This window comes from Anabas testudineus, chromosome 24 (assembly GCF_900324465.2).
Source record: "Anabas testudineus chromosome 24, fAnaTes1.2, whole genome shotgun sequence".
Classification (NCBI taxonomy): Eukaryota; Metazoa; Chordata; class Actinopteri; order Anabantiformes; family Anabantidae; genus Anabas; species Anabas testudineus.
Window position 1 is genome coordinate 7,873,324 of NC_046632.1, and position 261,035 is coordinate 8,134,358.

General features: G+C 40.5%; 14 protein-coding genes across 30 annotated transcripts; 6 read left to right on the top strand and 8 right to left on the bottom strand.

Annotated features, from left to right (window-relative positions):
• Positions 1-9,257: 9,257 nt before the first annotated feature.
• LOC113149203 (A-kinase anchor protein 7) lies at positions 9,258-43,313 on the bottom strand. Of its 4 annotated transcripts, none has more exons than XM_026341129.1 (11): positions 42,765-43,313; positions 42,390-42,633; positions 41,423-41,581; positions 41,077-41,231; positions 40,747-40,883; positions 38,707-38,867; positions 36,555-36,667; positions 34,936-34,982; positions 34,721-34,821; positions 15,977-16,006; positions 9,258-12,331 (listed from the first exon to the last, which is right to left on the bottom strand). In XM_026341129.1, the coding sequence occupies exons 1-11, from the start codon at positions 42,891-42,893 to the stop codon at positions 12,111-12,113; spliced, it is 1,497 nt and encodes a 498-aa protein (XP_026196914.1). In that variant the 5' UTR covers positions 42,894-43,313; the 3' UTR covers positions 9,258-12,110. The 4 variants fall into 4 exon arrangements, with proteins under 4 accessions (XP_026196914.1, XP_026196915.1, XP_026196912.1 ...); XM_026341130.1 differs by having other exon boundaries at positions 42,390-42,585; positions 42,717-43,313; XM_026341127.1 differs by having other exon boundaries at positions 42,717-43,313.
• Positions 43,314-44,046: 733 nt separating this feature from the next.
• LOC113149204 lies at positions 44,047-47,131 on the bottom strand. 2 transcript variants are annotated; one of them, XM_026341132.1, is made up of 9 exons: positions 46,954-47,131; positions 46,765-46,835; positions 46,413-46,534; positions 46,215-46,275; positions 45,930-46,082; positions 45,539-45,640; positions 45,256-45,321; positions 44,881-45,093; positions 44,047-44,649 (listed from the first exon to the last, which is right to left on the bottom strand). In XM_026341132.1, the coding sequence occupies exons 2-9, from the start codon at positions 46,823-46,825 to the stop codon at positions 44,366-44,368; spliced, it is 1,062 nt and encodes a 353-aa protein (XP_026196917.1). In that variant the 5' UTR covers positions 46,826-46,835; positions 46,954-47,131; the 3' UTR covers positions 44,047-44,365. The 2 variants fall into 2 exon arrangements, with proteins under 2 accessions (XP_026196917.1, XP_026196916.1); XM_026341131.1 differs by having other exon boundaries at positions 46,765-46,833; positions 46,951-47,131.
• Positions 47,132-56,457: 9,326 nt separating this feature from the next.
• Positions 56,458-67,331, bottom strand: trdn (triadin). 5 transcript variants are annotated; one of them, XM_026340705.1, is made up of 6 exons: positions 66,885-67,331; positions 63,577-63,775; positions 61,572-61,613; positions 57,716-57,763; positions 57,395-57,526; positions 56,458-56,677 (listed from the first exon to the last, which is right to left on the bottom strand). In XM_026340705.1, exons 2-6 carry the CDS (start codon positions 63,761-63,763, stop codon positions 56,655-56,657), a joined length of 432 nt encoding a protein of 143 aa, XP_026196490.1. In that variant the 5' UTR covers positions 63,764-63,775; positions 66,885-67,331; the 3' UTR covers positions 56,458-56,654. The 5 variants fall into 5 exon arrangements, with proteins under 5 accessions (XP_026196490.1, XP_026196488.1, XP_026196489.1 ...); XM_026340703.1 differs by having other exon boundaries at positions 57,365-57,526; XM_026340704.1 differs by having other exon boundaries at positions 57,365-57,526; positions 63,577-63,782.
• A 12,100-nt stretch (positions 67,332-79,431) lies between these two features.
• Positions 79,432-145,294, top strand: nkain2 (sodium/potassium transporting ATPase interacting 2). Its single transcript, XM_026340729.1, has 7 exons — positions 79,432-80,820; positions 112,994-113,131; positions 114,042-114,122; positions 126,813-127,013; positions 135,773-135,833; positions 140,633-140,714; positions 143,524-145,294. Exons 1-7 carry the CDS (start codon positions 80,767-80,769, stop codon positions 143,531-143,533), a joined length of 627 nt encoding a protein of 208 aa, XP_026196514.1. The 5' UTR covers positions 79,432-80,766; the 3' UTR covers positions 143,534-145,294.
• Positions 145,295-149,959: 4,665 nt separating this feature from the next.
• rnf217 (ring finger protein 217) lies at positions 149,960-161,995 on the top strand. Of its 3 annotated transcripts, XM_026341353.1 has the most exons (7): positions 150,111-151,127; positions 154,369-154,590; positions 154,693-154,857; positions 155,739-155,836; positions 155,927-156,030; positions 157,012-157,083; positions 157,690-161,995. In XM_026341353.1, the coding sequence occupies exons 1-7, from the start codon at positions 150,111-150,113 to the stop codon at positions 157,767-157,769; spliced, it is 1,758 nt and encodes a 585-aa protein (XP_026197138.1). In that variant the 3' UTR covers positions 157,770-161,995. The 3 variants fall into 3 exon arrangements, with proteins under 3 accessions (XP_026197139.1, XP_026197140.1, XP_026197138.1); XM_026341354.1 differs by lacking the exon at positions 157,012-157,083 and having other exon boundaries at positions 149,960-151,127; XM_026341355.1 differs by lacking the exons at positions 157,012-157,083; positions 157,690-161,995 and adding an exon at positions 156,266-156,988 and having other exon boundaries at positions 149,960-151,127.
• Positions 161,996-162,705: 710 nt separating this feature from the next.
• Positions 162,706-178,365, top strand: tpd52l1 (tpd52 like 1). 5 transcript variants are annotated; one of them, XM_026341459.1, is made up of 10 exons: positions 162,734-162,750; positions 166,490-166,545; positions 167,788-167,886; positions 168,915-169,130; positions 170,361-170,381; positions 171,636-171,754; positions 171,875-172,023; positions 173,042-173,143; positions 175,889-175,949; positions 176,304-178,365. In XM_026341459.1, exons 2-10 carry the CDS (start codon positions 166,527-166,529, stop codon positions 176,424-176,426), a joined length of 909 nt encoding a protein of 302 aa, XP_026197244.1. In that variant the 5' UTR covers positions 162,734-162,750; positions 166,490-166,526; the 3' UTR covers positions 176,427-178,365. The 5 variants fall into 5 exon arrangements, with proteins under 5 accessions (XP_026197243.1, XP_026197242.1, XP_026197244.1 ...); XM_026341458.1 differs by lacking the exon at positions 168,915-169,130 and having other exon boundaries at positions 162,706-162,750; XM_026341457.1 differs by lacking the exons at positions 167,788-167,886; positions 168,915-169,130; positions 170,361-170,381 and having other exon boundaries at positions 162,728-162,750.
• A 142-nt stretch (positions 178,366-178,507) lies between these two features.
• hddc2 (HD domain containing 2) lies at positions 178,508-180,263 on the bottom strand. Its single transcript, XM_026341460.1, has 6 exons — positions 180,051-180,263; positions 179,554-179,675; positions 179,366-179,468; positions 179,177-179,245; positions 178,962-179,100; positions 178,508-178,823 (listed from the first exon to the last, which is right to left on the bottom strand). The coding sequence occupies exons 1-6, from the start codon at positions 180,123-180,125 to the stop codon at positions 178,696-178,698; spliced, it is 636 nt and encodes a 211-aa protein (XP_026197245.1). The 5' UTR covers positions 180,126-180,263; the 3' UTR covers positions 178,508-178,695.
• A 91-nt stretch (positions 180,264-180,354) lies between these two features.
• cenpw (centromere protein W) lies at positions 180,355-181,947 on the top strand. The gene is made up of 3 exons (XM_026341462.2): positions 180,355-180,575; positions 180,694-180,807; positions 181,752-181,947. Exons 1-3 carry the CDS (start codon positions 180,489-180,491, stop codon positions 181,776-181,778), a joined length of 228 nt encoding a protein of 75 aa, XP_026197247.1. The 5' UTR covers positions 180,355-180,488; the 3' UTR covers positions 181,779-181,947.
• Positions 181,948-184,545: 2,598 nt separating this feature from the next.
• On the top strand, positions 184,546-186,485 carry LOC113149363 (R-spondin-3-like). 2 transcript variants are annotated; one of them, XM_026341453.1, is made up of 5 exons: positions 184,546-184,863; positions 185,215-185,406; positions 185,575-185,715; positions 185,825-185,971; positions 186,090-186,485. In XM_026341453.1, the coding sequence occupies exons 1-5, from the start codon at positions 184,779-184,781 to the stop codon at positions 186,278-186,280; spliced, it is 756 nt and encodes a 251-aa protein (XP_026197238.1). In that variant the 5' UTR covers positions 184,546-184,778; the 3' UTR covers positions 186,281-186,485. The 2 variants fall into 2 exon arrangements, with proteins under 2 accessions (XP_026197238.1, XP_026197239.1); XM_026341454.1 differs by having other exon boundaries at positions 185,904-185,971; positions 186,090-186,295.
• Positions 186,486-187,140: 655 nt separating this feature from the next.
• Positions 187,141-190,244, top strand: LOC113149362 (E3 ubiquitin-protein ligase rnf146-like). Its single transcript, XM_026341451.1, has 2 exons — positions 187,141-187,293; positions 187,906-190,244. Exon 2 carries the CDS (start codon positions 187,907-187,909, stop codon positions 188,981-188,983), a length of 1,077 nt encoding a protein of 358 aa, XP_026197236.1. The 5' UTR covers positions 187,141-187,293; position 187,906; the 3' UTR covers positions 188,984-190,244.
• Positions 190,245-195,655: 5,411 nt separating this feature from the next.
• Positions 195,656-201,533, bottom strand: LOC113149013 (serine/arginine repetitive matrix protein 1-like). 2 transcript variants are annotated; one of them, XM_026340821.1, is made up of 7 exons: positions 201,427-201,533; positions 201,212-201,251; positions 199,044-199,315; positions 198,031-198,342; positions 197,525-197,604; positions 196,557-197,433; positions 195,656-196,462 (listed from the first exon to the last, which is right to left on the bottom strand). In XM_026340821.1, the coding sequence occupies exons 3-7, from the start codon at positions 199,185-199,187 to the stop codon at positions 196,205-196,207; spliced, it is 1,671 nt and encodes a 556-aa protein (XP_026196606.1). In that variant the 5' UTR covers positions 199,188-199,315; positions 201,212-201,251; positions 201,427-201,533; the 3' UTR covers positions 195,656-196,204. The 2 variants fall into 2 exon arrangements, with proteins under 2 accessions (XP_026196606.1, XP_026196605.1); XM_026340820.1 differs by lacking the exons at positions 201,212-201,251; positions 201,427-201,533 and adding an exon at positions 200,095-200,338.
• A 111-nt stretch (positions 201,534-201,644) lies between these two features.
• Positions 201,645-206,182, bottom strand: LOC113149505 (protein SOGA3-like). The gene is made up of 8 exons (XM_026341671.1): positions 205,432-206,182; positions 204,687-204,911; positions 204,396-204,554; positions 204,113-204,181; positions 203,181-203,450; positions 202,723-203,097; positions 201,908-202,567; positions 201,645-201,775 (listed from the first exon to the last, which is right to left on the bottom strand). The coding sequence occupies exons 1-8, from the start codon at positions 206,176-206,178 to the stop codon at positions 201,665-201,667; spliced, it is 2,616 nt and encodes an 871-aa protein (XP_026197456.1). The 5' UTR covers positions 206,179-206,182; the 3' UTR covers positions 201,645-201,664.
• Positions 206,183-208,867: 2,685 nt separating this feature from the next.
• Positions 208,868-215,428, bottom strand: elovl4b (ELOVL fatty acid elongase 4b). Its single transcript, XM_026340672.1, has 7 exons — positions 215,020-215,428; positions 213,555-213,646; positions 212,919-213,106; positions 211,888-211,968; positions 210,750-210,921; positions 210,510-210,637; positions 208,868-210,118 (listed from the first exon to the last, which is right to left on the bottom strand). The coding sequence occupies exons 2-7, from the start codon at positions 213,619-213,621 to the stop codon at positions 209,837-209,839; spliced, it is 918 nt and encodes a 305-aa protein (XP_026196457.1). The 5' UTR covers positions 213,622-213,646; positions 215,020-215,428; the 3' UTR covers positions 208,868-209,836.
• Positions 215,429-244,219: 28,791 nt separating this feature from the next.
• LOC113149569 (terminal nucleotidyltransferase 5A-like) lies at positions 244,220-249,765 on the bottom strand. Its single transcript, XM_026341775.2, has 2 exons — positions 248,635-249,765; positions 244,220-247,719 (listed from the first exon to the last, which is right to left on the bottom strand). Exons 1-2 carry the CDS (start codon positions 249,058-249,060, stop codon positions 246,904-246,906), a joined length of 1,242 nt encoding a protein of 413 aa, XP_026197560.1. The 5' UTR covers positions 249,061-249,765; the 3' UTR covers positions 244,220-246,903.
• Positions 249,766-261,035: the final 11,270 nt, after the last annotated feature.

Consider the following 261,035-nt stretch of genomic DNA (forward strand, 5'->3'; position numbering starts at 1 on the left):
TCAGTAAATCAAATTATTATTATAGTGGTGTTTTGGGGTGAAATGGCAAGCTGGAAAATTTGAAGCATTAGAGATGCTTTGCAGTCTCGTTCTGCCTACATTTAAAAGACAGTTTCAATACCACAATATTTAAAAAGGCATTTTCTACTGCATTTATCAGTTCAAAGATTCACCGCTAACATTACCACGGTCACCATCGTGTTTTAGTGCTTTAGCAAGGCTGACGTTTGCCACCGAAACTCAAAAAGCAGGTTCTTTACTCACACCCAGCAGTGATGACACGGTATCCTAACAGGCCGAGGCTGCACCTCTCCTTCACTGCAGCAAGGTGACAAGTTAAACCACAGGACGCCACTAAACACAGTGTGGGGCTGCTCTTTATGTCTGAACACCACTAATCATTAAGCTGTGCATGGATAAGTGCCAGTAACGTGAACTTCCTCTACCTCCTTCCTGATCAAGACTCATCCTTGCGATGGCTGAAGTCCATTCTGGTGAAGACCGTCCTCGCTCCACTTTTTGAAACCTAATGAAACCCTGGTTTACAAAGAGGACAAACAAGGTTAAGGTCGATATTCAATCATTCTTACTTATCCACTCTCAATTCCATTACATTTTCACCAGGTCAGGTCTAACTTAATTACATGAACATTATGCAAGCTGTTAATTACATTAGAGACTTGAGCATCTCTTGTGACTTCCATTGCGATGACAGTGCAAGTTCAACACTTAGGCGTTCAGAGGTAAATGGCTTCATGTTGAGGAATATTTATATTTCCGCACTTGAAGGTTAATATAATTATTCCTCTTCATTAATGTTTTATGTTTACCAGGTCAAGCGTGACTTTCATCACAACTAATGCCATGTGCTCTGGGCTCTTTAATTACACTCGTCTTTTTCTCTCTGGGTGTGTACGTACATGAGTCATCCCACGATTTCTCTATAAGACTCTGGTTGAGATGTAGGTCATGTGCATGTGCGGCTGAGCCTGTGGCTGACCCATTCAATTCTGGCCCTTAATATAAAGTGGCAACACGTGGGCCTGTGGGGCGGGAACACAGTGGAGGTTTCATGTCACAACACGCTCGAGTAAAGCCGTTGGTACATATGTGTGTTTCTGTTTCATCTCCGTTTGCGTTGTGTGGGAAGCCCAGGTTTAAATTTAGCACGACAGTATGGGCAGACATTCACTGTACATCTGTCATCTAATATCAGTTGTGGGAATAATGTGCAACGGCTTCATTCCTGTAACTTAAACCTTCTCATTTCTCATTTGAGAAGTGCTCTGTTTATTGTCGTCCACTCTCAGAACCAGTTTACACCCACTGTAAACTACCTGCTCAGCACCAACCAGCAGACAGACACCATTAGAGAGTAGCTGGTGAACGCGGGGCAGCATTTAGCAGCTCCTGATGGCCAGATTCTGCCATCAGGAGCTTTCAGAATTTAAAAATCATAATCAGGTTTTTGACCAGATACCTGCTGAACTTGTAACTTGTGACATTCCCGTCGGCTTTGGCTGCACTTTGTGCTTGGTGCTAGTTAGGATCTTATCATGCAAAAGTAAAGCGGTGAACCCTGCAAATAATTTCTGTTAAACATAAATACGTTGCTGATGCTGATGTTAACTCAAAGCAGCTGCACTTTGCCATAGTAAAGCCAGATCACAGGGACCCAGCATGAACTGGAATGCACTCATTTGGCCAAAAACATGCTCCGAGCTGCCTTCGAAGTTTGGCTTTAATGCTCACTTTAAGAAAATGATTTGCCGTTTTGTGTCTCTCTTCCGTCAAATAGACAGGATTGCCGCACACACACACGCACACACACACGCACACACACACACACACACACACACACACACACACACACACACACACACACACACACACACACACACACACTCTCTCTTGTAAATGCAATACCGCAGTCACAGACAGTATGTGCACACTCCAGTCTCTTCTCCATCCTTCCTTCACATTCAATTATTGCTAAATGAGAAGCTCTGAGCTAAACACACACACACACACACACACACACACACACACACACCTACACACACACAGCGCTCCATTTCTCCATCTGGGGTTTCCATGGTAACGGTGTGCATCTGGGGTGGGGTGGGAGTTAGTGTGTGTCCCTGGTGCCTGCTTGCCTCTCCGACTTAAAGTAGACGAGTGTGTGTGTGTGTGTGTGTGTGTGTGCGTGTGTGTGATGATCTGCTAACCCTGTCCTATCATTATGAATCTCATTTCTTTGACAAGGAGCAGAGAGACAGAGAAGTGGCAGAACAGAGGTGAGAAGATAAATGGAGAGGAGTGATGGATTGAAAAAAATGACAGGGAGAGGTGTTGTCCTTGATGGGTGGGGTGTTGTCTTTGATGGGTGGGGTGTTGATCGTTTTCAGCATATAAACCAAATACACACCTCATCCATGTTGGTCCACTCTGCTTAGAGTGAAACTGCAACGCACTACGGACCACAATGAGGCCAGAGAGGAAGTAATTACTGACTTAATGATCGTTTACCACACAGTCATTAGGAATCCTGAGGAGTCCATACACAGACGGAAAAGGACAAAGAGGGAACGCCAAGTTCACCGCCAATAATCAATAGACATTAAAAAAATAATCAAACAATGAAGATGATTAAGAGTCTGAAAAATCTGAAAAAGGAGGTTTGATGCCACGTTCAGGCCCCTGGTTGTTTGGAATATGTTGTCAAACACGAAAAGACGACCACCACAGAAATTCAAAGTTCAGTGACAATTTGTTGAGCACTGACAACGGAATCTTATTATTATTTCTTGTGTCTCAAATTGTTCTTCAGTTCTGTCTTATTATCATCTTCTTCATCTGTACAGCACTGACATTAATCTGTACCAAAGACTGATTATTGAACAGGACTGTTAAAAGGACGATTAAGTCTCTATTTGACTGTCGGTGACTGTGCACAAACTGCATATGCAAAGCAGCGGTGGCATCTATCATCATCATCCGTGCAAATGCACCGTGCGGCTAATTGCAAATCTAAACTGCTGAGCGGCTGATCGGAGCTGCTGTTTTACACAGAATACATTGTGGACAGTTATTAGCTACTGCCCAGTAAATTATTTTAAATGAAAGGAAGGATTAATATAGAAAAACAGACACTCAAGAACTGTACACATGCATTTCCATACACTGCAGAGCAGATAACAAAGGAGTCAAACATTTAATCTAAATATCTTATCAGGGTTAACTCAGGCTGCTGGTGTCGACTTTCAGCGAGTAAACCAATTCAAATTCACACTCAGCATCTTTGCTCTGAGGTGATTGCGATGATCATGTCGACTGAATCAGTGTGAAATGTGCAGCAAACCTGGTGTTGTGACAAACTCCCCGTCTTCTTGAGGGTTTTATCTTTTTTCCAGTGCAGAGCTTCTCTCTGGCAAAAAACAAAAAGCTTCAACTTACTGCACAGCCTGACTGGGGTTGTGTTTGTCTCTTCAGGAGAGGTTTGGCTCTGCTGGAGCCCCAGTGCAGCTGGCGTATGTGTGTGTGTGTGTGTGTGTATGTGTGTGTGTGTGTGTGTGACTGTCTGTCTTGCCCATTTGTAGCTTTGGATGTTCCTTCTACAGTGTCAACAGTTAGACAGCAGCTCACATGTGCTGATACTCAGTGTTTGTGGGAATGTTTGGGTACAGTTGAAAGATTGTGTCTCACTAATAGGGACAAAATCTTTGAACAGCTTTTATACGTCTGGATCACAGTGACTTGAATTAGACAAAGCCGAGCAGGACTGATTGTTACCGTATCTACGTAAACCTGCATAAAGTCGACCAAATATAATGCGGCTCAAACCGCTTTTTAAATCTGCATTTGCACACATCTGTGCACTTGGGTCTAATGAGGTACATGCTCATACACACATACACTCATACACGCCCAGTGAGCCATAGACCTATGTGTCCCTGGTTTCTAATGACTGAATGTTTTTCTTCCTTCCTGGTAAAACCATGAAAACAACCTTTCAAAGTGTGAAACCGAAATTATCAGTCCATCACATTCACATGATGGATAATGACGACTGAGCCGACCACCTTAACACCACTTTTTGCCACATGTTTTGTTTTGTTTTACGGGTTTGATTTTGTTAAACTGATTAGAAATCACTTGCTGTAGACACATTCCGAACTATAACACACCAGTGATCATCAGTGGGTGTCACTGATTACATAGAGCTGTAGTAAAGCTGTGTTTCTATAACGGATTGCATCTCAATCTGAACCATCTTCAACATTGTCTTAATGTTTTACTGGCACGAACTCGATCCAAAGCTGCCCCGAAGATAGAAAATCAGTAGACTGTTAAGTAGGTTCAATTTGTAGCTAATGGGCCAAAACTAAATCCTCATTATGGTCCTTTATTCTTCTTGTGGCTAACAAACAAACAAACAAACCACACAAAGTCTCATTTTACTAGTCTTGTTTACTTGTACCTTAATTATCCAATCTGAAATCTAAACAACCCAATGCTTTACACAAACTCAAGTCTTTCAGTTTGTTCTGTGATCAAACCCATGAGTGATTTTCATACTGTTTTTAATGTGCACTTCAACAAGAAGAGGACATTTACATTATTCATGTCCAACAGCTGTATGCAGTATGTACACAAACATCCTCCTGCAGGTTATAAACCATCACTGAGAATCAATCCTCATATCCTGTAACAGCAGCTCAGACAAGACACAAACAAAAAACCTCCAGACTCCTCTCACCCTACTACTTTATTTATTTGCCATACTCTATGCAGCCCACTGCCTCCTCACACAACTTGCTTCAAAAACGGCCTTTTTCCCTGCAGCTGTATAGAAATTCATTTCCTTAAAACAAGTGCCGCCTGCCAATACCCACATCAGCGCACCGCTGTGCTTTTCTGTGCTTAATTTATTGTTGTGTTTATGTATAATGGACTGCTGACATGCACCGTGTGTCTGCGTTGACTCACTCGGTCTGTGATGGAGGATGAGTTGATTACCGGGCTGCGCTGAGAGCGAGCTGCACCACCTGCGTCAGTCACATCACCATACCTGAACTTAAATTATCCAGCGCGCGGAGAAAATAACACAGATTGTCAGGAAAGGATGAGCTCAGGGATTTTTGAACGTTACAGCTCAGCAACAATGGCAAAAAGCACCTCTGCTGTGACAGGGAAACCAGAAAAGAAGTTTTAAACTTAGTCGAATGGAGTCTAGAATAAAATCTAATTATAAGGGACATGCACAGAACTGAGGGCTCGTTTTTAATAGTATAGACCAGAGGTGGATCTCAAATAACCTCTTTGGTAACCACATATAATATCTCTCTATAATTAATCCAAATGTGCCGAAATATAATCAAATGAAGAATTATATCCCAGAAACAAAGCTCTTTTTTTTCATTGCTGTGAGTTACCATCTATGAACCACTGTTGCTGTGCTGCACTCACCAGACAGGCAGGTGGTTGTCACTGAAATGTAATAGGAAATGGCTTTAGAGGTAATTTGGAAAGTGTTATTACAGTTTGTCAAACCCAGTTCACTGTTTACAAGGCCGTGCAAGCGCGAGAGGTGACAGCGTAGTTTATCACAGCTGCAGGCAGTGGGCAAGTTGTTCAGCTGTAAAACGCTTGGTCTCTGATGACACAGTGAGTCTTGGATAAGCAAACAGCACTGCACGACTCTTGGTAGTGAATTATGATTAGTGCATCTCTGGTGGTAAAAGTGTGACACAGACAGATCGTTCTTAATAACAGACTCAGTGTATCTGCATGTGTGTGTGTGTGGGGGGGGACTTAGCCTCTTCATATTCCAGTCATGTTTGAGTCACCTTGCAGCCGACGCACCACCACAAATAATTGCTCTCCGTCCCTCCTCCTCCTCACTCCCCCCCCCCCCCCCCCTCCCATTTCTTAAAATGATTATTGTGATAATTGCCAGTTTAGCCCACAGCCTCCGGGAGATAATTTCTATTTTCAAAATTTGTATTCTTGTTGTTACAGTACGAGAGTGCGCGAGTGTGGGAGACGGTGGATTGTGGAGTTTGGCACTCGCTATGTGCCGTTGATTGAAATAGGATGAGATTGTACGTAGTTCGACGCCAGAACGAGATCCATGAGGTGATAGTGGTGATGAAGTATAGTAAGCTGACCAGGCACGCACACACAGAAAATAGAGCCAACTTACTCACTCGCTTTCCTAAAAAAAACAAAAACAAAACAACAACAGACATGCGTGCAAACACACAAATGTGTGTTCTGTAAGGCAGATGGTGCCATGAAGAGAGACGAAAATAGAAAACAAAAAGTAAAAAGAGAGGAGGGTACTCTCTCTCTTTTAGAGTAACAGCAAAGAACAACCCTGTGGGCTTCACGGAGCACTGACACACACACACACACACACACTGTGGAACACATCCACGCTGGCCTCGTTTTGTTACTTTTATTTCAATTACTATGTTCATAACCACAAAACTTGGAAGATACAAGTACAAAATAGGAAGAACGTGTCCTGTCAAGAAGATACAGTGATATCACGATCAAATATTTTACAGACTCTGTTAGTTTGACTTTACAGAATGAGGGCTGTGTGTGCACACCGAGAAAAGCACAACAAGGAGAAATATGACAAAATGGAGAACCTGCCGCTGGTGTTTGTATTGTCCAGGGAACCAGATGAAGCACTTACGATGAAATGTTCAAGGTTTTTCAGAATAAGAATTCACGGTTTTCTCTCTGAGGAAGAAACTTGTGTGGTTCTGTGGCGAGCTTCATGAACATGCAGCACAGGTTACATCAATCATTTTCCATTTATGATGAGACACAGCAGGTATTAAGGATATAAGATGATTAAATGTTGTCTTCAGCACTGATCATTTAATTATCTCTACTGCCAAGTATTCACAATGTCGACATATCGACGGGAGAAACTGATAAAAACAAAAAGGCGTCGGAGCGACTGCATATTCAAGGTGGATGAACCCTGACTTCACACGACGTCTGATGTGATTCTGCTCGTTCTCCCATGTGACAAGGAATACGGCACAAACAAGCCTCCTTGTTATCGTGAGATGTGATTCAGAGAAGGCTGTAAATGGGCGACGGCTGCAGAGCAAATTCCAATAGGACAAGCACTCAGATAATGCTATCAGGTGACAAGTGACCACAAATTTGCCCCCCCCCCCCCAAGTCATCCTCCAGCCTCGTCTCTGGTGAAATCACGATGCCTTTGTCAGCCGCAGTTGGCTGTTGGAGCTGTTAATTGTCTCCGAGTTCTGAATCTCTGACTCACACTGAGCGTGCACCCCGTCACAGCACCGCATCACATGCGGGTCAACTCATGACTAAATCACAGTATCAGATATGCAGCTTTGCTCCATGTGATTCAACAGATTCTCACATTATGAGGAAAGCTGTGAAACAGAAGAGCCTGTTGCGAACACCCTGGTGACCTTGTTTCACAGAACTCACTCTAACTTTTTCATTTTATATCATAGTGATCCTGATATTAAAAAGGAGGGAAGCTCTGGGGAAGATACAATGAACAATAGCATCACACAGGAGAGGCGCCGTAGGAGGGGCGCACATCAAATGCCCTTCACTCATATTTATATGCAAAAAAAAAAAAAAGGTTTACTGACTTACCATTCAAGCATTCGTTCAGTCAGGCTGCCTTCGCCACTTCTTTTTTAGACCTAAATGTCAGCAGAAGGAAGAGGAAGGTTGTTATTATTTCTGAAAGGGCTCATTATGCTGCATGTCGATTCAGTTGATGCCCTTTTGCTGCTTACCTGAAACTGCATAATTTCTGTTGACTTGTTTCTTGTCTGTTCTTTTGTTTTGTTGCTCACTTCACTTTTTATTCACTCGCTCTCTCTCCCTCCACCCACATCAGGAGGCACGACGGTGCCTACAGGTGTCACACTCCACCGCCCCGGGGGCCATTAACTGGGCTTCCACTTAGCATTTGATAGCTTCTGTGTGTGGGGAGCTTCTGGTGCTCTGGTGGTTCAAGTCACATACGACAAGTGTGTTTCCCACGTTAACATGTGAAACAAAGGCAGCTGAAGAGGGAGATTCAATTAAATCCACTCCCACGCAGTTCTGAGATGAGGGCTAATCAGATAAAGTGCAGGCACTACACACAGGGAATAATGTTCATCCATCTATGGATTATCTTAACCACTTTTCCTGTTGCGCTGAAGCCAAACCCACCTGCCAGCGGGTCACAGGCAGGGTACACCAACACAACACAGTCCCCTCTTCTCTACGTCCAGCCTCCACTGACATAAATAATATACAGTATGTCAGAATTTACAGATATGAAAAATTAAGAGGGAGATGAGAGGAGGTTCAATCAGTGCATTAAGTAACACCTACAGACTACTGGCATTTAATGTCTTTGTTTTTAAAAACACCGCCTGCTCCATTAAAGGCACTGTTTTCCATCTAAAATTGATATGACATTTATAAAACTAACGCTTCCATAAAAGTCTGCATTTGTCCTCCAGCTTTTGCAGCTATGACACATTTGTATAGTGCAGCGAGTCTTTAATATATAATATATGGATTATTTTCATAATAATAAAAATGATGATAACCTGTCTATTACAACTATTACAACAATCTGTTTGACTTAAGGTTTGAGTTACTTCATATCTTTACTGAAGACATTACTTTATCTGTAAATCTATTTATTTGCTAATGTTGTCACATGAGTGTTTTGGTCAGGACACTGTAAAAGAGATGTATCTCACAAAGGTTCTCCTGTAAAGGGAAAGGTTTACAATAATAATTTACATTTTTCAAAACTCATACAAATAAAATTACACTCTCAAACTTGAAGTTAAAAAAAGTTCATTTCCACACTCAGTGTATGACACCGTTATAATAACTTCAGTTTGATGTAAACATACTGTAGCATATGTACACAATCTGTAAGTCACTCTGGCCTTTGTTCACCCAGACTGAAATCAGAAACACCGCAAAGGATATTGGTTTTGAATTTCATATCCTGTTTTATTGTTCAAATATGGCAAAACAAGATATACAAGACATTACAAACAACACACCCAGGCAGTCAGACATGCACACAGATAAATGGAAAAACCAACAGAAAAGACAAACGCGCACGCACGCACACACACACACACACACACACACACACACACACACACACACACACACACACACACACACACACACACACACACACACACACACACACACACACGCGCGCACACACACAAACACACACACAGCTCCAAGTTATCATGAGTGATAGAGAGAAAAAAAAAAAAAAACTTCTCTGGGGAAGTACTGATCAAACGCCCTACAGTCACTGTGCAAACTCACACATACTCATAGACACAGTCAGAAACACATGAATAGACTAACCATACAGGCCAACAGGACAACTTGTGTATTAAAGGGGATTTTAAGGAGATTAAGGATCCGGTGACAACAGAAGATTAAAAAGAAAATGTTCAAAGTCCACCTTAAGACAGAATTCACCTTTGTTATTGACGTTTCAATAAGCCCACAGTGACAAGACTTAAGTGGATTTCACAGGGTTGAGGGCACATTTCCCAGCACACACACCTCTTTGCACTAGAAGGAAATAAACCTCCCCACCCAGCCTATCTTTGTTCAGCAATTATTATTAATATTATAATAGAGACAACATGACTTCTGCCTTTTGATGGATGATGGATGTTTTACATTTAACTAAAGGATTCAACTATTTAGTCACAAGTTAACATTGAAGAGACTTTGGCAAATCTCACAGCAAAATGAACCATCATTATCCAGTCATTCACTCTGGCTAAAGTATCACTTATGTATTGTCACCATAAGCACTTACAGAAAACATTAAAAATAAAACTAAAAAAAAAAAAAAACACATCAATTTGTTTTTGTGACTAAAAAGGCCACTTTGAACAGAGGTGATTCGATTTAACAGCATGTCTATAGTTACCTGCTCGTAAAATGAGAATTAAAAACAGAAAAATTATATTTTTGTGCTTGTTTTCACTTTCAAATGCAAATGCGGACTGCTCTTCATTATCTTCATTATCGTTTCAAAATAAACTTTTTTTTTTCACATGAAATTACTTCTTCTGACAAGGAAGTCAGCTATTCTACTCTAACAGCAAATAAATAGCTAAAAAAAAAAAAGATCAAATAACATATTTAATGTCAGAGCAAACTAATCACTTTTATTATCATCATCATCTTGCTGTCAGGTGAAAACCTCATCTCTAAGGAAATATAAAAAAAAAAAGACGTAAGCAATCCCCCCTTTAATTCACATGGACGCTCGTGTATTCCTGAACACACTTCACTACATGTGGGCTTAAACTCTGCACACAGAGGGCCAATTTAGAGTTTAACACAAAAAATATGAGTGGAAGACACTGCAATAAAGAGCTGGAAGGGTTTTCAGCTGACAGCAGTGATTGTCTGATTTAACCTCCCTGACATCAGTGTCAGCCTTTTGAATCGCTGCTTGGCTGTGACTGTTCTTACACGTACAGTACTTCAGAGTAAAAGCCCCTTCACTCAACATAAATACTCCCAATAAACACGGAGCCTCAAACAGCCAGACTCTGGTCTTTAACCCAAACAATTTACGAATGGATTTAGAGGACATACAGATCATAAATCTTCTGTGCATTCTTCGCTAATGATTTCACAGAAGCATGTGAAAACAGAACATCTATAAGTGATTAAGCAGGGAGCTGAGCTGAGTTATGAAATTGTTAACAACAGCCTGTCTCTTAAAAACGGAATAGTTTTTAATGAGACAGGCATTTGGGCCACTGATGGCAGTTTTCGTGTTAATGGAGTAAAAATGCTCTCTAGGCAACTTATAGTGTGTTGTAGCAGTTCCCACAATTTAGTGTCTGCAGTCCACCTGACATGTTCCGCAAGTTAGTGTTTGCATGTTTTAGTATTAGAAGTAAGTGTTTCCCAGGACATTTGTAGACCCAGGTTGGGTTCAAAAAGCTGGTATCACTTCATTTTTGTTTTGAGAAATTAATTCAGGGTTTTGAATGGAATTTATGTTAACATGATGATTGTCTCAGTGCAGCCTCAGCAGGACACACTTGGTTAACACAGCAGTAGCTACTATATGATACTTAAAGCATTGCTGGGGCCACTGCACATACACTACATAGTCTAAGACCAAAACTGCAGGTTGATGTCCAGACAGGTTATTTGTGTGAAGTGGAAAATAAAATGCTGGAAGTTCGAAGACGATCTGAACTGGACAAATAAAAGTGCTTTGAACTCAGCCTCGCCGCAAAATACAACACAAAGTTACAAAGACCAAAGACCAACGTGCCGTATTTTGCACTTAGAGACGTAGAGAGAATCCGACCAGTCACAACGCCATCAGTCAAACTGGCTCTTTTCATCCTCTTCAGACTGAACAGATGAGTAATCTTTTCATCTAAGAGGACATCACTGGTATTCTAAAACAAGCTATGGTCACAAGTAAAAAGCAAAATATTTTCTGACAGAGTCCAGTGAAGGAGAAACAAGCACTAAAGTCAGAGGGGAGTTGAGAATACAGAATCCTATTTTAAGTGGAGGTGACGGTACAAAACATGATTTTATTCTAAAAGGGCAGTGTGTGAGAGAGATCACAGTGAACACTGTGCATGTGTGGATCTACAGGAGTGCTTCACATATGTGTTCTGGGTTTGACGTTCAAGCACTGACCCGCAGCCCGGTGACGACTGAGGGGTGATGTCCTCGCTCTTAGATGTAGGACAACAGAGTTAGTGAGCAAACTAACAGGCTTGGCTGGCTGGCCTGTTGGGGCTGTCACCTAGCAGTGATTTTAAGCTCTTTTATTTATTGATTTTTTTTTACCTATTTAACTAGCACTTTGTCAAGCTAGGTCAGATGGACAGGCAGCTAGCATGACTGGCAAGCTGGGTTAGGTAGTCAGCAAACTGGATTGACTCGTTGGCTGGTTCAGGCTTTGTGCCCAGGGTTTACTGACTCTTCTCCTGGTTAGTCAGGCATAGCTGATGTTTTCTGGGCAGTTGGTTTGTCAGTCTCTGTACCTGGATCCGATGTCGTCACTTCCTGTTGTCTGTGGTGGAGTTAGCTGTAGTGTCCGTCTTTGTGGTCGTTTCCTCGTCGTTCCCGGGAGGCTGCACCGCCGTGGCGTTCGGCCCGCCCCCGTTTTGAAGTGTTTCTTGTTTGTATTGTTGCAAGGCGCGATTGACGGCATCCTCAACCAATCTCCTGCTGACCCTGAGGAGCTCTGCCTCGTCAGGCTCGGACCGGCGACGCCCACCTGGGTAGATCAAACATAATAATAATAATAATAATACATATTTTCATACTGAATTACATTATACATGGGGTTCAAATCCCAGCTGTTGCCGACCTCCAGTAGGGGTCCTTAGGCAAGACCTCCTCACGCTGCTCTGCCTACCCTTGTACCTTGTAATGACGTGTAAGTCGCTTTGGATAAAAGCGTCTGCTACATGACTAAATGTAAATGTAAATTACAAATACTGGACGTCATTACTCACCTGACTGCCCAAACCTTTTGTGCATTAATAAAAAATTAATGAATTTGTTGTTGTTTTTTTAGATAGTGGCATGCATTGCAATAAACTACAGTATATTTCATTGCATATCTGAGCTGCTTCCTGTGGTGTTGACTATCATTTGACATCTTACCACAGCCTGTTTCACTCTCATTCCACTATGATCAAAACGAAAAAACGGAAAACAATTATTAATGTGACAATGACAAATGAGTATAAACTCACTCTTCATAGCATAAATCCAGCAGCAACAGACTGGATGCGACAACAATGGAAGAAATGTGACAGCTACAGTTTTGACAATAACAAATGAGATAAACATCCATCTTTAAGCTCTTCTACACTATTTGTGAATGTAATCTACCCCCTGCATTGACTGAAAGGAGAATATAACAAGCTTTTTAGCACACTGCTGCTTATGCTTGTACTTCTGTACAAAATGGCAGCCAAAAGGAGAAAGAAAAGAGCAAAGACGGGGATTCAGACAGATATAAAATAGAAAAAAAAAAAAAAAAAGATAGACACAGAGTCAATAATTCATGTAGAAAGACAGTAAGGCAGGCGGACTGGAAGACCCACAGCCAGCACTGAGCCATTCAGAAAGAGAGCAACGGGGAATCACTCAAGCCTCCAGCCAGTCTGGCACACAAGATTACAGCCGAGGTTCAAAAACACAATATACCCAGCACAACATTTGATTACTGAGGCCAAACATAAAATCCCCAAGCTAATCTTTTATACCTCGAAATCCCACTGGGCCCATAGGTTTGCTTACATTTGAAAGCATCGTGCTGCACTATTACTCATTAGAAAAACAGACAGCACTCAGTGTAGGACTGAGTGAGGACGCTTTGTTGAGCTAAGAATCACATCCATCCATGGAGAGCAGTTTTCTTACCAACCTAGTGTTAGAGTTCATTTTTGTTTTTTATTTGTGCATATTACCCTTCCTCAATAAAGGTGTGGTTTCTAACCACAAGATGTGCTATGTAGAAATGTTTTTATTATTCCCAGTTTCTTCACATGCTTATGGAACATTTTTTTTGTAGTAGCCAAACCACAGTACTGAAACTTCCATGTTGGTCATGTGATGCACACTGGACCAAAAGACACGTTTTCCATGGAGAATCACTACAAAAGCAGTGGCTGTTAAACGGTAGATAACTTTTTCTGAGCATCACAAACCCTGCAAATAAAAGAGTTTTTACTTCCAGACTCCTACTACTGATTCATCCAGTACAGTATCGTGTGGAAAGTCCAGAAGAGTCATAAGATTATTTTAGTCTATCCAGGTTCATGTGTGCACAGGCTCTATGCAACAAAAAAAGGATCACTTGGCTGGAGAGCAGTAGAATTAAAGCAACTTTCAAGTTTTATCAGGCATCTAGGAACTAACCAGCACTGTTATGAATTAATTTAAAAAGAAGAAACATTGCTCTGCAGCTGTCTGAACCTATTACTGGTGATTTCAGTTTAATGTCACTCACTGATGATTGATTGTCGGCTTTTATCGTACCACCTTACATCCTCCAGATGTTCTGGTGGGTGAAGATCTACTTCACAGAAGACTAGAATAAATGACAGTCGCTGTCACGTTCATGTCACCGCCGCATTTCCCTGCTACTAACAGCTTGTACTGTTGACACATGGATTATGTATCCATGGTTTTGTGTTATTTATGCCAAATATTCAGCACTCACCAACAGCAGACAGAGACCATCAAGACCTGGCGGCATATGTGCACTCATCCAATTATGATCACTGTGTGCTTGCTTCAGCTACACTTTCTTATCTTTTGCTAAATTCATTTGAACCTACTGTAACACGGTGTTCTGTTGTAGTACATCAAATTCATGTTTTATTGAGTTTTCTGAGAAACCCTGCTGCTGTTGTTGGTGCTATTTGATTACCAGCGGGTTGCCTATCGGTTTGAGTGACTCTGACCGCTGTTTGATAACGTATTTTTACCCTCAACTGCAGCTGAATTTATTCTGGACATGCCTTTCCTTCTCCCGTCGAGTTGGCCATTTGAGTTAACTAAAACCGTCACTTCTGGCGCTAATGATCAGATCATGTTCACAGTGTTTTAAATCATTAAGCTAGTCGTTACTTGCTCACGTTCTCACCCACAAACCTTATGATTGCACCTCATTATTGATGATTGGATCCTGCTGTGTGTGGCAGTAATCAGTTTCAGTAGTCATGCACAGAAACACTCTTTTGTCCAGGTACATTTATCTCATATTGTTTTACGTGCTTCATAGTAGGTGACAGTTGCGGATGTGTACATGGACATGTTTTATGTTTTGGGATGCTGTCTCCCAACATTCTGATCAATCTGGGGCCAATTTTCCTCTTACAGCCATTTCTAGGGGGCTTGACTGCATCCCCAAGACCTTACACTTTGTAATAATAATAAATGCATTTGCAGTCACAGAGACTTCAAGGTGCTTGATGGTGGTCTTACAGCCTTTACCTTTAACGTGCTTGTCTGTAATTTACTTTCTGATTTTTTCCGACATCCTTTACTGGCACAGGCAGTCAGTGCACAGGCACTGGGGATAGATAGCATGGACGCAAATGCACTGTGCATCGTGGAATTAGGTGACAGGCGATAAACCTTTCGTCATTTATACTGCATACAGTATGAATTGGGCTTTAGTAACTGTTGTGGTGAAGGAAACTACAGCAGTGGAGGCATCAGGATAACAGGACACCCACATGCAGTGCAGTTATTGGACATTCTGCTTATTCATTTCCTGCTCTGTTGCCCTAAACCGGACAGAGGTTTTGTTTGAGTTAACTGAATTTAAACCGATATGGCATGTGAAATGATTGTGGATGAGAAATCTGTTATCAGCTGAAAGGAAATGCTGGTGGAAGTACTGTTTTATTGATTTCTACTGCAATATCTGTGGTTTCATTTCCAGCCTAGGGATTTTTGTAACATGTCATAACCCTTCTCTCTCTCTCTCTGTGTTTCCTATCTGCCTCTGCACTGTATGTTCAAATAAAGGCAATAAGAATTCAGATTGACACTAAATACACTTGCATACAAAAGTGGTGATTGACAAAAAATTACAATTGCATTAAATATTTACTGAGTATGTAAAAGAATTTTTAATTTTGGAAAAAAATAATTACTGATTACTTATGCTCCAGGTGATGATTGAACAAGGAGCATTTAGATTGTGTGGTCTTTTGAAATCAATACCAACGGTAATCCAGAAGGTGCTGAAAGTAATCAAATCATTAATCATCGTGATTAGGATTGTTGTAGTGAAGGATTACAATATGAAGCACATTTTAAGTCTGTAATTAGATGTAGATTAACCTTCTTAACTCTGATTGTAGATAAATTACACGAGGAGGACGCATTTACATACTTGAGCGTTTGGCATGGAATGGAACCACATCTGCAACAAAAACACAAACATTAACTATTAGATTTTGTTTTTTATTTCCCTCTTTCGTCCTATCCTGTGGTCGGGGTCGCCACAGCAGATCACGGTGACCTCACATTGGGTTGGCACAGGTTTTATGCTGGTTGCTCTTCCTAACCCCCAACCCTCCCTAATTTTGCACCCGGGCTTGGGACTGGCACCCAGAGTGCACAGGCTTGTGCAACCTTGGCGGCTGTGGGGTTTGTGGACATTTTGGGGGTTAAGTGTTGTGTCCAGGGACACTTCAACATAAGGCCAGAAGGAGTGGGGTCACAAAGTCATCCCTAGAGTCTCTACTAACTGTACTACTGCCGTCACTAAACATTAACTATTACATAAAGACACAAATTATATATTTAGTGTCTCGTGGTTCTCATACACGAACAAAGCCATAAAAACCTCTTTGTCTGTTCACACAAGGAAAATACTTTTAATAACAGGCAGCAGTGATTTTAAAGATAAAGTTTGGACCCCAGAGCTACATGGAGACCATTTCGGATGCTCCAATATTCTGAAGAAAAATACTGTACTGTTATCCAAACCCACTGACCGCCTCACTGCCAAAAGCTGCAAGGCGCTGCAGTGTAAAAATAGGATGCAGGTGTGCACTGCTGTTTATGAGAGCCAACAACAGAGTGCACGCCTGCATATTGTAAAACGCACACTGTAAAAAAACACTGTCAAATCGTAACACCTTCTATTTTAAAGATGGAGTAAAGGCAAACATGGAAAATCATGAATTTAGATGAGGCAGCACTTCTTGAAACAGCTAATAGGAGGACTGAATCCCTCATTTCATCTCATCTCTATAGATCGGTTCCCACTGTCCTTGTCAATATCCAGAAAATATTGGTTTGTAATTTTGACCCTGAACAAACACACTCCCAGACATCCTCCTTGCTCTCATGTTATCAACGTTAGTGTTTGTGGGAAAATCTTTTTATCTGTCTATTCAATCTTGCCCTGTCGAAATGAAGGCCTTTTTCATGGCAGTAAAGCTGCCCTGTGTACCTGCTAACACACAGACACACACACACACACACACACAGAGATAAGCCTTTTACACAAGGCTGATAGACACAGGAATATCTCTTCCTCAATTCATCTCTGTCTCTCTCTCCCACATACACACGTACACATGTTCAACAGTATCTTACACTTTCTTGCACATAAACCCAGAATTTCTCAAAGTTTACATCCTCTCTCTCACACTCATCAGTTTCTATATCTTCGACTCCCTCTTCATCTTTTATACTCCCTCCACCTCTAGCACTCTGCCTGTAACCTCTTCTCATCTTTGCTTTATTCCTACTCTCCCTGTCTCTCTATATGTAAACCTCTTTCCCACTCTTTCTCTCTCTCGCGCTACCTTTTTTTTTTATTTTGCTGGCAATGTTGTCATGGTGACGGGATAAGAACCAGACGGGCACTTCAACTTTTAACAACACAGGAGGCTGTACCGACTTACATCTAGTTTTTGGCAGCTTGCACTCTCTCATCTTTAAGTGTCCTCGTCTCTCACATTGCTTTGACTTTTTCGCCTTCTCCTGCCTCTGCATCTGTCTTTTCCCCTTGCCTTCCTGCCTTTCTTTTTCTAGCTTTTCCTTTCCTTTTCCGTTTCTCAAATCCAGTTTCGAAATATCACTTTAGAACTCGCTCTCTGTGGACTGACATTTTCTCCCTCCAACAGCCATAGCTGTGGATTAAACCTAAGAAAACAACAGTAGAGCAAAAGGTTCTGCATTCACATTGATAAGCAGCTTGGGATTTCACTGAATGACAAAGATAGATTGAAAGATGAGTTCATTTTATCATCATTACACAGCCATACTAAACCTCTTAGGCCATGTGGTGCAAACCGAGCCAATCAGTAGCATCTGGTTCGACCTGCACTGGACACGAGATGAGCTCAGGATGGTCTGCCCAACAACAAAAACATGCCAGATTCTGTTTTAAAATCTCATTACATACTCGTTGGCATGTACAAAAATCAACATGTTTTAGTAAACTAAATATTGCGCAGTAGCTTTATAATAGCATTAAAAAGCTGGGGTTACCAAGTAGCTCAAAGCACCACTGAGCTGAAAACTATTATTTATATTTTAGCTACAACAGACCGATGACATTTATTAAGTAAAGATCTGCTCCATAACTTATGTTGTAGTGAGGTTCTGTTAAAGCCTTCTGTGGCATACAGAGACATTACCTACTGAAGGTTTTTGAGACAAGGTCAAACCAGTGCTTTATAAGTCAGTGCAAAAGGATACCCTCTGCTTATCTGTGAGACACCACAGGCTCTCACCATGGCTCTATTGTTTTGACACAGCGTCAGTATTTGATGCATTGGTTGCTTTGTTTTCAAGACTGGTGCTACAGCTGGCTTAAATCCCAAAAGTTGCATATTTTAGTTTTAGGTATTGAAGGTATTTTATTAGAATACATAAAAAATGAAAAGCTTGTTAGTGTTCAGCACACTTGGTGTACTGAAGCTACTTCATGTATTTCGATTTATATTCACTCAGATAGGTTGAAAGGTTGTCAGCATACAGATGCTGCATTTGGGAATATTGATGTGCACCATCAGGGAGCTATGAACCTGCACAATGTCAAGTAACTACTGTGTGTTTGCTTTAGTTAGATTTTTTTTTCCAGCATCACTGCTCTGCTTTCCTTGGCTCTGCTACCTGCTCCTGGTCAGTGCTCTGCTGTGATTTATTTTCTGCTATGCAAGAACCTTTTAACACCATTACTTCAAACTTCCTTACGCACTTATTTATCTTGTTCGGTAGCAACTGCTTTCTCCAGGAAACCAATAGGAGTCCACTTCCTGAATGGATAGGAGGTGACATTCTGCTGAAGTCTGCCAAAAAATATTTAGCAGTCGCTTTCAACACTTTCCAAGATGGGGTGGAGGGGATTTTATAATGTTCAGGTCTAGCTGAGGGTTGCTTCTTTGGTGATGCTGCCCATACACAAGTACTTCACATCTCCGTGCAACTTCAAAAGCACCCACAATAATCCCATTAAAAACCTGAATCAAAGTAAGTGGATACAGCAGCCTAATTCATTATGTTTGCACCCTGTCTAATAATCTGCTGCTGCGACTAATTTCTTCTTACTCCAAATCAACTGATTTCCTGAAAGCTCCTGCAGGGGCTTAAGCAGAAAATTAATGCAGTATATCTGGTAAGCGACAGATAAAAGAATGAGCAAAAGAGGAGGAAAATAGAAGAAAGGGAATAAAAAGAGTGGGTCAAGGATGAGGTGGAAGACTACGGTACAGTATGTGATGCTGGGGGGTGGGGGGGGGGGGGGGGAGTGGGTGCATTTGAAGAGAAGAGGGTGTATCATGAGGAGGAGGGAAGAGAACAGACCTTGAAAGACAAGGTAAAGACGGTAGAGCAATGTACAGTAGAAGCTGTGGATCTGCAGGTTGGTGTGAGTTGAACAGTTTCCTGAGGAAATACCACAGCCTCTCACAGACATAATATACTGACTGACTGGATTCTAGATAACTCCTATTCCATTTAAGATTTACTATTTGAGCAAAGCACAGGTCTCATAAATGCACTAAAAAGAGATTTTAAGATTAAATCTCTGCAGCTCAATAATTCAATAACTGTGCTGCAACCTTTCTAAAAATAATTACATTTCTGACTAATGTAACTCTCCTTTATGCCAGAATAATGGGATGCAAGGCCTTAAGGGTGCCTAGCAATCGGAGAATCTGTTCATGTCCACCAGCGCACTGATCAACAATTTGCACGATTGATCAATTCCTCCACTGAGACAGTAAACGCCATTAAAACTCTATTTTTACACTCAGGACTTCACAGCCATACAATGAAGAATGTGGTTTTGAAACAAATAGAATTACTTCCTTGTGGTTGTAGGCATCCACCAACCAGTGAAATTGCAGTGTGCATTCATGTCATGAACACGACTCATATTCATGTTCATCCACATGGCAGATAGCAGGGATAACGTCAATTTTCTACGAGTCTATACCCAAAGTTAGCACTACTGGTTTACTGAAAAGCACAGAAGCCTCCTCATTGAGCTGAGCACTAAAAACTAACACTGTTGAGCTGTTTGCTGCTGCACATGTGATGTTATATGGCAGAGAATCACCCATGACAGACAGGATTTAATTATCAACGCGCTGGATATTGAAAAGAGACCAAATAGGCCAACTTGATATCCAAAGATCCACATCTGTTTGCTCCTCTGTCATCTGTCACTTATTCTCAAAATAAAACTGTAAACTCCATGCCAAACACAGAGCTTTAGGAATTCATTCAACAGCCGTACACTAACAGTGTGAACTGTCTGACCTTAACACTGGGGTTTAATCCTGCAGTTTAAACCTAAAACAGTCCATGGCTTAGTAAAATCCATGGCTTTGACCAGATTGCCTTCCGCTGCTATTGTGATTGGTGTAGTTGGTCGCCACCAAAGCAACTTTTGACATTGATACTCAAGAGCTCCCATTCATCTAGAGTCACTTCCTACCCTAAGATGTGCGAGCATCTTGCAGAAAATACTGTTCGGTGTTGATTCTGTACTGAAGAAAAGTTACAATCCAATTATGTCTGGAATGACTCAAATTTTTAGCTAAATGCTATTTCCATGTCACAATGACAATAATAACATGCAGATGTTCAGCAGCAGTATGGTTTAGGTACAAAGACTGATAAAACTGTCAGTTTTGTAGGAATTTAATCATGCACTAAAATACAACTGTTAACTGTTGTGGTGCTAGATGAAAACTTAAAAGAGACGACTATGTTGTCCGTACTTTTGAAGACCTCTCTGATAGATGCTGAGATATTTCAGCTTGTGCCAAAATGAAGGATTGACCGACTGACACTGCCATGCCAGTTTCACTACTGCCCTTGTTAAATCAAGATGAAATTAAACTGTGGCACAGGATCTCTTTGCCATTTGGCTTAGAGGTCTGAGAATGGATGCAGACATTAAAGCTTGCAGCCGGACAGGTGTGTTGCCTGTGAACTCTGTCTGACTGTAGATCAAATAAACAGTCCGGCCTTTCTGGTGTGAATAAACAACAAGAGAAGCTGCATACAGCTTTGATTTGACATATTTTGTTGATCACAGCCTACTTTGTTAGCCAAGCTCAGCATAACCCCATCATAGCTAAATGGGGGCTCTGAATCATGTCTAGCTAAACAGTGTCCAAAGAGACACTGGGTGTGATCCAGTCAGGCACTGGCACAATCAAACACTGGGTTGACAAAGCATTTATGAAGTGAACATCTCTTATTGATTGGATCTTAAAAAGCAGACAGCTGTTTCCATTTATCATCACAGAGCAAAACCATAGTCCTCTATTCCCACTGGCCTAGCTTCAGGGCATATGTGATGTAATTTAAACCCAGCAGTGCCTCCCTCTCCCTCAGTATCGGGACCTGATTCAACTCACTGAGCTGTCGTTGATTGTCTCAGAGTCAAAATGACACACAGACTCGTGCATACTGGAAAGTAAGAGCATGGGCAGTGCATGTGAATAGTTAAGTGTTTATAGGCTTCTTGGAAAAAGAGACTGGAACAAGAAAGGGTTAATACAGAGAGGCACCAGAGTGCGAGAAGAAAACTTGGCAGGGAGGACTGAATGGGAGGAAAAAAAAAGGAGAGAGGATGAATTAAGCAGCGCTGCATGTATCTCTTCCCCTCACTCGTCGTCTCTTTCTCCACCTTCCCTGTTCTCATCGTTCTCCCGCTCTTCGTCATATATAGCCAATGCTCTCTTTCTTTATGCAGCCGACAGCCGAAGTTCGACAGCTAAAATCGATCTCATCCAGATCATGTTCTAAAAGTAACTGCTTTACTGAAAATGCTTGTAATATTTACTAAATGTATTCAGTCAACTAGAAACTAATGACTAAAGTTAATATGAGGAGTGTTTAACATAAGAGAGGTGACATAAGACTATTGCTCATTACATCCCATTACCCACTGCTGGATAGACTTAATGATTAATTGAAAAGATGATAGCAACTGCGACCACATTTTTATTGCATTTCGCAAATAGGAGGAGCTGCAGCAGTGTAGGGAACTTAAATGGCCAACTGGAAGGCCATAATGCGTACTTGCTTGGAATTTTAGCACAATTTGTCCTTGCGCAAAGCTCTGATATTTCCAGGAGCTTCCTCTTCAATACTTTTCAGGTTTATAATAAGATGTTTAGTAGTTCAGGTGGCCTTGACAAAGACAGCAATTACAAAAGGATAAAATAAATAACAGTCATGATGGATTAATATTTTTCACAGTGTCTTCTGAGCTGCACAATAGATGGTATGATTGCCTGCTTTCTTAAAATATCAGTCTAACATGCTTTACACAAAGAAATTAATGAAGCTGTGGGCATTAGTGCATACCTATCTACTACATGGGTAGTGATGTGGGACTATGTTTTTCACCTGCAGCGACCTTTCACCTGCCTGCCTTGTCATACTGGTCACAGTTTAATTTACACACAGATACACTGCAAGCATGCACACAACCATGTTTCTTGCTATGCTCATGAGGATGACTATCACCGCATCACAGGGGCAGCATCTGACCTCTAGCACACACACACACACACACACACTCTTCCCTCATGTTCTGTCTCGCTCTCTTTGCCTCCCTGCCTTTGTCTCAGTATCATCATTTCTCTTTAAGCATGTTCCCTCTTTTTCCCTCTGAACAGTCTTCATTCCATGCATCGCTCTTTCCCCTTCTCCCTCCATCTCCACTCAGAAGTAGGGCACAGTGGTTTGACTGTTTATAGCAATGCAGCTGCAAGCAGGGAGGAGGGGGAAGAGAGAGAGAGAGAGAGAGAGAGAGAGAGAGAGAGAGAGAGAGAGAGAGAAGAGAGAGAGAGAGAGAGAGAGAGAGAGAGAGAGAGAGAGAGAGAGAGAGAGAGAGAGGGACAGAAAGGGGAAAACAGAACAGAGGAAGAGAAACAGAGAGAAGCAAGAAAAAAAAAAGAGCACACACTAATGTATAGTGTAAAATGTAGCTCAGATTAATATTTCTTTTTTTACTAGGACAGTGCTACTAAAGAGCACAGCCCCCTACACACACACACACACACTACACCTATTTTCCTATTTTCAGAATCACCACTTCAGCTGGTGTCAAAGTCTGTGTTTATGACAGGATGATCAGCAGGATCAAGGTCTTATATACAGCTCACACAGAGCACAGGCCACAAATCATTGAGTAATTGCTTTATATCACAGTTTAATCATTAACCCAACAAACTTGTTAGCAACAGTGTTCATCTACAGATTCTGTATTTTTATGTTATTAACAAGCGGCCACGAAGTTTACTTGTGTTCTTTAAAAAAGCTTTTTCCAGGTGGTTGAGATTTTCTGTTAATTAGTTGAACATTAAACATCGTGAAATGTATAAAATAAGGTTTCAAAAATCCAGATAAAATCTGCAGTACCCTGCTCTGAAATGTTAGGGGTGTCACTGGTGAAGCAGGTGAGCGAGTGTTTAAACTTTTCATTCATTTGGAATCGGTTCTTTTTTTACAATAATAACTAACTAAGTAGATAATAATAGAGTAGTAACAATACTGTCCTGCCTTTAAAATGTGTAGTGGCACCAAAACTAAGTTGTACGTTTAACTAAAACCTAAATTAACCACCACTACAGCTGCTACAGAACAATGACAGAGGAACCACTCCTTCAAGCTGTAATCAAACCACAAGCTGCATCAGTAATTATCCTCTAGGCTCATTCCAGTTCATATGAGCTGAAGCGGAGCAGTTTCCACTTTATCACAGTCATCTGTTGGAAATTCGTGCTTTAACTTTGGTTTATTTATCCATTTCAATTTTCCTTTGACTGACCACTGATGTTGTGTAACAACATGTGTTAGATAGCATCAGTGCTCAAACAACTCTCATCCAGAAAATGCTGTGCTTGTAGAGATGTGGAGATATCGAGCTAATCTGTGCCACATGGTCCTGTACACAAGGAGAATGGTATAACCTGAGAGGGGGCTTTTAAAATTCCCCTCCACTCATTGATACCTTTTGCTTACTGTTAATAACTTGATTGTTTGAGCATCTCTGTCCAGAATGATGTATGAGTTTAATTGGATTTGGTGACATGAACCTTCCCTTCTCTTCCCACATTTATGATGTAGGCACCTGCTGTTGACTGCAAGTAGCACTGGGGAAGCACTGAGTCCCTGTATCGTGAGCACAGGGACACAATTCACAATGAGCCATCGGTTTCATGCTATTCCACTGATTGACTATTGGTGGCAGTAATGTGCAGAAAAGTGTAGCAAATTGGCAACAAATCCAGTAAAGAAGAAAACTGCAAGCTAGAAAATACTGACTCAAACACTGCAGGGTTTGAATTTATTTTTAAAACTTGCTAAGTTAGACCTTTTGGTGAGAAACACTGAATGTAAACATCACTTTTGTTTGTTTATGAGGAAACTCAATCATGCACCTTTAAGTTTAGTTCTCACATCTGCAATAATGTGGACTGTAAGAGGACTTATTAGTAGCTCTATTATGTTAATGCAGTAGCTCACAAATCACAAGCTTGACAGAGGCATTTAGCAATAAAAGATGAATTACACAACTGAAATATGTCTGTTCATCTACAAATACACACACATGTACAATAGTAGACTACAGGCTGAGGGAATTATATGCTCAAACTCTCACACACGTTCATCTGTAGGTCATGGATCTAACTGTGCACATACACACGGACAAATCAACAGACACACACACAGTGTACAGTGTATATCTACATTACATGCACACAATCCTATCCAAAAGACCACAAGTGAGTATATGAATACAATTTGTCTCTCCAACAACACACACCCACGCATGGAGACAGGAGCAGGAGACACTTACTGATTTTCTCCTCCGTTTGGGAGAAAGGGAAGCAGCACAGTTGACCCATGGCGCCTCCTTCCCTCTCCTCCGGTTCCCCTCTCCACGCTGTTACCCCTCTTTCTCCTTTTCCCCTTGTTCAAAGGCAGATGGAGAGAGAGTACTGCTTTTTGCCCTGCCTCTCCCACTCTTTACCTCCCTGTCTTCTCCCTTATGTGTCACTCTCTGATTCTCCCCTTGATGGAGAGATGTACCCTGTGAGGAAGGAGGCAATGAGGAGAGAAAAAAAAAAACCCTCGCTTTTCCTCAGTGCAGCCAGAAGAAGACAGAGCAAGGCAGCAGACGCTGGAAAAAAAAAATGAACAAGCTCCTTGCGCTCGCTCTACTTTGCACTGACACAGGGAGGAGGGGTGTGTACGTGTGTGTGTGTATCGGCGAGAGATAGAGAGAGAGAGAGCAGTAGAGGGAGGGAGACAGAGAGAGGTAAAAAATTAAATAACATAAAGGGTTATTTTTTTTGTGTTTGAAGTGATGAAAGCAGAGGAGGTGTGTGTGTGTGTGTGTGTGTATGTGTAACTAGATGGGGACAGAGGAGAAGGGGTTTAATGTGTATGTGAGCTTGAGTAAGTATGTGTTAAATAAAGGGACAGAGTGAGATGCCATGCTTCTGAGACGTGGAAGAGGAAAGGGGAACAGTATAAATGAGGAGACACCAGACAATACTGTTTGTGTCTGTGTGTGCATGTGAATGTGAGTGTGACTGAGTGTGAGTGTGTGTTTAAGGGGAGGGCGGGCTACAGGCTCCACCTCTTCTTGTCGCTGTAGCTTGAATAATGGTTGTTGAGTAGCCGGCAGCTGCAGCTTGCTATTGCATGTATCTGTGTTATTTATGAGACCTGTAGCGACGTTTTTAGGTAGCCAATTATTCCCATGGACCAGAAAAGAGCTATTAAAATTGACTGTTAAAAATAGGTCAATTCCAAGGTTAAGAACAGATTACAGTTAAGGAGATGGTCAGGACTACAGAGAGAGGGTCAAGGTAATATGGAAACACATGAGGACATTTCAGCAGTAATCTGTTATAATAACCTCTACACTGCACTTAAAGACGCAAATGTGATTAATAATGGAGCTTGGATTTACACAATATAAACAACTCACAACCTTATTTTGTTCATTCCAACTTGTGGTTGTGCCCTTACTTTGCTCACACTCGTGAGTAAAACCTATTCGTTTGTGGTCAAAGCCTGAAAAGAAACACAATATACTAAGGAAAAATATTTTGAGATTCAGTATGTAGGTGTTATCTTTAATGTTGAAATAACTGACAGAAAAATATTTGGCAACAGCTAAAATGTCACATATTTGCTTTCTCTCTGAAGATGATTTACTGCTGTTCTTTGTTTTATGTAATCATGCCAATAATTAACAACCACCACCTGCAGTGGCCTATTTTTTTATTTATTTTTTTTTGTTCCTACACATTATGGGCTGATTTATGACAACCACTTTTAGTTTCAGCTCTTTGTATTCCATCATAGCTAAATGTAATCTTGTCTTTAACCTCCTAAAATAAGGAATTCTCCTAGCCAAACAGCAAAATCTAAGCAGACCTTAGGGCTTTTGTGTTTCTGTGATATTATTTTATTATGAGACATAATTCACTTGTTGGTTCTTGTTTACACTCGGTATGCCACCTGTCAAAGAGTCATCATGACACTTTGTTGAAACACTGGAATAGCACAGCATTGTAAGCAAGCAAACAGCGAGTGACTCAGACTTCTCTTGCAGACATGCATGAGTCCACAACTACTACTGATCAGTTCCTCTCTCTCATCATAAATATGTATTACCACGCCTCAGTCTTTAGTTCCACTGCAGTGTGTTAGCAGTATCGCCTGAACAGTGGTATAATGAGAGTAGCTGAGCAATTTGGATGTAATATATGTTGAAGTGGCTAAAAAAGGTGAACTTTCCTTCTCTCTCTCAGCCCAGAAACATCAGTGCACTCTGATGTAATGACCTCAAATGAGCACTCACAGTCGGAGTTTGGTGCAGTCTGGCAGCATGAGTTGATAGAGCTGATTGAAAGGAGTAAAAAAATAAGTAGAAAAATGTTTTACTCTACTTTATCCTGCTGTTTCATTAGCCATTACTCTACAACTGGTAAAACTAGGCCACAGTTTGATGACTCTAGTACTATTTTAGCTGTGCGCTAGATCTGCTGTTGTCCTGTATGAAACTTATAAACACAAGTTTCTGTCTCTCTTTAAAAAGAAAATGCTAAGCTCACTAGGATTATTATTATTACCTTAATGTCCTAAAAACATCCATAAAAACAATATCAACTCAAATTCTAAACACATTTTAGAATTTTTAAAACAATAAATTCTCAGCATGTTTACTGTTTTCTTGCTGTGCGTAGCTTTGTATGAAGTGAAGAGGATGCAGGTAGCAAAGTGATTAGAGACTGCTTTTCATCCAAAAGGCTCTCCACAGCCCCCTTAAGCAGATCTGCTGATGAGTCCTTGTGTGAAAGAACAAATCTCCATCAGTTGCATGCGGTCTGTGTAACTCCACATGGAGGGTCTACTGAAAAACATCTCTGCGCTGCAGGGTTAATGAAGGATCGCACATGAGGAGGTTGGGGGACGTGAGTGTGGAGGGCGAGAGGGAAGTTAAAGCAAACACACAAAAACACATCACACGCACTATAGTGCATTATGCACTGAACTCAGCTGTGTGAGGAGACACTGGAGCCCTGTCTCCAACAGCAGCATTCAGCTCACAGCTGCCACTTTACGCAGACACACACACACACACACACACACACACACACACACACACACACACACACACACACACACACACACACACACACACACACACACACACACACACACGCACAAACTGCAGCTGTGATGACAGCTATTTGTGGAGTATAAGTGTTGTCACTGGCCCAGTGGTAGTTGAGTGTCACAATACCCACCAATCGCCCCAATATAAACACGTATTTGTGCGTTATAATGGTAAGTAGAAATCATATTATTATTATAAAATAAATCCATTAAACAGAAGCAAATATGAGCTTTAATAAACAAACCACAAAAAACCAGCTTAGACACTACTTATTATATTATTACTGCAGTAATACTAAAGTTTGAGTACCTGTTTAAACACACTTTAAGCCTCATATAACAGAGAGAGACAGACAGCAAAGGAAAACACTGCAATAGTGTTGACTTTGTTCAGCTGAAGGTCGCCTCATGGTGCCTCAGTAGTTAGTCACAAGACAGGTTACGCACACAAAAAGAAGACAACAACTGCATGCTGAAGATAACAGACTGCTCTAGTGATGTGGCTTACAGTTTATCACAATACGTCCATGAATGATTAACTTTAGAAATGCTAACTTAACCCTTACACACTCTCTCACACATACACACACAAGCGTGGCACACCAGTGATACACAAGAACAAAAACAAGCAAGTTATGAACAATGTTGAGACTGTGTGTGACAAGCTTGGTATTTTGGCATTTCTGCTAGACATTTTTCTGTTACATTGCATGGTGGTGGCACCAAATAAACAGTTGTGACGATGCAGCAAGGTCATCTACATTTGCTACATCCAGTATACACATACTTACTAATGTCAATACCTGATTCTGTAATTTAGCATTCCAGATGTACTTAACCAACGAAAGCTTGTCTATCTATCAAACAAACTATCTATCCATCATCACTACAATATATACACACTGAAAGTCATCCCTGCTATTCTATGATAAACTACACTGATCAGAATTGTTTATCACAGAAGTGTAATGTTCCATATACTGTAGATTACTGCTCGTCTCTTGCCATTTGGCTGAAAATTTCGACATACAAATTCTGGGACACTTAATCCACATTGCAAAGAAAAAGATTATTTATATGCATCACACATTTCAGCCACGATTTAAAACAAAACCGGCTAGTAAACAATCACTGTAGTATCTAATGTGATGTTTCACTATTGGTACTTTGTGGAATTCAGCAACTAAATGCCAAACATGATCCATTACCTAAACCCAATTCTAACCTTAATACTAAAAGTCTTAAGCCTCAAACAGCACTTTGCGGTTGCGTGTGTGGTATGGTTCAGGTTGTTAAAGCTTCTCTGATTTATGCTCACAGTTTCCTGCTGTAGGTTTGTATTTCTATGACATCTTGAGGTTGGTTTGTATTATTTACATTTGCTTTTCACATTTTATTTGATGATAGGAACGTTACTGTTATTGTGGCAACTAGATCTGAATCAAAGAGTAAATTTATGGTGACAGAACTAAATAAATCTTCAAAATGAGAAACACTGGATTGATTTAGTTTTTTTTTGTTTGAGATAGTCAGACAGTAGAGAAACAGATTTTATGGGTTATGGTGGGCGATCCTGAAGGACAGTTCTCCCTTTCATCCAATCTTCCTCTGCCTGTCGCACTGCTCCTCTATTATATCCTCTAATTTTCTTTCCACCACGCCCTCTGACTCCGTCGCTTGACCCATGCCGGTCTCCTTCACCCGCCCTTTAATATCAAACTTCAATTCGCTCGTCTGTTTAATGTCATGTTCACTCAGACTCTCAATGCTCTTTTGCCGGGTGTCTGGCCATCCAATCTGCTCTTCTCATCTTCACTCTCTGCTTAATTCTACTTCTCCTGAAAACCTATCTGGCTCTCCTTTGTCTCTCCTTTCTTTTACCATATTCTCATTCATCATTGATGTTTAATCTCACGTATTTCTTGCTCTGTCCCCTCTCTTGTCCTTTCATTCCATTTCTCATCATAATTTTTTCTCTAAACTGCTTTTTCTCTACTCTACACTCTTTCCTCAATCCCGTAAATGTTTATTTTTTGCTAGAAACTACTGCACGTTGCTTTAGACAACAATATATACAGTATTTATGCATGCCAAAAGTATGTTGTTGCTTTCCCAAAATTTGAAAATAAATTAATTAATTAAAATAGCAGGGCCTTGTTGCTACTCTTCGCACAGATGATGTTGACTGCTGCTTCAAACAAGTGCAACGTGTAACGCTGTCATAGAAGCAAAGAATACTGCAATGACGTGGTCAAAAACAGAGAAGACTACAACTGGACCCACAGCAACCTGTGGTCTTCACAGGTTGCTGTGAAATGATGTGCCAATCAAAGTGGACACAGATCACTCCTGTTTATTGTAAAACAAATTGCAAAAATGATTATGTTTCTTGTAGCAGGAAGAGCATAGCATAACAGTAGAGAAGAGTCTACAAATGGTATTTGTAGTACATTCTTAATATTGAAATGGATTATATCCAACTTTAGTTGTGATTGCTGTAACAATTGTGCACAGAAATATCAAAATTTTGTCCACAATTTTACATTTAAAGCATCAGAAATCCCTGAATACAGTTAAACAGCTCTTTACTAGTCATTTTTTTGTCTTTTAAATGTTGCAGTCCCCTCATTCAATATTTCTCCAGAGAGAAATTAGCCCACTTAAATGCAAATTAGCAAGCCGCGTCATCTGGCAATCATGGCTGTAAACTGTGCATTGCCAAAGACTTGTTTAATAGGAAAAAGCCACTCATCAGAGGCTGCACAGGAGTGAGTGATCTTACCTCAGTAAAATACCAAAAGGTCAGAGAGCAACAAAACATCTTCATCCGTCCCTGTGATTGTACTGTTTGAGTGCATTTGTCTTTGTGGGCTTCTCTATGTATATAGTTATGCCTATATGTTTCTGCATTTGAAGTTGTAGGTGTGAGTTGTGTAATTTTTCTTTCCCCACTGTAAATACCAATAGGCCATGATAGGAGCAACAGCATACGTAAAGGCCAAGTGAAAAACATTATCTCCACTTGACAGTAAACTCAAACTGTTACACAGACTATTTGCTTATGTATAACACAAACAAGTTAAGATGTGTTTCTAAAGCGATGACATTTGGGAATTTCACGCTCACTTCTTTAGCCTTTCAACTACCCACTTCCTGTAATCTGGTTCTTCACAAACACCAGCACAGAAAGCTTAACATTCCTAACCATTTTCCTAACAAAAACCTTCTGCAGTGACACGAAAAGCAACGAGGAGCCTTGTAATCACAGCACAGAGCTAATCTCATATATGCATGTGTTTCTTTTATTTCATCATTCGTATACATTATCAACACATTCTAATAGAGTAGCGTTCGTTAAAATCAAGTGACTGTGTGTTTCTCATCAACCCTGTTCTGAACCATAAACTTCCAACTGTCTGTCTAAACAAAGGTGACAGAGTAATACAATATAACTAGCTCACACATTTCAGGAGTTGGTGGAGACCAAAACTGAAGCTATTAGAAAACACTAGATCCATCAGGTAGCCATAAACCTGACTTTGCACATAGTGGTTTTCATTGTTAGTGGTGCAGTCACACAGAATTCTGTGACCTGTTATATAAAAAACCTAATTGCTGTAACCATGCCATGAAATATTAAGCCTTTTAAATTTAATGAGATTACATATATCCATGAAAAACAACTTTACTGCCTGTTTACCCTGTCTTCTCTCACTGCCTGTATATTCTGTCATCCCCCTCCCGGTCTACACACAGCACAAACACACTAATTTGGGATGAGCATCAGTGGGCCTGTTGCGGATTATGTTGTACCTTGGATTATGGGATTAACACACATATACAATGACCACTGTGCAGCAAAAGAAAAGGCAATGTGAACCTCAGTGGTGCCCTTTGAGAAACAGGAATGTGGAGAAGAATAAGCCCAAAAGAATAAGTTTCACCAATATCACTTTCTATGTAGTTTTCCCAGTTTGACAGGGTGATATAATTTAAAGGGGAACAACCTTCTCCAAAGTCTACCAAGCACACATTATGAATACACTTTCTAATAGAAGATAAGTTAGATTTTAGGAATTTCTAAGTAACTTGGGTACTAGAACTTATTGGAAATTAACAGTATCCAATACAGCTGCCTGCTAATTTCAATTATTCATGATATTACCAATTCTCTAAGTGAAATCTGTTGAATTGTTGGGTGAGAAGTCAATTCTTTATTCCCTGCTGTATCAGTGTCTACACTGAGTAATAAGACTGCTGTGTGTCGGCTGAGTAATTGCTCTCCAACAGAGAGAGTGATGCCACATACTGCTCATCATGTGTTTTAACCTTCAAGCTACAATGTGGATGCTGGACATACACAAAGTATATGTCTTTAGATGGGCACATTTGTTTTTCTACGTTTAATGCAGCTGCAGTTTTACCTTCAATGTTGGAATTTCAATATGTTGGTATTTTTGAGACAGGTTGTGTCATAATGACTTGTGTTACGGGAGAGATGCATTTAGTGTCAATATGTTTTAGTTATTAATTCAGCTAATAATGGTTTTAAAATATGTTAAGATGCATTTACTTCTCCTTATGAATTCAGCTGTGACACTGTGGGCACTGTTAGTGTGTGTCACTGCACGTGATAGTGTCATTTGTCCCAAGTAACAATAAGGGTAAATTAATGCTACATGGATTTAGCAACATGCTGTGTGTGCATGACCACGTCTCAGAGGAGCTGATATTCTTATTTTACATCACCTGTGACCCGGTGACAAAATTACAAATTCAGCAATCAGCATGTGCTTTAAACTAGATGCTGACTTCAAGAAAATTCTTCATGAAGACCTCAGCTAAATAAAGGACCCTCCGTAAAGGCGCCTCGAGTCGGCATTGCGTTTGGTATGTTAATGATTACGGTTAAATTCGGCTTCATTTGAAGTCATATGTCCATTCAAGTCTTTAATTATTCAGAAGATGACTGTGTTATTTCAGTTTTATTTGTGTCTCGGTTTAAAACCTTATGTAACTTATAAGTTCACAGGTTGACACACACAATTCCCACAACCTTACTCGCTGACATCAAACATTATAACTTTGTATTTAAACCCTCTACCCTGCAACACTGTAGAAACGCAGACGATTATCGACAGCGCATTTTAAATATGTATGTATTGTGGTGGAAAAGCACTTGACAAAAACACAAGCTTTTTAATGGTGAGAAGTGTGAGGTAAACATCCCCTGATCTGTCTCTCACTCCCACACACACACTGTCACCCTTTGTCTCATGCAGACAGCCCAATGATCCACAAAACATTGTGACAGCCTAGTTTCACTCATGCTGAAAACACACACGCGCACATGCACGCAAACAAACATACACACACAGCAATTAGTGTAGCTACTTTGCATTGGGAATTAGGGAGTCCCTGCCGATCCATTATTTACAGTATTATTTACTGTATGTGCATATTTGTATGTGATTACTTGGAGGTATATATTAACTCCATAGGAAACAATGTAGTGTTTTATTCACTGTTAGTCATCCTGACAGACAAATGCACAAAATAAGCTTATTTTAAAAGGGTTCATTTGGCATGTTTATTTGTGTTCTCCTTTGACACTGCTGCAATTAAACAAATTCTTTTGTACAAATAAGTTTCTACTTTGTCATATAGGTGTTACTGAGGTTAGATAGATGTTTTATCCATTTAAAATGATCATCTCCTACACAAAAAGGTGTTAAAAGCTGTCTGAGTACTTCCTGAAGTGACTGGTCTTCTTTTAACTACAGCACATACTAACTGATACAAGAAACAGTGATATTTTTACATCTCGCTCAGGCATCTGTTGTTAGGAAATAGGAGAAATTAAATGTATCATGCCAACTGATCTTTGCTTACAATAGGAACAAAGAACCATATTTGCTCCATTTCAAATCTGCGTGTAGCGTTTTTGCTGTGGCAAAACTGGATGACATAATGTGTGACAAAGAGCGGCTGTGCAAAATGTGATTATGACAAGATAGTAACTAATGCACTCATAAAATAATCCTCTAAACACATTTTTTCTTTTAGAGATAAAATTCCCCTTTAGCTCCTAGCAAGCTGTTACAGGCTCCCAGCATTAGCTAGAGGTAATGCACAAGATGCACAAAGACATTGCCTGTGTACATCCTAAGTCCCACAGTGTTCAATACTGCCATCTCAAGTTCATGTGGTGTGTAAGTGCTCTGTAAAAAGCCTTTTAACAAGCTCAATAACAAAGCAGCAGGAAACACACAGTATAAAAATCCATTGATCTAATTCTGCAACACACTGATCTGACTAATACCACATGTTGAAACCACAGTTCAGTGAGTCCCATTTAACTGAGCACTGCCTCTATTCATTAAAAAACTGTAGACCAAAACAAATGAGTGTGTACACAGCCAGAATAAATTAGTTAGGTCCACATCAGATTGTAATAAAAATTAGGTCTTTTCTCCATACTTCTACACCAAAATGCACTTCAGAATATAAGCATGCTGTATATGATCTACTTTTAACTCTTTACTGCAACATCTCAAGGGCCCTAAGCACTGTGGACCTTTGCAAGTTTGGAAAAAAAAGCTGGCAGGGTAAGAATGTCTGAACTAGGTACAGAACTGTCTAAAATGGTAATGAGCTTTTTAGTATCCCCACTGTGTTTGCTTCAGCCAGCCTGCACGACTTTTAGTTTCTGCTAAGCATGGGATGCATCAGATTAAAAAGCAAACAAACTAACAAAAAATACAGCTGACAACTGGTATGAAAAACCTGAAAGCAATTTGTAAATCCTTGGAAGGTTTGGATTTCCCAGTGAATCCACTGCACCAGTAGGCTAATTCATGATCCTATAAGCAGACAGCTCCCTCTGGTGGTCAATATTGCAACTGAACAGAGACATATGTACAATGTTGGCTCTGTTTGTGCGTGCACTAACCGAGTTGAAGTGAGGTCTCAGTGTAGTAATATCCGTCTTGTTGCTTCTTTTTCAACATGGAGCATAGATCAACCCGCTCCACTGTCTGGTCTCCAAAATACCTGAGCATGAGAGAATCAGTGAGTACGAGAAAGTGGCTGCACAATACTTCACTAATTTAATAATAAATAAATACATACATATATATATATATATTTGTGAATACAAACACTTACTTGTTTGTATAGTTGGAGTAGAGAGCTGGGTCCATGCGCTTTATACCCTAAGAGAGACAAAGAGAAATGCTTTAAAGTCATATTTAGCACATTAACTCCAACAGTATTGGAACAACAAGGCTAATGATGTTGTGTCTTCTAAACACCAAAGACATCTGCGTTTAGGAGCACCAGTAAGAATCAGAGAGTCAGGCTGGCATTTGCAGTATAAAGATGAGCCACAAAAGTCTCAGAAGTTTTATGGGCTGATGAGACCAACATTCACTGCTACCAATGTGATGGAAAGGTCCCAATAGAGAAAAAAGGTTTGATGATGATCCAAAATTTAAAAGCTCATCTGTGAAGCATGGTGGAGGTAGTGTCATGACTTGGGCTTGCATGGCTGCTTCTAGAAATAGGCTCATTAATCTTGATGTGTGAACTGATGATATAACTAACGCCGTAGGATGAACTCAGAGGTGTACAGAAACATTTTGCCTGCTAATTTACAGGGAAACACATGAGAACTAATTGAAAGGAGGTTCATCATACAGGAAGATAATGATCCAAAACATAATCCCACCCTAACATTGTAACTGAATCATTGTAAGTCAATCACCAGACCTTAACCAAAGTTAAATTCTGACCTGCTGAAGAGGAAATTGAAGGGAGTGCTTTGGAAGGGGACGATATTCTTAACAAAGAACACAAATACAAATGCTAAATGAGGCAGACATGAACAACAGGCGGGCGCCAGGAAGAATAAGACGTCATCTGGTGTCAAAGGGGAAAAAGATGGTTGCAGTCCTTCCTCTGTCTCTGGCTGCCTGGCTACTACTCAATGTTCTTATCTTTCTGTCCTCTCCACCCTTCACCCCAGCTTCCCTGTTATTTAAATCCTAGCCATTTCATATGCATAACACCAGTCACTCCACCTTTTTTTTTCCTCAATCATTCAGCTAATCCACTCCAACATAGTAGCTGGCTCTAACTGGCATCATTAAATACTCAATTTTGTTTTAAAATATTGCAGTAGGCATGCAATTCCCACTGGTAGAAGCAATAATTCGGCAGATACTATATAACTAACAAACTCACACATTTTACAGCCACTCAGAGGTGAGGGAAATATAAATGGATGGCTGGGGACAAAGGAGCAACAGTGCAGCTGTTTGGCAGTACTGTCAAAGCAAGCTAATCTGGACAGAGTATGAAAACATAAAAATGTATTATGCATAAAAATGTTTCAGCAGGGAATGAAAATGTATCAATTTGGGCATAAATGGAGAATGTGACACTATTTTTATTTAGTTTTTTAAACCAAAATGTGCCTGTGCATTTTGATGAAACTATAGCAATTGGTGAACATAAGATATAACTTACATACTTAATTACTGCTGTTAAAATGATTTATATTTTATACTTAAAAGCTCATAAATGTAAATGTCTTTGCAGAGAAAAGGTGTTATGGGTAACTGTAGGTCTCAGGGGCTCGCTGAGGAGCCAGTGTGCACAACTCCCACATCTCAGTGGCATGCTGTGTGGAACTGTGCATCAAAAAGTTGATTGGTTAATGTCAAGTAGAGCAAACATTTGTAGACACTGATAAGAAGTGTGTGTTAAACGTGTTACGTACATACCTGGGATCGTAGTTTTGATGCTCTGGACAGCTTCATAATGGTCAAATGGGGTTCAAATCCACGACTGTCTCCCTGCAGAAGACCCTGTTCCTCGAAACGCTTACGCAACAACTCTGCAAAACACAATTTACAACACACACTAAAAGTTCAGCAACGTTTTTATTATTAAGGCCACAGAAAAGGCAATAAGCCTTCAAAAGACGACCATGTGGAGAAAAGAGAGATGTGACAGAGGTAGATTCGAACACACATCTTTGTTAGTATACACTACAACCACCTGGTTTCCTGAACCATATGAAATTACAGATTTTTAGAAAATCTATACGCACGACAACATAGATGGCTAAGAATCTGTGAGTGAGAGGATGGAAAAAGACTTTTTGCTTAAGCACAAGAACATAAACACACAGACAACCTTCAAGGACAGAGGCACACAGATGAAGATGCACCACACCAACTGATGAGTTATAGAGGGAAACCATAGAGGTATTTTTAGAAGAGGAGCTCTAGAGGGAGAGGAAGGTTAGTATATAATCAATAACAGTGGTGGAGAGAGCAGACGAGAGGACAAGACAGTCTGACTTTTATTTTTCCAACAACAACAATGCATCTGCTTTCTGTTTGTGATCTTTTCTGGTAATGGTTTCATTTTTCATGTCGGAAAATACAAAAAACTTTGTGAATCATGTATAGAATATACAGAAATGCTAAAGCCTTTTCACTGTTTGGGTTCAAAATTCAAATTATTTGTGTTACATGAAAGGCACAAGTTTAGAAGAACACACCAATGTCCACAACAACTCAACTATTTGGCATAAAAAGTTAACCACAGCTTTTTCTACATGATTCCCAGTGAGAAAATCACAACTTACAGCTTTTTAAGATCCTTTTAACACACATACAGATGTAAAAAGAGCTCTGACAGCAGAGGTAATTATGTAGAACCTTAGGTCTCATAGTTCTCTCTCCCTGAAAGATTAATTTACTGCATTTCCCATGTTAGATCAGGCCCCCAGATGAAATCCTTTTGGGATTTGTCTCAGCTAGGTCGTCGGTAATATGCCAAATGTAGTATTTGCTTGGATTTGAGCAGTTAATACATAGTTAATACACATAAAAGCAAAATCCAAACATGCTGCTCCAACATGTATGTTTGCTCTAAATACATTTATGAACAGCAACTGTTCTGGAGCTCAAAAGAAAGAAAACACTTTGATGGACTATATACAGATTATTAAAGTCACTACTTTTCAGTTGTATACATGTGTATACTGTTTTGGAAGCACTGCTTATTTGCAACTTAGCTGACACTGTACAGAGGAAATTGACAGTATTAAGCAAATGTGAGCGTGTGTGTATTGGAGTCACGAGAGCAATGGAGTGAGAATCCTCTTAGAAATGTTGGCTTAATGTTGTTGCCAAAGGCACAACACAAAAACATACACGCAAATGCTTCTGCACACACCCCCACACAAGTGTACTGATGCAAACTAAAATATCACAAACACATGTACATATACACACAGGCAAAGTTAAAGAAAAGAAAAGGCCTGGAGAAAAGCACGTGTTACGTGATCAAATCTATAGTACTTAAAGCAGGTTTAAGAAAGAAGATGTGACTACACTGAAAAACAAATCAGTGCAAGCGATCGACTTCTTAAACTCTTAAACTGGTGCCTGGTGTTTTATACACACATTCGCACAATAAAACCTGCTCCCCAGGTCGCTCCAGAACAAAAATCAGGTTCATAGTACAGAACCTATGAACTCTAGATTTCAGTGTGGGAGAGCTTACCAGTAACAGCACCAAGAATATATATTAGACAACCTTTTACAGTAAAGCTGTTCAATCTGTGACCTCCATTGTAAAGTCACGCAACAGTACACAACAACCCCTGTTAAAGTGTCCTCAACAAACACAACAAATACAAAATACTCAACTCGCTGCAAGACTACACAGCTGATCCCAGGTTAAGACAAGTACAGTAATGTGGTAATACTGAATAATACAAGTTATCCCCTAATAAAATGCGGCACAAAGACCACTTGTGAAATAAAATGTAATCCAGTATTTTTAGCCTATGAATCAATGTGACATACAGAAGTGTTGGAGGATGACAGGAGGCTGAAAAGCTAAACCTTTGTCACTGACCTGCCAGGCTGTCCAGTGTGTGTCTGTGTTGTCCGGGGGCCAGCCCAACAAACACCACCTCCTTCCTGAAGTGACTGATGCCTGAGAAGGGCAGCATCAGATCCCGCCCGCCCAGCAGCTCAGCCAATGACGGCTCAAACCGAGCCAGTACAGTTGCCGCTCTAAAAGGAAATATACGCATGAATATACACAACACACACACTGACTGACACACACAGGCGTCATTTCATGACTTAATCCTCTCTTCCCCCTCGCTCTAATATTACATAACAACTGAATCTGGTGATTACTAATGACACGATCTTCTACTTGATGTAGATTATGTAGCGTCACATAACATGGCTCCATCATTTCCAGCACTCCTATATCCAATTTTAATTTCACTCTGAGATATTAAATTTTCTGCACTGCTTCTGTATTAGTACTGAATGTGGGTAATAGTTCGGTTTAGCTAAAATCATGGAAACTGGATGGACTTCCTGATTGTAAGGTTTAGCCATGTGTTTTGGTTAGAAGGGCCATTTTACTAAAAATAAAAAATATGTTTGAGCATTTTAAAAGTAGAAACTAACTAAAGGGACCAGTAAGAAGTATAATTTTAAGATAGTGTAATTAAATGGGATTAAATCTATCTATTAGAATAGTGAATTTGAATGTGTGTAACAGAGACATTTTATTTTGACTCATGTCTTTCTATTAAATAGGATAAACATGTCAATTTAAAAAAAACAAAAAACGTATGCTCTTAAGAAGTATTTTTAAAGTTCACTGAAATCTAAACCTACTAATGTACAATTTCTCCACCAGTTTTCCTGGAAGTGCTGAGAGGACGAGATAAGACAGAAACTGCATCTAAAGTGACATGCCGGTAATTAGTCATTACAGAACACTACATTCCTGTTTTTAAGCTCTAACTTCAGTCTGTACATTGACTACTGCAACAAAACTTGATTTAGCTTTGTGGCTATAGTGGTTTAAGTTTATGTAAGCCATGTATTATATGGCATATTACAAGTTTAGTACATGTGTTGAATTTTATGATAATGCACAGCAACACAGAGAATGAATGGAGTAGCATGAGAAAAATATGGGTGTGCCTAATTTGAGGGCCCAACTTCAACATTTAACCTGTTGTCAAAGTCTTGGAAAAGCAATGACAAAGATGGTGTAGCAAAGGAAAAAAGTAATTTAATTTTTTTTTTATCTGTGTCCTTCAGTGATTGGACATCAAACATAAATAATTACTGCAGAAAAATAATGTACAGCAATGGTCTGAATATGTTTGCATGCATGTTAAAAAGCTGATCAGTATTCACCTCCATCTGCATGGATCAATCATAATATATATATATACATACATATATATATATATATATATATATATATATATACACACACACATATATATATATATATATATATATATATATATATATATATATATATATATATATATATATATATATATATATATATATATATATTACTGACATACTGGCACTGAATTGTACTCATTTCATGTAGCCTGACTTTTGTCAGTTAATCGTCGGCTTGACATTTCAATAATGACTCCATTCAGCACTGTTGTTTGTGGAACACTTACACTATGGATCCAATTCAGTGCAATTGGTTACACACCGTTTTATTTTTAGCTGTCTTGAAAAGTCTGTTAAACTTAAAGCTCTATAATAATATTTCTGTTTGCTATATAATAAGCATTCAGTTTACCAGTCTTACTTTTTGAAAATACCTCAATTAACCGGTTATGGGATACATTTTCCTCTTAGGCTCTTCTCATTGACATTCATTTACAGAATCATTGCAAGAACACATTCAATATTAGAGTTTGATCCACAAATGTTGAAGCTGCCATTAGAGTAATCCCTGTGTTGCATTTGTATTTCTCTCGCAGCTTGTGTTTAATTAAGTGGTTCAGTGTACAATATACCAAGTAGGAATTGTCACATGCATATATATACAGTGTATATGCCATGTATGTTTGAACTGTTTGTGTATATGATGATGTACCCATGCACTCACAAATCTACTTGCTCCTGATTGGCCAGATGAGTGACTAAAAGAGTGATGTGGAGAGTTGGGACGGGGATCATGGCTTTGGCCAATCGGGGCTCCTGCTGAAGCACTGCCTCCTGGACCTCAGTCACACCTGACTTTATCTGTCATTGAACAAATAACATTTCAATCATCAGCAGGGGCGGGTTACATAGGGCAGATTTCCTCTCTATTATCACCACCACTTGTCTCCCTTCAAGAACTTTCTCGACAGTAATGAGAAAAGTTGAAAATGGAACAAATTGTAATACAATTTTGTAAAAAACTGGGATAAAGAAAAGTAGAGTACTTCTGTACCTGTGTGTTAGTGATAGGGATAGAGACAAAGTAGTTGGGTCGCTGGCTTTCTTTCTTTTTTTTCTTCTTGTCTCCATCCTCCTCACTGTCCACTCGACCCCCACTGTCCCCTCTCTTCCTCTTTCTCTTTTTTTGGGTTTGCTCGGGGATGGGGACTACAGAAGGTGGGCAAAGACGGGTTACACTTAAATGCTTTAGTTCACTGAAAATGAAATCACAGTTAGTCAATAATAAAGCCAGCGGTCCACTGTGTGAGTCAATGGGCTACAGCACAACTGTGCTTGTCACTTAACTTTACCTCATAATTCAAAGAGTGATTAATAAATAATATTAAGAATGTACATACACCCTAACTCCTTCCACGTGGTGGGGCTGGTCAGAGCGAATGGAAGCTCTAACATTAAACGGTCCACTGTATCAGGTGACTTGAGCTTTTTCTTCATCAACTTCTTCTTCTCCCTCCTCATCTTCCTCTTTATCTTCTTCTCATTTGATCTTGTAAGAGCTGCATAGAAAAAGTGATGACAATGCAACAAACACACATACTTTATAAGTATGAGCACTGATGTAGAAACACACAAAATAAGTGCATGCTGTATTGATTATAGATATGGTTCAAGATCACACTAAACCTTCTGTACAACCCTGCTAATCACTTCAACTACTTATGAACAAATTAGACAACTACAACATCAGTGAACAGAACTGAAATGAAACCCACTTTTGGAGTATGAGGAGCACTGTAGGCTATTGTGGAAATCAACAAAGAACAGTTATGGTTATACTAGAGGTTTGCTACTTTCATTAAATATATTTGTTGAAGTTTTCCTTTTTTATTCTATTCGACATTTTCCCTTTACTTTCACTTTCAATAAAGTACAGCGCTTACAGATATCACTAAATAAAATTAGTGGTGGAGAAATGGAGAAGTAGAGAAGCTAACGTGACTGCTAAATGCTATGATGTTAAATGCATTGAATAATACTGAGGTACTGTATTCCTGAATTCAAATAAGATAGGTGTAAACGTGTTAAACCACTATATGTGAAGGTAGACGACATGTGCACATCTCATTCAAGCTATACTTAAGTTTGAATGGGCTTGCAAATACTCAAAAACACTACGACTACAGCCACACCAAAACGTGAATGATTTTGTTATCAGCAGCATGTGCCCATTTGTTTGCAGATTTTCAATTATGCAGAAAAACTATACAACCAGCACAATGTCTCTGCGCCCTGTCACCCCATCAAATGTTGCATTTGATAGTTTTAGGACTATCAAAGTTGTTTCAGGTAGTCAGTTCTACTCACTGGATGAAGACCCAGTGTCAGCCTCCCCACGCTGGACCTCCACATTGACTGCATCCACCTGACCTGGAGATATCATTATCATCTTCAGTTTCTCATCTTCTGACCTTGTCTCCTGATCATCACATTTACCTCCCCCCTCCTCATCCTCATCAGACACAACGCCACTGGTTTCTTCGCCACAGAAGGCACTGGCTGCCTGCATGTCACGCACGGTTAACGGATACAGATGGGACTGTGTTAAAGCCTAAAACAAAGAGGAACATCATAACCAAGATACAATGGTAAAAAGCTGAGTATTTATTTTCTCCATGGCTTTCATTTCTTTACCTTTATCTTTAGTCCGAACCGGTGTGTAGATGGCTTAAGCTCGCTTACTTTCAGACTGTGACAGGTGGATACTGGATGCAGCCACCGAGCTGATAAGTTACTGATAACGAACTTCTGAGAACAAACACTTTCTATATACGTCGATCTGAGGCTCAACAGGACGCGACCGAGGATCATGACACGAGTGCGACAAACTTTACTTAACGTTACAAACAGCCGGCTAGTTGAAGAGTTGCTACAGCTAACAATAGCTAACCTAGCCACAAGAATAAAACACTAGCCCAGAGTTCTTTTCACAGCGGTTTCCAACGAGAAATCCTTAGAGATTTCCCTCGTCGTGGCTGACACCTGTTGAAATGAATCAGCCATGCGGCAGAACATCTGTTCAGCTAGCCAAGTGTCGGCTAGCTAGCGTTAGCTGGTTCTGAGGGAGCTGAGCTGTCGAATAGTAAAACTAACTGGGATGTCATTTTAATGACTTGACTTCATGTTGGTAGTGCTGAAAGCTCACTGGGTAAAAACTCAGAAAACGCACAAATAAGTATCGTAAAATAATGTTTAAACTAGGCTGATTTGGACTGCCAACCGGAAGCAGCCTGTTTGTAAACAATGTCTGTTTTCCGGTGTAGTTTTTCAGAACAAAAGTCCGTGTTTCTTCTTCCTCATGCTTGTTGGCGGTTGTGAAACAACTAAAGACAAATTACTCACAAGTAATTAAACACGTTTTAATCCTTAAACATTATCAATGCTGTGTATTTAAAAATAGATATCTCCAAAAATGAGTTTGGTCCTTAATGAAACGCTGAATAGCTGAATTTCCTATAAATATTGAAATTAAAGTAAATTAAGAAACAAACAGCTATTTATAATCCCATGTTGTAAAGTTACATGTGCCATGTTGATAGTGTTAGTTCTAAAAATAGGCTATATACAGCATAGATATTTTAAAAAAAATGATTGCAAAAGGACTGCATTTACTATAGTTACACCCACAATTGCAATTTATTTAAAGTATAATTATTATGACATATTCTACATTTACAATAAAGTACAGCAAAAATGCCCAGTCATGCCTTGCAGTTTCTGCAGTCTCCACACTCACACTTTTGATGACACGACCGTGGCATTCAACATTAAAACTTTTTTGATAAACAGTTTCAACATATACAGAAGTTAACTTTAAAAAAAGGCAAGTATTACTATGTTTTCAAGAAACAATTTAGTTGTACATATAATGTTGCATTGCTATGGTTTACTTAGGATTCCTATAAACAAAATTACAGTCAGCACATCAATTAGGTTGTGTGTATATCATGAAACAACACTGGTCTGTAATTGACAGTTTACTTCTTTCTCTTTTCGTTATAAAGGGTAAATTCATTACACAACAGTACATATAGTATACTTTATGCCCTTGCAACACTAAACTGAAAACTGGATTTGATTAGATTAGAGAATACTCAATTTACTCAAATATTAATAATAATAATAATAATAGCTTAGTTTAAAGCCGCACTATCTATAAACTCTGATGTCTTGTGAAAACTTCCCAACTAATTCTTGATAACTGGTGATTTGAATTGAAATAAATCATTTGTCATTTGTTTAAATGATTGTCACCATATATCCCATTAAATATTGACTGCGAGTTACGTATGATACAAATATTTACCAAAACCAAAAAATGATCCACTATTTGCTTTCTCTTTACTGGTTACAATGCCGTACTCCAGCAATTTCTTTTGTATCTCAGAAGCAGCTGCATTATTTTCTTGACAGTTCAGTAATCCACCCATTGTCTCGTGGTAGGAAATGCTGACATGCAACACAACTTTAGATAAATCTTCCCATGTTCTCATTGAAGTTGCATTCTTCGGATCGCGTGTGTGGTGCATTACCACCAGAATGACATCTTTATCACCTGCAGACACTCCTAAAAGAGAGGAGTATGAGAGAGATACAGGGAGCCAACAAGAGACCAAAAAATTACAGAGGTTATGTGTCCACTACTCATGCTAGCAAAAGGATGGAAATATGTGGAATTAAAGTTAGTTCAGTGTTCAGTATGGCATTAGTGGCAAAATGAGATAATGAAAAGTCTAATTGTAAAAACAGAAACATTTGTTTTTTGACACGGATGAGCAGAAGAACCTTTTTGTCTTACCTTTAACCTGATGCATGGCTGCCTCGACGTCTGTCCCAACACGTGAAATAATAGGGCAAAAGACGATAATGACCTGGTAATCCTGATTACTTGGGTTCTCCTCCAGATTGAGAGTGACCAAGTTCCAATTCTGGTCCCTGATACTCTTCACGTTCTCTAGTAGCTGCTCATGAGCATTAAATGTTATTCCTGTGACCACAACGCCGCACTTTACTGTGATGGTAAAAAGAAACAAATACTGACACAATCAATTACACTTAACAAGAGTAACAATAATTGTTACCACAGTTTACATATTCAGTGTATGTATATGCAGTATATAGTATGCAGAGTGTATACAGCAATGCACAACAGTGTGATGTGGATGAGATTTACCTTGTGTTTGCTGTAAAAGGTGAACAGAAGAGTGACCAGAAAATGATGTCGCTCGGCTGCTGATACCTGAAAACACAGAATGGCATTCTACAAATATCAATCCCAAAAACTGAAACATAAAAACCAACTTTAAAATAGGCTATGTGAGTTATAATACAACAGGAGTGCTACTTTAATGACACTAATAGTAATACAACTATAATAACTAATTTGATCATAATAAAACATAAAATGATACATAAAAAAAAATCAACAGTGTGAATTGGAAGATTATAAAATTTACCTTGTGATACTTGTGGTTGATAATGTGCTCTATTTTGATAATGTGCACTATTTTGAACTCTGTTGGACTCCGATGGAACACAGATGCCTGAGGTACTTGCACCTGAAACAAAAACAAAACAAAAACAAAACAAAAACGAACAAAAAGATTAATGATATAATACATTTACAGATTTAAAATGTGACACCATGCCAGGCTCTGAAAACTGCTAAAACAACACGGCATTGGCAAGAAGGCTGCGAAGATCTACCAAAAAGACAGAGGCTAAGAGGGTAAATGCCAAAACATTAGAAACATCTTTTAATAATCCTCCAGTATGACTCCACCACACAGTTCCTCTTTCAACCATCACTGTCTACCTAACTAGTAATGGTAAAAACTGTGTAAAAACCTCTGCTGGGCCCCATGTCTGCCTGATTTTTGCTGATGTTCTCCAGAAGATCAATATGAGCATCAAGGAAGTCCTGCACGTGATTCACTTGGGTCTTTATGTCCTTCAGGATTTGAAGGTATTGTGCCAAGACCCCGTTCCCAGCTAGAGCATCTGAAGGGAGAGTATCAGGTTGTGTGTGTGTTAGAATTCGGATGCTAATATAAACACAGTTACATATTTATTGCTTTTTAAAGGATGAAACACAGACTTAAATACTCATCACATGAAAAATACTGTACATACCCCTGAGGGAATCATGTGGGATGAACTGTTTCACTTCTTGTAGGACCAAATTGATTGGCTTCTAGTACAACACATAATACAACACACTCACTTTAACAAAGCACTTTACTTTTTATCCTGTTGTGCATAATAGTCACATCATTCATGTCTGTGTAGATCAGACCGTGCCTCGCCTCTCATTTGACTCGGGCTACTCACCTGCTTCTGTATTATTTCAAAGATCTTTCTTCTCACTTTGAGTTTATTAGCTCCAGGTAACAGCTCATTCAGATCTTCTCGAGTCAATGACTGGATGTCCGAGTCAGTGACTAAATCTGCTTCTGCAAGTACAGGTGTGGTGTTGGTCATGAGCCAGGAACAGTTAGTTTGGTAATTCTCAGTTTCATTCTTACAAGTTGAGTTTTTTATCTTTCAGTTTCACTTTCAGCTCAATAAGGCCTAAATGCCCCTGAAGGTGAACATTTGACTAAATTTGATTTAATAAAACTCTGAAGCCAACCTGTATAGTGTGAACATGTAGCAGAACATCTACCTTGAAGTGGTCACTTACTTGTCAGTGCTGTGGCTGCTGCTGCATCGATGCGCTTTATTTCCTTCAGTAAAATGGACATGACTGCACCTGAAGTACACATTAAAAAGTGCTATGGAAACAAAACTCTATCCCATTTAACCATGTTAAATTAAAAAAAAAGAGAGTTTTAACCACGCTAAATTAAAAGAGGAAACGGGAACCGACCTTTTAATGTGTCCGACTCACACGATGGACGACTGATTTCAATAATCTGGTGTAAGGTGTCCGGCACAGCGGGTTGTGAAGATATCTACCAAACAACTGCCTATTAAACAAATATATTGTTCACCTCAGGTTCGTGAATGTGACTGGATCATACAGTTCCTGTTAACAGAAAGTGAAACTTACGGAAAGAGACTGATTCCGCGTCTGGTGACGTGAAGTGCGCAGCGCTCATTGGTCGTGACGCACGGAGGTGCTGTTAGTAAGTGGGATACTGCAAAGTACTACAGACCTGCAACAGAGAGAGGGAGGACAGGAGAGGTTCCGTGTGGCGCCCCCCACTGTGTGGTTAAGGGGATGAGGTTTATTACAGTAAGTTCATCCAGCTGTGCTGTGCCTTTAAACATATTCATATGTGCCAGTAACACAGTCATGGTCACATATGTAGTGAAACCACCAGAGAGCAGCACTGTTACAGCTTTTTCTTTTTTTTATATGTTGGTAACATCTTACCCTGCACAAACATTTCAGTACCCAGGTATTTCAGCATCTGAATAAAGATTAGAGGACCAACGTTAGACATTATTTGTAATGGCAGCTTAGAGTGTGTGCTGAAGCTGTGGTGCTCTAGGTATTAAGGCTATGTGTGTTTGTAATTGTCTCCCACCTGCTTGTCTACATATGTGGACCACGGATTCTCAGCCGCTCAGAACAAGTGACACTAACAGCAAAGTCGACTTTGACGTCAGACGCGGCTCTTTCTGGAGAAGCTCCACGTTGTTTCATAATGCTCAGTGTTGTATGAAGCGTGGAGAGGTGGAAAATAAAGACAAGAGATCATCAAACCAGGAGCAGCTGTATTTTTAAGTCTAATGTCATTCACCTGTTTGACTGCAGGTGCTGGAAGCTGAGTTCCTTCTTGGAGCCCTGTTGGCAGACACTGACACTACTTTTTTTTTTTTTTTTTTTACCTCTCCTGTGTCAGACTTTCTGCAGGGGGCGAGACAGCTCCTGGTGGCTCTGCTTAGTCTCTTTCATGTGTGATGATGGGGAAAAAAAGACAGTTTGCTGCAGATCTGACTGCGTAACATAGTGTTCTCTGTGTAATGACATGCAAAGTCTGTTTGAGGCCGTGAAAATGTGCTGCTACTCCTTCAGCAGCTCAACATTTTTGATATTAGTCTTTAAAGTGTCTTCACTGGCATGTTTGCACACAAACATCAGTTTTGACAATAGAGGGATTAAGTTTTATTTTTTATTTTTGCAATGTGTACAGCTGAAGTATTTTAATATTTCTGGTCAAATTTAATGAATGAATAACAGCGGGTAACTGAATCCTAAATGTAACTGCCGGGCCTGCTCAGATTTCTTCAATGTTTTTACAAACAGTGGCAAAATCTGGCCAGAAGATGGTAATCAGGTATCAAAAGTCCCTCTGGCTGATTTGGCCTCCAGCCTACCCTTCAGATCGTGCCAAGTCTGCACAGCATCAGCAGCCAGATTTTAAGAGCGAGCCAACAGTTAACACAGACAGATGTCTCAGTCTTACTTGCTGGTCTTATTTATGGCTGTTAAGATTATATCAGGCATGTTTGTAGTCATTTATTAAGAAGTATGAATTCAAAGAGACCTTTTCTAACTATAGGTTAAGAAGTGTTTTTACAATAATAAAAAAAAAAAGCTAATATAATAAACAGAAATAACATCTGATGAAACAAAATCAAAGAGACGAGTTTAAAGCAACAGCTTAAAAGTGTCACGTGGTCTTGTTTCTTGGTAAAAAGCCTGGCTAGCTGATAGAGAAACTGTGTTTCTTTCCTGGCAGATTTCATGATGTGACATAAGTGGATGAAGAAGAAGAACATCGGCGGTCACAGATGAGTTTGTTCACGTGATGTGTGTGGTCAGGGTGGAATGTGGACGCTGGAGCACAAAGGTGAGTACAAAGAAAACTGATCTTGATGAGCTCAGACGTCTCTAATATGATCACATAAATCACACCTTTGTTTTGGCTGGATTGAGTCATGATAAGAGGATTACGGGTCCCCTGTGTGAACTGGAGTTACTTCACTCAACAGCAGTGAAATGAAAACAGTAGTAAACACGCAAACAAGCGGAACATGGGTTTGCGACAATCTTCAAATCAGGCAACACCTCCAGTTTTTTGGTAACAATTTAGATGACATTGTTCATATTGCTTCGGGAAGGAGGTATTGAGTTTCAAGAAAGTGAAACAATAGAAATCCAAGAACAGAATAATTTATACAACTGGGTTGAACTAGCAGCTGCTACGCCAGATGAATTCTTAATGATGTTTAGTTGTCATTTATCGCCTAAAGTTCATATAATTTAGAATACTAATGAATGGAAACACTGTAATTTTACCGTAAGAACACACATAATCAAAAAGAAAATCAAGAATGTGTCTTATGAATAACAGTTGTGTTTGTGTGTTTCTTATGCAAATTAGAGATTACCTTGCACTGCTGCCAAAAAAGAAGAAAAGATGTTACAGAAAAAATAAAAATAAAAAATCCACTCCATCCAGGATGCACATTGGATAGTGTAGGTGTTGCCCTTAGTGTGTTATACAAAATGAATGGAAATGGGAAGGCAGTGTCAAGTGGGGTGGGATGAGACTGTTATGCATTTGGTCCTTGGATATCAACAGCAGGGAGATAAGAGAAGATGAGAAGCTGCTAGAGAACAGGAAAGCAATGATGCAACTCATGCGCCTTCACGCCAGGAGTCTGATCTTTCCCTCTTAACACGCTCAATTATCACACGATGTGATTTTCTATCATTGAGGCACAAGCAACATGTTAGATTAAAAGTCAAGGCTTTGTAGACACAAATTCTCCCTCTCTCGCTCGCACTCACTCCCAGTCACAGACGTTGCCCTCAGTTATTATGCATTCATAAATCAAAAGGTTGTGACGGGAATTAATCTAAAATGATGGTGAGTGTAAGTCACCGGATGCAAATATGACAGCTTTATTAGAAAACTAGATTGCTTGAATTTGTCTGAATTAATGTGACACTTTTTTTGATTAAATAGCAATCGCCCCTCCTCTCTGCTCCTGCTCACTGTGCCGGCGCTGGGGGGCGGGGGGTGAGTTTGGAAACAGCATAGAAACAGAAGTGACTCATTTTCACTAATGCACAGTTTGGTCCTGTTGTTATCCAATGACAGGATTATAAACACTGTTGAATTACTTTTCCTGTTTTCCAGAAGAGCATGGTTTTTATCCTAAATATTATGTATATATATATGTATACATATATTTCTTATGTTAAGACAAGCACTGCTAAAGTTACAAATAAGAAAGAACACATTTTAACAACAAAGTGTTGTTAAAATGTCATTAGTGCAGCTGAAGCTCTTCATCTGTGAATTATTATCAGAAGAGAGCGATTTTTGGGGTCATGAGGAAACTGGGGAATGACTCTGCTGATCTGACTGAATTAAAGTTATTTCACTTTTTTAGAGTGGAGACGGAGGAGGGTGGGGGATGCGGCTGAGGGGAGTGATAACCAGCCTGCCGCAGGGAGAGGAAAGCTAAGTGGCAGGTAACGACAGAATGCAGATCACAGGCGGACGTGCACAACCAGACCTCGGCCTGGAGGTTTGAGCACCGGAGTTTTGTATATAATACAAATGGCCTTGTGTAGCCACTGGTGGGACTGTGGAGTGTGCATGTGCGTGTGTGCGCGCATGTGCACAAGTGTGCTGGGGGAAGAAATCTGGATGTAAGGGCTAAATCGTACTTTGGGAGTCGAGCCAGCAGGGATGTTGCAGCAGCCCAGGCGGGATGACTAAAGCATAAAAGGAAGGCTGGTTAGAGTCCCTCGTGAGGGAGGAGGTGGGGGTCTGGTACAGTGGATGGTGCAGACTGCAAACCTGCAGAAGCACCTTTTTGATAAACTGTAGCATGGTACATCTTTAGGACAAAAAAGAATGCATTGGTGCAGATGGAAAACAATCACGAAACAACGACCTTCTGTTTTTGTCTCATATTTTCTGTGTCTTAGCTGCTTCCTTCAGATCATTCATATGCCTCTGCTGAATAAAACCCTTCTGCCTTCAAAAACCCAGCATTTGTCGAAATAGTAAATATTTTAGGTTGTCAGCTGTGCAGACTTTGAAACCATATTGCAGCGGCGGCATGAGCCACATATTAATTTCTATGTTTTTAAGTAAAATATATAAAAAGTAGCATTAGGGTTACAAGTTTTTTTTTTACTGAATGTCCTCCAGTGGCACCATTACAAAAACATCTAAAATGTTAGAGCATATAATCATTTTTTTTTTTGCTCCGTCTCTGCAGCCTCAAATGGCGTGGGAGCTTCGTCTGATCACTTACTCTCTTGTTGGATTCTGCTGTGCGGCTTTTTTGAGCGTTGGTGAACGAGTGTGTTCGTCTGACTGTGTGCACGTGTCCATTCTCCCAACGCTGTCTTCACAGCAGGAGCAAAGCAACTTAAAGAACACACAACACATCAAGTAGAAAGCGAGGTGTGTGTGTGTGTGTTAGTGTGTGTGAACATACAGTAAGTCACAGTGACTGTGCTCGTGGACTTTACAGTACAATATTTGTGTAGGTGTGCTGAGCCACTGCATGGCTCTAGGTGTGTATGTCAGTTATGCGCTCATACTGCATGGGGCTGTCTGTCTTTGCATGTGTGTCTGGTTGTGTGGGTTGTTGTGATGATGGCGTTGATAGTCATGGGAGTGTGATTCATTTGATCAAGACAGCAGCATGGAGAAAAACATTACCTTCCACTGCTGCAGTGACAGCAAAGTGCTTTCAGGTTGACAAACCTCACCAGCAAATTTAATATTCCCCTCATTTCACCAACAAACACTGGGCTACAAGAAGTTGTATGTGGAATTCGATTTAATTTATTTGTGAATAGGATGCTAAATAATGCCACAATACCTGTCTTATTATTCAGTTTATGGAAAGCAGTGAATACACGGTTGTGGCTGCACAGCAGTCGGCCGTGTTGTGCTTATTACACGAATTGCAGCTGAGTGTAGTATGATGATTGTTGGCTGGAAAATTAGAACTATAGCGTAGACGCTGGTTATATGACATTATGGAAACATGCAGAGATTCTTTAAATTGAAATAACACAAGGGACATAAAGGGAACATGAAGTGGTGTAATAGATATGAATAAGACCCTACAATGCAAGTGCAGTGTTCTGCTTGTGTGCCCGTGTTATAAGAGATTATTTAGATATATTCTCCTATTAAGAGTTATATTCAATACCTTCCTTTGCTGTGTTGTGCTAAGAAGTCATTTATTGTATTGAATTGAAAAGGTTGGTGAGTTCTTACACTTGTACTTGATTAATGAGTTTGTATACTTGGACCACCTTTGCTGTGAGGTGGAGTTGATGAAGAGGAATCAGTCTTCTCATTTAACTCTTGGCAAGAAGGTGAATATGACACGATAAACCTTTGACACAGGTCTTTTTACTAGTTACATCTTCATTCACCGTACATACCTTTAAACAGCAACAAGAGGTTTAAGCTAAATCTTGCGTCACTTCTGTTCAGCCACAACTCAAAAGCATTGTCTGATTTTCATAAGTTAATATTTTGTAAATTCTTATTTATTAATACTTTACTCAGTTATTTCGGTGACCTTTGTGGGGTTTTTTTTGTGGGACAGAAAAAGGATCATGGGTGTATTCGCAGTTCCATCAATATTAAAACTGAATTCTGTAGTTCAAGAATGGGTTAAATATTTTTGTACAGTAATCTGGATATGCCCATATCCAGTTTTGAAAAGCCCCCAGATTCCTGCTGAGATGGCAATAACACTAGCAGCAGTATGCTACTATAACAGTGGCCAGTGTGTGGTCTCCTGCAAACTAATTATCCAGTCTAATGTTGGCTTTTATGCTTTGTACTGTGTTCTGTGTAATATTGCAGTCTAAAGGGTTACATAGAGATATGAATCTGCATGTATGGCAACAGCTTAAATATAAGAACTCAGCAGGACTAACCGGAGTGTTGTAAACACCGTCTGTAAAGTCCCTCTGGACATTTGGCAACATGAAACTCATCATGGCATGAGGGTAGTGAAAGGCCAGTGGCACCGCTGATCCTGAAATCTGTTTTTGGGTTTACAGAAAATGTCTCAAAACAAAACTAGAACTGTGGTTTTTAAAAGATCCGCAGCGCAAATAAGGCTTATTGAATCTACAAGAAGAGGATGAAATATTATGAATAATATATCATAAAGCAAGGCGAATCTTGGTAGCTGTGTTGTTGGATTTAATAGAAGAGAGTTTAAACTGCTCCGTGATGGCTCACACTGACACACACTCAAACACACAGGCATTTCCTCGTGGATTAAACTGAAACTGATTCTGAACACACACATCAGAAATTGGCAGCTCCTGCCACATGTTACACGGCTGTTCCAGCAGCTTGGACCTGGCAACCAAACTAACCTTCAACAGCTGCTGATGTCTGATCTTGTCAGCATGGGGGAGGGGTTGAGAACTAAATCTGGCGATCCAAAACAAGCAGAAGAGCACGTATTTTGCTTTTTTTTTGGATCATTAGTAAAGTTTTGTAACCTATTCTTTGCTCAGCTGACACGTACAATCTTCTCATGTACTCTAGTAAGTACAGTAAAACTGTAGTAAGTGTAACGTAATGTGTGCATGTACTGTATAACACACCTTGCCTGAGGACTAGGGTTGCCAGGTTGTGTAAATAAATTAAAGCAACAAATTCCACTCACCGGCCACTTTGTGTTTAGTATTGAGGTCACAGTGGGTGTTGAAGTTGGAAAGGTGTTTCCAATGCTTTGCCCACCCTATCTACATATTTCAGGGAGCCTAACATATGATAGAATTATCACCTTTCTGACATAAAAAAAAACTGAGAAATGATAACTGTCTAGCAGTAGAATTCATGCAGAGCTGCTTTGTTGGATTGCATGAGATTGTACAGGTGTCCCGAATAAAGTGGCCAGTGAGTGTATATTTAAAAGCTTATCCCTCAGGCCACAGAAAACCAAGATCCATTATTCATGGTTTTTACTGCCGGGAATCTAGCAGCAGGTGTGTGTGTGCGTATCAGCATTTTTTGTCAATTACTCCAAGATTAACCGCCCTTACCCCGTCACATTATCTCGCTGATGAAACTGAATACCATCTACAGTACAGTACATTTCGAAAACCACAATGATGGGTGGTAAAGGCTTGCTTTCTCGCTGTCTACTGCAGTACATGGACAGATTCTGTCACAAACAGTTTACTGGAAAGTTTTGTTTTAAAGCTCTGAAAAGCCTTGAGGAGATCTTTTCCGCAAAATCAAATATGAATATTTGTCTGAGGATTAAATGCCTTGTTTAAATTCAGAGTAAAAACCATGTGTTTGAGATTTTTAATTGGACAGAGGCTCCACGCAGGAGAGCTGTAGCACTCTTTTCCAGGTCAGCTGAGTTATGATTCTGCCGGATCTCCCCCAGCATGTAGTTAGCTCATCTCCAACAGGAACCCTCTTTACACATGACCACACCATCTTGTCTTTTGTCTTCCCTACTGTGACTCGGTGGTAGATATAAAAATATAAATATTCATACCTGAGCCGCTTTAATACCTTAAAAGTGGCTTCTGCAAAACTGCTGCTACAGTTGTAAATATCACCTCATCACTAATCACTGTGTATTGTTTGATATTAAAGTGTAAAAGGTAGAATAGATGATGCAGAGAGACTTGGCTCGAGCTTCATATTCATAAACAGATATGATGATGCTTAGTGGCAATGACTGTCCGACTCTTATCAAGCATCTCTTTCCTATTAACTTTGAACAATTCCTCTAATTTCAAGAATAACGATCATTATGGAATTAAAATGTAATGCTATTTCTCATACGCCTCAATGTGATTAATTGTGTTTGTACAATAAAGTGTAATTTAAGTGTAAGTATTTCACCATTTAGCTCTAAATCTGAGCTAAATTAGCTGCTTAGATCCCGAATAAACCGTCACCAGAGTGGAAGCGGTGTTCATTTGCAGTTCATTTACTCAGCCTGTGATGAGCTGGTGTTAGTTACTGTGTGTTGGAGATAGAGTGTTTGCCTTCGCAAATACAAGCTCCCCTTTCATTAGCGTCCCTCTTCACAGAGACAAATAATTTCAATTCTTTATATTTTTCAAGAGCTTTAGAATAGTGTTTATATTCTGCCTGTATCATGAAATATAAAGAGACACACTTTAATTCGTCATTTGACTTTTTCAAGAATGCCATCATCTCATAAGATATACTAAATAAGAAAACTATGTCTTATAATTTCATTTAAATTACCTTTTTAGGCAGGGACTGAATAGTAAAATGTAACATACTGCATCAACCTTTACATTCACAGAGATTTTGTGCTGCGCTGATATGTACACTGCAGTGTGATTCAAATCTGTGAGGCCTGTAATAAAGTTACCATTTCATTATAATTTCATGACAATTTCATTTTGCCAGGCACAGGTTCCACAATGCCGGTTGTAAGCTGGCTCATTTAATTACACATGATGTGTTTATGTAGATTTTGGAAATTACACAAATGAGGCAGCAGACAACAATTATGATTTAGAGAAATGAAGTGGCAGAAGCAGATGTATTCATCTCGACAGTGACATGGATAACAGATCGAAGGGACGATGTTCATTTAAACCTTCAAACCAAATGCAGTTTCTGCTGTGATCATCCCTACAGCTTCTCTCAAGCACCCAATCCAAGATGTCTTCCTTCTTTGTTCTATATCAGCATGAATACATAAATAACATCATAAATGTACAAATAACTATTCATAGATATTTGCTTCTGTAGAAGGACTTGCAAATATGTTTAGTTTTCATGTAAAACTTCCCACTCCGGTTATTTGAAGTCGTGCCCTGCTTGCATACTGAATTTCTAAGCTTACAATATCTGAAGTGTTTATATATCCTGCTGGTGATTCACTCATTTAACTGCAGGTCATACTGACCTCCTTTTCTCCAGGAGAATTATGAATTTGCAGGTTGCTGTGTTCTCTCTGTCGCCCATCATCTACTTCTCATGTTCGAGCTTCCTGTTGGAAGTCACCTGGTCTGTTCCTGATGGGGACCACTGCAGGCAAGGTGATCCTTATCTGCTTCACGTCAGCTTCCTCCTGGCATTAACTGTTCATCTTCCTGCCCACCAGCTTGTTGCTGTCACCTCATAACTTGCCTGATGTTGACTTGGGGGCTTGTTAGTCATTGCTCATCTCTAACTCAGACCACCTGCTATGGAGACACAGACAAGGGAGGGAACGAGGCAGGGGGGGTAAATGCAGTCCCCTCTTTATTCAGGCTCTATGCTGGTTGCCACTGTGCATCACTTTTCTATTTCCAAAAAAGCCCCCTACAATACGGATGGAAAATATGTATCTATATAAAGGTATATGTGCAAAATGAGTTTAGGTTTTCATGTGCTTGGTGGGTCACATAAAGACAGTAAGAAAGGGCTCAACTTGACACTTTTTATTCAGCAAATGAACAACAAACACAACAAAAATATTGCTGTTATATAATGTACACCATCCGCTTCGTTCCATATCTTCGTATTCTTTCTTCTACTTTATTCAGACACCCTTCTGCTTCTGCCTTCTCGTCCTCGCTCCAGTTCTTCACACTCACTTTTCCTCTCGTCACACTCCTCTGTATCAGAACTCTTCAGAGTGGAAAGCTGATGTAGAAGATAGGGAAGAGAATGAGCTGTTCACCTGTTTAATCACCACTGTATTTAATATTTATACATATACATTTGTAAGGACAAATATGAGGGGAGGAAAAAATGACACGTGCAAACTCCTAAATTCTAACAGAAGACATAGTAGTAGAGTAGTTTCAGGGTTTTGACCTTGACTTTTACTCTGTAAATTAACTGCCTCTTTAATTTCAGCTGATTAACAACAATTTAATGGCGCATTCATAATAATAATGAATACAATAATTGAATAAAGAAGATGTGAGATGACGTTTATGTTCAGCCTAATGTGTTGCAACAATTTTGCAGGTTTAAGAGGGCAACGTATCCATTACAACTCTGTCACGAGTGATTACGCTTTGACAGCTACATCATCATTAGCATCTGCACATCCTGGCTTGTTGTGATGAGTGATGATCCTGATGATCTTGAGACTTGATCGTCTGCCTTAGAAACACCTGGTTTATGCTTTGGAAGAGTTAGAGACGGGAGGTATAGTTTGCTTTTTTAAGACATTTAATTGAGGGTTGATATTCCTCCTATGTTGAGAATATTAAATGCATGGATTGTGACACAACAGGCCCCTGGAAATGCTCACAGTCACTCAACGATATCCATCGATCATCTAGCTAACGTATGAATTAGTGTGAGGTGATGTCTTCTTACATGTGAGGGATTCAGTTAGCTGGTGAATACCTTCCTCCTCATCATCAGGAGCGACCAAACTTGCTGCGAAACTCCAAATCATGTCCAACCAATCGGTGCTTTCCAGAGCTGTGACATCACCATTGACTCCAGGGAGGCTTGATTTTACTGGGCGAACGCCACCTGAGTAGAAACAAAACAAAGAGTGTATTATTTTCTCCACCCCGCGCAAGCTCGCACATACTGGTGTGGCTCAAATCATGTTTACTATATTCAGTTTGGTCACAGCAGGCTTCTGGAGAGCTCTAATGCTAATACATAAGCACAAGAGAGTGAATGTGATATGAATGATGGCTTAGACGTTCTGCTTGCCTCTAGCCTTCAAACCTCTCTTAGCGACGGCAGGAGGAGGAGGGAGACCTGAGGGGGAGACACAAACAAAACACTGCGTTCTGTGTGGTGTAGATTAAAGGGTGAGGGAGGGGAGAGATGGTGGCAAAGAATAACAGAAGACAGAAGAACAAAGATCAGTGGCCTTCATCTCACTCCACATTTTGCATTATTCACAACCACATACAGCTTTAGATATATTTCTGTGGTTTTGTTGCTATTATGGCAAAAAGAAAAAGAGAAAACACACAAAAACATCACTCACAAAGCAAACTTTTCATCACACGGAGCGTGTTAGGACTCGCACTATGGATGCGAGCACAGCAAGACGCAGCATCAGCGCAACCAGTGTTCCAGCAGCACTGCCACACTCAATCATCCTTTACTAATGATTTGTACTAGTATTTGCTATGTTGTTATGGAGTAATGTCGCTCACTAGTTTTTGGTTTTCATTAGTCGTAATATTCATGCCTACTAACTCATTTGCCTGTCTTTGATTTGCTTTGTCTGCAGAACATTTGGTACAAAATCAATATATTATGTTTCGTTGTCATTTTACTGTAGATGTATAACACCCTCACTGTTATTATGATTGGTTCTGTGTCCGCTGGTCTCTGGACACTCCAAAAAAATAAAAAAATAAAAGCTCCAATATGCAGTCGTGCCCATCTGGTCAAGTGAAGTTTTCTCCACTACTCTGTAGTAGTGGAGGATTCGTGTGCCTGAGTCCTGTGCAGTTCATTAAGAACAAATTGCTGCTGTGTCATTTTCACGTTGTATTTAATTGCAGGTCTTTCGTTAATACAAGCTTCTCTGGCCGTGTCAGTCAGGACTCTGTTCTCAGGCGGCTGATGTTTAAACAAACTGTGATCATATAGCAGGCGTTTTTGCATTTGCCTCCCAGAGGAACACGTGAATTAGCACATTCATTGCACCTCTGTGTGAGTATTATGGTAACCACTAGCTCTAATGCGCTAAATGCATTGTTTTGATTTTCTCTGTGGATCTCTTTAATTTTCTGTTTCCCAGGTGCAAGAAGCTTCCTGCCTGTTTGTTGCCCAGTGTGTAGGAGTGGTATAATGGATCCTCATAAACAGCTGATTAATGCACTGACATTTCTTTGATTGGCACTCCAGACACAGTGCCAGAGACACCAGGAATAGACGGCTAGCATTTCCCCCACCAACCCTCGCTTCTTTTCATTCATTCAGGCTGTCTTCCACTTCTTTTTCTCCACTCACTGTCTTTCTTTTCTTCCGTCTGAAGTGCGTTCTGCGTCCCCCTTTCCGTCTTTCCAGCCTTTAAGTCTATTCTGTGTCACAGTCTTACTTTCATGTTCTGTCGTCTCTTTTCTTCTCGCCACTTCCCCCTACCTCTCCGCCTTTGTTTTTTGTTTTTTTAGTCTGGTGTAGTTTAACAGCCACATCAAAATGATAAACCTCAAAGAATAGAGATGAAAAATACAAATTGTGTAGCAGAAAAAAAAAGAAACCCATGGGGCTCTGAAAAACATCTCAAAAGAAAACAGCATAAAGTAGCTGAAAGAGACACATCTGAGTTGGATGACAGAAGCTAAATCATACACGCAGTTCCTTTCTTTCTTTCTTTCATTACTTACTTCTCACATCCTAACCCCTACTTCCTTAATTCCTCTCATTCTTTGCTGCCACCTTCCTTCCTTTCTGTGCCTTTCCTTATTTTGGTTATTTCTTCCTTCCTATCCTAATCCTACCTTCCCGTTGTTCTTTTTTTCTTTCCTTACTTAGTCATTGCTCTCTTTCTCTCTTTTCTTTCTTTTTTCTGTTTAGTCTGTTTCTCTTTCATCCCCCTATCTTTCCTTCCCGTTCGTTTCTTTCCTGTCTTTCCTCATAATCCATAAGGGGTGCTGAACACACCATACTTTAGTTTTGGATCACATCAGTAATATCTGAAGGACAAAATAAATCCTGCATGTTCCTTTGGTAACATTTCCATCTTTCTCAATATAAGAATAATCACATACATTATAAATGACTCCATTTGAGTGTCTGTCTCTCTGTCAGAGAAAGAAAGAACAAGGGTTTGATAAGGTGACTGATTAAACTGTCACTGACTGCAGCGCTGCAGCTTTGTCTTTCCTCCTCATTCTTTCTTTCTCTAGACATCTGCACTTTTTTCTATATGATTGGTATTTATTTCTGCTGAATTACTGTCTGTAATTTTCTATATTCTACACACACACACACACAACTCTATCTCTGCTCTTTCATAACACAGGGAATTGCATTTCTCCTTTATTGACCAGAAATGTTTCCTTGCTGTTTCAATTACACAAACTGGCCTTTATTGAAATGTCATGGTGGGAGAAAGGCCGTGCGATTAAAAATGCAGCCCATCATTTTGTCATTGTCACCTTGCAAATATTTGCTTCGGAAAATGAAAGATAACTACGGGGGACTCTCGGTTTTTATGTGCATTTCCTCCTCAGCTCAGGACCGTCCTCACAGCAGTCCCGGAGGAAATGTGATAAGATTTATGTGATAATTATTAAAATAAGTCTCTGTGTGTGTTAGTGTGTGAGAAAAATGTATAAATCTTACTAGAGGACAGTGTGTTATATTTTCATCATGTCAGCCACATCATGTGTCACTATAGTCGTCACAAAAGCATTAAATTAGCAAAACCGCCCAAATTATTTCATTTGAAACCTCAGTAGACCAACAGATTTGTTGTTGTCATGGAACATGATAGTCATTGCTAATAGCCTACAGTACCTAGATGTCTATTTTAAGCCTGTGTATCACATAGCTTCATTGTTACTGAGAACTCTTGGACTTTGCATGATGCAGGATACATGCTGAGCTATCATGCAATTTAAGACTGAGAATAATCAGTTGTATAAATAAAAGAAAACCCAAAATACATTAGTGAAACATAACAAATACAGATGCTTTTATACAAGGCACGAAAGAAAAGTAGAAGCTGATGAAATAAAAAATAAGAAGAATCATACACTGTCATTTTTCTAGTTGCTGGATCTAAATGATTAAATTAACTGTGCACTCATGGGAGGTTTTGAAGCGCTCTCCACTTATCAGAAGACACCAAATATGCAAATGTCTTTATGGTAAGGTTTACACCTCCAGAAGACAACCAGAGCAGAACTGCAAAGCTTGTGGTGGCCAAACACTGTTTAAGAGTTAATGTTGGTTTTGTCTTCCATTAAATTGGCATCCATCTGCTGTGGAGAGGCTCGATAAACACAGGCTGCACTTGATAGCAGAAGTAGTGAACAAGCATTTACCAAAAATGAGGAAAAAAACGTTCTCAAAGGTTTAATCAACAATAAATCGCCACAAATGTTGTTTTCATGCTCAAAACAGTGAAATAGTCCGTTCAGCTAAACAGAACTAATGGAATCTTTCATGTGTGAATTTCATTTTCTATTGCCGACCAATAGCAACCTTGACAGTGCTGGCCCCTTAAAGAGTGGAGAGTTGCATAGTCCAAACTTTTACTTTAAATAACCTGCACCACAGTACAGGCATGGCATGAGACAGTCTATGTGAAAGTATTGTCTTGTTAGAGACCAACAAGCAAAGGGACAAGTTTGCTAATGAGCAAGCTTGTTGACACTAACAGCCTTTTTGCCTATGTGTTGTTTTGGGTGGGGGTAAACCACACTGCAGGAAACTGAAAAGAAGTCAATGTTTATGTGCTGATTTAGCGTTGATTAACCTTTACCAACTCAAATACAGAGATCTACCAGACACACACCGGGCGGGTTTGTCACAAGCATTGTTCTAGTACAAGCAAGCAGTGCTGTCAAACTATTAGTGGGTGTGTAGTTTTTTTTACCAGGAGATAAACACACGGGGTCGTCACAGTATGATGTGTACTCTTTGGATGGGATGGCAGGTGATTGACAGCGTGAGGATGGAGAAAAAGAAAATGAAGGGATGGGGAGTGAGAAGAGGAGAAGAGTGAGGAGAGGAGTTAAAGATGAGTGTGTAGGATGTGTGAAGCCGGACTATTCTTAAGCTGTAGGATAGTCCAAAAACATGGGCGTGTGGTAGTTGTGGAAGTGATAGGGAGCAGATATGAGTAGAATTGATAGAAAGGTTTTCATTACTGCAAATGAAGTGAGCACTGGGATACTTCAGCTTAGTGTTGTGTGGTTAGAAAATCAGGGACAGTTTGATGTTTGTGCACCAGATTTATTTGGATCACTAAGCTGATTTACACTTCAACCATATATCTGTGTGGTTTATTTTACATCTTCAAGAAGGTGGAAAAAGCAATAAAGGAAAGCCCCATTTAAACACACAGTAAAATTAATGAAATGCATTACTTTTTGGATGTTGAGCTGGCTTGGTGAATAAACAAGGCCCCTGATGAAAATATTGACAAGCTAACACCAGCAATTATTTTGAATTATTTAACTGGATGGCTTAATTAGTGCCAAATAACATGGCTCTTTCGGAAAGATTCCTGTTAATTGGCAACATACCAACAGCAGCAACGTGGCAATAGAGAGGTGAAACTGCAACCTATCATCATTTCACACGCTGGCAAACACACCAAGATTAACGTGCGCAGGGAGAAATGAATGTGTTTACTGAGAACTGTATTTCAGGCAGTTTTAAGACCTGATTCAGAATCTCACTGCATAATTGTAAAACAACGTATTCAGCATATTTCACAAGCAAATGTCAAAACAAAGCGGAAATGCTCTGCAAACACTGAACTGCCTCTAATCCTCCCTCCTGATCATATAGGTTGTTAAAAATCCTCCGTTATTGAGAAATATACAGTTCAGTACTCTCATTACAGCCCCTTGAAGGTACGTGTTAACTGCAGCAAATTCACAACAGGAAACTATGTTGTTTAGTCTCTTGATTTCTGGGGAAATCAACTCAGATGCTATGTTTACAAAAATAAAACAATATGCTGCAGTGGAGCAGGGAGGAATCTGTCAGAGCCAGTGTTACCCTTTGTTCATCCTGTTCTGCTGTGATCAGACGATTCCTCATGTCTGACTACTGCATTTACTTTAATCAGTTACATGCTGTAGTACTGCAGGGATTTCAGGGAAATTCATTTTCGGTTATCTCATGAAAATGAAGTGTGATCACAGAAAACAAAATGCGATCACTCAAGACAGCTGGGACACGAGCTGGAGATAATGGAATTAAAATATATGAAGAAATAAAGCGGATCTGTCGTTCTCTGGAGCATCAAAAGGCAATGCATCGAACTCTAACTCTTAAACTTCATTTTTAATCAGAATTAGAACTGATTACCCACTGTGATTGTTACTAGTATGCATTGTCACACCAGTGCCCCTTCAATGAAACCATGGCTTGAGTGTAATTGAGTAGTGGACAGTATGTACGCAGAGTACAATGGTACATAAACTGTCAAAATGAAACTGACTAAATGAACATGTGAGCTTGAGGAATGCCTTCCTAAACACACAGTGTCATTTTCATTTGCACCTGTGAAGTAACAGGAAACACACCATGTGTAACTTTAAACAGGATCTCTGTTAAGGCAGCACAGATGCTATGAGACATCATGCTGTGTGTCCCATAGCTTGACACATGGGCGTTGTTGAAAATGACGATCATCTCCTGAAAGGTCTCATTGGCTTGTCAAATCATGTTTGGATTAAATATGGATGTGTAAATGAAATGTGAAAGATGGGTAATGCATGAGTGATAAGAAAGTCTCGTTAAGTATTGTAAAACACATATTTTATATTCACATTATGGTAAATACATACTGGTAGATACATATATACTAATAACATTAAAACATCTGTTCAATTGTAAAACAGCTGTAAAAGTCAAAGTCACGTTACCTGCTAGAGTCTTATAATCAAGCAGATCAAAGAGAACAATGGCTACTGCTGACCAGGTGATGATCAGAGCCACAACAAGCAGCCAGGCCATTGGTGAACTGAAGGTCAAAATGACATCGTCCAGAAAAGTCCTCTGATTGGTCCGAGCTGAAGGGACCGCCTCACCGCCTTTGGTCTGACTGCTCATTGGTGAAGAGAGCTGGAGACTGGAGGAAAAGGGAAATAGAAAGGAAGGAAGAAAGAGAAATACTTTTCAATTATTAGCAAAATTTTGAGAGATGCTTTCTGTTTATTTGAAACCAGGTTAAAATAACCCGGATGCTCTCATCAAGGTCATTTTTTTCTTGCAGCCATTCACACTAACTATAAAAACCTTGGGAATAATTTACCTTGAGGCATTTGGTACCGAAGCTCAGTACAATGCAGACTTACAGTGATAATTGTACTGTAAGCTATAAGTACTATACAATACAACAAGCATTCAGTATTAATTATTAGTATTAATATAGGATAATATCTACAGTCTGTTATGATTACATTCATATAACCAATTCTTCTGAGCGATGCACGAGGTGGCTGTTTATTCACATGGATATCAGTGACTCATTCAAATACGCTCCGTCGATTTTTGTGTGAAGATGAGAATGAGAGATACAGTGGAAGAGATGAGCAAGACGTGAACGAGTGGGAGAGGAAGACAGACAGAGATTACCCGAGGTGATGGGGAGATTAAATTCCATCTCACTTTGAAAATCTCTGCTCTACAAGACAAATTACTTCTCTAAAGGAAGTTTTCATTGTGTGGCAGTGGGGCTGCGTGCCACAACATGATTACGTGCCCACATTAGGTTGTTTGTGTTCATTATGTGGCGTGCTGCGACCAACGCCCGAGATGATTTATTTTGCCTTCTGCTTGTTTGGCTCTCGCACCGGCTTATCTGCAAATATAAAGTGATAGTTACTCTGTTGTGGAGATCGGAATTAAAACTCATGAGTCATTTGGAAGAAATATGTCCTTTCAAGGTTATTAATGAGGCCCTGAAGGCTCCAGATCCACGTGAGTCCTGTGTGCTCTGTGCTGGTCCACCTGAAGCATTTAACACAATTCATTATGACAGATTGGCTGTTTGCATTCTAACGGTCGTCATCCTCACTGCACATTATTTGAAGGCTGGTGACAATATTCCTGCTGTCTCCTCATTAAATAATATACTTAAAGGTCTAATTCAGGCAACATTTTTTCTCATTATACTGTATATGTGTCTTCTTCAGAGAAAAAAACAATCACTTGAGAAAACTGGTCATATTACAGCCTATTATGCAGCTTGTGCAGGAAAATGTAGCACTAAGTAGTTAAAGAACTATGGCACCAACGAGTTCGGAGAGCTGGGGACCAAAAGCTGATGTTGCGCCCCTGTTAGAGTAAGCCACTTTCTTTTACAGTAATACTGAAGCACTCAAGATGATTGTCCAGTATAGTGTGAGGATTTGATGTGTTTCGATTCGGTTGGTGGTCTCAGGCTGACCTTTATGTTACTGCATTCAAACAACAAACTACAAAATCAATTTAACATAATTCTGCCCACACACATTCGATTGAGTGCGTGTGTGTGTGCGTGTGCGTGTGTGTGTGCCTGATCCAAGAAAGGTAAGTGATCAGGTGAACAAGAGCTGGTGTGTGTGTGTGTGTGTGTTTATCTGTGTGTGATATAAAAGCCATTGATCTAGTAAAGCCCCAGCAAAGGCTGGTCCGGCCAACGTATTGATCCGTAGCAGGTAAAACAGTCACGATGTGAATGACAGAAGGCTGGAGCGAAGTGGAAATGTCGTGCAGCAGATAGAAGAGGAACAACTGCGCTGTTCAATCATCCACTTCGCCATTCTTCTTCCAGCCTTGTAATTACAGTATGGTTCCTCTCATATGTTTTATAGTTACTGTCAAACTGTGAATCACAGTCTGCAAACATTTTTCTCCTGTGTGCATGTGTCTGTTTTGAAAACCAGATGACCCAGCACACCTGTTGTCACTACCAAGTGCTGAGTCGGGCTCCACACACACACACACACACACACACACATGCTGCTGCCTCCTCCACACCAAAGCAATGAAACGAATTAGAATGACGTGGGTGGAGGTTACGAACTGGCATTCGGGGGCAAATGAAAGGCAACAAAGGAACGGTCTAGTGTGAGTCATTAAATGCATTTAAATGCACTCTCCTTTGTCAGCAGTAAATAGACATGGCACTGCTTCAGAAATAATCTTGTTGGACTTGAGTTTTTATTGTCCTATTTTCTTTTTATGATACTTCATATTTCTACTTGAAGGATTTTACATTAACATCTATATAAAAATCTGATAAATAAAACTCAAATGGTGTGCTTTAACAGCTGTTTTCAGGCTCCAAGAGGTAAAATTAATAAAAAAAATATAGATATATAGTAAATATAGAAATTACCATTGGAGAAAATGAGGTAGTCAGTTGATGTTGCTGACTGTGGAGAGATGTATGGGCTGGCAAAACAATGGACTTTCACTTTGGAAACTGAAAATAAAAATTAAAGTTGCTTCTCTTAATTACTAATAACTATTTTATAACCTCCACCATATGGATTGTATTATTTTTGTAAATGTGACAAAGCTCCTCTAACTACAGAGTCATTATGTGAACCCAAACCATAATCAGGTGGTCAAAACCTATCCAAATCATAGCACACCCATCATAAAAGGCTTAATTTTATTTATTTATTTATTAAATATAAATGTTTGCAACTTATCTATGTGATATAACTCATCTCCAATGGTTGGACTTCAGGAGTAATATGTTGTGGCATAAATTGAAAGTAAAGTTCGGGAACTCATTGCAACGCTCACACAGAAGCACAAACATTAACAAAAAAAAAAAAAGAAATAATAAAGAAACATCATCTATGAAAATAATGTGCGTCAACCAATGCTATTAGTTTGTTTCTGAAACTCGTAGGGTAGTATAAAATAGGATGAATGTGACTTAAGTGACGTGTAGCACACTTCAAAACCCACAGAATTATGAAATAATTGCTCAAACTAATGCTGATTTGTAGATTTCAGAACAGATTATCATTATTTTAGCTTGTTTAATATCAGAATTCCTCAAACAGCAAATAAAATAATTACACTTCTCCACCTTACTGTATAAAATTTCACTTTGACAGCTCACCTTAGATTTTCAAATGACTATGAGAAAAATAACCTCCAGCATTCAGTAACATTGGCATCAGATCGTTATTAGAAAGTTCAGCCAGAGTGAAATAGATTTTTACAGTACCTTGGACTTTGGGTTTGCTGGATGTTCAGTGATAACCTTCAGTCCTTTAAAGCCTCGGGAAAATGCAGTGTTACCATAGAAACAAGCTCCTAACTCCTTCGTTAAATCCTTTTTGGCCCCGGTTGATTGTGAGAAATGACGATAGATGCAACGCTCAAATCCAGCAACAAAACATGCACAACAATTGAGTTAAGCTGGATCACACCGGGGTCTAAAAATACCCTCAAACCTTTGCCACTGGAGAAGATGGAAGAAAATCCAGTGAGCAATTCTTCTGTTTGTGTTGTTTTTCAATTTTTTTGGTCCAAGAAATTTTGGAGTCAAAGTTTTTAAGATTAGAAGAATTTCTAGAGAGAGTGAGACAGAAAGAGAAAGACGAGAGAGAGAGAGAGAGAGAGACAGAGACAGAGAGAGGCAGAGAGAAGCGTTTGAACCACTAAAACTCACCCTGCCCCCTCCGAGAGTCCAAAATAGACAGATAACGAAGTGTGGGGAGGAAGGGGGGGGGGGGGGGGGGGGGGGGGGGGGTGGGAATGAGAGGGAGATTTCCAAAGAAGAGAGAGCATGAGGGAAGAATGGAGAAGAAGAAGAAAACTAGATGTGAAAGCAGCAAAAGATCAAGCGATGGAGAGCGGGAAGAGAAAAAGGGAAAAGTATAAAGTGAAAGAATAAAGGTCTAAAAGTCGCCGTGCAGTCTCTCAGAAACGCTGAGCTCATTAATCACGGTATAATGATGGAGGCAACCAGAGGCACCTAACAGCTGTTGTTACATCAGTGTCTCCTCCTCTGAGAGGCCCATTACTCCACTCCTGACCTCCTTCACCTGTAAGGTGAATAAAGTGAAGTAGTACCTCCAATGATTTTGTTTAATTATAATATCTGTCTGTAATTTGACTACACTAAATGAAATAACAACACTACCAATACTTTAAAGAAAACTTTGTCATGAAGCTTTTTTGCCCTTCACAACAACTTCAGGAATAAAGAACTTTAAACTTCTCATTCTTCCAGCCTTTTTTTGTGCTTCCTCCAGGGGAAGCACATTTCCTCCTAAGTGTCTGGCCTTGTCAAACCGAGGTCAAAGTGAAGAGTAAATAAGTGAATAAATATCTAGTTCTGCCCCATGCGAGTTCTTAAGCCCTGTCAGAACCCGTTTTTGAGGCCCAGTTTAATTGAGTGTGTGTGTCTATGCGAGAGAGCAGTAGGAAGGAGTAACCTGACCCCCATTCGTGCCCTGGGAGCCTGTGGTGCAGGGGCTATAATTAGAGATACAGACAGCAGCTGGTGTTAACATTGGGCTGGACTGCTTTATATGTAGGGCGCTCAGAGGGGGCTGAGGGCTGTGGGACACAACACACACACACACGCACGTGCACACACACACACAGGTGGGACTGTAACAAAAGCTGTAACAGTTCAAAGTCAAAATAAAATAACAATAATGACTTGGGGGAACTCATTTTCACAATCGCCAGCTGCAGCAATGCTGAACTTTAAAGTAGTGTGTCTCTACTTAGTATTTAATATTTTAAATATTGTTTTTCTTGGAGTGCCTCGGTAGCTGAATTTTTACACTGCATGCCATATAACTGCAGCAGCTATAAATATCCAAACTATGTGTTATTGGGTTAGTTTATACAAAATATCACATATAGTAATTCTCACAGGACCTCTCATCTGCATTATGAATGCTTATGTAGGTAGTATCAGTACTGTTATTTATACTTCCGTAAGTATTTTTCTTACATGGTAAAAGTATTTTTGCGGAAGAAATTTGTTTTCTTCCTTCACTGGGTTTGTTACACAAAATCAATTTACCACATATTTGAGAAAACTTAAAAGAAGAAAAACTCCATCAATCTCTAAAATCCATAATGATCTGTGTGTATTCCTTGTTTCTCATAATGGAAATTAACTGATTGTTGCACAGAACAGTCTTTTGCATATGCCAGAGAGCGTCTTCATGAGCATTTTTCAATCATATGTTTGATTTTTCAAAATTACGTTTTGCAGAAATGTTGAATAAAGTGAAAATGGCCACCTTACCTGAACGGTTACATGGCTTTATCTCAGCTTCTTGATAAGTGGTTGCTGTTGGCCATGTTTTGATTTTAATCTTGATTTTTTGTTATGGATCTGTCATTTAAATTTCTTTTTGTTTCGTTTTCTTTTTGTGGAGGTAGCTGTCGCACTGTATACACACCCAAACACCCGTGAGAAATGCTCTGATGAAACAAACCATCCAAAGTAATTCTGATGAAACTAGCAGCAATCAACAAGAACAACACTCATGTCTGTATCACAGCACTGTGTGTGTTTGTGTGTGTGTGTTTGAGTGTCGTTGTGAGTGTTGGTTTGACAGAGAGATGCATTTACACACACTGAATGGTTCTTGCTTCCAGCTGTAACTCAAGATAATGAAGAGATAACACACAGAAGTATCCTGGCAACTGAGAGTTTGGTTTTATGAGACTATTCTTCAGATCCTCACACTCAGAACCGCAGGATATGTTTCCCTCTCTTTGAAATTGTCAGGAACCAAACCTGGAGAACGTCAGACCCCCCCTCAGGGTCTGGATGAGGGTTCAGCACAAGGAGGTATCTGGTTCTTCTGGTGCCAGCTCAGCACATCGGACAGTAAACAAAGGCAAACCCACACCTGTGGGTGCTGGGAGACACGTTTGGAGCTGATCACAGCCAAGATGGTTTGTCACACATCCAGCACCGACTTACTTCTCATGTAGACTTAAACCTGTAAGGCTGTGCATCGTGAACTGTAGCTTTCTACTTACTTTGTGTCTTTCTGCTTGTTTGAGCTTGTAGGTTTTAGTGTCACTCTCTAAACCCTTGGATATCATAACTAGAATTAACTGAAGCCACATCTTAAAAACGTCACTTACTGTCACATATAGAGGTCAGAGAGAGTCACGAAAAACATTTTTATAACGTGTTCACCAGTTTTTTCCTCTCCAGTTTTTTCCTCTTTTCTTTACCTGTTTGTCACTTTCATTCATTCTCCATTGCGCTCAACCTTAAACCAGTTTGTTCAAACCCTCCATTCGTTCCAGTCCTGGTATTGTACACGCTGTTTCACTAGTAACTCACAGTTTTCTTCACGATGCTGTTTGATTTCACTTATTTTAGGTCTAGAACTTTAGAAAGTGCCGGGCCTCCCCTACAAAGAAGAAAGTCATCCAAAGTGAAAGAGGCACAAAAGCACGACAAATTACGTGTCTGTGCGGAGGTTTCACATCTCACATTTGTCCCATTTGTCATCCTCATGTTACCATCATGCTCTAAAGTCGTCTGATTGAGTTTCCAAGTAGAAATGTTAACAGTACCCAGTGGATGGATTCAGTAATGACTGTGACTATTGTCCTGTTATTATTTAAAATTTGATAGATTACATATTTATAATTCTTATTGGTTTGAATTTGTCTTGCACAGCCCATAACTCTGACAACCAAAATAATACATAATAAGTCTTTAATCACAATGAATCCATTGTGGGTTGGCTTTTTCTGCTTTGACAAGTCATGTAGTTTCAAATGAGTAGACAAATTGACTTGTCATATCAAGTCAGTTTCAGCTGCCTACTTGACAATAACATGAATTGGAGTATATTTATCTGGTGGGACTGTCATTTCTTAGGTATACAATAGATTACCACATGCAGCAATAAGATCTGCATTTGTCTTCACTTGTCTAATTAAGAAATCTATTTATGTTTAGTTTAATCCAGGACTTGTGTGCGACTATAAACAAATTTGGCTTCACAGTCTGGCTCGTGCACTGGCTGTCGTGTGTTAGTTCTGCCGCCACAGGGTTACAGCTACCTGTTTCAGACTCACAGACAGCTTGGGGCCTTTACCCAGCAGAGGACAGCGAGGACACCGAGTCTGAGATTGAAACAGAAGTGAAGTCACAACAGTCACCCGTCAACCATATGTCTCTGTCTCTTCGAAACCCCCTCTGCTTCTTCATTACTGTCTGACTCCTTCACCTGCCCACATGCTTTGTCTTTTTCTGCTCTTCCCTTTCCTGCACCTTGCTCCACTTCCTTCTCTTCCTCTTTCTCTCTCTCTCTGTCTTGCTGCACTTTTTTTTCTGCCTCTACCTTTATGTCCTCTTTCCACCCTCACCTTTTGGTCCTCTGCTCATCTTTCTTTCCCTTAGTCACCTTTCCTGTCCTCCTTTAATTTCTTTTTTCCAACCTGTTCTAGTTTCAACAACCCCCCTCAATCACTCCTCTTTTCACATCTTATCTTTCTGTCTCTACTTCACTCTGTCTCTTACTGTCTTTGTTTCTCTGCCTAATGTGTGCACACACACACACACACACACACACACACACACACACACACACACACACACACACACACACACACACACACACACACACACACACATATTCTTTATTAAATTAGTAATAATGTCACCATGTTCGCTCCCAGGAGGCTAGTGTTATTGACTTCATTATGCAAATGTAAACCAGCCCAAAGCTATACCACTGATGGGATATGCACACACACACACACACACACACACACACACACACACACACACACACACACAGTTTGTAGGCCGAGTGTGCTGCCCAGGAAAGATTTCTTGCTGTTTCAGATAATTATGTCAACCAGTAGAGTTGATGTGTATATTAGCATGAAATTTGCTAAATCCAACGAGCCTGGGGCTTTTTATCTGTGTCTTGGAGTGACAACATGTTGGATTAGAATAGAATAGAATAGAATAGAACAACCAAACCAAATTAGGTACAGTATACCAGATTTTTACTTGGGCATCTACTAATCAAAGGGTTGTTAGTTTGAGTTTAGCTTTCTCTTTTCCAAGTCTTGGTGTCCTTAAGCTAAAAAATGTAAAATGATGTAGAGTTGGCGCTCCACTATGTGGTTCATGCCAGTTTTAACAAACACATTTGGCTCTTCACAGGAAACAGACTGACGGAAAAGCGGGCCAGGTGGATGTACCCGACAAGCACCTGAATGGCCTGTGTGCTTCTAGAGTAATTGTGTCTTTGTGGCTTGGCCAGGAAGTGAATGTCCTCTCATCTTAACTCTACTCTGATCTAATGGGGGTGCGGCTCTTTCCATCACGCTGGCAGGTGCTGGTTGCAGTCGCCAAACCATGCTGTGTCTTGACACGAGTTCACAAACCTGGAAACATACTGGAAAGTATACAATAAACACACACACACACACACACACACACACACACACACACACACGCACACACACATGCTGTCAAACACAGTATTGGCACAGCCGGGCAGGACAGATGGAAAGACAGCAGAGAGCAGGGAAGGAGGTGGAAATTAAAGTCACAGTGTCAGGAAGAACAATTAGAGCTCAGGGAATAATGTTATATATATATTGACCGTCTGAATTTAAGAATATAATGTAACATTTGGTATATTTATTATGTTAGGCTATGCACTATTTTGGCAAAGATTTTAAGATAAACTTGTAAACTGTAAAATAGATGGATGGGGTACAATACCTATTAAATTAAAAACACATAATAAGTGCAACATAAAAATTGCACTTTGTTTTGGGGGAAAACCTACAACACGATGTGGGAAAAGACTCAAAAGTGATATTCTTTCAGTTTTTTCTTACTGCTTTTTCTACAAATACCCTAAAACCAACACCATTTATCAGTTTAAAATGTAAGACCTCTAAAATATACTTTTAAAGGAGCTCAACTTCACCAAGTAATGAATTTCATTAGATGTAAGAGCTCGGTTTGGGACTACAGAGAGCCTTTTAGAGACAAGAAAATTCCAAAACTGATAAATTACATTAATAGCAAAGTTGAAAAAAACAAAACAAAACAGAGTCAAGGTAAAATCAGAAAACACCACAGAAAAAAATTGAACCAACTAGCTGTTTAAAGAGCCTATTTGACTGATTCACTGACCAGAGTACCTGAAAGGACGACAGACCAATCTGAAGGATAAAAACCTCAGTTTACACCTAGTGGAACGAGCTCTTTGCCAGAGGGATTCATATTCACTGACCTAATCCATTTACACATTCTTTTTTCCAGCCTGCACAGACAAACAAGGTAAACACGGCGCTGACGTCCTCAACCACTTCATCTATGTTTCTTTCCATTTGGGCGTTTAACACACGAGGCACTTCAAACGTCTTCCTATAATTCCTGGGCATCACGGCCTTTTACTTTGAAAATCGGCTGCCTTTTAAACTTCTTGTTATTTATTATTTTTTCTAAAGATTGTGAAGTGACTGCCCATTCATCTTCTTCTAACTAATGTTTCCATCATCCTGTCTAAGTCGGACTAAATGACTGATTCACGATTCAGTGCAACAAATGATATGAAGCAGCCATTAAGCGTAGCTATTCAGAGAGATGATGTTTTACCTTCAGACTGTCTGGTCATAAGGCATTAGAAATGAGGAGCTATGCACCAGACACCTCATGCATTTTTAACCAATCAATACCCTCTTTTCTACATCTCTTTCTCCTTCTCTATCCATCTCTTCATTTTCCTTTGCTTGTGCGTGTGTGTGTGTGTGTGTGTGTGTGTGTCCCTCTTACTCAGTCTCCTCTGGCTTCTGATTTCGTTCCCTCTGCTGTTGGATTCGTTTTTCTCTTGTTCTTTCTCTCTGTTGTCTTTTTAGCTTGAACTGTTGTAAAGTTTCTCCCTCATTTGTCCCATCTCGAGCGACAATACCTCACAATATCTCTATGTTCTATTTCTTTGCATCATTAAAGACTGGGGATGTTAATGCTCTGGCCCAGTTGACGAACTTTGGAAATGATCCGTCCCAGTTTATTTTGTCTTAATTAGAGTGAGAAGAACATGGTCTGAACATTACAGCACAGACCCCAGAGTCGGTGCTTAGGCATGCAGAAACACACACCGTCAAAAACACGTTCGCCTCAAGCTTTGGGTCTCTGATTACACTGTTGTGAGGCACCCAGTTTTACAACAGTATACACAGTGGCTAGAAAAAGTATGTGAACCTTTTGGAATTTCATGGTTTTCTGCACTAATTTGTCAGAAAATAATTTGGTCATGAACCAAAAGTGGAGGTATTAAGTAGCAAATATAAACGTGAGCTTGAACCCTGTCCTTGAGAATATTTTCTACAAAAATGACTGTATTGGATAGAAACCGACCCAGAACTGACTTTATTAATGTGATGTGTAAAGCTTGGTGTAATTCACATTATACATTTAGAGTCTTCTCTTGATAAAAAAAGAAAAAAACACTGAGTTGCATTTAGCTCCCGTGAGCTACTGCTGCAATATCCGGGTCTAATAGGACTTTGAGTTCTGCCTCCAGGCACACACATGACTAAATACAGTACATTCACCATTCTCTCTCTTTCTCCCTTCAACACACACACACACACACACACACACACACACACACACACACACACACTCTCACAGGTAAAACCTTTCCTCAGACGAACTGAATTAGTATGTGATAAACATCTCTACATAAGAGGCTGTCTGTGTGGTTTTGTGTTTTTGCATGGTCACCTGTAGAAGCATTGTGTGCTTGCTGAGGAGCTTCATTTGTGTTGTAAGAAGGGTCGAATGGATTTCTTATGGACACTTCCACAGTACCTGCGTTTAGTGCTTTGGGTTGTGTTTTGTTTGCTGTTGTATTTCCTTGTCCTTGCACGAGATAAACTGAATACAATGTCAAGGCCCATTATGTGAATGGACTAAAATCATTCATTCTGCAGATTTTGCATAGAAAAAAAAAACAACTTGTGTTTTTTTTGGAGACATTTTAAAAAGGGCTCCTCAGCTCTGAGCCACTGCAAAGTCTACTATAAGCACAGGGGGTGGGAATAGAAAATAGTGGCATACTTACTGCAGTAACCCAACCATAATAATTATTGGGGTAAAGATTCTTTGGCTGCTGAGTCACTTGGGAATACCGCATGCTCTGAGGCAAATGTAATAATTGTGAAATTAATGACAATCATGTCGCAAAGCCTGAAGCAATGCTTTGCCCATGATTGTAGATTAAATTCATTAAATGTATCCTTTAAATGGCATGTCAATCAGATAACACTAAGCAAATCAAAGACGTGAACTTGTTTTTATGTTATATATCATGCTATATTTTAAGGACATAATTTTAAGGACATAATGATGTTGAAATGAATATTAATAGTAATAAAAACAACATGAATGATAGTGTTTCATTAAAATCGTTCTGGCTGCCTCAGATGTTTTTTTATGTGTCCTCTTTGGAACTTCTGTGTTTTCTGCACTGCTCACAAAAGGAGCATCCATCAGTGTCGGGTACTAGCTGCTGTGACCACACTACTGTTGAAACAGTATCCCCATTTAACATGGCTCTGTATTTTCATTGAAAGTCTTTACATGTTAACAGCAACATGTTGTTGCAAAATTCATTGAAGGCTTTGTTTCCATAAATGGGGGCGAAAATGAAAATGTCCATTTCACTTAAGCTAGTAAAGTGTCCTATGAATGACAATGTAAACTTACACTTACTGTTAACTTTGAATAAAATAAGTGCTTTACTACTATTATTACTACAAATACTAATAACAATAATAATGACTTGAACACATTTTTATAGTAAATGTATTTTTTAAATATGCAACTGTGTTTGTACTATTCATTTTACTTGAAATCTATCTGGAAAGCAAAGCTAGAGGCAGGCTCTTTAAATGCACCATCACTACCTCATCCTCCAGCTAAGTTGAGTTGTGGTCAAGCGTTGCACCTCATGAAAAGGCAGCAATTACAGAATAGCCGACAGTGATGCTGCTCTGCCACAATCTGATGTTTTTCTCGCATAAAGCAGCTCTCTCCAGTGAAGACAAACATTAAATAAAGTTTAGTAACTCAGATTGTATATTTACTTAAACAAACTGGATAATGCATAAGACCAAAAGCTTTAAAGTTTTACATCTGAGGTTTTAGGACATTTACTAGAAAATCCATAAAAGTAATTCTACACCTATTAAAATAATATTTTATCCCAACAACATACATCTGTTTGACTTTTATATTCTTATATCCACACCTCTGTTTAATATTGTTGTTACCATTATTGTTACATTGAGTCAAAACCATTCTTTTGTGACAGCCTGTCAATCCATGCTTTATTTTAGTCTGCAGTTGTGTGCAGACACTAGTCACTTCATCATAACTCCGTATTTATTTCTATGTTTGTTTTTTTGGTTTTTTGTTGCTATGATCTGCATTTATCTTCTATTTTTACATCAAAACCATCAAAGCATGGCGCTTCCTTCTTTCCAAACAGCACATTATCCCCTCGTGACCCACTTGTGTTTCACTTGCCCTTCTTTTCCATCTCTGCTATTTTGCTTCATCTTCCTGTCTCTGGCTTTGCTTCTCTTTCTCTTTTTTTTTTTTCTGTGTCAACTTGTATCTAAACTCTGTCTATCTTCAGTATTATGAGGGGTAAACAGTACGCGAATCTTGAGCAGTTCAGCGGCTGGTAGATGATATTCCACATTCATAGGCTGCTTTCAAATATCTGGGGCTGCACTTAGATTGTTTTCAGATAGGACAAGGTGTAGGAGGTATAGCATGTCACAGCGCCTGAAGGCCTGTGTGTTTTTACTTTGTGTATATATATATATATATATATGTGTGTGTGTGTCTGTGTGTGTGTGTGTCTGTGTGTGGGCTGAGATAGGCTGGCAGCAGCAGACATCTGGTGACATCTGGTCCACACAGATAAAGTAATAAACATGTACTATCTCCCTATCAGGAAGGAAGCGCAGCCCATCTCTCTCTCTCTCTCTCACTCTCTCCCTGTCTCTTTCACTCTGCCTCTTTTCCTGTCCATCACTCTCTCACCCTCTGTCAATTTTTCTTGTTGTCAAACTCAAATTCAAATATCCTTTAGTGGCATGGCGGTGAGGCAGCATATGTTGTCAGTGCAGAAGGCTATAATCTGACTCCATTCAACTGAGTTGTGAGATAACAGCGACATTAGCCAATGAGGATAAATAAGTGTGAGAATGCTGTGATACAGCACAGCTAGTGGTGCTCATGGTTTGATTGTTGGTGGGTTAGTGCTGCTTCCAAGGTCAAGGTCATTTTAATCATAATTGTTGCTCTTGGTTCTTTTTCAGTTGTGGGTTTGTGAGGTAGTTTAAAGGTTTCTTTGTCACATGGTGAGATGCTTTTTCTGATTAGAAAAAAGAGAATAAATAGAATAATGTGTCAGACATGCAATTGCAGTGAAACTCATAACTGGCCATTTCAGAAACAATGTCCACCGCTGCATTATGGCTTGAATTGTGAGCTTGGATTCCCCGGCTTGTGTCATTTTAAACAGCTGGCACCATCTACTGTTAAATATTGTTTACTTACTCAGGCAGCACCTAACAACTGCTTTCATTAATCAGTTGATCAGTTCCTAGATAAAACAAATGTCAGAAAAAAATATAAAAAAATGCTAAATACAAGCTGGGGGGGCACAGACAGTGAAAATGTCTGTGCAGCGTCAGTGAAAATAAGAAAGGCGGAAATTTTGAGAGACTAGAAGAAAAACAGGACACAAAAATGAGCGGAGGGAGAGAAATTATATGAAAAAATGAAAGAGGTTGAGTGGAAATATGGGCAGACGGAGCAATAGATGGGTGGCTAAGTAGGTAAGTTGACAAATAGAAGAAAGGATGGAAGGATGGGTGAATGGGTGGATACTCTGACACGCTGCCCCAGGGAATCCACCATTATACACGCCAGTGTCACTCAAGATTAGTGGCATAATCAAACCCCTGTCGCACTGGGAATGTGTGCGCGTACGTGCATGTGCATTTGTTTGTGCATGTGTGTGTCTCCTCTGTGTGTGTGTGTGTGTGTGTGTGTGTGTGTGTTGTTTTCCTCTGTGTGTGTGTGTGTGTGTGTGTGTGTGTGTGGGAGGGGTAGACTGTGACAGAGATTGATGGTGAGGGGAAAGCAGGCCGTTATGTTGTGTAGCTAAAGGAGTGATAGCCTCTACACCCCTGTGTCTGTTTAAACTGCTGACCATTTTATAGGCGTGGCACAAGTGGCCCCACAACACACAAACACACACGCACACACACACACACATAGACTCTCCACCTCTAATTGGAAGGAAGCAGCTTGTTTTCAGGAACATTTTGTTGCTTAATTTGGCTGTTGTCTGCAGCTGCGACGCCTTCGCTGAACTCCAGCGACTGTGGGAACAACACTGAGCTATTGAGCCAAATTAAGTGTCATTCATAAAGGAGCCAATCACCCTCTAAAGTGTTAACTCAAGGCTAATGGTTAACTAATGGATAGTTGTGAGCAATTTTAATATGCTACAGGAAATTTTTAAACACTCTGACTTCTTTTTTTTTAATGTTCAGCCTTAATGGCAGGTTATCAGGAAACCAGCCTCCAATTAAGGCAGTGAGAAATGAGGGTAAAATGATTATCTTGACAATTCAGAGAGGGGTCCCTACTGAGAGAAAGAGAGAGATAGAGAGAGGCAAGAGGGAGGAACACAGTCTCATTCATTATGATGGTTGAAGGCCATGTTCTTAAGCAGCTGCACACCGACCAAAGCTACATTTCTCTCTGTCTATGTTTGTGTTTCACTGAGTGAAAGAGCCCCGCCGCTCCCCTGCCGAGCGGAACATCAGCTCCATCAAGTCCGACACAGGCAGCTGCAACAGGGATGGATGTCAGGGCCATCGGCCTTCACAATAAAAGCACAGAGTACGGCTCTGTCAGTCGAAAGAAGAAAATAGTCAGAGGAATAAAGGATAAAAGAGTGCCCATTTCCAAACATTTATACAAGAACTATTTTATAATAACTTCCTGATACCTCTAAACATGGCCATTTGCATTTTTAAATTATCAATAAATATTACCAAAAAAATCAGAGACTACCAAAACAAGGTAAACAGAAAAACTTAAAAAAAACTAAAACTAACCAGATCCCACCATGCTGAAAGCAATATACCCTCTGTTACATCTGTTCTGTAGCTCTGTTATTTCATCATCAGTAAAGTTTATAGGTTCTACATCTTAAAAACTAGAAATGAACCCCCGCCCTCAAATTTTCTAGATATTATATAATGTCACACATAAACAGCTGGAAAGACATGAGTCTGATTCTCAAATACGCAGGGAACACAGCAGTTGTACAGCCATAAATGAACAGGTATTTATAATCTTCTTCTTATTGTTATTCTTATTAACATATCATTATTATTAATTTAGTGTTGTTGTTGTTGTATTGGACATGACAGGCCACTCTCTCAGTGGATCCCATCTCAGTGGATCTCATTCAGTGGGCTGCAGTAGCGTAGCTGATGCTGTTGGACAGTTTAATGATGTTCCAACACCATATGTCCACCGTAGCAGCCACATGTTATTACAGACAGAACTGCTTTGAGGTCAGTATTGGCAGGCTTTTATTTTGGAAAGCCGCGCCGGAGCGGCTGCGTTGTTGCGCGGTGTTTCACTTGACAGATGGCTGGCGAGAGACGCTCCTCTCGGCTGTCTCTCTCGGTCCGTTGGTCCATCCCGGTTCCCATTGTCTCCCCTTTTCACTCCTTGAAGACAAACCCGAGACGACAAACTAAACTTGGCACGCTGCTCCGCGCCCGTCGCTCTTTGCAAGCTCGCGTTTGGAGACTTACCTCGACCTGAAACTGAAGCCCATCACCTCTCCATCCGAGATGTGGACACGCGTCCCCGTCTTTATCTTGAACATTGTGGAGATCTGTGCGCTGTGACGGAGGTGGACTGTGAATGAACCGAGCAGCAGCTGATAAGACGGGGGTTGTGTTGTGGAGCTGATGGGGAGATGAACCGGAGGAGGAGGACTTATTAACCATCAAGAACCGAATTCAGCTTGTTGACAGATCCCAACTATTTCACTCAGCATCTCCTCTGAGTGGATAAAACACCCAATTCAGGAAGAAACAACAAACAAACTGGATTTACATGCGCAGGTTTGGAGATAAGAGCACGGCGCTCGGCTGCGGTGGGAAGGATCCTTAAAGGATGCTGGCGCTACATCCCCGTTACTTCCCCTGAGAGCAGAGGAGCTGGTCTATAAAAGGAGGCAGGGTCCACTTTCACTTGTTTTCTCCACCCCAAAAACAAATTAGGCTGCTTCAGTCAGCGAAATCCAAGTGGCGCTTAATCGGATTATGAAACAAGAGCGCATTTAATCTGGGGAATATCAATCTAATCTCACCATCTCTCGCTGCTTGCTCAGTCTTATTTACTAAGTGCTTACTGTACAGGACCATGCTAAGGATGCGACTAATCGACTTGGCTGACGACCAGACTCTCTAGCCCGGTGAACCCTGTGTGCACAGAGCTGTAACGTGTGTTTGATGCAGGAGTGTTTCCTCTAGCCAGGGTAGTTTATATATTGTGACTGTGACCAGTCACTCAAAATGCACCACAGCAACTGATTTATCAAATTATACTAAGCTGCCTTCAGTTGCAGAGGTTTCGGACGGTGGATCACCTACACAACCAGGCTCTGTGGAGGCACCCAGAACAATTTGTGGACTTGAACCATCCCCAAAGTCTGCCCTCCATCTTTGATCCCTGACCCTCTGCGTGTTGCAAATCCAAGGAACCACAGTTCAGGCTGTTAACCTGTCAGCAGCCCCTCCATCTGAATGAAGTAGTAGCCTTTTATTCCCCTGAGCTTTCTGCGGGTACAGGGGCCGAGCTCTGCTCTCTCAGGCCAGGCAGCAAGCGCCTCTACCCGGGCTGTGAGCCAGCCAGACGGACTGCTGGGGGCTTTTGGATTTTGAAGGTCCAGCTGGAGATTTGGGAGTTACCCAGAGTTTCTTCACCACGTGGACCGCTGGAGAGAGTGGAGGAGAACGCCATGGGGTGCTGCAGTGGCAGGTGTACCTTGGCCTTCATCTGTGGCATGCAGCTGGTAAGTGTGTGTGTGTGTGTGTGTGTGTGTGTGTGTGTGTTTTAAATCTTAAAAATGGGAAATCAAACACGACACGTCTTCACTCGCTGGCAAAACGTGGAGCAAGGAATGGGCGGATGGATCGATGGATGCAAGGAAAAAGACGGGTGACTGAAAGGTCATATTTCAAAAGTTAATGGGCGTGTTAAAGGTCACGATACAAGGTGGGATCTGGTTTGAGGGGCTGACTGACAAATAGGTGGATTGGGTGGATGAATGGCTGTTGGCGCGCATTCTGAGACAGTACTAAGAGTCCTAATAGATAGATGGAAGCAGGTGGTGATGAATAGGATGCACTCGAGAAAAAGGAGGTATAGGTGGCTGGGTGGCAGATGACTAGATGTATGGAGCAGGTATACATGATGGATGGAGAAAAATGTGTGGATGAAGGGAATAGGAGGAGTAGGCATGACATAAACTCCCGGTGTCAGTTGCTGCCATTCCCTCTCTGTCTCTCTTTGGATCTCTCCTTCTCCCGTCACCATCTGTGATAATGGAAACTGGTGCCAGGCGAGACAACAGGGAGGGAGGGATGAGTCTGTAGGTGTGTATACGTGAGGATGAGCAAGAAAGAACATAAATGATTTAATTAGTTCAAACATGTAAATGATTCAGAGAAAACACACCCTAAGACGTGAACGGTGACTGAAGCGGTAAACGACACGCAGGCACAAACATCTGGGTAATAAAGGAAGCAGCATCGGATTACTAGATTTTATTTGCGTGGGCGAAGTTTAAAAAGCTACGAAAACAAACACGACAAAGCAAGTTGACAAGTTAGCAAACAATTGCATTTCCACGGTCACAAACCCAGTTTCCAGTGAAGTCCATTTTCTTTCTAAGATGCAAGAAAAACTCAAATGTGCAACCTTTAAAATTCCTGGGAAGATTTTCAGCGTGTTCACTGACCAACTTAATTGCACTTTGTTAATAAGCAAATAGTGTTTGAAGCCTACAACACGCTCTGGAAGAAAAAGAGAGTCCTGTTTACTCCTGTGTTACATCAGCTTCTCTTATAATTATACTGGATCTTTTTAATGTTTGGAAACTTAGGGTGCTAATTGTCGCAGTTTAGCAAGTGAAACATTTGCTTTTTCTTGCTTGGATATAAGACTTCAGCTCATCGGTCCATTGTCGCCTTCGTCTGATTCTCCTCTTGAATGGCAGAATGGCGCCTGGCTTTGTCCTGCTGAAATATCCACTGACTTCTTGGGAGAAGATGTGTCCTTTGTCTTGTGTATCTCTAAAATCCCAAAACACACCTCTGCAGCAATGACACCTTCACACATTTGAAAGTCACCGTTACCGTGGGCCCCACAGATGCAGATGCTTCTTCACCTTGCGCTGATAGCAGTCCAGTCTTTTTGGTGTAGAACTCAACGGTGTGACCACAGAAGATATTTCACGTCTTTCAGTCCATCTGACATGAGCTCTGGCTCATGTTCCTGCTGTACATATTTGATGTATGACTTCCTCCTTGTGTAATACAGTTTCAGTTTGCATATGTGGATGCAGTCGCAGACTGTGTTAACTGACAATGGTTTTCCAAAGTCCTCCCGAGCCCGTGTGCCTTTTTTCATTATTGTAACATGACAGTTTCTTACAGTATGCAAAGCCTGAGGGCTCAAACACTCAACAGTGGTTTTCTGACCTTGGTCTTTACACCCCCCCCTCAATTAGTCCAGATTTCCCTGGAGTCCTTGAGTCCTTTCAAAAAATTATATAGTATAGATGGTGAAGAAATTCTTTTCAAACTTGTTCAGAGTAATATTATTTTTAAACTCATGGACAGTTCTCTTGTGGATTTGAAAGTGATGAGCGACAACTCATCTTTGGTGAATGCTCCTTTATATCTGATCTTTATATGACCTGTAACCATAAACCGGCTAATTTTGGAATCATCCAGAGCAGGTTTACGCTATTATTTTATAGACTTTTCTGCCTTATTTTGTTTCTGTTTCAGACTCTAAATTTGCTCATATGTACAAATGTTGGGTAGTGAAAACACACACAAAAAAAGGGAAAGTGAATTTATCTGAATTGTTGTAAACAACCTGCTGGTTTTGCCCACGAAACAGCTGTTGCGTGCACCTCTCCGTTGTTGCATGTGGTAGATGCGTCAGTAATTCAGATTGGCTTGTTCTGAATTTGTTATAGATATGAGTAACATACATGAGTGCGTAAGGCATGTGAATATGTATTCAGAGAGGTCAGAGTGAACGAAAACAAATAGCGCAACTTATTACACTTCGTTAGTGACTTGAAAGACTGAAATGCTTTGTGGTTTTAGAAGGAAACGCAGAGTAGTGTGATAGACTGAGCAATGTGTTTCACACCACACATATTAATTTGACACGTTATTTATGTAAAAAGACAAATCAGTGCAGCTTTAAGAAAATATAATACAAACAGTCCACAGGACATTTAAAAAGGAGATCATGACTTTTGCTATTTCCTAGCTGTAAAAAGTTGATTGATATTACTCCTATGATCTTTATAAAGATAAAGATCGTCATCTTGGCATGTAAAACATGCAAAAAAAAAGGAGGAGCAGGAGCATTATCACTGTACATTATAAAAGCAAAATAGACAGTAGAGCCAAAGTCCAGGCGGGATTCTCTAGAGGCTGCCCTGGGAAATGAAGGAAATTGCTGCCTCAGAAAGAAGCACGGGAGAGAGGTTATAGGCAAAGTGGTACCACTCATCACAAAACAAATCTGAAACTGAAGAAGATTTTAGGATGGTTAGTATGTGTAGAAACTGATGAGATGCAGATAAAGAGACATACTGTATGTGCGTATTCAGTACAGAAGATTATGCTGCGAGTGTGGTAAAAGGTTGATTTTGCTCTGAAGCGGCACATTGCTGTGCATAGTTTCACTCACACAGCTGTGTAAGTCAGCATGTGGACTGTAAAATGCCAGGGAGACTGCCACATGTGCTGTACAGAACATGCATGAGGCACATCGGTGTGCTGTAAATGGGGGACACTTGTGTGCATTTCCGTAGGTGAAATAGATGCAGGGATGGCTTGCGTGTGTCTGTGTGTGTGCGTGTGTGTGTGTGTGTGTGAATGAGATGCTGTCACAGTGATAGTCATTGTGTCTAATGTGGTGGAACTAATGCTATGCCATAGTCAACAACATGTTTTGCTCTGTTAACTGCTGTAATAGCTAAGCCAGTTGATAGCGCCACTAGCTGAGCTCCAGGTCTAACACTGTAACTGTATGTTACAGTTCATGCACACTAAAATTCCACTGTGGTTGAGACCATGTACAGTAGACACACACCTGTCCTGAATGTGTGTCTTCAAAAAAACAAATCCCAACTTGTCCATGTTGTAAGGATGCACTGATAAGGATGTTTGCCTATGGGAAACCACCCTGCCTACAATCTTTGTTGTTGAAAGCAACCTAATTAACCACAAATTAAAAGAATGTCTGCTTCTCTGCGAAGACCCTCTGCTAGACCTAATTGTTTTTGCTATGTGAGCCTCTCTCTAATAGTTGACCTCGCAGAGTAGAAAACAATGCCGGCCAGTGTGCCTTACGTAGTGGAACTGATATCTTAACTCTTAACAGCAGTTTTCTCCTGCTTCATTAGGTGGGTTAATTGCTAAGATTGCTGATGTCAGTATAGCTGAGCAAAGATCAATGATCCAGGTTGGAGATATGTCTACCTCACAGCTGACGTCACCATATGTCAAGTGTAATTAGTCCCACCAGGTGATATCCTGCCGGCCTGTGAACTAAATGAGGGTAAAGGTAGTATATTCATCTGTGCAGGGATTGTTACCTTTAGGTCACCAGTCAATTCAAAATAATGTTTTTTTTTCTTTTCCTTTCTTGCAATCGCTATTGATTTCAGTTCATTTCAGGGAGAGATACCTACATGAACACAGGCTTAGATGCTTGTACACCAACCTTTTGAAAAGTAGGAGCCCGAGTAATTTTTCATTATCGATTAATCTCCCACTTATGCTCCTCATTTATCATTTGAACAATAAAATGACAAAAATAAATTGCTTTTGAAAAAGTTCCTAAAGACTAAGGTGACATCTTAAAATGAGTATTTGTTTTAGTCCAAAACTCAAAGATATTAAGCTTCAATCACATAAAAACAAGCAAATGTTCACAATTTCAGCATTTAGAGAATATATGTTGAATATAATTGTATAAAAAGCAGTTTCATTTATTCCAATCAACCAGTTCAAGTCAATGTCTCTTCCAATAATTCCCAAGGTAGATAGAATGGATAGAAGGTATATCCAATGACAGTAAATAAAATAAAATAAAATAATAGTACAATAGTATAAAAGGACTAATGTGTTGGAAAATAACTGTATTTTTTTATTATTATTCAGTTTAGTCTAGCTGTTTTCAAATGGCGACACCATGTGAAAGACGAAACACATGCAAACTTTGAGGAGAGAAACATAATAAAGTTGGACGGTACAAAACAGAGCAAAAAGATTACAGCCCATCAGATGGTGTTTTTACCAACACCTCTGCACACACACATACGGTAGGTGCACATATGCCACTGGTGAGTCACTTACTGTGGCACTGGTTGCGGTTGCTATATCAGTCCACACACCCACAAGCTGCTGTCACAAACATGATGACTACATCATCCATTGGCGTGATAGGTAACAGGATGGCAACTGGTGGCCTCGCTCCATTGGCTGGTTCAGTGGAATCTGTGCAGACAGTTTGTCGGTGGTAAATGTTGGTGGGACATTAATTATGTTGTTGGTGTAAGTTAATTGAACAGAGGGAACCGAGTAGAATTACAGTCTTGTAATTCAGTGTAGTGCACAAGTACAATTAGATAGTAATTCTTAATCTAATAGAACACATGTAGGATATGTGATTGAGCATTTACTGTAAAAATAAAACACTAAAGGATACACTCTCGGACATTTGTCAGTGCCAAGACCATTTGTTGCACATTAATCTGGGTTATGACCATCGTTTTCAGTCGTAACTCAAATTAAAACCCACAGGGCACAAGACAAAGACTGTTTACATGACACAAGGTTGGACATGTTCAGCAGCCATAGGCTATCTGAGGCAGTGTTTGTCTGTCTGCGGCAGTACATTCCTGTGACATTTTCACCACTGAGGGACATAATGAATAATTTACCACATGGAAGCTATGACACGAATGCAGAAATGGTGTCTCTGCATGTGTTACCTGACTGGAAAACAGCGAACGACGTGCCGTTGTTCAATTCCAGAAGTGAGAATGTATCTAAAAGGTGTTTTTATTGAGAAAATAAATAAATAAAAGTCTGATAAATTGGTGTTGATATGTTGAATCTTGCAGGAAGGCATTTAAAAAAGTTACCTTGTCTTGGATATTATGGGCAAACATCAAGTTAGACAACTAAAAGTGGAATAGAAAACATTTACCGCTTTAATCATTCATGTTGAATTGGTTTGCAAATTAGAATAAATTGGCTATTTGAATTCAGATATTGCAGTTTGGCAAAAAAAAAAAAAAAAAAAAGATCCTCCCACTCAACCTGATTCTAGCTCAACTGCCACGTCCTTTTTATTCGCAAAATTCATTTACTGTTATTTTGCAATATGCATCTGTCTCACACTGATGGTTTGTCTGCATTTTGAAGCAAATCCACTTACGGAGTATTTTGAAGTGAAAGCGAGTGGAGCCCCTGCACTCCGGCAACCGACGTAATCTTCAGACCTTCTTCCTCATCGCCACAACTCAGTGAGATAAAGAGGCTTTGCTCTCCTTTATGTACAGCACCACTTTCAACGGGGCCACACACAATCTCAGCTCTGAGTCTATGGATTTCCTGTCTCTCTTTCTTTGTTGCAGTCTCTAATTTGTCAGTCTCTCTTCCCCCAGGTGCCTCTCTTTTTATATATGCCCACTCCCCCTCTGTATGCCTTTCTGGCCTTTTTTCATTTCTTTATTGGTCTCCACCTCCTCTCTCTTTCTGTCTACGCTCGGAGGAAATCCGCCATCACACATTGGCCACTGCCCGGACTGGCAATTCAGTTGATGCATTCAAATTAATCTGCGCACAAACAGACTCTCTCCTACTGGTCCAGTTGAGCTAGTTTTATTGTGTCCAATAAGTCAGACCTTGAAAATCTGACCAAGCTCTATTCATATTGGTCAGTTTATTCTTGGTGAATAAAGGGCATGGGAAATTTCATGCTGGCAATTGTGAAAAAAATAGTAGAGCAGACCAGGTCTGCAGTTCTCCTAGCTAATATAGGCTGGGCAGATGCCCCAGGCATGTCAACCTCCTCAACCACTGTACATAGAAGGCAGGGAAATGAATTAACTGTACCGTTTATGAATTGCAGGAAAAGGCTAATGTTAATATTGCAGTACATGTGTAGTAGTTTTAACAAAACCTTTTGATTAGGATGCCTATGAAAAAAAAAAAGTTGGTAAGGAAGACTATTGACTTTTGCCTTGTAATACAGCTGTGTTACTCTTGTACTTTACTTTTGCATTTACTGTATTTACAGTACACTTGCAGTCCTATGTTTTTATTAAATTATACTGTTCTAAAAACTCGTAGTATTATCAGCCCCCTATAGTGCTCTATTTTCACTGCCATCATTTTATTTGAGTGAACACGAACGTATCTACTAGTGCCCTCGGTGGAATGAAAAGCATGTCCACATCAGGAACACTACTTTTATCTAACAGTATTGCAAAGCTCCATACTGTAAACATGCAACTATTACCACTGTGCAAGCTTTGCTAGTCATTACCTGTAGAGTGCATCCAGGGAAACAACAAGCCAAGTGAAGTGAAATGACATCTTCCTTTTTGTTCTCAGCATTGAGTTTTATGTTTTGCTCTCCTTTGTTGCAAATTAATATTAAATTCTCTTATTATTATTTGCTAAATTGCTACACAGTTAAACACCAAATTCATGTCTGCATGGAGATACATTATAAATATCAGGACAAGCTGACAGCAGCATCGCACCTATGTTGATAGCAACACACTGCATGCACAAACAGAGCAGGATGTAGTCTTTCCCTTCAAATCAAAAAAGTTTCTCTGTATAAATTGACTTCTGTGTTCCACTAAAACAAAATAATAATAAAAATAACAAATTGCAGGCACATCCCAGATGTTCTTTTGTAGATCTAATTGAAAAAAGCTGTCAAAGATGAAACATATCTGTACCATCTGGAAGTGTGAGAAATATTAATATTATCCTGAGGAAAGTTTGACTGGTTACTTATGCAGCTTGGCTCTAAGTGTGGTACCATATTTGTTGTGCCGCAAGAAAAAAAGAATCCATTTAGTGAAGGCGTCCGTCAAAAAGCTGTCAGCATATGTTCTGCACAGCCTGGGCTCTTCGAATTCAGTCAATACATTAAGGTTTGGAAAAGGACCAACCTCTGAAATGGAAAATGTGTAGTAAGTGTAATAAGGTGTATTTTATGCCGGGATGTGTCCATGGGCTGAGTAGGGAGCCATCATTTGACTGCTGCTGCCTGATGACAAGGCTTTTCACGAAAAGATTTGGAGATGGCAGAGCTCCGCTCCCATGATCCTTCACCAATTGATCTCTGATGGCTTAGATAGATTAAGGTCTTGGATGTTTTATTGCAGTTGGAGTCCTTGATGGAAGTTTTTGTTCCTGTTGGGCCCAAAGTTGAAGACAGGTTACATCAAGTGGGTTTTCAAAAGACACCAGACTCACTGCAACACTTCTGTTCCGCCTCTTATCCATGGGAAAGCTTTCTCATAAGCTGCGATTTTCCAGCCTAAATGTTTGATTGTAAGAAACAACATAAGTTGTTCTCCCAGTCGAGATGGTGGCATGCCTTGTAAAAGCACTCAGAAGTTCACAGAAGGGTGCAAAACCATGATACTGTATCAACTCATGCTGTCATCGTAAAAAAGAGTCTGTGAGACTGTTGAAGAGCGAAATCAGTAAAAAGTGAAATCTTTTTGTTCGAGTCAGAGAAGCTGACTCAATCTATATTCCTCCACAGCTCGGGGCAGGCTTTAAATTGAACCCTCACACAGATTATTTGTTCTATAGCCTGAGTGAGACTGAAACACCAACTGTGAAATCACATCCAGCGTATAGATCACTTGTGTATATGTGCTACTGCATTGTACCATAGAGCACAATGTTATCTGACAGCAAACACTGAACTGGAGTGTCTGATTATATGATTGCAAAACTTTATTAATTTAGACAGACAAGATTTTGATCGAGCCAGGTATTTTATGTTACCTTTGTCCACAAACAATTCCAAACCACAGGGTTTGCATTCAGAACATATATTTCTCAACAAAGGAATACACAGGATAGCCATTACATTACAGTTATATAAATAGTAATATTAAAAGGTATATACAAAAGGTATTAGATTAGATTTAGATTTCCTGTTGCATTGCAAATTTGCACTTAGCTAATCACCATTTGTTGGCTCAGATGACAGGACACTACTGTTTTTTAATGGCCCAACAAACACACACATACACTGGTAGTTGCAGAGTGGTGTTATAGAGTCATGTCTCTTTTCAACTTCACATCATCTTCCATCACATACAATCTTTGGCTGAGTACAGACGGCAGCTGGGGGGAGCAAATTAACCAGAGAACAGCCAAACTTTTCATTTTTAGCTGTTCTGGCATTAATGTTAATTAGCTACAGCTCATCTGATCTGCTGTCAGTGTTTTTAGTAACACCTGTGCTTCTCCGAAGAAAAAAAAAGGCGAATTTTAAGATTGACAATTTAATATTTATTATTCATTGAGCATTAGGTATGTTTGACTTTTTTTTTTCCATAAGAACTAGATCTTCTCTTTATCTCTTGTACTGATGAGTCAACTGGGAGACTTTCATCTGTTCTGTGAGTCACTTCTTATTGTGCATGGAGAAAATGAATCAGAGTTGCCTAAAAAAATATCAATTCACAAGACATTAGTGTCCATTGCCTCCCATGTTTGTGTTTGTTTTTAATGCATCAAAGTTTTTTTTATGGAGTATAGAGAGATGATCTTCTCTTCATCCTCTCCTCCAAACGTTTTATCTTAAACTGCAGCTGTGGAGGGCACTGACAGAGCTACTGCAGCCGGTTACATTCCCACAGGCTTGTTTCTCCAGAGCAATCTGGTGGCCAATTTCAATCTTCCTGCAATCATATTCCCAAGTCCTGACCCCATCTCTGAAAATCGCCACCGGTTTCCTATCGACTCTCAGCAGCGGCGCGTGAGAGGAAAGTGAGGCGGCGACATGAAACAAAGGTCATGTACTGGATTTAAGGCGAGCGATACCACAGGTGCCGAGCTGCCGAGATGCGAGTAGATGGTGCTGGAAGCTGACCTTGTACGTGACCACTGCTGATGAATGAGCTGAGATGGTGTTAGGCCAAATTCTGCTGCCTCAATATTTACACACAGGCGGACAGACATAAAGGGCGGACGGACGGATCTACACCGACAGACACTTGATTTTCTTTCAGTTTTAGTTTAATACATTTCAGACTCTTGTGCTGCTGACTTTCTGTTGCTTGCTGCTCCTGTATTGTTATTTACCCCTCAAGGTGAAACACTCCCCTATTGTTCTTTGAGAACTCATATCCTGTCGAAGTAGTTGTTGCTATTGTTGCAGTTGCTGTGAATCCCGATATTCCGCCTGCGCAGTCGTTTTTGATCTTATTACATCAAAGGAGTGCTTGAATTATAATGGCGAGAGACTGCAAAGCAACGCCTCGAGCTTCATTACACATAATTACGAGATGGAGAGATGACTGGTGTCAGATGATCACCTACTATCCGTGGAGAGAAAACAACCGCGTTTTCAGAACGACACCGATCTGTTGTTGAGTAATGCGGTGCTGGGAAAGTTGCTCAGCACAGAAAGGAGGATAAAGTTATCAGCACTTCATATTTAGCTGAAAAAGCAAAAAAAAAAAAAAAAAAAAGCGAGTAACGAGATTTCAGGTGGGAACACTGATACCGTTTCATTTAGCTGATTTTCTTGCAGTTTGCTACAGAAATAAATTCTATTGCTACTTATGGTTTAAGCATCCTCCCGTCAGCAGTAAACTTACTCCCAGTAAAACGTCTTCTGAGACAGTCCAGAAAGTTTATCATGTTGTCTACAGTTACAGAAACATAGCCAGAAACTTGCAGATTTCTGTTATGTCTCGTTTGATTCCATTCACCATGTTTCTTTTCTTTGATTTCTTCTACTGTTTCGCCATCTTTTTTCTCTCTGTATCATTGTTGCCCTTGTTGCCTTGTAATCTTTCTCCCTGTGCCTCTCAATCTTTCTCTCAGGCACGCTCTTTCTTTTATTCTCTCTTTTGCTGCTCTGCACAGTCTCTCCCGGGCCATTTGAGTTGCTCAGGGAGCTGTGAAAATGATGTCTGTGTGTCTTTGCTTCTCTGTGTAAGTGTGTGTGTGTGTGTTCACGTGCAGGGACAGAGGAGCTAGTGGAGCGTGTTAAGCTTTGCCGTAGAATCATTTCGACTGGGATAAGGAGCCAAGGGAGCAAAAAGGAAGGAGGGAGGGAAGGAAGAACGGATGGTTAGATAGATATATTCATAGAGGATAGATGAATGTCTGTGCGTGGATCAATACTGAGATGGAGGGATCGAGATTTGGATGAATGAGCGGCGAGAGGGCTTGGAGGGATGAGTTGGGGAAGCAAGGGAGGGGCAGATGATAACAAGAGAGGACGGATCAATGACGGATACATACCCAAGATGTATGGATGAACAAATGATTAATAGATGAATGGGTCGTTTAACACTGCAAAGTTATCAGTAACGACCGCAGACGGGAGAGAGACAAGCATGTAGGGTGTTGACTTTGTGACAGCGGAGCAAATAAAGTGTATGTGCTGTAGTCTGACAGGAGACACCACTAATAATCTACTCCTATTCAAACCTAATTGAACTTCTTGGCTGGTGTGGTCTTTTCTACCACTGTGGAATTCATTCATCACGTGATATATTATGAACAGAGCTGGTAACAGAGCTGGATCACAGACATGCACATTAAAAACTTTGACTAAGTTCTGTCCATAATAAATTGAGAAATAGCACAGATAGTTCATTTCTCTAATAATCATCTGTTGCGCTGATTACATTGAAATCGCTGACCCAAACTAGTGCTGTGTCAAAATGAACCAGAGATGAGAGACACCGAGACAGAAACATAGCCGGCGGACTAACAAGATGGAGAGAGTTTTACTGATTTTCCAAAGCTACTTATATCGTGTACTTCATTCAGCATTATTGTAATCAACATTATAATCCCTCTCATGCCTTCAGCGGCTTGTTTTGGTCTCCCATCTCTCTTCAAAGTTCCATTTGACATTGAACTTTTATTTGTCTTTGATAGGACTGGCTCACAGTCAGAAGCAATGGATGGCAGCCAGAATGGGACAATATTTGAGAACAAGCCAAGACCAAAGGTTATTATGTGAAAAAGCTACTGGCCAATAGGGTGTGGGACTTTTATTGATTTATCTACTAAAGATTTGCCATCACCTGGTCAGTACAGACAGATTCACGAGGACCAAACAGAACAGATGGGTCGGCATGCAATCACAAAGTATTGTAGCACTTTTCCTAATGTGATGATAATTAGGACATTGTCTCATTGTAATTCTTTTTTTTTTCTAAATGTTTGTGTATGAATGTTACAATGATGACTTCTGTTATGTTTGGAAGTCTAATTTAAAAGAGAAAAAGCTACATATGTACTGAATTTAGCTGCATATTGAGGCTTCATACTGTGACAATATCATGGTCGTGACAGCTGCAGATCATTACACTATTACACACGATACTACCATCAGCCTCAGAACTTCTTTCAGGTTTCTAATTGTTTAATATCTGTGTAATTATGGGCCAGAATGCCTAAAAACTGCAACTAAAGTCTCAGAACATCTGGTCCAGAGTGTGCTCAAGTTGATTTTCTACAACCGAACTTGTCATAATTAGGCCAAAAAGACTCAAGTGATAGTAATATATACATGTATAAAGAATAGTCAGTGTGTCTATTTGTGTATATATATATATATATATATATACACAAATAGACACACTGACTATTCTTTATACATGTATATATTACCATATAATACATATATATATGTTTCATATTATTATATGAAACATATAGAAAACTGTTTTCGATACCTTCTTATTTTGTTCTTTAATAGTATTTAGAATACAGTTTCCCCCTCGTATGCCCTTCATCTATAGCCCTGAAATTTAAAGCTGCAATAAATAATAATTTACACATATTCCAAGAACTTAAGTAAAAATGTACACGTGTTGTCTCTCAGCCGTTCTAGTTCATGCCATGATTCTGGGTTACGTACAGGTCTTCTGTTGTTATTCCTGTGAGACTGGACCATGTTGTTAAGTACAGCCTGCACATCAGACCCGTCTCCCACCTAGTAACACGCCAACCTCAGAGAGCCCCTCTGGACCTTAAAGACCAAAGAAGAAGCGTTTTTTCGCACAGAGAGAGCTAACCACTGATGATAACTTTTAACAGGAGACTGGATACATGTAAGCATACTAAAGTTGCAGAAACAGGAGTGAAATTGTGATTATAGTCTTGTTTTGTTAAACATCTTTACGTTATTATGTCTTCAGCAGCACTATATATTCTATAGTGTTGTCTAAAATCAGAAATTATTCAGTTATACAGATCATAAACTTCAGATTTTAAACACTGGAATCAGTGTGCAGCAGCCTCATCTGTTCATAAATGACCTAAAACATTTTATAAATGTCAACTATCTAATTCAATGCATTGTTTTAAATGTAAAACTCCTAAATAACAGGTATGCAGATTCAAATAGAAGAGCCTCAGTGTTTTCATAGCATGAAAAATGAACTGCAACAAATCCTGCTTTGACAAGCTCTATTACTGGTGATGGGTCACATTTGTATCTAAAAGCTGCCGTTATTATGATCTATAAATATATTACATTGGTTTTTGTTGTCTCATGCACAAACACAAATGAACACGCTTTATCGTGCCGTGCACGAAGTCATATCCATGCACGTGCTGACAGAAAAATACAGTCTTGCTCTTCTTTGCTCTCCTGTCTTGCAATATGAATCCAGAGAATCCTTTTCTACTCGCATGGTCCCTGAAGGCACCAATGAAGAGGAGTTTTGTTTCAGTTTTGAATCCCTTAAAGGACTAGAGAAGATATTGGGTGATGTGTGAGAACAGAAAGAGCTCAGCGTTACACTTTCATCTTTACCTGTAATCATTTTTCCTTCACCGCTCATCCCTCTGTTATGCCCTCCTCTCCTCTCCTCTTCTCCCTCTTCCTCTCCTCCTTCTCTGCCTCAGTATGAATTGATTTAGTCTTATTACCTTACACACCTGCCCTCTGGTGTGGCTCTGCTCTCATCACTCTTCTCTCTCACACACAGACACACATATACCCACTAGTGCCTTCTATTTTCTTCCTGCTCCCTCCGTCGCACTCACACATACACACACAAACACACACACAGACACAGTAATCAGATCCGGCAATCTCTTGTACGTCTTGTATTTTTGAATACGGCTGATACAGTCTCATCTTTCGGATCCAGTCTCAGCTTTCAGCCTGGCTCCATATCGGCCAAACTGTAGTCACGTCTCACCGAAATAGAAGCACAGTATGTTTTTGAATGTGGGAGATATACTGTAGTGGTGGCAGCTGTGCTCAGTGTTTGTGTGTGCGCGTCTGTTTGTGTGCCGAGGGAGTCTATAAGTAGTCTTGTGTATTGAGCAGCACTGTGCCCCAGTAGATGCCATTAACACTGGGAGGGCTAAGGCTTTAATTCCCACATTGCCACCTGTATGAAAACTGGACACAAGATAGATAGATAGATAGATTGATTGATTGATTGATTGATAGACAGATAGATAGATAGATAGATAGATAGATAGATAGATAGATTGATTGATAGACAGATAGATAGATAGATAGATAGATAGATAGATAGATAGATAGATAGATAGATAGATAGTTAGATAGATAGATAGCGAGGTGAATTTAATTGGCAATGCACTCGCAAGCCAAGTAAGTGGAAAGACATGTGTGGGCGTGAATTTGCCCAGAGTGGCACAAACAGAGGCAAAGACACGTCCTCGCGAGTTGAAAATATTACAAGTTGAGCCAAAAATTTGTGCGAGTCCCAGGGCTTTATGAATCTGCTTCACAGACGTACAGAGATAAGAGTGGAAATAAAAGAGACTGAAGGGAAATGAAAGAAACAACCGGAGTCACCAGTTGGTTCAAAGATCAGGCAAAGCTTTGCTTTGCTTAAAGCTTAATTTAATAGTCGAATGAAACCTGGTTGAAGCTTCACTACGAGATGAATTCAGCACCTTTGTTCCAAACTTTAACAACGAAGCATTTTCAATATGCTGCAACTGTGAGTCATACCTCCGACTTCGTCGTCATTACAAAGGTTGTCCGAGGCCCGTGAGTCATGTGCCACGCCAAACTGATGCTGTAAACAGTGAGTGATACAGCGATTTCACAGAAACAAAGGAAATTCCCACAACTGATCACAGCGCAGCTATGTTGTCATGGTGACTACAATAAACCCAGTTTATTACCTGGAGCTGAAGTTCACAGGATCTGCTGTCACAGTAACACATGGGTTATGTATCAATGATCCCAAGCATGAGAATAAGTCGACATCTGAATAGCTGAAAAGGAATGAATTTAAATGTTTTGAAATGGCCTAGTCAAAGTCTGATCTGAACTAGATATGAAGTTCAGGGGTCAATTGATTTTCCACACTGGTGATAGAAGTACAAGTACAGTTATCATTTAAAACTTTGTGTTCACGCTGGTTGACTTTTGTTTAGATTTTCTTTAAAGATGTGAAACAGTTGATCGTGACATACTGTACAGTTACACACACACACAGAAACAAACAACAAATCATGTGGGGGTTAAATATTAAATCAGGAATTTCTTATCTAAAGACGGTAACTAGTTGCTGATTCCAACAATATTTTTTTATGTCTTTCATTGTGGATTTTCTTTTTCACATTTGTAAAAGGTACATGACTTAAGCGCCTCTTTTAAAACATCCTCATACCTGTGGCATTATGTCATTGTCAGATGATAGATAATAATAGAAGTTGCTTGGATTGCTGCCTCTGGCAACAATTGCTGCTGCAGATAGTTGTACATCCAACCTAATAAAACTAAACCAGTCTACACTGTGTCTGTATTGCTGTCTACTTTTACTGTCTTAAGAGTGACATTATCTACATTAGCAGCTGCTCTTTGCAGAGTGACATTTTGAATCCATCTCATACTGGTACAGACTGTATAGTTAAATTCTCATCACATCATGACCCCCCTACATGTGTGCAGCAGTTACTATGCTGCTCACAACAATGCACGTCTAGTCAGCAAGTTCCACTGAAAAGCACATAAACCCATAACCTGAACAAACATTAACACAAAGTTAGTCTCTCCCCTGAATCTGACATAATCATTCACCGAGTCTGATGAAAGCAAGCCAATATCATTTGTCAATCTGGAGGCCTTTTGCAGTGCGCAGAGCATGATTGATTGAAATAAAGGGAGACAATGCGTAATGCAGACACTGTCAGCTGTCCAATCCCCAGAAAGGATTTTATGATTGATGGCAAGCAGTTGCATTTAGAAGTCTTACACCTCTGCACTGCACTCTCAGCACTCACGGTGATTACATCAGAGACAGTGCGTGTGTGTCAAAGTTAGTGTGTACAGGGCGGCGTAGGAACGAGGCGAACAGAGCATTGTTGTTTGCATGTGAGCCTGCATGTGTGAGGTTGATAGTAGTGGCAAGCATCTGCCTGCTTGCCTGTGTTTGTGTGTGTGTAAAGGTGATGGCGCAGTCTGTCCATGTGTGATTTCCTGATTGTGTGCGTGTTGCTGTGGAAACCTAGCGGCGATAATGTGGGACTAAAGGAGGGAGGGAAGCAGCGAAGGACACGTGAGGATGTAGCAGAGAGGCATAGATGGAGGGACTCAGGAATATTTAGGTAGTATAACACAAGCAAAGGTGCATCAGACAAGGTCTAAGAAAGAAATGCAAGGAGTGCAGTAGGGATGGATGGTTAAATAAAGCTGCAGCACATAGGGACAAAGGAACACAAGGGGGTGTGAGGTGGAGGGAGGGATGGATAAGGACAGAGGGATGCCGGAAGGAAGACAGGGAGGTATAGCTCGGTTAGCGAGGTGAGGAGTGCTGTGCGAACAGAAATGTTGAAATATGGATCATGTTGGAGTTGTAGGCACAGAAAGGACGAGAAGTGAAGGACAGAGAGGTGAGGTGAGAAAAGGTGAGATGGAGAAAGGGGAGGGGAGGTGACGGTGTGTGCTGATGGGTGTGAAGCTTTAAAAATGTGTTTACGCCAAGTGGAGCGCTATGTCTTTTGCTACTTGTTGTGACACCAGCAACAACGTGACAGAGCTCATTTTAAAGTGGTGGGTTTCAAGTTACTGTCGTCATTTGACAGATCGAGATTTGTCTCTACTTTCTTGACAAATTGCGTGATTTTTCCATGTCTCCCGTCAAGTGGAAGAAATAATCCCAAAACCATTACGAACAGGTTTTATAGTCTGGTGTGATGTGTGGGACAACACTAAACACTAAATGTTTTTGCTTTGCCGCACAAACTGATAGTAACAATAAAAAAGTGGTTATAGTTATAGACGATTCAAATGATTATGATACTAACTCAGCTCAATAAACACTTTATAACTCATTTAATTCTTGCAAAGACTGACAAGGGCAGCTCGGCAACAGAACAGCTTTTCTGTGTGGGGTTTGCATGTTCTCAGAGTGGGAATGGTTGTGTCTCTCTTTATCTCAGTGCTGTGATGGACTGGCAACCTGTACAAGGTGCACCCTGCCTCTTACCTAATGACAGCTGGGATGGGCTCCAGCACCCCGAATGACCCTACACAGGATAAGTGTTGTAGATAATGGCTGGATGGAAAATGGGTGATTGGAAAAACCGACAAGTGTATAAACAAGTTGCTGGCTGTTGCTGCCTCTGCACATAAACCTGATTTTCATATGAATTACACAAAGCAGGTTTGTTATTTTGTTGGTGGACTTGAGACCTTTTCAAGACAGAGATAGTGGTAAATTGCCACTGAGCTGACCCTCCTTTTTGATGACTCTGCCAATTTACATTTAAACTTCAATACGCCAACAAAACACAGCTGCAATGTTCACAGTGCCTTCCACAGCTACCATTGTCCGAATGCTTGCACATCAGAGCGGTCTCTGTTTCTCCTCTAGCATATGCCTCAGAGCATATGAACAAACTCAAGTCTTGAATAAATCCAAATCTCACCATAATCAGTAACATGTGGTTTACAATACAGCTTCAGCTTCTGCAACACATGATAAACACTGTTTCTCCTTTGAAGTCCCCAACTGCGTTCTCTGTTTTCACGAGAACAGAGAAATAAAAACTGTCACGTTGCGCAGCCAAAAATATTCAACGTTCCCCTGATTAAATTCATAATTAAGATTAAGTTCAGTTTTACTGAAAGTTGGTTCACACCCAAAAACAGACTAGTGCTTGAACTTTATTCACGAGAAGCTATTTAGCATATTTAATAATTCAAGGTCCAAATTCTCTTGTTTTTGTGTGTCATTACAGCTGTCTCCTTGGATAATGAGACTGGCAAAATTACTGGGTTGTGTTCTTACAACACTCAAAATGTTATTTTAAAATACCATCTTTTTTTTTTTGCTGGTTTCGACTAAAAATGCATATTTTGACCCTCAGAGTGATTGTGACGAACAATTTATCCAGAGGCACATGTGCAGACTCTTTCATCAGTAAGATTTGTGTGTGTACCTTCTTGTATTGAGATGCACCGCATGTGGGTATCAGCGTGTTACAATGTGTGTGTGTTTGTGTGTGCGCCCGCACAGTTTTGCGTGTCTGTGTCATTGAGCGTGGTTTCGGATGTAGGGTCAGTGACAGGGCAAACAGCAGGCTAATGGAGACGAGTGTGTGTGTATATGTGCGGTTTTCAGCAGAGTCAAGAGGACACAGCAGGATAGGTGAGATGCTACTTGACTAAAGTGTATCTGTGTGTCAGTGAGCATGCCTGTCAGGTCAATGACTCCCCACGTCCTAACGGCAGGCAGCACATACTGCACCTGTATGTATGAACTGCCAAAAGAAGCCATTCTGTAGTTCTGACAAAAAAACTATTAGTGATGTGATTTGCAGAGTTGTGGGTGTGTTGCTTTTCCAGTCCAGTTTATCAGACGAACACTTCAGCTATCTAAAGCCATTTTCACATACAAACTCTGGGCAACACTTGGAGAATCAGGTCCAGACATTGTGAGAGGTTATGCTTTCACACAGGTAGTGCACAGTGGGAGATTGCCAGAGTCAGATGCATCGCACAAACTCCAGTTTTTACAGAGGGGCAGTGGTATCTGTGTATTTTGGGCAGGTAGATAAGACAGGTAACCAGAAATAAACAAGAACAAAACCTACTTTTGTTACCAGGAAGAGTCAGAGGCAGAATTGTGCACACTGTGCTTAGCAAATTAAATAAATGGAGAACTCGATCTAACTGTATTTGACTGTGGTGTCATGCAAAGCATTGCAGACAGTTAGTACAATGACAAAAGACATACTTTAATTAAAGCGAATGGTGCATCATAGTTTCTAAACTATGGTAAGTTTCTCCGTTCTGAACCCTGCAGCTCACAGCTCAGCACTGTAAAGATGACTTGTTATTGGTCAGCAGTGCAAACTTGCTGATCAAAGTTAACTTAAGTTGCATTTGACATCAGTGGTCAAAGCAGATGGGCTCTTCTGCTTCACTGGTGCACATCCAACCAGGCTTTCACTCTGTGGCCTTCGAGGACCAGGGCTGGAAACCACTGGTATAACGCTGTAATAATAGTCTGAAGCATTTTCATAGAGGGTAGAGAAACATTACACAATCTGCTGGTTCTTTTACTTTTTCCTCAAACAGCTCCAGTGTGGCAGGACTCAAGCACCTCCACATAATTCACTTCACTAGCTTTAGCTCCCAATTTCCAGGAAAAGAAATTACATCTTTGAAACTTTACAAGCACAAAAGTAGAGCCCAGTACTGCACCTTCAAATTAAATATCAATACCACATTAACTTTGCTACACTTTGCTTTGCTGTTCAGTTATCTATCAAGGATGGGCCATTAGTGTTTTAGGAACCAGGTCAGCATTAAGCAACACAGGTCTTACAAGAATTGCTGGTCTGGGATCAGGACTGGACAAAATTCAACTATCAGCAAAGCAACTTTTGCGATTATAATGTGAGCTAAGCAACGCCCCTCATCTTTCAGTGCTAACACTTCTTTATAATGCATTTGATACGGCTGCAGGCTGGTTTAATTGTTATTAAAAACCGAAAGGGAAAACAAGCCCAACAAACACACTAATGGAGAACTTAAATATTTCCCCGGAGCTTATTATAACTCTCCGATCCATGTTCCATACTAATACCATTTAGTGGTAATGACATTTTCATTTAATAACGTCCTACTCTGAGCCGAATTCCTAACTGAGTGGTACTGCACATTAGTGATTCAGTCTTATTATGATTATTAATAGAGGAAACTGAGCAGTTAGCAGGCACAGCGATCACCGTGAGAGTTTAACAACAAAGATAATACCAAACCTAGACCCAAAAGCAATGATTTTAAATTAACATAACATAACATAACATAAACCTACTGGTTTGCTGCATGAATCTTAAATCAGTCAAATCAGCCACATCGTCCCCACAGTTCTTATCCCAAATCAGCACTAAACTGCAGTGCTGAGTCTCTTGTCATGTCATTAGGTTAATGAAAAACCAACAAAAAGAGACATTTGTCATTTATCTCTCTTTGTGTACATAGAGAACATCAGTAGAGACTTTGTAAGAGCTTTTGTTTGGCACAACGCAGAACGTGGGATTCTTGTTTTTGCAATATCTTTAAGCAGTGTGACAGTTGGAGAGGCTGGTTGGCTTGGGAAGGCTGGGCACAGATGCCGAGACACACAAATACACACATAGACTCACACACTTGATAGATTGAAGTATGTGATAAATTACAGAGAGATCATTTAGAGGAGCACACAAACAGTATTATAGGTAGACACTCTGGCAACAGGCACACAAAGACGTGTCCTGTGAGACTTTTTCATTCATACACAATGAGCCCAGTGATATAAATAATGTGTAAATCCAACAATACTATGTTTTTTGTGTGGTTCAAATCAGCTTCTGTACCCATACTGGTAAGCTGAATTACGGATTCACAGACATAATAGGTGAGCTACAGTTTGGCACTGTACTGGAAACCAAACCTAAATGTGCCAGGAACCAAAGAGATGAGGCAGGTTTGGCTTATTCCTGAACTGAAAGCATGGCCTTATTGGAGAAAGCTTTCTGTATAGCATGGAGTAGCAGGTAGCCCGCTGAAGGAAAAGCTGCAGAGGCTTCCAGATTTATAGCGTCATAAATGGCTTAAGTGCAATCTGCTCATGGGCATTTTTGTACAGTAAACACACAGACGAGCCTTCATGTCCACATGCACTGGGAGCAAGTGCTGGCTGGATGTGCTCCACCGACAGTGAATGGGCGATCAGCAATGCGGCCTCAGTGATAGCACCCAGAGTAATATTATGGAAATATGGCCACATTTTATGCTTCATAACAGTGAGCAGGAGAAAATAAGTGCCCCGCACCCACTGATGCTATGAGCGCCGTGAGCACAATGAAGCTCATTTAAATAAGGTGACAAAGTTGGCCTGCAGTTCATTGTCAACTGGGACACCACAGGTTCTTTTCATGTCTCCCATTCAGCCCCGGACACAAAGTTAATTTAGTCTTGGCCCGCGACCCAGACACAATAAACCACACGGATGCTATTGTGTCCTGACTGAAGGAGCTGAAACGTTTTGGAAAACAGCTGGCATTTACACAGGATACCTGATTGTTGTCATGATGCAATGCAGGTCTTAGACGCAGTTTTATGTCAGTTATTGACACAATTAATAATTTGTACCATAAAACCTAACATCAATTACACAACAAACATTCACTCGCATTCTGCGCCTGTACACATGCGCACACCATAACCACCAATGATGTGGTTGATTTCATTCAGCTCCCATGAGGTTATTCAGAGAGAGGGAGCGGGAAGGGAATATCTACTTACCATTATGTGTGTGTGTGTGTGTGTGTGTGTGTGTTTGCGAGTGTGCATGTTAATGTGTGCTCGTGTGTTGATGTGTTCGTGCAGTCTTAATGTTTCTTAGCCCGCTGGGCGTCCATCTGTGGGTTTTTCTGGTGTCATTTCCACTCCACATATCCCTGAACGTCTCTCTCTCTCTCTCTCACTCACACACACACACACACTTCAAATACTAAATACTAAACACACAACACGTGCACTAATGCATGCATTAAAAAAAATGACAAAACACAGGCTTGTAGAATGAACCACACACATTATACATAGACATGAACACACACTGCTCACACAGACACATGCATTTAACACGCAAACAAAACGAGAGCCCCTGGGTACGATAGAGGTGCCTCCTAATACTTCCTATTTATCATGCAGCAGTTGAACCCCCCTCTTTCCAACCAACCAGCACACCCACACACACACACACACACATTCAAACACACACACATTTTATCCTCATAAAAGCAGTGCCTGCATAGATCGGCCATTAAGATATAAGAGTGTACGAACGGAAAACCATTGGTGGGCTGATAATTCATTTACAGACTCACTGAAGAGGGATGCTACTCTGTGTGTGTGTGTGTGTGTGTGTGTGTGTGTGTGTGTGTGTGTGTGTGTGTGTGTGTGTGTGTGTGGTGAATAGTAACACAGAAACCGATTAAGTGAGGGAGGATGGAGGCGTGGGGTGAGAGGAGGAGAGATTAGGAAAGAGAGATAATGGAAGTGGATGAAAAAAAAGGAGAGAGAGAGAGAAAGGCTGATACAAATAGGAAGATGAAATGATGGAGAAGAAAATTGGGGGGAAAGACAAAAAGGAAGAAGAGATAGAGAAGAGGAGAAAAAAGAGATAAAGAGAAGTGACACGCAAAAAGACAGAGGGGAGAGGGTTGTGATAAAGGAAAGGAAAAAAAGAGGGAGAAGAGCCACTGGGAGAGTAGAAAGATAAAGACGGAAGGAAAAAGGCAATAAGCAGAGGAAGTCCAGGCCATTAAGGAGCCAGGAGAGAAAAAGCAAAAGAGCAAAACTGTTTGTACAAATTGTACAACTCAGACATCTGTTTGAAATTACTGCAGCTATACTGCAAATTCTTGAATGTATAACCACAGGGTATAACAAGGTTTTGGCCCTGAAGAGCTCAAACATCTAACATCAGGCTTTGAATAATGTATCAGAAATATGATTTGAAATTTAAAGAAGCCCCACTCCTTCGTCTGGGAGCGAGTTATCTTATCTGAACGATGGCATCTATGAGTTTTGTCCGTGTCTGTTGTCCTCTACTCTCTTTTGTGCCTTTATCAAAATCAGATCAGTTCAGATCAAAGCGGCAGAGCAGATAAAACATATTGAGACAAATCCGAGCGTTTCACTCTTTCTGATTTCTTCTGATAATGTCAGCGTTTCTTTGGTCTGGTCGGCTCACAGACAAAAACACTAGTCTGACAAACCGCTGCGAGCGTTCAAAAGCAGCAGCAGGCAGACAACAAGATGGACAACTGTTCCGTTAAAGACGTTAAAACTGCTGAAATATCGTTTGTTTAATAAGAGAAAGAACAAGCATCAGACGAAGGAGAGAGAGAAATAGAAAGAGACAAGAGGAAAGAAGGACGAGGTAGATGAAGAGAGACGCTGGAATGAAGACAGGTGCATTTCTTTGGATGATATGTGCTAATCATAATCAGTTGGTCAATCATAGTAAATAACTGTAGAGTGCTTCTGCTGTGCAACCTACAATTATTACTAATGACACATTCAGCTCAGTATCAGCAAAGGGCCAACACACACACACACACACACATGCACACCCCTGTGTGTATACACACACCTTGTTAGGTTATCTGTGTGTATTTGTGCAGATGTGATGTGCGTGCCCATGCACTCCTACATAACCTTCCCTTTGTCTGTAGTTTGGGATGGGGACTCGTTATCAATTTCACCTCAGACGTTTGAGGTTATTCTCAGATGTTTGACAAGCAACAGCTACAGTAATTTGATTTGGCGAAAGAAAGTTTCTCACTACATATACTTAACTTTACTATACTGTATGTACATCGCTCTTCCAAAAAAAAAGTCACCACCTGGATTTAACCGAGCAAATACATAATAGGTATCCCATTGGATAATAATATCAGCGTTGCTTCAGCTTCTGTTTTGACCATGTGATGCACACAGGCCCATAAAATGAATTTTTACCTACCTTTGATCTGGTACCCCAGTTCCCCTAACACATCCATGGTCCCAACAGTACAGAACCATCGTCTGTCCACTTGACAGACCAGTACAACTCTCTTCTATTATTACACTTAACACTATATTCAGAGGTTGAGATCTCTTTGTTACCTCACATTCAGTCAGTTATATTTCTACAACAAAACAAAGCTCAGATTGATCAGTAAAGAAAAAAAAAGAAATGAAGCAAGTTCTAATAAAGCATTTATTCTTAATTTTATTCCCAGGGAGAAAGAACAGCATCCAGCTGACAGAAAACAAAAGAGCATCAGCAGAAATAGATAGAGACAGAGGGGTGGACAGTCACAGACAGAGAGGGAAGATCTGTTGAAATACCAAACTGATTAGCTGGTGTTTCTGACATTTAAATGCCACGTTTACATAGAGAAATGTTTCCCAGGAATATTAATCACCCTAGTTAATTCACGAGGAGATGTGAAATAAATCTATGGTGCTCATGGCGGGAGAGAGGGACAGAGAGAAGAGGCGGTGAGGGACAAATCCAGACAGAGCACTGGCAGGACGGCTATTGGTATTAATGCCAATGTAAAAATATAGGAACTACTGTAAGTTGAAATTGTTAGTTGAGGTATTTTATTATCATTATATTCCAAGTCTTGCCAGACTTAGACAGAGAAAGATAAAAATAAGTTGATGGCCTTTGAAACCCAATGGTGTTCAACAAACCATAATAGGACCAGCGATACAGAACGTACAGTACAAAATACCATTTATTTAATGGTTTTTATCCAAAGTACTACTACTAAAGTAGTAGGAATGCAAACATTTTCAGCATACAATAAGGTAGTTTCATTTTAAAATGAAACCTCTGGCAAAATCATCTTTTAAGTCAATGGTCCAAACATGGCACAGCCCATTGAGTTAATAGGTAAAATCATGTTGCTTCCCTTGAAACATCTTTATCTTGACTGCCAGCCTGAAACAGCTTCTCAACATGTGGCACCGTGTTCCACTTGTACTTGTTTGAAGTGAGCAAGAACTGAATATATATTCCAGCACTGAAGCACTTTGTCATTTCAAGCAAAGAATGAAAATTATAAAAGAGAAAGACACGGTAACGGAGAGAGGTAACTCCCTCCCTGGCATTTCCAGTTACCAGGAATAAGATTTGTGTAAGGTCTGTCTTTCTGCCTTTCCAATGACATTCTATTTAAGTATGCTGGATGTCCATGGGACTTAAATTGAAGTTACAATTTGTTCAGGTGCTGGGCCTTATTATTGCAAATTAGATGAGAAACTGGATTTCGCCTGTGGGCCAGCAGTTGCTCGTCGTGTTTCTAAGTAGTCAGTCTAGAGCTGTAGCATAGAGATGAGTGACCATAATGACAGCCCACGAGTGCTCCTCTACAGCAGAGCTTTCATTAACACACTGCCATCTTGATCCATCTTGGTTGTTTCACATGACACATCAGGGTACTTACAGGGTGTTGCTAACTGGCGAGCTCTGCCTCCGTCCTCTCATTCCATCTGTCGACAGCCATGGCAGCCGGGATATATAAAAACTGACATTATGACAGGCCAACAAAGTGCAAAACAGATGAACCAAATGTGTATAATCTGGACAGGGATCCGTGAGCTGTGACAAGTGTTGGGTTGGACTGATTTGTTGGGCCAATACTTATAATACCACATATTGGCCTCTCATGCAGCGTAATGTAATTAGGATTGATGGTCTTCCTTGTCAGCTATGTGGAACCAGTGTGTTAAGACTACAATTAACTCGTATCAACTTGAACATTTAATTAATTGTATGTACTGTTGCATGTTTATACATTTGGTCCACTAATAAAAAGGCACTAATGTTTGCAACCTTACTGATAACAGTACACATTTGCTATAAGGAGCCATTTAGTGTGGATTCATTTCTGTCTTGATTTCATTAGCGTGGTTTGACTGCATTCACAACATCTGACGCTTTGAACATGTACTCTAGTGTGTTTGGGCAGGTCAGAACAGTGCCATTTGAACTGCAGTGCATTAACCGCCTGAAGTCTCTGTGGTATCTGTACAACCATTTGATCTGACTCATGTTTATTTCTAACCATACTGCTCAAGCCTTTGACCTTCCTGAGCTAATCAGATGTTATTTTTGTTTTGTTCTAACGTGATAAGCTAACCTGACCACTGCAGTTCCCAGCTCTGACATCACGATGCTACGGCTCTGGTGCTCTCGAGAAAGCGAATCCGGGCATCAGACTGGTCTCTTATCTTCTTGTTTGCAAATACCAGTATCGTCTTATATCATCATAATAGAATCATCTAAAGTGAACTTTGAGTCAGACACTGGTCACCATCTGCGTGAGTGCGCACAGTCTGTTAAAGATGCGTTGCTCATTATGTGCTTGCTCTTACAGGGGGCTGAAATGCCAGGTGACCCATCTGACACCCTGATTTAAAAAATACTTTTGAGCGTGTCCCTGTAGGGGATCCTTACAGTGTAATATACAAAGTAAAAGCGAGGAAAAGCTCCCTCTGTTTCTAACTGTTTCTTTGTTTGATGTTTTTAATTCAGTCTAAAACTGACAGAAATGTTTATTAAAGCTTAAGTTATATAAACTTTAATACATTTGGCACTGTCTAGTGACGGTAATTAAAACCAGACAGTGTTACATCAGTTTAAAGCCTAACCCAGAGCTTAAACATCTCATGTATCAGATCTTGGTCTTTTTCCATTGGCTCCTGGTCAAAGTTAGAAACCAATTCAACACTCTTGTGATGATTTTTAAAACTCTGCCTATAATTAGAGATCTACTGCAGACATAATACCAGTAGAGACGGTGATTTTGTTTTTTCCCATAGTCAGTTTTCAAATGCCCATATTATTAAAAGCCCGGCTGTGCCTTTTCAGCCTCATCTCAGCATGTTAAGCTGCAGAGCGACAAGATGAAATGCTAGCACAGAACGAAATATTAAGATGCGTCTCCCAAAGTATCTTGACAATCTCTTTCAGCCGTGCAGAGAGATCAAGAAATTTGAAATGTGTACCACAGAGCTCTGAGGGAGCTTAACACAACTCTCTGGAAAGTTCATCCAACTCGTGCAAAAGGTACCGCATCAGCTTTAAGAGCTACAGATATTGTACCAGTACCTATTCCCACGAAAGCCCCGTTATGAGGTTTATGACCAGGGCTTTAAGTAAACCAATCTAATGGCCATGCTTTAATGTTAATTTAAGTGAGAGTCTGTGTTAGAGCTGTGTGCAGTCTATATAGCTGAGTGACTAACACATGATTGAATAGTTGGGATGACAATAAGTGGGACTGAATGGGGGAAATTGGATATTTAATGGAGAGATTTTCACCTATGATCATCATTGTCTCTTCCCATTTCCACCTTCTTCTGATTTTTTTTTTTTTTTTTCACCATTTGCTCCCACTCCTTTGCTCTACATCCTTTTATCTTTTCCCGTCTCGCTTTGCTCGCCCCATCATCCCTGCTGTCTTTCCTCTCTCTCCAAGCCCTAAGTAGCCACAAATGGTCCCTAATAGTCTCCAATGGAGATGAATTGATCGTTGTGTGAACCAAATCGATAAGAGATTGCTTTTGCTGTACACAGTGGGACACTGCGCAGGCAGGCGGCCTTAATTAAGTTAACAGTAAACCACGATTGCTTCAGAGTTTTATTAGGAGAATAAAGTTTACGATGATCACAAAGACAGAAAACATTATGGGCTCAGAATGAAAAGCTGAGGAGGAGATAAAAAGGCCACGTATTTACCTCCATGTGTGTCTGATTTGCTTGGATGTTGCTACTCAGTCGTGACGCTCCACGTCTGACTCATAAAATGTTTGTGAGATGTTTTCTCACTTCCTCAAGCTGTTTTTCTCTCCTCTCGATCCCTGCTACATTCTATACCTCCTCTACTCTGCCGCCTCTTTCTCCAGCTTCTTCTCGCTATCTCTGTCAACCTTCCCCGCTCTGACCTCATCTCCTTCTCTCCATCCTCCTCCCCCCTTTTTTTCCCTTCCCTCTCGGTCGTGTATAATGGGATGAGCAGCAGAATTTGATCAGCAGTTTTTTAAAGGTCACATAACCAAGCGGAAACTCTCAGCCAAAGGATCAAGGAAACTAGGGAGGGAAGGAAAAGACTGAGGAAGGGAAGAGGGATGTGAGAGAGATAATGGGCAGGAAGGAAAAGGAAGGAGAGATTGCAAAGGAAATGCTGCACTGAGAGAAGACGGGTAGAGATGGAGACAGGAACAGAGAGAAGTTGGAGAGATAGTTCATTAATGGACTGAAGAGATGGAAGGAAGGAGGGAATAGGCAGATGAGGTAATTTGCTGTTTTACGACACAAGAGATCTGATAACAGATGAATGCATATTAAATATGTAGGAGACGGCGAAAAGAAGAAGGAGAGCAGGGTGTGACGGCGAGAAAGGGAAGAAACGGTAGAAAGGAAATGAGAGGATTGGACAGGACAGGAAAGATAGTAAGGAGGAAGGGATGGAGTGACAGAGGGACAGACGATGAGACATTTTCATTTCTCTCACACACTGCCTCTGTCTCATCATCTTCTCTTTCCTCAATAACAGTCAGATCCTAATCACCTCTCAATCTCTTTGGGTCCTCACATCAGATCTCCAGGCCTGTCCTTCTCGCTGTCCCTCACCGTCCCATTCTGTCTCCTCTGCCTCTGGAGCAATAATCATTTTCTGATATCGTTCTATCGTTCATTATCAAACAGACCAAAATCTTTCGCAAACTCACTAAAGACTTAACTGTCTCCCTGTTTTCTCCCCTGCGTCTCTGCGTGGTCTCTTTCATCGTCCTCATCTTTCAGCTGCCAACCTGTTCCCCAAGTGCTGGAGTGTGTCTTTCTCTATTGCTTCAGCTGTGCGGGAGTTTGTGTGGACGAATTGTTTGCTCGCTAACACACACACACACACACACACACACACACAGGAATTTATTTTGGTTTTTCTTTTCATCTACCACCGTAAATGGCCCATTTCTGTCTCTCCTCACATTCACGTGCGACCCAGAGATGTAGAAACGTACTGTGTCAGTACACAGTGACGTCACCGCTGGGTGCGATTGGAGTTCGTCCAACGCTCAACAGCATCCTCAGCAAACGGAGACACTCTGCTGTTGATATCAAATTAAAAGATGACACATTTTAGTCAAACATATTTACGTCTGTGACATGGTTGATCAGAGCATATGCAGTGTATTTTTTCTGTGTCTTGGCTAATGAACTTTCTTGTTTTGTTTAGAGCACCTACGTGTCATTATCAGCGGCTTCACTAGGCTCTTTCTCGTCAGCATCCCCGGTGATTTATCCACATAATAATGAAGGATTAATTGTGATAATACCTACTAACCACTGTAGCAGGCAGCTCGACGCAACACCATCTCTTTGTTGGTGTTTTTAAAATAAAAAAAACAAAACGACTAATGCGAACCACCAAAAAGCGTTTTTGTTATTCGGCCAGAATCAACATTCATTTGCAGCATCTGACTACATGTGCTGGCGATAAACTAAACCTTTCAAACACGACAGCTTGTTAAGACTGGTAATTAAGTAAATGAATCTGCAGCTCTTACTATTAGAAAATTGCATTTTTCAATCAAAGTAAACAAATCCCCTGGAAACAGGAAGATTATTTCTTTCTTTTACATTATTTCTATTACGACCTTTTACTTTAACCCAAATTTTCAGTGTCAGTCCAAAAGTAAGTAATTGTATCTACGTCGGACAACAGGACAGTGATGAATGCGCTGCAGCTTTCTGGCCCTCAGCGAACTACTGCGTTTGGGAAACGCAGTTTGCTAGCGAGATCACAGGCATCAATAACAAAACAGTAGGTGGAATAAACATTTGCTGTCCCCGAGGGATTCTGTGCTGGCGTTAGACAGATTGACAGAAGGCTGCATAGGCTGTTGGCTTGTTTTTTGTTTGATGAAGCATATACATACAGAAAGAGACATCATGCAAACATAATGCACATGCATCTATACTGTAGATGCATTAAAACCCATTGAACGAAAAGTTGACAGTGTTTATTTTGCTCAATGACAGGATAGAAATAGCCACTGCTAAATGTTAAATAAACACATATTAAGATTAATGTGCTGTGTCCACAGGTGGGCGTACAGTGGATACCAAAATAAACAAGCTGCAAGTGAACGTGCCCCTGCCCTTTCAACAGCATCAAAGCCTGTCACCGCGCATCCCAAAGGACCCAGCTAGCCGGCCTGAAGCGCCACGTGTGTACAGCACAGACCCTGTACAGCTGTCATCAGCTGCACATATCACAAAACTGCCATATCTGCTAACATAGACGCTGCTAGCAGCTATACTCTCTGCACTTCTCTCCCCCCTAGAGTCGTAGTTGTTGAAAGGCCGGGGCGATTTCACACCATGTCTAAAGCTTCTGTCACTTGACACATGCGAGGGATGCTGGGATCATAGCAACGGGGCCGATGTGCATGCTTTGTCTTTTTGTCTGTCAGGAGAATTGAGTGACTTAATTACAAAGAGTGATGTACTGAGGCGGCTGAAGTTAGTTGTTTTGCAGCTGAGCCATGTAATGAGAATTTCACATCAAAGGCTGGGTGTGGCGCAAAGGAGCAGATGGTGTGATTTTGAATATTGCTCTGAATTTGCTTCCACTTCAACGCAGGTTCGAATCTTTTTTAAATGTTTCCGATGACTGACCATTTAGGATGTGTGTTATACTGAAGACAAATCAACACGGTTGTTGCCTGTAGTGGACAAATAAAGTATTTATGCCCCCTATCTAATTTCCCCTCCTTCACTTGTGTTCGTGTGATGTATTGTGTGTTTTTTCAGGGGCTTGTATGTATGTCCCAGCTGGGGTGAAGACTGTTTATATTATTGGTGATGAAAGAGGGGCCCCCAGGGGCCTCAGTAATGGGCTGGGAGGCCTCTGACTCCTTATAATGGGCTCTGTATTAGTGTGTGTGTGTGTGTTGGTGAAAGAGGAACAGTTGCAACACTATATAATTGTCAATCGAGGCCACACTTTTACATAATAAAACCAAGCCGATACACAAAGAGGCCGACAGAAGAGATGGAGCCTGTTCCACACAAAAAGACGCACAATGTCACTCTGCCTCACACACACACACACACACACACACACACACACACACACACACGCTCACACATTGTGGTGCCAGCTGAGCCCTGTGTGTCCAATAACAGCAGGTGCTGTCAAGTGCATGCACAGCAGACCTGCCCTGACATGGAAGCGCACACACACACTGGTGGATGCACATGTCGACACACACACACACACACACACCGCACACTCATTCACACACGTTCAGCGTCTTGTAAATCTCACAGTCTGTAGTCATTCTCATGTTTTAAAACTCATGTCTGGTAGGTGTAGTTTCTGCAAGGTTACAGTTTATGCTTGCGTTACAGTGTGTGTGTGTGTGCGCGTGTGTGTGTGGGTGTGTGTGTGTGGGTACCTGCTATTTGGCTGTGAAAGGCTGTAGTGTAGCCATATGGTCTCACATTAGGGACCTCTAAATTCAGCCATCCAGAAATGTGTGTGTGTGTGTGAAGAAAGTGAGAATGACGAAAAAATCAAGGCTTTAATTTGATATGTAAGCTGTTGGTGTTTAAAACCTTTCGCGTTGATGGTGTAGAAGAAAGAATATCAGTGTGTTTTGGGACTAAATTAAGCTAATAATTGTGTCTGCTCTCACTCTCTCTCTGTCTCTCTATCCTTCCTACCTTTCTCTTTGTCTCATGCTTTCTCTTTGTCCCCCTCTCTCTCTTTGTGTGTGTGTGTGTGTGTTAATATATTTAGCAGTGCCATATCATACGCTGAGCTGACTTCATTAACTATCTCTGCATGAGGCTCCAGTGACTGAAAGATAATAAACTCACACACACACACATACACACACACACACACACACACACGCCGTGGGAGCCTAATACTCGTGCACAGATAGCTGATCACAGTTTACTTTGTTATGATTAAAGCACTAATTGTAAAAACATCCACTTTAACCCCACGCACCCTTCAGTACTCTAAGTCCATCACTCGAACGCAAATTAACTCAAAGATCCTAAATGGGCGAAATACGCTGTAAGATAATTAGTCGGACATGCTTCACTTAACTGATTAGTTGCTTTGAAAATAGTTAAATAATTTAATTAGCATCTAGTGTCATTGTGCAAAATGAGCTGTCAAAATACAGATATAGAATATAGAACAGCTCTCTTTATGTTATTTCTTTGGCAGCTTTATGAATATACCACTCCAGTAATGAGTAATGGCTGATTTCCTTTTTGTTGACCATGACCCTGAAGACTGAGCAATAACACAATCAACAAAAAAAAAAAAAAAAAAAAGAGAGGGAGAGGAACATGAGGCAAAATTTTTAAATTGGATCAAAAAATGTTTCTAATTACAGTTTCCAAGAGCTCAAGGTGATGTTTTAAATAGCTGCTTTAGCCCAAATACTGATCACAAACTTTCAAAAAACATGTTTTAGAATTGGTGTGCTCGCGTAGTGGAATTAGAGGTGGATTAATTCTTATTACTTATTAGAAGTGTTATGAACAAGTACACGCTGCCATTGTGGGGTTTATTGTGTCACTGATCTCCTCCTTCTCCTCCTCCTCCCCTCAGGTCAGTGTGTTGGAGCGTCAGGTGATAGATTTCCTGGGCTACCAGTGGGCTCCCATCCTGACCAATTTCCTCCACATCATCGTCGTCATCCTGGGCTTGTTCGGCACCATTCAGTTCAGGCCGAGATATGTCACCGGGGTGGGTATAACACACATAAACACACACTCATACACTCTTTTTGCTTTTCTTTGTAAGCTGTAGGTTTCATACTGTAGCACTTCCATGAAGATGTTATCATAGGTGTATTTTTAACTGCACTGCAGACCATTGTTATGTTATTATTTGTAAAAGTTTAACAACTGATTCCCTCTTCTGTGTTCAAAACATTTCATTCATACCTAAAGCAAAGCTGTTTGTGACCCGGTCCTCATTATTTATTGAAAAAATGCCCACTGGTGGATCTAAGATTGAAGGAATACAATGTCAATTTGAATATATTATGTATATAGTAAATAAAAGGTTAGAATAGTGACATGGCGTGGGAGTAGAAATATCATGCCAAGTAGCATTCTTCTCTTTTCTGACTCTGGCAGCTGTTGATGAAATAATTTAGATTTCAGAAAAACTTTGAGAAGTTCCCACAGAGGCTGCAGGCCTCCACGCAGCTCTCCCACGCAGCATCCACCTTCCCGAGACGTTTGCTCGAACACACTCACACTCACACACTCACACTCACACACAGAGGTTGATGTAGTGAGAAGATTGAGATAATGAAAGTTTGATCTGAGGGTATAAACTCAGCCGTCTTCCCATCATTCATTCATTCTTTTCTGCCTAAAACTCCTTTTTACACACACGCACACACTCAATAGCACACACTTAGTGCTGCTCTTCATTTTCTCTCCCTGTCTGATGGGATTCAGGTGATTGGCTGCTCTCTTTGCTGTTGTTTTTGTTTCTCTGCATCAAACGTGAGGCCTCCCTTCGTCTTTTCTCTCCATGTCTCTCGCTCAGAATGCAAGGGATAAACATGCTTGTTTAATTCTCAGACAAAGGCTTGTCAAGGCTCGTAAGCCCTCTCACTTTTCCTCTCTGTGTGTCTTTGCAGTACGCAGCCTGGCTCGTAGTGTGGATGACCTGGAATGTTTTCATCATCTGTTTTTACCTGGAGGTTGGAGATCTGTCCAGAGTAAGGAGACATTGTTATTCGAGCACATTTCACAATAAGAAAATATAAAGTAGCACCAACCTTCTCATTTAATACACTTTTTTCTTTTCATCTTTTCATCAATTAGCATCATCTGTAACCAGATCTCAAATTTTCCCATGCACACTGATAACACCCCAGTCATCACGAATGACTCCTATGCAGGAACCATATGAGCCAAAAGTTTTATCACATCATCATGTACTCTCTCTCCCACAGTCTGTTGTCTTGTTGGAATGCTTTCTGCAAGTTTCTGCAAACTATTTAAAACTACAAGCCATCAGTGACACCCATTTATAATATAACATTCAGAGAGGCTTCGGGCGCAGACACTCTTCCCTTCCCACGTGTAGACGTCACGTGAACTAGCACAAACCTCTTCCTTCAGTGGGTTCACTACAAAGTAGGCCAGGCATCAGCCAGCAGGCAACACTGACCAAAGTGTGTGAGAGCATCACTGCGTATGAAATTGTATTCAAAACACCAAGTTTGCATCTTGCCATTGGTACGTTTTTGTTCCCCCCCCCACCCCCCAGTCTTTACAAACACCAGCTAACTGGCAGATGAGAGGCAGTCAGGGATGGAGGTGGAGATAAAGAGAAACGGACAGCACTGACAGAAAGATAAATCACATTTAAAAACAAAGATTAAAACAGAACGGTTGAATGTCGTGTTCTACCGTGTTGCCAGTGTGTGGTCTATGACACCACTCCACCGTGTGTGCCACACATACACACCTTCCTGTATGATAAAAGGTGCCTGTGAACCGATGTCCCCCACACTCACCACCAAGTGCTGGAATCTCTTTGAAACAACTTTCTTGCGGTCTTTTCTGACAGTAAGGGTCACATAATTTCAGTGTAATTTTAGTGTAATTTCAGCTGCCGTAATCACAGGGGCAAGGCCCTGTCAGCGGCTACTTCCACAGACCGCTTACTGATGCAGTTATCGCACGAGTGGAGTAAAGATTAGGTATGCAGCTTGGATAGATGGATTCATTTGCAGCTTTTCAAAATCGAGCCAGAATGTGAAGGCACAGCCTCAGGTGATGTATGCAACGGGATTGAAATCCTTGCTTTGGTGCATTTTTACTGTCTTGCTATAGATAACTGGGATTCACCTAAGTCACTAAGTGGCTCAGTATAAATGCGTCGTAATTCCCACCGGCTGATTCGTGATGATGATGTATGGGCTGCTCGGCAATGAAAGCATGCCACCAGTGCTCTTGGACAGTCAGACGAGAAGACGTAAGACGTGAGTTGAGATTGTCGACTCGCTCTCACAGTTTTTTTTTTTGTTTTTTTTTCCTTTTTGCAATAAAATATTTAAACGCGCATTATCAAGTTGAACAATTAATTAGGCCCAATCAGCGCTGACATAAACAGAAGAAATCAGTTGATGGGAGCGCTGATTATGGCTGATTACACTCTGTGGCACAAAAAAAAAAAAAAAAAAAAACTGCAGTTTTCCCACCATAATTTTCTGTAAATTAGTTCTATTGGACAGTTAAGTAACATGTCTACTATCCATTTATAAAATCACACAAATTGACATTACATTATGTAGTACTACCACCAATAATCCACCCTAAACCCCATCTCATTGCTATTCCCAGCTTTTCTATCTTAATTACTGTTAGTTTGGACTCCGGCGTAAGTGATGCATATTCTTCAGCTAGTTTTCCCCTCTCCTCTGGTGCTCACTCATAGTTTGATGCACTCATCCTCTGTGGTCTTCCTACATGTGCACACACACACACACACACACACACACACACACACACACGACTGTGAGCCTTGTTAAGTTTTGTCGCCAGCCAAACTTCTGGCCAGAAGTTTTACTGTGAGTCAACAGTTGTATAAAATCCCTCCACCTTCTGTCTGGAAAACCTGCAGCTTCACAGATCTCCGATTTTAATGATATTTACACCTCTCACTGTCCCCGAGGCCTAGTTTTAACCACTGTAGCTGGAGCGAACTGAATGGATCTAAAAAAAAAAAAGTCTGCTCAGCCTAGAGAGCCAAGTCAAGAACATTTGGAAAAGCACTGTAAAAACTGGCATAATAAAAGACATTATATCACCACATTTTATCATTTATATCCCATTATAAAATGATATGACTCTAACATGTCTTTTCATTTTATTAGAACAAAGCCCTTTTCTTTTCTTTTTTTTACTAAAGGCTTCATCTCTCCTGACCAAAATCAACACATCTGTTCCTAACCAGGGCGAAGCTGCCACTTAATTAGCAACACCTTTATCAATTACCTGCTGACCAATCGCAGAGAGGCACGCTCGCCCCAGACGCTGAACAGCTTGTTTTTATGGCCAGGACAGTTTGTGTGTGCACCGTGCTCAAGGGCACATCAGCCTTGACCCAGTTACTGAGGCAGAGGGGAGCCACAAATGCCTGCTTCTCCCCCCTGCCCGGATTCGCCAGCTGTTGTACAATATACAAATCCATCACCTACCATTCCAGGGCTTGTTTACTGACCTGAGGGCTATTATTACACTGGACCAAATGTAAAACAAGCGCGCCTCCATCTCTGAGTGTCATTCAGTTTGGTTTATGCTCTGCTGCACAATGTACTATTAAAAGATTGTTAGGTTGCTGTTGGTATAGTGTCTTCCTGTGTTTTGTTTTGTTTAGCATAGCAAACTATGCTAAACATCATTTTTGTACAGTTTATGCAGTAAAAATTGTATTGAAAGATATTTCTTTCATGATTTATATCATACTATATATAAAAAAACTAAGTTCTAAAACAACATGTGTTACAGATGTTTATCAGGTACATATCCTGAAACCCAAAAATCATCTTCTGGTTTTCTTGCCAGTCACTTGATATTTTTGAATGTATTTTTGGTTAAATGCCTGAAATAAGGTCTATTGGCACAAGGTTAAGAGACTTTTGCTTTTTATTTGACACAAGTAAATAGCCCACTCGTGACTTCTTAAGCTTTTATGTTTCTTTAAAAAGTAGCTACCATGCCTTGATTCCAGCTGGGGACCTTTGTTACATGTTCTCTCCTCTCTATAGTCCCAAGTTTCCTGTCTGCCTCTCTGTAACCTAATAAAAAATAGAGGAACAATAAAAAGAAAGAATAAAATGTAAAATAAAAACTATAAGAGAGGCTCCTAACAAGTGGCTTGATGAGACGAAGGCTTTGTGTTTAATAGTCACACACTTGCGAACCATTCATTCTAACTCTTTACAACTTATATTTATCAATTACTTGTAATTGTATTTCTACTTGTAGCAGAAGTAGATTGAATTAAGGCTGAGTGCTGAATTAATATAAGCTGACAACCACCCAAATCCTCCTCTAGATGGTCACTAAAGGGAAATTACCATCACAAACAATCCAATAGATAAATATAAATTAAATAGTACATGAGAAATAATTAAAAGTTACACTAAACTGTGTTTACTTTTTGCAAATAAAGCTGAATGATAAAATCACTAAAGTCTGAATAAAAGACATCAGATGTCAAATTAACTACCACTGACATAAAGTCAAAATCAAGCTTAAGAAAAATAAACAGATTTAGATCAGAAATAAAGGGTTTATATAGAAACCAAAGAGTCACATGTACATGTTCTTCCTGCTACTTGTATTTTCTTTCTTGGTGTGGTGATAAGGGTGGCGGCTGTGATAGAAAATCTCTCTCCCGCGCGCGCTCTGTTGCTTTCTGATGCCGCTTTCCTCCTTCTTGTTCTCGCGCCCTGCCTCCCCCTGTGTCTGACTCTCTTCATCTCCATGTAATTCATCCCTCCCCTCCCTCTGCTCTCCCTATAATCAAGTCTTTTCCGTGTTGTTTTGCAAAGTACATGGTGCATTTTGACACAGTTCATTCATAATCGTTTAGTCATTGCCGGCTTGCCTTGTCATCAGTGGCACCACATAATTTTAACAGTAACATACAGCAAGCAGACCTGCGGTACCTACTGTATTTAAATATATCCACAGCTTCATAAGCTTTTTCATGTACTGTGGTCCATGCTAGAAAGCACCCAAACTTAATGAGCAGAGCCATGACAAAAACTGTCTCCTGTTCTTCTTCTCCTTCTTGCTTCCTTTTCAATCACTTCCTCTATATTTCTAGTGTCAAGTCTGGAGGAAATGTGCCCCTGTCATAAAGACATTATTATTTATGGCCAATAAGAATTCATAGTGCAGAGCTTTATGTATTGGCCAGCAGTGAGGGCCAATTTATTACATTACTTTATACTCTCAGGCCATTACTTTGGGGTCACAGGACAAAAGTGATTGTGACAGACTCCATTTTTCTTCATTACTGAGATCTGACATCTTTGTGTGTACGAACGAGGCACTGCATCAGCCTCGCTTTGATTTATGCCATGTTATCAGTAATTCTTGGATTTTTACTGTAGGTTTGATGTAATTTTCCAGTACCAACACCATGAATAGACCTGATATCTAGTGCCAGCAGTATAAGTTTATTACAACACTGATCAGATGGTTAGGGAGAGAAGTGAATACTTGGAAGCTAGGCTTCACTGTAAATGAGTATACTGCAAAAAGTCCCAGTGGCAGTACAGCGGTAGATAAATCCAAATGATTAGGGGTGTGAAGGTATGAAATTTGTCAAATGCCTATGACATTTCTTCTTGATAAGGACAGTCAGCGCTATACAGTGAGTGGAGAGGTGGGAGAGGCTGCAAAGAGGAGAACAGTGTGAAGTCCTGAAGGGACTGTCAAGCAGACAGATGGACAGATGTCATGACATCATGACTGAGATCATTGTAAATCGTGACACTGAATTATCAGGACATTGTGAGTAGCTTGTTGCATGTCAGCGATGAGTCCCCAACATTGTCTCATGCGTGCAGTTAGTAACTCCTTTGAGCGTGCGTGACTTTAGTAATTTTGAGTTTGAGCTCAAATCCACTAATAAATCATCCCTTTCACATCTTTTCATCTAATTGTTAGCACATAATGGACACTGCAGTTTTGTTTTATTGTGGGAATATCGTGCCACTGAAGTTCAGCCTAGGGCTTCACTTCTGGAGACAGTTGACAGTAACAAATTCCTAGTTATACAGAGCAAAATCATCTCTTAACCTTTTCATACTGTGTGCTTGTTTTACGTTACATATTGGTGTGGACATGATTGCTACCATATAGTTTGTTTCCCTCAGAGAATTAGTTGTGCCTGGCTTTAGAAATGACCACACTACCAGCACTAGTAATAAAGCACATGATACAGTAAATACATAAAAAAAACAACAACATATTTTTGACTTACTGAGATAAAGTGACTAAAATTGATACTGATTTTAATTTTGTTTGATGTAACTTTCTATCAAACATGTATCTCTGCCTTCCGTATGGCCCCTGTAGAGTCCTAGAGGCAAGATAAGGTGTATAACCTGTCTTGACAGTAATTTGAGTTTAGGCCCGAGATTCATGCTATATATCAGTGTGTCACACTCCCATCCTTCCTGTCACTCGCTGCTGCACTATCTAATATAGCAGCAGTGTCATAAAATTAATCTTTAAAAAACATTTCTGATGTGGCATCCCTGACAGATTTTGGAGAGGAGCCTGTGGAGAGAGAACTGTCACCATGTTGCAAACACACACACTTGCATATTCACTCTCTGGCTCTCTCACACACTGTCTTAGACAGCTAACTGTCAGTAGTCCACTGTGTCATAGAAAAGACGCAGCCAGCCTCTGGGCGTCAGATGACACAGAGACAGAGACACAAATATGCACATGCACCACGCTCAGCTGCCAGTCATTTACTGAGTGGGTGGGGTGCTGTGTGGGAGGTTATCCCGCATGTTTTTTTGCATACTATATGTGTGAGAAATGGGTCTGTAAGTGTGTGTGCATGCGCTAGTGTTTATTCACTCTGTAAGTAGCTGGAGAACCTGTCATTCATTATATCAGTCACAAAAAGGGACTCATGAGGGACACACACACACGCACACACCAAATCCAAACAGTCTCAAAACAGTGCCATTTTGAATCCCGTATCTGCCCGGGTGTTTAATTTGACTCTGCAATAGAGCAGTGACAGAGGGAGAAAGAAGTGACTGCGGGGAAAGTGGTAGACCGAGAGAGAAAATGAAATATGGAGAGAAGAGAGAGAGGGAGAGAGAGACTAAAGAAGGCTGAAAGATTGGAGGTTGAGAAGCAAGTCATCAGGGGCAGACACAGAGATGGAGAGGTTTAGACAGGTGAAAGCATGAAAGGAACTGAATAAGATGAGATGTCATGAGATAAAGTCAGATGTGGATCAACCTGCCTTTCAAGAGAAGGCGGGAGAGAGAAAGGGACGACGGGAGAGGGAGAAGTGGAAACAGAGAGAAAGTTAGAGCAACAAAACCATTTAGGAGGATAGAAAAATGTCATGTAGGACCTTTTCATATCAGTTTTTATGTCAACATCAGTAGTCGCTGTTATGAGCGCGGGGCGAGCGCTTTAGTGCAGGATAAATTGTATGAGGAATATGACAGTAACTCAAACTGCAAACCGCCCAATTCATCCCTGAAGAAAGTTAAAAAAAAGCGGATTGCCAGGGCCAGTTTGAATACTAATAGTCACTTAATTTCTCTTCCCTCTGTATTCATTCACTACCAGCGATCGAGACGATGAATGATAGGATCTCACACGTTTAATCATAGACGTTCTAGTTAAAACATCCACCCCAATTCACCGAGTTAATGCATCAACCCTCGCTGGGTTTGATCAATGGGTGCATTTGTTGAAATCATGGCATGAAATTGCCTCTTTTTTTTTCATCAACACATCTCTAGTGGGACATTCCTACCAGCCAATTTTATCATTTGAGCCCTGAGCTATTATTACTGGTGTCTCGGTTTGATTATTCATTGTTACTGTATCGTTTCGTGTACAGTGACAAGAGTTGGGTTTGACCTGATCAAGCTGAACAAGCTGATTGAACACAGATTGGCCGTATGGCAGAGTAGATAATGCATTTGATTGACTCCACTGCCTCAGTCTGACTTGTTACAGGGTTTGGTTGTTGGCTGGTGTTAAATTCAAGCTATGATTGTAATAGGTTTAGCCTGGCTGTATTAGGAGTAATGATTGTTTTTTTCTCGTACATGCTAGAGGAAACTGTTAAACCGCCTCTACTTTAAAATCTGTTTAATGTGTACTTCTTGCTCTAACGAGCCTCTTCAGAACCAACGAAGAAAAGTGTGTAGAAGAAGTTCCTTGAATTGAAACATTAAAGGATAATTATGATTTACCACATCTTGTCTTTGGCCATGATACGGTGTGCTCAGTAAAATAATTGCTTGAAATCGGGGAACATGGTGAAGTTGCTCTGTCTCAGCGTGCGCAATATAAATTTTTATTCCGGGGCACTACTGAGTTTTGGGCCTATATGCAGTGTCTCTTTTTACACTTAGCTTGACACTGTTCATTTTATTTAGCTCCAGTCTCTTTAAGGCTCCCTCACCTGCTCTGTTCTGATTGGCCTGAAGCCTGCTGGTAGGCCAATCAGAACAGCGGATAAACGACTGTGTACTTCGTGGGCCTGCCGACAGAGCAGGTATTGCTTTTGTGTGGTTTCTTCCGCATTCATTGAGCTCTTGTTTTCTGACTTTGTGGTTGATTACTATGAACACTCATTATCACAACAGTGAAGTTACAGTTATATACATACAAAAAGACCCCTTTAATGAGACCGGAAACACAAACGACGCACAATCACAGCAAGTATCAAAGCGGATGAATGTTCAGAATTGTAAATTTTACTGTTCAACTTCGTTAACCACGGTTGGCTACGTTTGAGAGACCCAGGGTTTCAGATAAAATCAGTGTGATTATCTGCCTGCTAATGTTTCTTGCCAATCTGTGGCTGCAGGGTCTACAAAAAACTAATTAACCCATTGAAGCTTGAATTAGCCCCCCCCCCCCCATCCTTCATGCAGTTCTGGATACCACCTGGGGTACGGGGAGAAGGACCGTAATTAGCCCATCAATTGTGAGGGTTCAGATGTTTATGTTGAGGCATTTCCTTAGAATTGGTAATGAGTTTGGTGTGGTTGAGGTCAGGGTTGGGGTCTCAACTTCATCTGTACGCACCACCCCCTAGAAAATATTTGCAAGCACACACACTCGCACACACATACAAACAATTCCCTAACACCCTCAACTAATCTGATAGGAGAGAAGTGCTTTTGGCATTATGGGTTAAGGTCTCATATAACACCCATGGGAAATCACAGCAAAACAATGTAGGGAGATGCACCGTGACTGATGATATTGGTGTGAAATAACACAGAGTGACACGGAGAGAGAGAGAGAGTGATGGAAAAGTAGATGGAGCCACAGACAGGGATAGAGGTTCAGTTAAATAGAGTGCAAAATTGACTTTAGAGAGAATAAAGCTAATATAGTCCCCTTCCTCATTTTCTGCCCTTTAGTTTGATGATGTGCTGATCTTTGTGGCTGCCTGCTAACTGAACGTTGTTGTCTGTCGCGATGTCAAACCGTTTTATTTACTGTCTGTTTCACTACACGACTGGTGGGGACTGAACTGGATGTTTAGTGAATGTACAAATGTGTGTGTGTGTGTGTGTGAGTCTTTATAGGTTACAAGGTGTCGGCGTAACTTGTGTGTGTTTGTCCAGGGAGCAGATGCTGAAGCACTCATGGGGAAAAACTGGCTCGTGCTTATCCATCCGTCCACCCAGAGTATGTGTAGGTCTGGAAAAAAGTTTATTATCTCAGTCTTTCAAAATTGATTTGAGCATTTTTATTTAAGTAATAAAGTTGTTAGTTGGCAAAATCCACTCCAGGTGAAACATAAAATATGTCTAAAAAATATTTTTTCTTAGTGTCACATCTGCTCCAATCAAATTTGGACATCGTGTTGTCTCCAAGTGCTGTTAAGCTTTATCTTTTTGTTAGAAATGTGCTATTTTTGTGCCAGACTGTCTGTGTTTTCATTTTAATTATTAAACCACTCTCATTTTAGCTCCAGGTAGCATTAAAAGGGCATTATTCCTCCCTTGTTGACTATTAGACCATGAGAGGAATGATCTTTCTCAATGATCTTACCTCATCGCCTGGGAGTGGAAGACAAAGGAAAACAGAGAGGTGGGAAATTGAGGGGAAATCGAAAGAGAACCAGAGAGAGAAGGAGGGCGGAGGCGGAGAGAAAGGCAGCAGTGGAGAGAAAGGTGGAGGAAAAACAGATGTGATCCATTGAAGCGGCACTAGCCCGCAGTCAGAGACAAAGACCTGAGAGCATGAGTGCATGATCCTCAACAAGCACGGTGGAAATTATAAACTGTGTGTATGTGTGTGTGTAGAGAGAGAGAGGGATGAAAGTCATAGCAAGTGAGGAGGACGTAAATCTGAAATTAACAGTCAGAAACACAGCTAAGTAAGAAATTCATATACACATACGCACACCCACCGTTAGAAGTATTAATGCAATGGGTATTAATTCAATTTAGCCCAATCGTCACCAGACAGACTAATATCTCAAGATAATGTTTTTAGATCTAATGGTCTAAATACATTTCACTATAACATCAATATTTTAATGTCAGCCCACAGCTGTGATTTAACTCTTTTGTATGCCAGCAGTGAATCTGGACTCATTTGCATTTTGCCTACGAATTCTCTGTGAATTTTGTGAACACCACATTTCTTACTTTTTGTTATTATTTGCTATAAAAAAACAACCGTGTTGCTACATGCAAAAAAAAAAAAAGAAATAATTTCGAATGTGTTTTATACTGTATATCGCATTTTTACCATCTGCGGTGGAGTGGAGTGGGCATGTTGTGGCAGCTCGCTGCAGCTGAATGAATAGGAGATAATACTTTTTTTTTTTTTTTTTTGTACCAGACTGTAGCAGACTGTGTAACCTCAAAAACCCATGCACAAGCGCTGGATCCCCAGACACAGCTCAATGTAAAAGGAAAAACAAAAAAAGGGCTCGGGCTTAGCTCTCTGTTGTTGTTAGATGTGCTGGTTTTTGTGGTTGCTGTTAAGGCCTGATTGTTTAGACTTACTCAAAAACCTTCAGAAACTAAGATCTCTGCTGACTCAGTGACTCAAGAACTTTTGTGCCCCTTGGACGACCATATGTTTGTATGTCATATGTGGAAATATATGGAAAAATACATATTGTGGCTTTAAATGTAACCACATAGACAATATGACCATGTTGTACTATGGAGTTAAAAGAAACAGTTAACTTAGGTGAGCATAAAATTGAAAAAGCTTCTTTTGTCCTTTATGTACAAGTAACTTGGCTGAGCTTTGACAAACTATTCATTGTGTTACATGTTCCTTTTATACGGCGTTCAAAAAATATACAGTACAGCAGAGGTAGTAGCGGCACATCCTGCTTGGTCTTGATGACGTTCTGCCAAATTCAGCTTTTTGCTTGTAATTACTTTTGTGTTGATGTGTGTCTGTGTGTGTGTGTGCGTGTTTGTTCGAGAGGCTCATTAGAAAAGCACTGATACAGACTGTACTGAAATAATTATTACCCCCTCCCAACCCCTATTTAACAGTGAGAACGATAGAGCGGGAGCAGCGAACGACGGAGAAACAAGAGTAAGAAAGAATGAGAGGAACATAAAAAGAGAGAAAGAGGAGAAAGATTTGGAGCAAGGCGGAAGGAGAATGGTGGCGGAGAGGGAGCAAGAGACATATTTAGAGAGATTTTACTCATTAAAAAGAGGAGCACAACAAGGGGAGATGGCATTAATCAGAGCTCTGTGCTAATGAGGCATTTACTCATTATGCTGAAATAGAGAGGCCAAGGAAGAAAATGAAGGGAGAAAAAGAGGGAGGAGGGAAGGAGAGAGAAAGCAAAGAGAGACCACGATATAAATTAATAAAGAGAAGAACAGGAAAAATTAAGTAACGTTGCTGAGGGAGGCGACAGAGTCGAGTGTGGATGTGGTGGGAGGGTAAGTAAGACAGGTAAAAGATATGGATGCGGTGGATACAGATGTTGACAGGAGAGCAGAGTTTCTATTTAAAGCTCTATTAAAAGATTTGCCATTTGTGTTTTTCACCGGAATAGGTTACTTTAAATAATGGCAGGATGGTTCCTGTTGCAAATGGGTGATTTTCCGTACCGTTACGGGACTATTTGCCCATTGATTTTGGTAAGCTTTAGCTGCTCAAGGTGGCAGTCCCAGTGAAAATTCACTTTATTTTAAGGCTTAGAGTTTGTCTGCTATTTCATTTACAGAACAAGATAAGCCGCACATGGTGCAAAGAGTTTTCCAACAAGGGAAGGTAATATAATTTTGATGCAAGAAAATGACACTTCTATAATTTATTTGATATCTTGGCAAGAAGATGTATCAACACAGAGAGAATTAGCAAATGAGGTAAAAGTCGTTTTTGCTTTCATCCTGCTTTTAAAGAGCTTTTCATTCCACTAATAGTGAGGCACGCAAGAGCAGACAGCGTGTGTGTGTGTGTGTGATGTGCATTTGTTGACGTGTGTATTAGGGTGTTGCGTGGCCGTCTGATAAATGATCTACGTCTTCCCTTGCTAAGTGGACTCATTAATATGTGCATTATTTAAAACAAGACGTCTAAACTGATTTATTGTGCATCTTTTAGGCTTTTACAATTGAAGAGGAGCCAAAGCAGAAATTCTGCAAGCAGCAGTACAACAGCCTCTGCAATGTAACTGCAGAGGTCCAACACTACTGCACTGGATGTGGTCTCCCTGTGCTGTTGTGAAGTCGAACTGAAACAGCACACATAAGGACAGATCATGTTTAAATATTTACTAGTTGTCAGTTGTACTATACTTTGCTTTGCCACAGATGATTTTGTTCGTGCGGTGGTGAGCAAATAAAAAAAGAGGTCTACATCTATGTTAGCGCCTCAGTGAAGTGGTATGAAGTAAATGTCAGCATGCGAACGCGATATGATCAACATGTTATTGTTAGGCTGATCGTGCTAACTACGGCATCACCTCAGTTTACCGTGTTAGTAGGCCAACGTTTACCGATGTGCACAAAATACGAACTACACCTGAGGCTCAACTAAAAATGGCAACCTCGATTGTGGCAACGCTCACGTCAGGTGGTCACCAAGTGTAGCAAGAGTCAGAAATTGCTGTGACAATCCATATAGTATCTTTCAGGACATTTCAGGATTAACCATTACTAGCAGCACAGAAATGAATCAGGAGAACAAATCATAATACCTAATACAGAATCACTGACCGTCCAATGTTACCATAACACAAAGCATCTCTCTCAGACATGCAGGAGCTTTTACAGTACGAAGAAATCCCAACTAAAGCTAGTTTATATCCATCTCTTATTTATGTCAACTCTTTTTCATTTGCTTCCTCTCATGGTTCTTCTTTCTCTCCCCCTTATTGTCCTCAATAACCTCGTCTGTGTATGATTCAGATCTAAATTGAGTGATCCCATATCACTGGAATTATAAATCTATTTTTAGCCGAAGCCGAACCCTCTACTCTCTCCCTCTCTCCCTCTCTCTCTATTTCTCAGAGCTGGAGATGACAAACTGGTTGGTTTTAATTCAAACTTGGTTTAAACCTGCCCCGACATTCAGCCTGCTTCTGCCTCGTTCCTGATCCGTCTTCTGTCTGAGGATGTAACTTAACTCACTTTCTGTCTGTCTCTCCCTCTCCGTCGTGCCAGGACTCTGACCTTGTCCTGACGTTCAACCTGTCCATGCATCGCTCCTGGTGGATGGAGAATGGCCCCGGGTGCAGGGTGACACCCATCACTCCTCCTCCTTCCTGGGCACCTGAGGACCACCGATATATATCTATATCTGGCTGTCTGGTGGATTTTCAGTTCATAGAGGTGGCTCACTCCTCACTGCAGATACTCCTGGCTGTAAGTTCCTGAGCTAAACACTGCCTGTGTGTTGTATGCTTGACTTTAAATCCGCGTTTATGACTCTAAAGCACCTTTTAACTAATAAGAGTGATCTGTTGCTCAAAGTGGAGTGCAGTGGCTCTAAACAGACGTTTGTCTTCATATTTGTCCTTTTTTGCTGTTGTTGTTTTTTATATATTTGCATGACATATTGCAAATTACTCTTCTCTGCTTTCTTCCAGATGTTTGAGCCTAAAGGTTTTGTTTGGGTGGCTCCTCATAGAGTTAAGACTCTAACAACCCAATGTACTCAATTTAACTTTTCCATGTTTTATTTATTTATTTATTTATTTATTTATTTATTTCCACCAACTCCCGAAAGATATATCAGCCACCTTTGAATCATTCTATCAGTCTGCCAATTACTGCTCAGCAGGTAACATATAGTGGGTTTGTTGGAGCATCTGAAACAGCTGATTGTGTAACAGGGGTAAAGACCATCAGAACATATTTTTAACATAATGTTTTAGAATATAACACAGCATCTAGGCTCCGTTAAAGTAATACCTTCATACCCTCATTTACATAGAATGGGATAGATAAGCCACTTTGGAGACTCTCTCTGGCGCTCTGTCTTATTTCATTTTTGCAAAAACAGATTCCCTCTGCCTGTCTCTTACCCTCGCCATCTCTATTTCTTCCCCTCCTGCACTTTCACACTGTGATAATTAGTAGGATCAAAAGAGACAGCAGAGAGGGAAATAAAGAGCAGGGATGGGGGAGACCTTCATTCCTGTCTCCTGTGTGTTGTAGCCATTTTTTTTTCCTGACTTTACACATATGAATGAATGAAGATGCACAGACAATGAACAAACCTGCTTTTTAATGTGAATGCATGCATCATTACACCGTTACAGTAAGAGCGAAAGAGTTTTTTTGGAGTTTCAGTCTGTCAGCCCCATTGTTTTCTGCATTCATTCTTGCTCACATAGCATGACTGTCTCTCACCGGCTTTTCTCGTGCACTCTTTGTGTCTCTCTGTCAATCGATAGTGGTACTTATAGTGTGGCTGAGTGCCAAGCCACCACACAGCTGTACCACTATTTTGCTGTAATTGGTGTGTGGAAACACTGTCATGCTCCATGAGCACACACTCAACAGGCTGACTGGTTCGCTGGCTGACTTGCTGGCTGATTTACTATAATTGGTGGAAACACTGTGAGGATCCTTACTAATGTACAGTACCCTCTACCAGTCGTCCGGCTGATTAAGTGAGCGGTTACAGTTTGGTTCAGTTGGACTCAAATGCCTGGTTTTGTGCATGCTTACTGGTTAGCTGGCTGGTTAACTGGTGCTTGTATGGGGAAAAAACTAAAGGGGACATTTGTGACTGGTGAGGCTGATGTTTTCCAGCACATGTCACGACAGTGTGTGGAAATCAGAATAGCCACTCCGGCATTTGCAGCTGTCAAGGTCAAAGAGCATGTTTTTGTTTGGCTGCATGGTCAGTTGAGTGTTGTTTGCCTGTCTACCTCACTCACTGCCTATCTGATTTAGTTTCTGGCTTAGTCAGTGATGAGTCATATGATGTTCAGCTCTGACTGCAAACTGTACAAAGTTCTTCTTTATTTCTAAATTAGAAAAGCATACCTCATAAACAAAGGACTTTTTAACACCCAGCTTCTTTTAGGGTGTAGCCTTGTGGTTAACTAGTTGCTTAATTGTTAACTGATTACACAAGCTGATTAATTTGCAACCTACACTACAGTGAATTGGTTAATTGACTCTGCCTCTTCACAGTTTGCTGCACAGTTTTCATATCTTAGCTGAAACTGAGCATAGGGCCTCTCCAGGGAGATCCAGACAGTTCTTAGTGAAACATGGGCCCCATCACTGCCAAACTGTGGGTGAATGTGCAAGTATGACTTCTGGGATTACAGTTTATTTCCCAGCTTTATTTCACCTGCAAATAGCTCAGACACACATAAAATAAAAATAAATAAATACTGAAGCGAGACTTGCTTGCTGGGTCAGAGTGCAGGTCTGCAGGTAAATTCAGTGATTAGCATAACTTTAACCAGAGTGGAGGAACTCACCTACTGTTGTATTGATTGGAAGAAAACCTGCAAACAATAGTCTTTCAATTACATGTTTCATCAATACTCAACAAGGTTGTTGCGAGAATGTGCCCAAATTGCATCACTTTAAATTAAATCATATACTGTACGGTACCAACGCCAACCCCACCACAGTCAAATATGTTGGGCTCCAAATTGCCTCGTGTGCTTTGCATATGTCCGTGTAAAATCCAAATAGCCTCAACCAGCAGGCAGTTTTTTGATAGCGATGACCCTTTGCTCACCCTCCATCCTCTGGAAGCAAACTTTTCAGTTGCAGATAATTGCAGGACCGTGTTATTATGCTGCATTCACGAAATGTCGGCAGAAAGGGAAGAACAGCAAAAGCATTTCTCATTCTGACTTGGGGGTGTTCACTTATTATTCTAGCTCTAATGCTAACCTGTACTCACAGCAGATAAACAGCCTAAATTAGCAACATTTTTTCTTCTACGTATGTGCAGCAGTTTATTATCAAGTGAAGCCACATTGAGTCAAACTGTGTATCTCCAACCACACAGTCTGAATCAACTGCATTAGTCTTATTATTATTTAGATCCAACCAACACTGCATTTGTGGCTATTCTGCCAACATCATTTCTCATGGTGAAAATCCCCAAAATGCAAATAGGAATATGAATCTGCTGGCTTGAGTGCTTTTTCACACTCAGCTGCTCATGATTACAGTACAATATAAATGATAAGATGTGAACGCAGCATTATGTCACTGAAAATATAAAAGCGAAATACACTTCTTCATAAAAACTTAAACAATTTAATCAAAAAACTGATTTCAAACAAGAGATAAGTGTGAATCCAGAAAATGTACTTTATGTAGACATCCCCAGGTCTAACCTCTCAAAACGATCACTTACCTGTAGATCATTACAGGTTTTGATAATTAAGCCAGACTTCATTGTAAATTAAATCAACATTTTATTATTATTTTTTAATTTAGTGAGAAATATGACTGAACAAGTTTCTAGTTTCCCTTGTCACTAGGACCGGAACAGAGTCATTAGCAAATGAACTGTTGTTTTTCATGTTCACTTTAATTAACTGAATTGCATGTGACGTTGTTGTTATTGAAGCCAGACAATAATGTTAGTCGTGTTAGGGTCAAATTGTATTCATGGAAGCAGCACTGGGACCAGATTGGTTTTCCGGGCTGTTGTTATTCAAAGATCAGGGAAGAGGTAGAAACAATGCATAGGAATTGAATGTCAGTCAACCAAGGCAACTGCTGTGCTCAACAGCGCTAATCCCACATTTGCTGATTAAGTCAAACTTCTCATCATTTTGTGTTTGTTTAAATTTTTTTTTTTTTTTTAATGAAGACAGGTAAAACTGAAACTCTTAAATCAACTAGACATAAAGCAGGCAGCAAGGGGTGGCAGCTGCAAGACAAGCAAATGAAAAGAAGCATCCTTCGAGGGTGTGTGGGGTTAATGCTGGATTTTACTTAATCTGGGACTCATTTGTCGCTGCTGTAAGAGGCGTGCGGCTTCACACGAGCATCAAACGGCACAAACGCATTTAGATGAACGTGATTAGACGTAATTATTGATAGTGCAGCACGTTTTTTGCTTTTTTGTTGTTGTTGAGGCAGCTCTGGCTCGCTGACAAAATGTTCTCATCACATATTATTTACACAGAGCAAGAGGGAAAACCGGAGCAAAACATTAGTTTGAGTTTAAGCGGGCATCATGATCACATAAACAGATTTAATCCAATTGATGTGACACCCTCATCACAGCGCAATTTGTCTGCAGGAGAATGATGCAGCGGTAATGCGTTCTTTCATCTCAATTTCTTTTTCCATCGAGGAGTAATAACTGCCAACACAAAGCAAGATTAGCCAGCAGAAAACTACAGTTAGCATCTGTTATAAGCAGGGTGAAGGCTGTAGGAATAAAGCTGCAGGAAATGAAAAAGAATCCATTATGCACCCACATCATTGAAAATGTTGGTCAACCTGTGAGTTGGATTAGATAGAAGTTTCACAGACTTTGAGGGAGGTGACTCAGCTGCAGCAGCACCGTCCACTGTGATTGCTTTGGCAAAGTACAGCCTGGTGGAGGACAAACTGCATCACTGGGCACTGACCTATAGCTGTCTTCCTCTGGCACCTGTCCTTGCTTTTCTAAAGGTTTCCTCCCATGATGGTTTCCCTGAGTTTTCGGTCTCAGGCTATGCAGACACAGGTTTTCTCTCCTTATTGAACAGCAGCTGTTTGACATTCAACTAATTTCTCCCTGAGCTCCTTTGAAAACTTCCAGGTGTTATCAGAATCGCTGCTAGACTACAAGAGCATTTAGTACTTGATTAGAGGAGAGACTATTTATTCTGTTATCCATTTTAAGTTTAATGACATTTCCACTTTGTGAATGTAGCCTGACAGCTTTATGAGCTTCTTCATCTCTTAGGGGAACAGTGTCATCTGTAAGGTTTAAAAACAATAAAGTTTTTAGGTTCCCGTGAGGTGACGCATCCCTTACTGTAAAAAAAGCCCCATTTCAGTGCTTGAAGAATTTGGTTATCCGCAGCAACCTCTTCAATTTCCTGGCTTTAAAGTGCATTTTCCACATTGTGTTTGCAGCAGCCCAGCTGGCGTCAGGTTTGAGCCTGTGCTGTGACACTGCTAATGCAAACCCCCATTTACTGTAATTGTATTTAGCCAATTCACTTAATTACTGTTAACACTGACAAATCGAATGCTTGCGTGCATTATCAAATTTCTCAATTAGACAAACCTAAAAGGTTGGGGTGGAAAACGTAGCACCACCACTTCCTTAGTAGAGAATGACCCAAACTGGGAGGACACTGTGAAACTACACGCTGTATCTGCAGAGCAGGAAGCCCCAAATCGCATCATTACCATTGCAAACATTTGCTCAGGACATTCTGTTCAAGCTCAGAAAGAGGAAAATGTTACAGTAAACTATTGTGGAGAGGCGAGAGCGTGTACAGTATGCATATTTGACAGTTTGTTACCCATACCTTTACTTCCCTCGTCCCCAAAGATAATGCCACTAGGTTTAGCTGACTTACTGTTGCATAACTAACTTGCCGTGTTTACCATGGCAACAAGCACCTGCTGTACACTATGTTTAAGAAGTGGCACAAAGGCTATCATCCTGTCTCCTGGGGATAGTGTGTGACATTTTGTATAAGAAACCCCACAAAAATGGTTCCTGCTCTGAGTGAGTGCCTGCCTCTGTGAGGTGAAGTAGGGAAGTTGTACAAGTTATTGCTTGTCAGGCTGATCAGGGCAGGGATTCTGTCTGACTCCATGAAGTGATGCTACTTTCATTTCCACTCGTCACATTGAACATCCTTCGGGTTTTCGCCGCGGTAACTAGGTAACCCTAATCCGCAGAAAAAAATAAGACGCCGTCTGTCAGAGAAACCCGGGAGCTTTAATTCAGCCCATTTGAATGCAGACACGCAAACAGCAACTGCCAGTCACCATTATTACCACTGGTTTATGAACTCCTCAAAAATAGTTGCAAACTAGAAACGACAATTTAAGAACGGGACATTTTAAGCACAGACTGAATCTGTGTCAGGTGAAGTGAGGGGTTTATAAAAAGGAGTAGATGTACTGAGAGAAGCTGAGATTGTCAACGCTGAAGTGCAAATCTGAAATATGTTCAGACAGGGAGATTAAGACAGACACACAGACACGTGCAGAAGAATAATTAAAGATTAAATGATCTCTTTAAATGTGAAAAGAATATATTGATTTGGTGGGGAGACTCCATCTGTGCAGTCAAGACTCCAAACAGAGGGATGTGGGGAGATGAGGAGTATAGGCACTGAAGAGGATGCAGGTGGAGCGGTGACTCAGGAGCAAAATGGAGGTTCACTGTGAAGCAGTGATCTGATGAGCAGGGCTACGTTCTGACTGACGAGAGCAAAGGGGGAGGTAGATTTAAATCTTTGACGGCTAAGAAGTGATTGGATCAGAGACCATGGTGGAGAATGATTGAATAGAAAGGTAAAACACGCTCTGAGAGCTGATTGAGTTAAGGTGACGAAATAGAGAGGGAGAGGAGGAGACGGAGGAAAGATAGAGGAAAATTATAATGTCTCCCTGATTGAACTTATGCTTAGCTTCAGAGGAGTTAATCGGTTCACTCTCACAAGTTAATGTCTTCCTAATGTAAACCTTTTCATTTCCCGGTTTTACTCCTCTCAATTCGCTAGCGATATAATACTCTGAGCTTGTGCTCAGAAATAAAACACTGTCGATCAGAAGTTAAAGTTACTTTCAAGGCGAATGTCGGTGTGATCATTTGAATGCAACACTGTGAGCTATGAGATGTGGATGGCTGTTTGGATGTATTTTGATCTAAATCTTAGTCATAACGTGTTCCTGGCACAGGGTAACTTTTTGTCCCTGCAAAACCGAAAATGTTAGATATACAACATTTGAGGGATCAAGATCAGAAGAGTCCAAATATAACTGCAAGAACCGCAGCGGCTCAGACCGAGAGCTCCAACAATAAACACAATAATGAGCATATACATCACAGCTAATATCGGTGCACCCCGGCTATCATATTTGGCTTTCTTCACATCAGGGGGAGATATAATCAAGCTTATTGTAAACAGGATATTGTGTTTACATGCAGCAACACCAAAACGGAATACTTGAGTATCCAGAATATTAACAGGATATTGATGTGCAGAGAAACGTGCTCTGTCACAGCTCGGGCACAGCTCTCTGCGCTCTGTTCGGTGCTACTAACAAAACTGCACCCAAAAGTCATTTTCAGAGGCAATGAGCCTGGAGAAGACAGAGCGGGGTCGGGATCGGATTTTACTCCCTGTGACAGAAAAGTCCCCAAACTCTGGAAGTCTTTTTAAACAACATTTTGACTTTGTAACACACAAAAAAAAAAATCTCCTTTAAAACAAACACTTATAATAAATCAGCCGGAGTGGCAGTAGACAGAAGAGAACATCTTAGCCTTTCAAAATAAAGGCTTCCTTCAAACATGCTGAATGCTGCCCGTGGTAGTGGCTGAGATTTTAAAAGTAAAGCTCATGAGTATCTTTGAGTTATGTTTTTTTTTTTTTCCGAGGCTTTTCTGATACATAAAGCTTGCTATGTTGTTCAAATTGATTTTCTCATCACCGCTGATCCCCATGCTGATATTGGCAGCATAGTCTACTTCCAGTATTTGGCTCAGCTTAAAGTAAATTCATCCCTCACTGAGCAAAGCACTATATTCCTATGACAGATTCACTAGTTAAACACAGAAGAGGTGCGAGGAAAAGAAATAGATGGAGGGAGGGGAAACGAAGAAAAGGTGGAGGAGAGACATAGGGATGTAAAGGAATTAAAGAGAGGAAGAAAAAGGGAGGAAGTAGAGAGAGAGCGAGAGCGTATGAGAAGAGGAGAAAGGAGCTTTGGGAGCTGAACCTTATTTAGACTAAATGAGGTCAAGACCTTGAGATATGCACTGAATCTCAAATGTGGTTGCTCACATTTGCAGCGTGCTGGGTGTTTAGAAGCTTGTGTATGGCTGTGTGAATGTGTCTGTGTAGTCAACAGAATACAGTCAGGTCAATGTCATTTGTCCTACATTTAAAGCCATATTTGAGCTGTAAGGCCGCTTTACTCTGGGCATCGCAGCTTAGCGTCTCATACAAACACATGTCCCTCCTGTATCTTCCTCTCTTCCCACTCTTCCTCGCCTCTCTCGGTCTCTCCTCTATCATAGCGAGATAATAAGGTCGCTAAAATGCCGACCCTACGTTGTCCGCACCTTTCCTGCGTCTACACTCCAATCAGCTGCCGCTTGTCGGTCACCTTGGAAACAGGCATCCAATTAGAGAGCAGACCGGAGAGCAAAGGTGTTCTGCTAGTGTAGACTGCTGCTACATCACTAAGACAATCACAGCACAAAGGAACACATCGCTGTAGTCCCCATTTCAACTGTTCAATCTGCGGTCATTGTTGCTTTCAGGTGCGAGGCCGGGAGAACTGTGTGAGGTGCGCCTCGGCAGACAAAGCCCTGACAGAGTGGGTGGTGCTGTGTGGTTTTCATTTTGACGATAGCTAATACGTAACCTTGACATTGTGATGCCAAAACAATAAAAGGGAGCTGAAAATTCAATTTCAGCGATCACAGTCTCACTTATGTTTACCCGCCTCGCCTTAATAGAGAGATGGTTGTCACACTTATTTTTAAATAGTTATAAGGTTTCAAGATAAAAGTTTGTACTAACCTTGAGGCTGCCAGACATCCGGTTGTGTGTGTATGTGTGTGTGTCCGTGACCATTGATTCGAGTGCTCTATTTTGGAGCAAAATATCACAGTTCTGTTGCTCTACTTACACCAACACCTGTTTTAGTTGTTTGTTCCAATTACAGTTTCCAGGTTTCTCTGTTATCTCCAAAAACCTATTTCCAGAAAAATTGGTACTTTTTCTAAAAATGCAATAAAAACTAAAATCTGTGATTTATTATTTTACTTGAACCTTAATTTATCTGACAAAAGTACAAAGAAAAGATTTTCAGTGTACTCACTGACCAACTTAATTGTGTTTCCTTAAATATCCCCCGACTTCTCAGGAAAAGATGTTACCATCTAATAGGCCTACGAAAGATTAATTCTCCTCTGTTTGTGCTGCTCTCTCTGTCTCTAGTTGCTGGGGTTTATCTACGCCTGCTACGTGGTCAAGCTCATTTCTGAAGAAGAGGATAGCTGTAAGTATACAGTCATACAGGTGCATGAGCACACTGACCCAAAAAGCCCTAAAAAGGTGCAGTGATGGAGTCTCAGTTTTCTTTAGTAAAAGTAGCCACTTACCACTATATACATATGCAATGTCAATTTAGTTAAAGTACAAAAGCATAGTTGCCAAAATGCACTCACTTGAAATGTCTTAAAATGGAAACACATCCCAGCTGTACTTTCGTACAGTCCTTGTGTAAATTGGCCTACTTACTTACTGATCCTGTTAGTAAAAGTTGCTGTTTGTCACCAGCCTCTGTGCTTGTGATAATAATAAGCAGGTTTCACATTCAAAAATGATATAAAACACTGAATCCTTGATTTCAAAGCAGACTTTTCATTTCTAGAAATGTCTGAAATGACAACTGTGGCTGATAGTTAGGTGACTGTAGTTAATGAAGCTCCTCATTTATCCCCTGGAGTTTGTTAACTTCCAAATTTCTGACGTTTCAACCTAATCAATTAAAACGAGAATATTTTCAAAAGGATCTTGAATATGCATATAATAGCTATAAATGTGGCATTGTATTGACTTAAACGTAAGCTACATGGCCCTGGCAAACTGTCACAACAAGTGTTGGTGTTTGTGCAGAAATAATATAGAACCAGCATCAGTCATGAGCTGCAGCGTAAAGCTAATTATCCTAGTAGGGTAGTTAACAGCTATAGCATGTAATTTTATTCAAATGTAAGTATATAAACAAACTTTCGGGGCGCAGAAGTAGCAAGTAAGGAAGTCTGCCATACCTTATGGTTACTAAGCTAAGTGCAGTTGATTTGGGTGCTTTAGGTTTATGTAATTGTTGCTCCTAAATTTAGGAATGAGTCGGACTCACAAAGTAAATTCAGTCTGCTGTGTTTTCTCTCCGTCCCTCCCCTCTGACTCCTGCTTGTGTTCACTGTCTCCGCAGTAAAGTTTGAATGAAGCCGTCTTGGACGGACGGTCTTTACTGACAGAATTCAAAGTGAAAGTTGTAGCCTCCAGCGTTCGTTTACAGTTACACATGGGGGAGTAGGAGATGAGCAAGAGAGTGGAGGATGAAGAGAACTAGGTAGATTTGGTGCTACATCAAAGTGGTCTTTCATATGTCTCCCACATACTTACCGCTTGCAACCGCCATCACTAAGCAACAGTCACGAGCAAAAGCGAAAAGGGTGAGGAGACAAAGAGCAAGAAAAGCCGTTCATTGACACATCATTTATTTTTATTCAGTATTTTATCAATACAGCATTTCAATACTACAGTAATGTTGATTGGCTTATTCCGCAGTAAAAGGCAACATTTAGTAAGCATTCTGAATGTCTAAATGAATTTAATTTGAAGAGTAATTCCTGAAAAAGATGAGGAAAATGAGGCAAATCAACCCTTTAACTCTGTGGTTGTTGGGTTTTGAATGTGGTGCATGTCTGTGAGCATTACCGTGAATGAGCTCATTTACCTGAGGCCATGAGTTTAGTTATTCCATTAAATAGACACAGCCTTCCTGTGGGAGGATCAATACCCAAACATGTCTTATTCATCACTGCATTGAGGATGCTGTTTGCTAACACATAAATATTGATAGTTAATAAATGTAGGAGTGATTAGTGCTGCCGAAGGAAAACTGGGGATTGAGATTGACAGAGGATTTTTTTTATTATTATTTCCAAGCAGCAGACATTATAAATCTGTAGGTCAGGAGTGGACACAAGACTTGCTCCTGTTTCCAAAGCCTCCTAATGTGACAAACGAGCTCATTGTTCAGTGAGGTTGCAGTTGCATTGTAAATCATCCAAGAGCTAAAGTTGAAGAATGGCTCAAAGTGGCATTATTTATTGCACTTTAATGGAGCATAATTGAGTTTCAGGATCTGTTTTGCGATGGGAATATTTTAACACTGCGTTTGTGGTTGCGGGAAAGCTAAAATGCCACTTGTTCAATGTTTTAATAATTAATGTCTGACACTTCTTATTTGGCCTTTTCTTAACTGTTGTGTTTTAGCCTTTGGCTCTTGAGGCTGCACGTTCCCACTTGTTTTGCACCCTGAAAGAGTTTGCCCGAGCCGCAGAACTATTTCAGATGAAGCAGAGCTAGAGAATGGAAAAACATTTACATTTACATATTAAGTAAATGTTACTGTAACAACGTACATTTCAGTTTTAGTTTGTTCATGTAAGCGACAGTCTCGGTGCACCAATTGATGAACCATTAATTCATCAATTTCTGTTAAAAGTGTTGTGACGAGCACTGGATCTGCATAGGTCTCTCACTGGGCTAAAACATGCAGACAAACACATTCACACTCACTTTTACACCTTCAGACAATGTAGCGCTTCCATCCAAACCTAAAATGAATGAATTTGGATTGAAAGCCAACTCACAGTGGAGACCCATGCAGACATGCAACGTTCAAGCTGCACACAGATGAGTGATAACAAGCTACACGAGTGTTTTCAGCAGGAGCGGGATTCAAATTGAGTTTCAGCCCGCTAATAAGGTTTAATGAATACCTACGCAGCGACATGTGACCACGCGTCATTCTCATGTAAAAAGATCTTTTTCTACAAAATAATTTTGCTTCCCTGTAACCTCCACGTTGCTCCGTCCTAAGCCCTGAATGTAGCTGTGGAAAGTGCTGCAGTGTGGGAGACTAAACAATAATCAGGGAGCTTTGTAGGGAAATGTGCCTTGGGTGAAGAAGCTAATGCTCACTGAGGACCAATGAAGATTTTGAGTTGCTGAGAAAGCTAATTACTCTGATAATTATTATGTGGGAGTGTGTGTGTCTGTGTGTGTGTGTGTGTGTGTGCGGTTGTGACTGTGTGTGGCAGATTAATCATTAGAGTCAGTCTTAACTGTCTCACAGCCACTCAAAAGTGTCAGACAGCCTTTTATCAGACATACTTACACACACACACACCTTTAAGTTACCAAACACTCTTTTTGTGATCAGTCTGTGTGGAAGTAGAAATTAATTAAATAGCTGAATATCCAAATATTTATTATAGTCCAAAAATATCTGTTTTAATTTATGTTGCTGATGTCTTAAAAGATTTTTATATTGCACACATCGGTTTCTTGCTTTTGTTCCTAGGTGCTTATTTCTAAGCCTTATGAATAACATATCTGAATTTTTAAATTGGTCCACTACGGCTTGATAGGCAGCACACTGACAAGGTTAGGGGCTCAATTTCCTCTCATGTTCAAAGGGTCGAGTGTGGCAGAAACTCTGCTGAGACTGTTTGACTGCAGCATGAATCAGCAGGAAGCCCTTACCATTCACACCAGGCCATTCTTCCACCAAAGGATCCACGCAAAGAAAGAATACATCAAACAAAGGCAATGGTTTTTGCATTGTCTGCCTAAACAACAGCAATGAGCCCAATGATTAGAAAATATCACCATGTTTAAGCCGTGCAGGAAAACTGCTGATAGACAAAGTAGATCATCACTTGTCCCGCCGTGTGGCATAATCAGAATTTTGCATGAATACATTAGGAGGATTAAATCAGAAGTGTGAAAACTCACAGCTGAGTTGTAGTGACTTTTTTTTTTCTTTTACATAACTCCCAGCACAATTAAAAGCACAACAAAGGTAATTAAGGACGGATACTGACGGATCCTAACTGTGATAAAACAAGACAAATCATCTACATGCATTACTTCAATTGAATGAATTAATTAAAGACGTAGTCGAAGTCTTTCATTTAATGTTTAGTGCATATTGTGAAATATGTCTATTTACTTTGTTGTTAAGAGTTAGATGAGGACATCAATCCCACTTTCATGTCTGAATAGGATATTTGCTGCTAGACTCAGCAAGTGGTTATCTTAGCTTAACATAAAGACCAGAAGTGGGAAAACAGCTAGTCTGGCTCTGATTAATGGTAAAAAAAAAAAGCATTATTCAACATTTTGACCAATTAGCATGGTAAATCTTGTGTATTCATTCTATGCATAAACCACGAAAAAAGACAAATACCAAACTGTAAAACCACAAATTGTTGTTTAGCCTGTTGTTATTTAGAGGGGTGTTGACCTAAAGTATATTATATTTCCAAATATGTAGATCTGTATCTTTGAAAAGAGAGTTACAGCTCCATCCATTGTCATGTATGCAATTTATTCTGTTTCTAATAGACATGATTGACACAAAATAATCATAATAATCAGTGCATTCCTTGCAAATCTACTGTTGGCTTTCACTTCCCTGCCTATAGCAGATTTACAGGTAAACTTATAGCTGCTTTCATCTTTGCAGTGACAGCTGAAGTCCGCATTGTACTTGATGTTATGAAGTCTCACTGAATAAATAAGAAAGTATACTTCTGATCAAGACAAGGAAATACCCTTTTATGAGCTCTCCAACATCAAAGTAAGAAAACATCATGGCTTCATCTCTTCAAAAGTCCATGCTCCCTCATCAGTCGGAGGAAAGCACCCAACTCACAGCTCTTCAGCCCGGGAATCAGTGAAGCTATCCTAGATAATGTACAAAGTCTTCTCAAGGCATAAATATATCGCTGCGTAAGTCTTAGTCTTCCCCCTAAAAATAGAGTGAGATCTGCATCATAGGATTTTAATACAGTTGAGAATAAATTTTTACTTGAAGCAGTTTTATGCCTGCAACACAGATTGGCTGTACAAGCAAGAGAGAGATAAAGGACAAAATGTACTGTTGAGACCACTGTAGGTGTAGGACGACTAATTAATTGACTCATCTGTAGTGGGAGGTTCCCAGCTGACCACAACAGCATGTGCTAGCTCTAATTAATGTTGTTTTCTGTGCAGTTGATTTTATAGGTGGGTTCGACTCATACGGTTACCAGGGGCCTCAGAAGACCTCCCACCTTCAACTACAGCCCATGTACATGTAAGTATGGTACATGCACATCTTAAGCATATCTGTAAACAGCTTGTTCAAATACCTGAATCTAAGAAAACACCCAGTTTGTATTCCTTGAATCTTTCAAACAGTATGGAAATAGGTGTTAGATTTGCAAGTCGGGTTGCTGACAGGTCTCGCCCTTTTAAATTCCACCCTGCCATCAACAGCAAACCGTGCTAAGGCACTAATTTTCATCTGCGTTTGATAACTTGCGTTCTGCAGAGAGATGATATAAGCACGCTCTCGCTGCATCAGCATACAGGCTTATCATTTCTCAGCCCAAGGTCTCATCAGTTATCGCTGCTGTAGCGCTTTTATCACTCCCCTCGCACTTGTCAAATATAGGTGGGATATGTGATGAAAACCGTTGTATCCTTGATGTCATTCTTGTTAAAGCTATGCCTCAAAGTCTGTTATTAGCACTTTTGCCCACGTCTTCATGGTGGTTTTAATGATACTCAAATCATGTATTCCAGTTTCATCAAGATCTTTTGCAACTCCCAGGTCAAAGAATAGGAGGACACAGTCTCAGCTCAGTCTCACTTTGTCCTGTTGAAATCTCCAACAGTACAGCAAAGATTACGCCTCTGCTACAGACAACAAGAAGCAGCAATGGGCATTCTACTGATATGCAGCAGACAGGTTATTGAGAGCAGTTTTATTAGAAAAAAAAAAGAGATGGGGAGGAATTAAAATCGAGAACGGCGAGGAACTTAGTAGATAAAAAGCAGAACAGAAAGAGAGGGGGCAGAAGAAAAACAGAGCAATAGTGATACAAAGAAGAAAGGCAATAAAGGGCTATTCTGTCATTTTATAAGTCCCCTGTGGAAGCCATAACACAGATCATAAATCATCGACCCCCAAGATAATGGACGATTGCAGAGACAAGCACACACAAAGCTGCAACATGAATGCACCCGCTCGATCTGTGCACACACAGATTCACAAGCTTGCACACAGCACGCACATACTCAACACACAAACATCCAGACAGACACACGAAACACACTGACGGATTGTTTGTTCATTTTAATAGTAAAGACACATATGGAGTACTGTACAGGAACTGTATATGCACACACACGTATACAAACATCATCAATACGCTATCATTGTTTCCCAGTTGTTGTCACTTCAGTTTGGTGTTTATTGGCTCTGGCCAGAGGGACCAATAAAACAGCATCAGCTGTATCACCCCAAGGGAAATCTCTCTCTCTCCTCCCAATCTTACACACACACACACACACACACACACACACACACATACACACTCACACATACAGAAATAGCTTCAATTATATCTTTTTTTTATTTTTTCAAACATATGAACAAAAAATATTGATCTTATTTGATCAGGTAGTCTGACTAAGATCACAAGAGAGGCCTAAGAACAAGAATCATTCATACTCATTAGAGAACAATCAACAATAAAATCTAAAAATATAAGAACTGTTCTATAAATCATATTAAACTTCTGCTGATAAAACTTTAAAATGGCCAAGAGAGATGAAAGAATCTAACTTAATGGGAGTTTCAGATCATTTAATTTAAAAGGTGCATAGTACCTAAAAGTATCCCTGCTGAGGTTAGTACACACAAATTACCCAGTGGATTGGGTACTGTGGTTAAAGCATTTAAATGTGAGAGGACATATGAGTTTGGCAGCTGTAATCATAAGGTTTTATAAATGAATGTAAGCACATGATTAGTCCTTCTTGTCATCAAAGTTGAACCAACTTTATCGTATAGAGAGCAATGATGGGTAAAGAATGTATCATTAGTAATGACACATAATGAACAGTGTTCAGCTGCTCAAGTACTGTTGGAGCCGTACAGAATAGCTCCGTAATCAAGTGCAGATATAAAGGTTGGCTGAACAATACTCTTATGAGTTTTTAATGTTAAATCAATTATTGAAGCAGCTTTTGATTCTGTAAAGACAGCCTAATTGAATCTTTACATTTTGAGCCAGATTGTGAATGTGAATCCTCAATGACCATCCAACCAAATACCTAAATATTTATAAGATTCAACACAACATACATGGGTTAAAGGTATTAACCCAGGGAACTTTTCATCGATACGGAGAAGATCGTGTTTTCTCAGCCTTTAAAACAAGTCTATGGTCGAGAAGTACCATGAGGTACTCACGCTTGTGTAAGGGTATGACAACAACACGTTTCCAAACAGCAGAGGTTACACCTGTTAAGAATGTCTGATAAAGGATATGGGCTAAGTAAGAACAAATACCCACTATTTAGCACTGAGATAAAGAAGATAGGGATCAAGCTTGTCTGGACCTATGGCGTTTGACAAAACTATACAGAAGTATAGTATTATACCAGTTAAAAAGTAGACTAGTGTTGTGTTAGTTAATATTAGACATACTACTACTACTGGGCACTAAGTTGTGGCAGCAAAATGATTGAGTTTATTGAACTAGAGAGATAGAGTCTGTCTTTAAAGCACTATGGAAATGAATGAATTGTTTTAGTGACAAACTGTTTTTTCTCCTTCTTGCATGTGTTTAATATTTTGGGTGAATCCTTCATAAAATACACGAGCCAAGTACATTATGTTGTTCAGTCAATTACTTTATTAAGGCTGATAGTGAGCAAATGTACCATTTCACGTCTCACTATAAACCTCTTAACCTTCACAGTTTTCAATTATAATTTGTCAAGTAGCTTTAAAGCAGCATTCAGTTTCAACATTTACCTTTAATGCAATACTATAATGATAAAGGGGACATGATTTTGTATAACTCTCTTCTTTCTTCTCTTTTCCTCTCCAGGTCAAAGTAAACCCAGGATATACTCCAGGAACACTGCCTTATGAACCACCACTACTTAACTCCTCGCTCTTACTACTCCCACTGTCTTTACATGAACAACAACCAAGACGCAGAAAAGTAGATAGTATACAGAAAGAGCTAAGATGATCTGTGATTCAACCTATGCTATAAATCGCCCTAGTACTTAGTTAGAAGGCTTCCCTGATCTGCCTTTCTGCAGTTTTTAATGGTGTTAGGTCTGTTCCTGATGAAACACTGGCCTCGTGTGGTTAAACATGATAACTGCCGAATATGTTTCTGTTTTTTTTTTTTTTTTTTTTTTTTGTCTGACTGAGGGACACAATCAGGAGCCAATGATTTGCTTCCTCCTGTGCTGTCGGGTATCTGCATGGTGATAGAAACCAAAGGGATGCAAAGAGGCCACGACTCGTCTGTGATGTGTTTCTTCAGGCTTCCAATGAGAGCTTGTGGATTTCTGCTGTCAGAGGACTGTTATGAAGATGGAGCCCTGTTGTGTCACGCTACTGCAAAAATCTGTTGCGTATCTAACAGCTATCATGTGCAGATATGCCTGACCAAAGATTTTTTTTTTAATCCCAGAGAAACATCCATGTGTATACATTAGAGCCTGCTTAACCATCTCTGGAACTCTCTTGCTTCTTGCACCTGATAAATAAGACACTTGACTTCCAACCGAACCGAGCATCTCCTCAAAAGACTACCGATCAAGGAATGTGAAACATCTTTTTTTTTTCTAAAATTACTTTTTGGTGCAATTTGGTAAGATCAGTAAAGTTGAAGGCTTGATATAAGTCGTGGGCTGTAGTTTACTCTTTGCTGTGTCATCACAAACACTGAATGTTAAATAGCAGTGCGATGTGTAGGTTTACATGTTATCATTACATACTGTATGTGCATGTGTACAGGAAGCAGACACATACACAGGCGTTACATGAGCGCATATGTGAATACACACATGTGTATGCGCATTCTTAACAGATCCGCAACCACCTAACATTTTTACTACTAATGTGAATCTTAATGTTTACAATAGAACTTCTGTCAGACAGAAAGACTGAACACTGACTGACAGGTGCAGCAGGTAGATAGACAGACAGACTGGGAGATAGACAGTCTCTTTGGTCTCTTGCTGTCTAAATATTTTGTCTTCCATCTAAGACAGAGAGGTAGAGGGAGACAGAGACAGACCATGAAATAGAAAACAACCCATAGAAGAGATAGAGGTCATGTTTCCATCCACCTGAGTCCTCTTGTAGACACCTCACCCATTTTTCCTCTTCCTATTTTTTGAAATGCTGGAAATGGGATAAAATGTCCATCAGCCTTCTCGTCTGCGGCATCCAGCTCTTTGTAATAACAGATCCAATTCAAAAGCAGCCAAAATACTCCACAGGCAGAGCTTAAATGGGGAGGAAGACGCACCCTTGACAGAAATGACAATCACAGTCAAAGTGGCCTGAATCTTTTCATGGATTGGCATTTTTGTATCAATAAAAATTTCTGAAAAAATGGCTGTCATCATCGTCATCATATGGAAACAGGGCATCCTCAAAGTTATTTCAATTAATTATTTCAACCTATGTATTGGTATTTGAAATCTCAAATGATTGGTGAAAGAAAGAGAAAGGAGGGCTGACAGTGAATGCATCCTCCTTCTGCTGCAGACCAATGAGGACTAAAAAATTATACCAGAGAGATACCAGAGACCTAGCAGCTCTCCCCCTTTTTAATGTTGAAAGTGCCAACTGTATCATCGCAAGAATGTCTGTGGAGACTTTTTTTTTTTTTTGAAAGCCACAGACTAGGACCAAAATGATGGGTCTCGTGTTCATTTTGGGTGGGTGTCCACGTAAGAAATACAAATATTGCAAATAAAAACAACTCACAATTTCCAGACAGCCAGCTGGCTTTCTGGTTGATTCTGCAAATCAACTGGAAAAGGGACTAAACATGTCGCATTTGTGTCACAATCACTGGACCAAAAGTTTGAGGCCTTCTCCGTCTGCAAATGAACACTCCCCGGGGGAAACAGTGACTTCTCTTGACATTAGGATGAACTAACAGAGACCACTTTCCTCTCAAAGTCCATTCTGCACCCCCTCCTCTGCCAGTTTATCTGTTCTGTAACAAAACTCTGTGGGTTACGTTCAGAGCCATTGCCTTGCGATGCTCCACTGACACTGTCACTCTGGAGGATGGAGACAACATTTATGTGTGTTTGCATGGGGTGTTTCCAAACTGTTGCGTATTTAATCTCATGCTGCGTGTGACTAACTAGCTACTTAAAATGGGCGCTGTTCAGTTTGTTGAATGCTCCTCAACTCTCTGCAAAGAGTGCTAAATGTGAACTTTGTGGTTTTTCTATAAATAACACAGTCTGAAATGTCTGCCGAGTAAAGGAGAAAAATAGCTAATACAATGTAAAACGATGAAATGTAACTTTGAACTTCTAGACGTTTTTTAATCACGTGGCCGTGTTTACTGTTTTTTCTAGTTGACTACTAATGTATGATGTTGTGTACAAGTGGGACTACTATGTTCTATTTCTTCTAATTGTACAGTGTATTTGAAATGAGAGTGTAAGAGGAGGTTGGGTGGAGAGATAATTAGTTGCACTATAGTCTATAATTCTTGCAGTAAATGTTCTGTAAAGGCTGGAAATTCACTTTCACCTCAGCACATAATTAACTTTGCATTATTAATTTATATTTGAATTTAACTATGCCACACATTGATTTTTAATAAATAAAATGACTGCAGATTAAGTGTGTTTGGGAAAATTCAAACCAGGAACTGTGAAAAGGGTCTGCATATTATGTAGAAGCTTAATTGAAAAAGATATAGTGAGCTGTGTCATTGGCAAATGACACTATGTGACCTGAAAGTGAATTTACTTGTTAATTTGCTTGTCTGAATGAAGTAGATAAATTGAATATTAACCATGCACTGTGGAGTTAATATCAACCCAAACAACAATCCAGCAGATTTAAAAGACTGAAGCAAATATATACTGAAAAAGAAAGGATTTCAGATATACAGTATAATGTGACCCTTGTGTGTGTGAGTGTATGTTTGTGTGCCTGTGTGTGTGTGAGACTTTGTACTGCAGCACATTGTTTTTTGTGTCATGGTGAACAGAACAGCATTTAACCCAGAACCAGCAAAGTGACAACCTGCCCTGAACGCAACGCAAATGTATACTAATAAAAGCAATAACATTATTAAAGTAATAATTAAGACCGAATCTACATAGTTATCTACACATTGTTTGTCTTTGGAAAATCTTGAACTCATTTAGACTTTGGAACAGTCAATAGAGCTTTTATCTATAGATCTAAAAATACACTTCTGTACATACAGTAGTGTTAAAAATTAGCAGAAGAAGCTGGAGCGAAGCCATTTAGATCAGTGGTATCAATAAAGTCAGTTAAGCCACTGTAATGTTCTAAAGCAAGATTTTACAGGTATAGTTATTAGTATGGTGCTGTGTAAATGTATGACAAATAAGAAACAAAATAGTGTGTATTTGGCCTTTACAAAAATTGACAGGATATTTTGATAATATTCTATGTTATCAGAACTAAGTATTTCTATATAATCTTAAAGATAAAAGACATTTGTTTATTTAGTGTTAAGTAGAACACTTAAAAACTCAATAAGCTAATGTGCTTTCATCAGGTGAGTTTTGATTCGGGTGTTGCTAATTCCTGATTGGTGCTCAGAAAAATGTGATACCATCATTTGCCAGTTTTTAAGCTCTTCAAATGATATATGTGTACATGGAGCTGCAAAGGGCAAAAAGTAATATGTCAATAATTAAAGTACAGTACAAGCAAGAGAACAGTCTAGGAACTATTACAGAACCCTGGGGTACTCCAGTGCCCAGTTCACATTATATTGTAATGTAAACATTTAAAAATGCATTTAATTTTACAGCTTGTCTATTTCTGTACTACATTTGCATTCTATGCTTTATTAAATTAATTTAAGGAATAATGGGCAGAAAGAAATGTTATCTAAGTATTTATTGGAGGGCAATAATACATAATCATAACACATCAAAGAACTACCCCACTGTCAGCATGTTGATGCAGGAATATGCTAATAACTGCCAGTTGAAAAGACATCTTCAATCTTTGTCTGTGGCTCTGGGTTGATTTCTTTAAGTTCACCACTGACTAACTCTTCTCTTTTGCTGATTGTTTTCCCACACTTGACTGACTGTACATAAACTAGACAGTTGGGAATAAAGTAGACAGTGGAGAAGGAAAGACTATATTTTTGTCCTTTGTTCTCTGACAACATCATTTTACACATTTCACACCTGCTATGTTCTATATGTGCAATTTCTTTTGGGGTTAAGGGTGTCTTTCTTGTCCAGCCTTGTGTTTTCCAGTAGTTCAGTTATGCAGAAAATCCACTTTCTGAAATTCGAAACAGGATCCTTGGAGAGAGCTTAGGGCAACATTCAAAACCCTGATCACTTTCTCTTTCACATCAGTTCACACATTATGACCAGTCATCGCATAGGATCTCTCTCCCTCTCTTTCTTTCACACACACACACACACACACACACACACACACACAATCATTGCCAGGAAGCACTACTGTTCCTGTGCTGAGGAAATATAATCAGCTAGAGGAGCGGAGTGGGTGGTGTTCTTCTATTCTCATCTAATGTTTTAAGGTAAATTCAATGTTTAAGTCCCAGAGAATAATAGTGGTTATGTAAACATGAACCGCCTAACCAATTCAGATTAAAACCCTCTTGAGTGACTTAGAAGCGCTCTCTTTATAGATGCATTAAGCTGAGTTTCTGTTTGGTTCCATCTGATTGGAAGTAGTTTAAATATTTATTTGCAGCCTGCACACTGTCCCAACTTCTTGATCTGCTTAGTGTAGAACAACACACTCCTACAGTGTCAGATGGGTTTTCTGGCTTTATGTAATAAGCTGAAACTCATACACTCGCAAAGGCTTTTTAACATTGTTGGCATTCTCCACTAAAACCAGTTGGGCACAACCAGGACAAGCAAACTAATTACCATGTGGCATGTGCCCTTTGGCATAAATGAGGAATTGTAACAGAGCTAACAATCCATTTTACAGCTGCCCTAGTTAAATTTAGTTGAAAGTTGTGCCAACAGCGCTGAACTAAAACTGTGTCCATCCAAATTACATTCATTCTTCTGCGTTCAAGTGTCACTTCTCCCCACAAAATGAAATGAGTTCTAGTTAAAGGGGGATTTTATGGAAATGAGAATTGTGTGCGTGATGCAATGAAGAGAAATGGGTCCACAGCCTTTCAAATACTATGTAGTATCTGGAACTAAGCAGCTGCTACCATTACCACTACTAATGATATTAATAGTAAAGATATAAGCACTATGTGATCTCTTCTAGTAAATCCAATGGATTCATTCAGTCGTTTGGCAGGAAAAGCAACAACACATCTAGAATAATCTAAAGTAGCTCAGAAGACAGTAGATGGGAAGGTGCATGAAAGCTCCAGTGAAACATAATACTGTTTAGGAATATGTCTTACATTTTAAAGTTTTGCATTTTAAAACTGTAAAATACATACGTTTTTGTCATCATATCTTTGAGAAGTGAAGGAGGGGTTCCACAGGACTATAGCATATTAATGAAAAAACATTGGCTTAATAATTCAGGAATATTATAGTGTATTCCTTACCAATGTATGTCTGATGTTATTAATGTGTGAATACATCTAGTCCTATAATTGAAATTATTCATAAAGCTAATGATTAGTGGTAGAACAACTAGTGAATAATAATGAGTAGGCCAGAAGTATAGAAAGTAAAATACTTTATTGAAGCACAAAAGTGCAGAAGTATTAGCATCAAAATTAAATTAAAGTTCCAGAAGTGAAAGCGCTCATTATGCAGAATGGCAAATGTCACATTAATGTACATTACATTGGTTTGAATTAGTGATGCACTATATTGTACAGCTCCTGCAGCTGGTAAAGATAGAGCTAATTTTAATAGATTTGCTGTTTTGATTATCAAAGTATTTAAATTACATCATTATAATTTGAATGAGTTTACATACTGCTAAATGCCTTATGGCTTTCCCAGTAAAGACTTGTGAATACACTGTATTTTCTAAGATAAAAAGTAAACAAAAGGGTGGCAGATAACTGTAGCGGAGTAAGAAGTATTATTTGCTTATTAAGTACATTATAAAGTAGCAGAAATGGAAACACCTAAGTCAGGAAACAGAGCTGTAGCTGTGTAGCCTGCTCAGTTATTTTTAACAGTATATTTTAGATAGATTTAGATTTTAGGCTTTCAGGCATTAATAACATCTGACTAATCCAGCCTTGGCCATGCCTCAGCTGTACCTGCACTGTGATGTTTGCAGTTGTTTTTGTGCCAGCCTGCCAGCTGCACTCCTCCACCAGGCCTCCCGTCGGCCTATCGCTGCTCTCCGTCTTGCTGACGTAGACACCCGGAAGCAGCGAGCTGCCTGCTTTGTTTTGGTAGCAGGAGTTGGGGGGAAAGGAGGCAGCGCTCCGTCCGGGGGAGAGCCGCTCACTAAATGGGGAGAGCCCAACCGGGGATGGAAGATGACAGGCCGATAGCTGACATCTGTAAAATGCCGAGTTTTATCAGCAGTTTCGAGGAGGGGAGGGTGAAGTTGTCCCGCAACCTGCCGACGGAAACTTCTTTCGTGGACGGTAAAGTTGAGCGGCCGCTCGGAGATTTGAGCCACCGTGTCAGCAGATCTAACTCGCGGCTGTCGCTCGACGGAGGAGCGACGGAGCCGGAGGAGCGGAGCGGCGGCGACGACGACGACGAGGAGGAGGAGGAAGAGGAGGAGGAGGAGAGGGATGCGGAGGGCAACAACAACAACAACTGCAACGGCGGGGGAGAGAGGAGGAGGAGGGCGAGCGCCGTCGAGATTTTGAGGAGGAACTTCGGGGTTTCAAAACCTCCTTCTCCCCGTTTGAGTACGAGCAGTCGGATGCAGTGCGGCAGCGAGCGTGAAAGCCCCGAAGGAGACGTTCATAGCGACGGTGACGGCGATGGAAGTGACTGTGAAAAGTCGCACCGAGAACCGGGCGGAGCTGGTGAGAAAAACGAACCAACCTTCGTCGAGTTACCGACTTCGGATGGACAAGGAGTTGAATATTTAACTGTTACCGGCCAGTGTCATCACAGATGTGACAGTGAAAGCAACACGGACACTTTGGAAGAGTCGTATGGTGTCAAAGAACACGTCTACTGCACCGTTTACTGCATCGCTAACGACAATCACAGGACGGAAGGTGAAATCACAGACCGCTACGATGAAACGGTCTCTATTGACGAACCGGGCACGGTCGCCGACATGGGACTGGATCCAGCTTCGAGTCCCGAATCGTCACTGTACACCCTGGACGACCTGGTGGATCCTTTCGGGGATCTGGCCCACCAACTGTACATGGAGCAGGCCGAGACGGAGAGTATGATGCAGAGTTGCCGGGTGTGCCTGGAAGACAAAACCATCGCACCCCTGCCCTGCTGCAGGAAGGCCGTGTGTGATGAGTGTCTGAAACTTTACGTCAGCTCCCAGGTTGGTAAAGAGAGGCCGAGTAGGAAAAGAAGCCAGTGTAGTGCAGCAGGGTGGCCCAGGGATGAGCAGGAGCCTGGCCTACAACCAGGCGTTGCTGGGTGGGTCAGCAGTTGCAGCACCTCCATGAAAAACAAACACACATAATCTTCTCTGTCACACTTGTATGTGCTAAGTTCTGCATGTTGTCTACCCCAAGGCAGGGGCATGGCTAGACAATGTGGGAAACCATGCACGGAAAAACACTCTGCTGATCCCTCACCACCAGCTGTCTCCACATATTTCACATATTTTAGAAAAAAAAGATTTCTGGATCGTGGGCTGTCTATTGTTAATTAGGACAAAGTTTGATGTAATTACTACTAAACTCTGTCACAGGCCAACATCTGCAGGTCTCCTCATCTTGTGATAGCAGCTATTTTTCTGTGAATCTGGGTCACTGACACATTCTGCACTAAAACTAGGACCTGGCCAGGAATGCTTTTCACCATAGCAGACTTTTCTCTAAGGCTTACCTACTTAAGGAAGATTTAACCCTCACATACAAATCTTTGGATGTGTTGTGCATTATTAGTTAAGCTACAGTCCAACAAAGCAAAAGTGTGGCCTTTAAATTCAGCTGATTTTGTCCCAATGTTAAAAAGGTGACTTGATGTTATAAAATATACCAGAGCATCCCAGTCATTGGGGAGAGCATTTCACTGTAGCACAGTTACAGCAAAGCAGTTTTTCAGCACATCGCATGCCTTGTGGCTACAGTGCATGTACAATAAAAAGTCTAGTCAGAGGTATATTTACTCAGACACATCAAGAAAATGAATAGCCGATAAATGAATCATTTACTTTCCCTAATTTCAAGTGTAGCTTACCTGGAAAAAGCCATGAAACACGTTGTCGCTTGCTGCTTTCTATCGAAGTTAACGTATTTGATGGTGGATTTTTTTTCTTGCTTTGTGCCAGCCAGCAATCTACTGATTATCATTACTGTTTTGATAAACTTAGTTGGCGTTCTCAGCTACTGTTATTTTACGAGGCAGTAAAAAGTTGCAATCCTACGGGCTTGCTCCTGGAGCGGTAGTCTGCCTTAATCTGTTTTGATAAAAACCGTTTTAGCAGTCATCCAGATTACTTCATATTTATCTTAGTTTGATAACCACGCGAACACAGATACAAACAAACTCTCTGATAAGAACACGGAGGATGAGATAGGGGTCATATAAACTATCCTGTGTAGGTGGATTATTTTTTTCTCTTAGTGTACTGCACACTTGTTCTATCACACACACTTGGTGTTCACCCTCAGGTGGTGGTGCTAACTATGTAGTGTATAAGACAATGGCTACCTGGTTATTTGGCAACTTCCTCAAATTTAAAATATTGAAATAGAGACATTCGACTTAGACTTTAGTTCTTTATAGCGACCCATTCGAATTGATTGTGCCTTAGCATATTAGATACTTAGAGTCTCTGGAAAATGGGCTTCTCTACATCCAAGGCCAAGGCCAATTCATCTTGTTCATCCTGTTTGCTGTACACCACAACTTTAAGATAAAAAATGAATATGAGACTAAAGTTAAAAATTTGAGGTTCTGTTTGATGCTTTTTACACCTCGATATATTAAACAACATAGCATTTGTAACAGATAATGCGACTATTAAGCAAGTATTAGAACATGTGACTCACAGGCCTTTTTTATTTAAGATAAGATAAGATAAGAAAAACTCCCACAATGGGGAAATTGCATGCACACAATTTCCCCATTGTACACAGCAGAGTGCCAAATGTGGCAAAGATGTAAGATAAATAAGAAATTGAAGTGGTATAAAGCTACAAGAACTATACATGTGCCTTAAATACTTTTGCTCTTGGGATTTACCTGTGGAGATTGTATTTGTTATTAAAAAACGAGGTTGGAATTTGAAAAAAAAAAAAAAAAAAGGTTGAGTCTCAGAAGTTTTATGCACTGATGTAACTGATGCAACTAGCCTCTATCAAAGTGAAGGCTAAAGTGTGGCAGTAGAAAAGATTTACTCTCAATTCAAACCGTACATATTCATCTATAAAGCACAGAGGAGGAAGTGCCATGGCTAGGGCTTGCATGACTGCCTCTGGACCAGGCTTACTAATCTTTACTGATGATAGAACTCGGCAACAGGATTAATTCAGTACAGTACAGAAACATTTTGTCTATACTGAGAAATGCATAAAAACTAATTGGAAGGAGCTTCATCATGCAGCAAGACTATGTTCCAAAATTAAAAAGTTAAAGTATTGTTAAACTGATGATTTGTTGCTGTTAGTGATATGGTAACAACCTGCATCATATAAAGTTGGTTTTTGTCCCTATATTTATTAAGTAAGATACTTTAGCATTTAACATAAGTGTGCCCTGGTGTAAAGATGCTACAGCATCACTGCTACAACACAACAGGATGATGTGCTATAGCATATACATGATATAAGCATGATATTGTCACTGCATACTGTAGTATGTAGTGTTAGCCGTGTGCCCAACGTAAAGTGTTCTGCTGTTTTAATCGTGTGTGCATCTTTATGCCGGCTTGTGTTTTATCTTGTGTCAGTGAAAATGTAGAACAAAGTCAGTCACAGTTTAAAGACACGACGCATGATGGTGACACGTGTATGTGAGAGGGAGATAAAGTGGAAGCACTCCTAACTTGTCCAACTGGTTTGGCAGTGGTCATCACAGCTTTAGTGTTGTGGCAACAATACTGACACATCAGCTTTCATGCATGCAGGAGGATAGATTTTCATAATCATGTAGCAGGCTTTTAGTCTGTGTGCACACATGCTGGAGGGGATGTTGGGTGTAACACCATTAGATGCCTCTGCTATTCTTGTTCAATTTCTGTCTGCCGTCATTTCACGCTCTCTCTTACACACGCGCACACAGTGACAAAATGCCTTATTGTGTATCAGAACAAAAGGTCTCAGTGATTCTGATGGACTGAACGTGTGGGGAGAGAGCCAGTGAGACAGAAAGGGAAATATGAAATAAGTGAGAGAGAGAAAGAACGAGAGCAGAAGAGATGCCGTAGGAGGATAAGAGACAGAAAAGAGGTGGTGAAAAGGAAACAGTAGAATTGAAGTTTGTAGGGTAGTGTAGTGTCTCTCAAACCTATATGTACGATGCAGGTGTGTAACTTTGTGCAACATGCATATGTTTAGTCACTAATTCACCCTCCTGTACAATTAATCTCATTCGCTTATGACGTTTCCCAGGTGCGAGTGGCCAAACCTTACATCAGCTGTCCAATCCCAGAGTGCAGTGGCTACCTGGAGGAGGGAGTGGTGATTTCCCATTTGGCCAATGAGGATGTGGCAAAATATCGATACTTTTTGGAGCTGAGTCAGCTGGATTCGAGCACCAAACCCTGCCCCCAGTGCAGTGAGTTCACCTCTCTGAAAAAACAAAACCCAAACCGCTCAGAGCAAAAGTACAAGGTAATGAACATTTTGCAGTAATATTCCATATGAACCATATGGTAATTGAATTTAGCCTACAGCTCTACGCTATAGATCTAATGTCTTCTGTCTCTGCTCTAGATCCAGTGTAGCAATTGCCAGTTTGTGTGGTGCTTTAAATGCCACTCACCCTGGCACGATGGCCTCAAATGCCGCGACTATAGGAAAGGAGACAAGCTGCTACGAAACTGGGCAAGTGTCATAGAGCATGGACAAAGGAATGCCCAGAAATGTCCACATTGCAAGGTGAGAACTGGTGATAGTAGAGCTTACAAGCTGTTGCGATAATGTCTTTTGCTGAAGAGCATCAAGGTCAGAGGAATGCTGAATGTGGCCAAAATGTAAGGCGAGCATGTGGAATTAGAAATGGAGTTGACTGATGGAGTGTGGAGTCGACGTAGAGGAATAAATCGATGAAGACAAAGACGCATTAAAGCAGGGGCCGATGATGGATGGGGAGCTATAGAGAACTAGATGGATGTACAGATTTAAAGCTCACATGGTGCGGCAGATCAGAGATGCACAGACAGTGAACACATTGGGGGAAAAAGCAGTGATGACGTCTCTGCTGCACAAGACTATATCTTGCAGACTCACTGGCATCTCTCTCATAACACCAGCCTGGTCTTATCTCACAGTCTCATTACAACCATGTCAGCCTACACTACATCTAATTAGACTGTCAGAAGATGACTAAAGGAAGACATAAATTAAGCAAATTACCGGTATATGAGAAATGTTTACCCACAGCAGCAAGCACTTTCCATCTGTGTTTGTCACACTGCTGCTGCATGTCTCTGTGTTTCTGCCCTGGGAGCAATGTGAGAGGATTGCGTTCAACTGTGAAACCAACAAACTGGTGTCATGCTGTGTTTAGCTGGGAAAAAGAAGCTAAGAGCAGCTGAAGTTAATGCCTTATTATGGGAAGACTGCTCCATGTTACAGCGGCCAAGCAGTGAGCATCCATTAACTGTACTGCTGCATGCTTAGTGCTCTGCCTTTGAGTGGATGCTAAACCCAATTCCTATGGCTTTCAGTGTGTAAATAAGGGAATTGGTATGCCAGTACTGCTTGGAAAATTGTCCTCGTTTTACGATATACATCCTTTTTTCTCTTTACATGCTTAGATCCATATTCAGCGAACAGAGGGATGCGATCACATGACCTGTATGCAGTGTAATACTAACTTCTGTTACCGTTGTGGAGAGCGCTACCGACACCTGAGGTTAGAACTTGTATTTAAACTAAGACTCCATGTTTGTTTGTTATTTGTCACATGCTTTGATTTCATTTTTCACTTGCTTTGGTTTTGCAGGTTTTTTGGTGACCATACATCCAACCTCAGTGTGTTTGGCTGCAAGTATCGCTACCTACCTGACAAACCTCATCTGAGACGGCTAATTAGAGGCTCTGTGTGTGGTAAGTTGGTGTGCATGTTTCCTAGAATGCTGTTCTAGATATTAGATATTTTGAGCCTCACACAATGACATACTGAGCTAAATGCTAACACCATCATGCTAATGCATTTACAGTGACAGTATTAACATGCAGCATCTTTGTGTAGCATGTTAGGATGTTAACAGTTAGTAAACACAAAGCAGTGCTGAGGTTAGGGGAATATAGGTATTTGATCATAAACCCATGTTTAATCTAGATCCCGTACTGGATGGGCTATTTGATTCTACACCATAGTGATGGACTGACCAACCAGCAGACCTTCATTGCTGTCCGTAAAGCCAAACCTCTAACAAAGCGCAAATAAGACCAGAAAGCTCTGTGTTATCTGTGATTGTTGTGAATTTACCTCGCCATAGCATGGCAACGTGAGGGAAAGCATCCATATGTAACTGTTTGCCTGCAGAGGCTACTGAGCAAGGCTTTATAATGAAGTATGAAAGCATCACATATCAGATTATGTTAGCAATAAGTATCCATTCACTCTTATCAGATGTATGCACTAGCAAGCCTCCAGGAAGTCAAACTCCTCTAATAGATCTGCTCTCCATGACAGCTACAGCTAGTTATATCAGCAGGGTACCTGTCGAACTGAGAGCTAATTTGTCCCTTAACAAGAAGCATTTACTCACTGCAGCTCTCATTATTGTTCACATGCCATGAACTGTTAGCTGCACAGATTTGGCATATGAATATAACATGAACATAAGACATGTTTTATCATTGATGAGGATGATAGTATGATAAAATCTGTTCAGCACTCAGTAACTTATATAACTGTGCACTGGTGACCAGACAGTTTTCTCCAGGGATGTATTAATATTTAAACAGGATGTAACAAAACAAACCATTAAATTTGAATAATGCAATTTCTGCCTCACCCGAAAAGAACATTTATTTATTATGAATGATAATTGTTCTGCTCCTCTCTGTTTTTCTCGGCAGCCACCAAGGTGCTGATAGCCCCTGTGGTCATTCTGCTGGTCGTGGTGCTTGGAGCTCTTGCACTGGTGATAGGTAACACAATTACGAGCACGCATGCGCATTAATCAGGGTGAAGCTTCAGGGAGAGCAGTAAACAAATTATAGCTAAAGGGTTTGGCCCTATTGCAGGTATTTCCTTCTATACAGCGAAAGCAGCTGCACTGTCAATGACATTTTCATTCATATCAGTGTCTCTATGTTTTATGTGAATGGTAAGTTAAACTGTTTCTGTTTAAAAGTGCTAAGGCCATATATCCAGATTATTACTCACTTGGGTGACCGGCTTTTACTTGCTTGAACTACTTTTACTAACAACATCATCCATCTGAAGACTTGTAGTCTCTGAGACGTCTGTCAGGCAGTATTGTGAACTACTGATGCCTCAGCTGAACTGTACTTTTTCTTGAGTTTGACAGATGATCCACTTCAGGCTAATATGCCATGATGATGGCTTCATATTTATCATTAATAGTGCTCTGTCCAACTCACTCTGTTTGAGCTCAGTTAATTACATGTGTTTACAGTGTGCTATAGGATTGATTAACCAGATCGTTATAGAAATGTCATCAGAGCTAAAGTAATATGTGTTTAATATGTGTTTTTGCTTTTTCTCATCCTCCGTCCTTTCTCATCCTCCAGGTTTGGTAGTTTTCCCGGTCTACTATGTGTGTAAGAGGAGGAAGAAGCAGCGCACTCAGGGTTCTGGACGTTGGATCTAAAAACCTGCCCTGCACATCTTGAAAGCATACGCCCACAACTCCTCAGGGACAGACATGCCGGCCTGAGTCATCACTAAAGTCTGACACGAGCATCCGAAATTAACACTAGCAATTAGTGAGAACCTTTCAGGTGGAAGGAAGTACATGAACCCGTAATATAAGGCTTGGAATGGAAATTCAAGGACGGAAAATGCATACACTCAGACCCTGTTGTTCAGACGTGAGGAGGTGAATTTTGCAGATGAGAGCGTAATAGTATTGGATACTGAAAAAATGTTCCATGGACCACTGACTGCTGGGAGAGCTGGAAAATGTTAAGTGAGACTTGCAGGTGAGCAATTTGGAAATGTCAGGGAATATCTTCCTTGCAGTAAGTTATTTGTGCAGCGCGTACAATGGTGTAAAAATGCCACGGGAAATCAGAATTTGCAACAAGCCATGATGGAGAAATTAGTTCTCACTGATGCAACAAAAGCTGGACATTAACTTCAACTTAACTAAACTCACTTTTCTTTTACTGAGTCTGACAACAGTGGAAAAAAACATAGAACTAAATTTACAATGGAAGGATGAAGGACTAACTTGGATAACACTGACTCTGCCTGATCTCAAGTTCTTTGCTAGAAGGCTGGAAAGTTGCATTTTGTGTCTCCACCCTAAGAGTGACTTCAAACATACATTCAGCCCACTGACCCCGAAGCGTTCATTGTTTTCTGTTTTGGTTATTCATGAGCTTTATCCTCCTTCCACTGCTCCTGTCTTCCTGTCATTCCTCCCCCCTCCCTGCCTGGATGGATAGTGCTTCTCTCGCTCTCTCTCTATCACGCACACACACACACACACACACACACACAGACTCCCTACCTAACAGTTCCTCTCTGCTGTGCCAACACATTGTATGCCAGTATCTGCGTCATCAAAAACAACATAAAGCTGTGGTGTGGTAGTTGTGCCAAAACAAAACGCTGAACATGGCAGGACAGACAGTTGATACCCTGCCTTTGTTGGATTTGTGTTATTTTGTTATTGTTTTTCGTTATTGAGTTTGCCTTTTGCAGAGGTTTGGCTGATGATGTCAGTTTGTTGGAGAGTCAAGACCACTCATGTTGTAGGCATAATTATGTATAAGATAGTTGGAAACCATTTAGAAACACTAAGAGTTAACATGGCTGACCAATGGCACGCACAATTGTACTTTTCTTTATTGTAGCGTGAGTGGTGGTTTGCCAAACAGCTAAACAGCACGTTCAGTTTTTAAAATATATGAGTTTACAGGTTGCAGTGCACTGAATGTGTGGTAGATCAGGTGATGAGGGTTTATAAGAGGTGAGACTTTGTTTCATTTTAAATATTTGCGGTGAAAAGAGGACATTTGTCTTTTTGAAAGATTGGATAGTGACATGTCTTTTTTAACGTACACACACACTCTTTTCAACTCAATCCACACTGGCACATACGGAAACGCATATGGAGTGCTGCCAGGGAACAAGAGATTTCCAAGAGCTTTAAAGGTCGTCACCTGGCAGCAGCCGGCTTGCTGTCCTTCACTTATCCCTCTATCCTCTCCTCCCCCGCCATCATTCTTTCATTTTGTTTTACTGCTGCTTGGATTTCCCTCTGTTCTTTCACTTCTGCCATCTTCTGTTCATTGTGTTCTCTGAAGTGTGACTGGGTCTTGGCTTACATCCTTCTGACCTCAGCAACATGGCTCAGAGGCAGTTACAGTACAAAAGACACATGCCCAGCTGAAACTGCTGTCCAACCACCAAAAAAAGCTGTTCAGCAACAAAAAATATCCAAACTGAATATGACTTTTTGATTTTGTCTGTTTTTTTGTTTGTTTTTTTATCCTACTGCTCCATGGACTCATCTGTGGTTTTGTTACACTGCTTCTTCGTGAGAGGTTCACAAAGATGTTTTAATGGAGGAACTAAATGGGGGGAAAAAAATCAAAGATAAGCACAATTTATCTGCACATAAGAGATATTATGGAGAAAACAGATGTGGAACGACGAATGATGAAGAGTCGAAAGGTGAAACTGCGGCGTTGTTTTTTTGTTTTGTTTTTTTCAAATCAATGCATTTTCAAATTTGTACTTAAATACGTGTTACAACACATTTCATCACTGAACCTTCACTAAATCCAGGGCTTAAAGCATTAGAGAAAAGCAGGGTTCAAGGATGTTGGACGTTTTGCAGTGCTGTTGCATTAGCCTGGCTTCTCCTAGAGGTCTGAAACATTTTCTACACCTGGGAGTTGATAAAAAAACAACTGCAATTGTACATAAATGTATAGTTTCACACTGATTTCAGCAGTCACAAGACATCTTGACTCTGGGTTTGAATGTACTCTCAGGGAGTCCGTTTTCTCTTCACTGTCTACACAAGCTGTGCCACAGAAATTGCACCATAAATTCATGAATGCTTCCTGATACCTTTACCCACAGCTGCTTAGCTACCATGTTTAATTCCAGGAAGTATAAACACTGTAGTGTCAAAATAGATCCATGTGTCTAAGTGTTGCAAACACTGTCTGCGTTACTCAGCCTGACTGGACTGTGAACACTGTGTGGAGGTCAGAGGTTGAATCGGAAACTATCAAATGGAACAAGAAAATGTTAGTGAGTCAGAAGTTAAATGTTAAGTTGTGTAAGTTCTGCACCAAACAACAACGTTAATATTATCTACTTAATTGCTCACTTGCGGTTTATTCGTAGGTTTATCTCGCTGCTCAGCTAGTAGTACACTGTCAAATACAATTACTGTGTCATTTTGTTTGATTGACATATGACTCATGGTTTAATGAACATGTCTGTTTCACAGAGAAATGTATCATTGAAATTATTTTACATTTCTACAGGCTGATTCTTCTCTGATGTGACATATTTATAACAGCATACCACATGACCATGTAGTGCACATTGCACCAGCTCTGACATGATTTATCTATTGCGTTTGCCTATTTTTAGAAAATTGACAGATCAAATTGCCCAGCATTTGGTCAGACGAGGTAAACATCTCCTTAAAAACATGGCTTAAGAGTGGGATCTATTTGGCAATTTTGCTGTCAGACAGTAATTACATCTGTTTAGCTACAGGACAAATGTAAATGAATGGTGGCATTTGTCTCAACACTTCTTAGACTTTTACACATGCGCTATCGTTTTATTGCTTTATTAATTCTTCTTACTGTCTTGATCACTTGCATTTATCTAAACACTAGACATCTGCTTAGGTGAAGCTCTATAGCAAAACAATTGCTCTATAGTAATTCAGTCAGTGACATGAGTGTTGTTTTAGCCAATGATTAGATTTTATTGCTGGGGTGTATTAGCTGGCTGATAGCCCCTGGTGTTTTTGCTTTTTGTTGTTGTTGTTTGTTTTTTTGTCACATTCCCAGTGCTATTGGCATAAAAAAAGCAACGGTGCCTTTACAACCACTATAGATAATGGTTTGCCAACCTGTGGTTCAGGGCCCCTGGGCCATGTCCAAAGATTACAAATCTATAGCAGCCTCTTGATAGTATGTGTTATGTTTTAGCTAATAGCTGAAGAAATACATATTTAATGTCTTATGGCTCCTAATGTAAAAGAGAAGTGTATTTATATGCTGTTGAAATATATCAATGTTACCCCAACACACATATGCTGTACAATCAGGCCTTCGGTTAACAATGTATTTTCTTTGGAAACTGTGTTTTAAATAGCGAAAGTTTAAACCAAACAATCCAGGGTGTCAGCTACATCCCAAATACTGTTGTACGTTTGCACAAGTTAAACTGTCACTTTATCTTGTTTTATAGCGGCCTCACTCTTTGGAAGCAGGAGCGCTATGGGCCCTGCTTCCAACATAAGACGACTGTCACAAGGCTCAAACTGACATCTTCACTGAAGGAGGCGATGATACCAGAAAGATTTGGGATTTCCAACAGGCCGAGTGTCTAATTAGGGATGATACATAATTTGTTAATTTCATCTCAGCAGGCCTGCGGACGTTGAGTTTGCAGTACATAGGGTATTATCAGTAACATCAGGATGAACTTTTCCTGTCTAGACATACAGACTTGTTGGAAAAGCAGCAATGTATTTATGTGTTGATCGACTGAACACCTTCCACTTACTGCCACTGTTACAATGTCTGCTGATATTCTTATTGCTCATTTAGCCATGCACAAACACTGTTTTCATCTGAGGATAGAGAATAAAGAAACTCAGTCAAATGCCAACATGTCATGGGTTGACTTGTTTCATTGTACATTGTACAACATTGACACAGAAAGGCACCCGACCAACGGGTGGATTTGAACCCAGCTCCATTTAGCAGTGGTTGCTGTGTTGCAACACACAGTCAGTCTCTGCTGCTGTGACTACAGTTTGGTGTCAGCAGGGGTCATAAGTGCACCATTACAGTGTGTTACAGGAACACTCAGTGTGACAAAGAAAGCTTCTCCACAGTACTCTGGGAATATAAAGTATGCGTACATAATGAGAACATTTAACACTTTAATTACTCACTTTTAATATCAGTTATTGCTGATTTCATTTACTATTATCCTACTTTTGTTTATTTGATTTTTTGCAATTAAATTAACTTTTATATTGGTACATTTTAAAGAGAAAGCTTTAACTAATGAAATTCACAGTATTTCTACATTTGATACTTTAATTGTGATAATAATTTTAGATTAGCCTACTACTCAGTTGCAGTAGTTGGAGTTGTTCCTTTATATCTGCTGTAAAAATACTACTTTTAAGTATGGATTGCCTTCTTTTGCCAGTGATATAAACGTGTCTTTGTTGTCTTTTAAATGTTTTAAAGTCAGCAGCAGGCGAGAAGAAGTTCATTAAGGGAATTAGAACAGCGCGCGCGCCCATTGGCTCGCGCTGTTCTACTGGCTCCGCCTGGGAGCCGAGCGAGCGCGTGACCTCCAAGGAAACGGCGTCACTGTCCTCCGCGCTGCGCGTGCCGCTGTGCCCCGTGCGTCTCTATGGCAAGCCGTAAGGTATGGCAAGCCGTAAGGGCCATAAAACGCCACTTTATAGCACGATTTACCTCCTAAAACGCCGCTTTTTCCGGCATCTAACCTGTCATGACGCCGTTTATTGCGGCGTCATCAAATGTACCGCCGTCAAAAGCGGCGAAAAATCTATTATAAAAACGGCGCTTTTTACAGCGTAAAGGAAACGCCGTCCAAAGCGCTGCTTTAATGAAAACCGGAGCGGCGCATTCGACGTCACTTCCGGTCGCGTCGGACGCCGTCGAAAACGCCGCTCTACTATGGTATAATGATCTCCGCCCTCAGGTTTTCACAGCCTATCATTTAAAACTTGAGTGGCCCAATCACGGCTGAACCAGAACAGTCTCGCCCAAGTGAACACAGATATGCAAAGATAGAAAGTGATGCCAAGGCTGTGTCTCATCCTGTAAGCTGTCCATTACATATTATTAAATCTGTGTGAAGCCTGTTAGCAATTCACTCGCATGGTATTTGTCTTTCAGAAAGTCAAACTATATTTTTGCAATGAATGAAATGGCTAACGATATACTTTAAAAAAAATAAACAACCATTATTCACCGGGGGCATCTGCGTATGCCTGTGCTGGACTCTACATGATAAAAGCTTAAAATTACGTCCCGATGATTATTATTATTCTTACACATTCACTGTTCATGTACTGTTCTTTGCTTGTGTAGAGCTGCGTTGCGAGATGTCATGTCAATTGTAAAAAGGGCTATACAGATTAATTGTTTCTAAAGGAATAGTTCGACTCTACATAATAAAAGCTTAAAACTACGTCTGAATTCCATCTGCCTGTATAGCTCACCGGGAAGGGCGGAGCGCCGGGAACCCGATGGTAACGAGTTCGATTCCCAGTCGTTCCTTTTCAAATGTTGTTATTCACCATTTTACTTTTTGGTATAGGAATTGTGATAAAACATTTAATTACATTGTTTATCAATGAATATTGCTAATGTTAACTTTTATTGTACTCCTCATTTATATCTTTGCATCCTGTGCCATTTTAAATAATATCATGTTTATGTTCTTTTTCCTCAAACCTTCTATCTAACCCATGGTCAACTGGCAGCGTGTCGTTGGTGACTGCGCGATTCAACGGGTGTCGGTCATCACAGGACCATAAATTCCGTCTTCTAATTAACTGCTGATAGGGTTTTTACACATGACACTGGGTTTTTACACTCTTCTCCTACATAAGAAGACATGCATCACATTTGTATAGTTACATATGTATTGAAGTGACATACTAACTTAGACCCGGTATGCCAAAATAAAACATGTACCATACGGTCTCAACAAATTCACTCAGCTGTACAGCACTCTACAGACAAGAAAGAGTAATCAGTACGAAGTAAAAGCATTAAAGATGTTTATTGAATTGCTTGTAAAGAATAAAACATTTCAAAAGATATTGATATAGTTCCAAGTCTGTCAATTGTGAAACAACCTTTACAAACACCTGCTTTGATGTATTCCAAATTAAATGTTTGAAAGACTCATTGTCTCACTGTAACTCACTGTGTCCTAGACTCCAAGAAGGATATTAGGTCACATAGGGTTAATACGCCATGTTGTCCTCTGTTACCGCTAAGAGGGTCAAACTGTGCTCGAATCTGCTCCATTGTGGCATTGTCCAAGTTATGCTGGATAGCAGGCACAGTAACCCTCTCTGGCCAGTCTAGCGACATTGCTGATTCTCCAGTAGCAGAAGAAGTAGCAGCCTCAGTAGAGGCAAGTCCAGCATCCGTAGCAGCCACCAAAGCTGGAGTAGCAGGAGCAGTGCCAGGCGGAGCCACCAAGACTGGGTCGGCTGAAGCAGTGAGTGGACCAGCACCAGGAGCCCCAAAGATGTCTAGCATGGCAGTGGATTGTCTGCCTTGCTGTTCGAGACAGCCTCTGACAAACAATTGCAGTGGGGTCATAAGCCATGGTTGTTCCACTGCTTCATGAAGTCCGACAGATCTCTGTTTATCCTTGGTATGTAGATGTAGTGAAGAGCCCAGAGGTGCACTTCATTCTCAAGGTCAATGATGCCTTCATTTTCAAGATGGTGAAACAACCATTCTTTTACCCAGTAATAAAAACGAACTGTGAGGATGGCATGATGGAGTGGACCTGATTAAGTGGTCAGCCAGACAGACAGGTCAATGTAAGTAAGTATTATAAAAATTATGAGTCCAAATTACTTTGTTTACTGGTGGAGGGATTTGAGATGCTAGATAAACAAAAGGGAAGATTATGGGAGAAAGCTAGATGAGGCACTCGGGTAGTTACACTGTTGTTCATAGAGGTGTACACTTGCATTGAGGACAAAGTGCATGGTTTGTTTAAACACTATTCCTAGATGCCCAGAAATTCCAAAATACCGCTACGATTAAACATGATGGTACACAACAATTGTTTATTTATGAATATTAATTATAATAGGAAGTTGAACTTGATTACAACAATCAAGTTGTAAGTATACAAATGTGATGCATGTCTTCTTATGTAGGAGAAGAGTGTAAAACCCAGTGTCATGTGTAAAAACCCTATCAGCAGTTAATTAGAAGACGGAATTATGGTCCTGTGATGACCGACACCCGTTGAATCGCGCAGTCACCAACGACACGCTGCCAGTTGACCATGGGTTAGATAGAAGGTTTGAGGAAAAAGAACATAAACATGATATTATTTAAAATGGCACAGGATGCAAAGATATAAATGAGGAGTACAATAAAAGTTAACATTAGCAATATTCATTGATAAACAATGTAATTAAATGTTTTATCACAATTCCTATACCAAAAAGTAAAATGGTGAATAACAACATTTGAAAAGGAACGACTGGGAATCGAACTCGTTACCATCGGGTTCCCGGCGCTCCGCCCTTCCCGGTGAGCTATACAGGCAGATGGAATTCAGACGTAGTTTTAAGCTTTTATTATGTAGAGTCGAACTATTCCTTTAGAAACAATTAATCTGTATAGCCCTTTTTACAATTGACATGACATCTCGCAACGCAGCTCTACACAAGCAAAGAACAGTACATGAACAGTGAATGTGTAAGAATAATAATAATCATCGGGACGTAATTTTAAGCTTTTATCATGTAGAGTCCAGCACAGGCATACGCAGATGCCCCCGGTGAATAATGGTTGTTTATTTTTTTTAAAGTATATCGTTAGCCATTTCATTCATTGCAAAAATATAGTTTGACTTTCTGAAAGACAAATACCATGCGAGTGAATTGCTAACAGGCTTCACACAGATTTAATAATATGTAATGGACAGCTTACAGGATGAGACACAGCCTTGGCATCACTTTCTATCTTTGCATATCTGTGTTCACTTGGGCGAGACTGTTCTGGTTCAGCCGTGATTGGGCCACTCAAGTTTTAAATGATAGGCTGTGAAAACCTGAGGGCGGAGATCATTATACCATAGTAGAGCGGCGTTTTCGACGGCGTCCGACGCGACCGGAAGTGACGTCGAATGCGCCGCTCCGGTTTTCATTAAAGCAGCGCTTTGGACGGCGTTTCCTTTACGCTGTAAAAAGCGCCGTTTTTATAATAGATTTTTCGCCGCTTTTGACGGCGGTACATTTGATGACGCCGCAATAAACGGCGTCATGACAGGTTAGATGCCGGAAAAAAGCGGCGTTTTAGGAGGTAAATCGTGCTATAAAGTGGCGTTTTATGGCCCTTACGGCTTGCCATACGTCTCGTCTCTGGAGGGTGTACCTGGAAAAACAGCGATGGAAACCCGGCAGCAGGGTGAGTCGGAGCCGCTGGCACCAACACAACACTGCTGTTTAGTTGTTCGCTCCAACTTTGGTGTTGTAACATTTTAGCGGTGCGCTGCTCGGTCGGTGGTTTGTTTGTTTGTTTGTTTGTTTGTTTGTTGTTGACACCGAGCTGGTCGTCAGTGAAGGCGGCGCACGTCACTGTTCACACGCTGGAGTCAGAAGCAGGTGAAGTTTCAGAAGACAGCGGGTTTGTGATACTGTTTACTCAGGACAACAGGGAAACTTCAGTCCAAGTTAACTGGTGTTTGTTTTGTTTTGTTTGTTTTGTAAATGATGCAGTGAGTTTGTGGGGTATTTATGTTCGCCACAGGTTTCTCTTTGCATTCTCAGTCAAGAGCCGAGTGAACCAGCCAGTACAAATAAACAGTGTCCTTAATGTTGCCTGCTAAATCCCCACTCTCCTGTTTTCTCCGGTTGTGATGTTCATCTCTCTTGGATGTGGGATAAAGGCAGCTAACTGCATTCCCATTTCTAGTTCATATCTGCAGGCAGCATGGCCCCCAGTCCAGCTTGAGTTGGTTTTGCAGCCTTATGACCATGCCCAGGCTTTTGATTTAGCATGACCACATGACCACTGGGCCAAATAGGAAACTTGTGACCAAAGGTATTCCACCCCAGACAAATAGAAGGCGAGAGAACACAGACAAAGTGTGTTAAAATGTATATTCATCAGGCGTTTTTTTCAGAAAAAACAAAGCCAAACTTACAGCCTTTGAAATTATTCTAATGTAAAGTTCGTACCCCTTCACTCATTGTTTTCACACTGTGATCTGTGCCCTTCTCTTCCTTGTAAAACACTTGACTGGCGAGTTTTACTACAACTTAAACAGTGGAACCAGGGGGAAGTGAGCATTTTTGAAACAATGTCCTTAAACTGGTCGACTTCCTCCTGCAGTGCTGAAGTATGGAGTAATGAGATTTCATCAGCTAACCAAGAATTTAGATTGCTCAATCACATTGGATGTTTTTGCCTACTCGTTAATTACATTTACAAAAGATCTCATTGTTAGCCAGCACTCATTTTAGATTGCAGTCGGGTACATCCTGTCTGAAGAGCTCAGATGTGTTCTGATCTGTGCCATGAAGGGTCAAAAGTGAGGCATCCTGTTCCTGTCCAAATGCACTATGATTATGATAAAGTTGTGTGGGTGTGCATGTATATAACCAGTTTTCTTGTCCCCTCTTGCCCTGCTGCCTTGCTCTGCTGCAGAGTTGTACTCTAGCGTTCTGAGTGAAGGAGTGGTGGACTGGGGCAGCATGGGTCCTGGAGAGGAATGGGTTCATTCAAGCGCACACAACAGAGAGCAGGGTAAGACTCATCCCTCCCAGCTGAAACATAAATCCACACTGAATCGCACAACGCAGAAAATCACTGCTGCACGCTGTTGTCACATCAGAGGAAGCAACAACAAAGCTGGTGTGCGAGTGTATGTGCGCGCATGTTTGTTTTTTCTTTTACACATACAGTGAAATCAATAATTGGTGTGCGACCAGATTAATGGTTGAAAATTTCAGATCAGCTCGTTTTTGCTTCCTTAAGTTATTCAGTGTTGATTTAAGTAGTAATAAACAAGGGAGAGGGTGAGTGGGATCTCTGTGAATACAGTGAAAACAAAGCAAAAGGCTGAGCTCCCTTTAAAAATATGATAGAAACTGAATTTAGTTTGGCAATTCCAGCACGTTATTTATATATATATATGCCTATATGTTAAAATCGTATGTGATTTCTAAATACAAAAGAAATTTGTTGTTCCACTTCTTGACTTAAGTCAGTGTCTGAGTGAGGCTGACATTGAGTAGATCAAGATCAGTAACTGTGTGAATTTACATGTGGAGATCCATTAAAGCTGTGCTATTCAAAATTTTGTATCAGCAATGCAAAAACATGCAAAAATATGTTACACCCAACAGAGAACTATCTAGCCTCTGTTCCGTTAGCATCAGCAATTCAATGCAGTATCCTGTTAGTCATGTCTTTCGTTATTCTTTAGAAAAATTATAAAAAAAGCATACTCCATTCTCCATTTCCACATTCTAAGATAAAACCATTAACAGTCCAGGCTAAAAAGGAATAAAACTACAAGTGGGGTAGGATGGGTACTTATGTCACTATTACATGGTTTTGTCCATATCTTTAAAACTCATCATTATTCTCTTCTAAAGTCAATATTTTATCTGCTGAAATATATTGGAGCTGATGTTTCACTTCACTTCACTTCAGCTCTCTATTTAAGCTTTTCTGTTTGGGATGCTCTCGTTGTTCTCGTGGCTCTTATCAGCTCTATGCACTTTTGGTGTTTTGTCTAAGACTTGAAAATGTGTCTAAATGTTGCTTAGGTTTGAAGCAGGAACAGTTTTACACCTCTGGTGAGGAATCAGTTAAGATGAACTCATACGGAGACGACTTGGCTCCAGCGATTCAAATTGGGGAAAACGTGGCAGAGTGGGGCAAAACTTCACCACCAGGGGAGGATCAGTGGGGTCAGACATCAGAGTCTCACTCTGACAACTGGGTCATGTCCACCACTTGGGACATGCAGCTACACTGCACAGGTGAAGCCAGGTGTAGGCTAGAGCCTGTAGAATAGTCATTCCTAATGTTGGTTGAATATTTACCCATCATCATAATTGACCTCTGTGGGAGTCTACAGCCACCACCTCAGTCATAGCTCCCACTGAAGTCAGTGTGACTTGTGAGAGCTAGAAAGCAGTTATAAAAACAACCTGGTCCAAGCACATTTCCTCAGGACCCAGACTTATTTTAAATCTTCTTTTGAAACTCAAGCTGATTTCACCTGGTGAACCATGACGTTGTACCAGCAAGCTGTCAACACTTGTTCAGCAGTTCATCATAGTAGTGATGACAGTTCTACATATAACACTGACATATTGTATTTTAAGACTGACCACCATGTTATCTGCTCACACACTGTGCCTTTTGTTTCTATAACAAACTGTAATACATGTGACTCTCATAGACTCATGTAACACACATACACAGCCTGTTCTAAGCTGTGAATTGTAAAAATGCCTTTATGTCACATCACATCATGTGCATTTTCCTACACTTATCATTTATCTTTATGTTTACCAAGCACTGTGTTAGCAAAAAGGACTTTTAGGATTCTTCTTTAGCTAAAAGGAAACCTAATTGCAACATGCTAAATATGCTAAAAAGTGTAGCACCAGTATGGTCTCTCTTTAATACCCCTTCAAATGACTTAAATCACAAGTAGTAAAAGGCTCATACTTGAAACTATTATTATTTATGTTGTGGAAGAGTTTCTAGCATCTTGTATCTATTTCTTGAGTGCATTTTAGTGTCTTGCATTTGTTAATTAATGCTGTTGGTAATGTTGACAGTGACGTCCTTTAGTTAACACGGAACTTATAGTGGCTGAAAATACTAAAATTTATATTTTTGCCAACCCTCGATTTTAAGGTTGCAAAAAGACTTCATGCACTTATCCAGATATGAAAAGCCACAGGGGTTTTAAAGAAATCTGATTGTCCTGCTGCTTTGTGACTTAGGCAGAAATAGCTCCCTACAATAGAAAAGCCTTACTTTTACTGGTGCATGCTGTTCTTACGTTTAATGTGAATTGTGTGTGTTTTTGCTTCATGTGCTACTGCTGTGCCCCTTTTAACCTTAGACTTTAAAGCACTGAAATGTTAACAGAGTTGTGTAAGAGTAGTACTATGCAACAGCAGTGGACAACATATCTAGTAGTGTATCAGTCTTAACTAACCTGAATTTGTGTCTTATAATGCGGCCACATGAAGAGAGAGGATACCTCACAGCAGGTATAGTAAATACATTTCATTTCCATTTTCCATAGTCAAAACTGTGTTTGTCAGCTTACACGAAAGGCTTGACATTATGACCTATATTTGCATTTCTCATGTTGTGTTTGCACAGTTGTTGTGTGGCTACTTGTCTGCCCTGTCTGATTTGCCTTCTATGCTTCTCTGTTCTGTTTTGTCCTGCAGCAAGACAGGGCCTCAGAAAAATGGTCGCAATGTATAAACCTCTTGTTATCACTTTGTTTTCAGACAGTTCTCAGTGTTGGCTGTTCCTGTTATTTTTGTCTTTTACTGGCTCTCTGTTTGGTCAGTATGTCTGAGACACAGTGCCTGTGTCTAGATTTCTAAGACACCGCTATGGTCGGTTCAATGTATTTCTGCTGCCTCATATAAGAGTCGATGCCAGTCAGCTGGCTGTGTCACATTGCCTTAATGTTGCTTTCATAGATAGGCTTAAATTTAATTTTTTTTTTTTTCTCAATAATGGTTTTTTCAAGTTCTGATATAGTTCGGGATTGGCATCTAAACTACTGTGTGTGGCAGTGTAATTAGAGAACTAGCGCTGTCACCAGAGGTAAACAGTAAGTACAGTGTGCAAGTAGTATAATAATGTGTTTCAGTTAAAGGCTAAAAGAGACAGTATCTTCTAAAGACTGTTTTCAAAATCTTTGAATGGACATTTTTTATAAAAAAAATATTTTGCAGTCTTTTGTCTGTATTTATTTAACACTTTTGCAATTTTTATTTTGTTTGGACAGACTAGATCTGGCGCCAGTGATTTTTGGGTCAGTCTCCACAAGCTGCACAGTATCTTTAAATTCCCTTTATCCCGCTTTATTTATACAGTAAAGCAACTCCAGTCAGAAAAGCATCTTTTTGGTTTGTGTGCAGCAGCCTGTAGTGTCAGTCAGTAGAGTTTAAGAAAGGTAATCCACATCAGTTAATCCAGATTAGAGGCACACATTACGTAACTGTCAGACAGAGACACGGAGAGGCGTAAACAGAGACAGTCAGAGTGCAGCTCACAAACCAAATAATAAATTGGGTAAGTATGTACACTCAACAAAAGCATTAAAGTCAGAGAAATAAAACGGGAGAAGTCGGCATCTTATTTTCAACTACGTCACAGCATCGCCGTAAATAGAAACATTACGTGCATGTGGCAGACTTTTTACTGTAAATTATCTCAGTTCTCCTTCACGTTTTATAGTCAGATTCATTAGCATTTTAGCATGTGTGAATATTTTCATACAGGTTTTCTGGACTCTGAGCCACTGAGAGAGGCTGATGAAGATTTGGCATCAGAAGTCAACCTAAACAACACCGTTATGACAGAGGAGGAGAGAGAAGAGATCCAGCAAGAACTGACTAAAGTACGTTCACACATGAATTACGCTCACTTGGATGACAGAGCAAAAAGTTGCTGTTAGTAGGGAGCCTATAAAAGGACAAGTAAAGTAGCTCTTTGTCTTTCTGTGTCTGTGTGTGTCCAGCTGGAAGAGGAGATCAATACACTGAAGCAGGTTTTGTTGTCCAAAGAGAAACAGCACGCGGAACTCAGGCAGAAACTGGGCATTACTCCTCTGGACGAGCTGAGAAACAACTTCAGCAAAGGCTGGCACGACATGCAGAGCTCCACAGCGTACGTTTGTGTGTGTGTGTGTGGGCGTGTGTGAAACAGAGAAAGCGTATAAAACAACTGGAAGCTAAAGAAAATAATTGCAAGTACGAGAGCAAAGTAGAAGCAACGGCACATGACAGAAGGGCTTTACTGTTTGTTTCCAGCATAGATGCCCTTTACAGGACACACTCAAAGAAAGAAAGTAAACACTAAAACAAAGAGAAGCCAGGACAGCTTGTACATAAACCTCCTCCAAACCGAGTGTCTTTTGGACACAGATATATCAGAAAACCCAATTAAAAAGACATAATCCTCTGCTGCAAGCAGCATAGCATGTCTGTGATTTATTATCACTGTTTAAACATGATAAATCCGATTTGAAAACATATTAAATAGTGCCAAAGGCTGTAGTTGACCTCACCACACAGTGAGCTGTACATGTCCTCTCTGGTCTGTACATAATAATGATAAAAATGTATTATCTTGACTTTCAAATGTTAATGACCTACTTAGTGAAAAGCCACGACAAAGTTGATTCAGTTTCCATTTGCTAACCAACCCGAGAAACACTTCACGTTTTAAATGATACATTTAAAAGAAACTATTCATATGCTAAAAGGAAAAAGTTCAAAATTAGAAAATTTCAAATCAGTTAATTTTGATATGCAATGTTTCATAATGGTAGTAAGTTTCAAAATGTGCCTTTTTTTTAGTGTGTAGAGAAATAATCCAATGTCTGTTAGGTGGTCACCTCTGAGCCGGTACATATTAGAGACAGAAAAGCAAGGGGATAGTCTCAAGAGGCGTTACCGCTTATCCAGTTACACTTGGATCTAAAGATCATTTTACACACTCTGTCTCCATCCTCATCTATAATGAAGCAGTGTGACCACAGCGGTGTGAGACGCTAGAGAGGCTGATTAAAGCCGCAATTCATGTTTGAAATAAAAATCACCGGAAGTTTAACAGTTGAGTCCTGAAAACATGAAATCACCTCAGTGTGAACTACTTTACAGTGTTTCTCTGATGTGTTTATCAGCTACAAGAAGACATCAGAGACACTGTCCACAGCAGGACAGAAAACCACAGCAGCTATCAGCACCCTCGGCAACGCCATCACCAGGAAGATTGGAGACATGAGGTACACAATATCGCTCATTTTATCACAGAGTGGCTGCTCCCTTATCAACCTCTGTAGTCTGTCTGTGTTGATTTATAACCTTTCATGCAAGGAGGGCAGACCACAGCATTCACCTGAAGTTTTCCTGTTGTCGGACAGGACAAAACAAACACAAAAGCTGATCCAAGTAATGTTGTTTTATGCAGTAACAGCTAAAGAAGATCAACAATACCCAACCTCTTCTGCCCCTCACTCATCACTAACTTCACAAACAGACATTTGAAATGGTACTCTCCTCGTCAGTATCTAGGAAAGCAGACTTTTGACTCACACCAGATTCAGTTCAGAGGAAGTTGAGATTATGTAAGCACACATTAAGCTGCTTTCTGAGGGAGCTAAAGGGCCGGAGGCATTTTTTCAGTCTGCCTGTGTTGCTCTGTTTGACACACAGAAAGTAAAAACAAAGTGTGAGGGTGTCTGAGAGAAAGTGTGTGTGTGTGTGTGTGTGTGTGTGTGCCACTATTGTTCTAATAAGTAGAGCATTTCTGTGTATGTTTACTAGAGAAAGCCTGGTAATGTGTGACTGTGTGGTTTCATGAACATGTCACCATGTTTCTTGATTTAAGCACAAAGTGATCAAAGAACTCAGTGTTACTTCTGTGATGCTAATAAAATTATGATTCATGGTTTTAAAATGAAATTGAATCAAGGCAGTGATTAATTGAGAGCATCATGTTAGCACAGTGCTCCTGTGTGAAGTGTAGAAACCTAACATTATGTGTGTAAAGAAGTAAGTCTGTAACCATTATGTCTTAATTTTACAAAATCTGTACATTAATTACCAAATCAAAGGTTGTACCTTAAAAAGTGTTAAAAACAGATCTCCACACGTGTGTTGACAGTGGGTGATTGCAAAAGCAATGAAAGAGAATGGTAATTCTCAGTAAACAGAGTATACTGGGAGTATACTGATAACTAGGATTGTAGTTTTTTTACTTCTCAGTAAACTACGCTTTACTTTGTCTTTTGAGATATGGATTACTAAAAGATTTTTAAGAAGCTTTGTGTTTGGTGTATTCCAGCATGGCTGGTCTAGAGTTACTGCTCCCTCTGAGGTATGTCACTGTGGTTTGTGGCTCATGGTGTGCATAGACTTGGCTTGTATGCCGATAGGTTAAGCATGTTTGCATATTTGCAGTGGATATGTTTGAGGTGTGTTTTTGTTTGTAATTCTGTCCTAAAACGCTTCAAAGTGTTTTTTTCCAGGGATATATCAGATCACAAACTACTTACAGTGGCAAGCATTAATTGCATTGTTGTCATAAAACATTATCTGACCATCATTTACGTCAAGAGTCTTAACAGATACGATGTGCCTAAATAATGCCAATTCTGATCTTTTATATATTCAATGAAAACAACCATAAAAACCTCATAGTGGTAGTGGAATAATGACCTTAAGAAAGCTCAGAATGATTATTTTTTTTAATTATATATATATATATATATATATATATATATATACTCTGTATATATATATACTCTGTATATACTCTGTATATACTGTATGACACTACTGTATGCAAAGGTCTTGTCACATAAAACCAACCGTAAGCTGTACTTCTGTACTTTAAAATCACTCAATCATTTGAACAGGAGTTTTGTACTACTGCTAAGTCACTATTACATCACCAACTAACTCTATTGACTATGTGTGAACTTAACAGTGACTGAGGGTGTTTTTTATATATTTGTCGTGTTTAACTTTGATGGAACATGTTCATTTCTGTTCCCACATCTCATCTGTGTACACATGTGATAAAGTGTAAATCATTACTTATTAGGTTCCCCATGTGTACACACACACCCAGTCTACTTCCTCTAACTGAACAGATATTATATGGGTTTCTGTTTCCATATTTATTTGAATAAACTATTTCCTTGTGGTTACCTGAACATAAATGTGCCAGCATCTTAAATTGTTTTCCATCATCCTCCATGCTTCCCAAGGTCCAACTCTATCGGGTAAGAGTTACACACTCATTATGTCACATTAGTTGTTCCCAGTTCAGGAGTTTTAACTGATAACACTCCTCGGTACAGCAGGGACTCCAACAGTCAGCTGAGTGCTGTTGCTGGACTCTGTCTGCTCAGAGTTGGATCTAATTGATTTTGGTCTCTGAAAAACCTAATTAAATTGCTTCAATAAATCATGCATGTGAGATGTTATGACCTTTCTGGACTTCTGTAGTCACAGGAAAGTGCTGGAGCTAAACAAATACAGGCTGAGACTCACCAGACTTGTTAATTATTTCCAGAACAGACCGATGAAGATTAGTGAAATTAATCGTGATATCACACCATACAGTTGATGTAGAAGTCTTTACCTGCTCCTTTTTCAAAGAACCTCCCTGCAGAACTAGAGCATATGCATAAGCTTTCTCTAGCAGACTCTGTGGACTGTTTGAGCTCTGTTTGTGTCACCTGTGCTAATCATTAACTCCTCTCCCACCACGCTCTCTGGGGACAGTTACTCTATCAGACACTCTGTGAGCATGCCCACCATGAGGTAACCGTTCTGTGCTTATGTGTGCGAGAGATGTTGTCATTTGATATGGTTTTCAGTCTTTCTATTGCAGTTGATAATAACATAACATTATCATACTTATGATATATATATATATATATATATATATATATATTGCAGAAAGTCGTTTGCTTAATGTTTTAAAAATAGTAAACAATAATGCTTTTTTTCTTTTGTAGAAACTCCCAGAGCTTCAAGTCTTTTGAGGAGAAGGTTGAGAATACAGTGTCCACTATCAAGGTAAACTGTGTGTGTGTGTGTGTGTGATTAAGTGTTGTGAAATGGACCAAAATCCTTCATCGAACGCCACAGAGACACATATAAAGAAAGTGACAATTATAAAATGTCTGTGAAGCAGAGAGAACAAAAAACTATAATCTGTGTTTAATTACTAGCTTACAGTCTGACTCCTGCAGTCAGCCTGCTGGTTATTTATGTTCACAGTGGTCTTTTCAGCAGCAGTCTTGCCTCCTTTGTCTATAGTCGTCGTCTGATTTATGGGCCTACAGTGCGTAGGAAGAGGTCAGAACACTGTCCTTATTTGACCTGTCTCTGTAAGCGTCCTTGCTGTCTGTGTTTTTTTCCCCATGCCAGACCAAGGTTGGAGGTACAGGGACTGGAGGCAGCTTTGAAGAAGTCCTCTCCTCTGCAGCGAACGCCACTTCTCAGGACACGCCCACTAACAACTTGATGGACAGTCCAGAGCAGCCGTGTTAGAGCTGCATCTGCACCGTGAAGCTGGACTCAAACGAGGGACGGCTGTATTGCAGTCAAATATCTACTCACAGGTCTGAGTGAAATGTAACAGAATACTTTAATTTGATCACAGGTGTTAGGTTGCATTTGCAAACAATTCCTTATATGCGATGAAGTGTCCTCATACTGGAATTCCCTGTAACCCTAAATGCTTAGACATTGATAGAAAATTGACGAGGTCACATTTTAACCAGATTTATAGCTGATTCATCTCTCAAAATCAAATGTGACAGATTTAAATCAGCAAAGCAACTTCCCCAGTGGCCAGGAAACCTTGTTACAACACAGATGTTTAAACATGAAGTTAAAAGGGAGAGGCAGCTAAGTCTTAGTTTAAAAAGAAAAAAATACAAATAAAACAAAATGACATGAGAGAGGGAGCATGAGCAGAGACACAGGCACCTCCAGGAGACAGAAAGCACCAAACCACATTGTTTCTGTTCTGTATTTATTCTGTCAGGTTGGCTCGTGTATTTACCCTCTCACTACAAATGAAAACTCGAAGAGCGTATTAATGTTGTCTTTTTGTCTATTAATAGGAGATACGTGGAAAGAGTCATACTGGACAGTATGAAAACTCTGCATCACTGTGATTTATAACTTACCAGATTTGTAGGGTATTATTAAAAACATGTATTTGATAAAACCAATATATTTCTTGTTTCAAGTTTTACTAAAACACAAAGAATGTGTATGATATATAACCAAAAATATAGCTACACATACACAGTATAGTCAGTAGATATAGTCTCTGTTTTACACTAAGACCCGGGATCTTGATCTTTAGGATTTTAGGATCAATTAAAATATATATAATATTTGTGGGCTGGCAACATAAATGCACCCAGTCATTCAACTCCTTGGTAGTTCACTGTAATAAACATTTGCTGGGGCCTGTTTTAATGCTGGATCTTAATAATGGCACTAAAACAAACTAGTTGGTGCTAGTTGTACTTCATTTAGATATATAATGATGTACAATTTAGTTTTTCTCATTACTACTTTGAAAGTCTAAATATGAAAGTTAAAGAGATTCTGATCATTTGCTTTCAACAATAAATCTTGTGCTGGAAACAGAATTGTACAAGCTGTACTCTACAAACAAATTAGCTCCAAGACATCTTAGACTAAAGAAATTCACTGTGAATTTTTTGTACTGATGAATTAACTTTGACTCTGCAAAGAACTGGAAATAGTCCACATGGCAAAAAGATAAAAACATTCTGTCACAAGATAGAAACAAAATTTCTGTCATACACATACAAAATATATCATTAATAAAACAATAACTGGCATGACAGTAGCTGCTGCATACAGAAGCTGTAACGTGACACTGAAATCGAATATATGCCATTTTCACTGGGGATACACAGACTGATGTTTTTACTTCCTTTTGCAGAGCTAACCTGTTTAATGCTGAAGGGAAGTAACACATTAGTTTCTTCTTCTTCTGATACTGTGAAAAGGTTGGTGCCACAAAAAATAAATAAAAAAAATTTGTTTATCTTCTCGACTGCGGTCTACACCACAGTGTATCCTCTCCGTCAAAGTAACTTTCTGTTTTTGTGTTTTATTTTTCTTATACTGTCTTTTGTGTGTTAATGACTTATTTTCTTTGCTGTGGTGTGAGAAAATGTCCAGTATCTAGGATTTCATGCATTATTAAAATTCACGTCGACATTCAAAGTACTGAAGGCTCTTGTGTAGTAAGAAAAGGTGGTTGCTGTCTCCCTTATAAATAATGAGGTGATGCAGGTTTTGTCTTTGGAAAATGAATTACAGCTTATATTTGTGTTGTGCTCACAACACACATTGAACTCAGCCACAGTGAAGTTTCTGTAAAAGACATGACACCAAAGTACATTACTGTGACATTCAAATAAAATACTGTTGTGTTACACATATTCTTTTGTATTTTTACATTTAATTACATGCCATTAGAAATATGGCTGATGTATCAATACTAAAATCTAAATTAACTTCTAATCAATGTTTTTTTTTTTTTACAATAAACATTAAGAACCGTGTCAACATCTAATTGAAACATGACATAACCAAACATACAGTATTACATGTGGTCATGTGCAACTGAAACTTATCACTATATTTAAACATACGCAACCTATGAACTGTTTTACTGTACAGTCAAGTGGAAAGTGAAATGAATTGATGAAATGAAGAGTTCAGTATATCTGTCCCTCCACTAGGAAGGTGTTTGTGTGTGTTACAGTCAGGAGGTGTGTGACGTGCTCTGCGAGTTCCCAGAAGTCTTTGTTTCCTCAGTTTTAGTTGTTTGACTTCTTCTTTCCTCATTCAAAGAGCTGACCAGCTCGAGCACGTGTGGGTGGTGGAACCGCCCTAACAACATATAAAAAAAATTTAGTGAAATGCTTATATTGCTTGTTTCAGTCCTCAGCACAAAGGCAATGAGAACAATGTGAGTCATCAGGAAACAGTGAGATTGACGAAAGCCAAACAAACAAATTAGAGACTTACCATTGGTGGAATCAAAAAACTCCTGCAATCTTCCTGGTGCTCCCTCTAGTTCCTCATACTCATGGGCTTGAAGGATCATCTCCAGGAGGTCAAACTGCTTTACCAACCTGGCCTCTGGACTGCTCTGATTTTCATACTCCTACACAAAGGAAGAAACGTTTGTAGTGTACATGTTATTTGTGTAGCCGGGGTGGCTGTTTATTTCAATTATTTACCTCCCACAGTCCAAAAATCTCTTGTTTGAGTCCCTCCGGGAGTAGACCTGTTAGATGTCGCATTGCTTCCTAAAAGGAATTAGAAGAAATAACAAAAGCTAAACACAGCTACGGCTTGATTCTATCGTCATTCACTCCTCATAATGTGATGTTGTTTCACCAGAACATATACTGATGTTGCTCTCTTGCCTCTTCCCTCCTGTGTTTCTCTGCTTTACTGATGTTGTCTGACGGAGCGATATCTCCCACGATGCACTCTGCCATATCGTGAACCAAAGCCAGTTTTGTACATCTGCAGGCAGTGAGAGGTGAGAAAAATTATGAGCGTTACACAGTTTTTAATAAAAAAACTGGCTTTGCAACAAAACACACTCTACCTGTCCTTGTCCACTGTGGAGTCAGAGATGGTCAAGGACATCATGGCCATGCGGTACATGTGATCTGATACACTCTCTGGTTGCTTCACATTACTGTACACCCAGCCGGTTCGAGGGACCCTCTGCAGGCAACAACCACCACAACACACATGTCACTACTGTCATTATTTCTTATCACTCATTTCACCAGCTTAGTCAAACACTGTCTGCATCAGTATATTCAAACTTCATGAAATCATTGCTCTCATTCATCATCACTAGTAGGAAAACACTGTAAGGAAAAAGTCAAACTAAAAGCTTTGGGTCACATTTTTTTGTGAGCACCATGTCACCCTGTGCAGCAGTGTGGGCCACTGATGTGTTTTAATAGGTTCTGAACAACAATCAGGTCTATGGTAAATAACTTAGGAAGGTACAGTAAGAAGACACAACTTATTGTTTCTTTATGTTCCTATGGAATTTAAATAGAACAGAAGGAGGTTGAGGAGGGTTCTTACTTTCAGCTGTCCGATAAGTTTCATAAATTTCAACATATTGCTCATGCCGGCTGCTGTGTCTGTGGTGGCCGCCATTACTATCCGCCGACCCGGAAGCAGAACTGTAGCAGAGCAGTCGCTAGGTAACCATATAGGTAGCAGCCAGCAAGACAATACGACAATATAAAGTATTTTTCTTTGTATTTATATTATTCTGTCCTTTGACTAGATAAGCTAATGCGTATTGACATGACAAAACCTGTACTAAACTTGTATAAAAATTATAATTATCATATTTAAACCCAGTAGATGGCGGTACTGTTACAAGCTACGATGTCACCTGACCGGAAACCCACGAAAAAGATGCGTTTTACCGGAAGTAGCAGAAGCGGGAAATTAGAAACGTAAACAAACTTTTTGTTGTTGTGGGGTTTTATACCACACTAAACATTTGTCAGAATGCATATGAAGGCTTCCAATTTGAAATATACAATTAAAGCGAAAGCGAAGAGTAACATAAACATGAGACCGACATCAGAGGCGATGGTATGTATCTAACGTAAATCCAGACTTTTCGCTTTCTTTGAGGCTAATGCTAGCTAGCTAACGCTAACTGATCCATCAGCTGATTTAATAGCAGGTGAACGTGTCCCTCTTTTCTCAGACTGAACTGCTAACGCTGCTCTTCCTGAGCAGTCTGGCTGAGGAGGCCAAGACTAAAGCTTTTGAAGAAAAATCGGCAACGATCAGAGCTCAACATGTCAGAGCAGTTTCCAAGGTTAGTTGAAAGAGAGCTTTAAACATGAATTTTATTTCTGACCACACGTGTTGCTTAAAGGTTACTGACAGGTGCTATGACCGCACAAACAAACTGTAAACAAACCCTAGATTACATCGATATATACACTAAAAACGCATTTGTATGTATTGTTTTACCCTAATTACACACAAGTGGCCTCCGCCTACGACACCGACTAACTGATTAATTATTTTGGTTCCAGTAAATAATGTTAATTCAGCTAACGAACATTAATGCACATCCTAGCGCTTGTTTTGTTCATCAAACAGTGGAAAACCTAAACAAATATGTTTAACTATTATCAGAGAGTACTAAGAAACGCAGGGAATATTCATCAATATTCTTTGAGGTCTTAGGGAATGAATTGAGCACTTTTACTGAAACAGTTTAACAGTTTTCAAAATAGCTGTCTATTAAAGTAACATATTTTTTTGTCTAATTTGTTTTATTGGCATGTTCTGTAGAAAAATCTCACAAGAACTTATTTCTTTTTCTGAGAACTCTCTATATCATACTGACGGAAGCAACCCACGTAATGTTTTTTCCCTCTCTATTATGTGTAAGTGCTTAAAATTCTGCAAAGGTTGTAATAGATTGTTAAAAAGATTCTTATTTATCCAAGTGAAGCTAGTGAACAATGTCCATGTGCCATGACTCAACTTCCAGATTATTTTAAAATTGTAAAGTAACCTACTCTGCTCAGATATGTTTTGTCAGCATCCTTCCACGTAAATCTTTCACTGAGTCTAAGTCGCTGTATTAAAAGCTGTAATTGCCATGTTTTGCCATGTTTTTCTCTGACGCTAAAAGAACCTTGCCGCTCAGTACCTTCTAAATCCATTCATTAAGTGAACTTCTGCCAGATTTATTTTCACACAGCAATAACAAGGCAGAATGATGATAGAGTTTTTTCTTTCTTGTAGAAAGTGCTGAAAAAAGCAAGAGGATGACGACTGTGAAGATCATGATGAACCTTTGGATCCTATTTTGAATAACAGCTAAATTTTTTCCTGACATATACTTTTTTTTAATCCTCCTCTTGATTGAAGCAGATGTCCTGTATCTATTCTCCTGTTTGTTGTTTTGTTGTGTAATAAAGTCTTAGACCTAAAACAGAGAGCTTTTCTTGCTTGTGTGTGTTTTGTTTTTAAAGATACTGGGTGCGTGGATCGTTCAGGGTACATCCGATGACTGCGCCTCTGGTCTCGCTCTCTTATCATCAGTCATGCTCAGTGTCGGGAGATGCATGCTTCACAGTCTTTTTTTCACTGAGCGTGGGCTCGATCTCCTCCTAAATTCCTCACTTCTTCACGCTACATAGATTATTGACGTGCTGAGATCCTATCCTGCTCATTCCTCATCACTGCAGTGTTCTTCACAGCTAGATGTTTTCCTTTATTTGGTGTGTGAGCAGCGAAAAGGTCAAAGTTATATATGTTAATGTAGTATTGAATTGATTACATCTGTGACTAGCTTTCTTATTGTCTTGGCTCTCTACCGCTTTCCTTTATCATTTTCCAGTTTCCCACCTTGTTTTTGGCAGTGAAGACATTCCACAGCCTCCAGCGGTTATTTTGTTCAAGAATCTGATCTGGCACCCCAGTGAGCATAGCCATGTTTATGTTATCAGTAAGGTTGAGGGGGTTTGTTGAGCCCCGCCCTCATGAGTTTTGAACCCCCCTTTATAGAGTCTCAGGAGTCTCCATGCCTTGCTGTCTATTCCCTGATGCACATATAAACACGGCACAGCTCTCTAACTTCTATCTTTTCGAGTCTAAAGCTAAACGCTGCTTTAAATCTGTTGTTCCCTAGCCAGCAAGTTAGACCATCTAAGCTATGAATCCTCTGCGTGCAGATTGATGGATGATATCACTGTGCAGCAGCTGGCCTTGCATCCAGAGGCTCCTCTGAGGTGTTATTTTATCGCCGTCCTCCGTCCATTTTTGCTTTTGTTCTTGAGGGATTTGAGAAAAACACTCTCCTCTCACTATCAAAACAAAAGAGTAGCCTGGCCTTGCTGGGCTTCGTCTGTTCAGTGTGTGTATGTGTGTGTGTATCTGAGCACCTGTTGACAATTTAAGCAGCCAGCACAGCCGTGTCCAGCTACTCTTTGTCTCCCTGTCTTTTTATCCGTGTCTCCCTCACATAAATCAGCTCCAGTGTAAAATCACATGGCATGGCTCCTGCTTATTCCTTATTTGAAATTTTTCCAGACAAGCCAAGAAGTAAGAAAAGATGGCGGTCGGTTTTGGCAGAGATCTTATTGTGAATTTCGGTCTTTCTTAATAAGAAGCACATTGTTTCACAGGTTCCAAGTGTGTCACTGCACAAGTAGCATTGTATCGGCCTAAATCAGCGTAGACAACACATTTAGAAATGAGTACAAACCATATCACCACATTTGGCTCTTTAAATCGGGGAAGTTTTGATTATATAAGAATGGACCAAAGCACAGACCCATGAACTGCAGAACAAAACCCATTCCAGGAAAAGCCCTGTGCAATGAGGGAAACACAAACTGTTTTGGAGCACTGGCAGAAGAAGCACAGAGTTCCCAAAACAGCCGATAATACGCACAGGGATGTCAGACAACAAATCCCTAACGGGCCTGGAACTTTCATCACCTTCCAGAGTTTCTGTGGGAATCACAAATCCTTTTTGACACCTCCAGTTCTCTAGTTTTGTTTTCTCTTCGAGAAGCGCTTGGATCGCCCTGTATTTATGGCTTTTACCCGTGTCTTAATAGAAAACATGCAGTGGCCAATAGTGGCTTTAGTCAAACTAAATTAAAAAAGAATGGGGCCATCGGAATTACAGCTTTTCTAAAGTGTGCATGTGTTTTTTTTTTGTAGGTTTTTTTCTTTTTTTTTTTTAAAGCTTATCCATCGTTGTAACTTCATCCAGGCGGTGTGAGAGAACTTAGGAAATCTGGTGTTGATGAAGAAATGCTTCAAAAATATAGTCACGCTTTTTTTTTTTTTTTTTAATATTTTGTTTTCATAGTCACACACACACACACACGCTCTATGAGCCAATTATTCAAAGCTGTACTCAGTGTGCAGAAACAGTTGCCATGACAGCTTGTAGCAGGTTTACTACTCACTTGCTATTTTTTTTTTTTTGCTGCATTGTTCCTTTTAGTGGATGACCTTGAAAAACAATATAGTTGAAATTAAACTTTTAGCAGTGAAATTCTTGCCTGTTTTTTAAATCAATGTACATATTTCTTCTTGACAGTCGAAGTTGAATCTACAATATGCAACCTTTCGTGTTCTTCTACATGTTTTAACCCATCTGAGATACTTAACTTTGAAGAAGAATTAATTTCTAAAAGTATCTTAACATAGGGAGGTTCAGCCTCCTTTGTAAAGTATCTTTATGTAAATCTACTACTGGCTCATTGGACAAGGATTGTGCACATTTCCACATCACATTTAGTCAAGCTGCTCACCAGGTGTTGGCTTCCATTCGTGGTGTCACAAAGTTATTTGCCTAGTTTTAGTATCATTCTGTCTAATAAGTGAAGATTATGGTTTTAAGTTGTAATATCGTGCAGAAAATAGCTCTATTATCACACACTGTGGGCTGTGGTTTAGCAAGAGACAGTGATGATGTGATAATGAATCAGGAGGAGGGTCAAGAAATGAGGGTAACACAGGGGGAGGAGGGTGGGAGTCTGTGAGAGTGTGTGTGTGTGTGTGTATGCTCTAACTTTACATTAGAGCTGTGTTGCGACTATCATAGGATGGTTTCGATCCCAGGGAATGGAACATTTCTGCACTTGACTGCTGACTTCCCGGAGTCTGAACGTTTTATTTATTTGAATGAGTTTTTGAGAGAAATTGAGATTTCTTTTTTGTACGATTTTTTTGTACATGGGGGGGATTTGAGATGTGATGCAAGGCCACTTCTCGCAGACTGGATGCCTGACGTACTGTAGGTGAAGAAAAATGTGGATACCATTGTTGATTTGGACTCTGCACTTCATGAATTTTACAAAAGGCCCAGACAACGCGAAGATTCTGCGATTCAGACGTAAGTATTGGAGCAGATTTTGTCATTTTCACCTCTTCACAGCTACGATTAGATAAAGCACTTATTTTTCACAACAGTAGACAAACACGACATATGGAGACAATACTTCCAGTGAACAATGTGGTCATAGGTTTCCACTGGTTTCACTCACTTGCACACCACACATTTCAAAGCTTGGCTCTGTTGCTTGGCTCTGTTCTCGTAAAAGCAATTTCCCTGTAAAATGTTATCATGTAAATTCAGCACAGAGGATTTCGTTGCACAAGCACAGGAAGAATAGAAAACCTGTGGTCTGGTCTCCTTTCCACATGCACACAATTCATACCCCTGTTTGCCTCAAACCCATGACAGGTAGCTCTTCAGTGAGTAGACTCTGTGCGACGGGTTGTGAAACTTGCTCTGCCCTGAATGGTTGTCTGTCCTGCAAACCTCGCCTCTTCTTCCATCTGGAGCTGGATGGGATGAAGCAGAGGGGCACCTGCCTGTCCTCCTGTCCCCGGGGTCACTATGGCACACGCTCGCCACGCATCAACACCTGTACAAGTAGGCCCCAGTAAACACATGTGGGAGTGGTGGAATGATGGTTAAAAGCGTGTGTGATAACACTCAACAATATGGTACTGTAGATGGTTTTACAGCTGACAAGTTTTGACATTTTGCCCCCAGAGAAATAAACAAAGAATAACATCTAAAGGTGTCCTGACACTGTAGGGTGCAAAGACGACTGCGCTTTCTGCTTCAGTGAAAATTTCTGCACCCGCTGTCATCCCGGGCACTTCCTGTTTCGAGGCAAATGCGAAAGCAGCTGTCCAAATGGGCTGACTCCTAACACAGCACTGGGAGAATGCACAGGTGAGATGCACTGTTTGATATTACGGTCAAAGTTATCGCCAAGATGAACTTTTTCCCATGATGTCAGGAAGCTGCAACACTTTGAAAGATCTCTGTCCCTCTGTGTCAGACTGTCCTGTAGGCTGTGAGGTCTGTGTGAGCAAGAATGTGTGTGTGAGGTGTAGAGCAGATCTATACTTTCTCCACAGTCAGTGCCACCGTGCCTGCCCAAGTGGATTTGAGCCTGATGCACAGCTCAAGCAATGTAACCCCCAAGGTGAGAGACATTCGCCTTCTCTAATGTCCACCAGCATGCATAGTGTGCACTGGAATTAATGTTTTCAGTTTGTATACATTTTCCTCTTCATTTCATGTCTTCAATGCATGTCTCTTAGTGCACTGTGAGGTGGGGGAATGGACAGATTGGAGTGCGTGCATTTGGAAAAAGACTGTTCGGGAATACAGGAGGGGAGAAGAGACGCGTACCCGACAAATCCTGCAGACTCCAAGTGTGAGCAGTGACCACTGCCCACATGTGTCAGAGTTCAGGAAGTGTGTGATGAAAAAGGGCCCAAGGTTGCCATGAGCTGAAACGGGGCTCCTCCTTAAACCACATATTAATACTGCATACTGATACTCAACTTACGAGCCAATTCTACATTGGCTTGTAATTTTAAATTAAAATCATTATAAAAAATATTATATTCTGTAAAGATGTCCCGGTAAAACTTTATTAATCTAAAACAAAACCGATGTTTCTATGTTATCTGAGAGAAATGAATAAAATGTATGCATGAAGATGAAGAAAATCTTTTTGTGTACTAAAAGCTTCAGCAGCCTTCATTTTATTCAGAGGACTTTTCATGTGAACATTACACATATGCTGTACTGATCCCAGCTGCGTCCTGGATTTACATACTGATCACAATAGTTGACTGTGGCTCACTCCAATTTACTGAGTGCTTGAAGTTCTTGCAATAGAGTTTATTCACAACAAATGTTTTGGTCCCTAGCCTTTCATGTGAAAAGGTCTTTGTCACAGAAGAAAAAAACTCAGGTGTAAATAATAAAATGAATAATTGCATTTAGCTGAAAGGCTTTCAGGATCCTGGTGTCGTGGATTATTTATCCACTGTCACACTATTATCACCATGATGCAGAACAGCCAAATTGCTGATCTCGTCTCTCTTCTGGTAATCTATAGTAACTCCTGCGTTTTTCCTGAATGAAAAGTTATGTCTGCTGCAATACATTCCTCATTTGGATCATTTAGGATAAGTTCACAATACATTATTTTGTGTTGACAGTAAACGCAGTAAACTCACGACGCTGGCGTCAGCGCTGAATACCTGTGACGCTATACGTACTGTGCGTAGCCACACTAGATCTACAAATCATGCGGATGGACACTGCATACGGCTTGCGGCTGATCCAGGCTCTCTGAAGTCAGTTGGGCTTGGGTGGCCGGAACTCTGGTCCAGCAGCGACGCAGTCATTACTTGTCGTACATAACTTTGTAACTAAATATAAATGCGGCTTTATAAATATCCCTCTTTGCACTTTTGCTACGAGCGCTTCTAGAGGTATCTCACTGTACAGGTGAGTAAATTAAAAGAGAAGTTAAATGGCCAGGAAGTACACTGACATCTGACAGGCTAGCTAGATAACCTATATAATAGCTAGAAGCTAGCTAGCTGTCAATTTAACATTAGCATAATGCTACGTAAATTCCTGACCTAACTAACATTAATCTGTGAAGTATGTTGGATAGAGTGTTACCTTACTTACATGAAATAAACAAGTTTTACATTTATTTTAAGGGATACTTTCGGTAAAATAGCGGCTGGTGCAGCTAGGAAATTAGCGTGTTAGCTCATGTTAGCCAACATTAACCTAGCTAGCTAGCTAGATTGATAGCTCTGTCTTTGTTATGCTGTGTGTTACCGTAAAGTCATGAGAAAACAAGGAACAGGTACTTTGCGCCAAGTATTAATTGTTTTCATATGACTGGTATTTGAAAATATTAATCGATGTGAGAAGAAGCCACAACCTTCTTCTGTGTTAATGAGGGCGTTCCCAAAACTAGAAACATGAGGAGCATGTCAGGTAGAAACTGCATCAGTCATGGAGTCGCTCGGTTTAAGTACAGTGAACTGTGCTGTACAACATGTATGTCTTTTCAACCAGTGACAGTTCTGTTTCCCTCTGTAGCATGGCAGACTGTAGAGAAGTGGACTGTTCAGTGAATGCGGTGCCTCCCTGCAAGCTTATTGAGGAAGTAGGAGATTCTTGTGCCACAGACTCTTCCAGTTCCAACGCCACCCCAGAGTGTCCCATATGCCTGCAGATCTGCATCCATCCTGTAATCCTCCCATGCTCCCATGTCTTTTGTTTTCTGTGTGTGAAAGGGGCCTCCTGGCACAGCAAGCGCTGTGCTCTCTGCAGACAGGAATTCCCTGATGACTGCCTGGAGCGTCCAGTTCTTCTCTCACCTGAAGAACTGAAAGCAGTAGCTGCAGGATTGAGCCAAACTGGCAGAGTAGGGGACGATTCCCGTGACTATGCATGGTACTATGAGGGCCGCAATGGCTGGTGGCAGTATGATGAGAGGACCAGCTGTGAACTGGAGGAGGCCTTCGCCAAAGGCAGGAAGAGCACAGAGATGCTGATAGCAGGGTTTCTTTATGTGGCGGACTTGGAGAACATGGTGCAGTATCGCCGGAATGAGCATGGCCGTAGACGCAAGATAAAGCGGGACATTGTAGATATCCCCAAGAAAGGAGTGGCAGGACTGAGGTTAGACCCTGAACCTTCCCCCACACCTGCTTTACCAGTTGAAACCCCAGCTGCAAAAGAACGCATTAGCTCAGCTGATGGATCAGATACTGGAGGTCAGTCACACTCTTCAACCTTTGGGATTTTGTCTCTCACCCCCGTTAGACCTTCAGCACTCCTAGGGCGCCATCTCACCAGTCCTCTGTCTCCCTTGCCCTCAACCCTGGAAGAGTCTTTCTCCCAGCTCCTCATCAGCCAGCCAGAGAGTGAAGATGTGGATGAAGATGATGACACACAAACATATGAGTACGCCTCCGGCAACAGCGAGGGTGAAGAGGAAAGGGAGTTAGATAGAGGGAGAGCAGAATTGATGTCACAGACAACAACAAACAGGCAAAGACCACTTAGAGAGACCCAGCCAGCAAGAATGCCTCCAAGAGGTGAACCCTCCAACTCTGCACTGAGTCTCCGCTCACGTAGCCCTGACGGACAGTGCACCGTGACAGAGGTGTGACAATGGGACAGTGTTGCATCTGTCCTGCAGTTCTAAAGCTCTCATCAGTTCAGCAAAAAAAGTTGAAAAACTAGTATGCATCTTTAAAGGTCCCATGGAATGAAAAAATCCCTTTAGTTTGACCTTTATCACTCTTTGTGTTTTCCCGTATCTCCCTTTTGCCAGATAGTATCATACACAATTTTATATCAAAATATACTTGGGGTTTCTCAAAGATCCACCCAATTGATTGTAGTAGTAGTTTTCATCGAGTAAACCGTTTCTTGACATTGGTCACAGCTTAGATGTTAGATGTTAAATTACAAATAAACTTTATTGACAGCTATTTCCACTGCTAACCTATTATTCTGTTATTACTGTCATGCATTTATGTGTAGCTGATATGATTTTTCCATCCAAAATTCATTCATTCAGAAATCCATTAAAAGCGTTAGAACGTTAAGCCATTTCAAGGGACCTTTAACACATTTTAAGGCCTTTTGTTAAAGATAAACAAAAAAATAGTTTCAGACAGCAATATGAGGCAATGTTTGTCATGCATCACTCTCAGCAACACTCTTGTCCAGGCCAAAAAAAATGTTGTAATAAACTGTGGCAACCTCTTGAGTAATGTTAAAATAAAACATATGTCACTGCCTTTATATGAGTTTGCGACATTACAATACAATATCTTTGATACTGAATGTTTTCCTCATGGTTTTCTTGTTTTGAATAATGTGAAAATCAAACTTAAATGTAGCACCTTATGCACCAGTTACAGGGAAGATAAAACTGCTTCTCCTGCTTTGCTGATTAGGTTTTGTGATGTTAGAATCAGGGCCTAAGTAATAGTTATTTAAACTTTGTGTGTGTATGTTTCAAATGGAGAGAGGGAGGCGGCTGCATTCCCTCTATTTTAATGTGACGTGTTTGTGTTGTTGGGAGCGTTGTTGGGTGCTGAAACGCTACTGGCAGAACCACTGGAAAGTACGAGGCTATATATGTAGACAGACACATTTGGATTTCTATTTTTTGTCATAGTACTCTCAACTGGACTACTATCAGAGCTCTGGCATGGACATGTACTTGGACAAAGCAAAGTTGTCCTTACACACTCTTTTTGCTTTCCTCTTTTGCTGCAGCTGCTATGATTTTAACTGAAATTGTCATAGTCGGTGTCTTTATTATCCGAATTACCAAAAACAAACCTCTGTCTGTGTGACGTACCCTCTGTGGTGTTTTTGTGAAGTTATTAAAAGTGTTTGTCTATGATTTAAAATCATATTGGGTTATGTTTTTTAAATAAAGCAATACACAACAGTACAGTTTAATGGGAAAACTGGAAACAGAAGTGTCACTGATCCGTAGCCCTGGTTTTAACATCTTGAATTTTAAAAAAGTGTACTTTTAGGAGTCCAGAGGATGGAGCTGTTGCACAAATGAAATAGACCTTTCCCCACCTGTTGTTTGGGACTGCTGCACAACCTCTAGTGAGGCTACTAGTAAGAGAACTCCACTCAGAACATACAACATAATACATTTACATTTAGTCATTTGGAAGGTGCTTTTATCCAAAGCCACTTACAACTGAGATACAAGGTACAGACAAAGGCAGGGAAACCCTGTTGATTTGGGATAAAAAGTTAATGCTGACCATGACTGACAGAACACAATGCATTACTATGCTGCATAGCTTCAGAGTGGCCTTGCTGACCCCTGTCCACCTCATTAAAACCAGGCGCTTTTAATGTTCTGGCTTAATGGCGTGAATAGAAAAAGAATCGTTTGACATTTTGAGAAACAAGCTTTTGTGCTTTTTTTGCAAGAGTTAAATGCAAAGACATCCCAGCATCTCAGCATAGTACTAGCTTTAACATTCAGTTAACAGCCAGTAAGTCTAAATTGATCAAAATGTCATGTTTAGTTTATGGCTAATGTAAATAATAGATACTAAGCCTAAGGGTTATATTTTGTGATTTTAAGTGAACTGATTTAGAGCAAGAACATCTTTTCTCTCTCCTCTCCCTACAACAGTTGTTATTTTTACAGACTTGTGGCTTTGGTCTTGTCTCATACTGAAAAGAGGACAACATGAATACTTGCTATACAGTTACCAGCGCTGATTGAAGTATATGTACACGTTTGAGGTCTTGTGTGACAGTGCCAAACCAAAGACTACTACCACCAAAGCAGCTGAGCTTCTTTGTTTGCCAACTAAAGAAAACCACAGGCTCAGTGTGTGCAGTTGGGTTGTGACTTGACTTAGAAACAGCCTTTAATGAGCCAGACTTCAGATGGTGTGTTTTTCAATGTTCTGTTGACTGGCAAAAAAAAAAAAAAAATCTGTTGACTGGCAAAAAGATGTCATGGAAACAGAGACTGTATTTAGATGGAACTCGTATGGAGGAGCATTTGGTGGGAGACATGAGCCGTGTGGCACTAATGTGAACTGTATAGTGGATGGTGTTGACAGAGGAACAATGACATTGTTTAAAAGAGGAGAGAAACTGTGTGTTGCTTTGTGTGCATGATAACAAGTCTTGACAGCTTCTGGTTTGGACATGCACTCTATGACAGGGCCAGACATAGTTTCCCTCCTAAAGAGACAGATAGGAGACAACATTTCTATATGTTTTCTGACTCATAACTGCCCTTCAGCTCCCTCATGCGTGCTATCATATCCTGGTCAAATGCCTTCTGTAGCCCAACTCTTCACACTACAGAAAATAAATACACCCCGTCTCCGATCGGTCCACAAATAGTCCTGTCGTACCCACATCTCTCGCCACCCTGAGATCCACAGTAGACCATTGTTGTTGTGTGGATTATTTATGACCTTGTTCGAGTTGAAGTAGACTGACTGGTCATGTTCATTAAGCACGTGTGAAAACTGCTGTTGTTTTCACTTGTACTTATACATTCTGAATATAATGTAGTCGCTATACAACCCTAAAAACCTTGTGTTGGTGTTGATCGTGCAGCTGTGCACGTTGTGTCTATGCCTTTACGTCAGTATTTCTAACCATAATGCTGGGATTCGCAGACAGGGTATCTCACTCATACAGGAGCCACATTTGACCGCACGCCCACTGTAACCGTCATCAACCTAACCCCATTAAAGCCTATCAAGTGACTCCACACTAAGCCCGGTGCTACTGAACCATTTATAACAACGGTGCATCACGTCATTACTACGGTGACTTCTAAAATCATAAAGTCTGTATTGTGGCTGTTCTCTGTTTCTAAATACAGCTAACTGTACGGTCTATTTATGATCGCTTTATCTAATGAAGACCGGGATGGCCAAGGTGGAGAATATGGACAAGCAGAGTATGTTAAGTGGACAGTTTATTATGTACAAGAAGTTTAAAGTATATGTCTGTGAGCGGACAGAAATGTTCTGCAGGAATCTTTTCCTATTAGTTTGCATATTAGTGGCTGATATTTATGTTTTATATACAATTTGCTTTATATACTTAATTTTCATTAAGTCAATTGTCATGTTACTGTTGTAACAGAGGATGTGTTTAATCTTATTTTACACAGCTGCATGAATACAAGCCTGTGTTGTTGATACCATGCATGGTGGGACACATTACATGACCCTAGAGACCACGTCTCTGCACACTTTTAATCTTGTTGTTCAGCCACTTTATTTAAACGTGTGTGTGTGTGTGTGGGCCACAGGCCAGACTGCAGGCTGTGTAGTGGCTCCCAGCTGACCACTCCACTGAATCCAAATTCAAATTGGCCATTTGTCACATGATTAAACAGACCCCTATAGTCACCTCTGCCAGGCAACACCAGCTAATCCCACGAGAGAGCCCTGGTCTTGTTTTGAAAGGTGACACTCAGGAGTTGTCTTTCAAAGAGAAGATATTTGGACCCCATTCTATTTTAATGGAGAGGTCTGAAATTCTCCAGACCCCTTTAGGGTCCTCCTGGCTCTCTTTGATGCTCCCACCTCTTGTACAGCTGCACTCATCATCTGGCATTTGACACGGCCATTTCAGTGGACGGACACGGACGCACTGACAGTTGAGACAGGTGGACAAAGATGGAGCGAGCTGGATCGTGATGCTAGCTCCACAGATCGGACGTTTTGTACTTTGCAGATGCATTGGGTGAAAATGGACATGTAGAGTTGTGGGATTTAAAAGTACACCTTCAGTCTGACGGGGTTGATCCCAGGTTCATAATTTAAACCCTCAACACTTCTGGGGGATGAGCAAGAGTTTAGAAATCCTTGTTGTGCATTTTATTGACAGAAGTGTTAAAGATGAGTAGGCTCAGCAATTCATCAGTATTTTTCAATCCATTGGCTAGCAAATAAAAACAACCTGTTAAAATGGATCCATTTGTTTATGCATGCCCTCACATGTCATGTTTAAGTTGAGAAAAAATGGAAGCACTGTACAACTTAAAAATCTACTAAGATGCATGATCTTTAAGACATGCAAACATCTGTGGTCTGCTAAGTTTCCACAAGGCCACAGATGATTCAGAGAAGGAATCCTGTAAAACATCAGTAAAACAGCTCAGTTCCGGGTCATTGGCCGCTTTTATCTTTAACCGCTTGAACAGGGTGGTCCTGTCGCTCTTCACATTTTTCATTTTTTGTGAGACACGTACATGTTCATACATGTGGCGATCTATTTTGAGTCTCTCAGTAGCAACTGACACGTGGGGAATTTGAGCGTGAACCTCCAACCTCAGCGCCAATGAATGAGAGGTTCGTCGGGACAGCACAAGGGCGGAGGGCATAGATGGGGAACAGGTGGATGTGAGCGAGAAGAGACGCGAAGGAGCATGAGATTCACACGTGCCTCAGACACAATTATGTCAGCCACCAGAGGCTTTTTCAGACAGATGAAATGCTCATAAACACGCATGTATAGAAGTTACATGCAGCCGGTCTGCATGAATAGTCACTTTGAAGTCTGCCTGGCAACTAGAGTGCAGACAAACTCTCACTGAACTTCGACTTGTCAGACTCAGCTGTGGTTTATATGTTTCACATCCAATACTGGAAAAAAAATGCAACTTAATACAATGCAACAAAGAAACAGGGATATAGAAAATCACCACAGACAGACGAATTCCCACTAAGACTCAAAGGTTTTCAATGCTGTCTTTTAATGCTGTAACTCATTCAGAAGTACAGCTCAGCACCCTTGCTCTGATCAGCGCTATGAGAACTGCTTGTACCCAGATGTCATAAATAAGGTTCCACAGTGATACATCTTTATTAAGGGCGTGTATAAGTGTGTACTGCATGTTTGTGCAGAAGAACAGAAGCACTGGTACGTTATGTAACTCGATAGAAACACTCCTAGAAGTTTTTTATGGGTGCTATCTCCTCCAGGGTCAAGGTGGGTGTGATAACTTGGTCTGCTGACGTCAGGGGAGCCATGACTACAGTTGAGCTGCCTGTTCTTGTGTCCCCTTCCTTTCTCTCTCTGTCATCTGTCTTTCTCATGAATAGCCTGTCCAGTCGAGAACATACCAAGCTCTGCCAGACTGTCTCTCTGCTAGGAGTGTCCTCAGTCAGTGATACAACAGGGAGAGAAAAAAAATATACATCAAAGAATGTGTTCATTTTCCTATATATCTTACACTGTAGATGTGCAGTTGAACAGTGAGATCATGCAGGAAGCAGCTTCTGCCGCGAGTGGATTTGTAGCCAACGGGATGCCTCATTAAAATGCCATCATGCAGCCCAAGGAGGTGCCAACCTGTAAGATGATGGGTGAACCTGTAAGACTTTCATGTACAAACTGAGAGTGGAGACAGAAGACGGCAAAGGGGAGAAAAATTGGCTAAAACAAGGTAGCAGGTAGGAAGAAAGAACTGTCTTAGAGAGTAGGAATAAATACGACTTAATGAGGTGCAAAAACAAAATATTAATGGATAGAGGTGATGCGGGTCATGCCGGAGCTGGATTATAAAAAGAGCAAATGAAATAGGGTTAGCGTTAAGATATTACAGAAATCAGGCAGAGATGACGATGAGAAGGATAAAAGGCCAGAAGAGAGGAACCAATGCACCCCTCCCACCCTTTATTTATACCCCCACAGACAGCAGGCTAAGATTTCTGGCACCAAAACACACGTCACGCTTGCTATTTCTGTCGAGGTGCCACATAGCACTGGGAGGTTAGGTGACAGAACTGAGGCATCATGGGGCCAAGGGACTTCCGTATACGCACCCAGCCGTTACATGACATCTCACGCTTTGGCTAAGGCGTGTATGTGCCATGGTACACACACACACACACACATGCAAACGTGCACAGGAGTTGGTCACTTGATGAGAAATGCTCAAGCTGTGTCACTTGAGTTTTTTGTTTCTCACCTTGCCCAGATGAGGAGGTGATAGCAGAGGTTGTTGATGTGTGAGCGAGGAACACAGAGCTTGAAAACTTATCCCGCGTGGTGCACGGTCCCTGCGTGTGTGCCGCACACTGGATATCCTGGTAATGATTGGTAACATAATTGGGTATTTTGCACTGGCAACTAATGTGACTTGAGCTTTCACTGCACTGGCATGCAGGGAGCTGCTGGCATCACATAACCATAAGCTTGACATGCACTAAATCATCAACACCCTTAAAATATGGGTCATCGCTAATGGAACAAGACGATGTAATGCTGTAGTAGAGAGACGCGGAGCCTTTATGTCAAAGCACTGTCATATTTATTACCAAGAAAAAAAAATACAATAAAGGCATATCATAGTCGTTTGTCACAGCTGTTATTTGAACATCATAAATATTTCACTTTGACAATATGATACAGGAAAACATACTGTTGTTGAGCACAGTGGCAACTTAATCCACTCCCACTGGTTGCCAGGTTGTATTTGATTCAATATGGCAACCATGAGGGTAAATCACATGCACCCTCAATCAAGGGCTGCGTGCTAAATCTCATTATTCAGAAAACACCTGAAATCCAATACAAAAAGAGAAAAAAAAAAAAAAAGAGGGAGGAAAGTGAAGAAAACGGCAGAACTGCAACTAAGCAATGCATGATTTGCTTGCGAAGGTTCGGCGCAGAAGAAGCAAAAAGCCACAGCAACACTGGAGAAGGTTTCGTCTTGAACTTGACATCAAGATGAGATCAAGCATTTCTCTGCAGCTCCTTTGAAGCACTTCATTAAAGTCCCAATTATTTACACACAGAGAGGGCGTTAGGTAGGAACCACAGGGAAGGGATCAAGCTTTATTCTTGTGGGACAGTATCACATAATGACAGTCTCAGTCTGAAGAGAATAGGAAAGGAGAGGTCGGTGCTTCACGGAGGGACTCTGTTTTCTGGTCATTGGGCTTGGGGGGGGGGGGGTGGGGCTTGGGGGTCGATACATTAGGCCTGATGGGGCAGTGATCCTGGCAGGTGGGGTGCGACTGGCCCATCTGGATGGAGGTCTCTGATTGGCTGGCCGTGCAGGACGAGAGAAGCTCCTTTTAGGTTTTACTGGTGACGCCTCCACTGGATTTACCTGGACAGAAATATCACAGGATCCACGTCAACTTTTAAATGCATTAGTTACACTTAGAATACATTTAGATAAATGCTGAAATTATTCTAACTACCTGCTGTGGCTCCTGTCTGTAGGCTGTGGGTCCTGTTCTGGGACTAGAGCTGTATTCATGTTGGATATCCAGCATGTCCAGCAGCTCAATGAGTCCTTCATCTGTCACCTGGCCACAGCCTGGCATCTCCTGTGCCACTAACCCACCCCTCTGGATCCTCTGAGGTCCAGATGAAGCACGTGAGACCCTGTAGTCCATTTTGAGATTCGTATATTCGTGTCCAGACTTCCTTCCTCCATCTCTGTCTGCCCCACTGTTCGACCTGGGTGTAAGCTTTGGGCTCCCTGCCACCTGTGATCTCCTCTGGGACTGCTGGGAATTGGGCTGGGACCCTTTAGAACTGTTATAGCCCCCTCTCTGATCCTTATGGTTCTGTCTAACAGAGTCTGATGGTAACTCCCGTTCTTGGCCAGGCTCTATCTGTGCTGTCAGCACGTTGGAATCTGTATGACATTTTTGGGGGGGCACGCGCACGGGCGCCCTGCTGGCGACTGTAGCAGCTCCAACAGCTTTGCGTTGACAGCTAGGGGTAGGGCATTTTAGCTCTGGGATCTGGCCCTGAGGGGTCACCACCCCTGACTCAGTGAGCAGTTTCCCCTCATTTTCCTGCAGCATGGCTCCAAACTTCCTGAGAACATAGGGGCTGCTACACTTCTTTTCTCCAACCACTGGACTATAAAACTTTCTGTCCTGAGCGGGAGACTCTGTAACTGGAAGTTGTACAACAGCAGTGTCCCTTTGTCCAAGAGGAGGCTTGGCACCTGTGTTTTCTTTGTTGGGACAACTCTCTTTGCGCGGGCAGCTCTTTATGTGGGAAACTCGGTTCTTCCTGTTTTCAGTCTCCTCAAAACTGCTTGGAAACTGCTGTTGACCAACCCTAATGTAATAATAATAAAAGAATAATCAGAAACACACTAAATATAGAATGATGTACATGATGTACATGTCCAAGGTACAAAAAGCTTTACCTTTCATTCACAGATATTCTTCTGATTTCATCCTGGTATGCAGGGATGTCCTGGCTCACTTTGACTTTGTCGCTGAAGTGCTAAGAGAGATAGATAGAAGTATATTTCATATTTAAAAGACTTAAATTAGACTTTGCTCCATCAGAATCTCTTGTAAGGTTTCCTTTACTGTGCCGCACTAAAATCGACTCTTGATTATAACTCAATATAGCACAGCTGAAACTATTCTGATCTACTGTACTTTCATGTTGCCAGTGCACATTTCACATAAATCAGAACCATCCTGGCTGCTCTATTAGGAAGACCACAGTGAGAGTATGTCAAACTAAGTCCTATCTGGTAAACTGTCTGTGTAAGCAGACTTTAAGGAACCAGCTAACTGTAATCAATATGTTCCTGACTGAACACCAGCTTTGACTCTTAGCACGTCCACATATCTGGTTTCTTCAGATGTGCAAATACCAATAGAAGCACAAGGCAGTGAAGTGACTTTCCCTTCTACTTACCACGTGGCGAGCTCCATTGTTTTTCTGGCTCAGTTCTTTACCCTGGCCCAAATAATCCTGCAGTAAGTCTCCAATCTCTGAGACGCCGGAGCCATTCTGCTGACTCACAGGGTAGCTGCACCCACTGGTGTCGTAGCTACAAGCGTTACTATAGTGATGCGTCGTAGCTCCGGGGTGACTCTTGCTGTGATGGCTGGGTAAATAAAGGCCATTGCTCTGGTGCCGAAAGCCACACTCCAACTCGGTACCATTCTTTGGGTTCTCAGTGGTGACGTCGTTTGCTCCTCTGCGGGCCTGAACTTCAGTGTACAACTGAAATTTGAAAACATGAACAATTATCTGCTGACTTCTTGTTAATTGTGATTTCCTTAGATACTCCCTACACGTGCATGACATGCAAACCACAGCTCAACAACAGAGTCTATATTAACACAACAAAGTCTTATAATTATCACAAACTATTGCGCAACCCAATCCATATTTACGATGAGCACATTATTCCACTTTACACTAGCATCTGTTTCCCGCCGCAACCTTTACCGCCCCCTTTAGCATCCGCTTTCACACTGTGTGTGCTAGAGAAACTATGTGTGTGTGTGTTTAGCGCGTCTGTCCGCACATCACATTTTAATTAGCTTGTTAACATTTGTCTGTATCATTGGTGCAACAAGGCCACATGCTGCCAGTAGTTTATTATAGAGCACAAGCAGAAACATGTGCAACACACACAAACACACACACACACATTACACCAATTAACACTTGACCTGGAAACAAAACATTTGAAGCATGAAGCTTTGGTGTGAGACAAAGCAGTGACAGTGTTTGAGGATCATTAGTAAACCAAAGCCTTCGGTAAATCAGATCATAACACAAACACAAGCTGTTTCAGAATCAAGAATTCTTATTTTATTTAATATCAAGAAGTTTTATTAAGAATTTTTCTCTGTATCTCTACATCATTCCAAAACAATGGGCCATTTCAGTTATTATAGACCAAAGTGCATCTTTACCTCTTCAATTTTCCTCTGGATGTCCTGTAGCTGGTCTTCCCACTCCTGCATCTCAGAATCAAAGTTGTCCATCTGCTCGGTCCTCTGTTGCCCCCAGCCTCGGCCGCTGTGCTCCAGCCCACGTTCCAGATCAATGGCTGCCATAGTGCAGGCCGATCAATACCCGGAGACCGTTTTAAATGGCAATTAGCTCTTTCTGCTGTTTCACTTCTCTGTCAGAGGTCACTGTATGGTTGGCAGCGAAGGACGGACGAATTGATGACCTGGAAATACTATAAAGACAAACAGCAGAGAGACAAAAGAAAGGGCTGTTAGAAATGCACGCCCCAAATGTAGTATATAAGCCTACATATCCATGTGTGGACAGCACTGCAAAGTGTTTAGACTCTTGCTCATTTTGACCTCCAACCTGCTGCTGCACATCTCGTGACATAAGAAGAAAAAAAAAAATGTCAAGCATGCACAGGCCATTTTCTTGGACCCTGACTCAGTGGTGCACAGATGGCATCAGTTGGACACGGTGCTGTTCAACACAGAAACATCTGGACCATTTCTGTCTGTTGAGTCACAGATTTAACACCGATTAGATCACTGGACCAGATCATCGGCTGGGCTATTACAATAAAGTTTTTTTTTTGCCTTCTTAACGAAACCAGAGTTCAACATCAAAATATCTTCTTTATACCTATGTTGACATTCATGACTGGCATGGTGGTGAACTGGTAAATAAACTGGTCACTTGTTGTTGGTGGTGTTGTTGCTGTTGCCATCACTAGTTATCCTGATGGCCACTTCCCTCCCACCTGTGATGTAAGACTAGAGATATTAATAATCTTGTAACTATGCATAATAAACCGGTTGCGCGGCGCGGGACGCAGGACACAGCAAACAACACCATAAACACAACTAAACACATAAATAAACACAACTTGACCACTGACAAGTCAGCGCGCTGCAAACTTGAGCTATTATTTCAGTAATATTCTCAGGTTTTAAGCCTCTTTATTGGCTACTGGTCATTTAAATGCACATTATCAAACCAGAGCCTTACCTTCCTTTAGATTAGTTTTCTCTACCCTCCAGTTTTAGTCCTCAGCCTGGTCTAACACCTGCTCCAGCATCTCCCACACATTCGCTCCGTTCGTCGCCAAACGCTCAAGTCCCTCTCGATCCGCTGCTTCCCCGTCACTTTTCCTCCGACCGTGTTACGTAAAACCCCTCAGACTAGATTTAAAGGGGCCCCCTCTTCTCGTTATCACTCCCCGATTGTGGAGCTTAAGTCCGCAGCAGTTTGGCAAAAGCGTAAACAACGTGTGTTCCAGCTGGGGTCCCCGGCCTTTATACGCTCCCCGGGGTTTACGCGGGCGCGACATTGGAGCCGGGATCAAATATCATAATGTCAAATTTATTCCAGCATTTGAAGTCTCCATGGGACAACTGTCGTCACCGGGACACTGGCTATAATTACTGGGGCTCACGGAGAGAGGGAAAGTGTTTACATAGCTATTTCAGCTGCTGCAGCCCCGCAGCCAATAGGCTTCTCTGTTGCTACTCTGCTTTAGGATGCTTGGCAGACTTTGTCTTGTGATTATATTCTACTGCACATCTTCTTTTTTTTTTTTTTTTTTTTACCAGGGGATGCCAGATGGGTGCTGGTGACACAGTGAGCAACAATGTGTCACAGTGACTAATATCTTTATCAGAGGAAGTCACGAAGAGGAGGCTGCCAGGAGGTACCTGACAAATGTTGAGGTGGTTTTTACAGTTCAAATAGTAGTTTTCAAAATTTTACAACAAATTATATCAGCTACCTATAAAATAAACACAAACCACATACAGTAGGCATCACATACATTATGTTGTCAAACTGTCCCCTGGAGCCCAATGTCCTGAAGTAACCTGAACTTCCTGCAGCAGTGACCTCTGGAGACAGGTGCTAATGTTCATCTACTACACCATCACTTATTGATGATTGCCTCTAATTAGGAGCCCTGCTGAGGATTATGAAGCCACTGGACCACATCTGACATTTGGCACTTCATCATTCTTTCCAGTGTAAACTCTCAGGATTATCACCATTATCGCTCCACCTGTTGTTGTGCTCCCTAATAAAATGTCAGGAGTTAAGAAGAAGGACACGAACAAACTAAACTTTAGCCGCACTGTACCTCGAGGAAACAGCGGCAGGTTGGCGCAGCAGCTGTTGATCTGAAAGACAAAAAAGTGACTGTTGCCATAAACTGTTGCAAGAGAAACTATCTTTAGAATCAGTGTTAAACCAGGTGATTTAGGTTTCCTATTAGTTTTCTATTTGTATTTTACTCTAATGTCTTTTCAACTATGCTGCCAATAAGCATCTATTACTTATTACAGTGAAACTCACCTTCCTCAGGGAGTGATGGGCGCATTAATGGGTTATGAGCAACGTAGACGCCGGTGTCAAACCTTAGCCGCACTCTCTTGTATGTGAGTGCAAGCGCTGAGCTTTTCCTGTACTTCTGGTTACCTTGGCAACAAATAATTTGGGGAGTCGAGAAATCAACACAGCAAAAAAACAAAAAAAACAGAAACAAAAAAACAAAAACAAATGAGGGATGGTGTAAATTAAGGGAAGGCGAACATCACAGAACAAAGAAAAGAGTAAAAAGAAAGACTAGTTTAAAGATGGTGGCATAAGAGAGAGATGAGAATAACACAAGTATGAGGATGAGCAAAATAATGGGCTGGAACATCTGGGCGGACGGAGACGGACGAACCGTAACAAACAGGAGGTTGGTTCAAGCGAGAAAAAGGAAGAAACAGTCAGTTGGAGACATTTCATAAACCACCATGAAACTTGTAAGCACTTTTGGTCTTTCTCTCACCGACAGCGGCTCCTCTGTCTCCCTGTCCTCCAGCCGGGGCACTTCCAGTCTGTCTATGAAGGCCTGCAGTTCTTTCCGGAAGGCCTTCATCTGGGCATTAATGCGATAGAGCAGCTCATGTTCCCTGATCCTGCTCCCATCATCATCTGCACCCTCCTCCCCTCCTCTCCCGAACAGCAGGTCACTGTTTGAAACGTAGACTCTTGCCTCCGATATAATGGCGGCTGTGTCAGCGATGAGCCTGTCGATGGTCCGAACAAGCCTCTCTGCTTCCACGCGGATGTCGATCATCTGCTGCCTGTCACGCAGGCTACACCGGCCACCGGACAGGAAGTGGGCCAAGGCAGAGGAGGAGGCCCCCTCGGGCCCAGTGGGCGTGTAGATGCCCCGTGTGGGCGTCAGGCAGCGGCTGCTGCCGTTATTGTTTCTGACCTCATCTGAGTCACTCTCTCCGCCCACAGGGCCCTCGCGTTTGCGGTGAGGTGGGAGGAGGCGGGAGGTGGAGTCCTCATCACTCTCGCGGCGACCACTTGTTGCCCCACCTGCGTCGCTTTCTGCATCGCTGTCCCGAGGGCTTGGCCGCAGGGAGAGATGGGAGGCTAGGTCGTAGCGCTGCATGTTAGAGAGGAGCACGCGGTTCTCGTACTGCAGCTGCATGACCTGAAAGGAAAGAATGGTGGTGGTGAGAGAGCATGGCTCTGTGGACGGCCATGTTGGACCAGCTGATTTTTAATGGACTGCTATGATATTAATAAAATAGATGTTCCCCAAAAATAGTATTTCTGGATATTTTGTGCATTGTGCATCTTTCCTACCTTTCCACTTAGGTCATTAATCTGCAGCCTTGCTGCCTTTAACTCCTCCTGGAGGGCTTCTGCCTTTGCTCCATCAATGCCTCCACCCCCTGTGACTCCGTGTCTAGCGCCTCCCTCGTGGGTCCCGGCTTTAAAGCGTAACTTATTCAGCTCTGCAGTGACCCTCTTGTTTTGTTCTTCAGCATCAGCTAGGTTCCTCCTAAGAAGCTCCGCCTCGTCCTCCACCAGCTGCAGCTGCTGTCTTAGCTCTGTCAGATCATCGCCCAGACCTCGGCCCGCACCTGGCCCACCCGTGGCTCCACATCCGGAGCTTCCAGCTCCTTCTCCTTCACCACGGAGGTCATCGAGCTCAGCCCTCAGGCCACGGTTCTCAACCTATGGGAAAGAAGGTGACCTGCTCAAAAAAAAAAATCACTCAACCTCCAACTCAAAACCCAACGTAGCATGTCTGCTCTTACCTCCAGCTCAACTATTTTCCTCCCAAGAATGTTGGCCTCCTCCTCCACCAGGCGGAGCCGCAGCTTCAGCTCAGATTCACGGGTGGTGGGCGGCCCTCCAGCCTCTCCTTTAGGATGGGTGCTGTCCAGTTCTCCATAGAAGGAGCGGTACTTCTGCAGCTCTTGCTCTAGACGGTCCTTCTCTTTGTCAATCTTGGCCGTCTTCTTCCTCATGAGCATGGCTTCCTCCTTGATGAAAGCTAACTGGCACTTTAGATCCTCATTGTCCTCCTGAAGCACAGAGAGAATCGACACTGTAAATACTGATGTGTATTTACGTAGGAACAGTTCCAGCTTAATCCTAAAGTTCACAAAGTTGCTCTCTGCAATAAGACATAAAGACGGAAGGATTTAAGATTAAAGTAAGAGAAGATTTTGTGCCGCAGTCTTTCTGAGCCAAAATGTCATCTATCATTGGACCGAGAGCATGTTTGATGTCCACTAAGTCTCAAGTAATTTCTGGGGCTCTGCAGGCTTCGTGCTTTCATTTAAATATGCTTTCATTTCTTTTAAATGACTGCAGCACTGGCTTTGGTCTCTTATGGCCTGAGGAAAAAGTGAAATGCTTAAACTGAGAGCATTATATAAGGATGTAAGCTAAACCTGCAGGATCTGCTGCGTGTATTTGAGTCGGGAATCCCATGCTGTACATATGCCTGATGAGTCTTCTTAGGTATAGTGGACGAGGGCGAAAAGAAAATAAATAATTATTCAGAGATTAGCTCTTAAAGTGCTGTCCTGTCTCCTCTGTGCCCAGTTCCAGATTAGCTAGAAAGTAATATAAGACAGCACGTCTTCCTTGTATGTTTCCTGATGATTTACCTCGAGTGATGTGATTTTTTTTATTTAAAAAAAGACGGAAAACTATTTCTTCAGTTGAAAAACCATTTTACCTCAGTTGGAGTCTGTGCGGCTTTCTTCTCAGTCTTCTGGATGTCCTTGCTGCCTCTTCTCTTTTGAGACTATTGGAATGGAAATAGCAAATTGTTTAAATTTCAAATGTTTAATTTTGGAAATTGACAGAAGAATGAAAACTTCAAAAAGTTCAATACATCATTTACAACTCAGTTTAAAGTGAACTAAATATAAACAGAGATCATTGGCTGTCTGATAACTCAAGCAGCACATTAAATTAGTGGATATGATGTAGACAGATGTGGATACGTGCGTACTTACCTCTTTGGTTTTGTCTAGTTCGTTCTGCAGAGCTTGTTTGGTCACTTCCACCTCGATGAGTTTCTGTCTCAGTTTTTCATTCTCCTCCTCTGTCTTTGTCCGTTTCTCCTCCACCTTCTCCAGCTCATGGTGCAGCCTCACAGACACGTCCTTTGCTACCTGCAGGGATTTTAGTGTCATTTAAAACTGATCTTCCTTTTAGTGTCGTATTTTATGTTGAGTGACTTGATTATTATTAAAACAACCGAGCAGTGGGGAGGAACAGTAAACCCACTTCCCTCTCTCCTCTACCTTCAGGTCCTGCTCCAGACTCCTGAGCAGCTCTTCATCGATCTCTCCCGCCTGGGCGTAGCGCAGCCTCTTCCTCTCAGCCTTCCTCAGACGATACTGCAGGATCCGGCAGTTCTTATTGGCTCTCTCCAGCTCGCGCCTCATCTCCTGCAGCTGACAAGTGTCTTCCTCGTAGAAAGTGTCTCTCATCTCGTCCATCTCGGTCCTCATCTCTTCAATCTCACACTAGGGGAACCGTGGAAAAAGATGATATTTTATGTTCCCAATTGGCTCAGATTACGATCTAATGTGGATAATCTGCTGTTTTGAGAGTGCACTGATGGAGAGAAGCATGTTTTACACATGAACCAAATCCTTTCAGGACATTTCAGTGCCACAGACTCAACATTGAAGCTGTTGGCTGTGTTGGTGGGCCCTTCTGAACATCATCATTGATCAATACGTTATTGCTCATAGGCAGCCGGTGTATTTTCAGTTTAGTTCTTTGGTTTATGTTCTTGACAAATCAATTCATGCTTAGCTGTCAATCTTCCAGGTCATTAATGACATTACAAACATAACACAGAGTCCAGAATAAGAGGTTTTATGACCACGGCCTTCCATTAATTTTCTACCACCCTAAAAGGCCCATGAAAACCAAATGTGGACTGTGGTTTTATTTTATTGGTTTTTAATATATTCTATCTGGGTTCCTCCCAGGTTATGACAGCACACCGAATAGCACAACAACTACAATGTCACAAACCTTGAGATCCTCATTTTCCTCCAGCAGCCTCTCCATCTCGTCCTGAAGGGCCTGGTCCTGCTGTGTCACGGACCCCGCCTCTGTCGCCTCCGCAGCCGTCTCCGGCTCTCCCCGCTCGGCCTCCTCCGGCCCCACGTTTTCCGCCTTGCTTTGCATCTTGCCCCCGCTTCTCTTCAGCCTCTTCTGCAGATGGAAGTGAATCAGTTCAGCCTGTAAGCATCCTCCTTTCCACAAGCCCAAACCGAGGCCCGCTCCGCAGCCCGCTGTGGCGCCGCCTCGCTCCCCGGTGCTGCCCTCCTCTCTGGGTTTCTTCGCTTTCTCCTTCACGGAAGACGACGAGGACAAACACGGGTTGGAGTCGCCCTTAAGGAAAGGTAAGCGTAAAGCAGCACGACGGGCTGGTAGAAGCGGCTGTGTCGCTTCCTCTCCGACAGCATCCGCCCTGTTTGCTCTGACTAGATCAGCTTCAGCACCACCCGTGTGAACAGCTGCCCCGCCGCGGCTCTCGGGCTCCCTCTCCCTTCCGTCTGCCGTCCTCTGGCTTCCATACACCGGGGTGTTCCTGCTCCTTCCTGCAGAAAGAGGAGATCTGGACCTGCTTGTGCGCCTGGGGACGCGCCTAGTTGCCCCTTCCTGGGCTCCAGCCGCTGAGGATGCCCGGTGTTGCCTCCTCCTTCCTGCACTGTTGTCTGCCGACGGTGGAGGATCTGCAGCGCCGCTGGCGGCAGGCTTCATCCTGTGCTCCATGAAAGTGAGCTCCGAGTAGACAGTTTGAGAATGAGGCAATAAAACCGGCCTGTGCAGAATGTTTTTAATCACACAGCCGTGGGAGTTTAACGCTGTCCACTTTAAACAGAGCTCAAGCATAAAACTTTGACTTGGAGGAAGACGCTCACAGCAGGGAGGCCACTAGATGGCGCTTTTCTCCATGACTTTCTCTGCAGCTCTGACCCATGGCCTTACTTCAAGAGAGCTGTCTTATGCATCCTAACTATTAAAGGTGGACTGTGGACTACTAACGCATATATTTTCTAATTAAAGTCCAAACATACATTTTCTAAGAGGGTCCATATGGTGGGAGAGGTCTTACCGCAGAGCACTGTGCAGAGTCGCTGACACAGGGCACCACCAGGCACTGCAGGGCACGGGCCGCGTGACGTCACGACGCACGTCAGAGCTGGAAAAGCCCTCTCTATCCCCTCCCCAATAAAATTATTTATTTTTACCAGAATAACTACAGTAAACTATTGTGCTGCTAAAACAATACAGAAATAATTCAAAAATAAAAAGCCCAAACTCATCAACAGTTTTATTGGCTTGTGATTGTCATATATATTATAGTCCGAGCCCCCTTTGTGTTTTACAGTGTAATTGAAAATATAAGTACATTGCATAGCCTATATGACAACAAAAGCTCACTAACTGAACTACACTGTAAATGACAATGCTGTCTTTGCTGAGGATTTCAGTGAATTGCAGTGCTTTTACAATATTCAGATACACCATGTCTCATCCGCTTCTGAAAGGATTCACATTTTTAGGCTCCTCTTTCCATGTGTATCTGAACCACAGATTTCAGCCCCAGCAGGGGGTGCTCCCCACACACAAAACGTCCTCAGGGCAGATTGGAGTTTGAGTCAGTCAGTTTGTGCAACACAGATGGAGGCACAGGCCACCGGGGACATAAAATCAGTCCTGGAGTTTCAACCCAGCTATCACTCAATTCCTTGTCCATGTTATGAACAACAACATATTCCTTATTCTTCCCCACATCCTTTCTTTATTTACATGTGGTATATCCCTGCATGAAAGTAACACCATCAATGGCAAAAATCTAAACCCTAACAATAATCATCATTCACAGGTCACTACTTTTAGATTAAGATTTATGTACCTGGCCTTAGTTAAGTAGCTGCTACCTGTGTTCAGTCTGCAGGACTTGGATTTGGACCGAAAATTTACATTATCAGTCTGGCTCAGGATGGACATCCAGTGAAACGCTGACTGTTTCCACACTGTTAGGATAGAATTAGCTCCTTAGTCATATAATTGGTAATGAGATGAGTGAGTGACAGGTCGGGTTTGCAGGGATTTAACCCCTGCAAACTGACCCTTCAGTCTCCAACAGACTAGCCTTTTTAAAAGATTGAGTGGGTCAGTCCACTGTCACAAAACCCCAAATGTGTACTGTGCACTATTGTGCTATATTATCAAAGACAAGGACAAGATGATATGTTTGTGAACTAACAATGTGTCTTTTATTTAAATATTATTTCTGTGATGCAGGGATATTTTACATAAACACTCTGTGCCCAAGGTCATACAGCATGTCATGTATGTTTCTGCAGCAGCAGCAGTGCAGGTTATAGTGACCTGTAAAATGCCCTTGATAGAAAAGCCTTGGTCCTCCTGCAATCCTCTTAGTCCCTGGCTTAGATCCCTCTATGTCCGCAAGGAGGACAAACACGTCCCCTCTCTTTCCTCTGATCTAGTCTATCATTTGCATCTACACCCTTGTAATTCGGTGTTGCTTCCATTGCCACCCTTGTGCCAGGGTGCAAAAGACAGGTGTTGGCGCACCAAGGTAAGATGAAGGAAAACAAAGGTGAGCATGATAAACAAGATGGATGGGCAAGGTTGTGTGAACTGTAGCTAAGGATAGAAAAAAAAGTCTAGGTGGAGACATGAAGAATGAACACAAACAGGATGGGTTTGGACTACAGCTTTTAGCAAACAGGAAAGAGATAGTGCATGAATAATTTACTAGCTGCCATTAGTGAATCCACACTGTGGTGAAAGAACAGGAGTTGCAGTGTGTTTGTCACAGGCTAAAAAAAAAAGGGGTTTAGGCGAAAAATCCTGAAATGAACCAGGATGCTAAATTGCACCACACCATTACCACTCGTGTTTCTGTAAAAATAATATTAATCTTTGATGCCAAACGTGAACTAATCCATTCAGTTTCAGAATTAAGGTAGCGACCTGATGGCAGATTAGTAAAGGGTTCTCTCCAGTGACCTGCTTTCCTGGGTAACTCATGGAGTGACGTGGAAATAAGCTCTTTGGGAGCTAAAGCCAATTTACCCCCAAAGATTAGGGCAGATCTGTCTGGACAGATTTCCACCATGGAAAAAAAAGACAGATGAAGCAATAGGGGGATGAGCAGAGAGAAGAACCTGGAAGACAGGGAATGGGAAGGCTTCAGCTCAAGATCAGGACCAGAAACATTGCTTTAGCAGCAAAGAAGCTCATATACAATTGCATTTACAAATACATAGTTTGTGTAAACTTGCTCACACCAAATCAAAAACACACAAACATTGCCTAAAGGGGTGCTGACATTGCCTTTATTTTAGTTTATGTGTAGCCAGAAGCTCTGTCACTTTCATTATAATAGCACAGTGACGTTACTGTTTATCATTTGTTTTAATTACAAAAAAAAAAACAAAAAACAAAAAACACATTTCAGGATGACTTTCCCTTCAGTCCTATGTGGCAGAGAGACAGTATTGAGCTGAACTTCAATCTCTTATTTTGCACCTTAGCTACATTGCACAGCAAAAACAAAAATATGAGGACCCACAAAAAATATAACAAAGATAAACCACAAATTTGCATAAACACTAAAAGAAACTACGGTTTTTTCCCCCAAACTAAGTTAAACCAAATTTTAAATTAACACCATGAAAACAGCATGTCATCAGGTAAATGTAGCACATTTACATCAGTTTGAAACGAGAAAAAGTCCAGGACATGCTGAATTGGTAGATGATGTCAGGTGAATGAGAAGTACCTAACGCAGTAGATGGCAGATGTGAGAGGTGTTTACTTTGATTTTTTATTTGCTAATCTTCGCTCAATGATTTGCAAATAAACAAACAAACAAATCAAAAAATATCCTCTGCAAAACCAAAAAACAAAGTTTTAGTACAACTGCTTGTTCTTTTTTGGTAAAGGTTGAATTAATTTAAAACATCTTTGGAATACTAGAATATTAATTAGCTTATTAAAGACTAACTTAGCTTTCAGTTAAAACAATACTGGAGTCCAGAGTAGAAAAACTGGAGGTTAAGTTTGGTTGATAACGTTTAAGATTTTGGTCCTATTGTGGTCCAAAACACTGTTGGACAGAAGAGCACGAAGCCTACTGCACACAATCAGCATTTTGCTTTCTTTATTACATGGAGACAATCAACACTCCTCTCTTCCCATTAAAACCAGAACCCATTACAGACACACATAAATGCCCCCTCATCTTCTCAAGTTGGTCACAATCACACCTACATTATTAGCGGGGATGCAGAAGTTTGTCTGGTTTCTGGTAATGCTTTCCCTCTCCTCCCTCTTTCTCTGGCCCTTAAAACATCTGTCCTCGTGTTTAGCACCAATCAGGTGCCTCTTTTTCTTAATCCTTTTTCGCTCTTCCTTTCTTTTGCCTCTTTCCATTATCCTCCACCTCCTCCACTTTGCTGTGACCATTAGTCACTACAGAGGTGCCGTTTGCGATGGGTTTGTCTCTCTTATGTGAGGAGGAGGGTTTGCCTCGGTAAGCGTGGTAGTAGAAGTTGGCAAAGAGGATGATGAAGGTGACAGCATAGCTAATCAGAGCCCACTGCATCCACTTAGGGAACGGACAGCCTGTGTAGAGGGACTGGGCAGCATGACCAATTGTCACATGGAACTGGATCTGTTGAAAACACAGAATAAAATACACAAAGTTATGCAACTGCAAGAAAAAAACACTCGGATAGTAAAGGGGAGCACAATGATGTTGCAAAGTATAAACCATGCTGTTCCCTGCACGAGTATTGTCATTTAATTTTTTGTAAAACTACAAGTATGAGATATTGTTGTTCATAAACGGTAGTAGACTTATAACAGCACAGATTACAAAGGACAAATGTTACTGTGGCAATAATAACAATTTCAGAAGGAAGTAAGCAAAACTAACTTTAAAATCTGCACTTTTATCATTTTGGATTTTATGATCACAGATGTCGTGTCCAAAAAACCCCCCAAACATTATTACAATTTTTGTAACAGTTAAACAAAAACAGTAAATATTAAGTGATTTGCACCATCTGTATAATGGTGAGGTATTTCTTCCACCAGAGGTACTTCTGCATCTGAGGTCCAATGGCTGCCAGGCCGTAATAGCCGTACATGAGGACATGGACGCAAGAGTTGATGGTTGCACCTAAAAAGGCTGTGAAAAGATAAAAGGTTGACTTTGAATCTGATGTGATAATAGTCACGCCACATAGACACTGCAGTGATCACAGGGTTAAAGTAGTTTAGTCTCTTAACCTTCTACTCACCTTGTCCACCAGGGACCCATTTGATGCCGATCCACCAAAGGATGAACATAGTCCAGTGGTGGTAGACATGGAGGAAGCTGACCTGATTGAACTTCTTCCTCATTATGAAAAAGACTGTGTCCAAGAACTCCACTCCTTTGGAGATGTAGTACCACCAAAGAGCTGATGCTATCTACAACCATAAAACAAGCCACACTGAATTATCACGGCTTACTGTGGTAGATCTTAGGCGCAAACCAACAGTTTGTGTGTGTGATAGCATTTTAGATAAATGACTGAAGACTGTGAAGTGTACAGACGTTACTCTGCACCTCTGTAACTTCGTTCATTTAATTTCTTCCCAGACCCTATCTGAAACCATGTTACAGAAGAAGAAATATAGTCTGTAACTTCACAGAAATTCTGCAGTAAAGAAGCTAGTAAAGTAACAGTAGTAGTGTTTTCACAGTGGGTAATGAAGATTAAGTTGAATGGTCACTCACATACAATCATATCTTCAAAGTAACTAATTTCACAAACGTAACATTTTCTGATTTTAGTGATAAATTGTAATGATATTTTGATTGTTATTCAAATAAATGAATGATAGCAATGTATTGATCCTATAAGGATTTTTAATATGGGATCAAATCATCACAGTGTGATGTCGGCATCATGTTTTATCCAAGCGGCTGATCCACACATGGACAAGGACATAGCAGTGACAGTTGTTCTCCAAGCTGCCACCATCAGTGAGTAAGGCCTGAAGGTGGAGACTGGGGTGGAGTGTTGTGGTGGTGAGACCAATTACCCCCGCCTCTCTGACTGAATGCCACACCCTCTTTATCCTGAAATCACTAGAGAAACAAACTTCCATCTCTCAATCCTCTCTCTGCTGCTTTAATTCCTCCTTTAATCCCTGTCAAAAGTAAATGCATTCATTTGCAGCACATACACTATGGTACATAAGATATTAACAGTGGCTTATAAGAACAATTTCACCCCGTGGACCTATTGCTTCAAATTCAGTGGTTAAAACATGTATTTGTTCACTTAATGCTATTTTCCCATATGTTTTGTCTGTGTGTACAGAGACGGGTATGTGTATATGTATGTGATGTGTTGAGCACAGGTTTATACTGCGCAGGAGGGAGCTTACCCTGACTTCATTGACATCATTCGAATAGTTAACAGGCTGACAGAGGTAGCTGTACCCAGCTGCTGTAGTGCCTATTAGGAGCTGCAGGAATGAAATAAAAACTGTAGTCAGAAGAGGGAGAGAGAACTCATTTCTAACTCTGAATTACAGAAAGCAACAACTGCTGTAGGGATCATCTATTTCTCACTTTTTTCTAACAAGTGTTTGAGTTTTCTATAAAACCAGTGGGTTTCTTAGAGCTATTTGATATTTGGGAGTGCAGATTATTGCCAGTACTCTTTCTTTGCACGGCACACTGCAGAAACTGCTACAGCATAATCTGGTCATTTGATGCATCAGAGACAAAAACAAAACACAGACAATTTCTAAATGTACCTATTAACTTAAGAAATCACATTCACAAGCATCAACTTAGTATTCAACACTAAAAATGGGATATATTTGTTATTAAGTGTGTAATCGCGTTTGAATGTATTCTCTCTTAACAGTGGACAGTATTTCTGGTGGCATTTTCTCTACACCATGTCTTTATTTTTTAGGTGTAACCTTAAAGCATTAAAATGTACTTACTTTAGTAGAGTAGGTTATAGCACAGAAACTAGATTACAGTATATGCAACTCATCTATACTGTATAGGCAAGATAAGGGTGTATTCAGTGTACTGCATAAGTGAAGTCAAATGTTGGTTTAGTGCAGATTTATTCTTTTAAAACGTTATTCTGGTTAACACGAACTTTACGCCTCACAATGTAGCAGCCTACATTTCCATTCATGCTAGTTGTGCCAGCGTGGTAGATCAGTGTCTAATGTTCTAATTTGGCATTCAGTTTTTGTGTCATGACGTCTGAAGATCTTTCACCTTAACTGCGGTAAGTGAGAGGGCTGTCAGGCTTTAAAGTGAAGAAATAGATAATTTTTTCTACATTTTAACAGTGCAGTCACAGTGAAATTATAAACAATATCTACAGATAAAAAATAAAGGAATATCAAATTTGACGAGTGTTAATAAAACGAGTGTGGCAATCATCTACCTCTTTGGCGATGTAAAAGTTGAGGACCACCATGCTGAAGTTGTAGACTATGAGGGTCTTCCTGAGTGTGTAGGGCTGGCGGTCCTGCATATATTTAGGCCCCACCCACAGGAAGAGCAGGTAGAGGCAACTGAGGGCCAGGGTGGGGAAAGGAGATGACATCATCGGCCAGTTCTCCACCCTCTTGTCTGAATGAAAAAGGGTGAAATAAAGGCAACAGAAAGACCATCGTAACTTAAGTGATAGCTAAGCTGCATTGAAGTACTCTAACAATTAAAGAAATTTCAAGTACAATCAAGTACCTTTGCAATTATTATTATCATTATTTTTGCAATTTTGCTAAAACTATTGATATGAGTAATTACAATCTGCATAGATTTCACATGACAGGACATCACTGCAATACATAATTGGGAAGTAATGGGGAAGCTCATGGCTGAAACCTTATCATTACTCGCATGTCTCATACTACTGACTGTATGACAATGAAATCAATGAACATGAATCAATTTCAGTAATTTTTAAAAAATGAATGTGATTATGTAGCATGAGGGGAAGATATTTTATGACCAGTATACATCTGAAATGAGATGATGTCTTGAGCAATATAGAGACGAGGGACTGTAAAGATCTTACCTGCTATAGTAAGGCTCCATTTGTAAAACTCTACAGTGTCATTCACAAGATGTGTTACAACCTCCATGGCTCTGCTTTTGGTCTCGATTATACTGTGGTGGGGAGAGGGAGAGAATCACCCAAATACATATAACATATAACATATCAGTGTAACTAGTGGGACGAGAAGCTACACTGTATAATCATGTTAGTACATGCCACTCCTGTAAAGCACCACACTGGATCTCACTTGCACTGCTGGATGTGCATGTTTTTATCAGGTTATTGACATAATACAGTTATTAATTATTATATGCTACAAAGTAGAATTATGGATTATGGATAAAGATATTCTATCACAAAACTTTCAACACTGCAGTAAACATTAAGGTTGCTTTCCATGTCCTCTGTTTCTGGTGAAACAGCGCTGTAATATTCAACTCGACAAGATGATAACACACTTTGCATTGATTCATATGATTGCTAGGCAGTCCCAACTGTTTGAGACAACAAGACAGATTATGATGGGGGATTCCCTTTTCTCTATATCTCTGTTCCTCCCTTACACACATCTAGACAGACAGTATCCTTAACCTACATTAGCCTCCTTTACTCCTTTATGTATTCTGTCCTACCCAACAGAAAATGTTAGTAATTATACATAAGTGTACATGGGCATAGCTGCATGATAAACAGTTATTATCCTCCTGAGGGCTGAGAGTATATCTTTATTAATCTATAATTAATCCTATGCATTAGATCACATGTCCTTTAAATAATGAATTTCCCTGTGTACAGTAACTTTGCTCCTTCCGTGAGCAATAAGAAGGAAAGTGCTGAGAGCTATTGGGTGTGAGGACTTGATCATCAGCGCCACTAACAGTTTCTGTAAGACCTCGTATGGTGACTTATCCACTCAGGGTTTAGTTTCGGTGCAGCGAGGGAGGGAAATGGGATGAGAGGGTTAACCGGGTTTGTGCGCACACAAAAAGACAGGGGCGCATGTGTCAGCAGGTTTCGCTCGGTCCGCTCAAGAGGCTTAAATTCAATTCATCAACGAGCTTAGATGAAGCCTAAGTACAAATGCCCAACGACCCACAAACTTGGGTGATGCTTATCTGTCTAGATGCGCTATGGCACACTAAAATACTAAAATACCTTTTTTTTTTTTTTTTTTTTTTTTAATTAAACTCACATTAGAAATATAACACCATAATTAAAAATTTGCAATAAGAATTGACAATGAAGTCAATCAAACCAATTACGCAGCATCTTGGGGATTTTACGTTGATTTAAATTTGAGGTTTTGACCAGGTTTAACAGGTGAAAAATAAAATAAAACCTAAATAATTCATGTATCGTGGCCAAACGACTGGACTCCTCAAGAAACCCCTATAATAAGGCTAAAAGCTGGGAGCTTACTGCTTTTTAAAGTATATTCTAAAGCAACGCGACAGTCAGTGTAGAGAAGGATGCAGCTACTTACGTCCTCGATATTTACGAGCGTGTAACTTAATGACATTCGGTGCAATTTGATGCCCAACTCCTCTCTGTCACCGCCCCGCTCCTCTTCTGCTTCTTCCTCTTCTTCTTCTAGCTAGTCAGCTTCGACACGCTTACAGTTCCACATGAAAACCGCACTTTGGCAAAGAAACTAGACAAGGCAAGTGGGTTTTCTGCACAAGAAATAGCGCAGTTACTCAGTGGCTCCGCTCCGCCGCCGCATCTTCTGCCCAATCTCCTGAGCGCGGAGAAGCCGGGCGCCACTGCGCATGCGGGACTGCGCCGTGGAGGCGAGCGTGCGCGCTCGGCACAGCTTGTTGACTGGTAGCAGTTAGCTTAGCACGTCCAGCGATTTAACTGGATGATTCAATTACACACACACACACACACACACTAATTAACCTTACACATATGTACTGCGACGTTTGTGTGTGTGTGTGTGTACAAATACACGCCTACGACTGATGTTTCCTCCCTTGTCTTTATCCGCCTACTGTGGCACTTTGCAGGTAGCTAAGCAGCTGAGTGATGCCGGAGCTCTTGTCCCCTGCTCGGTTTGTCCCACTAGATGGAGCCGTCACACTGTCACTGCATCCCAGTCACCTGCCGTCTCATCCCTCCTGCTCTGACACAGCCTACCAGCACAGATGAGAGTTTCCTGCTAAGGTACATTACTGCCTCTTCAGCTTATGCTGCAATGTGCCACTTATTCCTTTTGTTGGCTATGATCTATGCAGTCACTCAGTCCAGGTGTCTCCAGTGTCTTTTTGGACTCACATTATCGCAGTGCATCGTGTCCTCCTCGGTTCATTTCCAAAGGCTCCATTGCTCCATCCTCTCCCAGTGTGGCTGTGTTACTTTGCTTTTCCATGAGCTAAGGTGACAGATCCAGCTGGATTGTATTAACCTGGTACAAGGACCAAAAAAAGCTGAAAGGAAAGAAGTGTGTGTGCGGAAGAAACAGTTGGTCCCCATAAGACGGTGTACTGATGATTCAGAGGAATGCATGTTTCTCATTTCCCCACAAATTTAAGGCATAAATCTATCTATTAAATCCTGATGAGGATCAAAACACAGTGTGCATGTGTGTGTGTGTGTGTGTGTTCCTGAACCAAATCACATACATATAATATTTCAGAATAAATTACAAGAAAGATAGGTAAGGACAAAATAATAACTTTTTACTATGGACTATAACATACCATATGTTTAGTGGTGGGAAATTTACTGTGGTTTTCTTTTCTATCCTTTCCTCTTGACCGCAGTGTGTTTAAAACATAGTTAGATAGCTTGTAAATGATATTACATCATGACGAATTCACATCAACTCAATAAAGTGCTGTAAAGACATTTATACTCAGCATGCAACCATCAAATACTGTAACATACTGCTACCTTATTTTGCATTGATAATAATACTATGTGATGTACATTTAATGATAATTTCTACTTGGACTTACAAATAAAATACACTAAAAAGTTGTTTTTGATTAAACAATTTGCTCAACATTTGCCTTGATGGTTCATTTCACAAATGCAATTACACTGAAACTGCATTGTTTGCAGTTATTTGCTCTGAGGAGAGAAAAGCTCTAATTTCTAAAATATTTTACAGTCTACTCATCCTGCCCATCCTTGCCAGAGAATGAGCAAAAAATCATTTGGTTTTTGCAGAAGATGGTTGGTGTTGGAAAAGAAGAATGTTTGTCTCACAAACCCACTGTTTGCATGTTTATAACCTTTGTGATTTAAATGCAAAAGAGGATTTGCTTCATTGACAGATGTTGACCAGGAAACTTACACCGTCAACTTAACTTACAAATGTAAACTGGTGTATATATGTAAACTATGGGCCAAATACAGTCTCTGTGCCCATTGTCAGTGCAAATATTGAAACAGCTATAGTGCTACTTGATCGTGGATGTTGACATTAGCATGCAACAATAGCATCTCGAACTGAAACTGCTTCTGGTGTATCCTCTAGTTGGTGCAGACTGGCACACATAGAACTGGTCTGACAATAACCAAACAGATCCCCGGCCATGACCACACACACACACACACACACACACATTCATATCTGTGTTGTCCTTGTACCACTCTGGTTTGGCACATTGAGAATGTGGCAAATGCAGAATATGAGCGAGACATGTCTGCAGTCCTGTAATCAGAAATGTCTTGGCTGCTGGTCTAAGCTCCAACAACCACATCAGTATAACCTGGAAGGCTGGGCTGGCTGTAGATTGTGGGCTGAATAAATACATTTAATATTAGATCAGCCCTGAATAGTGCTCTAACAACTCTTGGCTTCATTAAAGTAGTCCATTTTTTTGTGAAAAGTGGTATGGCTCATGGGATATTCCATCTGGAAAGTGAATCCTGCTAAGATGTGTTCAGTTTTGTGGTATTTAGAAGGCTGAGGTACATTTTAGTTTTGCTGCATAAAGAGCCAATGAAAAATTAATATTATTGTTATAAGACTGAACTATTAGTAACTTTCTAATTGAAACTGCAATTTACCAGAACATACTCACCAAACCACAAAGTTGCAATTTAAACTGCAGTTGCAAACTTTTTTTTTTTTTTTTTATGGTACAGGTTCTAAAGAATCAGTGAGACTTCCTCACAGGCTTCATGTGAAATCTAGGTTGGAAGAGTGTGAGAGCAGTTAAGTTCAACAAACAAACAAGTTGCTAGGTAGGATGCTCATTCTTTGGCTGCTTTCACTATGACTGCTGGCCATAGTGAAAATAAAAAAAAAGATGCCAACAAGCAAGGTAACAATAGTGTTGAAGTGACAGTACATTTATTGTCTGCATGTACTTGGTATTTTGGCTTTAGATAAGAGGATGTATAGCACGGGCAGGTGTTGTTTTGCACATATAGCTAAGTTAGTGACCACATAATGCAATACCACAAATTTCTTTGAACATTTTAAAAAGCTTCCCTGTATCACATGTGCCAGTCTAATGATTACACAATAAGCTGTCAGCCTCCTGACCATCAACACATAAAGTACAAACAAATCATAATAATGCCACTTGGAAAGTACTACTGCTGGGAAAGATGTGAAAGCCCTGGACACAAGATAGTGCAGTAACAGTATCCCAGATCATGTTTTATGACATTGAAGCAAAAAAACATGAAATTCCAAAAGGTTCACATACTTTTTCTTCCTTGTATAGTAAAGTTGAAGTGTCATGTGCTGGTGACTGAACTTCCTGTTTTCACCATTCCTGTTTTGTTCTCTGGCTTCTTTCTCTCTATTCTTTTTTATTGTTGTCATGTTTGTTCTTTCTGTCTTGGGTTTTTACCCAAGTCCTGTAAAGTGACTTGATGTTGGTCTTACAGACTTTTATCACTCTCTTTAGTCGTCATATTTCATTTTACACCTGGCAGTTAAATTTTTCACAAAGAGAAATATTTTACACTTTCCAGCCCACTAAATGCCAGAGCATAGCCATCTCTTTTTATTCCCCAAAGCATCCATCAATGATACATTAGCTTAAAATTTATGCTGGAACACATTGTGCACAAACCACCAAAGTATCCGTAAGGGAAATTTTCTTCTGTAGGGCACATTCATAACTAACCACCTGGGACAAACCATTTTCCACATACCTCTGGAGCAGTGCAAGCTTTAAAGTCTGCTGAGAAAAACAACTTTCCAAAACATTCTGCTACAGTACAACGGAGGCGATTTCCTTCACTCAGTGATCCTGCAAGGACGAAGTTTTACAGTATCTGCACACAATAATAAAAAAACCTCATCTAACACATGCATACATCACTATTGGTGATGACAATCCATGGATGATGACGTGTGAGAGGAGTAGCACAGATAGGAATAACTCAGTCAAGATCTATTCTCGAGTCCAGCCTCTATTTCAGCACGTGCGGCCAGGAAATTACAGGCTTAGGTAGAATTGGCTCTGACACTGTGTATATATACTTAACTTTTCTCAATAGTTTCTCAATATATATGCACTCATACTGTAGGTGGCTGTGACAGACCTCACAATACACAGGCATACTAAAGCAGGACAACATCACTGCAGTATTTTTGTTTCAAGTTAAACACAGTAAATTATATAATTCTCTGCAACAATTTTCCAATAAACAACTGAATTCATGCTCCTTTAATTAGTGCTCCAACCCTAACTACAGTTTCTGCAATTGCATCCAATTGCTGTGAGTCGTTTTCTTTCACAGTTTCTGTGTAATCTGGATCAGGGCTGTTCCATTAGAGTCTTTTCAGATGGTTTTAATTTGAAAAACATATGCATCAGGCTGAGATTTAACTGCCTTCATTCAGTAGCTGATCCCTCTCCGTCTAGAGTGACTCCCTAGATGTGGCATTAGGTCACAGCTTGTGCCATTTTGAGGATAACTGGTCTTATTTTACTGCTTCCCATAAAAACGGGATTTGAGTTGCACATGCGCACGCACACACATATCTATATCTATACACATAGATAGATGTCCTCATTTGACCTCTTTATGAGGAAAACCCCTCCCCTGTTGTAGTGTGCGGCCACAAGTGTCCAGGACACACATGCAGAAACTACCCCAACACAGGACAGATGATGCAGCACCAGTTTTCGTGCTCTAATGTTACTCTTCACTGCCTTTCTTTTGTTTTTCTTCTTCCTTTATTTTTCCCTCCCCATTTAACTCATTTACCATGTTTTGTTTTCCTTCTCTCAACCCCTAGCCATTTTCATTCATCATCATCTTTCGGAGTTTCTCTTCTGTTTTTCATCGCAGTTGCTTCCACATGTCACATGTCCATCCACACTCGCTTTCTTCTGCATTTGCACACATGCACATACCCATTTTTTAGGCTATATTTATAGAGCGTAGATTGGCTGAGCTCGCGACAGTGCCCTTTTTGCAGTTACTGAAAATTATTGGGAACAGATACAAACAGAACACAGTAATAAACACAGCCATTTGTTTTAAATAGTTACAGATGGTTAGAATTTATAAGAGGAATAAGTGTTTTTATATTAAGGTGGAAAAAATTGAAAAAAATTCTGTAAAAATAGTTTTTGGTAGGATCAGTTAACCATTGCAGCAAGTTGAATATGAAGCACAGTTTCAGAGAAGCAAAGATAAGACATAAAATGAAAATAAATCTGATAATGTTTTCTCCGTATGAAACCAGTAATTTTAATCTCACAACCAACCACATCATTTAAAATGCTGAATTTTGTAATTACCACCAGGAGCGAACCTAAGAGCAAACTAGTTAAACTTAGTTTAACAGTAGGGTGAAGCAGAACGGACCGTCTCACCAAACACAGCCCAGAGAGAAGTTGCTCTTGCTTTTGACAGTTGACATTTAGTTGCAGTATATTACGGTATAAGGTTTTGTATATGATATTTAAATGTTAAATTCATTTTGATGCCATTATGACCATATCCAGTCTTTTTAAAAATTGGTCACACTGTATTAATTTACCAATTACTAATTGACGAATTCTTGACATTAAGTGCTGTGCTTAAATTAGGTTTTAATGTACAACATGCACTACTGTTGCTATATATACATATAGTGCATTGGAATTCATATCAGAAATTTACAAGTGTCACAGAATGATGTCCTACTAATACTTAATGTAAATAAGAAATACAAATAGAATTGTGTTATTTATTGTCTTTATAATAATAACAGTTGGAAACGCTGCATTTTTTAAAGGCATCTGTAGAGCACAACATAAGAGCTATATCACAATACAAGCTAGCAATTGTATATTGCATTGTATTTTTTTTTTTTTATGTGCCTATCTACCAGAAGGCTGCAAAACACACATGCATAAACACAGATACACACATTCTGTGATAACAGTAGGCAGCAATATTGGCAACGTGCATTTAAATGTGTGGATGTTCATATGTTTGTGTGTTAACAGTTCTTGTGAGAAAGTAGATTCTGCTGTGAAAAATTTAATTTGACTTGATATTGTGTGGGGCTACTTGGCTCGCTCCCTTATTCTGCGCTGATGAAATCTGAGGCTCGGAGCCACAGTCTCTGTTAATAAGGAAGGACATTCTTTGTCCTGACTTCAGCCAAACTGTAACCTGTGCAGCGATCCTAAAAAACCATTGCATCACGCACTTAATGAAAACTGGGCTATAAAATCGACAGTAAAATAACTGCTGGACATTCCAGTTATTTTGAGAAGGTGACAACATTACGAAGGCTGATTTTCGAATCAAATGGTTCTCAAAAAGTCATGATGTGTTTTACTGTATCTGTCTGTTCCCATCTATTATTCAGTTCTCTCTAAACCAGTTATGATGTCAACATAGTTGTCAGCACATTTAATTACACCACAAACACATCACTAAACAGACCCCAGTATAAACTACTGTATTAAGAGTGTATTAACATCATTTGAAAAAACACTGTTCCAAGCTTCTCATTTTTAATGTTTAGCACGTATAAATATATATAATGATAATAATATACTAATCATTCTTGATTTGAACAGTATAGTCGTCAAATTAATCGCAATATTGAGTATCTTAATATCTTGAGGAAAAATATTTTTCTCCTTTGACTAAAGCAAGCTGGAAGCAGTTAGACTTTGTTCACTGACTTGGCATTACCACAGGAAATCTGATTCCCAGGATTGTTCCTCACTGGCACCCAGTGCAGCCACTTTTTTGCTTTTTGCTACACAAAACAAGAGTTACTGGATGAGTTTTAGTGTTACAAGAAGTTTCAAGTACAGCCAGTAACGAGAGTCTGCAACATAAGGCACTTCCAGCACAATGTGATCATTAATTATATTTACAGCTGGTTCAATAGCAGCTCTGCCCATAACTCTATAATGGGGACATAGCTAATGGGGAGATAGGCCACACTGCCAATTTAAATGTACTCACTTGTCCTATTTTGCCTGCTTTTGGTTCCCATAAACCTTTTAGTCGCACTTAGTGAAGAAATAATAAAAAAGCTGAATAAGTAATTCAATAGCTACTAAGTAAATTAAAAAAACGTATATTAAAAAGCAAAGCTTGTGCTGTTGTTGGGTTTTATCTGCATAACTATCATATCATGTTTATAAGTAAACTGCATTATATAGAATTCAGTAAGTGAAAGGTAAATGCACACAGTCTCATGCATACTCACACACTGCTGTGCAGCTGGCCTAACCCACCAGGAGCAACTTGCAATGTCTTGCCCAAGAACACTTTGACATATGACAGGAAGGAGCTGGGAACTGAACCACCTCCTGATGCACAGCTGATGGATTTGTACTTCCACTGTCAGTTCCTTCTCTTTGTTTTACTATACTATGACCATGTGTCATCCCTGTAACTAGAAATGATTGTGTTCAGTATCTTCACACAGAAACTCTACTACTAGACCATTTTAGTGTATTAAATTTAATAAAATCAGTTTGTCCAGCACATTTATAAACATGCTGTGATACTGCACAAATAATACTGTAACATGTTTTAGAGTAGTTTTCACAGTATGATATTTACAGCAAGTTGCTGTTTTCACTACAGGAAATAACAAATGACAGGACAGACTGCAAAGTTTGGCTTCCTACGGATTAAAAAAATGTTGCTGAGATGTCTCCATATTTAACCTTGAAAAACACTGACACAAAAAGACAGCTTTTATTACAACTTCCCTTCCCTACCTGATAAATATCCTCTCCTTTCAAACTCTCTAAATATGACGCAGGTCTTCTGTCAAATATTTTGATGACCCTGATGACATCGTCAGGGTTATTTTCTCAGACTTTAACAAGCTCCCTCCAGAGTTACAAAATTCAAGTCAAGACAAATGGTATCTAAATAGGCCAATATCACAGATCACAAATTTTGCTGCTCTGCTGTGGCTTTGAAATGTGTACAACATAGAGGAGACATTATATAACTGTTCTGTACAGACTGAGTAGTACTTTCCGTGACAAACTGGCTTTTATATGTAAAGTCTGTGGAGTGTCACAAAGCCAATAGTTTTCCCAAAGACTCAATATCTATTTTCTGTTTTTCAGAGACATTTGGGGAGCTGTCAGGAACCAGTTGGAATTTGCAGCTGCGACTATCTCCTGGACAATACTGTCCATCAACGGCACGCTCCCTATCCATCAAATTCAGTATCAATACTGTCTTATTGGAGTATACCTTATATACAAGACACACTCCTATATTAGTATGTGGTCTGGAATTGGGACAGCATTAGTTAGGTAGGCGCTGCAGGTATAACAGTCTGTAGTTAATCCGTTGCCCCAGAGAGCTCAAAGCTTCTCAGCACTGTCACGTTCTGTTAATGTTAATCTGAACTGGATGCATTGCCAAGGGGCTGACCCACTGCCTGCGACCCTGCCACATCTGAGGTTAGTGTATGACGTCACTCACTGACCTGTGCCAGTGTACTGCCCTGTGATAATCACCACCATGAACCTGGGTTTAAAATGGCAGTGACCTCTGATAACATTTAAAAAAACAGAGGTTTTGCAGGGATTTGGTGTATATGATAATTGTTTGCACATTTAACTACTACATTTGTTTGTATATTTATGGGTTATTATAGTAGCTCAATTCAACTTGATGAGAGAGAAAACTGAAAACACACATGTTACTTTTTAAAGCAACTGCCTTTGGTGGACCCACTGAGGTGAGTGTCTGATTCAAGTGTTAATCATTTTGTAAACTACCATTTAGAGAGCCTTATGCTGCATTTTTGTGTCTTGACAGTTGTTTATTATTATTTTTTACACTCCCTTTAAATCAATGAGGGCAGTCTTCCAAACAGACATATGTGTATAAAGCAGTACAGTTCAGCAGGATTTATCACTATCACCATTTGAAAAGTATGATTTATAATGGGAGTCTTGTAAATAGACAGCGTTATTTTTCTAATAAACTAACAACTAATTGCATACAGCATATTATCTTAAATGAGCCCTTAATTGAAAGGAAGTTATCTTGGTGTTATCAGTTTAATAAAGACTTTGAGCATCTCCAGTGATTTAGTGCTCAACTAATACCCTGCAGGCTTTACTAAAATAGAAAAAAACAAAACAAAGTAATAGAATAAATAGAATAGAATTGAGATGGAACAGGTTCAATAAACAGACCTGCTGCTACAACCCTGTAAAAATATTGTTGATTTTCATCTTAACGTACTTAATTTTTTGTAGCATTGCATCTTTAAAAATGTGATGCAGTGCTGTGTGATTAAATGAGGAAGCACTACATTGTGATCCTTTTAAATGTAAAATGTGTGTTTGTTTTTCTCTCCACAGGCTTGGCCATTGTCTTGGCCGGTGGCTTTCCCTAACACTAACCACTCCACCTTCTTGCCTAACCCTAAGCATCTTAGTCTCAAGGTCCATGTTCTAACCAAATTGTCAGCTAATGTTTCCACCTTCCTGCTGAGGTTGGTAGTCTGCCGTCTTTGTCTGCAACCCGATACTCCTGTCTCACTGTAGTTTGGAATATTGCATTCAACAAGAGTTGAGTTTAAGCTATGTCTGTGTTAGATCAGATAAACTATGTGGTTCTGCAGTATAAATTTGGAGCCACATTTCTTTAAATTTTAGACTGACACACCCAGCAGCACTCTTGGGACTGAGATTAAGACATGAAAGTCCTAAAACTTTAGTGGAGTGGATCTTATAATTTTTATGAATGCAATTTATCGTTGTGTCTTAAATGTGTATCTTGTTTACTTTAAAAATAGACTGGGGCATGAGATACATTTTTTTGTCTATTAGCAGCTATTTAAATTTTTTTCAATACTTTTGCTTGTGAACGAAGGCCAACAAAGTTAAATAAATGTTAGCGTTTAGCACATGATGATAAGCACATTGCTGTATTCATGTTCATGTTTCTTCAAACTCAAAGAGTTTTCATTTAATGTTTATTTAAGGCTTTATTAAGCAGTTCCACTAAACATTTTTTTTCAGTTGTTAATAATGGGTACCAAGTTGTGTGAGCTAGATGTTAGTAGATTTACTGCTGTGGCTTTAAAACAGCTACAGAAATCACTGGTAAAACATCCAAGTTTTAAAAGCCGGCATCAGACAATTATGTAAAACCCCAGTAGTTTTCCCAAAATAGAGATTACTTTGGGAGTGTAGAACGGAACAGAACAAAAAGTCCCCAAACTTCCCTTCTGAAGTTTCAGACTTTTCATGACTTAAAACAATTTAACATATCTAATACGACATACCTTATGTCAGGCTGTGTTTCCGTGGACAAGATGCCATATATACATTGTGGGTGCACAACAAATGCTCTTAATCCATTTTTGTGTTAAATACTAATCTAGATTCTGATCCAACAAATGTGAGTTGAGTAAAGCCAAAAATGCAATGATTCACTGAAGGATTATCACATTTTGTACAAGCAGTGAGTCAGGGGAGTAATCACTTTTTGGTTGTGCAGTTCTAAGTCTGAGTTTTCTTCTCAAAGGAACCAGCCTGTTATGTTGCCACGCCTTCCAGTTGTAATTGATCAGCACTGACTGGCTGCATTGCTGCTTTTGCATACCATTTTAAACAAAGTCTTTGTAGTCTGAGGTCTGTGATGTCGTTTCAAAGATTTGTATTTAAGCAGAGATCATTAAGGTTTTGTCTCATGGATAAAAATCACTTGTTTGTTTATTCTTTGGCCAGGCTTTATAGTAATTGTTTATGTAGTCAATTCCAGTTATCCTAGGGATTATTGGATGTTCCATGAGAAAAAAAAAAAAAAAACATTTGGTGAGCCACATTATGTTGTTTTTGCCAGTATGCTTAAAATAAAAAAATATACACTCACTAGCCACTTTATTAGGTTCACTTGTACGATCGTATGTAATCTAATACAGCAGCTCTGTCATGAAATCTACTTTAACAAGGATATACTGTCATTAAGTTGATAATTCTACTTGTGTTTATTATTAAACTCAAATAGGGTGGTGGAGCTGTACTTGGGTGCATAAAATTAAGAGGTGTTTCTAATGTTTTGGTTCTCTCATTTGTTAAAATAGGTTGGATTATTTTCGACTGTACAGGTGTCACTAATAATGTGGTCAGTGGACAAAGTGACACTGAGAGAAGAAGAGTTTGTGTGTTTGTTCATGCATGTTTTTTATAATTAAATATGTTTCTTAGCCCATTACTAACTGGCTATCGAATCCCACGCTGCCATAACTCTTGCCTACATACAGTAAATCTGTCTAGTAATATTTAATGAGAGACTAAATACAGCTAATTGCTAATTATAACTACACCAGCTATAACTGATCCTTTTCTGACCAGTTAACAAGGACCTCTCTTATGGTTGTGTGATTATGGCGAAGAAAAACATGATCGGCATTCTTCTGGGCAGCTCAGTCTCAGGAGCTTTATTTAGCGAAAGAGTTGAAGATCCTCATGGGAGATTCAGTTCTACCAACCAGCATCTGAGGAATATTTCCTCCTGAAAAATGCAGATGCAGTCAGTATTTAAAAACTTGCTAGGAGGACAATAGAATATTTTTTCTTTGGAGAATGGCCTGATTTTGATTTTCCTGATGAGATGTTTTCGAAGTGACACACACAAAGAAGATTATGTCCTATGTACGAAGAAGAGCATAATTAGAAAGTAATGCAGTTCAAAAGTGTTTGATTTTCTTCAAAACGTTCTCCAAACCAGACTATACTGTATTTAATTTCGAAGATTACACGATGCGGCATCAAGCATTATTAAAACCTTTGCTCCTACATGTTTGGCACATAAATAAACTTCTGTCTAAATTGGAAACTTGCTGCAACTGATGTCACTCACACATTCTTTGTTACAAACACTCAATCAAGTTGTCACAACATCCGCCAATACCACTCCTGATGAATTATTGATTAGGTGTGAAACCTCTGGAAGACACAGCTGTTGGACTGGTCGGTGTAGTTGTGAAACACTCTTGCTCAAGGATTTAGGAAAAGAGAAAAAAATGTGCACAGATGAACAGATAGTTTGAAGACTATGTACTTTTAAATTAAATTTTAATTGCAAGTAAATGTTTGTTTCAGCAATTTGAAAGAAAAAAAAAAAAACTAAAATGCCAGTTGTGCTGCTTGTTTGAAACGTCAGAACGTATTAGGCATGCAACCAAGATTAAATAAAAGAAATAGTTGGCAGTTGGGAATATTTTCTCCATTCAGTGAAATTGTACAAATACCAAGACTCAGACAACTCCAGCGGCGACACGAAATGCCCTTAAGGTCTTCCCTCCAAACACCAAGGACGCAGTTATTGCTGTTATAGAGAAGGACACCAAAACCACATGCCCACATACCCACGCACACAGACACACATGCACACTATCCAGACACCCCTTTGAGCCTTCTTGGGGATGAATCATCCGCAGTCTGATGTGGCTAATGGCGACCAGTGTTTCCATGTTTGCTCAGATTCTGCCCTCACAGCCACATGAGATTTGAAAGGTTGAGGAGCAGCGTTTAGCTGAGTCATCACAATATTTCCTTCATTCCCACGATTTTTTCCTGTTGATGCTGACTCAGTGAAAGAAGGCATCTTTCTTTACTTAGACAATCCAATTACACCAATTGTTTTATCTGACATTGGCAAGTTATATCAAACTTCAGCATCTTTTAGAAGGGAATATCAACATGATGATGTTAAAATGTATTGTAGATACACATGTGATATACACATTTGTTCTTCCTTGTACACCTGGATGTAGCTTAGACTGTAAGAGGAAGGTGGAAGGAGTACTTTGAGGAGTTGATGAATGAGGAAATGAAAAGAACGAAGCGTGGAAGAGGTGCCAGTTATGGAGTAGGATGTAGCAAAGATTAGTAAAAGTGAAATGAGGAGAGCAGTGAAGAGGATGAAGAGCGGAAAGGCAGCTGGTCCTGATGACATACCTGTGGAGGTATGGAAGTGTCTATGAGAGGTGGCAGGAGAATTTCTGAATAGTTTGTTTAACACGATCTTGGACAGTTAGAGGATGCCTGAGGAGTGTACTGGTGCCAACTGGGACAGCATCAAGGATCGGCTCTGAGCCCCTTGTTTGTTTGTTCTGGTGATGGACAGGTTGCCATGGAATCTCCATTGCCAGATGATTGAATGATTCACAGATGATCTGGGGTGAGAGCAGGAAGCAAAGTGGAGGAAAATCTAGAGAGGTGGAGGTGTGCTCTGGAAAGCAGAGGAATGAAAGTTAGCCACAGCAAGACAGAATACATGTGTGTGAATGAGAGGGAACCAAGTGGAAGGGTGAGAGTAAAGGAAGCAGTAAAGATGGTGTAGGACAGTTTAGAGCAATGGAGAATGTGGAAAAGAGGTGTAGAGGCGTGTGCAAGCAGGATGGAAACGGGTGGAGAAAAATGTCAGGGCGTGTTGTGTGATAAGAGTATCAACGAGAATGAAAGGAAAGGTGTTCAAGAAGGTGGTGAGACCAGTGATGCTTAGAGACAGTGGCACTGAAGAAAAGACAGGAGGCAGAGCTGGAGGCAGCAGAGCTGAAGATGCTGAGGTTGTCTTTGGGAATGACAAGGATGGATAGGATCAGGAATGAGTAGATCAGAGGGACAGTCCGTGTCAGATATTTTGGAGATAAAGTCATAGAGGCCAGATTGAGGTGGTTAGGACATGTTAAGAGGAGATATTATGAACATACCATTGAACAGATGCTGAGGTTGGAGCTGCCAAGCAGGAGGTCTAGAGGAAGGCCAAAGAGGAGATTTATGGATGTAGAGAGAGAGGACATGAAGTAAGTTGTTGTGAGAGAAGAGGATGCAGAGGATAGGGTTAAATGGAGGCAGATGATTCTCTGTGACTTCAATATAAGGTGATAGAGGCACAAGTGAGGCCCAAAATTTATCATGTAGTAATATGTTTAAACCCGTTAAATAAAAGCAATGCAACATATAAACACATCTTAACATGTAACTCAGCTTTTAACCCACACATGCTGTTCGGATCACCACTGCTGTACTGGAGCCAGATCAGATAGCTAAATTGAAAAATACCCCGGTTTTGTTTTGTTGTTGAAGCTACTTTATTGTCTGTTTTGGATTATAAACATATCCTGTATGCTTACACTGCTGCTTCTACTCTGCACCCATTTAATGCTGTTTGCTTTATAACTGCAGATAGTGAGTGTACTCACTGTAAATGTGTATACAAATGATGGCTAAAAGCATATTTAAGTGTATATATTTTTCTCTCTCTCACTGTATCTCTCATTTTTTACACACACATACACACACACACACACACATATTCATGGTCACGTCAAGAGCTTGTGCTAAAATGAATTCATCACAGACATCTGCCATCACTGAAATTCCTTTTTTCCTTTTGAGAACTTACCACACTAGTGGAGGTATGTGTAACTCATCCGCTCTACAAATGTAACAGGGGACTGTGACGCAGACAAGGGTGATCCTGTGTGAAGAAAGCGTTTCGCATCATCAAATAGGCATTTTCAAAATCCATTAATGATCATAACCAGAGATAGCTCTGTTCTTTGTTTGATCAGTCAGTGGAGCATTTAAGCAGGAAGTAATTTGAGGTCTGTTAAAAGTATTTATTCAAAAATTCCAATTCTCATTCTGTTTTGTTTGTCATACAGATAAACTAACATATTACTTTTAGTATGTAGTATTATTTGTAGTATTAGTAAATAGTCCATGCTGGGTCTGCACCTTTTGCAGGATGTAAAGTCACAGAGGGATACAGGTCCAGACTCCTTCAGTAAGAGATGTGTTGAGCCACATCAATCACTCATGTCTAAATGAGAACCAGATGAAGTGTACTAAACAAATAAAATGGTCTGGAACATCTGAACATCTGGTATTATATGTAGATCTTTTGTGTTGTGGTTACATTGCGCACCAAAGTAGCCCAAAGTCACAGATTTGTGGTGGTCCTTGGTATATGGCCTACCTAAGGCAACCATTTGGGCTTTGGATGTGTCAGTTTCGCTCACACAAATGAGAGTATTCAGGCCTTAAATGATGTGGCCCCAGTAACAAAAATGTAAAACAAGTGGTTAAAGTGATTCTTATGCTTTTATAGTGTTTTGTCTTCCACCCTCAAGTTATCTTGCACACAGTAAGACATGGGTCTTGTTTTTCAGTGCACTCATCAAAGCAAGGAATAAAGGTTCTCTGCAACAATAAATTATGTGTATTATACTGACAGATGACAACACAAATTGTGACCATGTGCTAAAGGAAGATACAAGCTGTAATTTGGGAGTGGAGAGGAATGACTGCTATATTTTTATGGCTCTTCACACTAGTTATCATTGTGTTAATTCTGTCCATGCAGGGCGCATAGGAGGGGTTGGGATATTTCTGTCAGAGACATAAAATGAATTTTTGGAAATGTCACCAGTCAAAATAGGATGGACTGCTGTGTATCACGGTCTGGAAGATACTGACAGATGGAGTATAAAACATACAAAAATATACATAGACATACATGTCCCATAAAAAGACCAATGGTTTCCTTCTGTTTGAGCCTCTTAGCCCCATTTGTTCCAACTGAAGGCAAATATTTTAAAAATGACTGACAAATATACAGTTTCCCTTTTACCAGAAGTCATTTTCCCAAAACAGATGGGCACTGGAATTCTCAGCAAACATTAGTCCAACAGGAATAAGTGGTGCGTTTGTTGGCTACTATTTTCAGCCTCCGATCACTATAGGCTATATTTTCTTCGCTAATGTGTATTTCTGGCAGCTATCTTTGATGTGCACCATCTGTTTGAGGTATAATGGAACAGCTGCAAATATTAGTACATCAAAAGTCAGTCCCATCTATTTGCATATTTCTAACTTCGTCAGGAAAGACTGACATCAAGTCAACAGCGAAGGTTTCCCTCTTTATACATATTTTATAAACATTTTTATGAATGATTGCATCCCAATTATGTTTTCCATAAACATAAGAATCATGCATTCCCAATTAATGTGAATGACCAGTCACGAATACTTTTATACGTAACATCTGTATTTTTCCTTCGCCCACAATATCAGATCTAAAACATCCCATTTTCTTTTCCACAAAAATATCTGATCTCGCAGTACAGACATTCAGATTGTTACACCAATGTTATTAAAGCTTTCTATGGTTGAGTGGTTAAGATCAGAACAACTGTGGGCTGATTTAATAGAAAAAAAATCTGACAGTCACTCTGTATTACAATTTAAACCAGAACAGGATTTTCCTCTAACCCAAACCAAAATACTTTTCTTGCCTAAACTCAACCCACAGCTTAGTCAGTCCTGCACATTATAAGTCCATCCACCCCAAAAACACCACGCTGCAACTCACTTTCCATCAATGTCCCACTTCATTCATTCAAAAAATATGTTGCATCACAACACAATTATCATATGATTTTATTCGATTTAAAAACATAATCGTGGTTGCAGTTTAGTTGTATGAGAACATCGTTTTGAGGAGACAGGGTTGGAAATAGTTGAAAGTTTAAAACCACCAAGATTCTTAGGAGTTGGTTGTCTGAGTAACAAGAAGAAGAGGACCAGGGATGAAGGGCCATGTTCAGGGAGGTGACGAGAAGCTAAAAGCCACTCTTACAGAGCTTCAGACGTTCTGTGCAGACATCAATGAGAGAACCTGGAAGAAGAGTCACTCCAATCAAATCAGCCAAGCCTTGATCACCTGGTTAATGGCATTGCTGTAGTGAAACATCGTGTGTGTGTGTGTGTGTGTGTGTGTGGACAGGGAGTGGGAGGACGATGTCTGAACTGACTTTCTTAATGGTCTTCACTGGGCCATTTTATTTGATTTCAGTCACAGCTCATAAAGCAAATGGCAGCAAACAAGAAGCGCACAACTGGATTCAGCCTCACAACATACTATAAACAAGAATGTTCTTCACGCAATATAAGTTTTACTATTTGCATTGTTGATTGATGATGATTTCAGAGCCTTATTGTTTCAGATAGATGTTGTTTTTACTCCTTTAGACATAAAATGAAAAAACTCATCATTCAGACCATGAGTTGTCTTTTATATTCTAGTCAGATAAATAAGGTCACCTTCTCTGGGAGGTAAGACCTGCTTGTCTCTATCCCTCCCCTCTCTGATGAGCTCAACCCTTGTGCTGTAGGACAGTAATCAGTTAACTCAAGACAGGAGCTTATTTCCTTTTCTTTCTGTATTTTTGTACTTCTGAAAGAGTTTTCCGTGGCAGGAGCTACACAGCGTGCACATAACAAACCCACAATAGCCTGCAGCTTTTCATTGGTGGAGGTTTGTGTGTTATCTGTGCACAGTGGCTTTTGGGCTTGACTTCAGAAGAACTTCCTCCTGTTGCATCTTAATATCTCTGGGATTGATTGTTGAGAAATTAGGCTACAGTCAGTACTCACTTTATTCTCTTATTAAATAACATGCATGCATAAATAAAAAGAAAGACAGAGTGAAAGAGAAAGACAAAGAAATGCAAAAACAGTTTTTCATTGGTTGGTTGCATCTCAAGTAAGCAAACTAGAACTGAACAGTGTTCCAGGAAAATGCTACTGTAAAACTCCTCAAAACCTGAGTATCTACTTCATCCTAATCCCGGCAGACTGAGAGGAAGTGAGCAAAATAAGCAGAAAATATACCACTCTTTAAGCGCTAAGTCTTTAAATAATAATCATGTCACCAAGGGAAGAAAGGAAGCCAAACACTCGAGCGCAGCTGTATCCATTTTGACATATGTCGTATCGTTTCTCTCTATAAGTTCAGCCTGTCTCACCCAGAATTACCTTTGCCCTCGATATCACCCCCTCCTCTCTCTTTCGCTCTCTGTCTAACGTTTATTTGTCCCCTTCTCTGTCTTCAGATGTCTGCTCACCAGCTGCGCTCAGATGGCTGAGAGAAGCAGACGGGATGTTTTTTTGTTTTTTTTTATTAGATTGTGCACACACACACACACACACACAACCACCCATGCACATGTGCACGCGAACATACATCCACAGAGTGACCCACTACAACAGGGATCCAAGACTTGTCCCCAGGTTTAAAGATTCTTCTCTCTTCTCATTTTTCCACTGTCTATGACCACATCAATGTGAAACAGCTGCCCTTACACAAGTGACTGCAGACAAACATGGGTTATGGTCAGAGAAGGTCAGGAATTTGGCTGTTTCTCTGCTCTTAATCGGATTAGTGTTTCTTTTCTTTTTTTTTTGACTAATATGAAAGTGATTAGACTGCAGCTTTCGGTCCAGAGAATGAGTTTATGGTACAAACAGGGCTGGTTAAATAAGCTTTATTCATTTTAGGTTAGTGTTTCTCTAGTATGATTGCAAAATGTGTTTGTTTTGCACATTTACTGCATCTGTATGATTATGAACACAGATTCAGTTTCCAGAAAGCAGTCTGTTTATAACACAAGGGGTTACTTGATGACCCCTGTGACATATATCTCTAGCTTTTAGGATTAGGGCAAGGTTAAACACAGCATGGACCTGGTTCTTGTAGCAGTCTCCTCATTTCTCCAGTGTACTGTGTTGTCTGATCGTTCCAACACATTGCTCAAACGAAAACAAAAAATGTGACAACAAGGTGGCAAACTGGCACAATGATCCCGCCTTGAATGGGCAGTGTAAAAGTGTGTGGTAAAAGTGGCAGTGTTTACAACACCTCCACACCCATAAACCACTTATTTACCACTACACTGCACAGTTCATATTAGGAACTCTCAGGTCCCACTTACAGTAGGTGCTGCTGCCACGCCTCTTAAGCCTGTTTGGAGCTCTATGCAAGTTATGTAACACAGCTGTAAACACAAGAACCAAGCAAGTATTTTTGTACGTCTCCCTGGTCCCATTCTAGTCATGTGACTCGTAAAATAGCCTAATAACTCCAGGAAAAGTGAAATGGCTATACAAAAATCCTACTGTTAAATTTGTCCCCACAAACAGGCCAAATCCTAAAGGTGCCATGAATGAAATTATATGTGGTGTGTATCATTTATCAATACATCAACATTGCCTTGCCAGCACTATTTACTGTCACAAACCGTTTATTAACACTGGACATTTTGCAAATAAAACTGATGATGGTTTTGGAGCAGGTTTTGCATTGTTGCCGCAAATGCACATGCGTCCTGCTACAGAAGTTTGGACCACACATTTTGCTGTGCAAATAAACTCTCCCCAGTAGAGAACAATAGAGAAATAAAATTACAAAATTCTATGTCAACCCTCAGTTATGCATTTAAAATTGAAAAAAGTGTGACGTTTTGAAAAAGAGCATACATGGTATGTTAACACTACCTCCAGCTACATTTGAAAAAGTACGTCGTTAGGAAACTACAAAGATTCAGAGTGAGTGCATGCATGAAGGTGCAAAAGAACATACAAACAGTATTTTCCATATATTAATGTGTAGCGCTCAGTAGTCGTAGTATTTATGTCTAATAAAAGACAATGTAAGAAGTGTTTTACATAACCCTGTGTGTTGTCGCTATGGTGACGGGGAGTGATGTGAGCAAACCCTGATGAGACCCTCTGTAGGATTTCTGTCATATCTCCAAGGGTCATTTTCTCGACCTGCCAGCAAAAAGTGTGTGTGTGTGTGTATGTGTGGGAGGGGGGCAGGTTAAAGTGAGGTCACGGAGCAGATGGATGGAACAGGTTTCAGAGGATGTGAAAGATGGTTGGGCTCACGAGTAAACATAGCTCTAGCATGAGATGAGAGAATACTTCGAAGTGTGTGTGTCTTTGCACGTCAGAATGACTTTCCCATAGTGTTTCGGGCCCAGCTTCTCCAGATCATCACTCTGAATTGCCCGACTTTGACATGACAAATAATCAGCTCACATCATCAATCAGGACATAAGAGGGACCCAGACATGAAAGAATCAAGTGTTTGTTCAGCTCTGCAGTTTTTTGCTGACACTTGGCTTTTTTCTTCACACTCTCCTATCAGCAGCCTGCCTCTCTTTCTTCTATCCTTACCACTGACCTTTGACCTTAAAGCCCTTGGCGGCAGTTGTGAGCCCACATGAGAAGGCCATAAATCTGTTGTTCCAAACACAAGAGGATCAGTGACTTTAGCTTCTGGACTTCACCTTCACTGACACTGGATGCCTCCATCTTTAAAGGCTCTATCAGCCGCTGGGAACCAGAAAGGACTTTGTCCACCAATAAGAGAGACAATGGATTGTGAAAAATGTGCAATAATAATCTTGAAATCAATAAATCTAGCCCGTTATCACTTAGAGTATAATGTCTGGAGAAGGACATTAAAAATACACACAGGAATTTCAGCTTGACATCTACCTTCCGACAGGTATGAACCACTGAACACAAGCAGGCCGGTTTATGGGAGGGAACGCTTGATGAGCACAGTGATAACAAACAATTCGTTCTTTCAGAGGCATTCATACCACATGTTTGTAAGAAAATAAATACACACGCCAAAACAAAGCAAAAAAAATAACATACTGCTGTAGATCTGAAAATTATCCGTGATCAGCCATAACCACCCACTGAATAACAGCAAGGAGACCAGGCAGAAAGCAGGAGAAAAACAGAAACACCAAATGAGTTATATATAGAAGGAAAGTAGCAAAAATAATCATTAAAAAAAGGGGGTAAAACAAATGGAGAAAATGTGACTGTAAAAGAAAAAGAGGAGACTTTATTTTTTCACAGTCTGTGAAATTTTTCCTGTTTGTTCACAAAAATACAAACATTTTGGTGACCTCAGCTTGCAGGCCACAGCTGAGTGGATATCATCTGACCATTGTGGTCACACCGTGGTTATGATTTGCTTAACTGCAATTAAAATGCACATTACTATACAATTATTCCCTCTGTTTTTTAAGATTTTGCTTTAATTAAATGTTCTGTTTAAATGTTCTGCAAACAACCACCTACATCTGTTTTCCAAATCGGGGCCAAGAGCGGAACTGAATACAAGCAAACATCTGAGTAGACAACTGGAAAAATACATAACTTTTGTGCAGATTGGTAATGGTTGGGTTGGAACCACTGGTTTGTCTGACAGGTCAGTCAGGAAATGTTGATACTGGCACCATGGACAGTCTCACAAACTTTATGAATTTAGACTGTTGTAGAAATCATTTGGGATGACTGGATGGTGATTTGGAATAATGAGCCTACCTGAGAATGATGGGAAACATTTAGAATAATAAATATACTGAATCAAGTAAAGTCTAATACTCATGCTAGTCTACCATTAAGTGGAAGACGTAATTTCAGTAAGGTTGATCTTCTGCTAAAGAAAACAGAGGTGGATGTACTTCCCATTTGCTAACCAGCATACATGGAAAGCATGCAGTGTGCATGATCGTGTCTGTGGGTGCTGGTGAGCTGTGTGTGCTCACGTTGCTCCTGCTGCATGTGCATGCTCCTTGCTGTGTTTGCACAGCAAACAAAGTGATTATCTTAAGTTGGTGATGATGTTCCTATTCATAAATAGAAAGCTAAGTTAGGGTATTTGCCTAATTTGTAAAAGTGTAAATATGGTGCTGAGATATTCCACATGCTAATACATCAACAGAATGGAAATTAGAAATGCAATTTTTTTTTTTTCCTTCTTGTTATTCTGTTAAATCTTCCTAACTTCCTTAATTACCCACAGCCAGGGTTGGAATATGTTGATCTCGCTCTCTCCGTGCCACCTCCCCTACATCACCTCGGGCTCCACAGGTATCTGTAATTTCACAAAATCCCAAAATGTCCACCTTGTTGTGCCACTTGAGTTGGGATTCATCGCCTGGGGAACATGAATGTTTGACCAAAAGTTCATGGTTGGGTGAACAAAACCTGCTATTCCATCAGGCAATATTGTTTTCTTCTGTCTATGGCGATGGTCACTCCTTGACTTTTACCCAACAGCATTTGTTGCCAGACCAAACCTTAACCAGAGGGATGGTTTGAAATTAGAAAATCGCTAATCAATCATTTTTGTGATGGTCACTGGGTTGTATTGGAAGGCAACAACGAATGATGTCATCTGTGTTTTATGACATCCTTTGATGGTTGCGAAACATTTCAAATCATATCTATGTTGCTGCACATCTGGAAAAATGTATAGATTTATGAGTCATTCAAGCAGCTGGATCCAAGTGGAGAAGCAGGATTATCTGATAAGAGGGTCCATCGGTCTATTTCTGCACTAGTCCATCCAACAGCAAAGCCTTTACATAAATATGCAAACAAACATGTCTAGGGTTTTATTTTTAGGCCCCAAAGACTTGTTTGTAAAGTTCATGAAGGTTTCACTGGTTTATTGCAGAAAACTCACTAGATGAACTCATAAATTACAGAAAATCTATCCTCTAAATGTCTCTAGTAAATTGTTTGTATCTGTATTATTAATATGTCTTTGGCAGATGTCGTATCACTACCACAACTGAATTTAATGAAAAATGAGCAGCCATGTCAAACTGTGTAGCTTTGGATAAGTTTGTTTTGGTTTTCTCGGGCTGGGAACATTGCTGTGAAACTGGATTCAATAAACCCAGAGTCTGCAGACTTAGCATGGTCTGCTTGTGTTTTTCTGACCAGCAGAACTAATAATGCATAACTCCACGAAATGGTTTGGAGACAAGCTGTGACTAAGACAGTTTCTGTGATTAATTACACAAGAGTCTTTCAACACAGAAAATAGAGCCACTAAAACATTTTCCCCTTGTAAAAGCAGTTTCTTCTACAAAGAGGGAAAAACAGTCAAATCAAAGAGCTTTCAGGAAGTGATAACACTTATAGTCAGTGTTATAGATCTGATGATATACGATGCTATAAATCTAAATACTAAATGTTTCTTTAGGCCCGTTATAACTTTCTGTTTCCCCATATGGTGGCAGACCTGTACTTAACCACATGCAGGTGTGTTTTTGGCACGAGCAGCGAGCTGGCAGGTGTGTTTGCTATTGCAATGTGATAATGACTATCATTACAGCCCAGGTAAGAGCAGGCGTGTTAGCAGGAGGCCGGAACAGAGACGAGAGGAAAGCAATAAGGCTTTTACCAGGATGTGAGGAGTGCATAACATTTCTACGCCCTACATACACAGCCAGAAGCACATATTAATACAAAGATACACACACACACACACACACACAAGGTCAAATAGTAAGAAGCAGACACACAAACAGAAACTTACACAAATTAGCACCTTGGTGATTTAAATTTAGCTCCAAATGAACGCTTCATCAAGCTGAAAATAGATGCCTATTACAGATTACTGTTATTTCAGTGAAGGCGAAAAGTGCAAGTTAGTGTTTTAGGCTACAATTGCTATAGATAACAATTAGCATATTTGATGACATACTCAAAATATTCATGTAGCCTTAAAGAAGGCCATTTTCCATTTAACATCACGTTGCACGTCTTCAACAATGGAAACCGTTTGTGACATTCCATTTAAAATCATTTGCGTAAATGAAGTATCCCCACACAAAGTGTTTTTGTTTTACATTTGGCCTGGATTAACACACTAAATCAAGGTATGACTAATCCCCACACAGCTCGCACCAACACGCAGATCCAGGTAACTGTAGTCAGATACCAAACAGATATTTTCTCAGGCTTGCTCACGGTTTCTGCTGCCTCACCATCTGGGACGAATCCATCACAGCTTTTCACTACCTCCTTGGGTGCTGTAAACAGAAACAGGCAGATGTGCGCACACGTGCACATACGCAGGCAAACACACATCTCTGGATCTTTATACTTGCAAGGACTGCGCTGCCTGGTTTGACCTCTTATCTCTTCACCGAAATCGCACCGCTTGACTCGTCTTTTACTGTTAATCTTTATCCTAATGCCACTCGTCAAGATAAATAGTTTAATGTAACTTAATACAAATAAAAGCAAGCATTGGCACAGTTTTCTGTGACTGCAAGCACATTTGTCTTTTCTCTAAAAGCTCACACACACACACACATTCGTGCACTTTAAGGCCTGGGTGTACTGCAGTCAGTGTACTGCTCCAAGGAAAGCATTATTTAGTGATGTTTTAATGATCAGACTCTGGGGCCAAGACAAATGGCATGGCGTGATAAGCACTGGCTGCACTGGTGATAACAGCAAACATGTTTGTTTTTTATCACATTTTAGTTAATGATGATGATAATCACGACATGAAGCATCGTATTTTGTGTGTTTTGTAGCTAAAACATTTACAGTCATAATTAACTTAGAGTAATTGATAATGCAGCTGATTGGGATTGTGTGGGTTGGGTGCATGTGTGTAAATTAATGTGTGTGTGTGTGTGTGTTAGAGAGCAACGTTTGCAGGAAAGTGGATGCAAACCTCTTCTGGCTTATCAAATAAGAATAGTTGTTGCTCATGTTAAATTTTGCTATCTCTCTGACAGATACACTTCTTAGAACGGTACTCCTGATGAAGAGTCTGTGCAGTCTATTTGTATTAACTTAACTCAAATCCTAGGCTGCTGGGAGGTGTTGGGTTAATATGCTGAATACAGCATATTTTCAGTGTCAGTCACAATGTAATTGAAATGACTTTGCTTCCTTTTAGCACTCACCATCACTGGGTTACATGTTTTATTTGTCCAGGACTTTGATGTGTGAGCAAATACCTGCACACCTAAAGATGTCCCAACCTAATTTTAAGTTCTAAGTTTAACACGAGCTGCTTAGCACTGTCAGTGTGAGCATGTTATCATGCAAAGCACTTCTAGCATGGATCAAAATACTGAACAAATAACAGTCTTAAACTATATGAATTTGAAACATGCAGACATACTGGATGAGAGACATTGCAGATCTATATATGGATTGATCACTGAGTGACATCCTGTTCCTGCTGCTAGAACATGGCAATATTTTTACTGCTGCATGTCAATTATCAATCTATATCTCCAGCCATTTTAGCAGCTGCTTTCTACAGTGCTACTTGCTGGTCTGTATTCCAGCTCCAGCCTTGCTCCAGGTCCAGCTGGCCTAACTATTTACACTATTACGCATAAACACATAAGATTAGGGATGAATCTGATTTATTGCTCCAGCCAGTTGTTTAGTATCTGCTGTCAAGAAAACCCCTCATTGTGATTGGTTTATTCCACAAGTATGAATTATTATTATTATTATTATTATTATCATCATGTTGCCTAATAATCAAGAGAATCCAGTTTTGTTTATGTCTACTATTAATAATCTCTAAATGCAACATCAGCCACAGATGCAACTCAATAAAAACGAGACACTGTAACACAAATACACAAATGTGGACATGCATGGCCACACACGCGCTCCTCTGCCTATCTCACTCTGTCTTTGCTCTCTTTCACACACACAGACACACACATCGTTGTTTCTCACAGTCTCGTCTGGCTGTTGTTTGATTTACTCGGTGACCTCTGACCCTGCCGGGCTGAGCTGGATGGACTCTTGGTCCTTCTGCTGCTTTAACTGGTTCATCACCAACATGAGTATGTGTGTGTGTGTGTTTTCTTCACATGATCAAATCTTATTGACAATCAAGAGGTGTTAACATTTCCTGTGTCACTCAGTGGTCCAAGAAAACGCAATTATCATGTGTGTTATTCTCTGTTTATGTCTTTTAAAACTTGCAGCTGAACTACCTGCTGCTTCAAAATTAGAGTCAAGCTAAATTAAGTTGTCTTCACGGACCTCTTGTCAGCAATGCACTCATAATTCCAATGCTTTACAAGCAGCTAACTGACCTTTCAGTGTTATTCATTTCCTGTTGTTGTGAAGCCCAAATCACTTAAAGATGGTAACAGTGATGTGACTCCATGTGACGTTAGCCTATGAAAATACCCACACATGAGCCTGAGACTAGAACTGTGAGAAAGGAGAGGTTTAGTTCGTTAAAACACTGCATGATGAAAGTACCTCATGCCGCAGGAATATTCTAACGCCCGGCTAAATAATTTGATTTAACATCAATATAAGATTATTTTCAAAGTAAAAACTGAACAATGTGAATTTAAAAAAGTGTTTTCAATTTGACTGAGCTTCGTTTGTGGTCCACTTTAGCACTTTGGCCGTCTCGTTTTTCACACCACAATTCCTTCAGCACCATCTGTCTTCTGTTAGATTAGAGAAAGGCTGCTTCATGGTGGCCCTTACAAATATGATTATCATTGGATTTAGAAAAACATTTCTTCTGAACACTTACATTTTAACCAACGATCTAACTTTAAATATACTATCTTTCTCATGAATTAACCCTAAGCCTATTCAACAGAATGGGGATGACTATGGTGGTGCCTGTTTTTGTGTCTCTAGTCTGAACAAATGCCCAAAAAGCTAAAACAAAACAGTGTGGTAATATAATATCCTCCTGGCCTATAAGTAATAGCTAAATCTGTAAATAAATCTGTCAGCACTTCTTTGAAAAGATAAATCACAAAGGAATCTTTTTCCCTTCATATTTCTTTGATGGTTCTTAAAGTAATAGCTGCGGTACTTTGCTAAACATAAGTTTCATCTTTGAAAGCGATCCATAGCTTTGAGTTTTTAAACACATGTGGCCTTCCCATCATTTTCATTTACATACATACTGTTGCTTCTTTAAGGTTTCACACCCCTTCACGTTTTGCACATATTACTGTGTCTTTGCCATTTTAGTCTATACATAACAACACATGATGACAAAGTGAACACATATTTTTAATTTCTTTCCTCTTTCTTTTCTCTGTGGAGAAAAATGTATTAAAAATCATAAACTGTAAAGGAGCCACATCCTGTTTGATTTAATTTTCTTCCAGGCATACACCTGTTTATATAAGGTTTTTATAAGCCAATTGTGAAACAGAAGAAGACGTCTGGACTCACCAGAACTCTAACTAGTCATGGCTAGTCATAACCAGACAAGAAGGGCCTTGGTCAGGGAGGTAACCAGGAACCCAACAGTCACTACAACAGAGCATCAGAAGTCCTTTGTAGAGATGGGAAAACCTGGCAGAAGGGCAAACATTTCAGTAACACATCAATTAGTCCTTGATGATAGAATGATTAATCATGAGCCACAGCCCATTTGAAGGTCAACAAACATGATTTGAATGACTCTGAGAGAAAGAAGAAAAAAGATTCTCTGGAACAAAATGAAACTCTGCAGGCACAACACAAGTAAGCACTGTGCCTGGTGAACATCGGGCACTGACCATCATCTGACTAATACTAATCCTGACTAAGTCGTTGAGGAAAACTTCATCCAGAGTGCATGAAATCTGAGTTTGGGGTGACACTTAAACTTTTAGTATGACTTTGATCCAAAGCATACAGTTAAGTCAACACCGAAGCAGCAAAACCCATGGAACGTATGAGAGACCTGTAGATGGCAGTATACAGATACGTCCCATCCAATCAGACAGGACTTGAGAAGATCAGCCAGGAATAAAGGGTTAAACTGGCCATTTTCAGGTGTGCAAAGCCTGTGGAGACTTACCCAAGACTATTCAAACCTGTAATTGCTGCCAGAGACACTTAAAGTATAGACAACACCGAATTAAAGGTGCGGCGACCTTTGTAGGTCAGACATTTGGCTCAAATTACAGTATTTTCTTCACTGAGTGTACATTTATAGTAAAATGGCAGTTTATTTCATTTAAGATTAAATTTGCAATGTTGTAAAATAAAAATAAAAAACAAAGGGTGTGTGTGTGAGTACTTAACACAGCAACTACACTGGCTGCAGTCCCAAACTATAGAATAAAGACACTTTGTGTTACGACTCCACAGAGGAAAATTCAGATGTTTTGGGAGATGATGCTTTAGCCATATTGCTGTGAATTACAGCACATTATACTAAGCTTAAAGTAGAGACTGGAAACCGCCAGTCGGGCTCTGTCCAGAGGTATCAAAACCTGCCAATCAGAACCTGTGAGAGAAGAGTCCACACAAATTACTGGTGTGTTTCCAGGCACACTACTGCGCTTCCTAGAAAGAAACACAAACATGAGTCATGTTTAACATTCTCATAATCTGGACAAACATTAAAGTAAAACCGGACGCCCTGATAGATGGTGCAGTTCTCAGATTCCTATGAAATGCTCAATCTGAGTTTCACAAAACTGCAGTGACACACTTCCTTGGCACGGCCCACATATGGAGACGTTACATTACTTTAAAGCACCATAGTAACACACCTCCTAAGCCGCCTGTGTTATTGGTTTAGCTTTTTTCCTAGTTGTGTAACACACCAGCACATCAATCCCCTGTTCTCAGTTCCCCTTGAGCTCTTAATAAGGAAGTGGACAGATTTTTTTTTGTCCTTTCCAGAGAGAGTAACTTAAAAGACAGGGGGGAAATACTTGAGGTATGTGTTACAGTACAATAGCTGATAAATCTCTCTGCAGTAACCACACCAGAGCACCAAGCACATGCTTATGGAGGGAGGTTAATCAGCTTTCTGAAGATGGGCTAATGTCCTTACAGTGGCTGAGAGAGGGTCCTATATTTAGCATCCACTCTCTCCCTCTTAACAGGGGATAACATTGGTCTGGTTCGTCTCTCCATAGTTCATCTGTCTCTGCTTAAATTCTTTATTAAATCCATTCAGACAAAAATGAAGTAAAACGAGTGAGGGCTTATGGTAGATGGCAAGAAGCTGTGTACTCAAGTGAGACGGTAGGAAAACAGATACAAGAGACAACTGAAGTGCACGCATCAGAAGTGTATTAAAAGCAATGTTTCAGTCTAAGGAAAAAGTTAGTTAGTAGAAGAAAGCAGTTTAATAAAGAGGCAGAATGAAGTAAAATGTGATGAAAGACTCGGCAGGGAAGCTGACATCTGGAGGCTGCGGCCTGCAGGCATTAGAGTGATGCAGACCTGGAGCCAATCTACTCAGTCAGTTACCATGTGTCCCTGGAGACTAAGGCTCTGCCGGTAGTAAGGTCTGTGCAAGTGTATGATCTTCCTGCTGTTGCGAATACACTCCCAGCTAATGAGCCCTGGCAAACGGCCTGATGACGACCGCTGACAGTTGTTACCGCTCACCGGTGACGTCTCTTGCCGGGGAAATCCGTCAAGTTCAGCTGTCACTTGGTGGCACCAACAGTTGTGCCCGCTGGGATTGTGTGGGCACCTTAGGACATTGACCTGATGAAGATATTCCCTCTGTTAGTCAAAGCCCCGGCACCAAATCTAAATGCCAGGGTTGTTCATTTATTGTGGCTGTTAGTGTGAGTCATAACTAAGATAAAAAAAGAAGGAAAGAACAACTCATAAGTGATGGTTTTGCTTTTAATTCTCAAGTCAATAAACTTGAACACAATTCAATTAGATCATTACTTTCATGTCCCAAAACAGGACGGCAGTTAAAAACTGAAACAATCTCTTTAAAGCAACAGAAATCCATATGAAACAGCTCAGAGCACGCGACACACGTTGAATCGGGAGTACAGGTTACATGTGGATTTGAATGCAGCCACAGCAGTCCACCTGCACTGCTCTTCATCTGCCAAAGTAAAACACAAAGTCACACACACCACGAAAGATCCTCTTATACAACACAGCTCTGAATCTCCTGCTACATCAGCCAAACACAAACTGTACAAAAATAGAGATTGATAGAAAAATAGATCTGACAACGTGTTTCAGAGAAATATGCTGAGTCTCTTGCACTTGAAAAGCTGGAAATTCACACCTGATATTCTCAAAATCGCTGCAAAAACATTAATTCTGTTAGCCAACTTGCCTTATTGCTGTTAAGATACCCAGGTCTTTATCTGCGCTTTATATGTTTTACATCATTTCCTCATCGTTTGGGACGTGTCCAAGCTAAGAGGAGCTGTCAACTGCTAATGCAGCCAAATTCCCACACATCTCAAACTTGGACTCGTTTTCGTAATTGAGAGGGTGAGATACTGTACACTGGCCGATGATCAGTGAGTGCCCGTCATCTTTGAACCTTTTCCCTCTCACGTATCTGCACAGTCCCTGAGTCTACCACTATGTTTGTACACCGCAGGTATTTGCAGACGCCAGATGCACATCCACAACCGTCTTTTGTTTGTCTCTTACACACAAAAAGCAAATAATTTTCTTTTACAGTGCATAAAGTATGTCAAAATGCCTTTGGATACCAATGGTCAATTTTAAAGATTTGATAAAAATAAGTATACGAATATAAACAATCTTATAAGATATACAAATTTTGTAATGCTATTTTAGTTGTTTTCAAACTTTCCAGTGTCTTTTATTTTTTGATAACGAGTTATCCCTGTTTTAAAATGTATTTTTAACTATATCAGATTTACTTTCTGTTTAATATGAATTTGAAACTTAAAAGTTCCCTGCTATGGAGCTGTGGATCCGTGTTTTATCGTCAATGCAACCATGCATGCAGCACAACTGAAAGCATGGATGTGAACAATGTGAAATGTTTTACAAAGGGGAACTCAACACTTTTCTTTTTTTTTTTTAGACCTTTTTATCTCTATGACATCTCCACAGGGCAGCTTTAAGTAAGGACGGCAGCTGTGTTTCTCAGGTGTATTTATTATTACACGTTTTACTTTGCAAACACGCCAAAGTCTATCAGAAAACTTCAGTTTGCAACTTTAAAATCAATTGTGCAATGCTTTCCAAAAACTACATGTGATGAAACAGAGTTTAGTAATGCATTATGGACAGAACCCTTGCATACTTCTTCTCTACAAACACCTTTCTTAGCACTTTTAACCCCCACACAAGATAAGACCATTGTCTTATCTTTTACATCTTTTTGGTAGTTACGCTAAGCTGCACAGCTCCAACTATGTTGAAATCCAACATTAACTGCAAATGAGAGCAGATTATCATTGTTTATTATTATCTCATTTGCTATATTGCAGCTAAACCTCCTTGTTTCTCTGTGGATTTATCTGTCAGAATCTATTTTACTAAGCAGAAGCAGAAGCATTTTTTATCCAATCACCACCCCACCTCTCTCTCTCTCTCTCTCTTTCTCTACTGATGATGAGATTATGTTGTTACTTCCTCTTTAGTAATCAGGATGTGTTCGTCCAGCAGGACTGCAGATAAAAGCAGTCTTCAGCTTAACCATGTCAAAAACATCTGTTGGTCCTATGCCTCCCTCAGTGTAAGAGACCTTATTCAGCATTCTCTGATCAGTACATTCATTATCACCTTAAAAATGTCAATTAGACAACTCAACAGACAGCTCTATGATAAAGAATCATGGAAATATGTCCTCCCGTTAGGCTTTATCTAGGCACTTAAAGAAAAGCATGCATTGTTTTGTTGTTTCTTTTTTGTCTCGGAGTTCAGATAAACTTGAGTATCAAAGAAGCTCTTTGGAGTTGTAAACAGTGTCAAGTTCCTCTTTTTGCATTCTCTGTGAAAAGGGAGTCCCCCCCCCCCCCCACACACACACACATACACACACACACACACACACACTCTCAAACACCCACACACAACAGTGCACATGTAAATGGTCAGAAGATCACTGTTATCTGACGATGCCATGTGTGTCCTCCGTCACTCAATTTGGCTCCATGTGAGTGTCTGGTTGTAAAGTGTTCAGGAATGTGGATATTATACATGTTGGTCGTTCGAAAAGTGAGTTCCTGTGAGCCGTAACACACAACGTAGGAATATAATCTTATTTAGGCTATTGACGACTCTGAGGCTGAGCTCAACTTGTTGTTCGCTCCAAATCGATCTTGTTCCTGATGAAAGGACGTTAAAACTGATGGGTCAGCTTCTCTCCCTGTGTGCTCAGCTCTCATGCTGCGACACCCTGACTCAGGGCCCCTTCTCTGGCATGTTTTCCTGTAGTTACTTCTCTCATTTCTCTCCATTTCCCATCTCAAGCAAGACATAAAATGATCACCATTCATCCCTTTTAATGGGGCATGAGTTCCATCAGTTACGCAAAAGTGCATGAATGTACACACGACTTAATTACAGGGCAACCAGGTGGCGTACATGGGGTGTTGCGGAGGAGGAATGTAGTGCTGAGGAGGCGAGGGAGGACAGGAGTAAACGGGTTGAACTTGTGCTACGTAATAGTTACTGAAGTTGCCATCTGAGACATAAGGAGCTGGCTGGTAGAAGCATGTAACGTTGGCAGCGTTGGGGATTGCGTTCTGCTCAGCCAGGACCCGCAGTGCCAGCGAAGAGATGAGGCTGAGCGCCTGGCGCCTCTCGTGGCCCATCAGGCACACCGTGCTCTCCTGCACCACACTGTACAGTGTGGCCAGATAGTCATACTTCCTGTCCTCCAGATCTACAAAGTGGTTCTGCAGATAGGACTCCAGCTTCCTCCTCTGCTCGTTCACATCTGAAAAGTCTATGAAGAAGCGGGAGCACATGTAGCGCTGCAGCAATTTCATCTCGGGGTCAGAAGCAGCGCGGAAGCCCCGCACCAGCAGGTGGCAGTACTTCAACAAGCCCCCACCTCGAATCTCCTCAGGGCTCCTTGTGCATATGAGGCGCTTGCGTAGGTGATCCAGGGCGGTGGGGAAGTCGCCGTAGACACTCTCCCCGAGGATTGTGGGATGAAATGTGGCGGCCATGGGGTGCTCTGAGCATTCGTAGAAGAGGAGAAGTGAATCCAGGCGGATCTGGAAAGAGTCCACGCTGAACTCAAACTGCCGACGAAGAGAATCCACAAACTTGAGCTCCACGTTTTTACCACGATTGTTGGAGAGGGAGATGAGACTCCAGCGGTCTGAGTCGTTACAAACTTTCACCATTTTTTGCACGTAGGCCTCCTAAAAAAAAGACACAAGTGGAAAATTGGCTTCATTAGCAGACTGAAACTGAAGACAGGTAGATATAACTCCATACTGAGGAATCAGAGCACACAGGCATATACAGTATATAAGTAACCAGAGATCATAAACCATCATACAAATATATGATCCAATATACAAAACATAAACAGAGCAATTCAAATTTTGGTCACAGTGGTCCAAAATCATTTATTCCAAACTCTAATAGGCCTGCTGTCTTTTCTGCTGTCTGTTCAGATCTTGCTCCTCTTTTTTACTTCTTGTGATCCTGCACCAACGCAAACACTTTCTGCCTTATCTCCCCAAAAATTATATTAGACATGCCTATCAGACAGTTATTTAGTTTTATGACTACATCTTGCATGCAGATCTTCCGGATTAAAAAAATGTTAAAAAGCCAGTCTTAGTCAGCAACCATACCTTAGTGCTATTTGTGCCTGATAAAAATCATCATAGGGTCTGTGAGTCATGATGTTTTGCTGATCACATCTGTTGGTGGCCCATTAGTAGCCTGGCTAGTCCTCAGTATCTAGGTAACTGAGGGCCGACTGATTAATGTGGATCCGACTGCAACTGGATTAGACAGAATCCTCTTTGAACTGGAAGCTGACCTCTCTACAGTTTGAAGGCATATATCTCTGTGCTGGCTGGATGCATCCAGGCCCATCACAATTTAGTTTTTATAATCTAAGGGTATTTGCAAAAAGAAAATGTGTGCATAGAGTGTGAAACGCAAATAACCAAGATAAAGAGGAAATAAGAAAACATTCTACCACTTGTGCAAAGTTCCCTGGCTGTTCTGAAAGTCTGAAATGTTTAAGACAAAATTTCCAGCCTGATTTTGCAAATCATATGATGACTATACTGTACATGAGTTCTACTTCCATACACTACCTTTAGAGTCACTGGTGTGATCTTTTCTTTATTTACTCCCTCGGGCAAGAAGTCCAGAAGAGAGTCCAGAACGATGTCTTTCACAATCTGAAACTCCATCTCTCCTTTCAGCTCGGCGCAGAATATTAAGTCCAGATCTTTCCATCCCAGACCGCTGTCCTCATGCAGGACGTAGCTGGCTGCGGAGCCGTTCAGACGCACCTCCCGGACTTGTATCCGCTTCTCCTCCATGCGGCTCCGGACCACCTTGACAATATCCCGCGGTTTCACCTCCAGAGTAGGGAAGCTCCAGCGGCCGTGAATGGGGATGGAGCTGGTGAGGATGGCGTCCAGCCGCTGCACTTGCTCCCAGTTGAGCACGCTGAGGTTGATGCTCTCTCCGGCCGAGCAACTGTCGGACGCGGCGGATTCAACGTTCTCGTCCATGTTGGTTCGAGGTAGACAGTAGGATGTAAACGAAGAGACTTTCCACCTACTCCTGTTAGAGCAGTGGAATCAGCTAGCTGCAACTTTCTGGAGAACTGACTTCTCGGAGCTGAACTCTGTCATAATAACAAAATGCTGAACGGCAAAACGTCTCTACGCATGGTGGAAACAAGTACTTGCGTGGAGTTACAGCTGTTCTACTTCTTACATGAAGTGGAAACGCCAGAGAGTTTAAATTCATGAGCTTTCCAGCCGTAAGGGTCAGTCAGTGTCCCGCAGCTGCCGCCCCGCTGCGCGCTTAGCTTCACTCCGGCTCCGTCACCAAATTCTGGGAAGACATCAGCTGGTGAAGTCGAAAATAATTCTTCCTCACAGTGTCAAGTTCTAGTTACGTCCCAAAGGCAAACTGACGTATCCATTGCATCGAAAACATTTCATGCACCACAGAAGTTTTACTTCTCTCCTATTTGGTTCACTTTTACGCACAGATAGCTGTGCGTCTGTGCTGCGTAACAACAGCTGCACGCGTCGTTTTAGCGTTTTTTAACGTTGCAGCTGCACACCTACTTTCATAAAGTGGTGCATGGCTGCCTACCCTTTACATTTTGGCCGCTTGTCGCTCGTTGGTACTGTGTGATTCCACAAAGGTCCCACGCCACAGCTGCTGGTGAAGTTGTGAACAGTGCGATTCCCGTGTGAGAAGCAACGGGGCGGGTCGGTTTGACTGACAAGCCACTCCCACAAATAGCTGCCTCAGCTGCCCACAGTTCCCACACAGGCTTGAGGATGGGCGTCTCAAGAGGTGAGAAGAGCATTTAACATGTCCAAGGTAGACAGGATTCACACTACAGATATCTGCAATGTATTCATGGCTGGTGAAAACTAAAGTCTAAAAGATATCTGTCATTGACTTTTTGACTAGTAATGTCTTACTTTGAGACATCAAAAAAGGTAATTAGGATATCTTTAAAATGTTCCCAATGGAAGATATCTTTAATTGGAATTGTGACTAGTCATGATGTAATTACAGATATCTGTAGTTCACTTTACGGAGAAGCAAAACTGAACTGTAGATATTTTAAGTTTTCCCATTCAAGTCCAAGACTAATATCTTTAACTGGAATTGTGAATAGTCAAAATGTATTTATATATATCTTCAATGACAGTTTTTACTAGTCAGTTTTACATTGCAGTTATCTGTAATGTGAACTATTTTGGTCTAAAAAATGCTAAATCAGCACAATGACAGTGATGATATAATTTCTGATATCGACAAAGGAATTCTGACTAGAGAAAAGGAAGTGTAGATATCTTAAAATGTCATTCTTACTGGTCAGAATGAAATTGCAGATAACGTGACTCATAATTTGGCCTATTCGCATTATTTCAACTGGTCAAAATGACATTGTAGATATATTAAATGTGACCATGGATATTCAGTTTAAAACTCTTAAATATATAAACGGCCTGCCATAGAACACTGCCCCACAAACAAAATGCGTTCCTGCCGTTCAATCGTCCACTTCTTTCACTTCTTGTACTCCCAAAACGCCCACTTGTGTCGTTCTTCCAATTCTCCCAGAGAAACAGTGCCAGCGTGCACTTCTACCTCAATGGAGGCCAACCCTGATTCTCAAGAGCCACTGTACGGCTTATTTTCCAACTATCCTTTTGCTACTCACTGTTTATCACCTGGATAAGCTGTTAAATATTAGCCTACTGTACACTATACCGCACTATACTGTGCATGTAAGGATTACAGCTTTACAAATATCAGAAACACAAAACATTTCTGTCTTGCATTACAGTTACAAAGTCAGCGTCCACAAGACTTATCATCAGTTTTGCTACAGCTTTGTAAAGTCTATCTAATAAAATATATTTTGAGTTAAATGTTTAAAAGAATCCATAATCAACGTGTGTTTGTGATTTCTGATTTCTCATTGGCAAAATGTACAGCAAGCTGTCAGCAGGCGGACCGCAGGCTGCATGGTCTCCGTTTGTTAGTTGTCATGGAGAATCTATCAGTGTAGAGCTTGGCGCGTATATCTGCGTCACTGCAGACGAGCCCATAAACCAGCTTACCACAGATTACCCTAAATGTGTAGTGACACACACATTCACAGAGAAACACAGGCATGCACGAAGGCGCACGTGCACGCTCGCACCTTTTGCAGATAATGCACTTCTTATGCCATTTTAAGTCATGTCGAAGACATTAATAACAGCATGCTCTGTGCTGTAAAAGGTTTCTAAGCAATACATCAACGTGATCATCAACGGTCTGGTGGAATGACAAAACTGCACGAAAACGAAATTATTTTAACTACATTTTCATTTTAAGTTCACATTTTCAAAGCCTGTTGAGTGTGGATATTAGTTTGAATGTGTGTCTATCTGGAGAAAATGTAAATGTGAAGCATTTGAGTCATAGGGCATAGACACCACATGTAGATGCACCTGCTGTGTCATTTCGCAATAAAGCATTTAGGTCAACTTTACTGTAAGTAAGTTCACTATCTCTGGAAGTGCGTGGGAACTCTTTTCACTTCTTGTTCCTGCTCGTTGTCTGTGTTTCACTGGGTAAACTGCACCCGAAACCACATCACGGCTGTGTTACAATAAATAAAGGAAATGTAATATGTCACAATGTAGAGCTACTGTACAGTAACACTCCTCGCTTTTCCCATTCACTAACTGGCTCAATGTCAGGCTTAGTGCTGAGGATGCTTACCATGAAGCTGCTACTTACTTGACCTTTGACTTGTCAAGTGGATGACATGGCTTGGTTTCCGATGTCTGACGACATCAGAGGATTGGCGAGGGGATTTCACACAGACCCCTTGTCAGGCTGCCAAACTGATTGCCACACATGAAAACAAATTGGTGTGCGTCTACGTGTGTCTTTCCATGCGTGCATTGTGTATGTTTGTGAGCATTAATGTGAATTCAAGTCATGTTTTTTCACCATCTCACTTTGTGCATTAGGTTTTTGTTTTGTTGAACTGAATGTGCGACCATTGTTCCTTGTACCTAAAAATGGAATGAAACCATGAACTTTATTCTAAAAGAGTGACGTGGTTAGCACCTTAGGCCTGCTGCCTGAGGTGCTAACCACCTGATGGCTCCCACCTTCACCCTGAGTGCCCACTTCTTTCAGTTCACTTCTTTATTCCCTTCGTCCATCCTGTGCTGCTTTTTCTCTTTTTTGCTCATCCTCTTTTCCATTTCCTTTTTCACTATTCCTACACGTGGAAGTTCATTAAAGGATTACAGTGAGCCCGTTACCCGAACGTGCCTCCACTCTGTTCCTCCTTACCTTTCCCACCTCACTTCCTTAACACTTTGTACTATTTTTATACTCTGATCTGAGTTTTCGTTGGTGGGAAAAAAATCAGTCTTTGACACCGTGCTAACTGCAGACTTAGCTTAGCCCTCCTAAAAAGTTCTTCTCTCAAACCTTTCTACTGTCTGGGAGTAAAAAAAATATTTTAAAAGGAGCAATAAGTTTGACAAATGCATTGTCAAATCACCTCCTTCACATCCTCCGCTGGCTTCAGCTTATATTTAGTTTATATTTGGGTTGTTGTACATAGCTGCTAACAGGTGATTCAGTGCATTTCTATTCAAAATGATATAAGTTGGAAGTTGGAATAAATATTCTAATGATCAGTCATCAACAGCCTGCAGCGACCTGTTAACCAACCAACCAAGCGACTCTTTAACCTAACTAACCTTAGTGGACTTCAGCCAACGTTATCAGGAGATTAGTTAACAGACAAGTGATTGCCGAGCTAATTTGAGTTTATGCAGTCTCCAAGACCAGAGAGAATAATGAAGAGGTTAACATTAGATGGCTGAGTAAGCCACTGCTTAAGGCTGAATTTGGTATGTATAGCAGGTGAATACATGGATTAGTAAATGGGCCTATCAGGTCATGGATCCTTGGTCCTCAGCTGCATAATATCTCAAAAACAAAATGATATATAGCAGCTAGAACAAAACACTAAACACACGAAACAAAACATCTACAAGGAGATGCAAACTATCTTAAAAAATTGGCCAGTGATGCAAAACAATCTCCAAGAGAAACAAAACAACTACAAAGAGACGCTAACAACCACTAAAATTTAAAATGTTGACAAAGCGATGCAAAAAGTAGGTAAGGAGATACAAGCTATATTTCTGAAAGAGGCACAGTACATCTACAGAGCGATGTAACGTGTCTCCAAAGATGATGTGAAACGACCATAAAAAGACACAAGAGACACACAATAACTACAAAGAGATGCAAAACAATACTGAACACAAAGAGGATGAACAAAAAGTGATGCAAAATGACAGGGCTGCATGGTTTGTGGCTGTTTTCTATCTGGTGTTGTGATCTTCCTTTTTGAGATGGTGTGAGGGACCTTGTTACATGTCTAGAGCGGCAAGGAGAGGAAATTTGTGTCTCTTTTTGTTTGTGTAAGTGTTTGAAGTTAACGTTGAGCTTGATTCCATGAACTATACCATTTTATTTCAAGAGAAAAAATAACATTAGCACAATTGGATACATGTCTGGTTGAGATGTCTACAGTTCCTCCTTGTCTTCCCTCCTACACTAACTCCTAAACATCCTAGCTCCTTTTATGACTTAGCCTAACACCATCTTCCTGTATCTGCCTCCTTTATTGAAAACAGAAGGTTGCTACTGTGCTACAATGCCAGTTGCATGCTTATATTATTATTATCAGGGAAGTCCAACACCTGAACATGTTTTGCTTGGTTGTGTTTTAACCTGGAGTTCACATGTAAGCCACTTTTTATACCAGAATCAGCAGAAACAGACAATTATACTGTGAAAATAGGAACTTACTCTTCAGTGCATGTAAGGAATCCGCTGCAGTCGCAAACCTTCCTGTTCATGCAGCTCATTGCTCAAGTGTTTTGCAGTTAGGCACATTGCAACGTGTAGCAAATGTAGGAAATGGCACTGTTTCCAGACAAAGACCAACCTCAACAGAATTTCCAATCAGTTTTAACTCTGACCTCAGTGAGAGACCTTTGCTGACCCCAATCAAGAGTGATGTGAGTAGTGTAAGCCCCCACTAAACTCTTCCACAGCCATTAATGAGATTCACTGACATGCCCTTCACTGTAAGCCACACTGCTCCTAGAAGGCGCTTCGTTTGTGGCTCTTAATGACAGAAATAAACTGCGCAAACACTCGGGCGAAATGAAGACAGAATGCGTTTCTTTCATCACACCACTGCCAACAGTGTCCATCTTTAGATTGAACTTGTGCAAGATGTAACAGAGTTCATATCTCTTCAACAAGATACAAGATTGTTGACTAACCACACTTCATGCACACAAGAGCTCCGACGCGAGTCACACATGTATTGCTCAAACGCGCGCGTGCTCAGAAGCACGCACAAACAAAATTTTACAATGCAAAGGGCACAAACTCAAGATTCCCAAGCCATCTATCATCAAATAATAACAAAGCGGATGTTATTTGTCTAAAACCACACTGTGAACTGAACTGAACTCCGTCTTTCAACGCAGTCCTCGAGAGCCCATATTTTTCCCAATTTTATAACAGGCAGTTCCACTTTGCTGAATGGGGACAGCAAACTGCTGTAACAAAATAAACAGGAAGTGCATTTCTCTATCTGTGACTCAGCTTCCTGTATGATACTGTGGTTGGATCTGTCAAGACCACACTGATAGTCTGTGATGATCTCTATCCCATGTAAATAGACACAAGCATGCACAAGCGGAATTCATGTATTTTTGGGTTAAAGAACAAAAACAGACGATAAATGACACCAACAGAATAATGGCTTAACCTTACCCTTTACTGGGTTAAGCTTTGTTAATGTCATTTTTGCACAACATTATAATGTAAAACTTTGATTTTAGACATTATAATATATTGTAACCACCGCTTTAAACCAAAGACACTTTCATTATTTCTTTAAGTTGACATTTAATCATGGTTACTAGTCTGCCACTGATCCGTTTGCTGCCTTTTGCTGAAGTCGCAACATAAGAATGATGAGTAAAATTAAAATCAGCTGTAGCACAAGTGTTTTCTGGCCATTTACTTTCACCTCCTTCCTTGTACTTGACTCTTCCAGTTTCATGGAGAAACTGGAAAACCCCTAATTAGTATCAACATCAGCCAAGCTCACAGAGCAGAAAGGTACTGCACTGCCATCTGCTGGATTCCTACAAACAGCCTATATCACACTGAGCCCGCTCTACATTCACGCCCTCTGTTCAAACATCTTTTTGCATTTCACTAGGTGGTGCTCTTTTTATATTAAACACACTTTGCACTTGACTCTCTTATTCTCCGTTTCCCACACTTCAGACTGCACCGAAGTGTTGACACATGTATTTGTACAGCTGTGTTGGGTAAACAGTGTCATCACAGAGCCAATAGATCATTTTATCGTTTAATATGGTGTCTTATCATTCTGGTATTAAATGCTGAGTGGTTAAAATGCACTAATTAATTACACGCATTTGATCAAATCAACCCCACCTTGAAGTCAATCATTCAATCCAAGTGGATCTTTCTTTCTCTCTGCACATATGTGTTGTATGTGTAGAATGATTAAGGGTGAGACTGAGCCCTTGATCCGTTTAGAAATAATGATGCTGACATTTGTTATATTTTATCTGCTGTGGGAAATCTGTGTGAGAGTCATTCAGGTTGCATGACTAATCCTCCCAAATTAACTTCCCAGCAATGAAACTTTACTTTTTGCTGCACATCGTTTATTGTTGAGTTTATTGTCAGCATTATTTTTGTAGCCACAGCAACGGCTCACAACTTTGTCTGTTGCTCGTCTGTGAGACGGGTGACTCAAATGACTGGTTGCATGTGCAGCAGAAGCGAATGCTTAGACCCAGCTTTGTTTTGACTACAGAGTGATTTATGGCCACAAGCGATGCTAAAGTAGAAACTAATTCCTTTTAGGCGTCTGCCAAATTATGGATGCACTTTTCACAGAACTTTTCTGGCGGCTGATAATTGAAATCTGTGTGTGCTCGTGTAAACAGAATAAGAAGATAAGGTTTCCACGGTGCTTCCTCTAAATGCATCTGCAAACTGTTAGCTATCATAACACGTGAGAGAACATATTCCCCCTGCTCTGTCACACAATATGTTGAAATAGCAAAAGAAATAAAAGCTTAAGAGTCTAACCCTCTTGCAAATAGTGATTAATTTGCTCACTTTTACAGTTCACAATTCAGATAAGGTGATGGATGGGTTTTATGGAGATGTGTTCCAGAGGAACAAAGAGGATCTTACTGCTAAGATCTTAAAGAAAATCCATCCTGGGTTGGTTTGGAGAAGCACTGCGTGAGCTGCAGCTGCAGGTGATGTGGCAGTAATTTTGCACCGTGGTCAGTCATTTGGCATTTCATGCTCTATCATGAAAGGTTTAGGGTGGAGCTCTGCTCCTCTGCTGGTCTGTCTCTGGCCTCAATGAGCGGTGACATAGGGTGAGGTCTTCTTCTCCGACTCCCACCAAGCACAACAGTGGTGGGCGAATGAGAGATGACAAGAGAAAAAAAAAAGCCTCTGGTGTATAATTGAGGTTCTGGATGATGAGGGTGAAGACTGCATGGAGCGATGATGAGTTGGACATCAGAGAAGGGTGGGGACGAAGAGGAGGGAGAAAACATAAACAAAACATTAGGAGCAGAGGTGGATAAATAATGAAATGAAATTTGAAATAAAACTGCTAACTCAAGCACTCAAGGGACCACGTCAGCACCGCCACATGCAACATCCAGCCAGCTGCTCCCATCCAAGCCTGATGTCACCCACAGCTTTCTTTATTTACCTTGCATGAACATGCTTTCTTTCCATGATGTACTTGTCACACAGGACCGTTCTTCCTCTGGGCTTTGCATTTTGAGCTTTCTCAACGTTTTCTCTGCGTCTTCCTTTGCTCATGCCTTTCATTTAAGGAAATGATTAATTTAAACAATAAATAATATAAGAAAAGAAAAGAAAATCTAAAACACCTGAAGGATCTGTTGGAGGTTTAATAACCTTTATAACGGTCAGCTTCAGAACAGTGACACCATTTTTATAACTTTGCATCTGTACACTTTAGCTGTTGCATGTTTGTCCGTCTTTCTGCTTTCAGAAAATGGTAATAAGTAAATAAAAGCAGGCTCTGTTTAGTTGAAATCAGGTGACTGACTGATAATATGTGATTTTATTGTCTCAAGAAACTTTTGGGTGGTATAACTGTATGATTTTATCCATTTGCAGCATGAAACACCATCCAATATGTTTTGCAGCAGTGTAGATTGGAGCCGTCATCCTGATACTTTTATCAGCAGCCACATCATCAATAAACAACAGTATAATTTGTATGTGGCCCCCATCCTTGCATTTTTCAAACTTTTACCACACACCAAATGTCAGATTTGGCAAAGAAAGCATCGTACGTCTCTCCAGATTCACACGCCAGCAGGTTTGTGTCATTATTTCAAAGTGTTCGTGAGTGTGTGTGTGTGTGTGTTTCTGATGTGTGACTCCATGAGTGTAATTTTAAATTGTGTAACTGTGAAAGTGGATCAGTGTTTTGATGAAAAGTTTTTATTGGATTGAATTTTTCGCTGTTGCCTCAGAGATAATCACTGTGTGTTTCTAATCAGAGCCTTTCCTGTTTGGAGCAGGGAGACACATCACGACTGTGTGTGTGTGTATTAGTGTTGAATGTGTGCTGAATAATAAATGGCAGGAATTACATCATGTGGAATATCTTTCACCAACAATAACAAATAGATGACATCGGCATGTGGCCTGTACTTGCTGAGCTGGACCACCACACTCACCCTTTGTTCCAACAGCTGATTGGATCACATCTTTGTCAGGCAATCGACAACACGTTAACTTGGGGGAGTCTGGGTCACTCTGAATAACTTTGCTTCCAAATTTAATAAATCAAAATTTCATGCCAGTTGGCTGATGGGTTTGTGAAACCCAATCATGGGAACGTGCAAGAGGTTTGTGTGTGAAAAGCAAGATTTAGATCCACAGCTGTATGTCATTTCACTTCATTATTATTTGCCCTAAAAAGCTCCAGGCACCTTGAGTTGAAGGATCTGTGTACAGCAGTACAAACAACATCGCATTTTGTTTTTCTTACCTGTCCCCTTCCCTTAATCTACTAAAGACCAATGCAGCAGTCTGCACTTAATGACACTTGTCTGTCTTTTTTCGGGATCTCTTTAATAAGTACAGTTCTGTTATTGTATTATGTGCACTGATAAAAAATAATAATCGTCGAAAATAATCGTCACATCTATATACTGAGTTTGAATATCTGTAATTTAATCATTTTGATATCTAATGATATTTGAACTTTAGCAGCAGAGAGAAAGAGGTGAGGGTGTACAGAGGTCAAAGACAGAGGCATTGCACATAGAAATTGGGAGATAAAGGTCCATAATCTCTGGCTGTAACTGGAGTTGTTTGTGAGCTGTGCGACTTGGCATCAAAGCTGACCATCTTTTCCTCACACACGGATCCAGACGGAGACAAAGATGATGAAGAAAGGAGAGAAAAACATACAGTAGAGGGGTGGATGATTTATCCATGTGTCATTATGTATTCAGTATGAAGTTTTGACTTTGCCAGACTGTCTCCCACTATCTCACATGACTGAGTGGAGGTTTTTTTTTTGCAGACCAGAAAGCAGTGAATCCCAACCACTTAACAAACTGGACGTCTGTCAAAGATTATAGCATGATCTGACAAAACGGCAAGACTGGTGGAGTCTCCACAAGAAAGACGTTTTTAAAAAGATAAAAAAGAGGGATTCAGTCTGTTTGGGATTCATATTCATATATAACAGACTTTGGGTCAGTAAACACATCTCAGAAACTACAGCATGTGCCAGTTCTTCTCCAAGCATGCGTTGGTAACAGACACATAAAAGAGACACATGGCAGCGGTTTAAATATTGAAATTAAGTAGCTATGAATGGCCTTTCCACTGTTTCCACATAAATCTGTTGAAATTGTCTGCCATCGACACTGTTTATCATCTTTCTTTCATTGCAGTTGACTGTGAAGCAACATTCTTTGGAAATTTGATGGTGTCTTCTGCGTATTAATTTCCTAATGTGACAGTTCCACTTTCTAGAAAGTGTCTGGGTCTGAACTGAGATGACTATGCAACAAAATTGACCTTAATTTACAGTGATTCTGATTTATCGTATATAACGGGATCACAAACAAACCTTTTTTAAACACGAACCCAAAAAGTATGGGAAGCAGTGCTGTAGGGAAGAATGATGTGTCAGTCATAGGTCAGAATCCCTGGGGGGGTGGGGGGTCTTATTCAAGCCTGCCAAATTGCTGTCACTCATTAAAAGCATTTCTTCTGGTGGTCTGAGTCAGACTCATGGCATGTAACGCTGAATGATAGAAACAAGTAAACATAACAATAGCACAATGAACTGGTCTTTATCATGGCACAGGCTCTGTAAACACAGAGTATGGACCACACACTTGCGATTGGAACGGATAAAGCCACACATAGATATAAATGCACACACACCGACAGCAGGATGAACGTTCAAGTGCCACAAACATAAGCTTCCACACCCACATCTGTTATCATTTGCAATAATAGAGCAACAAACCTTCCTGGTTGGGTGAGGACCAGGGCCAGTCAATGCGTGTGTCAGCTTGTTTATCAGAACTTTGCTCATTAGTAATAACACCGACATGAAGATTTAACTCTGTATTAATATGAACTGTTAAACTAAAGATTGTTCCACTCTAGTTGAGTTAGTGGCAAAACTTAGTTCTCTCACAGCTGAAAACTAAACTAGCCAAGAAAGACTACACCTAATTTCTATTGAACTGCCCCCCCCCTTGACCTGCAACATGAAGTGATACCACAGAAAGCAGAAAACACATTGAGCCACGTGTACATGTCTGTAAAACCAATGTTCTCCTTTTATTTCAAGGCTATAAGTGATTTGTTTATCACTCTCTGCAATGCAGAGATGCCAGTGAAGGCATCTATAGCCTGCAGTGAGACACAGAGACAAAAGCACTGTTTCAATGGAAAGTTATGAAAAACAATCATAAGAAAAGTCTGATCTATCTGCCTGTGTGCGATGTGCAGGATGATGTTGTTGTGCCATCCACAATATTTCACCATCAGTGCAGTCACTTGCACTGGCACCTACATGAAGCCACCGCCTGCTGTACTAATAAGGGCATCAGCACATGTGTATTCTGCGTAATCTGGTACACAGTGGTATTGTGTAAAACAGTTTTCTGTGCAACTCTTATACTAATGACTCCTAACACTGTGAAACAGCTCACCAGATGACATGTATGCACATGATAAATTAACTAAAAGAAACACCCACATGTGTGTTTCACCACATTTCAAGATTTTTCAGATTATTTCAAATATTTCTTCTGAAACAGGTCAAGTAGTGAATGTTGATTCATAGTTGCAGCTGCTGATATTAAAGCATCCCAAAAACACTTCCCCAAAAACCCCATCTCACCGAGCCTGAATTTTCTAATTAGTTTGGTGCTGAGAGGGGAACCTTCCACTTAACTGCAATATCTTCCTTAAAATGAGATTTAGGTTGGACAGGAACCAGCAAAGCTCTGTTACAAGCCACGGGGAGATGCTGAGAGCCAAGACAAACTACTTTTGTGCTGTCTCTTTGCTCATGGACTCTGCACCTGGATTCTCTCTGTATAACAACAGCTGGAGGAAACCTGGGGGGGTGAAGAGACAGAATAATTGAAGGAGGGGGTAAGAAAAGGTGGGAGACAGAAAGAAAGACAGAAAGAAAGACAGAAAAAGAAACATTCATGGTGTCTTTTATTTAAACAGGAACTGTAAAACAAATATTAAAGTACACAGTACATGGAGTTGAGAGGAGGGCAGGTCAGGACCAGACAGATTAGTAATTGCGGGA

Excerpts from the sequence above, each read along its gene's own strand:
- LOC113149203 (XM_026341127.1), bottom strand. The coding sequence starts at position 42,893 with ATGATCCTCGGTCGCGTCCTGTTGAGCCTCAGATCGACGTATATAGAA. Across the intron at positions 42,634-42,716 it reads GGTTCGGACTAAAGATAAAG|GCTTTAACACAGTCCCATCT; the intron begins GTAAAGAAATGA and ends TCTTTGTTTTAG. Across the intron at positions 34,983-36,554 it reads CATCAAAACTACGATCCCAG|GGTATAAAGCGCATGGACCC; the intron begins GTATGTACGTAA and ends TGTCTCTCTTAG.
- LOC113149204 (XM_026341132.1), bottom strand. The coding sequence starts at position 46,825 with ATGTCCATTTTACTGAAGGAAATAAAGCGCATCGATGCAGCAGCAGCC. Across the intron at positions 45,322-45,538 it reads TCAACCACAAGTATCACAAG|GTATCAGCAGCCGAGCGACA; the intron begins GTAAATTTTATA and ends CTGTGTTTTCAG. Across the intron at positions 45,094-45,255 it reads CCTTTTACAGCAAACACAAG|TAAAGTGCGGCGTTGTGGTC; the intron begins GTAAATCTCATC and ends TTACCATCACAG.
- trdn (XM_026340703.1), bottom strand. The coding sequence starts at position 63,763 with ATGAGCAGTCAGACCAAAGGCGGTGAGGCGGTCCCTTCAGCTCGGACC. Across the intron at positions 61,614-63,576 it reads TGATTATAAGACTCTAGCAG|AGTACACATCATACTGTGAC; the intron begins GTAACGTGACTT and ends TCCCATCCAAAG. Across the intron at positions 57,527-57,715 it reads GAGAGGTTTGAAGGCTAGAG|GTGGCGTTCGCCCAGTAAAA; the intron begins GCAAGCAGAACG and ends GTTTCTACTCAG.
- nkain2 (XM_026340729.1), top strand. The coding sequence starts at position 80,767 with ATGGGGTGCTGCAGTGGCAGGTGTACCTTGGCCTTCATCTGTGGCATG. Across the intron at positions 113,132-114,041 it reads GGCCGAGATATGTCACCGGG|TACGCAGCCTGGCTCGTAGT; the intron begins GTGGGTATAACA and ends GTGTCTTTGCAG. Across the intron at positions 114,123-126,812 it reads AGGTTGGAGATCTGTCCAGA|GACTCTGACCTTGTCCTGAC; the intron begins GTAAGGAGACAT and ends CCGTCGTGCCAG.
- rnf217 (XM_026341353.1), top strand. The coding sequence starts at position 150,111 with ATGGGGAGAGCCCAACCGGGGATGGAAGATGACAGGCCGATAGCTGAC. Across the intron at positions 154,591-154,692 it reads GCTCAGAGCAAAAGTACAAG|ATCCAGTGTAGCAATTGCCA; the intron begins GTAATGAACATT and ends TCTCTGCTCTAG. Across the intron at positions 157,084-157,689 it reads AGCTCTTGCACTGGTGATAG|GTTTGGTAGTTTTCCCGGTC; the intron begins GTAACACAATTA and ends CTCATCCTCCAG.
- tpd52l1 (XM_026341459.1), top strand. Across the intron at positions 171,755-171,874 it reads TCCAGCAAGAACTGACTAAA|CTGGAAGAGGAGATCAATAC; the intron begins GTACGTTCACAC and ends GTGTGTGTCCAG. Across the intron at positions 173,144-175,888 it reads AGGAAGATTGGAGACATGAG|AAACTCCCAGAGCTTCAAGT; the intron begins GTACACAATATC and ends TTTCTTTTGTAG.
- hddc2 (XM_026341460.1), bottom strand. The coding sequence starts at position 180,125 with ATGGCGGCCACCACAGACACAGCAGCCGGCATGAGCAATATGTTGAAA. Across the intron at positions 179,676-180,050 it reads AACTTATCGGACAGCTGAAA|AGGGTCCCTCGAACCGGCTG; the intron begins GTAAGAACCCTC and ends TGTTGCCTGCAG. Across the intron at positions 178,824-178,961 it reads GTTTTTTGATTCCACCAATG|GGCGGTTCCACCACCCACAC; the intron begins GTAAGTCTCTAA and ends ATATGTTGTTAG.
- cenpw (XM_026341462.2), top strand. The coding sequence starts at position 180,489 with ATGCATATGAAGGCTTCCAATTTGAAATATACAATTAAAGCGAAAGCG. Across the intron at positions 180,576-180,693 it reads GACCGACATCAGAGGCGATG|ACTGAACTGCTAACGCTGCT; the intron begins GTATGTATCTAA and ends CTCTTTTCTCAG. Across the intron at positions 180,808-181,751 it reads ATGTCAGAGCAGTTTCCAAG|AAAGTGCTGAAAAAAGCAAG; the intron begins GTTAGTTGAAAG and ends TCTTTCTTGTAG.
- LOC113149363 (XM_026341453.1), top strand. The coding sequence starts at position 184,779 with ATGTGGATACCATTGTTGATTTGGACTCTGCACTTCATGAATTTTACA. Across the intron at positions 184,864-185,214 it reads GAAGATTCTGCGATTCAGAC|GTAGCTCTTCAGTGAGTAGA; the intron begins GTAAGTATTGGA and ends AACCCATGACAG. Across the intron at positions 185,716-185,824 it reads AGCACTGGGAGAATGCACAG|ACTGTCCTGTAGGCTGTGAG; the intron begins GTGAGATGCACT and ends CCTCTGTGTCAG.
- LOC113149362 (XM_026341451.1), top strand. The coding sequence starts at position 187,907 with ATGGCAGACTGTAGAGAAGTGGACTGTTCAGTGAATGCGGTGCCTCCC.
- LOC113149013 (XM_026340821.1), bottom strand. The coding sequence starts at position 199,187 with ATGGCAGCCATTGATCTGGAACGTGGGCTGGAGCACAGCGGCCGAGGC. Across the intron at positions 197,605-198,030 it reads ACAATGGAGCTCGCCACGTG|CACTTCAGCGACAAAGTCAA; the intron begins GTAAGTAGAAGG and ends TATCTCTCTTAG. Across the intron at positions 197,434-197,524 it reads AGAATATCTGTGAATGAAAG|GGTTGGTCAACAGCAGTTTC; the intron begins GTAAAGCTTTTT and ends TTATTACATTAG.
- LOC113149505 (XM_026341671.1), bottom strand. The coding sequence starts at position 206,178 with ATGGAGCACAGGATGAAGCCTGCCGCCAGCGGCGCTGCAGATCCTCCA. Across the intron at positions 203,451-204,112 it reads CCGCACAGACTCCAACTGAG|GAGGACAATGAGGATCTAAA; the intron begins GTAAAATGGTTT and ends TCTGTGCTTCAG. Across the intron at positions 203,098-203,180 it reads GGAAAATAGTTGAGCTGGAG|GTTGAGAACCGTGGCCTGAG; the intron begins GTAAGAGCAGAC and ends TCTTTCCCATAG.
- elovl4b (XM_026340672.1), bottom strand. The coding sequence starts at position 213,621 with ATGGAGGTTGTAACACATCTTGTGAATGACACTGTAGAGTTTTACAAA. Across the intron at positions 213,107-213,554 it reads ATGGAGCCTTACTATAGCAG|ACAAGAGGGTGGAGAACTGG; the intron begins GTAAGATCTTTA and ends TTTTTCATTCAG. Across the intron at positions 211,969-212,918 it reads ACTTTTACATCGCCAAAGAG|CTCCTAATAGGCACTACAGC; the intron begins GTAGATGATTGC and ends TCATTCCTGCAG.
- LOC113149569 (XM_026341775.2), bottom strand. The coding sequence starts at position 249,060 with ATGGACGAGAACGTTGAATCCGCCGCGTCCGACAGTTGCTCGGCCGGA. Across the intron at positions 247,720-248,634 it reads TCACACCAGTGACTCTAAAG|GAGGCCTACGTGCAAAAAAT; the intron begins GTAGTGTATGGA and ends TCTTTTTTTTAG.